At 43.1% G+C, this 270,000-nt stretch overlaps 5 protein-coding genes and 1 long non-coding RNA gene across 14 annotated transcripts in view; 2 read left to right on the plus strand and 4 right to left on the minus strand.

Moving 5' to 3' along the window:
- Nucleotides 1-8,825, minus strand: part of LOC132865827 (basement membrane-specific heparan sulfate proteoglycan core protein-like) — an 18,576-nt gene extending 9,751 nt beyond the window's left edge. Inside the window, exons 1-6 of the mRNA XM_060898324.1 lie at nt 8,675-8,825; nt 3,423-3,599; nt 2,651-2,785; nt 2,333-2,511; nt 2,046-2,241; nt 542-652 (exon numbers count right to left, since the gene is read on the minus strand). Of these exons, the coding sequence (XP_060754307.1) occupies nt 542-652; nt 2,046-2,241; nt 2,333-2,511; nt 2,651-2,785; nt 3,423-3,599; nt 8,675-8,825 (949 nt within the window). The remainder of the gene's footprint in view (nt 1-541; nt 653-2,045; nt 2,242-2,332; nt 2,512-2,650; nt 2,786-3,422; nt 3,600-8,674) is intronic.
- Nucleotides 8,826-20,563: 11,738 nt separating this feature from the next.
- LOC132866840 (mitogen-activated protein kinase kinase kinase 2-like) lies at nt 20,564-41,487 on the minus strand. Its single transcript, XM_060899614.1, has 4 exons — nt 41,410-41,487; nt 25,022-25,268; nt 24,731-24,832; nt 20,564-22,408 (listed from the first exon to the last, which is right to left on the minus strand). Exons 2-4 carry the CDS (start codon nt 25,257-25,259, stop codon nt 21,591-21,593), a joined length of 1,158 nt encoding a protein of 385 aa, XP_060755597.1. The 5' UTR covers nt 25,260-25,268; nt 41,410-41,487; the 3' UTR covers nt 20,564-21,590.
- A 22,151-nt stretch (nt 41,488-63,638) lies between these two features.
- On the plus strand, nt 63,639-173,571 carry LOC132866485 (adhesion G protein-coupled receptor L1-like). Of its 8 annotated transcripts, XM_060899284.1 has the most exons (26): nt 63,639-64,350; nt 64,457-64,950; nt 116,324-116,472; nt 116,614-116,827; nt 125,997-126,106; nt 134,126-134,333; nt 134,470-134,734; nt 140,773-141,100; nt 141,312-141,599; nt 144,277-144,380; nt 144,583-144,768; nt 144,866-144,904; nt 147,014-147,194; nt 148,420-148,542; nt 151,148-151,353; nt 152,037-152,210; nt 152,339-152,548; nt 154,368-154,588; nt 154,669-154,735; nt 155,031-155,122; nt 161,383-161,551; nt 166,552-166,707; nt 166,832-166,925; nt 167,577-167,699; nt 167,934-167,951; nt 170,656-173,571. In XM_060899284.1, exons 3-26 carry the CDS (start codon nt 116,403-116,405, stop codon nt 171,471-171,473), a joined length of 4,464 nt encoding a protein of 1,487 aa, XP_060755267.1. In that variant the 5' UTR covers nt 63,639-64,350; nt 64,457-64,950; nt 116,324-116,402; the 3' UTR covers nt 171,474-173,571. The 8 variants fall into 8 exon arrangements, with proteins under 8 accessions (XP_060755267.1, XP_060755271.1, XP_060755272.1 ...); XM_060899287.1 differs by lacking the exons at nt 63,639-64,350; nt 64,457-64,950 and adding an exon at nt 94,395-94,460; XM_060899285.1 differs by lacking the exons at nt 63,639-64,350; nt 64,457-64,950 and adding an exon at nt 94,772-94,839.
- A 43,790-nt stretch (nt 173,572-217,361) lies between these two features.
- On the minus strand, nt 217,362-222,345 carry LOC132866488 (uncharacterized). The gene is made up of 5 exons (XR_009650585.1): nt 218,984-222,345; nt 218,676-218,854; nt 218,312-218,508; nt 217,755-218,174; nt 217,362-217,627 (listed from the first exon to the last, which is right to left on the minus strand). It is a non-coding gene; the product is annotated as an uncharacterized LOC132866488 (long non-coding RNA).
- An 18,553-nt stretch (nt 222,346-240,898) lies between these two features.
- Nucleotides 240,899-244,806, plus strand: LOC132866487 (uncharacterized). The gene is made up of 3 exons (XM_060899293.1): nt 240,899-241,583; nt 243,239-243,272; nt 243,686-244,806. The coding sequence occupies exons 1-3, from the start codon at nt 241,356-241,358 to the stop codon at nt 244,096-244,098; spliced, it is 675 nt and encodes a 224-aa protein (XP_060755276.1). The 5' UTR covers nt 240,899-241,355; the 3' UTR covers nt 244,099-244,806.
- Nucleotides 244,807-262,805: 17,999 nt separating this feature from the next.
- LOC132866489 (tumor necrosis factor ligand superfamily member 6) overlaps nt 262,806-270,000 on the minus strand; it is a 10,288-nt gene continuing 3,093 nt past the window's right edge. The window contains exons 2-7 of one of the 2 annotated variants that reach the window (XM_060899295.1): nt 266,937-266,972; nt 266,831-266,858; nt 266,626-266,697; nt 265,520-265,736; nt 263,669-263,759; nt 262,806-263,372 (exon numbers count right to left, since the gene is read on the minus strand). In XM_060899295.1, the coding sequence (XP_060755278.1) occupies nt 263,370-263,372; nt 263,669-263,759; nt 265,520-265,736; nt 266,626-266,697; nt 266,831-266,858; nt 266,937-266,972 (447 nt within the window). In that variant the 3' untranslated portion in view covers nt 262,806-263,369. Of the gene's footprint in view, nt 263,760-265,519; nt 265,737-266,625; nt 266,698-266,830; nt 266,859-266,936; nt 266,973-270,000 lie in introns of both variants that reach the window. The other variant, XM_060899294.1, reaches the window with a different exon arrangement.

Genomic DNA, 270,000 nt, shown 5'->3' on the forward strand with positions numbered 1-270,000 from the left:
TACATGCATAAATTGTAGAAATAAATTTTGCCAATAAATGTACATAATTAATTTGATTTATGTTTTTGTTCTTTTTATCTGTTAAGTTAATAAATATGCCAACTATAAATTAATAAAATTATTTTTTTCTAATAGTCATTAACTCTACCTTTTCTTTTTCATTTTCATGTTTTTGATTTTTATGATATTTATTCTGGAGCTAATTTTCATTATATGTTATTATAGTCTCGTATGTACAGTAGCCCATTTATCCACCGCCTCCATGTCACTGAATGTAAAAACTTTCATTAAGAATATTTTAATTTACTCTGAAATCCGTCATTAAAGTTCTTTAGAAACAGAAAGGGATTTTTTTTATATTTTGTGTTCAGTTTTGATGGAATGAAATAAGTATAATAATCATTTTTATCATAGTTCTTTAATTAATTATTTCTTCTGTCTAAATCTTCATGACAAGTTTCAAGGTCACTTCCTGTCTTTCCTCGTCCACACGACTGATCCTCACTGCTACGTGCAGAAGTGAGTGATTTAGGACACTGACCCGAATCCTGCCGTCCGACGCTACTGAGTGTCAGAGTTCCTCCCTCGGCCTTGTGCTGCCATGGCAATGGAGCACGCAGCTTAGACCAGGTAATAACAGGAGTAGGGGAACCTGGGAAAAGAGGCGGAGTTTATTCATCAAACCACTTGGTGAGTTTTATGCTGAGTGTGTACAGAGTGTGTACAGAGTGTGTGTATCAGTGTTGTAGTCGAGTCACTAAACCTCGAGTCCGAGTTCAGTCTCAAGTCCCCAGTGTTCAAGTCCGAGTCATTAAAGAAAATTTAGAGCCGAGTCGAGTCCACTATTGATTTGAGTCGAGTCCGAGAACAAGACTCTAACCGCACCATGTGACGTGTCTGTTTCAGCCCCATTAACATTAGTTTGTTCCTGAACATGGCGTATGAACAGGTGAACGTCTCATCTCATTATCTGTAGCCGCTTTATCCTGTTCTACAGGGTCGCAGGCGAGCTGGATCCTATCCCAGCTGACTACGGGTGAAAGGCGGGGTTCACCCTGGACAAGTCGCCAGGTCATCACAGGGCTGACACATAGACACAGACAACCATTCACACTCACATTCACACCTACGCTCAATTTAGAGTCACCAGTTAACCTAACCTGCATGTCTTTGGACTGTGGGGGAAACCGGAGCACCCGGAGGAAACCCACGCAGACACGGGGAGAACATGCAAACTCCACACAGAAAGGCCCTCGCCGGCCACGGGGCTCGAACCCAGGACCTTCTTACTGTGAGGCGACAGCGCTAACCACTACACCACCGTGCCACCCACAGGTGAATGTGCTTCTCTTTATCAGGGAGTGTGAAGTATTCTGTCAGAGATGGTTGGGAGACGGATGTAAGTGCAGAAGGTGTGTTTATTAATACAAGTGAAGACGATAAACAATCCAGAACGGCAGGAAAAATCATAAAACAGTGAAACAGGCGACAGGTCGAGCGAGGCACAAACAGGCTATCGTAGACTCGGTAGAATCAAAGACGAGAAACAGGAAATCAGGGATCAGGAACCCAAACAAGGAAATAAGGCTCAGTAATGTGTCAGCAATGCAACTCAATACTTCGCAAAGTAAGTGTGTTTTCACAGTTTTTATATCAGCGCATTGATTGCACCTTAATCCTGTGCAGGTGCGAATTGTTTATGGCAAGAGAGTCCGCTCGGCGCTGTCCGGAGCGCACCCAAGAGTCTATCTGATGCACGCGCCAAGGCACGCAGGTGTGACACTCTTGCACGAAATTAGTACAAAAATTAATGTAGATATAAATATCTTATGCCAAATTATGTTGTTTCAAAAAATAAAGAAAAACTCAGAGTCCTCGTTTCCAGTTTACGAGTCCGAATGCAGTTAATGCACGAGTCCGAGTCCAAGTCTGAGTCATCAGTGATCAAGTCCGAGTCGAGTCACGAGTCCTTAAAATTAGGGTACAAGTCTGACTCGAGTATGACAAGCCTGGTGTGTGCTGTGTGTGTGCTGTGTGTGTGCTACCGGTCGCTTGGCAGTATATGGTCACTGTTTGTCCCTCAACAGCTATCACGTCCGTTGGGAGAACCGTAGCCGTGGGCGGTGTAGCAGCCGGGGCCCTGCCCTCTACCTTAAGCTCCACCTTCTCCTCGGCTGTGCCATCCTTGTTTTGAGCACGACACACAAACGTCCCGCCATCCTGTGGTGCTGCAACCGTCACCTACAAATACACACAAGGTGAACACTTGACTCCACCTTTCTACACACACACACACACACACACACACACACACACACACACACACACACACCTTCACTGTCAGACTGGAGCCTGTCGTTGTGGAAACCAATAGAAGTTCTTTTCCTGCTTCTTGTTTAAACCAGGTAATGGATGGGCGGGGCTTTCCAGAAGCATGGCACACCAGAGATGTGACTCCACCCACTTTTACCTTTACTTGGCTGGCAGGGGTCACACGCACCTTTGGAGGCTCTAACACACACACACACACACACACACACATCATAAATATGGTATTATATTTTTTAAAAATCTCTCTCTCTCTCACACACACACACACACACACACACACACACACACACACACATGTATATGATCACACTGGACTCACGCTTCACGGTAAGTGTCGCTGTCATGGTGGCTTTGCCTTGTGCGTTGGTTGCTACGCAGCGGTACTGTCCCTGGTTACCAGGGCGCGCAAAAGCGATGGTCAGAACTGAGCCGTCAGGGCCAACTTTAACATTATCTGGGAATGAAAGTAAAGAAATAAAACAACAACAAACAAAATGTCACATGACAAGCTTAATTCTGTTATTTATTACATTTTTCATTGTTTAAAAATATTGGCATAAAACAGTGCATTTCTATTGGCTGAGAGCAGCAGGGACGGTCCTGTATAACGAATTGAGGAGCATCAGAACCAATTTTGTTTCAGGTGTTAGTTATTATTAATAATTAACATTCATTCAGTAGATTTTCATTTATTTAACTGTTTACATTTGAGTGCTGATCAGTTCTGGACTCTGATTGGTCAGAAGGGAAGGTGCTGATTAATTCTTGATAACAGCAGCTCTGACTGTAGCGCAGGTTTATATTAATGCTCTCGTTGTAATGTGTTATGGTTTCTATAGTAACAGCACTTTTTAAGTTAGAGAGAGAGAGAGAGAGAGAGAGAATAGCGAGAGGCTGGTGAGGGAACGACTGTTTATAGCTGCTATAATGTAAGTGACAATCTTGTTTCAATGAGCGTTAAGTGTAACTATAAGTGGATAAAAAGTAGATAAAAATATAATTGGTGGCAAATCTCTGAAAGGTGTTCGGTGAAGATGATCAGTAACAGCATGGTGTGAGATCACGTCCACCAAGCGCACTCTAAATCCCACCTGGTAATGGTTGGTTGTTGGGTCGTTTCCACTCCAGCTGGACAGGCTGAGCACCGCTGGTCACTCGGCACCGGAAGCTCACCGTATCATCCTGTTTAATGGCAATGCTGCGAGGCTCGATGGACACAACCGGCTTCTGAGCCAGTGCTGAAATCATTACAGATAAAAACAAATATTCTCAAGGGTACTAATATTTTAATCCTGTCAGCGTTCAGTACACTAAAATGACCCAGTGGTTCAGGGAGACTGGAGATTATTGGGGAGACTGGGGATTATTTTCCCAGCTGACTCCAGGTCAGAGGCGGGGTACTCCTGGGACAGGTCGCCGAGCAACCATCACACTTACTTTCACACCTGGGGGATTCAGAGTCACTTTTGGAATGTGGGGGAAACCGGAGCACCCGGAGGAAACCCACCCAGACACTAGGAGAACACACAGAAAGACCCCAGTTGACCATAAGGTTTGAACCCAGAACCTTCTCACTATGATACCCACTGCACTACCATGCCAGGAACCTCACCAGGAACTAAAATCATCAGACGACTATCAAGGTCATCAAAAAACACTGAGACATTTTTAGGGCTTGAATTTTTCCAAAAGCACAGGATGGAGAATTACCTTAAGAATCATGTCAATCAAGGAATTAATCCCACTCTGTCCGTGTACAAAACTCTTTTTCAACCAAGTGTAAGGATGTAACTTGCTACATCTACATCTACAGGCTTGAGCAGATGATCTGATCCAGAGAACAGCTCCAGCAGTGCGTGGGGTTTGTGTTTCAGCTCACAGTGACTCTCTGACTGCTTTTCTGCTCCAACACAACCAGGAAGGTTTTAAAAATCTGATTAGTTGAGTTAATTGTCTGGGTTTTGTTTTGTTTTGGGCTGCATTTCTTCTGTGACATGGTTCTTTAAGGTCGGTCACAGACGCTCACCGCGGCAGGTTTGTTCCAAACAGCCAACTCATTAAAAAGCTCTCTGTTGGTTAAAAGAGTAAATACAGGAGGATAAACTGTACAGGGTGACTAGTTCGGCTTCCTTCATCTGAGAAGGGAGATGAGAGAAGTATGAGAGAAGCGATCCTGCACACTGTAAGCACAGAGACAGATAGTCATTCCAGCAGGTTTTGTGCTCTACAGTTACCGTACATCACTATAAACGAGATATTTAAAGGGGCCCTCGGGTTCACTCATTAGGATCCCTGGATCAGACATCATACTGAGATGTTTACACGTGCCCTGAATTTAGATTGGCCCTCATTGTTACTTTAAAGGATTTCAGATCCAATTTTATGTCATAATATTTTATAAGTAATGTTACAGGTGGGGTGGCACGGTGGTGTAGTGGTTAGCGCTGTCGCCTCACAGCAAGAAGGTTCTGGGTTCGAGCCCCGTGGCCGGCGAGGGTCTTTCTGTGCGGAGTTTGCATGTTCTCCCCGTGTCCGCGTGGGTTTCCTCCGGGTGCTCCGGTTTCCCCCACAGTCCAAAGACATGCAGGTTAGGTTAACTGGTGACTCTAAATTGAGCGTAGGTGTGAATGTGAGTGTGAATGGTTGTCTGTGTCTATGTGTCAGCCCTGTGATGACCTGGCGACTTGTCCAGGGTGTACCCCGCCTTTCACCCGTAGTCAGCTGGGATAGGCTCCAGCTTGCCTGCGACCCTGTAGAACAGGATAAAGCAGCTAGAGATAATGAGATTAGATGAGATGAATGTTACAGGTGGCGTTTGAAATCAGGTGATCCTAGCGTTACCTCAGTGAATTAGGATGCTGCAGTGGTAAAGTGGTGGCTTTCAAAGGAGAAAGTCCCATGTTTGATTCCCAGCAAGGACAGTAAAGAGTGTGTGTGGTGGGGGGGGGGCATGTCAATCAGAAAAGGCAGGTGTGTAAGTGTAATTCTGGGTTGAGAGGTATTAGAAGATATGAAAGGGGAATAGAGAGTGGTTATGAACTCCCTAAAAAATCCAAGCCCCCTTTATTTTTAACTAGTCGTCGTTGCCCCCCCCCAAAAAAAATCCCTTTTAAGAATGTTGACCTAATTCACCAAGATAAATCTAGAATCACCTCGCTGAATCCAGATTCACCTGATTTCAAAAATCACCTATAACGTGCATCAGTACAGGTTTAAATACCAAGGACTTTACAGCGAGATCCACAAACAAACAAATAAAGTTAGTTCTGCATACTAATCATTAAAAAGGGGAACTCATCCTTCCTACCTGTCCTTTGGTTTTAATCCTAAATTCTTCATATTATGTTTTTTTAAATCGATTTTTAAAAACTACATATAGCTGCTTTAAAAGAAATTCCTGCATATGCATGCTTTAAAGATTAAATATATAGAGTCTTAAAAATGTTGTATGTATAATTGTTTTAAAATGAAACAAAACCTACACACAGGTCCTTTTTACAAAAAAAAGCCTTACATTTTCTTTAAGAAGATCTGGCAGAGATCCTTTTTTATTTAAGTAAACAAACAAACAAATCCTACGCACATTCTTTAAAGTAAATATATTTATTTATTTATTTATTTATAATATTAATTATATTAAGATAATATAGAATTTAATACTGGTATTTAGATTTGAAGATTTGATTAGTTTTACCCAGAATATATATTAAACATTTTAATGCAGAATTAATGTTTTATTGTACATGTTTAAGATTATAAATTGGGGGGGGGGGGGGGTTGGTTGAGAATAACAGTTAGGATTTTCTAAGCTTTATAGTATACATTGAAGATTTAAGATTTATCGTTTATCTTTAAGATTATATAGAAGTATATATTTCAAATTTTATTCATATTTTTATTTATAGCTAGTGTCCCTAGTTAGTAGGCTACTTGTGGCCAGCTATAAGTTTGACACTTTAATGAAGTTATTGATTGATTGATTGATTGATTGATTGATTGATTGATTGATTGATTGATTGATAAAAATTCTACATATGAATCATGTTTTAAAATTTTTAAAGCAAAAAAGTTGAAAGACAGTTCGTTTATAAAGATGCTACAGTCTGTTCAGATCTTTTAGAGCTCAAAATTCTGTAAAAACTCGAAACAAATGTTACAGTTCATCATTTCATCATTTTCAAAAATATTGCTTTTTATCAACCTGTCAGAATGTGATTTCACTAAATTACACATTCAACTAAATTAAAATATAATAATAATAATAATAATAATAATAATAATAATAATAATTTTCTTGGAACTGCTGTTTTAATCCTAACTGTAGGAACCTCGGGTCAGAACCCTGCACGTGAACATGTTTATTTCCTGATTAACTAGAACATGGAACAGTGTTTACTGGTTTGAGAGACTGAGACTGAAATAAAGTTCATGTATTTTGTTGTTACCTGTTAGAAGAAGACTGGAACAGATCAGTGTCACCCTGATGACCTCCATGATGAAAAGATAGATATCTCTCTGTCACTCTGTCTCTTCTTCAGTCTGTGGATCTGTTTGTTTACTCTCAGTCCCCCTCCCTCCATCCATCATTTCATCACATCTCACTCCATCCGCCCCCAACACACACTCAGCGCACACTTTACACAACACGTGCTGTTTGATCTCAGCATTACAGGTTACTAAAAATCTGAAAATGTGATGAATACACTGCAGCAGCAGTGTGTGTGTGTGTGTGTGTGTGTGTGTTGTGCATAACGAATGTGACTAGATTTCCACGTGAGGGTGAACAGACTCTGCATGCTGCCCCTGCCGTGTGCCGGTGTTTGACCTCTAATCTGGTCTTGTGTTTAATCACAGCACAAAGGTTCATCATCTGCAAACAGAAGAAGAGTCCACAGTCTGGGTTTAAAAAAAGGGGTGGGGGGAAGGGAGGGAGGGGTAATAAGTGTACGTGTACGTGCGCATGCATGGGTAAACCTGTAAACATTTCCGAGTGTGTCTGTAATCTGCACTTATCCATTATTAATCTTTACTCCACAGCACTGCTGAGTTCTGATCTCTGATTGGTCAGAGGGAAGGTGTTGATTAATTCTCTATAACAGCAGCTCTGACAGTAGTGCAGGTTCATACTAATGCTTTTGCTCTGATATGTTATTGTTTCTATAGTGACAGGTCATTCACAGGGGCGTGTATAGCAGACGCTCCATTGATCATAAACAGATTAAAAAATGTGTGTAATCAGTGATGTGGTGAAGTTTTCTGGAAGGAGTCTCCAGTGTCAGTGCTTTGCAGGCTCACCAGGACTCAGACTCAAGTCCGACTCGTGCCCTAATTTTAAGGACTCGTGACTTGACTTGGACTTGAACACTGACGACTCGGACTCGGACTCATTCATTAACTGCATTCGGACTCGTAAATTAGAGACGAGGACTCAGATTTTTTCCTTATTTTTTGTAACATGCCATAATAATTTGGCATAAGATATTTATATTTATATCTATGTTAATTTTTATACTAATTTTGTGCAAGAGAAGCACATTCACCTGTTCATACGTCATGTTCAGGAACAAACTAACGTTAATGGCGCTAAAATGCCTGGAGAGAACGCCGCTAGGATTGTCCGCTTTGCTTATACAGACTTCTCGTGCAGTGGGAAAAAAATGGACTGCTATGTGTTCCATATGTAGAAGAACTATCAAGGAGACAACAGGGACAACCTCAAACTTCAATCGTCATTTGGTAAGACTCCACCCAGAGAAGGAAGTGACATGCTACATTCATTGCTCTGTTGATAGTGGGTGGAGCTTGCTGAGCGATGAACAAGCTTTTTATCTGTAGCCTGTTAACTAAAATGTGGCAGTAGAGCAGGAACGTTAGTCCAACACAGTAGCAGAGACACTTTCACATAAAGGCAGCAACAGACACCATCACATGGTGCAGTTGGAGTCTTGTTCTCAGGCTCGACTCAGATCAATAGTGGACTTGACTCACAATTTTCTTTAATGACTTGGACTTAACTCGGACTTGAACACTGGGGACTCGAGACTGGACTCGGACTCAAGGTTTAGTGACTCGACTACAACACTGGTGCTTTGTAACAGTCAGAGGTGAAGCTGGAATTAAGTTTTCTGACATCTTCAGGACAAAGGAGTTTACACTTCTTTGCGGTTTCTTGGCAACAAATGCCGCACCCAGTAACATGTAGATGATGCTGTGTAGTATCTCATAAAGAGCACCAAGAGAGTCAAGGATAAAGTAAGGAAAACCCTACCATCGTCTGAAGGGCCATAGTTCATATTGGGACAACTGAATGACTGCCCACAATGACAAACTGAAACCATCACACTTGCACTACCCTCGACAACAGCTGGGCTCTCAAGCACACCAAAGACTGGAACCCTGAAGAGACTGAGGCACCACAAGTGGATGCTCATCGGTCCTGTTCCCCTTTCTGCACCGTCTACCTTCTGGCTCCTTTGAGTGCTGAGGAGGTTCATGCTCTTGGGGGTAGTGCAGTGCAATAGGAACAAGAGAGGATTTTCCTTTGGCCCACTCAGAACTACACTCCCGCTACAAGGCCAAGCAGGAGCAGTTAATGGCATTTAGATTAATGGCATTTAGCAGATACTCTTATCCAGAGCAACATACAACATACCCAGAGCAGCCTGGGGAGCAGTTGGGGGTTTAGTGCCTTGCTCAAGGGCACTTCAGCCATTCCTGCTGGTCCAGAGAATCAAACCAGTGACCTTTTGGTCCAAAAGCTGCTTCTCTAACCATTTGGCTATAGCTTCCCAATTCAATTCAAAACAAAAGCTGTTATGACTAGACATGCTATTATTCTGTGTTAATCTGTTTAAAAGAAAGGTCCTGAGGATTGGGTGTGGTGTATATAGAAGTATTTCCTAATGTGGTTGAAACTTATCAAATGTTCTTGTTTCTCTTGTTTGGGAAATGTTTGAGGAATGTGATATTGAAGTATAACTCAAGTCTGTCCTGAACTACTAGTCCTTGAGCTGTAATCAATAATGTGTAAATGTGTGTAGGCATTACTAATGTCTCTTTTACAGAGTCCCCAGACAATTGTTGGAGAGAATACAGTCCATGCAATGAAGCTACTAAGACTCTACACACTGCACTACCCTTCACAGCACTAATTCTCAAAGAACTGAACTGTTTGGAATATGGATTGAAATGGACAGGTCACTGTTACTTCATCAAGTGGAGGTACTAGTGGGTACTGGAAGCCTGAATGGACTTGTAAAAGGACATGTAAAATGACATTTATGTATTGGCAGTGCAGTGGTCAGCACTATTGGCTCACAGACAGAAGGTTCTGGGTTTGAATCTCATCTCAGCAACCTCCCCAGGGATCGGGTACCCCATCTCTCACCCAAAGTCAGCGGAGATTGGCTCCAGCTCCCCCATGACACTGACAGGCTTTTCTGTATGGAGTTTGCATGTTCTTCCCATGCCTTCCTGGGTTTCCTTAAGGTGCTCTGGTTTCCTCCCACAATCCAAAGACAAGTGGATTAGGTCAACTGGCTACTCTAAATTGACCATAGGTGGAATGTGAGTGGTTGCTCATCTCTGTGTTAGCTCTGTGATAGATCAGCAACCTCCCCAGGGATCGGGTACCCCATCTCTCACCCAAAGTCAGCCGAGATTGGCTCCAGTTCCCCCATGACACTGACAGATAAGCAGTATAGATAATGGATGGGGTGACATGGTGGTGTAGTGGTTAGCGCTGTCGCCTCACAGCAAGAAGGTCCGGGTTTGAGCCCCGTGGCCAGCGAGGGCCTTTCTGTGTGGAGTTTGCATGTTCTCCCCGTGTCCGCGTGGGTTTCCTCTGGGTGCTCCGGTTTCCCCCACAGTCCAAAGACATGCAGGTTAGGTTAACTGGTGACTCTAAATTGAGCGTAGGTGTGAATGTGAGTGTGAATGGTTGTCTGTGTCTATGTGTCAGCCCTGTGATGACCTGGCGACTTGTCCAGGGTGAACCCCGCCTTTCGCCCATAGTCAGCTGGGATAGGATCCAGCTTGCCTGCGACCCTGTAGAACAGGATAAAGCGGCTAGAGATAATGAGATGAGATGAGATAATGGATGGATGGGCATTTAGATATGTTTATGCTGGGTTGGAATGATGTAGTTGCCACCCAGAGTGGGGGGTAGTGTTGTAAAATGTAGCAGGTGTGCTTTAAGAGCATTGAATTATGGATAATGTAGTACTGGAGCAAGGAGGAAAAAGAAAAAAAAAACAGTGCTGCAAAGCAGATATTTTGTTTTGAACTGCATTCCTTTTCATGGCAATAAAGCTACTCAGCCTCAAGGCGATCCACTGAGTCTTGGAGTAATTTCTGCTTGCCAGATGCAGGGAATTAAAGCAACATTTTGGGAAGTTACCCCAATTTGACTACATGAACAGCTAGCACTTCAGCCTTGAAGCTTGCACCCAGAGGCTTCCATGTACCTCCTGACCACAGTCAGGGGAAGAAGACAGGAAAGGTAACTTTGGCCATCCCTCATGTGTGGAGTTGTGGAAATCCCCTCCATATTTCTCTCCTGGTCCACATGCCAGGATTTATGGCAATGCATCTCACATGGTTGTTCATTTTCATAAGCTCAGTATGAACATGCACATGCTCTCGAGCACAACATGCGGAAAAGAAAAACTACTCAGGGTGTAAAACCTACAATACAAAGTAACAATAACAAACTCAAACATACCCCCAATGCTTTGGTAACTAATTACGGGGAACACAAAAAAAGATGTGCACAATCAAGAAAAGAAGTGGGCAGACAACAAAAGAATATAAAAAGAAGAGTGAGGGTGACCTCTGTTGGTCTGGAGAGAAATTGTCCATGGTGGGCATGATGCTCATTGTTAGGTTCAACCCAGTTAGAAGGTCAATCGGTCAACTTATTTCTCGGGACCCCCGCCCTCGTACCACCTGCAGAATTCTGGGACGGAACACCGCAAAAAAACAGAGAACCAGAGATCGGTTTAACTGCTGTTTATTCACAGTATTCTCGCCAAAGATGAAAGATTACAAACACCTTTTATAACAAATCATAATCTCTCCAAACGGCTATTGTGTCTGTCAAATGTGTGTGTGTTTGTATGTGACCTCAGAGAGGGGTGTGTGTGTGTGTGTGTGTGTGTGTGTGTGTGTGTGTGTGTGTGTGTGTGTGTCTATGGGAGGGTGTGAGTGAGTGACATCATTTTGATATCTGTGTCTATGTGCTAGGTCAGCAAATCACATCTTAATTCCATATGTATGTGTGTGTGAATGAAACCTTCAATCATAAGCAAAATAATATTTCAGCAATTCAGCAATTTCATTTACACATGTCAAAGCGCGTGAGATGTTTTTACGACAATGTTTTAAACAAAGACTATGTCTGGTCTAACAAAGAAGTGTTCTTCTCCACTGGACGAAGGTCAGGCTACACAGGAACAGTTTAAAATCACTGCCATAGTATATGCAATAGTCCAAAATAATAAAGGATCTTAAAAAGCTCTAAAATATAAAGTCTTAACTCTTTGTTCAGCAATAAGGCTACCATTACATCCAACATTAAAGTGTGTGTGGGTCGATCTGACATCAAAACAGACCTTGGCGTCGTTCAGACACATCTCTGATCAAAAATACACATTTCATATCAAAATGTTCCCAAACAATGTCCAGCCGAGACAGAAGGTCATTTTTAACTGAACCTTAAGTTAATCCTTAATTTTGTCAGCATTTTAATAAATTACTGCCTTCTTGGTCAAGAATAATACTTATATAAACCTAACAATCCCCCCTTTGATAACAGTATCACTATTATCAAATCCTAGGACCATATATTATCACCTCATGATCATATATGTGATTACATCGAGAATTAATCTTGAGTTAATCTTTGACCTTCTTGACGTATATTGGTGCTCAGAGGGCGGGCATGCCCAATCAGCCCTCGTCCCACCTCACCGGAGATTAGAGAAACTCAAAACCTCTTAATTCCCAGATACACGCTACTTCCTTCAGAGTAATTTGTTCTAAAACAGTGAGGGGGAAAATGAAATTAGAAGGCATATCGACCTATAGTGAGAACAGAGTCCTGTAAGAATACAGAGTTTCAGAGCATAGAGATGTGTAATAATAGTAGAAAATGGCATCAGATGAAAGACATAACACATTCGTGTGGTGTGCGCTTGTGCAGTCCAGTTAGCGAAGTTAGTCCAGAAGATGTTGTCTCGAAGTCCAGCTCGAGCGGGTAACCCTGCTCCGAGCAATGAAGTCCAGCTCGAGCGGGTAACCCTGCCCCGGGCAATGAAGTCCAGCTCGAGCGGGTAACCCTGCCCCGAGCAATGAAGTGGTCCAGAAGGCTCGAGCGGGTAACCCTGCCCCGAGCAAAGATGAAGCAGTCACGAAGGCTCGAGCGGGTAACCCTGCCCCGAGCAACAATGAAGTCATGAAACCCGTGATGAGAACTGTCATGGTTGTAGTGAGGATGACTGGTTCCAAACGGGGCGCAAAATCTCTTCCCCTCTTTGTTCACAACGTCTTGAGGATTCTCAGTCGAATCTGTGTAGAGCTCAGAAATAGAGAGACAGAGAGAGAGAACAGAGATTCTCGGGACACAGAGAAAACATTAGTAGCAAACTTGTTATTGTAACACAACTTTGTTATGGAGCCTTCTTCAATCGCGTGGCATGGATCCACTGTGGAAAAAGATCAGTTAAAACAGCAGCAAAAGTAATGGCGACTATGTCTGCAGGCCCATTATATTGTTTTCCCAATTGTCCAAATCTCATCTCATCTCATTATCTGTAGCCGCTTTATCCTGTTCTACAGGGTCGCAGGCGAGCTGGATCCTATCCCAGCTGACTACGGGCGAAAGGCGGGGTTCACCCTGGACAAGTCGCCAGGTCATCACAGGGCTGACACATAGACACAGACAACCATTCACACTCACACTCACACCTACGCTCAATTTAGAGTCACCAGTTAACCTAACCTGCATGTCTTTGGACTGTGGGGGAAACCGGAGCACCCGGAGGAAACCCACGCGGACACGGGGAGAACATGCAAACTCTGCATAGAAAGGCCCTCACCGGCCACGGGGCTCGAACCCAGGACCTTCTTGCTGTGAGGCGACAGCGCTAACCACTACACCACCGTGCCGCCCATTGTCCAAATCATTACTTTAAAAAATCACACCAGCACTTGTCTCCCACGTGAAAGGGGTGTGTGGTGGAGATAATATTGTATTATTGACCTTGGTACAAATTTTATGCAACTTATCTATAAGGGCTGCAGAATACTCATCCATATGCATTTTCAAATCAGAGGTACCCGGAGCCGGAGTTCCCTTCTTCCAGGGGAGAATAATTTCTTGGTGTCACACGAATTTCAGCCAGAATGAATTATGGATTACAGAACCAAACCTGTGTCCTGCATGACCTTAATTAATTTGTCTTTCAATGTTCAATTAGTACGTTCTACGATACCAGAGGATTGAGGAATGTGAAAACAGCAGTTTAGTTTAGAGATACTTACAAAGGTTTTGTGTGACCTTTGAGGTGAAAGGGGTACCCTTGTCTGAGTCTATGGCATTTGAAACCCCATAATTATAATAATAATTATTATTGATTTCTTATTATTTTATTGTTGTTATTTTATTGTTCTGCTTTTATTGTTTGTTTTTCTTATTTTACTGTCCAGTGTCCTTAGGTACCTTGAAAGGCACTTATAAATAAAATGTATCATTATTATTATTATAACTAGGTATTATTTATTTTGCCAGAGTACGAGTGAACTACCTTCGTGTTCTCTCGAGAACAGGGAAAACTTCTACCCATTTAGAGAATTTGTCCACAATCAAGATGACAAAAATCAAATGAGAAAGGAAGAGCGTATGTCTCATGCAGAATATCAGGCTGATATTGATTGAACACACAGAATAACCACAGAGTGATAATATTATAAATTATAAAACAAGAACCGTCTGAGGGTTTAGAACAAGAACCATCAACAAAGAGTACATCCCCCATCCCTAGAGGGCTGGAGGGAAGAGATCAGACCTGATACTAGTAGTATGTATGATTTTTAGACAGACAATATCAATGTCATCCCAAGTATCATCCCGAGAATTAAGGAGGCGTGCCAGAGCGCGACCTACATTATCAAAAGAGGATGTGACACGAATTTCGAGATTGTTAGTAGAACAGAGAATAAATAGTCATATGTTAATTTAATTATCTATTAAAGTACTGATAAATTAATTTAATGGGTCTGTAAATTTTGCAACACCTGTTTAACTTGATGTGATGAGTGCAAAATCAGTGGGTGAGACAAAATCAATTTTTCCACATCTAAAACCATCAAAGCACATGCGGAGACAGCCCCTAGACACGCAGGTAAGCCTTGAGCAACAATGTCTAATGTTTTGGATAAAAACGCACAATGATGCATTTCCCCCCCCTCACGCTCCCCAGAGGCCGTGCCCCGGTGTCCACAGGCACAGAGGTGGAAGGGTTTGAAGTGAGCAGGTAACCCAGGGGCGGAACAAAGGGTGCTTCTGAGGGAGTGATAAGCGACCACCATAGCGTCAGTCCAGGTCAAAGGATGTTGCAGTGGATCGTGATGAGAGATTGCAGAACGGAGAAGCTTGTTATATAAAGAGCAGTCAGGGATCCATTTTCTGACCCAGAAAAGACATCAGTGCATGTTTAGCTGCAGGGCGTTTTGTGTCTAGAATGACAGCCTTGAGAAAGTTCAAAACTTCAAAAGTTCAAATACTTAAGTGTCCATACAATATTGCAGCTTGGTTCTGGAAACCTTAAAGCCCTTATGCGCCAGATGTTGAAGCGGCGCAAGTGTCAGTGTCTTGGCAGATTTCTGGTGACTCAGCAGACACCAGAACACACAGACCACAGAGTCCCGAGGGAGGGAGAAGGTCACAGAGCGCGTTATAAATTACAGCTGAAAAAAAAACAGCAGGAGAGTCAAATGAATCCTTGAGTCCAAACGCTATCTCCTCATGTGCGTGGAAAAAAGGCAGAACAGAGATCATTAATGGCAGGAACCTGTGATATTACAGAAGAAACAATCAATTCATTAATCTTACGTAAATCTTGTGTAAAGTGTCTCACCACGCCTTGCTCGAGAAGAGACTGTAGGATGACATCCAGAGAGAGAGGTGCTGCTTATTAAATCATATTTTGTGTAGTTTCATGTCAATTTAAGTTCCAGGTTGCAGTGCAACAAAATGCGGAAAGGTTCAAGGACAATGAATACTTATACAAGCCAATGTATCATAATCATGATAATTTATGAAGTTTTTTTTCCTTAATGGTTAAATAAAGATAAACCCAAGTCTCCGATTTATAAACAAAAAGTTATTCAAGTAAACGTTTGTTAACTGTTTCTTGCTGAAAAAAATTATGGTTAACTAAATACATTAAAAGCCTATCCATTCCATATCCTCTGTGGTTTTTAAAGACAAAAATATGGAGGTTTAAAACTCAGCAAACAGTTAATCAGAGCATTTCATATCAATTAGGAGGAACATGGTTAAGCTTAGCCTCATAAGTAACAATAAGTTTAAAGAAAGATAAGGAGATAAAAAACAGGGCAAATTGAAATGACAAACAATTTCACTGAATGTAATTTGAATAAAATTGAATAGCTGATAAGCACTCTTTGTTGGATTCGATATGTGACAGAGACTCAAAATACATTTTTAATTCAATTAACAGTATTAATGAGAATTGGTTGTCTTGGATATTTTGACTTTATGTCTATGGAATTTACCTAATAATATAAAGAGATTACTTATTAAATTTATTATTGTGAGAAAGTGCCAAAAATAATGATTTTCTCTGCTCATTGCAGATTTCTGTGTGTCCTTGCCTGCTGTTCTTGCATGAGTTATTTGTTTATATTATAGCTCTCTGTAACAGTCTGGGAGTCTTATCTCAATGCTGACTGAGAAAGAGACAGAGAGACTATAGAGACGGAACAATTATTCAAAATATTATATTTATATTAAATATTATGACGACAATTGTTCAAAAAATGAAGTAAAAAGCGGGTTAGCTCGCTGTTGAACTAATTTCATGCTTCCCAGACAAGACAAGTCCACATTTCGCTAAAACAGGAGTATATAGGGGCGGCACGGTGGTGTAGTGGTTAGCGCTGTCGCCTCACAGCAAGAAGGTCCTGGGTTCGAGCCCCGGGGCCGGCGAGGGCCTTTCTGTGTAGAGTTTGCATGTTCTCCCCGTGTCCGCGTGGGTTTCCTCCGGGTGCTCCGGTTTCCCCCACAGTCCAAAGACATGCAGGTTAGGTTAACTGGTGACTCTAAATTGAGCGTAGGTGTGAATGTGAGTGTGAATGGTTGTCTGTGTCTATGTGTCAGCCCTGTGATGACCTGGCGACTTGTCCAGGGTGTACCCCGCCTTTCGCCCGTAGTCAGCTGGGATAGGATCCAGCTCGCCTGCGACCCTGTAGAACAGGATAAAGCGGCTAGAGATAATGAGATGAGATGAGGAGTATATAGGATATTTAAAGGTTAGAATCACATATGATTAATAAAAATACCACTACACCAGCGGCGGTGAGAGCGCCGAATCCTAACCACTAGACCACTACACGATCAGTTTAAAATGTTTTAGATCAACATTAAACATTAGGTTAAACATTAAACTTTTCGGCATTTCCATTCACACGTAGGGTAAATATATTTGATGCCTTTTATTATGCCTTTAAACAGGAAGTGGTATAATACTCAATATTTTAAAAATGATTCCTGATAAATATCTTCAAATCTGAGAGTGATATTTGATTTGGTTGAATTAATCAAACTCTAAGCCTTAAATATATTTCTTCTGTTTTTACCATGTCTGTTTAATTTAAGTGAATATTTAAAAAATGTTTTTTGTGTTGTATTTGCTTGTACAGTTATTTCATTATTTAAGGTCTGAACGCATAGAATTACTGCCCAAATCTGATGAGACGAGAGTTTTGCCCTAAAGAGCTGCTTTTTCTTTTATCCAGTGCGCATGCCCAGTTCACAAGCATCATGGGAACTGGAGTTCTCAATTTTGAAAACTTCGTATTCATCATTTATAAGATCTAGACATGAAACTGCATTAATAGCTGCACTATTAATTATTAAAACGCATTAATAGTCTTGTAGAGTGCTCGCGGACCACTCGTGACTTTCCTGATAACCTTCCAGTTACAAGTTTCGGACTATCAACACACAATGAATATAAAATAAAATGCAGATGATCTACTCACCAAACGCTGAAACTAATTGATTAAGAAGCAGATTTCTCCTCTGATGATGTTAAGGGAAGAGGATCTCTTCTCTTGGATTTCTAACAGTGATGAGATTCACAAACGATTCGGATCTTTTTCGGGACGAAACACAAATGACTCGATCGAGTGAATCGATACAGACGCTGCATTTGTTGAGTTCATGCACACGTAATGGGTTGAGGAAAGTTCATACTTTAATTTCATGCAGCATGAGAGTGTGATTATTGTTTACTATTTGAAAACAGGAATACAAATAAGGTTTCCGTAGTTTCTGAGTCAAGAATCAAGAGTGAATCAAGTAAATTGATTCACACGCATGCGAGTTTGTTCTAAAGAATCGATTCAGTGAAGCTTTCGTTGAGATTAAAATGCACACCCATGTCAACTTATACAGAATGTCCGTATTTTATACGGATTTGATTCAATAAACATAGTATACGGGCGTACAAATAAAGTTATACGGATTCTTTTTAACAAAAAAAAAACTTCAATATTTATTTAGAGCTATAATCAATTCCGACGATGATAAAAGAGCGCATTTATTTACACTTTGTGGTTTTTTGTCAAACATTGAAGCTTGTATTCATTCTTAAAGTTTATTATTATTAATATTGAATAAAAAGTACCTGGGATATATCATTGTTAATTATCATTCAAATTTTAGGTAAATAATTTTAATTTGCATCTTATAAGGATTTTATAAAGGAAATAAGGATTTTGGAAGTTGGTTATACAGGTTTGATTGACCAAAGGTTTGACATTTATGCACACCAGGAACACAGTTCTAACTGTTCATGTCCAGAGTACTGATTTGTTGTTTCATTATTTTGTGCATATCCAGAAATGCCTTATATAAATGCTAAAACAATTAAAGATACATTACACAGCTCCCAGAGATTGCAAATACCTGGATGAGGTTAAATCAAAACTGAGCTGGCCAAATTGTCTAGAATTTGTGTAGAATGCTAAACCACAGCAATTCATCCAATCCCGTGGGTTTTTTCTCGGGGTCCGGGTACCTTAATACAATAATACAATTAATATAATACAATTTTTCCCCCCATGGTGGCACAAAGGAATCAGTCCCGAGATTAATTAGGGCAATTATTATGGGTTTAACATAAAAAGCGCGCTCTTCCCGTGACAGCTCCTTCACTTCACGAGGGTCACCTTCCTGTAAACAAATTACGAGGATAGCCTTCCCGTGTTTTTACACGAGGTTTAACCAATCTTCCCGTGGCTCTTCCACGAGGGTCACCAAAAAACATCCCGTAAACAAAAGTCTACGATAAAAACGTCCCGTGCCTCTACACGAGGATTACCAATAAAATCATCCCGCAGACAAAATCTACGAGGATTACCAAATAAAAACAACTGTTTTTTTTTTTCTGATACCACCAACCAGGCAGAAGTCCAACCAATCAAACTAATCAATTAAAAGAGACGCCTTACCTGATTGGGAAGTATCCCGGACGAGCCCCCAAATTGTTAGGTTCAACCCAGTTAGAAGGTCAATCGGTCAACTTATTTCTCGGGACCCCCGCCCTCGTACCACCTGCAGAATTCTGGGACGGAACACCGCAAAAAAACAGAGAACCAGAGATCGGTTTAACTGCTGTTTATTCACAGTATTCTCGCCAAAGATTAAAGATTACAAACACCTTTTATAACAAATCATAATCTCTCCAAACGGCTATTGTGTCTGTCAAATGTGTGTGTGTGTGTGTGTGTGACCTCAGAGAGGGGTGTGTGTGTGTGTGTGTGTGTGTGTGTGTCTATGGGAGGGTGTGAGTGAGTGACATCATTTTGATATGTGTCTATGTGCTAGGTCAGCAAATCTCATCTTAATTCCATATGTATGTGTGTGTGAATGAAACCTTCAATCATAAGCAAAATAATATTTCAGCAATTCAGCAATTTCATTTACGCACGTCAAAGCGCGTGAGATGTTTTTACGACAATGTTTTAAACAAAGACTATGTTTGGTCTAACAAAGAAGTGTTCTTCTCCACTGGACGAAGGTCAGGCTACACAGGAACAGTTTAAAATCACTGCCATAGTATATGCAATAGTTCAAAATAATAAAGGATCTTAAAAAGCTCTAAAATATAAAGTCTTAACTCTTTGTTCAGCAATAAGGCTACCATTACATCCAACATTAAAGTGTGTGTGGGTCGATCTGACATCAAAACAGACCTTGGCGTCGTTCAGACTCCCAAACAATGTCCAGCCGAGACAGAAGGTCATTTTTAACTGAACCTTAAGTTAATCCTTAATTTTGTCACCATTTTAATAAATTACTGCCTTCTTGGTCAAGAATAATACTTATATTAACCTAACAATCATCTTATTGAACAGTTTTATTGTGTTGTGGCAATCACCATAAACAAAATTCTTTTGAATCTGTGCGCTAATTTTGTAAAAGAAAAATAGGTAAAGGCAATGGTAATGTTTCATATCGTAACATTTTGGTTGAGCAGAAGCTGTGGGGTAGAGTGGTTAGAGAAGCAGCTTTAGGACCAAAAGGTCACCGGTTCGATTCCCTAGACCAGCCGGAATGGCTGAAGTGCCCTTGAGCAAGGCATTTAACCCCCAACTGTTGCTCTGGGTATGTTGTACATTGCTCTGGATAAGAGTGTCTGCTGAAGACCTGTAATGCAAATAAAAGAGAACTAAACGCAAACAGCAAGAAGTGTTAAAGAACAGCAATTACATTTTGCGACACACCCAGAGAGCCACGATGATGTCATGTGTGAGATGAGGATTAACCAGATGTAGCAGGTCTGATTAAGTGAATACTGAGGCTCCCTCAGGTTTCAGTCTTAATGTCATATACTGCAAAGAAAGTGTGTGTGTGTGTGTGTGTGAACATATTCCTGTAAAAAGGGTATACTGATAAAATTAGGAACTACGTAAGTACGTTAGGTTTGAGTGTACAATACAATAGTTTATTTCATACCACACACGAAAATTACAAAAAGGAAAGGAAAGAAAAAACTTTACATATGTTGGGTATAATGCCACCTAGAAAATAACTACGAAGCTAACCTAGCTAGGTTTCTAGAAAGCTGTCCTGGAAGGCTAAACTGTCATCAGGAGTGGCTGTGCTAGAGGAACGATGTGCTACCAACACCCAGGAATGCCGAGAAAGAAGAAAAAACAGGGCAACTGCACCAGTGACGACATCTTGTGAAATTGTGGAATGGTCTGGAAAATGAACTCAAAAATAGCACCAACATAAAACTGTTTAAAAAATTATATAAAAACATGTTAATAAAAATATATGAGAATGAGGACAGGCAGACTATATAGGTGATGATGAAATTGAGAGTAAGTCTGTGACTGGTCTTCTTGTATTTAGTGTATAGTTATAGGTATGTGTATATGTATGTACTGTATATATGTATTGTATGTGTGTATATATGCATAACATAAGTATCTGTATATATGATTTGGTCGATATTATACCATGTCGGTATGTTTTGGTATGTTTTCTTTTTTGTTTATTGCTTTTGTTTTCTTTTGTATATATAGTTTATTATGGTGGAAAGTGACATTTGATTAGCGGTGGTATAGAGGGTTAGGATTGGATAAGTTATTACTTCTTCCTAATCCTTTCTGAACATTGTTATGTTATTGCCTTGTGGCTACGCTATTCTGTTTGTTTATGACGATGTTTTGATTATTGCATTTTTTATTTAAATTTTTATTTTTATATCTTTCTTCTTTATTGTTCAGAATAAAGTAATCAATCAATCAATCAATCAATCAATCAATCAATCAATCAATCAATCTTTCCTGTGTCCAAACTGCGATAGAGATTGCCATGATACCATAGACCTGCACAGCCATCAAAGGGCCTGTCCTTACTGAACATCTAAACTTTCCTTAGGTAGTGATCATTAACGGGAAGGCACAGGGAGGTCTCCAGGCATTTCAGGTTCTGGAGCAAATCAGAAGCCATCCTGGATGAATGGGTGGGTGAGCAGTATCTCTGCAGTGGGACGCAATTTCTCCTCCACGAAGACCTGGCATAGGAAATCCCTGCATTCGTCCGATACACCCTCAGGCAGGTTGGGTTTTGTGGGCTCAGAGCCAATTTTTAAAATGGCTGCAAAGACTTCGTATTCATGCCACGGCGGCTTCTGAGTGAGCATCTCCACTACCGTGCAGGCGACACTCCAGACGTCAGCTTTGCGCCCGTAACTTTTTCCAGTGATCATCTCAGGACTCATCCAGTAGAGGGTGCCAGTGAATGATTTCATGCCTGTGCCTGACTTGGTGGTGGTCTGAATAAATCTGCTGGTGCCAAAGTCTCCCAGCTTCACGTTTCCAGAAGAGTCCATTAGAATGTTAGCACCTTTGATATCTCGATGGATGATCATTTTGCTGTGGAGATAGACAACTCCCTCCAGGATCTGTCTGGTGTATCTGCGTGTCTTATTTTCTGGCAGAGCACCATGCACATTTAGTTGTGCTTTAATTGAGCCCCCTGGCATGAACTCCATAAAGATGGACAGCGTCCTCTGGGTGGGGTTGCACAGGAAGCCGTAGTACTGGATGATGCACTTGTGATTGACTGCCTGAAGAATCTCTATCTCATGTTCAAGTGCTTTCACTACCTTGCTGGTCTCCTGACAGTCAGGGTCAAAGGTCACCTGTTTAACAGCAAACTCTCGGCCTGTGTCAGTGTCATAGCAGAGGTAAACCTCACCAAAGGCTCCACGGCCCAGCCGCCGCCTTTTATACCAGTTCACTGGCACCTGCAGACCTACACACACACACACACACACACACACACACACACACACACACACACACACACACACACACACAAACCACAGTGATATGAGCACAGTAGCAACATTCCACACACAGACTCACAGGGTACACCATCAAACCAAAAATTCTTTGCTAGCTTAATTTCATCCAGATTTCTTTTTGAATGCATTAGTAACAATACACATTGAAAAAAAGCAATGTAAGCTCATATATATTTTAGCTCATAAGTAATTGACAGTAGGAAAATAGAACCACAGTTTCTATTTTAATTAGATTCTGCCTCATTGATCATCATGATCTTAAAATTGGAATTATTCTCCGAAGGAGTGAAAGTGGCCTCAGAGAGCCTCCACTATTTTTTTTTTGATACAAAGTTCAGTCAACCAATTTATTCAGTCAATTTTAATTTAATTATGATGGTAATTTCTTATAAATAAAAAAAAAAATTCAAACAAAAACAATTTTATTCCAGGCTTTCAAGGGGACTCCCCCCATCGGGGCCCTGGGTAACCAGACCCACGTTTCCCCTCACTATGACACCCCTGTGTATGGTTCTTCCATAAAACACAAACAATTTGACAGCAAAGTCACCTAACAGGAAGTGAAGTTACTGTCATGGTCCGGCGGATCTCCTCCTGTATTCCTCATGTTCTCCTCCACTCCCTTTCCCCATGTCTCTCTTGTTCCCATGTCTGCCTCTCATTGTTTGTGTGTATGTGTCTATCAGTGTGGTAGGCGTGGCACTATCCCAGGCTTCCTGATTGTGGCACACCCAAACCTCATCATCTTGCAGCATATAAACCCACCTACTCATCACCAGAACATTGTTTCAGCCAGTGTGGTAGATTGCGATTGTAGGCCACTTGTGAAGTTTCTTTTTGTGTTATTACAGTAGCTCATCTGGCCAACAGGCAATGAGCTTATGCCATCACGTGTTGCCTGTCGTTTGTCTGTCGTCTGTTGTCTGGCGTCATCCACATTTCACAAAAATCACTTCTCTCTCAATTCTTCACCAATTTTTATTCTTTCTGGTATAAAGGTAGGGGTACGTAGGGTGCATATAACTTACACCCTGATTTGCTTAATTACAAATTTTAATGAAGTTATGGACTAATTAAGCCTTAATGAGCAGTTCAACAAAAATAATTTCTTCTCAGTCAATTCCTCGGTGTTTTGGATTATTTCTGGTAAATAGGTCAGTATTCCTAGGGTGGATATCGCTTCTATATAGAGCTTGTGTATAGTGTATAGAGCTTGCATCATTTATTGCGCAAAGTGGCCCACTTTAGATCATTCCTTCTGGACTAGACGGGGCCGGAGTGAGCTACACTGTCATTAATGGTCTCGTTGTTCTTACCTGTACTAATCCTGTCTCTCCATATCTACTGGAGCATTGCATGCCACCTACATTCCCACCTATCACCTGATCTGCTGCTATATTCCTGCCACTCTCTCTTCCTTGCCTCCAACCCTCCACCACCCGCCTCCATCCATCATGCACCTGCTCTCTCCAATCCCTCTTCCCATACTGACTATCTGCAATAAACCCTACTGAGTTCACTTTATTGCCGAGTCCGTGTCCCGCATTTGGGTCCACTTATTCCTTGCAACAGTCACATCTCAGCAATGGTGTAAAAGTTTCGAATGTTTGTAGGTGACTAAAGGACGTCTTAAAGGCTGCATCTAAGAATTTGTAATTAGCTGAACAGGAAGTTGACCATTTCAAAATGCAACAAAAGCTGGTTTTATTATTTTTTCTTTGCCATTTCTCTGGTAAAATGAAGATCGGTGATGTTCCCAATGGCTCCTGGGTGTCCTCCACTGCTAAGTGATTTAGCCAGAAAGTCTTTGCCCCCCAAATCACTGCACTGTAAAACCCAATAAGGTCACTGAGCTCAAAAATTTTATTGAAACCGATTACGTAAAAATTTTTGAGGTAAGTAACTAAATTTTTAAAGGTAAGATTTCTTAAAAATTACACTATAGTTACACTTAATTGTAATTTTTAAGAAATCTTACCTTAAAAAATTTAGTTACCTCAAAAATTTTTACGTAATCGGTTTCAATAAAATTTTTGAGCTCAGTGACCTTATCGGGTTTTACAGTGTGCTTGCAACTAGCTATATTTTATAATGAATATAATTGTTCCCCATCTTGTCCAGAACACTCATGCATTTAACTTCATAAATGAGGGTAAACAAAAGCATGATGAAGCTGAAAAATAGACTAAAATGTGACGTGAATAAGTAAAGGCATGAGATTGGTAAAGACTCCTGACACAGGAACAATGAAGTAAATGCATTAAGTTTACCTGAGATGGAAGTAGGTGAGGTCTTATTAGTCTGAAAAGATGGGGGAAGAGAAGACAATGGTGCTGGAACAATAGGTGATTCTTCTTCAAGTCTTCTTTGAGCTGGGAAAGTGAAAACAATGGCTTGCGTTAGAAAGAAGTCATTAACTGTTACTTATTTATATTTTGGAAATGACCTTAGGTACAAATTCTAAGTATAAGAATTTAACAGAACTAGAACAGTAAATATTTTGTAGATGCTCACTGGGATGTGGGCACTTGGTGTGATGTTATTGCTATTTTTTATTTTACCATTTTGAAGCATGCTTTTCAGCTGCTTAGCCAAAGTGTTGTGGTTCATCTTCTTCAGGATGTTCAGCATGACTTCCCCAGCTTCATCCTCACCATAACGGTTCACCATTTTGGCCACGGTGTCATGTCGATTAGCATTCTCCAGATTACTCCTTGGAATGTCTGTGGATAGAAACCACTGAAATCTGCGCAGCTCTTCTTCTTTAAGTTCATCCAAAGTTTTTAGCATTGCCTCCATCTTACATCACTGGACAGAAAGAACAATAAACAAATTAATCAACAAACAAACAAATACAACCCCGATTCCAAAAAAGTTGGGACAAAGTACAAATTGTAAATAAAAACGGAATGCAATGACATGGAAGTTTCAAAATTCCATATTTTATTCAGAATAGAACATAGATGACATATCAAATGCTTAAACTGAGAAAATGTATCATTTAAAGAGAAAAATTAGGTGATTTTAAATTTCATGACAACAACACATCTCAAAAAAGTTGGGACAAGGCCATGTTTCCCACTGTGAGACATCCCCTTTTCTCTTTACAACAGTCTGTAAACGTCTGGGGACTGAGGAGACAAGTTGCTCAAGTTTAGGGATAGGAATGTTAACCCATTCTTGTCTAATGTAGGATTCTAGTTGCTCAACTGTCTTTGGTCTTTTTTGTCGTATCTTCCGTTTTATGATGCGCCAAATGTTTTCTATGGGTGAAAGATCTGGACTGCAGGCTGACCAGTTCAGTACCCGGACCCTTCTTCTACGCAGCCATGATGCTGTAATTGATGCAGTATGTGGTTTGGCATTGTCATGTTGGAAAATGCAAGGTCTTCCCTGAAAGAGACGTCGTCTGGATGGGAGCATATGTTGCTCTAGAACCTGGATATACCTTTCAGCATTGATGGTGTCTTTCCAGATGTGTAAGCTGCCCATGCCACACGCGCTAATGCAAGCCCATACCATCAGAGACGCAGGCTTCTGAACTGAGCGCTGATAACAACTCGGGTCGTCCTTCTCCTCTTTAGTCCGAATGACACGGCGTCCCTGATTTCCATAAAGAACTTCACATTTTGATTCGTCTGACCACAGAACAGTTTTCCACTTTGCCACAGTCCATTTTAAATGAGCCTTGGCCCAGAGAAGACGTCTGCGCTTCTGGATCATGTTTAGATACGGCTTCTTCTTTGAACTATAGAGTTTTAGCTGGCAACGGCGGATGGCACGGTGAATTGTGTTCACAGATAATGTTCTCTGGAAATATTCCTGAGCCCATTTTGTGATTTCCAATACAGAAGCATGCCTGTATGTGATGCAGTGCCGTCTAAGGGCCCGAAGATCACGGGCACCCAGTACGGTTTTCCGGCCTTGACCCTTACGCACAGAGATTCTTCCAGATTCTCTGAATCTTTTGATGATATTATGCACTGTAGATGATGATATGTTCAAACTCTTTGCAATTTTACACTGTCGAACTCCTTTCTGATATTGCTCCACTATTTGTCGGTGCAGAATTAGGGGGATTGGTGATCCTCTTCCCATCTTTACTTCTGAGAGCCGCTGCCACTCCAAGATGCTCTTTTTATACCCAGTCATGTTAATGACCTATTGCCAATTGACCTAATGAGTTGCAATTTGGTCCTCCAGCTGTTCCTTTTTTGTACCTTTAACTTTTCCAGCCTCTTATTGCCCCTGTCCCAACTTTTTTGAGATGTGTTGCTATCATGAAATTTCAAATGAGCCAGTATTTGGCATGAAATTTCAAAATGTCTCACTTTCGACATTTGATATGTTGTCTATGTTCTATTGTGAATACAATATCAGTTTTTGAGATTTGTAAATTATTGCATTCCATTTTTATTTACAATTTGTACTTTGTCCCAACTTTTTTGGAATCGAGGTTGTACATACATACATACGGTACCAGTCAAAAGTTTGGACACACCTTCTAATTCAATGTTTTTTTTTCTTTATTTGTATTAAAGACACTTCATATCTTGAAGTAATGATGGACCATCACTTCTCTTTACTAAGTTACAAAGTTAAAAATCCCTAAAAGTTCATGAAGACGTTTGCAGTGATTGTGTGGCAGATCTGCTAATTCACAAGCTGGCAAACTGTGAGAGCACAGTCATACTCATGGCACTTGCAAAGGAAAGGTGGTGCTCCTGCTTTGGGCCCAATTATTAAAGCAACCAATACAAAATGTTCAAAAACATGTGATTATTTTATTGAGTCACAGGCAGTGTGGGTTTGATCGGTCACATTATTAATAAAAAAGGTAACATATCTGCTGTGCAGCAGATTGCAGTGATCTCATGGACTACTGATGTACGAGTTGCTGTGGCTCTCTTATTGCTACCATGGCCTTGCTAAAAACTGAGGTACACAAGCTATAATTAAAAAAAAAAAAATTAAAAATGAAATGACTGGCAGCAATGGCTGCCAAACAACAAATGTAAAATTAACATAAAATATCCTGATTCAAATAAAGTGCAAAAATAATAAATTTACTGAAATCTATGCTACTAAAGGAAGGCTGTCTGTCTCTCTGTCTCTGTCTGTTCACCTGTGAAAATTGACACAGCTGGACGCACATACTCCATACTTTGCGCATGGATTGGTGACACCCCAGAGGGGCCCGAGACAACATTTTCGATTTTGCAAAACATGGAATTAGTGCTAATCCAACACGCTATTCATTTCCTATAGGCCACGTGCTCGCGCTAACACACTACGCGCAGCCTCAGCAGGGAATCCCCTCCCCCACTCACCTGAGCGTTTCAATAACCCTAACCCCTGACTACGTCATCACTTGTTTACCGCAGTGCATTATGGGTGTAACCCTTGTTACGATGTAATAACAGAGCACAGGTAAGTAATAGTAAATGTTAATAGATGGACCAGTAATAGAAGACTATAAGCTTGTGAGAGCCTTTGTTGTTGAGTAATCAAAAGACACAGGCAACAGTGGTTTGAGTTTTTTGTGTGGACACTTGTTATTAATAACCAATAACACAATAAAAATACACAGTTTGTTGCAAGGCATTCAATGAAAAATAACAACTATAATAATAAAGCCGGCAAAATAAAACCCTCTGTCCCAAAGTTAGCGTTGGGGCCCTTTTTCTTCAGATCCGTGTCAAGTGCATCAGTGTATGTGTATTCTGTCCTACTACACAGTCCGTGAGGAAGGGGGAATGAAGGAATCCTTCACCACTCTCAGTTCAATATCAGTGGTTTCAATGTGGCTCGCCACCCAGCTCACACTGGGAATCTATGGATCATGGACTCTAGAAACAATCTCTCTGGATCTCTGGAAACCTCACACGAACCCAGCTGGAAACTCCCCGATAGACGGTGGACCGTGGCTGGGACCTCATCAAATGAAGTCACAGAAAAAAACCTGACCTACAGAGAGGTCAAAGCAGATCCAAATAGCATGTTGATTATCACCAATCAATAATACTCATTTGCATTAACCGGTTTAAATCATCCTCTCAAAAGGTTTAGTTGTACAACAAAAATCAAATCTATTTTTAGTTCAAGAGTTCAAGTATTAATTTGTAGTTGCGAAACTATGAATACATTCAAAGTGCTTTTTTTAAATTATATCCAAGTACTGTAGTTACATTAATAACTGTTTCAAGAGCCGAAATAGTTTTAGTTACATTAGTAACAAACGAAATATTTTTCAAAATTAAAAAAAATATTGCCTAGTACCCTTTAATTTGGTAGAAAACTGCATTAAATTCAGAAACCCCATGGTAGCTAGAGGCATTAAGGCCTAACGTGCTTAATTGTCTCTACTTGCACTGGTAACAGTGAGAAACTGCAGTAAATATTTGCCTTTTTAAGTACCACAAGCACACACTTACATCAAGCAGTCTCACCAATATCTTATTTTTTTTCAAAATAAGCAGTAAACAACAGCTTAGAAAAATATTCCTGAGTAAATAACAATAAACAACACTGAAATGATTATTTAGATGTGACACCAACAACCCCTCCTAGAACTGCCACCTTATTGTGGTGGAGGGGTTTGTGTGCTTGAATGATCCTAGGAGCTATGTTGTCGGGAGCATTACACCCCTGTTAGGGTCTCCCAAGGCAGACCGGTCCTAGGTGACAGGCCAGACTAAGAGCAGTTCACCAAAACCCTTATGGATAAAATAAAATCAAGGACCGTGACGTCACCCGGTATGGCGCAGCCGGGGCCCCACCCTGGAGCCAGGCCCGGGGTTGGGGTTCGTATGCGAGCGCCTGGTGGCTGGGCCTTTGCCCACGGGGCCTGGCCGGGCTCAGCCCAAAGCGGTGACGTGGGCCCGACCTCCTGTGGGTTTACCACCCACAGAGGTAGCTGTAGGGGGCTGGTGCAGTGTGGATTGGGCGGCAGTCGAAGGCAGGGGCCTCGACGACCTGATCCCCGAACACAGCATGGGACATGGAATGTCACTTCGCTGGGGGGGGAAGAGCCTGAGCTTGTGCGGGAGGTTGAGAGGTACCGGCGAGAGATAGTCAGGCTCACCTCCACGCACAGCTTGGGCTCCGGAACCCAGCTCCTCGAGAAGGGCTGGACTCTCCACTTCTCTGGAGTCGCCCATGGTGAACGGCGGCGGGCTGGTGTGGGCTTGCTTATAGCTCCCCAGCTCAGCCACCATGTGTTGGAGTTTACCCCAGTGAACGAGAGGGTCGCCTCTCTGTGCCTTCAGGTCGGGGAGAGGGCCCTTGCTGTTGTTTGTGCCTACGGGCCGAATAGCAGTATAGAGTATCCGGCCTTCTTGGAGTCCCTGGGAGAGGTACTGAGAGGTGCTCAGACTGGGAACTCCATTGTTCTACTGGGGGACTTCAATGCTCACGTGGGCGACGACAGTGACACCTGGAGGGGCATGATTGGGAGGAACGGCCTCCCCGATCTGAACCCGAGTGGTGTTTTGTTATTGGACTTCTATGCTAGTCACGGTTTGTCCATAACGAACACCATGTTCGAGCATAGGGGTGTCCATAAGTGCACGTGGCACCAGGACACCTTAGGTCGGAGGTTGATGATCGACTTTGTTGTCGTTTCATCTGATCTCCGGCCCTATGTCTTGGACACTCAGGTGAAGAGAGGGGCTGAGCTGTCAACTGATCACCACCTGGTGGTGAATTGGATCCGCTGGCGGAGGAGGAAGCCGGACAGACCTGGCAGGCCCAAATGTATGGTGAGGGTCTGCTGGGAACGTCTGTCTGAGCACTCTGTCGGGGAGGTCTTTAACTCCCACCTCTGGGAGAGCTTCTCCCAGCTTCCGAGGGAGGCGGGGGACATTGAGTGAACCATGTTCTCTGCCTCCATTGTCGACGTGGCTGTTCGGAGCTGTGGCCACAAGGTCTCTGGTGCCTGTTGTAGCGGCAATCCCCAAACCCGGTGATGGACACCGGAAGTAAGGGATGCTGTCAAGCTGAAGAAGGAGTCCTATCGGGCCATGGTGGCCTCCGGGACTCCTGAGGCAGCTGATGGGTATCGGCAGGCCAGGCATGCCACAGCTTGGGCAGTTGCAGAAGCAAAAACTCGGAACTGGGAGGAGTTTGGTGAGGTCATGGAGGAGGACTATCAGTTGGCCTCAAAGAAATTCTGGCAAACCGTCCGGCACCTCAGGAGGGGGAAGCAGTACTCTGCCAACACTGTTTACAGTGCGGGTGGGGAGCTGTTGACCTCGACTGGGGACATTGTCGGGCGGTGGAAGGAATACTTCGAGGATCTCCTCAATCCCACTGTCACGTCTTCCATTGAGGAAGCAGAGGCTGATGACTCAGAGGTGGACTCGTCCATTACCCAAGCCGAAGTCACTGAGGTGGTTAGCAAGCTCCTCAGTGGCAGGGCACCGGGGGTGGATAAGATCCACCCCGAGTATCTCAAGTCTCTGGATGTTGTGGGGCTGTCTTGGCTGACACGCCTCTGCAACATCGCGTGGCGGTCAGGGACAGTGCCTCTGGAGTGGCAGACTGGGGTGGTGGTCCCTCTTTTTAAGAAAGGAGACTGGAGAGTGTGCTCCAATTATAGGGGAATCACACTTCTCAGCCTCCCAGGGAAGGTTTACTCCAGGGTACTGGAGAGGAGAATTCGGCCAATAGTCGAACCTCGGATCCAGGAGGAGCAATGCGGTTTTCGTCCTGGTCGCGGAACACTGGACCAGCTCTATACCCTTCATAGGGTGCTCGAGGGTTCATGGGAGTTTGCCAAACCAGTCCACATGTGCTTTGTGGATTTGGAGAAGGCATTCGACCATGTCCCTTGTGGTATTCTGTGGGGGGTGCTTCGGGAGTATGGGGTTTGGGGCTCTTTGCTAAGGGCTGTCCGGTCCCTGTACGAACGGAGCAGGAGTCTGGTTCGCATTGCCGGCAGTAAGTCAGACCTGTTCCCAGTGCATGTTGGACTCCGGCAGGGCTGCCCTTTGTCACCGGTTCTGTTCATAAGCTTTATGGACAGAATTTCTAGGCGCAGCCAGGGGCTGAAAGGAATCCTGTTTGGGAACCACAGGATTTCATCTCTGCTTTTCGCAGATGATGTTGTCTTGTTGGCTTCTTCAAACCAGGACCTTCAGCATGCACTGGGGCAGTTTGCAGTCGAGTGTGAAGCGGTTGGGATGAGAATCAGCACCTCCAAGTCAGAGGCCATGGTTCTTGACCGGAAAAGGGTGGCTTGCCCTCTCAAGGTTGGTGGAGAAATCCTGCCTCAAGTGGAGGAGTTTAAGTATCTCGGGATCTTGTTCACGAGTGAGGGAAGGATAGACCGTGAGATCGACAGGCGGATTGATGCGGCCTCCGCAGTGATGCGGTCGCTTTACCAGTCCGTCGTGGTGAAGGAGCTGAGCCAAAAGGTGAAGCTCTCGATTTACTGGTCGATCTACATTCCGACTCTCACCTATGGTCATGAGCTTTGGGTAATGACCGAAAGAACAAGATCGCGGATACAAGTGGCCGAAATGAGTTTCCTTCACAGGGTGGCTGGGCGCTCCCTTAGAGATAGGGTGAGAAGCACAGTCACTCGGGAGGAGCTCAGAGTAGAGCCGCTGCTCCTCCACATCGAGAGGAATCAGCTGAGGTGGCTCGGGCATCTCTTTCGGATGCCTCCTGGACCCCTCCCTGGGGAGGTGTTCCAGGCATGTCCCCCTGGGAGGAGGCCCCGGGGAAGACCTAGGACACGCTGGAGGGACTATGTCTCTCGGCTGGCCTGGGAACGCCTCGGTGTTCTTCCCGAGGAGCTGGCCGAGGTGTCTGGGGAACGGGAAGTTTGGGCTTCCATGCTCAGACTGCTGTCTCCGCGACCCGGCCCCGGATAAGCGGAAGAAGACGAGATGAGACGAGACAAGACACCAACAAGCTAAGTTCAGGTCAATGGCCCATTAGCATCACAACCCAGTCTCAGGCGGCTATAGCACCATTAGCACCTTTTTTCATGGCTGCTGCGCCAATTAACATAAGTTTCAGATGCTTTACAATCAACCAAACAAGTTAAAGAGTGTTTTTTTTCTTTCACTCACCGAGAGATCAATTTAGGAACGGGTGTTCCAGCAATTACCCTCGCCCGATCGGCAGAAATCGTCCAGTCTCACACCGCTCTATAAAGTTTAAATATTAACAATATACCGATCAACTAGTGTTTAACATCATCAAGAATTATTTCAACTCAGTTTGAGACATTATTTTCAGGTCTTACCCCGTGGATGAAAACAGGTTTTATCTGCGTTTGGATCAGACAACACACGAGGCAGCAACTGTAAACATGACCGCAAAACAGGAAGTGATGACCGGACGTAACCTACGAGGTTGATCACCTGGGGTGCACGAGGTGCACTGATTGGCTATTTGGGAAGCTCATTCTACATAGCCCTCTGCAGCAACTCTTTTTTTTTCTATTTCTCCTTTTCTCCATTTTAAACACTTTTCAATAGTTTTTAGTGCATATAATCAATTTCAATGAATTATTTATTTCAAAATAAAATGAATTGCTTTTAGAATTTTAATGACTGCTCAATGACTTTTTCAATGAATGTTGTTTTTTTTTCCCACAAATAAAATGGATTATTTTAAGGGGATAGTCTTAACAAAATTATGTCACTTTACAGCCTGGGCTACATGGGCGATACCTGGGGTCAGCTCCGCTATATTGTTTATTTTCACCTTTGTTAATCACTGCATTGTTGTGTCTAAGCAGTTTTAACCATGCTGCCTAAAGTGAACTGCTGTGTGCCTAAGGCCAAGTTTACATTAGACCGTACCTGTCTCGTTTTCTTCGCGGATGCACTGTCCGTTTACATTAAAACACCTGGAAACACCGGGAAACGGGAATCCGCCAGGGTCCACGTATTCAATCCAGATCGTGTCTGGTCCGGTGCTGTGTAAACATTGAGAATACACGGATACGCGGATACGCTGTGCTGAGCTCTAGCTGGCGTCGTCATTGGACAACCTCACTGTAACATCCACCTTCCTGATTCGCTGGCGTTGGTCATGTGACGCGACTGCTGAAAAACGGCGCGGACTTCCGCCTTGTATCACCTTTCATTAAAGAGTATAAAAGTATGAAAATACTGCAAATACTGATGCAAATACTGCCCATTGTGTAGTTATGATTGTCTTTAGGCTTGCCATCCTTCCACTTGCAAGTGGTAAGTGACGCGCATGCCCGATATGCGCTGGGATCACACACACAGCGGCTCAGTCCCAAATCACTGCTCGTGCACTCCACTCGCGCGCTCTGTGAGCTGCGCAGGGCCGGAGTGCGCACCCTCCAGAGGGCACTCGCTGTTCAGGGCGGAGTGATTTGGAGCGCAGGATGCCTGCGGAGCCGAGCGTATCCGTGTATTGGCGTTGCTGTGTGCACGCGAATCGTGTATTGGCGTTGCTGTGTGCACGCTAATCGTTTTAAAAACGTTAATCTGATGATCCGCTGATACAGTCTAATGTAAACCCCACCTAACTGTGTCTCCACAACAAAGAGAACACCAAATCTGAGCTTTGATCAGCTACCAGTCGAGGAGAAGAGAAGAAAGAAATGGATAAGTTTAATCCGCAACCAAAACCTTCCAACTGAATCAAAATGGACAAGTGTTTGTAGCTTACATTTCTCTGGTGGGAAAAAGACGTACTTAAACTGTGACCCAGCAATATTTCCGTGGTCTGTGGAACGGCCTTCAGTTATAGATGATTATAACAATCGACACTGCTCATCATCTGAAACTAGTGATATTCCAAAGCCTGTAAAACACAGAATCATTCTTTGGCCTTTGCCTCTCAACGTGCCAAAGCACCGGGCAGCGGAACAAGCCTGTCAGACCGATAAAACTCCCAAACCACCAAGGGTTCTCTTTTGGGTATGGATAATGATCAGTGTACCTCACTAGCGGCATTTATTGAAGTAAATAAATACTGAACATGACACAGCAGATCAGCGGCTTTCCAAAGATTTTTTTTCCTGTTATCAAATTTTATTTAACTAATCACTCATTTATAAATGTTTTGATAAGACATTCTGAGATTTGATGTTGTTGTACAGTGTGGTAGACTCGGTCTAGACTCTTACCTTCTCACCAAGCTTGATTTGGATTCCGATTTTCCTCCTGTAAACCCTCGACATGTTCTCACCTCTGTAAATCACCAATTTCATTGTCTTCCACAATGGAGCACGGCAAAATTGCTCCTCTCACATTGCTCTCACATAAAATTCATCTGACATCCATCATATCGCTCAACTACCGACCCCAGCGATCCCCCATAATGCACTGCGATAAACAAGCGATGCTGTATTTATGCTTGGGGGTTATCGCACAGGACCTCGCAATCAGCGCTCCTTGCCAGAGACTTCCACTAGCACTGAGTCTACGTTACTGAGGAGATGCGAGGAATGATATAGCCCCTGTGAAGAGCACCATTCAGAGGAAATCAGGTTCACGGGCAATAACTACGAGTGTTCATTAAAGGATCTGCACTTATTTAACATGAGTTTCTAAATTATTGTGATCAAACACCTTCAATAAAGTGTTAACACCTGCTCAAGATTGTAAATTAACAGGTTTGTTTTGGAAGACAAAATTTAAAAAATGAATGTTTAAATATGTAAAATGATTCAGTTTTTGCAGAATTACAGGACAAAACTTAACTGAAATACAACCTTCAAGATTACTGGGGATATCCTTACCTAAAAACATACTGAAGAGTGTTTTGGCTCTCAGTGTTCTCAATAAATAGTTTGTCCACCAGATGGCGCACTGCAAATTTGGCAACACAATCTCCCAGAATCTCTCACTGTTGAATAGAGTCTGCTCTGTGTCTTCATGGATGGGTGATCATTCTCACGTGAAATACCTGACTTAAAATGATTATAAATATCTCCCATCATTTGGGATGCTGTAAGAGCGTAACATATAGCTCCGCCCACATTCCCACCCTACCCCATCCCATCCCGCAGGCTGCAGCGAAGCGTACTTGTCAACTCCTGTGAATAATAAGTCTCATTCATCATGTATTTGAAAATGAGTGTGAATTCGTAGACTCTCAGTCAAGGGTGGGGGGGCTGGGTGTGGCCTGGGGGAGATGGGGGCCGCCCACCTCTGGTTAGAGGGTGTTAAACTTCATTCTTAAACTTCTTGATGTAAAGAGGTGACTCGACATCAGCTTGGGCCTTGCACAGTCCAGTATGATTTTAACCAGCAGATGGCGCTTTGTTTTTTGTTTTTCGTGAATGCATTTTTTGGTTTAGTTTGATAATTTACAGCTTCTCTTTAAACTGGATCAATTTTGCCATTAAAAAAAAGTAAATTATTATAAAGACTTTTAGTCTGTATACTCATAGATACTGTGAAGTGTGTGTTTGTTTTGTAACTTGTTTAATTAAAATAATCATTCTGTAGAAAGTTGAGCTGGTTTGGGTGTTGAGGATGTTTTCCAATTTCAGTGTCAATAAGCCACGCCCCTGTGTTTTACGTGCAGCTTGTTTAACTGTGGGTTCAGGACGAGCGGCTGGTTCTCCGCATCATGGACGGCGCCAGGGAGGGGATTGGGGGGTGCTGTAGCTACTCCAGGATAGCCATAGCATTGCCTAAGCACCCCAAGAAATTTCTGTGATTTATTTTGAAATTGTAATGTGTGAAAACTAGAATTTATATTTTGAAAAATAAATAAAGACATTTTTATTATTATTTTTGTCAATACAGGTGATCTGATTCAGCCAGTGAGTGCAGCACGCACTGAAATTCCAACCTTGCGTTCACATCCTGTTAGCCAGACAGCGAAGAATTAACGATATCTTAAAGGATCACCTTAACCCCCTCCCAGTCAATCAGCGGATTTCTAGGTCACATGCACCATCCGGTGGTGGCCAGAGACACCAAGTGTTAGATGTGATCAAAATGTCAGCTAAGAAAGACATCGAAACGTTATAAGTAAGTGAAAATTTCTTCAGCTGTGTATAATACTGTAAGAACTTTTTTAAGATTAGTAATCAACCCACTGGATGAAACTTTTCAAGATCATAAAGGATCATGTTTTCCTTCATAAACATCCACGTGTGGAGATTCAATCAACATGCGCATTGTTTTGTTATGAAGATGGCCAATGGTAAGTGCATGATTTTTTTCCGCTACTGCCAAATTATAAATTTAAAGCTGTACTGACTTTCAGATTTTTCAAGTGTAGGTCATAAAAATAATTTTCCCGAGACCCAATTATTTTTGTTTAGTGACCGAAAGCAACTGAATTCGAATCACAGACTTCCAATTTTATTTTATTTTTTAAATAGAACAATTAATGAATTTATCTCCACGTGGCCCTAAATTCTCCGCTATTTTTTCCTGCTTCACCATGACCCAATTCAAGATACTACATCATGCATCACATCACGTGGTGGGCTTTCTCCATTCGTGCAAGGCATTGTGGGATACAAATTTGAAACAGGAGAGAAAAATGGAGGATGTGAGTGTGCGAATGAAATGTGAAAGAGCGACTACAGTAACGGAAAGAAAGCGAGAAGAAAAGACATTATGTTCTATACAAAGCAAAGGAAACGCAGGACCAAGCTAATAAATATGGGCGCTCAGCGAGCACCTCGGTGTGATCAGCTGTTCGTTTAGCGACAGAATGATGGAACTGTCAGTGCACGCTCAAAGGGAAACCTGTAGATGGCAGTAATGCAACACTGTGGATGCCAGCTGCTGTAAAACCCAAAAGAAGAAGAAGAAGGTAAACCTGCGCATGCGCACACGGACTTCCTCTGTCTGCTTGACTGCGCCAAGCGAGCGATTTCATGCACATTATTTGCTTTAATCCCCTCAAATTAAATAACTTCCCAGCCACAGAATGGCCTGATATTTTGTGAGATATTACAGAAATAAACAGATATCACAATCACCACATTTCAGACGGAACTAAATTTCACCGATTTTATGAAATCAAAAGGCCATCTAGATTAGATTAGATTAGATTAGATTAGATTAGATTAGATTAGATTAGATTAGATTAGATTAGATTAGATTAGATTAGATTAGATTAGACAGAACTTTATTGAGCCCTTTGGGAGGGTTCCCTCAGGGAAATTAAAATTCCAGTAGCATCATTATAGGATAAACAGAGAATAGAAAAAAATAGAGAACTTCTAGATAAACTAAGTATTTACATATACAAATATATTAAAAAAGATAGCTTTAAAGTGCATATCATGGGTAAATTCAGGAGCAAGATCAATGTAATTCTCCTATTTTATATTAAACTTTGATCAAATATCTGTCACAATTTGCAATTTTTTTTACCTTGCGCAATACCAGAAAAATTCAGTTGAAATCAAGCCATTTGAGGTGAATTGGTCCGCCTCTGAAAAACTTGGCATTTGGATTTCCCGGGAAACATTGATTTTCGTGACGTCGCGTGCGGGACGCCTCCCTCTGAATCCTACGCCAGTGCTGGTTTGTTTATGAGAAAACGAACTGATGGTTTTCTGCAAATTTCTTCAGCGTTATCGTGTAATTATTAAAATGGTTAACAGATGTATCGTAGGAGGGTGTAGCAACACCAATCTTGATGGGATTAGTACTCATCGTTTCCCAAAAGACCGGACAGTGAGAGAGAAATGAAGAAGAGCTTGGTCTACACAGGCTGTGCACTGAAACCGTGCAAAGCTCGCTCAGCCTGCTGGCGCTTCCGCAGGTGACGTCACGAATCTGGCTCCAGACTCCCTTGGGATTTTTCCAGATGCATTTTATTATTTTATTTTTTCTGCTGTAGACAGATGGCCTTGTGCAAAATTACCCTTCTGGATGAGTGTGTTAAGGGACATGCATTCATATTAAAAAAAAATGAAATTGGTCCAGAATATGCACTTTAAAGCATTTGGTGGCTGAGGCACAAATTCTAACTCCTCATATAGTTCTCTCTCTCTCTCTCTCTCTCTCTCTCTCTCTATGAGCTGCTCATTCAGATACCATCAGGTCTGGAGTAGAGTCATTAACTGAGGTGACAGCATGATGGTGTGATCTCAGAATCTGAGGCTGAAATGTGCACAAACCTGTGTGTGGATTACCACTATTCTTGACACAAAGGGGATTAAAACAAAAGATATGGTTAAAAATCTTGGTGTTTTCATTGACAGCGAGCTAAACTTCGACAGTCACATGAAAGCAATCACTAATCGGCATTTTATCACCTAAAAAACATTTCCAAACTAAGAGGACTTATGTCAAAAAATGATCTGGAAAAACTCATACATGCCTTCATCTCTAGTAGGGTTGACTACTGCAATGCAGAGGTCTGCGCGGGTCGGATTTTTCAGTCCCGCTCCCGCCCGTGCCCGCATTGTGCAGTCCCGCTCCCACCCGCACCCGCAAAGAATTATGATTTTCAGTCCCGCTCCCGCGCGCGCCTGCCATATTTTGTCCCGCTCCCGCCCGCAAATCCCGCATGATGCAGACGTTCGCGTTATTTCTCAGGAAAGTTCTTGTCTTGACACAGTGTGATGGTGCCCCGCCCCCTACTTTGAGTGTATTTGAGCATAAATATCTACAGCTCACATTCACGTTTGTTATTATTTACCTTGTTTCTGAATTCGGAATGTTGAAATGGCAGCATGTAGACCTAATAATAATAATTATTTAAGTAGGCTAATCATTTAAGTATGCGCTCTCCCGTGATGCGTCTCCTATGAATAATTAGTGTGAAAGGAGAGATGGATCGCACTCTTGAACTTATTCTTTTAGTTACATTTCTTTTCAGTTGTTTTTAGCAGCAGGAGGAGACAAACATTTTGGCTGTTGCCTTTGTCAGTGTCTATAATAATAATAATAATAATAATAATAAACAATAAAAAAGACAGGCAAGCACGTAATTCCAAGTGGAAATTTGGTATATTTATTGTTCAGCCATACAAAACATTAGGCTAACCCAGTTTACATTTGTAAAGCATTTCTAACTAAAATGTCCGATTTCAGGACTCTTGACTTTTTAACGGTAAATGTACCTCTTTTTAAAGCAGCACTTACTTTTGAAGCACTGTGAGCTTCAGTAAAGGAGCTCTGCTCTTCTGCCATGATCGGAGATCTCAAACACGGAAACATACGAGAGATATTTATCCTCTCCTGGATCAGAATCAGAATTCTGATGACCAGCTCATCTAAGGTGTCATTGAGGCATGTTAGTGTGGGTCACTGGAGGCTGGGTGTGAACGGCGAGTCATTAGAGTGATCAAAGGATTGCCCATTAGGGTGATCAATGGCAAATTTAAGATGCCATTCCTCACTCAATCTGGCAATCTGACTCTCTCTGCAAATTTAGGCATCTTAAAATGTTTTTATTAATGCCAAATAAAATATCCAGCACAAATTATATATGATAGACATAAATTAATAATTTATAAATTTTATTTTAAACACATTTTTAGTTAGTGGGACTGCAGCTTATCACCACTCCCGCCCGCGCCAGCATATGTGCACTCCCGCTCCCGCCCGCGCCCGCAATGAGCTTTCAAAATTTGTCCCATGCCGCACTGCTTTGCGGCGGGTCCCGCAAGTCCCGCAGGACTCCCGCGGGAGTGCAGGGCTCTACTGCAATGGCCTTTTCACAGGCCTGCCAAAAAAGACCATCAAACGACTTCAGCTGGTTCAAAATGCAGCGGCGAGGGTTCTCACACGAACAAAAAGAACAGAGCACATTACTCCAATTCTAAGGTCCCTTCACTGGCTTCCAGTAAACTACAGAATTGACTTTAAAGCATTGCTGCTGGTGTACAAATCTCTAAATGGTACAGGGCCCAATTACCTCTCTGATATGTTGCAGCGGCCTAACCCAATCAGATCTACCAGATCGCAGCAGAAAAATTTACTGTTAAAACCTGTTGTTAAAACAAAGTGTGGTGAAGCAGCTTTTAGCTACTATGCAGTGCAGCTATGGAACAAACTGCCAGAGGACATTAAAAATGCTCCTGCTGTTGGCAGCTTCAAATCTAGACTAAAGACCAAGCTGTTCTCAGATGCTTTCTGCTCACTGATAAATATCATCATCTTTACATGTTTTAAACTTTACTTAACTTTTACAGTCTCTGCATGTTTTAAACTTTACTTAATTTTTATTCCATTTTACTCTGCTGTTTTTACTGAACTTTCTCTCTTCTTCCCCCTTTATTTTATGTAATTTTATTTTCTATTGTTTGCTTTTACCTCTGTAAAGCACATTGAACTGCCACTGTGTATGAAATGCGCTATAGAAATAAACTTGCCTTGCCTTGAGAGAGAGAGAGAGAGAGAGAGAGAGATGAAATCAGAAGTGCTCTCTGAGAGCTCAGACCTCCGCCAAGCCCAAATGTCGCAACTTTATAGTGAAAGTGAAACTAAACTCGAAACTCGTTGAGCCGCTGTGTGAATCAGATCCTCTCCAAAACTGGACGGCTTCTTCCGGGGTCCATGTTACACCTTTCCACCAAGTTTCGTGAAAATCTGGCCGGTAGTTTTTGCGTAATCCTGCTTACAGTTACACAACCGAAGTGAAAGCGCATCTCCTTGGTGGAGGTCAGGAAGCTGTGGCTGATCCACACACAGGCTCTCCCTCACACACGAGCTTCACAAGGTCACATGGTTCAGGATCTAACGATGTCACTAACACGTTGTTTTTCTGAGAAGTTAATTTGTTATTATGTCGTAATAGTGAGAATATCTTATTATAATTTTTGCCGTTCTAAGGTGATACTGAGGCGCTGGTTGTTGTGGCAGCAGGAGCACACCTCTGCACCTCTGTAAGCTTCACACGAGCTGCACTGAAATATGTGCTGATAATATCATAATTAATATGTGCTCATTAGGGCATAGTACATCTTAATAACACACACACACACACACACACACACACACACACACACACACACGGAGGTATTTACCTTCTCATTCCTCTCTTTCACGGCTCCTGGCATAAACCTGTGGCACAGTGGAACTTGGCACAAAAGGGCAGGCAGAGGGGTGGGGTTTAAACTTTACATCCCGCCCCTTTACACTCTGATTGGCCTGACAGGATGGTAACAACCAATGCAATTCAACAAAATGTCAAGATGGACAAACTCATCTCATCTCATTATCTGTAGCCGCTTTATCCTGTTCTACAGGGTCGCAGGCGAGCTGGAGCCTATCCCAGCTGACTACGGGTGAAAGGCGGGGTTCACCCTGGACAAGTCGCCAGGTCATCACAGGGCCGACACATAGACACAGACAACCATTCACACTCACATTCACACCTACGCTCAATTTAGAGTCACCAGTTAACCTAACCCGCATGTCTTTGGACTGTGGGGGAAACCGGAGCACCCGGAGAAAACCCACGCGGACACGGGGAGAACATGCAAACTCCGCACAGAAAGGCCCTCGCCGGCCACGGGGCTCGAACCCGGACCTTCTTGCTGTGAGGCAACAGTGCTAACCACTACACCACCGTGCCGCCTGGACAAACTATTCCAGTGTTAATTAATTTTATCTGCCTTTAACATTATAGAGTCCACTATGAACTGTATTAAACCTCTAATGAAATTAGTTCACTGTAATGTGTGTGTGACAGGGTGACATCACATCACTGGTCAGAATAACCTTCTGGAGACAAGGATTACTTGCTATTTTTCTCATAGTTTTCTTATACTATTCCTGGAAGATCACTGCAGAAATATTAAACAGTTATTCCATGAAATTGAGTCGTACATGAGCTGATAGCCAACGGGGTGCGTAGCACCAAGATTGAGTGGAATAACTGTTTTATTCTATCCACATTCACTGGATTTTGAGAAACAGAGCATTTTTATATTTTGCAAATTTGATGGATAAAAACTTTATACAAAACCCTCCATCCATCCATCCATCCATTATCTGTAGCCGCTTTATTTTCTTGAGTTATGTTGGAAAACCACACATGTTCAACAAACAAGCATAGGCGAAAACATAACCTCCTCCAACACCATTGGCGGAGGTAATAAAGGTCAATTTTTAGGATCCATCTCATCTCATCTCATTATCTGTAGCCGCTTTATCCTGTTCTACAGGGTCGCAGGCAAGCTGGAGCCTATCCCAGCTGACTACGGGCGAAAGGCGGGGTTCACCCTGGACAAGTCGCCAGGTCATCACAGGGCTGACACATAGACACAGACAACCATTCACACTCACATTCACACCTACGCTCAATTTAGAGTCACCAGTTAACCTAACCTGCATGTCTTTGGACTGTGGGGGAACCAGAGCACTAAGTCCGACAAAATAATTTTCACTTAGAATGTAAACAAACCGGCGAAATGACCGGAGCAATTTGTGTAAAATATGATCATAGTAATAATTCTTGGAAAATAAATAAAAATATGTTCTTACCATCAAATACTTTTATTCCATATTTTGTTGCTTTTTTGTATTTTTGGGGGTTTTGTTTTTGAGTCGAGTTTTTATTTCGTCCTCGGTTGGTTCAGCAACACACTCCGCCATTTTGTTTTTCTCTACTCACAGTATATGAGCTGATATCCTGGTAGTAGGGTAGCCAATCAGAGTGCACGATTGCTCATATCCAGTGAATATGGAGAGAATAATTTGGGTTATAGCTTTTGAATATTAAAAGAAACTAATAATACTGTTTATATGAGTTTTTCATTAAATTTGACAGTCAGTTTAATATTTTATGTCTAGAAGAGGATATTTCATTCTTGTTTTTTGGTAAATATGTACTGTTACTTTAAATTATTTCACAAAATAGTGACAAGATATATCAAGAAAGAAAGAAAGAAAGAAAGAAAGAAAGAAAGAAAGAAAGAAAGAAAGAAAGAAAGGAAATTGAGCTCATATACGTGAGTCGATTCTCATCATCCACCTAAAAGAACCAACTCATTTCTGAACGACAAATAACTGATTTGTGAACAAGCCCGAGCTACTGTATATCACTGTGTAATGTATTCCATATTTGATGAAAACTGTAAATGTAGGAGCTTATACTGAGGGGCCTTTTGAGCACTGTTGGGTTCTTTATGTCTTTAAAGTCAGCAATATTTGGCAGAAATATTTCCCCAACAAAATTTAATATCTGGTTAAAAATATCTGGTTAATTTTTTTAGGAGAAGAGTCTTTATTAGATATTTTCCATGTTTTATTATGTTCTTGTATTCACACTCTTTACATGACTATAAAAGGACGGGTCATGATAAGAACTTGATTTATTTCCAGTTCCATTTGTTATTTCACATAACAGTGAAAGTCCATGCAGTTCTTAATATCACCACCAGAGGGCGCTGATGTCACCGTTGTGTTGTATTGCTGTAAAAAAAAAAAATTCGAGGTGCAACCAGGGGCCCAGGGGCCTTAAACAACCAATACACTGATATGATCCATCATTAGTTATGAATTAAACCCTTCTGATTAATGTTTTAGTCTCTTTGCTCACACAGGAAGTTCCACAGTGGTTAAAATTTAATCTCGACATTTTCTTTTTGTTTTTATTCACTGCTGATATGATATTCCACAGTTTGAACATAGCACGAGGTTTAAACCAATTTTGTGTAAGTCTAAGTAATGTACTCACTCACTCACACACACACACACACACACACACACACACACACACACACACACACACACACACACACAAACAGGACATTAGTTGTTGTGTGTTTGTGTTGCTTTTCCACTGAACCGTATTCAATTATAGGTAAATATTCTTGTTTTTGACTACAACCTTAACCTTAACGTCAGCAAACAAAAAACAGTCAAATCATTTGGCTCTTTAAGTTTTTCCTATGCAAAATGACAAAATGTGTGTTGTGTTGCAAAGCGATCAACACAATTTCGACACAGAATCAGAATTTTTAGGTTGAAATTGTGGACAAGCGGAACAGAAAAAATATATATATAGAAGATCTTCAAATAGATCATGATTTTATTTATTTTTAAAAGGAGCAAAATTCTTAGAAAAATCAGTAACGGCAGTTTGAAAAGTCTCTGGAGACAAACAGAATGTGATACACTGATTTATTATCCAATGAGCATATAGAGAAGTGCAGAGAAAAGAATAAAGCGCTAATAGATTTTCAACTACGCTTCCCAGAATGCACTGCAGCCAGGAAACATGTGAGTGTGGGTTTTTTAATTATTATTATTTTTCTCATCAGTTTGTGACTTGTTAACCTTGGAATTTCTGAGGGTTTTTTTCTCACAAAATTATGACTTTAATCTCAGAAATTCTGAGTTTTCGAATTGGGAATATTAACCCCTCCCTTAGCTCTGTATTTGTTTGTTTGTTTGTTTGTTTGTTTGTTTGTTTGTTTGTTTGTTTGTTTGTTTTTGACCTACAACGGCCCTAATATGCTGTTGTTGAAAAGAGAACCTCAGTGTATTTCTAAATTCATTGTCTATGAAATGAAACAGGTGTAGAACAGTACAGAAAGGCCTGAAGTTCTTTCAGATTCAGCCTGAGACTTTGCTGGTTGTGATGCAAATTGTTTTCTGCGTGAGAAAACTGAACATAATTGTTACAGATAAAGAACAAAAACCCTACAAATATCAGAAAAAAAGCGGTTTTGCTTGTCTAATGTTTAAAACCTGGTCGTACATAAACTGAGACCGAGCAAATGTACAACCCCAATTCCAAAAAAGTTGGGACAAAGTACAAATTGTAAATAAAAATGGAATGCAATAATTTACAAATCTCAAAAAACTATATTGTATTCAGAATAGAACATAGACAACATATCAAATGTCGAAAGTGAGACATTTTGAAATTTCATGCCAAATATTGGCTCATTTGAAATTTCATGACAGCAATGCATCTCAAAAAAGTTGGGACAGGGGCAATAAGAGGCTGGAAAAGTTAAAGGTACAAAAAAGGAACAGCTGGAGGACCAAATTGCAACTCATTAGGTCAATTGGCAATAGGTCATTAACATGACTGGGTATAAAAAGAGCATCTTGGAGTGGCAGCGGCTCTCAGAAGTAAAGATGGGAAGAGGATCACCAATCCCCCTAATTCTGCGCCGACAAATAGTGGAGCAATATCAGAAAGGAGTTCGACAGTGTAAAATTGCAAAGAGTTTGAACATATCATCATCTACAGTGCATAATATCATCAAAAGATTCAGAGAATCTGGAAGAATCTCTGTGCGTAAGGGTCAAGGCCGGAAAACCATACTGGGTGCCCGTGATCTTCGGGCCCTTAGACGGCACTGCATCACATACAGGCATGCTTCTGTACTGGAAATCACAAAATGGGCTCAGGAATATTTCCAGAGAACATTATCTGTGAACACAATTCACCGTGCCATCCGCCGTTGCCAGCTAAAACTCTATAGTTCAAAGAAGAAGCCGTATCTAAACACGATCCAGAAGCGCAGACGTCTTCTCTGGGCCAAGGCTCATTTAAAATGGACTGTGGCAAAGTGGAAAACTGTTCTGTGGTCAGACGAATCAAAATTTGAAGTTCTTTATGGAAATCAGGGACACCGTGTCGTTCGGACTAAAGAGGAGAAGGACAACTCAAGTTGTTATCAGCGCTCAGTTCAGAAGCCTGCATCTCTGATGGTATGGGGTTGCATTAGTGCATGTGACATGGGCAGCTTACACATCTGGAAAGACACCATCAATGCTGAAAGGTATATCCAGGTTCTAGAGCAACATATGCTCCCATCCAGACGACGTCTCTTTCAGGGAAGACCTTGCATTTTCCAACATGACAATGCCAAACCACATACTGCATCAATTACAGCATCATGGCTGCGTAGAAGAAGGGTCCGGGTACTGAACTAGCCAGCCTGCAGTCCAGATCTTTCACCCGTAGAAAACATTTGGCGCATCATAAAACGGAAGATACGACAAAAAAGACCTAAGACAGTTGAGCAACTAGAATCCTACATTAGACAAGAATGGGTTAACATTCCTCTCCCTAAACTTGAGCAACTTGTCTCCTCAGTCCCCAGACGTTTACAGACTGTTGTAAAGAGAAAAGGGGATGTCTCACAGTGGTAAACATGGCCTTGTCCCAACTTTTTTGAGATGTGTTGTTGTCATGAAATTTAAAATCACCTAATTTTTCTCTTTAAATGATACATTTTCTCAGTTTAAACATTTGATATGTCATCTATGTTCTATTCTGAATAAAATATGGAATTTTGAAACTTCCACATCACTGCATTCCGTTTTTATTTACAATTTGTACTTTGTCCCAACTTTTTTGGAATCAGGGTTGTACAAATCTCTTTCTGACTGTGTATTTGTCCGACTTTCTCTTTGGTGAATCAGGATGGATCCAGACCAATGCACATGCATCGGTCAGTAATATATGTGCACCACTTGGCATCAGTCACAGGGTGTTTGTTTACTTTACAGCTAGCTGGCTACATGGGCTATAGGCATGCTCAACCAACAGACCAATGGTTCAGGATCCGACCACTTGTGGTAAGCGGTGATGCTTCCCTGACCTAATGATCTGTATTCTCATGATGCTTTGTACAGCGTGATCTGAGACAAAGAATCGAGGTCAAACCAATAAAATGCTCCAGAAAGAGGTCGAAATTCAAAATTCACCACAAGTAACCGGCTGAGCCATGGTCATAGCGGGCTGTGCCTGGGCTGTTTCGAAAGGTCTTGGGGAGAGGGAGGTGCCTCTAAAGTTTGGTGGGACTTGGACTTTCGGTGGCCGAGTTATGAATTTTTAAATCCTGGTGTGCATACAGCTGGAGCCAGGGCTCATATTAAAGTTTCCGGGGAGCCACGCACATGCGGGGCTTCAGGGGCGAATAAAGGGCTGATCCGCAGTTTTAGCAGGCCATGGCTGCCCGCTTCAGAAAGGGCTCAATGTGCTCTACACCCCTGTGAAAATCCATAGTGATCTGGTAAAATTAGTGAAAATATTTCTGCAAATGTGCATCTGTCAGATTCTTGAGCTGGATCTGTCCCTGGGTGAACCACAGGGTTCTCTATTGGGACTGTCCTTATTACACACATGGTGCTTTTGTTCAGTTCTTACAAACATATGCACTTGGATTTTGTGAAATGTTTGTGTGGAAACAGTTAGCTGTCAAATAATTATTTTCTTCAATAGTCCATAACATAATGTACTTATTCATATGTGGCTGAAACGAATGAAGTCCCCCTGTATGGTACACTGTCAGAAATAGGGGTACAGTAGGAGTCCATTTCTGTACCCCAGGGTCCAATCTACACTAACGTACCCCTCTAGGGCTCATTATTAGACTTCAAGGTAACTATGTGTATATTTTTAGGGTCAAAAAGGTATGTTCCCAATCAGTATATAAATGGTGCAAATAAGTACCCTTGCGGGTTCTGCCTCAGTGACAAGCCAGCGTACCCCTAAAGGCACAATGATGTACTTTGCTTTCTGAGAGTATATACATGTTTGTCTCAGATACCTCCTTGGAAACTTTCTTGAAGGAAGGACACTCTACCGATTTTACCGGAAAACACAGGTCATGAATCACTTTCTCTCTCTGAATCATGTTTTTTTTTTTCACATCAAGGAGGTGAATCATTTTGACCTGTGTTACAGATGAAAGATTAAAATAATGAGTCACTGAACACACTGTTCCTTGATTTGTGCTACCTTTGAGTTTTCAGATAGACCAGCACAAGCACAGATGTATTTTTGGGACTGAAGGGACTGCAGCGGAATAAGTTCACCATGTAAAGAAAATATCTGAAAGAACAAAAATAAAAACATCTCAGTCCGGAGATCGCCAGTGGCATTCGATCACAAGCCCTTCTGATTGGTGTAAATGGTATGGAGTCTTCCATTTCCTACAAGAAAATGACATAAAAAACTAGAAGGCCACTCAGTAGAGAGCGTACCTCCATCAAGCCACATATTATCAACTTCAAAATCAAATCACTTGAACCTGGGATAACACTAAAGCCGTCCACCAAATTTCAACCAAATCCATTCACTACTTTTTGAGTTATGTTGGGAAAAGGAAAAAAAAATCCTGGATCCACATACATATCTGGATGTGGATCAAAATCTAATCATTTGTTCCGTGACCCATGGATCAGCTTTCCTCAATATTTCATCAAAAGCCATTCACTAATTCTTGAGTTATGTTGGAAAACCACACATGTTCAACAAACAAGCATAGGCGAAAACATAACCTCCTCCAACACCATTGGCGGAGGTAATAAAGGTCATTTTTTAGGATCCATCTCATCTCATCTCATTATCTCTAGCCGCTTTATCCTGTTCTACAGGGTCGCAGGCGAGCTGGATCCTATCCCAGCTGACTACGGGCGAAAGGCGGGGTTCACCCTGGACAAGTCGCCAGGTCATCACAGGGCTGACACATAGACACAGACAACCATTCACACTCACATTCACACCTACGGTCAATTTAGAGTCACCAGTTAACCTAACCTGCATGTCTTTGGACTGTGGGGGAAACCGGAGCACCCGGAGGAAACCCACGCGGACAACATGCAAACTCCGCACAGAAAGGCCCTCGCCGGCCACGGGGCTCGAACCCAGGACCTTCTTGCTGTGAGGCGACAGCGCTAACCACTACACCACCGTGCTGTCTTCTTTAGGATCCATATCATGTTAAATTACTTATAAAAATTGGTTTGAGGTCTTTGCTTGTTTGTTTTGTGGAACTGAGCTCAATCGCACCACTAGTGGTCACCAGAATTGTATGAAGAACTGACGCTGGGGTTAATTTCTTCTCTTTCTCTTTGGTCCCTCTCTGGCGGTGGGATGTGGATATCTCCGGAGCCCATACACTGTTGTGGGTGCTGCAAGGTTTCGAATATCATTCATGATGCATTGCCACATTTTATAATCCACGGCGATGGCCTTGGTATCATGGAGGCAAAGTCGCTGTTTTTCCGACCAGATCTGGTATCTGTTAGGATTTAAAGCCATGATTTGAGTTAGTTTTATAGCTGCAGAACGTGATTTAGGATTGTTAGATTTAACCAGTCTCTCCAGTGTTGAATTTGAAATTGAAATGATTGAATGCTAGATTTAATGTTAGATTTAAAGCTGCATTAAGTGATTTAAGTTAGTTTTATAGTTTTAGAGTGCAGAATGTGATTTGGGATTGTTAAGACTTTATGAATTTAATATTTAGCCTCTTAGATCCTATTCCTGTATAATTTCCTGTAAAGTTACTGTGTGACCTTCCTCCGGTGGAGAAGACACACACTTCTTTGCTAGACTAGACATAAACATGTCTTTGTTTAAAATTGTCATAAAAAAAAACATCTTGCGCGTTGACGTGCGTAAATGCTGAGTTGCTGAGTTGTTAAAAAACATCCGTTGAGATGAAATATATTGCTTATTAAGATGTTTTGCTCAGTCCAAGGTTTACTGACCTAGTCACTGTTGTCATAGTCTGACATCCTACGACGCACACACATAACACACACACATACACATTCACACACACACACACACACACACACACACACACATAGCATAGCTGCATATCCACACAGACACACACAGACATAGACAGATATCAAACAGTGATGTCATTTCATCCACACAGATAAGACACATATAAAATCCCTGTATTCTCTCGTTGTATTGGGGGACTTGCGAATAAAGATTGCGAACTAAGGATTGTGGGGTTCTTTTCTTTTTTCTGCGACTCACCCCCAGACGTCTGGGTGACACGAGGGGACTGATCTCGAGATGGTGAGGGCCAGAGATGAAAAGAAAACCCTAACAGTATCCAAGTGGTGTTCATTCAGCAGATGTGTCTGAACCACCTCAGCTGAAGCACCTCTTCAGTTGTCAGTTGGTTGTCGCATTTTGCAGGATGGGCTCATTTCGAAGTCAGTTGCAAAGAGTAACATTCAAGATTCTATCACATTATAATGCTAATCATGGTTCAAGGCAGGAGTATTGAAACCCAGATGGGAAAACAGCCCATTACTGGGCACTGGGCACCCAAAGAAATTTATTATAGACGTACCTCAGTATAGTGTATAAATAAGTGTCAATGCTAATAAGCTAAACAAGCAGAATCAAGCAAAAATCATAAACAATCCAATAGACTTCTCAAAAGTAGGAAAGTGCAAGACATAAAAACTGGCGCATAAAGCCCATAGCTGTAGACCTAAACGTATAAAACACTCAGTGGATGAAGGACACCTCAACATGAGTTCAGATTGTTCATTAAGGCCCGGTCACACAGCACTCCGCGTCTATATCACGTACAAAAAGATACAAAAATCTGGTGGACGTGGTCGTAAGTGGTAATTTTTGGTCAATTTTGGCTTTGCCGTGCTTTGTACGGGGTATGGCCGTCGGCGGCTGTTTCACTGCCATAGCACTGCCAAATCACGGGTAACCGCGGCTCAGCGTCGTTGGAAGAGCGGCTTGCTGCGCATATAAAAGCGGTAGGATATGTTGAGCCTGTATCAGTTGGTTCTGTTGGTGCTGGAGCATTAAGATGAGGACATCACAGCGTTGAGGGTTCATGTTCACCTCTTGACATCTAGACTGCAAGTGCCGAGGTCTCAGAAAATTACGGTATTTACATGCCGCAAATCAGAAGTGATGCAGAAGTGATTAGACAGTGATCAATCGAATTTAGAACTTGTTTGAGACGTCGTTTAACGGGCTTAGACAGTGCTATGTACGCGGAAAAATCCATTTCTCAGTGATAAGCCGCTAAACACACGCTATATCCCGTGATACCAACGCGTAACACCCGTCCGATGACCGTGCTCTGCCCGTGATAGACCGCCAAACTTTCGCGTCTTACCACGTCTCCCCAAGTTTTAATAACGGCCGGGACACTGATTATCACGTGTTTTTCACCTGTGTTGCACGTCTTTACCACGTGTGCCGGCCGTGGTTGTCCGCGGTCTAAAGTTTTGAGCAGTCCAAAACTTTTTACCGCGTCCGACGCCGTTCCGATTTTCCCCTGCGTCCTGTCACGTCTGTATATCGACTGTAACACATCTTAACTTCGACATCAACACGAACAATATCGTCTGCTTCACGGGAGAGCACTTTTTGACGGGTTTTGGCCGTGATAAAGCCGTAAAGCGCTGTGTGACCGGGCCTTTAGGAAAAAATGTATATGTGAAAGAAGCCCTCTTGGCTTCTTTGCTCTTCCTCCTCAGGACCCAAGAGCAGGATGAGACAAATGAAGAAACTCTTCATTAGGTATTTGAAAGCATATTTGCTTCACAGATCTTTGTTATGTGTGTCTGAGACTTTTACACCGTACTGTACATATAAATGATTTCGCCCCTTTTTCAAATCCTATGCACTAGGATTCTGACATAAAGTAAAACTTTCATTTTCCGAGACAAAGCGGAGCGCAGCCACTGCCTTTCAGAAACCCAGAACTCCACCTCATTTCATAGAGTTTTAAACATGAGACAAAATAGACACGAAGATGCCAAAGACACAAATAATTGAAAAATCTGATTACTTGGGTGTAACAGGGCATAAAGAAAATTCTGGAACTCTCACCACATCCCACACTTGTGCTTATTTACAGTTGATTCTATAATATCTGTCATTCTGAGCTCTTTATTTTCATTTACATAATCTTTCACTTGTGGAAAAATCACAAACATTCTACATGTGATTATATCTGACTGCATAATGCATGACCGCATGTGAAAAAGTGTGAAGGTGCATTTCACTATGTTATGTCCTGAAATTCATTCATTCATCTTCAGTAAACTGGATCTGGAGTCTATCCTGGGAACACTGGGTGTGAGGTCAAAATTCACCCCTTGACAATTTTTGTTCTCATGCACAAGTTTTATTCCCGAGGTTCTCCTCCTCTACACTGGGTCCTTGGCACTTGGAATCTCCTTCCTCTTTATGGCACCACTGGAAAAGTAAGTTGACAATTTACAAGTCAGACCATTGTTTTTATTTATTTATTTATTTAATATGAAACCTGGATCAATACCCTTTGATCACACCACCATCCCCCTTCTCAGGGACCATGACTCTCTTTACAGCTCTCATAATAATACCATGATCACCATCACCGCCACCATTACCATCACCGCCAGCACCTCTGCCACCACCACCATTACCACCCCCACCATCACCAAGGATGGCCTTGGGCTGAAGTGCCCAAGAGTGGTAGCGCGCACGTATGCAGCGGCTTTGTTCTCCTATGATGAACTAAAAATTTTGTTGTACATTTGTGCAGTGACAAGAAAAGCATTCTATTGTTATTGTTGTTATCGTTTCTCTTTTTATTTTTATGTTTTCCCCCAGTATCCTCTCTCGATGACACCTCTGCACCTGCTAGCACTCTAGACTTCGCTTCCCAGAATTCACAGCAGCCTTCAAATATGGCCACTACAGACTATAACACCCATCCTGCACTTCACTGCTCACAGTCCCTGATTACTGATTGCACTCAATCACCACAGCACACCATATAACCACTCTCGCAGCATGAAGACTTTGTGAAGTAAACACTCAGTATATTCTGTCTGACTTTAATAAGCCTTTTGTTTATGGCTCTGGGTTGAGTTTGTTTGGACTTTGCCTCCTTGGTATTGCCTTTGATATTCTGTTTGAGTCTTGCCTGGCCTTTGCCACCGGGGGCAGCATGGTGATGTAGTCATTAGTACTGTCGCCTCACAGCAAGAGCATTCTGGGTTCGAGCCCAGTGGCTGGCAGGGGCCTTTCTTATTATGGGCACGTTTTCCCCGTATCTGAGTGGGTTCCCTGTGGGTGCTCCGGTTTCCCCCACAGTCCAAAGATATGCGGTTAGGTTAACATGGGGCAGCCATGACCTGAGGTTGGGCTGAAGTGCCCTTGAGCAAGGCATTAACCCACAACTGCTCCCCAGGTGCTGTAGCATGGCTGCCCACTGCTCTGGGTATGTGTGTGTGCTCATTGCTTACTTGTATGTGCATGTGTGTGTTCGCTGCTTCAGACGGGTTAAGTGCAGAGGAGGAATTTCACTGTGTGCTTAAGTCTGTGCTTGAGTGTACGTGTGACAAATGAAAGCTTGGCTTGCCAGTTCTGGGATTCCAGTTTTTGCCTACGATCTGGATTTGCCTGCCAATTTGCCTAATAAACTCTGTTTCTGCTTTTACATCCCTTTGTCACCTGCAATCCTGACACTCAAATCAACCCTGTGAGAAATAACTAACTATTTAAAACCCAAAAATACTCTCAGAGTTATTTTGGGGCTGATTATTATGCATTACATTATTCCAGTATGAATTCTGCTCTAATATCATCTAAATATCCACTAAATTACAAACGATCCATCAGCATCAAAAGCATAGTAAACCATGACTAAATAATCTGATTTTGCATATTATTAAACATATCCTAGTCTGATTAAGGAGGTTTGACAGAATCCAAATTCTATACAGTCCATAGGTGCTTTTGGACCAAACAGTTCTAGGGACTCACTGTAAAGGTGGAGTGGCTGCTGCTTTATGTCCCAGGGCTCCCTCATGACTGTGTTACAGTACCTTCTGGCTCTCCCTTTTAGTTATGCTGTCATAGTTACTCTTGCCAGAGTCGCTGCTTGCGCTCAGTGCAAAATGTATACTGTTCTTACTCTTTAGGGGACATTGGGCATACCGAACAACCTGTCCCCTCCACCTAACCCCATCTCATCCCTCTGTTTGTCCCTCTCTGAGTTACATGTCAATCCTGAGACACCAGAGATGCTGACCTCTTCTGCTCCTCAGACCTGCCTGATCCATCCTGATGCCCTACATCTGACTGGAGTCTCATCACATTGCTCCTGTGGAGGACGGCCCCATATGGACAGTCGAAAGTCGCACTTGGAAGACGCTCTGGACACTTATAGTAATACATTTAGGGTTTAGGACTACAATCACCATGATAACTTCAGGACTGCAGTTGTCAGGAACAGTTTTGCACTCAAGTTTCCATCAATGAACAGTTTAACTTCAACAAAACAGACTTTCTGTTAAACTATAATAAATTTCCTGGTTACACAGTTATAGAAACGAGTTATTTATAATCACGCTATCTGTTATCACCCAGATGAAGATGGGTTCCCTTTAGAGTCTGGTTCCTCTCAAGGTTTCTTCCTTGTGTCATCTGAGGGAGTTTTTCCTTGCTGCCATCGCCACAGGCTTCATCATGGGAGATAAATTAGGGATAAAATTAGCTCATGTTTAAAGTCTTTAATTTTCTGTAAAGCTGCTTTGCAACAATGTCTGTCGTTAAAAGTGCTATACAAATAAACTTGACTTGACTCATTGAGACGAGCTACCCCCTGGAGATCTCCCCAGAAACCTACATACCTTCAAGGACCTTATTTCTGTTTGCAATCACACCACCCGTAGGAACACTTGCTAGCGTGACTTTAGCAGGAAATACAGTACTAGCAAAGATTTTTTTCTTTTGCTTAGATGCAACAAAACTGTGCTGTATTTCCTCCATCATATATACACTCAGGGCGGCACGGTGGTGTAGTGGTTAGCGCTGTCGCCTCACAGCGAGAAGGTCCTGGGTTCGAGCCCCGGGGCCGGCGAGGGCCTTTCTGTGCGGAGTTTGCATGTTCTCCCCGTGTCCGCGTGGGTCCCCTCCGGGTGCTCCGGTTTCCCCCACAGTCCAAAGACATGCAGGTTAGGTTAACTGGTGACTCTAAATTGAGCGTAGGTGTGAATGTGAGTGTGAATGGTTGTCTGTGTCTATGTGTCAGCCCTGTGATGACCTGGCGACTTGTCCAGGGTGAACCCCGCCTTTCACCCGTAGTCAGCTGGGATAGGCTCCAGCTTGCCTGCGACCCTGTAGAAGGATAAAGCGGCTAGAGATAATGAGATGAGATATATACACTCAATAAAGCCTGGACTTCACTGTCCATCCAATTTTCCTTGATTTTACCATTTTTATATTAACTTTAAGAGCTGTTGTTTACACGGCTGATGTTTTACATGGATTTTTATAAACGGCGGTTGCTGGTGCTGCATTGGCTTGTGTTTGACTGATCATTGTATACTCACATCACTCATGGTTCCTCTTGTGCTGGGAGAGAACCTACCCTGAAGTAGGAGCTAAAAAAATCCATCAAAATGGCATTCTAAGAACTATGCTTGTTCTCAGTTCCTGCAGTTTGGACCACAGAAAAAGGGGAACTTCCTCCAACAGTCCTAAGAACAATGTGAAAAAGCTCCTCCAATCCGAAAGCACCTCATGTGTATGTATATGTACTTGCAGTTCTACGTCACTGACATGGGTAACCTCAACAAGTTCTTCTACTGAATGATATAAATTGATGAAACGTTCTCTTTTTATTCCTTATGTCCTAAGACACGTACTTGTCTTTTTTTCCCACAAAATTGTTGTGAAAAACCATGTGGTTCTCAGAGCGCTGTCTCTAATTATAGATTAGTCTTTAAAGCTGTTGCTTTCTCTCTCTAGAGAGCCGTATTCATTAGATATCCATCGCTTCCTGACAGATGATGTTGATCCTTTTGTCTTGGTAGTTGTATATTCCAGTTTCATCAAATAATAGTTTCATTTGTCTCAGCTTCATTTTCATGAACAACACAACAGCTTTTATTTACAGTGATTTATTTACCACGATGAGAAAATGAGGTTCTTTGGGGGTTCTATGGATAACTAATGATATATATACAATTCAACAACAGCTCTGAATAATGCAGCTGAAAATCACAGGTTTATATTTAAATAATATTGTCTGGTGTTGAGCGGTATATCAGATATATTCCATTCAGCTAGCATGATACTGAATGAGTCGAACATGAGTCGCTGAGTGGAATATATCTAATAGACCACGAAAAAAGCCATTATTATTATTATTATCATTATTATTATTATTATTATTATTATTATTATACATACAACCCCGATTCCAAAAAAGTTGGGACAAAGTACAAATTGTAAATAAAAACGGAATGCAATAATTTACAAATCTCAAACTCTGATATTGTATTCACAATAGAACATAGACAACATATCAAATGTCGAAAGTGAGACATTTTGAAATTTCATGCCAAATATTGGCTCATTTGAAATTTCATGACAGCAACACATCTCAAAAAAGTTGGGACAGGGGCAATAAGAGGCTGGAAAAGTGAAAGGTACAAAAAAGGAACAGCTGGAGGACCAAATTGCAACTCATTAGGTCAATTGGCAATAGGTCATTAACATGACTGGGTATAAAAAGAGCATCTTGGAGTGGCAGCGGCTCTCAGAAGTAAAGATGGGAAGAGGATCATCAATCCCCCTAATTCTGCACCGACAAATAGTGGAGCAATATCAGAAAGGAGTTCGACAGTGTAAAACTGCAAAGAGTTTGAACATATCATCATCTACAGTGCATAATATCATCAAAAGATTCAGATAATCTGGAAGAATCTCTGTGCGTAAGGGTCAAGGCTGGAAAACCATACTGGGTGCCCGTGATCTTCGGGCCCTTAGACGGCACTGCATCACATACAGGCATGCTTCTGTATTGGAAATCACAAAATGGGCTCAGGAATATTTCCAGAGAACATTATCTGTGAACACAATTCACCGTGCCATCCGCCGTTGCCAGCTAAAACTCTATAGTTCAAAGAAGAAGCCGTATCTAAACACGATCCAGAAGCGCAGACGTCTTCTCTGGGCCAAGGCTCATTTAAAATGGACTGTGGCAAAGTGGAAAACTGTTCTATGGTCAGACGAATCAAAATGTGAAGTTCTTTATGGAAATCAGGGACGCCGTGTCATTCGGACTAAAGAGGAGAAGGACGACCCAAGTTGTTATCAGCGCTCAGTTCAGAAGCCTGCATCTCTGACGGTATGGGGTTGCATTAGTGCATGTGGCATGGGCAGCTTACACATCTGGAAATACACCATCAATGCTGAAAGGTATATCCAGGTTCTAGAGCAACATGTGCTCCCATCCAGATGACGTCTCTTTCAGGGAAGACCTTGCATTTTCCAACATGACAATGCCAAACCACATACTGCATCAATTACAGCATCATGGCTGCGTAGAAGAAGGGTCCGGGTACTGAACTGGCCAGCCTGCAGTCCAGATCTTTCACCCATAGAAAACATTTGGCGCATCATAAACCGGAAGATACGACAAAAAAGACCTAAGACAGTTGAGCAACTAGAATCCTACATTAGACAAGAATGGGTTAACATTCCTCTCCCTAAACTTGAGCAACTTGTCTCCTCAGTCCCCAGACGTTTACAGACTGTTGTAAAGAGAAAAGGGGATGTCTCACAGTGGGAAACATGGCCTTGGCTCAACTTTTTTGAGATGTGTTGTTGTCATGAAATTTAAAAATCACCTAATTTTTCTCTTTAAATGATACATTTTCTCAGTTTAAACATTTGATATGTCATCTATGTTCTATTCTGAATAAAATATGGAATTTTGAAACTTCCACATCATTGCATTCCGTTTTTATTTACAATTTGTACTTTGTCCCAACTTTTTGGAATCGGGGTTGTACACTCTTTATATCAGCATTCTCGAAGGCCAATGCTAGCTTACCCATGACTTGGTGCTGTTAGCGTGGTAGTCCAGTTACCTTCCAGCTGGTGTTCATCAATAGTGTTAGTGAAGACCAACGCTAGCACAGTCAAGCCAGAGCTAGTAGCACAGACTAGTGACCGAGAAACTCCAGACTCTTTTTCCACGCACATTCACTACAGTATTTTTCACTCAGACTTAAGTATTAATTTCCCGATGTAATTTACTGAGTTACTTTTAAAATCAACAACAGAGCGACCTGGCAGCCAAAATTCTCTCAAAATCTTCCATATTTAACAAAGAAAACCTGGCAGCCATCTTTGTCACAGTTGCTCATTCGCTAGTGTGGAAGTTTTACATCTCCGACATGTGATGTCATGTTCTCTTGACAACCATGCAATATCTCATCTCATTATCTGTAGCCGCTTTATCCTGTTCTACAGGGTCGCAGGCAAGCTGGAGCCTATCCCAGCTGACTACGGGTGAAAGGCGGGGTTCACCCTGGACAAGTCACCAGGTCATCACAGGGCTGACACATAGACACAGACAACCATTCACACTCACATTCACACCTACGGTCAATTTAGAGTCACCAGTTAACCTAACCTGCATGTCTTTGGACTGTGGGGGAAACCGGAGCACCCGGAGGAAACCCACGCGGACACGGGGAGAACATGCAAACTCCACACAGAAAGGCCCTCGCCAGCCCCGGGGCTCGAACCCGGACCTTCTTGCTGTGAGGCGACAGCGCTAACCACTACACCACCGTGCCGCCCACCATGCAATATCGTAATCCATATTTAACACTCATTCTCCATTGGGTAGAGTGATGTAATACATCTAGGATAAGTGATATGCTAACAATATTGTATGCTATCAAACCAAATGAATGAAACCTGCCAGAAGGGTATAGAACACGTTTTTATTCCATCAAAAAAGTGTCCTGTATGGATAATAATATTTTATATTCATGCGCTCGTTCTGATATGTTATGGTTTCCATAGTAACAGCTCACTCACAGGGACGTGTACGGCGGACGCTCGACTGATAATAAACAGATTTTAAAAAATCTTTGATAATGATGAACTTTTCTGTAAAGAGATGTTCATTTAACATTTATGGAAGGAGTCTCCAGTGTCAGTGCCAGCGCTTCGGGCTGGTACCAGTACCTCCATCTCACCACCCCGTCCCTCAGTATATATATATTACTATAACAACAGGACACAGTGTGTTTTATTCCTACATTAGTTTATCAGGTCCATCTCTATATGTGGGATACAATCGCTGACTACAGCAAAAAGTACCACGGAGTAATAATTATTTACCCCTGATGGAGGGCAAAAGGGTGACCGGTTGGAGAAATATGAGCAGTTAGTCTCTAACTGTACCACGAACATAATAGGTGTGTCAGTTATGGAAGACAGTTTTTTTTTCTTTTTAAACCATGACAAAGCTGTTGTACTTCTTACATTCATACCAGCAGCACGCTGTGTGCTCTTCCACCAGGCTCGTCTGCATGCAAATGTTTTTTAACATGCAAAATTGCACAGAGCTGGCAGCCGACATTGAAAGAATAGATTTCCATGCCAAGACGCGCAGAGATGGATTTTAATAACAGGTCACCCCATGCAAACCAGCAACAATAGACTCGGTTTAGTCCACGACAAAAAAAAATGGTTGGACAGAAAGGAAACACAGTGCATTCTGGGAAGCAGGTTGGCAGGTACTATTCATTCAGAGAGGGAGAGAGGAGGAGGAGAAGGAGGAAGGCCTTCAGAAGTGTTGCCAGATTTGGGATTTTCCTTCTCACTTGGATAATTTAATTCCCATTCATTTACATTAGCTTGCAGAATATGGCTTTAGTTCTGCAGTGCTTATGTAAGATGCTTTATATCGATAGATAATGATTGTTGATTATTCTGTTTTTTAATAAATTTTTGGGTTGGGTATCAGTGATGATTTGGCACTTGGATTAAATTCGAGGCTCGTGTATCTCTTCTGTTGTTTTGCACAAAGTATCGATGTTAATAACAAATCACCTGTTAAATTATGGACACATCCATTTAAAATCTGCTTTTACAGACCAGCTGTGTGTCATTTTTAATAATAGGATAATTATAATCGTTTTATAATCCATTTCATGTCTCCTCGAGTCATGTCAGTCGGACCATAGACATATAAACATAGACGCCGCATTCTGCGTAGAATCATACGTCATCCTCGCCGCCATATTGGATGTGGCAAAGTGGAGATTCTTCAACCGTCTCTGGTATAGCGTCTAGACAGTAGCCGAGAATAAAGATGCCTCATTCATGTGCTGTGTTTAACTGTACCAACAGGTTTACCGTCCAAACGAGATCACATGGGATTACCTTTCACAGGTGAGACTGGAAAAATACTTTTCATTGTATTTGGTCATTATAACGTAATTTTACGAACAGATTTTCCTGACTTTGTGGCTAATATGAAGTCTCGCGCCTAATAGCCGCTCGGTGAAACCTGTCTCCAAACAACGAAGTATTTCCTTTGTAACTACGCTGATTGTTGTTAGTTGCTTAGCTAACTTTTCACATACTTTGTAGGTTTCCCAAAAATAAAAGAGATGAAAAAGCAGTGGGAGACAGCTGTGCGACGGGAAGGGTTTTCTGCTACTCCGTCATCCATGCTCTGCAGTGAACACTTCAGAACGGAGGATTTGGACACAACAGGTCAGACAGTCAGGATCAGAGAGGGAGCTGTTCCTTCAGTCTTCAGTTTCCCAGCTCATCTCCACCGGGGGGGTGTAGAGTTATAAGCAGTGAGAATTAGAGAATTCAGTGCCACACTATGATGAGCGTTTTTGAACGTATGATGAATGTTTTTAACCTTTCTGAATGTGAAGGAATCAGTGATGTATTTTGTTTTGGTATGACGTTAGAACCTGGCCGAACTCAGTTTGGCGCTCATTCAGCTCACTTTATTCAGCGAGAGCAGGTCTGTGTGGTGACTCAATAAATAAAATTTTTATTTTCATTCACTATTTCCAGTTTTTCCACTATTTCCATCATTTATCATATTCAGTCTTGTAGGTTGGTTATTGTGGCCTCAGGTTTTGGTAGCTTGCTACGGTATGCTGACTGATTAGCTTACCTGAGCTATCTATCGCGGATCTGTCGCTAGTTTGCAGTGTACAGGGTATTTCGCACACTATTTATAACCATCACATTAAAAGTTATGTGTGTTGTTTTGATGCCTGTTTGTTTCCCAAATATATACGTGTGTGTCTTAATGGGTGAATAAAAGGCATCGAGTTAAATATTATTGTAGAAAGGGGCTTTATGAAGTTCAGTCCATTTACTTGCATTGGTTTACGGGGAAGATTTGCCACATCCAATATGGCGGACACTCTGACGTATCCCAGCAACGGGCCACCAGCTCAATGCGGCGTCTATATTTATATGTCTATGAGTCGGACCACCTGAGCACTTTCTTCTGAGTGCATCAGTAGCCATGCTTAAACGCACACATTGGTTTTACATTCGGAATAAAGTTGATAAGTGATTCCGAACATAGCATTTACATGAAAGCGTTTGGATAGACGTGAATGTTTGTTTATATATTCCAAGCGACATATAAAGTGACAGAGATCAGAATAGAATTTCATGTTTCTCTTGTCCATAACACATCACGACATCGTCAATGTGCGAATGCGTCCTGAAGGCAAGTGTTTACAAGTCTAATATTTTCCTGTCAAACTGATTATCAGAGATCAGATCCACACCACCACTTTCCATCCGATTAAATTCTCAATCGGAATTTTGTTCTAATCAAGCTTGAATCTGATTATTAATGGATTATTAGTGTGCATGAACCGTGAGTTGGCCTAGTGGTTAGTGTGTCTGTCTCTTGACCGGGAGATTGTGAGTTCTACTTGTGATCAGGTCATACCAAAGACCATCTTAAAAATGGTACCTACTGCTGTCCGGCAAGGCACGCTGCAATACAGATGTGAGTGGGGAGTCAAACTCTCGTGGTTACCAGAGGTCCCGCCCCCCCGTAACCCTAGCTGTATAGGTGAGAGGCTGACGGCTATGGAAACGGAGATCTGCGCCGCACCCATACGCCTCAAAAGAGCTGGTTAGTACTGGGACAGGAGACTGCCTGGGAAGACCAGATTCTGGCATGAGAGGGACTTTGACTTGACTTGACTATTTTGTTAGTAACACGCAGCACCAATCACCAAGCACAATGTCAGGAGGGTAACAGTCAAGTCAAGTTTACTTTTATTGCACTTTTAACAATAGACATTGTAGCAAAGGAGGAGGCTGCGGTCCTTTCACATCTGCAGGAAACTCCTGTGGACGTTCTATCAGTCTGTGGTCGCCAGTGTCCTGTTTTACACCGTGGTGTGCTGGGGGGGAGCACATCCAAGAAGGACACATCCAGGCTGGACAAACTGATCAGGCAGGCCGGCTCTGTGGTCGGCATGAAGCTGGATTCTCTGGTGACGGTGGCAGAGAAGAGGACTATGGACAAACTATTGAACATCATGGACGATCCCAGTCACCCTCTGCACACCGTCATCAGCAACCAGAGGAGCCTGTTCAGTGACAGAATGCTCCTTCCCAAGTGCAGGACAAACAGACTCAAAAACTCCTTTGTCCCTCACGCCATCAGACTGTACAACTCCTCTCTGGGGGGGAGGAGGGGGAACAGGAGGACAGAGGACGGGAAGGAGCAGTAGCCTAGCCTGACAATAAGCAATACTGGACAATGTGCAATATAAATTGCAATACCTCTTCCGTTGGCCCTCCCCCCCCCCTTCCCCATATCTTATTCTTTTTTATATTTCTCATCTCATTATCTGTAGCCGCTTTATCCTTCTACAGGGTCGCAGGCGAGCTGGATCCTATCCCAGCTGACTACGGGTGAAAGGCGGGGTACACCCTGGACAAGTCGCCAGGTCATCACAGGGCTGACACATAGACACAGACAACCATTCACACTCACATTTCACGCTCAATTTAGAGTCACCAGTTAACCTAACCTGCATGTCTTTGGACTGTGGGGGAAACCGGAGCACCCGGAGGAAACCCACGGGGAGAACATGCAAACTCTGCACAGAAAGGCCGTCGCCGGCCACGGGGCTCGAACCTGGACCTTCTTGCTGTGAGGTGACAGCGCAACTAATCTAATCTAATCTAATCTAATCTAATCTAATCTAATCTAATCTAATCTAATCTAAAGCAGCTTTACAGAATTTTAGTGACTTTAAACATGAGCTGATTTTATCCCTAATCTAACTCTTGTGGTTACCAGAAGACCCATAACTCTAGTTGTATAGGTGAGAGGTCCAGGGCTATAGAAGCAGAGATCGGCGCCGTCCAATGTTGCGTAACGGCCTGGTTAGTACTGGGACTGCCTGGGAAGACCACGTCCTGGCAAGGGAGGGACTTTGATTTCTTGAGTGTGCATGTAAACGTACTGGCATGATGCAGATGTGTGTGTGTGAGAGAGAGAGAGAGAGAGAGAGAGAGAGAGAGAGAGAGAGAGAGAGAGAGAGAGAGAGATCATGTCGGAAAAACCCGCCACAGCATTTCTACTGCAAATTGAATCAAATCATTGAAACCTGGCAACCCTGCGACTGGAAACTGTTTTAAATCCAATCTGGCAACCCCCGGCACAGCAGACGCACTGAGGAGCGCAGCGCACGAGCCTCAATGCCGAGGTGTCAGGGCCGGAGATGCGCATTCGGACCCGAGCCTGACCTCCAGGGCGCGTGCGCTTTATTCTTCACACCAAGCAGGACCTGATGATGATGATGATGATGATGATGATGATGATGCAAGCGGGTGGATTTTTTTTTGGCTGGAGGATCAGAGATGCGTGTGTGTGAGAGTGTGTGTGCGTGTGTGTGTGAGAGTGTGTGTGTGTGTGTGTGAGAGTGTGCGTGTGCGCGCACTACAGTGAGTGAGTGACTGATGGACCTGGGCGGATCATGCATGCAGGGAATCAGATCACTCAGTAGATCTGCTGTTCTTCTCCCCAGACGCGCTGCAGAGTGAAGCTCAGGGTGGGATTAGTGGATTGATGGATTGATTTATGGAATGATGGATTGATGGAGTTCTGGATTGATATCTCAGCTCCTTCCTGAGCTCCTCCACCCGGCCTGGTCTTTCTCAGCTGATGGTTCTGGTTCCGTCTGGTTGTGCATGCAGGAGTGTGTGTCCGTGTGAAGCTGTGGGTTCTGCTGGAGGAGATCCTCACCCTGCTGATGCTGGACTCGGATGCTCCTCATGCAGGGTGTGGAGGGTTTTTTCCGTGTATTAATGCGACATGCGTTTTCTCCTGAGAGCATCATCTCCATCTCCACCTCCCTCTCTCTCAGCATCCTCTTCATCTCCCACACCGCAGGTCTGACTCTCTCTCTCTCTCTCTCTCTCTCTCTCTCAAACTCGTCATTTTCTCCTCTTTCCTCCTTTCCCCTCTCATTCTTTATTTCTCACCTCTGGGTTGCCAGATTGGGTGAAATCTCCCTCCTTTTTGGCGCATCATTAATTCGCCGGGCTTTGCGTGTGCTGCTGACCCTGTGGTTGATGTTGTGCTGCAGATCGGGGTGTGATGGTCGGTGACTCTGGAGAAACCCAGCCCGGTGCGCGCGTTCTGCTGTCTGTAAGATGGCCGACTCCAGAGGGGGCTTTATCTTTTATTTCTGATTTTTTCCCCACTGTGGTAAAGACAGCGCTCCTCCATCCCGAAATATCTCTATAAGTACACATTACTGTGTATCTGTGGATGTGTTGTTGTTGTTGTTGTTGTTGTTGTTGTTTCCGCCTGATGCCATAAACAGCGGGTTTTGCGCCGCGCGCGCCGGGAAGATGGCGGCTTATTAAACTTTAATGTTTATGCGCTCGAGCCCAAAGAGGAGAGAAGAAAGGATAAAGAGAAGAGGAGGAAGAGGAGGATAATGGAGGACGGATGCTAAGGCCGAGAGAGGGAGGATACAGGAGAAAGGTAGAAGGACACACACACACACACACACACACACCTTTTAGTGCTTATGTACTGGGGGGGGGGGGGGGGGGGGGAGAAGGACAGAGAGAGGTGGGGAGAGATGATGAGATAGAGGTGGGGAGAGATGGAGAGAGAATAAGAGACGAAAGGACTGATAGAGCTAAAGGCAGGGTGGGAGACGGAGAGAGAAATGCTTACCATAATTAAGACACTAATGGTGTGAATGGATGGAGGAAGAGAGAGAGAGACAGGGAGGGAGAGAGAGACAGAGACGGGGGAGAGAGGAGAGAGACAGAGAGAGCGAGAGAGAGGGGAGAGAGAGAGACAGGGGGAGAGAGAGACGGGGAGAGAGAGACAGGGAGAGAGAGACGGGTAGAGAGAAAGAGATGGGTAGAGAGAGAGACGGGTAGAGAGAGAGATGGGTAGAGAGAGAGAGAGAGACGGGTAGAGAGAGAGATGGGTAGAGAGAGAGAGATGGGTAGAGAGAGAGAGAGAGAGATGGGTAGAGAGAGAGACAGGTGCTACTTCATTCAGATCATTTAACTGCCAGTTTATCAGAGACTCCGCCATCAGAGAGAGTAATTAGCTGATGACAGGTGGACAGCAGGGTAGTGTCTCTCTCTCTCTGTCTTTCTCTCTCTTTCCCTCTGTCTCTCTCCCTCTCCCTGTCTTTCTCTCTCTCTCTCTCTCTCTCTCTCTCCCTCTCCCCATCTTTCTCTCTCTCTCCCTGTCCTTCTCTCTGTCTCTCTCTCCCTCTCCCGTTCTTTCTCTTTCTGTCTCTTCCTCTGTCTCTCTCTCTCTGTCTTTCTCTCTCCCCATCGTTCTCTCTTTCTCTCTCTCCCCCTCTCCCCGTCTTTCTCTCTCTCCGTCTTTCTCTCTCTCTCCCTGTCTTTCTCCCTCTCCTGTTCTTTCTCTCTCTCTCTGTCTCTCTCTGTCTCTCTCTCCCCGTCTTTCTCTCTCTCTCCCCATCTTTCTCTCTCTCCCCCTCTCCCTGTCTTTCTCTCTCTCTCACTCTCTCGTCTCTCTCTCCCTGTCTTTCTCTGTCTCTCTCTCTCTCTCCATCTGTCTCTCTCTCCCTCTCTCTCTCCCTCTGTCTGTCTCTCCCCATCTTTCTCTGTGTTTCTGTCTCTCTCTTCCCCTCTGTCTCTCTTTCTCCCTCTGTCTCTATCTATCTGTCTCTCGCTCTCTATCTGTTTGTCTGTCTGTCTCTCTCTCTCACTGTCTCTCTCTCCCTCTGTCTGTCTGTCTGTCTCTCTTGCTGTCTCTCTCCCTCTGTCTTTCTCTCTCTCGCTGTCTCTCTCTGTCTGTCTGTCTCTCTCTCTCTCCCCCTCTGTCTGTCTCTCTCTCGCTGTCTCTGTCTGTCTGTCTGTCTGCCTGTCTCTCTCTGTCTCTCTCTCCCTCTCTATCTATCTATCTATCTATCTATCTATCTATCTATCACTGTTTCTCTCTTTGTCTGTCTGTCTGTCTCTCTCTCCCCGTTTTTTTCTCTCTCTCTATCTGTCTGTCTATCTCTCTCCCTGTCTCTCTCTTTATCTCTCTGTCTGTCTGTCTCTCTGTCTCCCTCCTCATATCTATCTATCTATCTATGTCTGTTTGTCTATCTATCTATCTATCTATCTATCTATCTATCTATCTATCTATCTATCTATCTATGTCTGTTTGTCTCTCTATCTATCAGTCTGTCTCTCTCGCTCTCTCTCTCTCTCCCTCTCTCTTTCCCTCTGTCTCTCTCCCCATCTTTCTCTGTGTTTCTGTCTCTCTCTCCCCCTCTGTCTCTCTCTGTCTCCCTCTGTCTCTATCTATCTGTCTCTCGCTCTCTCTCTATCTGTTTGTCTGTCTGTCTCTCACTGTCTCTCTCTCCCTCTGTCTGTCTGTCTCTCTCTCACTGTCTCTCTCTCTCTCTCTCTCTATCTGTCTGTCTCTCTCTCTCACTGTCTCTCTCTGTCTGTCTCTCTCTCTCGCTGTCTCTCTCTATCTATCTATCTATCTATCTATCTATCTATCTATCTATCTATCTATCTATCTATCTATCTATCTATCGCTGTTTCTCTCTTTGTCTGTGTGTCTCTCTCTTTCCCTGTCTCTCTCTGTCTGTCTCTCTCTCCCTGTCTCTCTCTCTATCTCTCTATCTGTCTGTCTGTCTCTCTCTCCCTGTCTCTCTCTCTATCTGTCTGTCTGTCTCTCTCCTCATCTCTATCTATCTATCTATCTATCTATCTATCTATCTATCTATCTATCTATCTATCTATCTATGTCTGTTTGTCTCTCTCTTTATTTATCAGTCTCTCTCTCTCTCTCTCTCTCTCTTTCTCTCTCTCTCTCTCTCTCTCTCTCTCTCACACACACACAGAGGGTTCAGGCAGCCATTTTCAGTGGCTGAGTGTTAATTACCATGTAATAACACCAACAGCCTGAACAGACAAATAGAGAGAGAGAGACAGAGACACACTGTTCAGTGGTTTGGTTGATTATGTACGTGATCTTACTTTTATCAGAAATAGAATCCCACATTACAGTGTGTTATTTCTGCCACGCAGTTGAGAGTGTGTGTGTGTGTGTGTGTGTGTGTGTGAGCTGAATATGGTGTGTTTTGTTCTGTACTTAGTTTCAGTCTCATCATGAGGAGCATTAAAATGCATCTATTATTCTGAAAGTTCAAGAATTGAAAGGTGTGTGTGTGTGTGTGTACCATTGATGAGTATGGTGTGTTTGTTTGTGCTCGTACCACAGAGCGTGAATTGAGGAGGGAGGAGTGAAATCAACAGGGGGTTTAATCATAGCAATTACTCTCCCACCACTGCCTTGTGTTGTTATTGTGTGTGTGTGTGTGTGTGTGTGTGTGTGTGTGTGTGTGTGTGTGTGTGAGAGAGAGAGAGAGAGAGATGATTACCTATTGCTCATTCTCTGGTTTACATTCCAGCAGCTCGGTTCTTGTTCTTCTCTGTCCCGTGGGTCTCAGTGTCTAATTGTTCAGCCTGAGGTTGTTTGTGTATTTGTTTATTTTCTCTTGATGTCTTGGGACATTTTTCACCTTAATAAATATTTACAATTATTTTATATCAATTTATCCCATTAGTCAGGATGAACAGAAGGCTGTAAGGCTCAGTCGGCTCGTATGTGATATTTTTGAAAGCGTAGTTTTTACCCTTTGGTTTAAAAAATCAGTTTCGCTTCCAATCAACATGGACGTTAATAAAGAAACAAAATACGCGTGTCGCGCCACACACTGATTTTTGTACCAGGTGCTCTGTTTACAGGATGCGTAGAAACAGTGTTGAAAAGTGGACAATATTTTGCACTGTTTTCGCTTCTCAGTAATTATCAAGGAATACTCACCTCAATAGCGCCCCCTATGGGATACATTTACTACTTTTAACATCATCCACAACTGAGACAAGTGTAGATCTTCCTTCTGACATAAAAGTCGGCAAATGACATTTTGATTTGTAGTGAAAATGTGTCGATCATGCGAGCGCAGTTTTCACGCAACATTCGCTTAGCTATAGTGACTCATAGTTCACCACGTGTTTTCTTGACCTTCCGAGCAGCGTTTTGTGGTCTGTTGCTCAACAAATCTGGGAAATTCGCCAATAATCTACAGTCGAGATTGTCTCCTGATGGATTCACAACATTCTGTATCATCTGTAGTCAGTGTCTGGAAGATGGATCATTTTGGGTTGTGTGCACATGATTTCCTGTCAGATTTACAGTAACTTCCCTCGGTCCAATTTCACTTTGGGTTGTATTTCCTGCATATGGAGGCTTGGTCGTGTCACGCAGCAGGTAAAACTCAAAATCCATAATCTGAGCATCTGGTATAAAAATCTGGTGGACTGACACAAATACAGAATAAACTATCAAGAATTGTTCCTCTTTGTCACCAGACATGCTACGCAATAAATATAACGCTATAGCCGTCCACGTACATGTGAGGATGAATAATCCAGCTGGAGGATTGAACCCTGGGCCGACGTCAGTAAAATATTTCAATACGCTGGAGTAAGCAAAGACAGTGAGGCATCTCATTTCTGTCTAATCTTTAAAAAAGCATGTTGAGGAAAGTTTTCTAACATCAACTTGCTGTATTTCACTAAATTAGCCTGTTTTATTTGTTAATACTAAGGTAGCTGAGCCAATAAGACACATGCTAAAGAATGAAATATATTGCAAGTTTATAGAGATGAAATAAGGTTTTCAGATAGAATTCCATAGGTGCTTTAACCTCCCAAGGCCCAAGCTGTTTTTTTACATGCATTTTTTATTTCTCTTTGCTATTTGGGCTTATTAGAACCTGATTAGAATAAAAACTAAGCATCATCTTTTGATAAGATGTACTTTTAGAGAAAAAGTATGTCCACATATGTGGAATCTTGTTCCGAATTTCCATAAAGTGCTGTCCACGCATGTGACCGCTAAGCCCTAGGAGGTTAAAATAAACCCAATCTCGAGGAGCTTCTGAGATTTCCCACCTCACAGTGAGGTTTATCGCGCTGGAGCAGTAGATTCAGGATCGTATTCTACTGCCTCTGCACAATGGTGTGATAATAAAACAAAGCAAAAATTCAGTCACATGGTATAAATTAAGAAATTACAGAGCACACTGTAACAAACTGGTCAGTTTAAAGAGAAGAGAGAAGCCAAGCCAAGAAGTCTTTATTTGTCACACGTACACTCAAGCACAGACAGTGAAATTTAACCTCTGCGTTTAACCCATCTGAAGCAGCGAATGTATGGAATCAATTTTGTGCCAAAATGTTCATACAATACTTTTGAAATATCAAACAAAAACGATAAATCAAAATACAAAAAAAAAAAGGTCAATGTTTTTAGACTGGCAAACAAATTATTCGTGTAATCGTGCAAAATATCAGTCTATTACTCTTCAGAAACCTTTTATTTTTGTTCCGCGTCTTTCTCAGTTTTGTTTGGCGTAATTTATTTTGGTTGCGATTCCAGCTTTCTCGTTTGTGCTTCCTGACTTTTTGCTTGCAGTTTTGGCACAAACTTCCCGTGTGGGTGGGCTGTCCAGGAATGCATTCCCATTGGCTAACTTGTGTTTGACTGACAGCTACGCTCAGCCATTCCCTACTCGGATTCTGGCGGACTGTTTGACGGGTGACCGATCCATTGACGGTAAACAAGGATCGAGTGGACTTCAGTGGCGACTATGATATTGAATTAATTCAACAAAGTGTAAGTGCGGGACAGATGTGTTGTATGTGTTGCAGTAGTGCACATTATGCAGGCGTGTTTAACGTTAGCAAGACAGCTATTATATTGGGTAGTGGAGCTAAGGCTAACATTTGACTTGCCACGAAACACCTGCATAATGTGCACTACTGCAATACATACAACACATCTGTCCCGCACTTACACTTTGTTGAATTAATTCAGTATCATAGTCGCCACTGAAGTCCACTCGATCCTTGTTTACCGTCAACGGATCGGTCACTCGTCAAACAGTCCGCCAGAATCCGAGTAGGAAATGGCCGCAACAGCCTCCGGGGGAATCGCTGAGCGTAGCTGTCAGTCAAACACAAGTTACCCAATGGGAATGCATTCCTGGACAGCCCGCCCACACGTGAAGTTTGTGCCAAAACTGCAAGCAAAAAGTCAGGGAGCTCAAATGAGAAAGCTGGAATCGCAACCAAAATAAATTACGTCAAACAAAACTGAGAAAGACGCGGAACAAAAATAAAAGGTTTCTGAAGAGTAATAGACTGATATTTTGCACGATTACACGAATAATTTCTTTGCCAGTCTAAAAAAATTGACTTTTTTTTTGTATTTTGATTTGTCGTTTTTGTTTGATATTTCAAAAGTATTGTATGAACATTTTGGCACAAAATTGATTCCATATGAATGCACACACAAGTGAGCAATGAGCACACACACAGCAGTGGGCAGCTATGCTACAGCACCTGGGGAGCAGTTGTGTATTAGGTGCCTCAGCCCAAGGCCACACCATGTTAATCTAATCACACGTCTTTGGACTGTGGGGGAAACCGGAGCACCCGGAGGAAACCCAGACAGACACGGGGAGAACATGCAAACTCCACACAGAAAGGCCCTCGCCGGCCACGGGGCTCGAACCCAGACCTTCTTGCTGTGAGGCGACAGTGCTAACCACTACACCACCATGACGCCCAAAAAACCCAACATACATTTTTCTCTTCCACACGATAAGGGAGCTTTAAAATTTCTCCAAATTTGGTGTGTGTCACACACACACACAGGAAGAGGCAGACGGAGGATACAATTACAATTTTAGCTCTTTATTTAAATAGGAAGGCATTTTCAACACTCGGACAACAGAAAACTAGAAAAAAGGTCCAAACCAAAACACCTCCATAAAACAGGCAAGTTTGTAGACGAGCCATAAAATGTGACAGTGCCTCGTAAAGGGAGTGTGTGTGTGTGTGTGTGTGTGTGTGTAGAGATAGTCCTTTTAAACTCCTTGGTGTGGTGTGTAATGAGAGGCAGTTTGCAGTGGGTTTTGGGAACCTGAGATTTGAGCCGGCGGTGTGGAGCGATGCGCTCTGAGAAGCATGACCTGGAAGTCCCGCCTGTTGCTGCTTCTTGGTTCTTGGTGTTGGTGTGACGGTGTGTTTCTGAATAGCTTTGCTTTCAGTGACCTACAACATCCATTTATCGTGGACAGGAAGTCATAACACTGAGAAAAGATCGTTTTGAAAATGTATCTTTTTATATATACTGTATGTATCTGTATGTATAATATACCTTTTCCCCAAAGCAACATACCAAACCCCATAATGAATGAATGAACCCTTTATTATCACTGTACCAGTGAAATTGACCATCAACCTGTCCTTACATAGGGGGAGTAGACAGGACAGGAAGACAGGGAAAAAAAGAAATTACAGAGAACATGAGGAAAGGAGAGGAGAAAAAAACACCCCCACTCTATGCTCCTGCGAGAGTACAATGTGGGAACATTAACAAACCTCAGCACATAAGCACAAAAAAAACCCAAAACACAAGTACACTTTACAACATGCCATGGGACTTAAGGGGGGGCGATCAGGGGTGGTAAGGGGGGGTAGGGGGGAAGGGAGGAGGTAGAGGTGACCCAGCACAAGCAAGCAGCCGTCCGCTCCTGCAGCCATGAGGGCGCTGGTCACGCACCCGCTTGTCACACTGGGGGTGAAAGCGTCGACCACGGGAAGTGGGGGAAGGAATTATGAGAGAGAGTCTAACAGCAGTGTTCTCCAGGGGAATTGTTTCCCCAGCAATGACCTTGGCCAAGGCCAGTGCTGGCTAGGGAGCCGAAATAGATAAGATTGGAATTTGTTTGGTCTTAGCGAGCAGACGCATTCTTTTGCACACCTACGCCGCATGTCCATGTCCATCTTGGTCTCCAGAACGATCTAATTTCCATTGCAAAGCCGAAAGCTTCTCCAAGATATTATCCATGATGCAGTTCAAGTTCTGAATAGCCACAGTCTGAGTGCCGACAGCTCTGCCCACCGCTTCAATCATGTCGGGCAGCTTTATGGGGCTTTGAACAGCTGTCACCGTTTTCTGATTTCCTCGATAAACCAGGGCAATGCCTAATCCAATCAGCAAAAGTCCTGTAATCATAGTTCCGAATAGGTAGATGTCTTCAATGTCCTCCACAGAAAGAACTGCCAGGCACATGACCCGCCACCTCTCCCATGCGTCCATCATGTAGCCAGCTGCGAATGTTCCGGCAGGACAAGCTGGTTCCCCCGAACCCAGGCTTCTCGTCGAGAAGATTGTGTCAGTTGCGTGAAGAGACCAGTTTATCAATTCCATGGTTATTAGTTCGGAGAGTAATGCGGAGAGAGTCTCTCAGAATATAGACACTTAGACAGACAAGACAGCAGAAGCAGAAGCAGGAAAGATAAGGGAAGGGAGAGGGAGAGAATGCGACCGCCTTCCGCAAGAGCACGGAGAGAAAAAAAAGCACCAATCTGAACATTTAAGGGTCTGACCTGAGGGCCAACCAGTGGTACTCTGGCAGTTCTGGGATTTAATCTCACAACCTTTCAACTGGTAGTTCAGAACATAACTGCTGAGGTTCAATGACCCTAGGTCTGGATTGTAATTATACAGACATGGACAAATTTGTTGGTCCCCTTCCACGAAAAAAAAAAGAACCCACAACTATCTCTGAAATATCTTGAAACAGACAAAAATGAATGGCATCCATCATTGTTTATTCTATGTTTAACACAAACCAGACTTTGTTTTTGCTTTTTGGGTCAACTGAATATTTTACATAACAAAACCAATGAAAATGGCATGGACAAACATCATGGTACCCTTAATCCTTAATATTTTGTTGCACAACCTTTAGTAGCAATCATTGCTAACAAGCGATCTCCATCACTCTCAGTGAGACTTCTGCATCTGCCAACAGGTAGTTTGGCCCACACTTCCTGAGCAAAGTGCTCCAGCTGTCTGAGGTTTGAATGGTGCCTTCACCACACTGCATGTTTCAGCTCTTTCCAGAGATGTTTGATAAGATTCAGATCAGGACTCATAGAAGGCCACTTCAGAATAGTCCAATGTTTTGTTCTTCGCCATTCTTGGGTGCTTTTAGCTGTGTGTTTTGGGTCTGTTGCAGGACCCATGACCTGCGCCTGAGACAGACCTATCTGACAATGGGTAGGACGTTTCCCTCCAGAATGCCTTGATAGTCTTGAGATTTCATTGTGTCCTGCACAGATTCAAGCAAAGTAGCCCCAAATCATAACCGAGCCTCCTCCATGTTTCACGGTAGGTGCTGTGTTCTTTTCTTTGAAAGCTTAATTTTTTTTTCTTCTGTGGACATAGAGTTGATGTGACTTGCCAATAAGCTTGAGTTTTGTCTCATCTGTCTAAAGGACATGCTCCCAGGAGACTTGTGGCTCGTCAATATGCATTTTAGTAAATTCCAGTCTGGCTTTTTTTTTAAAGTTTTTCTTTCAACAATGGCGTCCTCCTGGGTCTGCTTCCATTGAGCCTGCTGTCGCTCAAAAAGTGGTAGATGGTACAATCAGACATAGATGTACTGTACCTAGACCTTGGATTTCAACTTTTACCTCTTTGGAAGTTGTCCGGGGGTCTGGTTCAAAAAAAAAAAAAATGGCACTACAGTATGGGGGTAAATTTTTTGAGCAAAAATAAATGTATGTGCAGAAGTAAATAAAGTAAATAACCACTCATGTAATAAAGCAAACATGCTAAATTTTTAGGAAACTCTTTAAAAAATTTATATTATTTGTGCTAAATTGTTTTTTTTTCATCCTACTGGCAGATATGGGTAAAAGTGTGAAAAGTGGCTGCTTGTGAAATTTAATCATCGTATACAGTTAATGTGTTTTCAATATTATCACAACTAATCAATTCATAAATAAACACCCATTTTTTTCTGCATTTTCAGCTTTAGTATAAAACTTTGGCTCCAAAAAGTGCTCTAGTACACTTATTTTTCTAGAAAATTTGGTATTAGCATTCAAATAAAGTTTTTGTAATTATCATACCAAGAAGCTGTGTGTTATTAATCAGCCTGTGAAGTCTTCAGACCCACGGTGAGTACGCGTGAAAATTCCACGTGTTGGTATGACGTTGCTGCGACTTGATGAAAACAAGCAGTTGACTATATTTGTTCCACTCCTGACAGTATATCACTGCGAGCACTGGCTTGTTTCAAACGACTGTTAGCTTGTTTTTTCCCCAACTGCCTTGTGTTTCTTTTTGTTTTGCAATTTTTTTCTTGCTTTTTCATTTCCTTTTTCTTTTCTCTGCTTCTTCATTGCCATTCAGCTTGTTTGAGTTTTAACTCTTCATCCAGTTTCACATTTTGTTTTCTTGCAGCTTTCACATCTGCTTTATACTTTAGGTTTTCCAGTTTCTTTTCGTGCTTTGCTTCTGCAAGCTTTTCTGGGTCATTCCTGACTTTTTCTCGATATTTTCTGACCCTTTCAGCAGAGGAACACTGGGTTTTCTCTTTTACACATGTTCGAGTTGGGCGGGTTTGCAATTTTTGGCTTGTAAATGGCAATTTCCCTGTCAATATATTTCCCATTGTTGTCTGTTTTTCTTCTTAATCCTCTTCGCTCCCATTGGAGCATAAGGCGCCGGCGAACTTCCTCCAGCCCTTCCTGTCTTGGGCCATCCATCTAACTTCATGCCATGTCTTCCTTGCAGCCTTCATCTCTCCTTCTACAGTTCTTCTCCAGGTCCCTAGAGGCCTGCCTCTCTTTCATTTCCCTTGAGGATTCCATTTGAGGGCGACATGTGGGCGTCTGGTTTTGTTCATGTGGAGGATGTGCCCTAGCCACTTCCAGCGTCTGTACTTTATTTCATCTACGATGTTACATATACCTGTACGTTCGCTTACTTCTTTGTTTGAGATTTTTTGCTCCCAGCGTACCTTCAGAATTCTCCTAAGGCATCTACCTTCAAAACCTCTGAGACGGCTTTCTATTCTCTTGTTGGTTCTCCATGTTTCTGACGCATAAAGAAGAATGGAACGCACGTTTGATTTATATATTCTCAGTTTGGTCTTTTGCTTCAGGGTAGATGACTTCCAGATACTTCTCAGTTTGTTAAAGGCTTGTGCTGCCAAGCCAGTTCTGGTGGAAACTTCCTTCTCAATGCTACTGTCGGCTGAAATGTAGCTGCCAAGATATTTGAAGTCCTTTACTTCTTCTAACTCCTGTCCACGTATGGTTGTCTTTGTTGTGCTTTTACTCATTACTTTCATTATTTTTGTCTTGTTTGGGTGTATTTTGAGACCTTGCTTGTTGGTCCACTCTGTTTTTTTCCTGAATGTCCCCCTGGATATGTGAAAGTAAGGCTATGTTGTCTGCAAAGTCGCAGTCCTCCAGTCTGGCTGAGAGACCCCAAACAAGCCCTCTTGGTTGTCCTGCTGTGGCTCTCCTCATCACCCAGTCGATGACAACAAGGAAGAGAACAGGTGAGATCACGCAGCCCTGTCTGACTCCGGTCTTTATGTGGAACCACTCGCTGTGCTGACCATCGTGGTGGACGCAACACTGGTTATTGGCATACATGACTTTTAGAATATTTGTAAACTTGAGTGGGAAACCATACGCTTGGAGTATGTTCCATAGTGAGGGGTGATGTATACTGTCAAACGCTTTCTCAAAGTCGATGTAATTAATATAGAGTGAGGAATTCCATTCTAATGATTGTTCAACGATGGTATGTAGTACAAAAATCTGGTCTGTACATCCCCTACCACTTCTAAATCCGGCCTGTTCTTCCCGCAGTACCTTGTCAATGGAACGCCTTGTACGCTGGAGAAGAACTCTACAAAAAATCTTTCCTGAAACTGATAGCAAGTTGATGCCTCTCCAATTTCCACAGACAGATAGATCGCCCTTCTTTGGCAGCTTTACTATTATGCCTCTTTTCCAAGCTTCTGGTACCTTTTCCTCATCCCATACTCTGTTGAAAAGCTTTATCAGACCTCTGGCAGTTACTACTGGATCTGCTTTCAACATGTCGGCTGTTACCCTATCCTCACCCGGTGCTCTGTTTGCCTTCGTTTCTTTTATTGCACTTATAATCTCCTGGAGTAAAATAGGACCACGTTTCATTTCTATGTTGAAGCCCATGTCCTCGATGACCGCTTCGGATTCCGGGGCAGGTCTGTTTAATGTTTCTTTAAAGTGCTCTGCCCATCTGTCTAGCTGGTCTTTTCCATTCATTAGTACATTCCCGCTCCTATCCTTAACTGCTGTAGCCTTGCTAGTGAGACCTCCTGACAGCTGCTTAGTAATTTTATACACGGTTCTTGAGTCACCAATCTCTGCAGCTCGCTGTGCTTCGGATGCTAGATTATCCATATACTCGCGTTTGTCCCTTCTAGCACTTCTTTTAACTTCTTTATTCTTTGTTTGGTAGATCTTGACTGCTGCAGCCCTTTGTCTTTCGCTCCCTCTCAACGTGTGTTGTTTAGCTACCTTCCTATCCTGCGCTAGCTTCCAGGTGGTGTCTGATATCCATTCCTTCTTCTCTCGTTTACGGTATCCCAATATTAACTTGCTGGTGTCTGTAAGTACTTTATGTACACTCTCGCACCTGGTGTTTATATCATCAACCGGTATGTCTTCGAGTACCTGAAACCTGTTCTTGAGTTCCACAGCAAACTGCTTCTTTACTGCTGGATCTTTAAGCTTCCCAGAGACAAAGAGTGGTTCGCTTTTGTCTTTGTTTGCTTTCTTTAGTTTCAGTTGTAGTTTGCACAACATCAGATGATGGTCACTACTTGCATCAGCGTCTCTGATGGCCTTAACATCTTTCAGGGATTTCCTCCATTTACGCATTTACGGTTTATGCAAATGTGATCAATCTGGTTGCTTGTTCTTCCGTCTGGGGATACCCAGGACAGCTTATGAATATTCTTGTGTGGAAAGACTGCGCCGCCTATGATTGGACCATTTTCCATGCATATATCTACAAGTCTTTGTCCATTCCCATTTCTTTCGCCAACACCTTCTCTTCCCATACAGGCTTCGTATCCTACGTTATCTGTACCAACTTTGGCATTAAAGTCTCCCATCAGGATGAGAATGTCATGCCGTGGTGTTCTGTCTATTTGATCTTGGAGGTTGTCGTAGAAGATGTCTTTTTCCTCGTCTGTAGCCTGTTCAGTTGGTGCGTAGCATTGGATGATGGTTGTCTTAACATACTTCGAGAAGAACCTTGCTCTAATAATGCGTGAACTTACTGGTTCCCATCCCAGCAGGCTCTTCTTTGCCTCTTTATCCATAATGAGACCTAAACCTTCCTGGTGTTGACCGTTTGTCTTACCTGAGTAGCATATTGTTTCATCTGAGTTGAGCGTCACTATGCCCGAGTCTAACCATCTCATTTCACTTACACCGAGGATATTCAAGCTGTATCTCTCCATTTCCTTAACGACTTGTAGTGTTTTACCTGTCTCAAACATGGTGCGCACGTTCCAAGCTGCGACTCTAATTTGTTGTTTGGGTGTTGCCAGAGACTCCCTCGGAATGGAAACTTCCTCTCGGCTTTCATTTCCACTCATCATGTGAGGTGTTGTTTCTACCTCAGTCCTCAGCTCCACGCCCGAAAAAGGATGACTTTCTGAGTTTGTCGGCGTATCGGTAGCAATACTTTTGACATGGCGGGTAGCTAACCCAGTGCAAAACCCTCTCACTATCGCATCTGGGCTTGGGTACCGGCCAGGGCGGAGTTGGATCCTCCATTTAGCGACTATCCAATTTCCACCCCCTTATTCGAGGTTACAGAGTAGGAACGCTGCACCTACCCCAGGACTGGGAAATGAGTACATTCGGGCCCTCACACCGCGTCAAGGTAGGAGGATCGGGAGCCGATATTCGGGCTTCCCAGTGAGGGGTCTGTTTTTCTAGTTGGGTATAATTATCAGCTCGTATGCCTCAGAGGTTATCTAGTGAAAACACATGCAGAAAAACATGTTAATGGAGAACTCAGATTAAGAACATCTAGTTACATGCAAATTGTTTTGTTTGAAATCATTATTAACATGCACAATTTTGTTAACCACGAGTTGGCCTAGTGGTTAGTGTGTCTGCCTCTTGACCGGGAGATCGTGAGTTCTACTCGTGATCGGATCATATCATAAAACCGTCATAAAAATGGTACCTACTGCTGTCCGGCAAGGCACGCTGCAATACAGATGTGAGTGGGGAGTCAAACTCTCGTGGTTACCAGAGGACCCGCCCCATAGGTGAGAGGCTGACGGCTATGGAAACGAAGATCGGCACCGCACCCATACGCCTCAAAAGAGCTGGTTAGTACTGGGACAGGAGACTGCCTGGGAAGACCAGATTCTGGCGTGAGAGGGACTTTGACTTGACTTGACTATTTTGTTAGTAACATGCAGCACCAATCACCAAGCACAGTGTCAGGAGGGTAACAGTCAAGTCAAGTTTACTTTTATTGCGCTTTTAACAATAAACATTGTCGCAAAGCAGCTTTACAGAATTTTAGTGACTTTAAACATGAGCTAATTTTATCCCCAATCTATCCCCAATGATGAAGCCTGTGGCGACGGTGGCAAGGAAAAACTCCCTCAGACGACATGAGGAAGAAACCTCAAGAGGAACCAGACTCAAAAGGGAACCCATCCTCACCTGGGTGACAACGGACAGCATGACTATAACATTTTTAACACTTTTAACATGAAGTCAGTTTCGTTGATGTTATAAACTCTTCATTGATGGAAAGTTGAGTGCAAAACTGTTCATAACAACTGCAGTCCTAAAGTTAGCAAGTCAACTGTAGTCCTCAGCCATAAAAGCATTACTGTAAGAGTCCAGAGCGTCCTCCAGGTGTGACTTTCAACTGTCCACATGGGGCCGTCCTCCACAGGAGCGATGTGATGAGACTCCGACCAGACACAGGGCATCAGGATGGATCAGGCAGGTCTAAGGAGCAGAAGAGGTTCAGCATCTCAATCCCAGGATTGACATGTAACTCGGAGAGACAGACAGAGTTGGGGGGGGAGAGAGAGAGAGAGAGAGAAAACACAGGTTGTTAGGTTCCTAACAATAACCAAACCTAACAACCTAACAAGTCAGAGCTTGAAACTGATCTTTATACACAATAATACCAACTAAGAAGAGCAAAACCATACAAAATTCAGACAAGATCATATATAAGAACGATGTGTGGTTGGAAAAGTTATAAATTTACGCGCATTTGATCATATATTTCATGTTAATTTGCGTGCTATAAGCAATTAATTATTATTATTATTATTATTATTATTATTATTATTATTATATAAGTTGTACTTCCAGCTGCATGCAGCATTAATTTGTTTGTATATATTCAGTAGTAGGGGTGACACGGTGGTGTAGTGGTTAGCGCTGTCGCCTCACAGCAAGAAGGTCCGGGTTCGAGCCCCGTGGCCAGCAAGGGCCTTTCTGTGTGGAGTTTGCATGTTCTCCCCGTGTCCGCGTGGGTTTCCTCCGGGTGCTCCGGTTTCCCCCACAGTCCAAAGACATGCAGGTTAGGTTAACTGGTGACTCTAAATTGAGCGTAGGTGTGAATGTGAGTGTGAATGGTTGTCTGTGTCTATGTGTCAGCCCTGTGATGACCTGGCGACTTGTCCAGGGTGTACCCCGCCTTTCGCCCGTAGTCAGCTGGGATAGGATCCAGCTCGCCTGCGACCCTGTAGGACAGGATAAAGCTAATGAGATGAATGAATGAGACTATAAACACTGAGGACACTTTTTTTTTTAAATGTTACACTCCTGAGAGATTTGCAGTACATATCAGAGTGTAATTTTTTTTAATTAATTTATTTATTTTATTTTTATTGCATTACATTATTGCAACCACATTTCACATCTAACATCTAACCAGTTCTAACATCTGGTAGTTTCTTACACCTGCAACATGCAAACTAAAATTTATTAGGCACACAGACTGTGGTTTCAAGTTTTGTGCCATTTTCTTTGAACCAGGCCCTTGGCTCTTTGTCTCCCATGGGCCCTTTCCTTCTGTTCAATCTGTGGTCGATTTTCCTCTTGCAGTCACATCCAGGAAGGTTGGCTCCAGTCCCATAGAACTTAAACAACTTCATAATATTTGCAGCTGTAGTCACAGGAACATCAAGCTGCTTGGAGATGGTATTATAGTCTTTGCCTTGGACATGCTTATCTATAATTTTCTTTCTGATCTCCTCATTCAACTCTTTCTTTTGGTTTCTCTGGTCCATGTTCAGTGTGGTGCACACGACAATACCAAACGGCAGAGTGACGACTTTTCTCCATTTAAATAGACTGAATGACTGATTACAAGCTTAAAGACATCTGTGATACTCATTAAGGTCAAACAGTTAGCTTGAAATATCACTATAATCCAATTATTTATAATATTTTCTAGTGGTACCAACAAATCTGACCAGGCTATTTTAGAATAGCCTGGGCCCGCCCATCCTAAGTGTGACGCAACACGAGGGCCTGTTGCGAGCTTAGTCTGGCTAGGCAAGCTATCTCCAGCTCTTCCAAGCTCCCGAAAAATCGGGAACCAATCAACTTTGAGCATCTCCAACGGCCCTGGGTAGAGGCGTGTTCAAGGCACTGACGTAGTAGAACTGCGACCGGAAGCCATAGATTGTTTACAGAATCTATGCCGGAAGCGCTTCATTCACGCTTCCGCATCTATTACGCATAGATGCTGTATTGAAAGCATTCAACGGGAAGTTCTCATTGAAAATGGAGCAAAGAGCAGCCCTGGAGGTATTTATTGAAAGGAAGGACGTTTTCGCCTTGCTCCCGACCGGCTTCGGTAAGAGTTTAATCTACCAGTTAGCCCCGTCGCATACGTCAGAGGAAAGAGCGATGTGATTGGTTTAAGCTTCGTCACAGCCTTTTCTGGCTTCGACCAGTAGCAAACTGAGGCATTTCAGGGAGGCGGGTCAACCACGGGCTCTGGGAAACGGTTGGGCTTAATATCTTGGCCAGACCAATAGCTCGGAGAGCTTTGAAGTCGTGTTAGCCAGGCTAATTTTAGAACATCTTTGTAGAATAAACAATAAATCATTTGTGTTCATGCTTTTTTATTTTTTATTTTTTGCTTTACTCCATGACATACCAAAGGCATGCAAGTACACTTGAGAAAATTGCTTTTAATTTCATAACTTTTCAGGAGGAATTAAACATTGTTTCAGCGAGCTGTAAGGGTACCAACAAATTTGTCCACATCTGTATTCACTTAAAGTTTGTGAATGCAGGGTCGTTAATCCAAGCAGATATTCATTGCTTTCCTGGTGGTCAACATCCAGCAGTTTGGTGATTTCCCTGGTCTAACAAACTTCTTGAGCTGTCTTTGAGCAGGAAAATTGCCAAGTTGATGACCCCCATTTTGGAGTGAAACTAGGGTTCAGTTCTGGCCAAGAAAATGGACTTGATCATCAGCATGGTGTTGTTGGCCCAGTTGGGCTACAGCATCTTGACAAAATATAATATTTCAATTCTGTTGGCCCATATTGTCAATATGTCAATATGATATGCCATTTGCTGTACCAGTTGCTATCATGGTTAAAGACTCATCAGCTGTTCGGCACAGACAGGGACAGAAAACAGATGCAGGTGCTGTGGTTTTTTATTTTTTTCACAAGATTAAAACATAAACAATAACCAAGGCACTGGAACACAGAATAAACTGAGCTGAGCAATGTGGCAGGAAATGCAAGACAAGAAGGTACACAAAACTCAGGCTTTTAACAACAAAACTAATTGCCAAAATAAACTCATAACCGGTGTGAGTCATGAGGAGCACGTGATCAGTGCAGGAGCTGTTAGGAAATGGAGTTCATCACTGGCTGTGAGGTGCACTCTCTGGGATATTCAACCCAGCATTGCTTCTCGGCAGTGGTGCGACAGAGACCCCCTGTAAGATCCTGACTCTGGCTGCTCCAAACTTAAGTGAGGGGGCCCACAGACTGTTGGGCAGGGCTAAAGGCATGATGCTGAGGACTGTCACATTGGTCTGGATTCAGGCATAAGCTCAGGCATTGGCATGGTCATGGACTCAGGCACAGACATGGACATGAGGCACTGGAGATCGCCTCACTGACCTGAGAGCAGAGCTCTGGTGTGGTATCAGGGATCACCTCATTGACCCACTATGGAAGGGTAGCATCGGAGATGGCATCGTTGACCTCCAGTGGGAGCTCCAGGATGGCATTGGAGATTGCCTCATTGACCTCTGATGGGAGCATGGCCTTGGAGATTGATTTGTTGACCTTTGATGGGAGCTATGGCATGGCATCAGAGATTGCCTTGTTGACCTCTGATGGTAGTGTGGCATTGGAGATTGCCTCAATGACATCCAAGCGGAACTCCAACCTGGCATCAGCAATCGGCTCGTCAACCCCTGATGGGAGTGTGGCATCAGAGATCACCTCTTTGTCCTCAAATGGGAGCTCTGGCATGGCCTTGGAGATCACTTCATTGACCTCTGATCGCAGCATGACTCTGGAGGCTAGCCTGTCAGTTTCTGGTTCAGGCCTGAGCGCCTCCGACTCAGCCGATGCACCGATCATAGGTCACCAGTTTGGCTCATGTGAGTGCCACGATCCATCCAAACACACACACACAAAAAAAATGTCATACAGAGTATCTGAAAATAAACACAAAGCACCATAAACTTTTGAAACCCTTTCTAAAGATAGAGGTCAGTGCGTCAGCCTGGTAAGCATTCAGAAAGGTGGGAAGTAATTTCTCGGACACCATCATTATGCTTTTCCTTTTATCGATCAACATTTTTAAACAAAAGCTATTTTTGGTACACTGCCAGGACCAATACTGGGCAAACACTACCAGCTTTTTAGATTTACGGTGCTTAATACAACAGGACACATACTGACCTTGCCAGTAGCCACTTCTTAGTTTTATGGTACTTAAGGGGATGGTTATCAAAAATGTAACCATCGATAGGTCTGCTGTAAACATGCATACTCACTTCTTACAGTGATGAAACATCGGGCTCTATAGCAAGATTTCTCAGTTTGAATACCAGGGAAACTCCTTCCAGGTTATGTATCTTGCAAGTCGAAGCAAAATGTGAAAGACTACGCTGTTCTGGGATGTATATTTGTGGGGTAGTGGGAATGGAGGTGAGAAAGGGGGAATCTGGGGGCGGTGCTCACTAGCTAATGGTGATGGGATGTCACCTCAGTTCAGCTCTTGTTGTCCAGTTGTCTGGGCCGGAAACTCCCCTTTGGTCTCCATTTTGTACTAAATTCAGATAGAATTGCCATTTTTTTTTATCATCATCTTCAGCAGAAGATCAAGTAATTCCACTTTCAGATCTCTTTTATAGTCCTCAGGTTTTAAGTTTTGGCTGCACACTCATAAATATCCATAACTTCTCCTTTTTCACACACTCTAACCACTGTTTACAATGTTGAACATCTTTATTTATTCTGCACTCTGCAGGCATAATTCCAGTTTCGTCCTCGTTAACTTGGGTGTTGCAACCACAGGGGATGCGAGTGTTGTAACACCCCAGCTTTCGCTGAAACATGATTCTACCCCCCCACACACACTTTTTTGCAGGATTAAACAAAACTAAAATCTGCAAAAACTAATCCAAAGTAAGAGTTCTGTTTCTGAAATCACACACACACAGGTCAAGTTAGATTGACTGGACGTCCATCAAGCCAATCACAACCAATCCATCAAACTCTGAACAACAGACTTTGAACAAATTCAGTCAGTTCAAATAACTAACATTACAGTATGTGCTTGAGAAAAGGGCTTCTGAAGCTGTCAACACACTGTAGGTATGAAACGATACTGGATTAGGTGATGTCGATACTGTAGTTAGTATTGTAGAATTGACTCATTTTTCAATTCAAATCATATAAGTTGAGTTATAACGAGATGAATTTATTATACTCACCTTGCTACATAAGGCTTGCCAGCTGACCCGATAATTCAGTTTTCATTAGTGTTGTTCTTGCATTCCTTAGTGTTATGCTGGTGTTCATTCATGTAATGGAAGGTTATTTGTTTGAGCTTGGTAATTAGTAAATAAGCGATCATGGACAACAGAGTTTGGGGAGCAGGAAATAATGCGTGTTTGAGGTGGTAGTACAGCCACAACTGGCCAATACACCTCAAAGTGCATTACTTTCCGCTCACTGAATGCTGTGAAGTCCATTATTAGCTCATCTGGCTAACAGGCAATTAGCTTATGCCATCATGTGTTGTCCATTGTCTATCGTCTGGCGTCGTCCACATTTCACGAAAATTGCTTCTTCTCTCTCAATTCTTCACTGATTTTTATTATTTTTGGCAGGAAGGTAGGTCTGCCTGGGGTGCATATAGCTTCTAGCAACATTTGCGTAATTGCAGTTAATAATGAAGATACGGAGTAATTAAGCCCTAACGAGCAGTTTCCAAACAAAACGCTTCTTCTCCCTCAGTTCTTCAATGATTTTGATTCTTTCTGGCATGAAGGTAGGGGCACCTATGGTGCATAGAACCTCTACCCAGATTTGTTTAATTCCAATTATTAATGAAGTTATGGACTAATTAAGTCTTAATGAGCAGTTCAACAAAAACTGCTTCTTCTCAGTCAATTCCTTGCTGTTTTGGATTCTTTCTGGTAAATAGGTCGGTATTCCTAGGGTGGATATCGCTTCTATATATACAGTGGTGCTTGAAAGTTTGTGAACCCTTTAGAATTTTCTATATTTCTGCATAAATATGACCTAAAACATCATCAGATTTTCACACAAGTCCTAAAAGTAGATAAAGAGAACCCAGTTAAACAAATGAGACAAAAATATTATACTTGGTCATTTATTTATTGAGGAAAATGATCCAATATTACATATCTGTGAGTGGCAAAAGTATGTGAACCTTTGCTTTCAGTATCTGATGTGACCCCCTTGTGCAGCAATAACTGCAACTAAACGTTTCCGGTAACTGTTGATCAGTCCTGCACACCGGCTTGGAGGAATTTTAGCCCGTTCCTCCGTACAGAACAGCTTCAACTCTGGGATGTTGGTGGGTTTCCTCACATGAACTGCTCGCTTCAGGTCCTTCCACAACATTTCGATTGGATTAAGGTCAGGACTTTGACTTGGCCATTCCAAAACATTAACTTTATTCTTCTTTAACCATTCTTTGGTAGAACAACTTGTGTGCTTAGGGTCGTTGTCTTGCTGCATGACCCACCTTCTCTTGAGATTCAGTTCATGGACAGATGTCCTGACATTTTCCTTTAGAATTCACTGGTATAATTCAGAATTCATTGTTCCATCAATGATGGCAAGCCGTCCTGGCCCAGATGCAGCAAAACAGGCCCAAACCATGATACTACCACCACCATGTTTCACAGATGGGATAAGGTTCTTATGCTGGAATGCAGTGTTTTCCTTTCTCCAAACATAACGCTTCTCATTTAAACCAAAAAGTTCTATCTTGAACTCATCCGTCCACAAAACATTTTTCCAATAGCCTTCTGACTTGTCCACATGATCTTTAGCAAACTGCAGATGAGCAGCAATGTTCTTTTGGAGAGCAGTGGCTTTCTCCTTGCAACCCTGCCATGCACACCATTATTGTTCAGTGTTCTCCTGATGGTGGACTCATGAACATTAACATTAGCCAATGTGAGAGAGGCCTACAGTTCCTCTAGTTACCCTGGGGTCCTTTGTGACCTCGCCGACTATTACACGCCTTACTCTTGGAGTGATCTTTGTTGGTCGACCACTCCTGGGGAGGGGAACAATGGTCTTGAATTTCCTCCATTTGTACACAATCTGTCTGACTGTGGATTGGTGGAGTCCAAACTCTTTAGAGATGGTTTTGTAACCTTTTCCAGCTTGATGAGCATCAACAATGCTTTTCCTGAGGTCCTCAGAAATCTCCTTTGTTCGTGCCATGATGCACTTCCACAAACATGTGTTGTGAAGATCAGACTTTGATAGATCCCTGTTCTTTAAATAATACAGGGTGCCCACTCACACCTGATTGTCATCCCATTGATTGAAAACACCTGACTCTAATTTCACCTTCAAATGAACTGCTAATCCTAGAGGTTCACATACTTTTGCCACTCACAGATATGTAATATTGGATCATTTTCCTCAATAAATAAATGATCAAGTATAATATTTTTGTCTCATTTGTTTAACTGGGTTCTCTTTATCTACTTTTAGGACTTGTGTGAAAATCTGATGATGTTTTAGGTCATATTTATACAGAAATATAGAAAATTCTAAAGGGTTCACAAACTTTCAAGCACCACTGTAGCTTGTATATAGTGTATATACTGTAGCTTACAACATTTATTGCGCAAGGTGGCCCACTTTAGATCGTTCCTTCTGGACTAGACGGGGCCGGAGTGAGCTACACCGTCATTGACGGTCTTGTTTTGTATATACCACAGTTGTCACACTTGTGTTAAGTTAATTTTAGGATATGATTTTCACGTTTTGATCACTTAAACTAACTTGCTGAGGCAGGTGTAGCAGGTATCAAACTCGGGGAGACAGGAGGACGTTTCCAATAATGTTGCACAAGTGAGTAGTCAAATAACATTAGTTTTAAGATCTGCTCTAATCTTTTATTTAATAATATGGATATTTTAGCATGTTTGTGGAAGGGATGACATACCAGGGCTTGAAATTCGCGGTGGTCCGGTCGCCCGAGGCGACTTAATTTGTCATTTGGTGGGTAATTCCTGTCACTAGGCAGCCCGGCTGGCTAGTTGAAAATAAAAAATATATATGAAGCGAAGATTCAGACTAGGGCTGTGCGATATATCGAATATACTCGATATATCTCCGAAAATTCTGTGTGAGATACATATAGTTATTATATCGTAACTATCGAGTATTTTATGGTCATCTGCCGACTTGCATTTGTTTCGTGTTTGTTGCGTTTGTTTAAAACCTTTTCCGGTGGTTTTCTCCCTGTCCCTCAGGCAGTAACGTGAGAGGCTGCCTAAGGGGAAAAATAAAACAATAACATCACGCACTCGCCAACCAATCCCAGGCGACATCTCGGTGCTGAAAGGAACTTGCGGGAAGATTTTCTAGTTTCAGTTTACAGCGCTGACTCAGTTCGTGCAGTCGCTGGTGTTGCATAGGCTACCGTGTAAGCTCTGCCAATTTCAGCGACAGATTAAAAATGGAAGCGGACGACTTGGTTCCTAAAAGAACAAGTAAGGGGTCAGTCATCTGGCGTTTTTTTGGATTTTTTTGGATTATATTATGGTGCTCTGTGTTGTTCTCATTTATGTATTTAATAACAGTATCAAAATACTCGGGTCTTGATATAAATGCACATTAGTCATGAACAATGGTAACGACTCTCTTTTGTGTTATTTTTGACAGAAGTAAAATTCATACATGAACAAATTTTGGCGAGTTGATTTTCTGTTTGGCGAGTTACTTTGGAAGGGAACTAGTCCGGCTGGCTGGTGAAAAAATATATGAATTTCGAGCCCTGCATAGTAACACCACATCATACATTAAAACCTGATATTATTTACATACTATTGACTTAAAGGAAATGTAGAAATGCAGGAAGTTTAATTGTCATTTGCTATTTTTTATCAAGGGGAAATTATCCCCTTGCGATACAATACCATGCAACAGCATAGCATAGCTATATAGAATGACAGATAATATATGATATTCTAGTTTTATCTTTGAATTCTCATTTAATATAACAATCTGTACTGACCCGCCACTGAACAGTCACTTTCTAGATCTAGGGTACTTTTTAGATCTAAGACTCTAGAAAGGGTGGCATGATGGTGTAGTGGTTAGCATTGTCACCTCATAGCAAGAAGGTTCTGGGTTCGAACCCCGTGGCCGGCGAGGGCCTTTCTGTGTGGAGTTTGCATGTTGTCCGCGTGGATTTCCTCCGGTTTCCCCCACAGTCCAAAGACATCCAGGTTAGGTTAACTGGTGACTCTAAATTGACCGTAGGTGTGAATGTGAGTGTGAATGGTTGTCTGTGTCTATGTGTCAGCCCTGTGATGACCTGGCGACTTGTCCAGGGTGAACCCCGCCTTTCGCCCGTAGTCAGCTGGGATAGGATCCAGCTCACCTGCGACCCTGTAGAACAGGATAAAGCGGCTACAGATAATGAGATGAGATGAGTCTAAAGATTCGAGTTCAGGCTTTCGTCTAAATGGGGGAACAGGGGCGCTGCGCCCTCTTACTCTCGGCGTGCGCCCCCTTACCGACTCCGTGAAAACATCCCAGCAACACTATGTGACAATGTGTCTGATCATCAAATACGTTATAATTGCTCCAAAAATATTCCAATCATAGTAGATACACCGCCAGATGGTGCAAAAACAATCCGAATTGGTGTTTTCCAGACTGAGGTGCCATGTTGTTTAGTTGTTTACTTGTCGCGGCTGCTCTCGCGAGATTTGACATGGGTTACATACAAGGTCAGCTGACTTGTAGAGCGAGATTTCTCGAGACTGAATGACCTTTCACCCACCGGCACGGGAGCTTTTGACAGAAGTAGTTTGCGAGTTGTTTTTGTTGACACTTGGGCATTTAAAGTTGTCATCCCGCGGCACGAAGCGGAAGAAAGCCAAAGACTGTCCGGGGCAGAGGAAGATTACTTCTTTCTTTTTCAATGTTGACAGACAATTTGTTACAATTTCCCTCTCAGACAGCCTCAGAATGTCCCATTGGAGCATTTTTCAAAGGCTTTACACGGCGGGGGGGGACAACCGGCACCATCTCCCCCCCCGCTTCGCTCCCTCGCCATGGTTAGTGCCCTCATACTACATTTTTCTAGAAAAAAACCCTGGAGTTCATCCTGTTATGAGCCTGGACATTCTTCCACAACTACCATCAGTTCTTCTAGTGACTGGAGGTTGTCAGGGCTTTGTACCTGTACTAGCAAAAGCTTCTATACTCCTTAAGTAGACCAAAACCCTTCCCCAGCCATGCACTCCAGCTCAGGTAGAAGTCAGTAGCTCCACCTAGACTCTTTAACACTAAATTCCTAACACTAATGTGAGTTTTGTCTTTTGGGCTAAAGTTGGTCTCTTGGTTGCAGTAAAGGCAGCTGCTGTGTAGTGTTTGGACCTTACTGTTCACCCTCAGCACATGGTTTGACTGTATCTTATGAAAATAAGTATTAAGTATCTTATGAAGCATATTTGAAACAATACAAATCTACAGTTAAGACTGCAGAAGCAATGTATTCTTCTGGATTAATTGCAAAAATGCTTATAGGCCACGAGTGCTTTTCACCACCATCAACTCCATCTGAAATCTTGGAACCACCAATTTCCTGGTAACTTCACTTGTGAGCTATTCCTACATTTTTCATCAATAAATTCAAAGATAGCAGGGAGAACATTCCATCTCCAACTGAAAATCCAGCTGCTCAGCACTTTAATCATTTCCAGCTAGTATCTCTCTCTCTCTCTCTCTCTCTCTGTTCACTGAACTTGTTCTACACTTGAAGCCAACAAACTGATTCTGGCTGATGTGCAGTTTTAGTTTTACTGGATCTCAGTGCAGCGTTCAATACTATTGACCACAATATCTTGCTTAAATATCTTGAACATGTGATGTTGCCATCCATGGTTCTGCTCTGAACTGGTTCACCTCTTACGTCAAAGGCAGAACTTTTTTTCTGTTAACATCAGCAGCTCTTTCTCATCATCTGCACACGTTACATGTGGTGTCCGCGAGGTTCCATTTTGAAGGTCCCCTTCTCTGTTCCCCATACATGCTCCCTCTGGGATCTATCTTTCAGAAATCCTGTATTTCTTACCACTTTTATGCTGACAATGCACAGTTTTACCTCCCTGTTAAACCTGACAAAACCTACTCCGTAAGCAATCTGCTAAACTGGCTAAGTGACAAAATGCTGGATAGCAAATAACGTCCTTCACCTGAATGAAACTAAAACAGATGTCATTAGTTTTGGCCCCCCATCCTCTCTCACTGTTGTAGGGAATCAGCTTGGCTCACTGCTAACCAACCGAGAAGACTGTGTCAGGAATCTTGGTGTCGTTCTTGATACATGTTTAAATTTTACAAAGCAGATTAGTCGTGTCGTCAAGAGCAGTTTTATTCACCTTTGCTCTGTTGACAGGTTAAAACAGGTGTTCTCCCAAAAGGATTTGGAGACTGTTGTCCATACTTTGATCAATTCTCACCTGGACTATGGTCAGTCCTTGTAGTTTGGTCTGCCCAAGTTTACACTTGTAGCTTGTCCCATCGACTGTTGAAAACATGGGCAGTATATCATCTCAAAAATGTGAGGCCACCACAGAGAGCATCCCTGATGGCTCGCTGCACTACAGTTTTATACACTATAGTTTTTAGCTCCACCCATCCCCATGTGTTTCAGTGACAAAACATTGTTTTCCATGACACTATTCTCTTCTAAACTGTCTTTCCATCTACAGTGTCTAATTCGAACAGTTAGTTTTCCCTGTGCTGATTTCTTCATGCTTTTTATTTTCCCCAGATAGTAGTTTTTACAAAGCATGTGTATATTACATACCGTACTCATCTCATCTCATTATCTCTAGCCGCTTTATCCTTCTACAGGGTCGCAGGCAAGCTGGAGCCTATCCCAGCTGACTACGGGCGAAAGGCGGGGTTCACCCTGGACAAGTCGCCAGGTCATCACAGGGCTGACACATAGACACAGACAACCATTCACACTCACATTCACACCTACGCTCAATTTAGAGTCACCAGTTAACCTAACCTGCATGTCTTTGGACTGTGGGGGAAACCGGAGCACCCGGAGGAAACCCACGCGGACACGGGGAGAACATGCAAACTCCGCACAGAAAGGCCCTCGCCGGCCATGGGGCTCGAACCCGGACCTTCTTACTGTGAGGCGACAGCGCTAACCACTACACCACCGTGCCGCCCACCATACCGTACTGTAACAGGCATTTAGCAGACGCTCTTATCCACGGCAACATACAACATAGCCAGAGCAGCTGGGGGTTAGGCACCTTGCTCAAGGGCACTTCAACCATTCCTGCTGGTTCAGGGAATCAAACTGGTGACCTTTTGGTCCCAAAGTGGCTTCTCTAACCATTAGGCCATGGCTTCCTCGAAGTGTACATTTGGAAATGAAGTGATTGACAGCCTTGGCTGGAAGAGACCAGCTGCAGCCAGCCACCGAACTTCACCACAGAATTTACCATCATATAGCTACCGATTTGAACATTTTTTATGGACACATGCACTAATACAAACTGGTAGCCATTGCTATTAAAAATGTTTGAAACATTGAGAGGTTCCATAGGAAAAGGCTAATTTACTCATGCTAGCTACTAATGTTGTAGTCAAGACCAAGACCAAGTCATGACGAAGACCAGAGTGTATCAAGACTGAGACAAGACCAAGACTTTGAGGGGTTAAGACCAAGACCAAGGCAGGGTGAGACCGAGTCAAGACCAGGACCAGACCAGTGTATGTGAAGGGGTGACAGCCATTAACAGTAATGAAAATTTTGAATTAGCAATGAGTAACGTTATCGGTCACTTTTGAAGCAGGAAGTTTTACATCCAATCACAGTAACGATGTTCACAAATAAATCAGACAATGCACAGGCAGTTTACTGAAATCCCCACAGCTGTGGTCTTGAAATAAAATCCCGAGTCCAGCCGATTCCGAGACCTTCAAAAAGTGGTCTTGTGACCCGTCTCAAGTTCTACAGCACTACTAGCTGCCTAGCCATATAGCCACATTGATAGCTTTATTATTTCGGTATTAATGACACCCAGCCAGTCAGTTATTGAAATTTGCACAAAAGCCATTATGTTATGTGTCAGTAAACATAAACTACCAATAACATCAGGATGGAGTTTATCAGTAGTTTACAGAGCACTCGGAATAACCGTGTGACTGTGGCGTTATGGGTCAGAACCAATATGAAGAGGAAAGACACAGTGCCTCAAAATCACCTCATTCTGCATGTGGTCCATGAGGCGCACGCGGTAATCGTCTTTTACGTGTTGTATCATGTGCATAATGCTGTTGATGGTGTGTGTTATGTTGCGTGGACTCTGAGATACGTTTTCAGTGATTTTATTTGATTTCAGCACATTTGTGTTGTGCTAATGTGTTTGGGACTGTTGGTGCTTGCTGAAGAAAGAGAGAGAGAGAGAGAGAGAGAGAGAGCGTAATAAAATAAATCTTCAGAGATGTCTGTGTGAGGCGTGGACATTATTTCATTGGACCAGTCGTGTTTGATTCACTTTACGGCACTTTGGTGCAGCTCCTCTTGCATATTAAATGCGCTTTAGAAATAAATTTGACTTGACAAGTAGCCTTTGGGACATGCCCACAAGGAGCTCCAGCAGCAGTTGGGACACGCCCACAAGGAGCTCCAGCAGCAGTTGGGACACGCCCACAAATGGCTATAATAGTAGCAGTTGGGACACATCCATGGGTGACTACAACAGTAGTAGATCTTGGGACACGCCCACAAGAGGCTACATCTGCAGTTGAGACACGCCCACAGTTAGTGACAGCAGCAGTAAGGACACACCCACAAATGGCTATAGACCCCTTCGCATGTTTGTAAACAAACCGACCGTTGCCAGGATGCGCGCGCAGCCTGGACCCAGAAACAATGGCGCTGCCCATAGACCGGCATTATGAGCTGTCAGATTATGCCAAACAATTGTCGTTACAAGATCGAGAATGCTACATAAATAAGTTAACTCTAACAAGTGGACATCGCCTACCGGATCCGCATTTAATTAAAGAGTGGACGGACGATGTTAGTAAGTTCCCTGGTATACAATGGCCAGATATATACTCGTACCTTATTGACAAGACTTCAGTGTACACCCACGAAAAACTTCGTGCCTACAAGTCTTTAGACGCATATGATTATGTTATGTGCGGGCATGTACAACTTGATTAACAATGGGACATTCATATTCATTTTGTTTTAATCAAATTATGCCAGTGATGTGATGGCAATGTGGCTTTAGCTACAACAGCAAATACCAACACTAAACAGCAATTTGCAGGAGGTGATGGCAGGAAAGGAATGATAGTGTAAAGAGTGCAGCTAAGAGAAATCAGAGCTGCGTAAAAAGCGAGAGGCAGAGAGCAGAAATGAAACTGAACGGGGCGGGAGCTAGGTTAGAGCAGTCAGCGTAAGTTGGCATTTAGAGTGAGGGCACACAATTTTACCTTTCCATCCTTGCTTTAAAATTGTGATTTTCGGCATACACAAATAATGATGGCACAAAATCTGGACTGCTTGAGTCAAGCGAGACCTCTCCTACAAACAAAACTGCATGCAAAGCTAAGCTAACATGCTAACAATATTCATTACATTGTGTAACTATGACCAGCTAATCAGACAAACGTTACCAAAGTATTTTGCTACATCAATAAACAAAGACTAGAAAGAATAAAAAAGAAAGATTGAATAAATAGCCTGATCTTACCTGTGATGAAGTGGGCGCTGCAAACCCGCGCATTTTTGATGGTGCTTTCATCCCAGTCTACACGTTTGATGGCTTGTAGTCATAGATGTCGGTGATTTTTTTGGAATGGGTGAGATCCTGCTGGAATTCTGAACATTTTAACCCCATCGCTGCTACGATTCTGACACCCGACAACACAACAACTAGGCATTTCTGAGTCTTTTTTGGGTCCAGGCTGCGCGCGCAATTTCCGCTTACGTATGAATGACGTTTACTGCGAAGGGGTCTATAGTAGCAGTTGGGACACGCCCACAAGTGACTATAGTAGTAATAGATGTTGGGACACGCCCACAAGAGGCTACAGCAGCAGTTGGGATACGCCCACAGTTGGTGACAGCAGCAGTTAGGACACACCCACAAATGGCTATGGTAGCAGTTGGGACACGCCCACAAGTGACTACAGTAGTAGTAGATGTTGGGACACGCCTACAAAAGGCTATAGTAAGAGTTGAGACAAGTGGAAACGCAGTGTATTTGAATTATTACACACGTTACCAACAGGTGATCCCCAGGTAAGGTTACCAGCCGCAACACTGTGTGTGTGTGTGTGTGTGTGTGTGTGTGAGTGAGAGAGAGAGAGACTGTGGGGGCGGGGCAGGACAAGGTGGGGTGGTGAGGGCATGGTAGTCTCTTGTGTTTGGATACACTAAAATGGAAGGTGTTATTTGCGTGAGACTCTTTCCCTTTGGGGAACCCACAGGTGCTGCAGCTCGTATGTGTGTGTGTGTGTGTGTGTGTGTGTGTGTGTGTGTGTGTGTGTTTTTAAGAGAGAGTGAGAATGGAAAGAGTGAGGAGCCATGAGGGAGAAGAGCAAAGCAGCATGATGACTGCAAGATGAGACAGATAGAGAGAGAGAATATCATGCACCTGTGGAACTGTTTTGAATGCAAGGTATGCACTCTGTGTGTGTGTGTGTGTGTGTGTGTGTTGAAATGTAACCAATTGAACATGAAACGAAATCTAGTTTCTAATTTCCATACCATTACATTTTGACAACTGCCACCCCCACCCTTCATTTGGTGTGTGGGTGTGTGTGTGCGCGCATGTGTGTGTGTGTGTGTGTGTGTGCGTGTGTGTGTGTGTGTGTGTGTGTGTAATATTGTGTGTGTGTGTGGAGGGGGGGTAATATTTTAAAAAGAACTGAGACGGATACAGGATGAAACACAAGGAGAGATTTGAATGCACTGCTGCAGCCCTCGTTGCAGTGTTGCTATGGTTACTGTGCATAGAACGAGAGTCTAGGCACTGGTGGATCGATGTGTGTGTGTGTGTGTGTAAGAGACATTGTTGAAGGCTAGCAGCATCTTGGTTTACCAATGCCTGTAATTCTTTTTTTTTTTTTTTTCCCCTGAGCCACATTCCAAGCACACACACACACACACACACACACACACACAAACAAAATCACACACTACAACACACTCACCAAATGTTTCTCTCTCTCTCTTGCTCGCTCTCTCTCTCTCTGGTTCATTCTCGGGAAAAAAGCCTGGCGCTAAAGAGCCGTGTCCTCATATTCAAATCATTGTACATTTATAGATTTGCTATCTCTATAAAAATCCTCCTTGCTGTAAAACGGTGGCTGTATTTGGAGGTTGAACGCCAGCTTTTCTCCGTACTGTACATCGTTACGGTCCCATCAGCAGACTGAACATCAGCATTCACGAGTGTAGAAGATTGTCTGTCTCTTTCTTCGACAAGGAAAATTACAAGCGGGTGAAAATCATCATCAGTCACCAACTTTAATGTTTCAGAATTTTAGAATTTAGACTTTTTATTTATCCACACAAGGTTTTGTTGTTACTGATATTGTCATTGATACTCAGAACTGAGGAAAGAACATCTGGGCAAAATAGGAATATGGCCCCTGTTACGCAAGAGAAAAAATGCTAATTCATCGCATAGTGACCTCTATTTTTAGCTCATCAGGCCTTAAAGCATGGCCTGGCCTCCGTCGTCCACAATTCAGTCAATTCGTTTCTCCTCCGTCGATTCTCCATGGATTTCCGTTCCAATTGTTTTGTTTGAAAGAACTCGTCACTTTGGTCCACTCCTTCATTATGTCCCACTTAGATTATTGTAACTCCCTTCTCATTGGCCTCCCTACTAAATCCCTTCGAAGACTACAGTACAGTCACTCCGCAGTGAGACTCCTCACCCATACGAAACCATCTGCTCAGATCGCCCCATTCTTTCTCAGCTTCACTGGCTACCTACTCACCTTCAAAGCTCTCCATAACCTTGCTCCTTCTTACGTCTGTGATCTCCTCACCCTTTATACTCCATCCCGCTCCCTCAGATCCTCGAGCTACCGTATAATCCCCTTGCTGTTCCTCGCACTAGACTCTCGACCCTGGGTGGCAGGCCCTTCAGTGCCACGGCCCCCAAGCTCTGGAAGTCCCTTCCTCAACCCCGCTGTGACTGCTCTTCCCTCCCTTTCTTCAAATCTCATCTCAAAACCTTTCTGTTTCATGAACACCTCTCCTCCTCCACCACTGCATAAACTCACCACTCTTTAGCAGCTTTGTTTGTTGTTTTCTTTGACCTACGTAAAGCGACCTTGAGTTTGAGAAAGGCGCTATATGAATGTAACTTACTATTATCTCATCTCATCTCATTATCTCTAGCCGCTTTATCCTTCTACAGGGTCGCAGGCAAGCTGGAGCCTATCCCAGCTGACTACGGGCGAAAGGCGGGGTACACCCTGGACAAGTCGCCAGGTCATCACTTACTATTATTATTATTATTATTATTATTATTATCACTCCGCACAAAACTTGGTCGTTGTTTTGTCAAATTTTTTGCTAACAAGTTAGTAATTAGGACAAATTAACAAATTTTCCAGGCCTCTCACTAGAATTGTATCTCCGGTCTCATTTCTCATCCGATTTCAGTTCTGATCAATGTTTTGAGTCGATCTTCCCTCAGGGAACAAAGTTTTTAGTCCTTTGGTGATTTTCCTGTTGTAAACAGTTTGTCATAGAGATTGGTCTTCTCTCACATTGTCACATTTTGGTTCTGTCTGATGTTTCAGTTGTTTTGATGGCAGGCCAGATGAGCTCCTACAGTAGTGCTTGAAAGTTTGTGAACCCTTTAGAATTTTCTATATTTCTGCGTAAATATGACCTAAAACATCATCAGATTTTCACACAAGTCCTAAAAGTAGATAAAGAGAACCCAGTTAAACAAATGAGACAAAAATATTATACTTGGTCATTTATTTATTGAGGAAAATGATCCAATATTACATATCTGTGAGTGGCAAAAGTATGTGAACCTTTGCTTTCAGTATCTGGTGTGACCCCCTTGTGCAGCAATAACTGCAACTAAACGTTTGCGGTAACTGTTGATCAGTCCTGCACACCGGCTTGGAGGAATTTTAGCCCGTTCCTCCGTACAGAACAGCTTCAACTCTGGGATGTTGGTGGGTTTCCTCACATGAACTGCTCGCTTCAGGTCCTTCCACAACATTTCCATTGGATTAAGGTCAGGACTTTGACTTGGCCATTCCAAAACATTCACTTTATTCTTCTTTAACCATTCTTTGGTAGAACGACTTGTGTGCTTAGGGTCGTTGTCTTGCTGCATGACCCACCTTCTCTTGAGATTCAGTTCATGGACAGATGTCCTGACATTTTCCTTTAGAATTTGCTGGTATAATTCAGAATTCATTGTTCCATCAATGATGGCAAGCCGTCCTGGCCCAGATGCAGCAAAACAGGCCCAAACCATGATACTACCACCACCATGTTTCACAGATGGGATAAGGTTCTTATGCCGGAATGCAGTGTTTTCCTTTCCCCAAACATAACGCTTCTCATTTAAACCAAAAAGTTCTATTTTGGTCTCATCCATCCACAAAACATTTTTCCAATAGCCTTCTGGCTTGTCCACGTGATCTTTAGCAAACTGCAGATGAGCAGCAATGTTCTTTTTGGAGAGCAGTGGCTTTCTCCTTGCAACCCTTCCATGCACACCATTGTTGTTCAGTGTTCTCCTGATGGTGGACTCAGAAACATTAACATTAGCCAATGTGAGAGAGGCCTTCAGTTGCTTAGAAGTTACCCTGGGGTCCTTTGTGACCTCATCGACTATTATATGCCTTGCTCTTGGAGTGATCTTTGTTGGTCGACCACTCCTGGGGAGGGTAACAATGGTCTTGAATTTCCTCCATTTGTACACAATCTGTCTGACTGTGGATTGGTGGAGTCCAAACTCTTTAGAGACGGTTCTGTAACCTTTTCCAGCCTGATGAGCATCAACAACGCTTTTTCTGAGGTCCTCAGAAATCTCCTTTGTTTGTGCCATGATACACTTCCACAACCATGTGTTGTGAAGATCAGACTTTGATAGATCCCTGTTCTTTAAATAAAACAGGGTGCCCACTCACACCTGATTGTCATCCCATTGATTGAAAACACCTGACTCTAATTTCATTTTCAAATTAACTGTTAATCCTAGAGGTTCACATACTTTTGCCACTCACAGATATGTAATATTGGATCATTTTCCTCAATAAATAAATGACCAAGTATAATATTTTTGTATCATTTGTTTAACTGGGTTCTCTTTATCTACTTTTACGACTTGTGTGAAAATCTGGTGATGTTTTAGGTCATATTTATGCAAAAATATAGAAAACTCTAAAGGGTTCACAAACTTTCAAGCACCACTGTACATCCTTGACATTCCAGTTGAATTCTTTCATTAATACCATCGACTCACCATTTAAAAGAGGACATTTCTTGCTTTGGCTGCTGTGAACACTTCAGTTATCTTAGTGGAATCCAATTTGCAATAGATTTGGTCCTCAGTTGGAATTTCAGCCAAAATCTGTTCAAACAATCTTGTGATGTTTTTGATCACAAAGAGTCCTTCACAAGTTTGAGATGTGGAAATCTTCTCTCTGATGATGCTACAGTTAACAATCAGCGCAGGGCAATGCTAAGAATTGTTTACAAATTCAAAACACTTTCCCAGTAGATGTTTTTGAAAAGTTTGTCACGGTGTGGCACCCCCTAGTGGTCCGGCGCCGTGGGTAATTGCGTAGTTTGTCCAATGCTTCCACCAAACCTACTGATGATAAACTTATGTTTTGTAGCCTTAAAGAGCCACTGTTTTAAACAAAAGCATTCTTATTCACAATATAATGTATAACATAGTGTTACGTTACAGGTATTCAGCAGACTCTCTTATCCAGAGCTACACACAACGTACCCAGAGCAACCTGGGGTTAGGTGCTTTGCTCAAGGGCACTTCAGCCTACCTGCTGGTCCAAAGACTCGAACCAGCAACTTTTTGGTCCCAAAGACTCCTCCTCTAACCATTAGACCACAGCTTCCCCATTAGTGGTATTATACGTCCTTTCTCTTGCACTATGGTCCATATTCAGTGTCTGAGACTTAAGTCCAAAAGTTATGTCGATATATTGATACAGGGAAAGTTCCTTGTATTCAGAATTGGGTTATGCACCTACTTAAGGTTTTCTGGACTCTATATTCAGAGTAATAAAATCTCCTGCATGTAGTTTGATGTCTCCAAGGTTGCCAGATTTAGCATGTAGACCACTGCCTTCAAAAACAAGCAAACTCAAAAAAAGTCAAGGAGAGAAAATTTCATCTCATCTCATTATCTGTAGCCGCTTTATCCTGTTCTACAGGGTCGCAGGCGAGCTGGATCCTATCCCAGCTGACTACGGGCGAAAGGCGGGGTACACCCTGGACAAGTCGCCAGGTCATCACAGGGCTGACACATAGACACAGACAACCATTCACACTCACATTCACACCTACGCTCAATTTAGAGTCACCAGTTAACCTAACCTGCATGTCTTTGGACTGTGGGGGAAACCGGAGCACCCGGAGGAAACCCATGCGGACACGGGGAGAACATGCAAACTCCACACAGAAAGGCCCTCGCCGGCCACGGGGCTCGAACCCGGACCTTCTTGCTGTGAGGCGACAGCGCTAACCACTACACCACCGTGCCGCCCGGAGAGAAAATTTGAACTGGATAAAGGAATATATGCCACTTTTCCACTACCAACGCGGCTGAGTTGAGCTGAGCCATGCCGTGCTGAGTTGGGCTGAACCGTGTGGTGCTGAGTCGGGCTGAGTCGAGCTGAGTGGGGCTGTTGGAGTTGCATTTCGACTACAACCGCGCTGAACCGTGCTGGCTGGAAGTGGGTGGACACATTGGGTGGAGTTAGCGAAAGTGGGTGGACGTCACGTGATGTCGTTAGGCGGCGCAAACAGTGACATCAGTGACCTTTTAAGCGGTAGTCTCACGACCCGGATAGTAAACAATAAACATGGAGGACATGGAGTTGTTAGTGTTGCTGGTCTTGGTGCTGTGGCTTGTTGTCACCGACAACGCCAACAGATACTGGCAAGAGCGTATAGATGAGGCGAGGCGCATAAGGCTTCAGAAATTATCGTAATTCGTAATTCTTCTTCTTCCGGGTTTACGGTGTTTACAGATCCCAGCGTGCTCGCGGGGCATGTGTGGGCATGTGAGGACACTCCTCCTCACCAATCAGTGCACAGGGGAGTGTCTCCTCACGCCCCTAGCCCCACTCGGCTCGGTTTGGCTCGCTTCAGCCCCACTCCAAAACCGTGTGAGTTTTGGGTGCTGAGTAGGGCTGAAGTGAGCTGAGTCGTGCTGCTCTGAGGTAGTCGAAACGTGAGCCGTGTCGGGCTGAAGTGAGCTGAAAAAGGGTAGTGGAAAAGGGCCAATAGTTTCTCTTTGCTGTTAAATGCAGTATACTGTATACAAGTTCAGTACAACATAAAAACGAGACATTAAACAATCGCAAAAAAAAACATTATGATGACGTGTGGGCGGCATGGTGGTGTAGTGGTTAGCGCTGTCACCTCACAGCAAGAAGGTCCTGGGTTCGAGCCCCGTGGCCAGCGAGGGCCTTTCTGTGCGGAGTTTGCATGTTCTCCCCGTGTCCGCGTGGGTTTCCTCCGGGTGCTCCGGTTTCCCCCACAGTCCAAAGACATGCAGGTTAGGTTAACTGGTGACTCTAAATTGAGCGTAGGTGTGAATGTGAGTGTGAATGGTTGTCTGTGTCTATGTGTCAGCCCTGTGATGACCTGGCGACTTGTCCAGGGTGTACCCCGCCTTTCGCCCGTAGTCAGCTGGGATAGGATCCAGCTTGCCTGCGACCCTGTAGAACAGGATAAAGCGGCTACAGATAATGAGATGAGATGAGATGATGACGTGTAAGGTATATTTCTGACATCAGTTGACATTGTGAATCATTTGATTGGCTGCTTCATGACGGTCTATAAATGGTTTGTAGAGGGTCTAAAGAGGGCGCAATGGAGTTAAAGTGTTACTCAGAATTCAGTAAAGATATAACAAAAAAGACTAAACTCCTGACTTGCGTGAATCATCATGGAGCCTAACGACTTTGAACGTCCCTTAGTTTCTCCCACATTAAATATTTTCAAAAACTGTTTCGGGGAATGTGTTGGTGACATTAAAGTGGTTTCTCTTGGTGATGATTTTGAACAGCCCAAGGCTGTATCATTCGGAACACACCACCATAAAACCTCCTCCATCATTATGCAACCCTGGAAGCATGTATTTACTCAGAATGTGAAGATTTAGGCCATGACAAACAAACACAGTGGGATGGAGTCAAAGACACAGTGTGACAAAAGAACTGTGGGGAAATTCTGTCACCTCCAGAAAAAAAAAAAAACCACGCAAGATGATTTTGCATGTGGGAACTCCAGGAGAGAGAAAGATTCACAACCTGCTGACGTTCCTCAAGGTATCAGTGAACCAGTGAACAGGACGGAGTCAAACAAAGGCCACTGCGAGGCTGCTGGAGTAACAGACCTCACAACAGCAATGGGACATGTTTAATTCCCACTGCCAGTGATGGGATAACTGGGAATGAAGAAGGTATCCAGGGGACTATTGATGATTGTGATTTTTTTATTTTAATATAGCGATTGCTAACAATCGATCAGTAATCTATACAGTGTGACACAAATCAATGGTTGTTCTTGAGAGAGACCAAAGACAGACTAAAGACCGATGTTTCAATATGAATCACAAGACTATACGATGTGCTTAAATGTGCTTTAGCATTCGTGAAACCCAGATGGCATCTCAATTTACCGGTCGATCTACGTTCCGACTCTCACCTATGGTCATGAGCTTTGGGTAATGACCGAAAGAACAAGATCGCGGATACAAGCGGCCGAAATGAGTTTCCTTCGCAGGGTGGCTGGGCGCTCCCTTAGAGATAGGGTGAGAAGCACAGTCACTCGGGAGGAGCTCGGAGTAGAGCCGCTGCTCCTCCACATCGAGAGGAATCAGCTGAGGTGGCTCGGGCATCTTTTTCGGATGCCTCCTGGACGCCTCCCTGGGGAGGTGTTCCAGGCATGTCCTCCCGGGAGGAGGCCCCGGGGAAGACCCAGGACACGCTGGAGGGACTATGTCTCTCGGCTGGCCTGGGAACGCCTCGGTGTTCTTCCCGAGGAGCTGGCCGAGGTGTCTGGGGAAAGGGAAGTTTGGGCTTCCATGCTCAGACTGCTGCCTCCGCGACCCGGTCCCGGATAAAGCAGAAGAAGATGAGACGAGACGAGACGAGAAACCCAGATGAAGCTGCATTAACTACATTATAGATTAAGAGTCATTCCTGCCAATATTTTCCACACTGTCAAGTTGAGGTCCATGGTTCCAAACCCACTGTTAAACAGGGAAGTGGGAAGAAGTGGAGTTCTCAACCTTCACAACAACAAAGCAATATTATCGGCAAATTACTGAGTGCACTTATTTTCATTTTTATTTCATTAAAGTTTTTAATGCTGGTGACTCACCTCAGTCTGAACTTTGGCACCATCTCACTCATTTTTTCTCCTTCCAAGAGCTGACTGAGGTGGTCCATCAACTGAAACCAGGATGAGCAGCTGGTATTGACGGGCTGTCAGTGGATTTGTATAAGACGTTGTGGTGAATTATCACACAAAACTATTATGATGTATTTCAGAACAGTTTCTTTAAAAAAATCTCAGTGTAGAGTGCTGTACTGTCTCTTCACCAAAAAAGAACTCTCTTGAACTTTATAAGTCAAGATTTAGAAAAACAAAATGTCCTAAAAATTAAGGAAAAGAGCGACGTTTCGGTGCCGCTTGGACATCATTATAAAACGAGTGTTAGTAAGTTAAGTCAATGAGTCTAAGACTCCTTACAGGCCAAACTTTTTGTTTAGCATTATGCTAATCTACTTTTATATGTTTTGACATTGACTTAGCTTAGAAACATTCGCTTGATAATGGGGTCCGAGCAGCACCGAAACGTCACGTCTGTTTCTTAATTTTTAGTATATTCTCTTGAACTTGATGCCAAAGATGTAGGCAACTTTTCTTGAGTGAGTGTTGTTATAAACAATGACCAGTTACTGTGAGGTGAAATAATTATTTGGACCCTTTTCTTTTTGTTCTTTAATATACTTCCAGTGCATGTATCCACTAAACAAAAAGTATGTATTTATAATGATAAACAAAAATATGTTTGGATCAGAAATTTGATAGAGAAAAGTTTGCAGATGGTGTCAGCCCTGTGATGACCTGGCGACTTGTCCAGGGTGTACCCCGCCTTTCGCCCGTAGTCAGCTGGGATAGGCTCCAGCTCGCCTGCGACCCTGTAGAACAGGATAAAGCGGCTAGAGATAATGAGATGAGATGAGATGAGATGAGATGTTCTGGACAGGTGTTTCTTATTGGTCATCTCTTGCTTTGATTCCTGGGATTCAGCTGTAAAGTCTGTGTGGGATGGTGGTGCAGTGGTTAGTACTGTTGCCTCACAGCAAGAAGGTTCTGGGTTTGAGCCCAGTGGCCGATGGGGGCCTTTCTGTGTGGAGTTTGCATGTTCTCCCCATGTGTGCATGGGTTTCCTCTGGGTGCTCTGTTCCCCCACAGTCCAAAAACATGCAGTCAGGTTAATTGGCTACTCTAAATTGCCCATAGGTGTGATTATCTGAGCTGTGTTTCATGGTCAGTCTTGAATAGTATGGCAGCTTCGACTCAGCCATGTTGAGCTGTGTCCTTCATAATTCAGCTGCAAGAAAGGATGATTAGCCACCCCAAACTGCATTTCTTGTTTAAAAAAAGGACAAACCAATATGAAGACCAGAGAGCTGTCTGTGGGAGAAAAGCAAGCCATTTGGAGGCTGAGAAAAGAGGAAAATCTGATCAGAGCATTTGCACAAGCACTGGGCAAAGCCAATTCAATAATTTGGAGTGTAGTAAAAAGAAAGGAAGCACTGGTGTACTAGCAACCAGACATGGAGCAGGTCAACCAAGGAAAACACCAGCAGCTGACGACTGAAACATTGTGAGAGTTGTGAAGAAAGAAAAAACAAAACAAGAGGCAGTAACATCACCAACTACGGTACCTCCATATGGCAGGACGAAGGTATCACAAGATATTCACCATTTGAAAGGAGACTTTGAGAGCAGAAATATAGAGACAATACCATGCAGTTCAATCCACTCATCAGCAGATTGGAATTTGCACAGAAGTACAGAGATGAGCTACAAAAGTTCTGGAACCCAGATGAACCTCTGCCAAAGTGATGGAAAGACCAAAGTGTGGAGAAAGAAAGGATCTGCTCATGAGCTAGAACATATGAGCTCATGGGTCAAGCACAGTGGAGGTAGAGTCATGGCTTGGGCTTGCGTGGTTGCTTCTGGAACAGATTCACGAATCGTTATTGATGGTGGAACTCATGATGGTAGCAGCAGAATGAATTCAGAAGCCTACAGAATGATTCTGTCTGACCATTTACAGAGAAATGCATCCAGTCTAATTGGGAGGAGCTTCATTTTGACCCAAAACACACTGCTCACACAACACAGGACTTCATTCTTGGCCAAGTTGCACCAGGCGTCATTATTAAAGACAGTGACATTGGTTTGGAAGATTGCACAGATCAAGTAGCAATCATGGTGAAAGTGAAGGAGGTTCTCAGGAACAAACAGCATTTGGATAGAAAAAGCTACAGAGCCAAAGAAAAGACCTTGAACAGCCCTGTCAGTACAGTTGGTTCAATAATATGCAGGTGGACAGTTCATGGAACTACAACTAACCATCCCCAGACAGGTGCCCACGCAAGATTTCATAGCACCTTCTCAGACGAATGATCAGGAAGGTGAAAGAGAAGCCAGCAGTTACACAGAGAACAGTAAATGAAGAACTGCATCTTCTTTACTACACCTTATGCAAACCTCCTACGCTAAAAACCAGATGCACATCTGAAAATTTGCACAGAAGCATTTAGACAAATCAGAACTCTTTTGGAACAGAAGATGAAACAAATATAACTTTGGCAAAATTTCAGCTTGCTGTTGTCATTTCGAAAAGGAAGAGTTGCTTGTATGATCCCACCAAACCCATAGTGAAGTACAGAGGTGGTGAGCATCATAATTTGGGATTGCTTCTCAGGAAATGGTACTGGGGTCATGAACAGAGCAACATAAAAAGACACATTAGGTGACTTTCAGCCAAAAAACTGAATCTGAAGGGAGAAGATGGATGTTTCAACAAGACAATGGCCCCAAATATTCAGCCAAAATAACTCAAGGCTGGTTTCTAAAAAAAGGTGAAGATACTTGCATGGCCTAGCCAAACTTCTGATTTTACTTCTGGAGGATTTTGAAATTGCAGGCCTATCAGAAGGTCTATCATATCCTTGGAGAATTGAAGACTCCTTTTGGAAAATTGAACCACAGTGCTAGAAAAAGCGAATCACTTCTCACCATCGACGTCAGGAAGCTGTAATCACCAACAACAGCTTTGCAATAAAGTGCTAATGTTGTTCGTTTGTGGTGTCCAAATACTTTTAATTTTTAAACATACAGTATCTCTGTTTATGCTTACAAATGAATCTGTTCTTGTTCATTTTTAAAATTCAAAAGACAGTCTGTGTGTAAATTATACTGGTGCGATATAAAATTTCTGATAATATTTGAAGATTTTCTTCCCATCGCAGTATTTTGTACAATATTCCCAAAAGGACTGTACTAATATATGGAGTTAATGTTGTTTTACTCTCTTAGAATCAGGGACACACTTTCAGTAGAGTGTAATTATTTTAAAATATTGAAAGCACTTGGTTTAAATATTTTGAGAGGAGGCTTCAATCAGCCAAAGGACAAAGGAGTATTGCACAGGGTTGGTCATCTGCATATTATCTACACGTAATGCCACACTCACAACCTGCCGTGTTTTGGACATGCACGGGTCGCAGGGTTTGGTAGTTCGCAGCCGTGCCGCAGGGTCGCGGTGAACCTGGGGGAAAGTTTGGGGGAGGAGTTCGGGCAAAGTGCTTACCAAGTACAGGTTGCACACCTGATTTCCTCGAGACGTAGGAAGAATTGCGCCGTTAGCCCGTGGAAAGCGTATGTCTGACGTATGTGTTCAGTGAGTGTGGAGTGCGTGTGACTTGCATTTTACCAGTTTCCTGCGCTACGAGTTCGGGCCGCACTTGTGAAGCGTGTGTGACACGTGATTAGCACATGACAATCACTCATGACTTGTGTGTGATGCAAGCCAGGAGTGGGTATAAAACCAGCGTGTCTGCAGCATTCTGCATCTGTCTTTCGGCTGAAGAACAATATCGCTTCAAGCTGCTCCTCAGCGTCTATCATCTGCCTATAAGGGTCCAACTCCCTCAGTTCTTGTGGCGGTATGGTGACAGCCATCTTCTTCCTTTCTACAATGCTATACGTTTACATGATCGGTTCCTTGGTTCCTCCCCAATATATATATATATATATATATATATATATATATATATATATATATATATATATATACCCAGAGTCATGCCCCTTGTGTCACATTCGGGTCATGTGCACTGCGTGCATGCCACACATGGGGTAGAAAGTGAGATGTATTTTTGTTTTGGGGGCCGCACAAATAGCAAGTGTGGAATACTTGTGCAGTACTTCTGAGGCACGTCACTCGTACAATGACCGTGCGTCACTTGTGTGTCTTACTGTCATTGCAAAGCCCCTATTAACCGTCCTGCTGACTTGGTTCAGGCGTACAAAAGGAGTACGGGTCCTGTACACAGTGTATGCGTTCTTGATTTGTCGCAAGACCTGTAGAATTTGCATGTGCAGGACCAAAAGTCTCCACGGGCAGTCTGCGACTTTCTACGGCGTTGAACACATGCAAGTGTCACGCAAGTCTCAAACACGGTTTTGCCAAATCTTTTACCGTAGATCACCCATAGCAGCACGTACGGCGGGTTGTGAGTGAGCCTTTACTTATTGTAGGGTATTGTAACACAGATTGTTCTGAATCATGAATCACGCATCCCTCTGTTATTCCAACCTCTTGCAGTTTTCATGTGAGACGTTTTTCTAGTGTACTTTTTGTCCAACATATGTTTATCACAAACATAAAACATGAACAATAATTTTACAGTGATGGCCTTTTAAACAAAAGACTATAGAGTAGAAGGGCGGCACGGTGGTGTAGTGGTTAGTGCTGTCGCCTCACAGCAAGAAGGTCCGGGTTCGAGCCCCTTGGCCGGCGAGGGCCTTTCTGTGCGGAGTTTGCATGTTCTCCCCGTGTCCGCGTGGGTTTCCTCCGGGTGCTCCGGTTTCCCCCACAGTCCAAAGACATGCAGGTTAGGTTAACTGGTGACTCTAAATTGAGCGTAGGTGTGAATGTGAATGGTTGTCTGTGTCTATGTGTCAGCCCTGTGATGACCTAGCGACTTGTCCAGGGTGAACCCCGCCTTTCGCCCGTAGTCAGCTGGGATAGGCTCCAGCTCGCCTGCGACCCTGTAGAACAGGATAAAGCGGCTAGAGATAATGAGATGAGATGAGAATGAGACTATAGAGTAGAAAAAGTACAGAGACAAAGAGTGCAATAAAACTGGGTCTTATTGATGGTCAAGTGTTCTTAGAGCTTTGTAAGAATGCCGTTGGAATACTTGGATAGAGATGGTGGGGAGACATGGTGAATTACGGATGTCTGTGGATCAGTTCGCTAAAAAGACATTTCTAATCTGTGTGCACTCTGTGTGAATCCTTTACGAAGTTCAAGAAACTTTACCCTTTGAGATAAGTTGAGTGCATTAGCCTCTGGTTTACTGAAATTAGTGCTGCAATATTAAGTGATATTTTCTCCTATAAAATGCCTAATTATCCCACTTGCCAGTGTCAGAGTAACATCACAGTGACAGTAGACACTTATATACAGGCTTCATGAAAACACCAGAATTTACTTAATTACTTTTCTTAAAATAGCTTCATTTCTTAATAATGCCAGCTGAATAAAGGACTGGCGAACTTGCACAGGTGAGCCGTACCCTTGACTGCTACTCGACTGCTTAGAAATCTCAGCGATGTCCATTTAGCAGGACACTTAAAATGCTTTTTCTCCTTGCTGGGTGTTTACATTTACTTGTTGAAGCTACTGAGCAGAAAATTGCGTTTCGACAATGTTTTGAAGCTCACGTATAGTGCTGATAAGTGGTTTTTGGTGACTTTTACTTTGACAGGCAAATAGCTGTTGGGCTGACAAGCAGGAATGGAATTCAAATGTCTTTTTGTGATACTTCTTGATATGTTTCTGTTGGGATGAGTCACAGCTAGAGACACACAGATTTGGGAATTCTTGACTGATACGGATTTGTTTTTTCATTCCCGGATTTCTGGGATGCTCATACACAACTTATTAAAACGTCAGAACCTGACAGACTTTAAATGCAACAAGAAAGTTCAGTGATGCGTTCAGTTTCGAGATTTATGGATCACAATGGTACCAGGAACCAATAGAGGACACGGTGAGGACACTGCTGTTTGTCTGTGGGTTTCTGTGAGATACAGAGGTAGTCCTGTTATGTTTTTTTTTTTTTGAGTTATGTTTTAGTCAGTACTTGTTAAGATTGCGCTGCGTGCTGTTCAGATGCGTTACCAGGAGATCTCCGAGGACAAGAAGAGAGCGAACCACATGAGTCTAAATCAATCTGGTTTATTCTCTGCGTGTCCCGACACATAGCTGCGTCAGGGCGTATATATACACACTTCTGCATAGGGAGTATCAGCAGTAGAAAGTTATGGAATGTGTTTTGCACACTCAGTATCAAGGTCACACAGGAGTTATGCACAGTTCAATAACCGCGAGAACATACTCTTTTGCTTTTCTCTGTACCTTCTAGTTTCACTGAAACCACATTCCTGGTTCCTCCTGTTCTAGGGGGTGTATGGTCTGCTCTTTCATGTATAATAAAACAACTCCTTATATGGTGAGTTGACCAGGATATGAAATAGGAACAGAACATACGAAAGTACAAAATGTACAGAGCAGCACGTATTATCTCTGGCCTAAAGTTAACCCTAAACTGCTACACTACACGACAGTCACCCTTGGGCCGCGCATTTACAAGAGTAGGTTTAGGAGTATTCAGGATTATATTCTTACAATCCCCTCTTTAATACTCTGACGCAAGCCCAGAGTATTATTCACACCCCAGTCTTGGCCGACAACCTTACCTCTGGGTCTGTATTGTCTGTCAGGAAAACCTTAATTTGAGTATACGAGGGCCACAGGCTGAGCCATGTCATATTAACCTTAGAATAGTTAGATGGGGCTATTCGGACCGGAAAAGGATCGCTGCTGTCATGGGGTAACAAAGAACACACATAACAAGGTATACTCATATTCATTGATGTTTTTACAGTGAAGTTTATATATTTCCAAAACTCGTTATCCCTTGGGTCCCGGTGTATTGCTTGTGCGGGTAACCCTGCCCCAAGCGTTGAGATCAGCACGATGATGAAGAAAGTCATACTGGTCACTGACTTTGTTCTCTAATGCTCACAGGGTGCAGACGGCGAAAAATATCACAGGCTCCCGTGCTTTTCAGACTCTTCAGCCCAGAACTTTGCAAGACTCACCAACCATCCCCTCTTTGTAGATCAGCCGAAACTGGATTGCTCCAGATGCTGGAAGGGGATCCCTGAAAAGGCCGTCAGCTATTGTCACAGCAACTTTCTGAAACACAAAAATCTGTTAAGCATCAACAATATAGATTTCTATTACATTGGAGCCTTCTTTATTCTGCTGGCATGGATCCACTGTGGAAAAAGGTCCGTTAGTACAGCCGTGCGAGTTACAGCGAGTACATCGGTGGGCCCACTGTAGGGTGACTCCTCCATGGGAGCGTTTAGTTTAGCGAATCTCTTTACTAAAACTCTGTCCCCTACCTCAAAGGGGTGAGTGTGTGCCTCTGGAATGGGAGGCTTTTTGGAATTTACTCTCGCCCAATACTCATCCAGCACCCGCATGAGACCCACCGCGTACTCGCTGAGATGTACTTCAAGATCACCCGTTCCTATAACCTGCATGCCTCTACGCCAAGGAACAGGAAAGGGGCGTCCCATGACGAGCTCGTACGGAGATAAATTGTCGAGAGCGACCTGAGCAGTCATGCGCATATCAGCGAGGACCAACGGTAAAACTTGGACCCAATTTTTCGTGCCTGCGTCTTGCATAGCCTTACGCAACTTACCCTTAATTGTTCTATTCGCGCGCTCCACAATGCCAGAGGACTGTGGATGGTATGGGATATGAAAACGCCAATTGATCTTGAGGTCTTTACATAGCTCCTGCGTTACCTTAGAGGTGAACGGCGTTCCCTTATCAGAGTCAATTCCTACCGGAAGACCGTAACGTGGGATAATTTCCTGTGTAAGTTTGTTCACTGCTGTTCGGGCGTTCTCTTTGCTACACGGGAAAGCCTCAATCCACCGTGAAAATTTGTCAATCATGACCAAAAGGTATTTGAACGGGCCCTGCTTTGGCATGTGAGTGAAGTCGATCTGCCATTCTTGGAAAGGCGTATCGGGTATGGGAAGGTGCTGATGTACCGCGCCTGGTTTAGATAGATTATTCTGGGCGCACGTTAAACACTTGTCCAGAATGTTGTGTGCGTCTGTGTGCAAATTATTGATGCAGAATGTTCTGTTCATATCCTCCACTACCCCTCTTCGGCCGCGATGAGTGGGACCATGGAACTCGCGGACGAGAAAGGGAGTACAGTGACGAGGTAAACAAAGACGGCCCTGTGCGTCAAGCAAAACGCCACTCTTCTCTGTCGCGCCCTGGGCGTCCCAGAACTGTGTATCTGCCACAGAGGCCGAGGCCTGGATAGAAATGAGATCTATGTCAGGTAAGACAGCGCTAACCATGCGATCAGTAGAAACTAAAGCGCAATTAAAGCCTGGAGGCAGGACACCGGATGCGGCTGCAGCTTTAGCGACTCGATCAGCGAATGAATTGCCCTTTACTTCAAATGAGTCCCCTCTTGTGTGCGCGCGTGTCTTAACAATGGCCAACGTGCACGGAAGGAGACAGGCGGTGATTAAATCAGTAACAAGTGAAGAATGAGAAATGGGCTTACCGTCGGCTGTCGTAAACCCCCGAGACGCCCAAATGCGGCCGAAGTCGTGCGCCACGCCGAAAGCGTAGCGTGAGTCGGTGTAAATAGTAACGTCTGTGTCTTGAGCCAAAATACATGCGCGAGTCAAAGCATAGAGCTCCGCAGCCTGAGCAGAAGAAAAAGGCAAAGAATGAGCTTCAACAATTTCATCAGGGAAGCGACAAACAGAGTAACCACACAGGAACACACCATCCGCAGGGCGGGAACAGGAACCATCTACAAAAAGAGAATCGCCTGTAGAAAGAGGGGTGGAGTGTAAGTCTGGGCGGATGCTAGTCTCAAAAACGATATTAGAAAGACAGTCATGTGAGTCAAACGCAACATCGTCATCCTGTGAGTTAAGAAGACGCTGAAGAGCGTGGGCGACAGAATCAAACGACGAGGAGGGCTTAACAGTGAGATGCTCTGTGGCCAAAAGAATAAACTCATAGCCAGAGCGACGCTGAGCAGACAAATGCTGAGTGCTAAGATTCCGCAGAATGTACACGACGTCATGTGAAGTGTGTAAAATGAGCGGATGCGACAAAACAAGTTTTTCAGCGTCCGTGACCATGAGAGCACACGCAGCAACAGCCCTAAGACAGCCAGGAAGCCCTTGTGCCACAGCGTCAAGAGTTTTAGACAGAAACGCGCAAGGTCGCATGCCCCCCCCGTGCTCCTGAGCCAGCACCCCAGAGGCGGTCCCCTTCTGATTGCACACATACAGGTGAAACGGCAAACGATAGTTCGGCAGCCCGAGAGCAGGGGCGGAGCACAAAGCTTGCTTCAGAGCCTTGAAGGCCGTTAGCATGTCCTCAGTCCAGACCAGGGGCTGAGTCAAAGGATCTGAGTGACTTATAGCTGAACGCAAACACTTGTCATAGATTGAACAGTCAGGGATCCATTGACGACAGTAATTGATGAGGCCCAGAAATGCCATGAGAGCGTGCTTGGTTGCAGGTACCTGAGTGTCCATAATGACTTGAACGCGTTCCGGGCTAAGCCTCCTGGAACCCTGGGAGAGGTCATGTCCCAAGTAGCGAACAGTTGTGAGGCAAAACTGCAACTTCGTGCGGGAGACCTTGAAACCCTTCTGCGCCAGGAGTGTGAGGAGAGACAATGTGGCGGCAGCACAAGCGTCTTGATCCTCCGCCGTTACCAGAAGATCATCCGCGTACTGGAGCACCGTGGAGCCCCGGGGAAGACAGAGATCAGCCAGCGCGTCCCGCAATACGGCAGTGAAGACCGCCGGTGAGTCAATGAAACCCTGTGGCAACCGCGTCCACGTGTATTGTCTTCCCCCGTGTGTGAAAGCAAACAGGGGCTGAGTCTCATGGCCCACAGGAACACTGAAAAAGGCAGAGCACAAATCAATCACAGAGAAATAAGCATGGTCACACGGAATAGAAGACATAAGAGAAGGAACGTCAGGGACCACTGGAGCCACGGGAACGATGAGTTCATTTATTTTACGTAGATCTTGAGTGAGGCGCCATGTGCCATCCGGTTTTGGGACCGGGTTCACTGGGGTGTTATACGGGCTGACACAAGGAACCACGACACCTTGCTGCAAAAGAGATTGTAGAATATTGTCAATACCATTGAGCTTACTAGGAGACAGAGGGTATTGTTTAACATAAACAGGTGTAGAGTGTTTAATAACAGCTTCATACGGAGAGCAGCTCACAGAGCCCACATCGTCCTTATGATCCGCCCACAGGGTGTTAGGAAGAGCAGAGAGAACAGGGGAAAGAGCTTGGGACGTACAAGCAGCGTTCAGAATGTTATGTGGCAGCACAGAACTGGATAGAGCAAAAACATCAGGCGGAGCACCGTCCGGAGTATCAACAATCATGTGTGAGCCGCTAAAGGAGATCGAGAGTCCGAGAAGACTCATGAGGTCGCGACCTAAAAGATTAAAAGGGCACTCTGGCATAAAAATGAAAGAGTGTGAAAAACGCAATGAAGGGTCCAGAGTGCAGATGACAGGTAAGGGTGGTGTACAACTAGAGTCAAAAGGAACCCCTTCTATCCCCACAGAGCTAACAAACCGTGTAGATAAAGGACCCTCATAATCCCTCCCTACTGAGGACATAGTGGCCCCAGTATCAAGTATAAACGGATACTCCCTTCCTGCCAAACACAGAGGCACAAGAGGGAGCTCCGCGTTACGAGGAGAGCTAAAAGAGAGATTTAACATGGCAACGGCTGTGGATTCCGTACCCTGGGGGCAGCCCTATAGCGGGGCGTGATAGCGCTGGTCCTGTCCGTTATTCTGCCGATAGCCCTTAGGTCCGGGATTCTGGCCTTGCAACACATCCCCTAATTCTCCCGTCCTACTCTGCTCATCCCTCCGCCGCGCATAGCATTCCCTCATCCAGTGGCCCTCCTTTCCACAATAGTGGCACCTGCCTGTTTTCTTCCGGTTCCCACCCGACCATGTGCGAGGCCCGGTGCGTGTTTTGTCATTATTATGACGATACGACCCGGGGCCCTGTGGGGCCACAGATAAACATGCTTTATTAGTCTTACAATCTAACAACCCATCACTTTCCATTGTCCTCAACCGTTCACCCGCTTGGCGAAGGACCAAATGAGTCCTATCGCTCAAGTGATGTTTCAAAACGTTCTGAACCTCAGGGCGGCAGTTAGATAAAAAAGTGGACAGGAACATTGGATTGGGTTGAGTCATGTCCAATTCTAACCCACCCAGGTGCTGCCAAACTTCACCAAAACGTTTCCAAAAAGCCGACGTCACTTCTGACTTTTCCTGTTTACAGTTAGTAACCTGCGACAGATCACGGTTCGCTTGTTTCATAGCCAGTAAATACCTAGTTAACTGCTCACGCAGGAGCTGCAAAGCATTCGGTGTGTCCCTCCAAAAAAATGTCGACACGGTGCGCTGACGCGGACGGCCACCTTCCTGAGCCGGAGCTATTTCTTCCTTTATATTCATAGCGACGTCATTTCTAGGTTGCAACACATCGACTATTTCGAGCAAACGCTCCTCATCATATAATCTGTGTCAACTGATGAGGTGTTCAAGTGTGCGAGCTGTACAAGGTGTTTTGGAGTTTGTGTGAGCTGATCTGAACAGAGCTGCCAGACATACACATACAGAGGGCTTCCAAACCCATACTGCACACCGCACATTTCACTTACTTCAATAGTTAGTCCATCTGGAGTGGATGTGAGATTTACTTCTAATTTGCACATTAAATCATGTGCTAACAAATTTACTGGACATGTATGTGAGATGAGGAATGAGTGGGACGTAACTATTCCTCCCTCGCTTTACATGGGAGGTTAACTGAGAAAGTTTTGGTTTTTGGAATAGCCTTTAAAACAGGTCTCGGGGTGTAAACACCCTTTGATTTATCCCATACCTTCTTCATGTCAAACCATTTATCATACCCTGCGCGCATATAAGGGCGGTCCCAATCCGGATCGCCTAAGCTTTCATAAATCATACGGTGCGCTGAAGCAAGAAAGCCTGGATTAAACGTCCCATCACGGGGATACGATGGAATCTGAGGATTTGCCTCCGTCCACCCAGCCAAATTGTCCAGCCACGGCGTAACGTAATAGCCTAAACCACACTTATTCATCCATTCCGCCGGGGTGTCTGTGACCTCAGGTTTAGGATACGAGCCCCCCATCGTACATTAAAGCAAACGGATCTGAACAGAAACAAACAGCAGATATTTATCTAAATTTCTATAGCACGCTCTTCCTGGACTCGAACCAGGGAAAACAAAGCCCTCCTTAGGGCACTACACAAATTTCTATAGCGCGCTCTTCCTGGACTCGAACCAGGGAAAACAAAGCCCTCCTTAGGGCACTACGGAACTACTTCCAACCAGGTAGTCAATCAAACATGTCTTACCTGATTGAGAGTATCACGTCGGGGTCACCAAATTGTTAAGATTGCGCTGCGTGCTGTTCAGATGCGTTACCAGGAGATCTCCGAGGACAAGAAGAGAGCGAACCACATGAGTCTAAATCAATCTGGTTTATTCTCTGCGTGTCCCGACACATAGCTGCGTCAGGGCGTATATATACACACTTCTGCATAGGGAGTATCAGCAGTAGAAAGTTATGGAATGTGTTTTGCACACTCAGTATCAAGGTCACACAGGAGTTATGCACAGTTCAATAACCGCGAGAACATACTCTTTTGCTTTTCTCTGTACCTTCTAGTTTCACTGAAACCACATTCCTGGTTCCTCCTGTTCTAGGGGGTGTATGGTCTGCTCTTTCATGTATAATAAAACAACTCCTTATATGGTGAGTTGACCAGGATATGAAATAGGAACAGAACATACGAAAGTACAAAATGTACAGAGCAGCACGTATTATCTCTGGCCTAAAGTTAACCCTAAACTGCTACACTACACGACAGTCACCCTTGGGCCGCGCATTTACAAGAGTAGGTTTAGGAGTATTCAGGATTATATTCTTACAGTACTCTAAAACACATGGTCAAAATAAATGATGAGCATGATGAATGAATAACGGTTTCTGTAAAACTGGCTTTTTAAGTCGCTCTAAGACCTTATCGCACATGGTACATGGCTGTATTTGTATGGTTTTGAGACGAGTAGACTGTTGAGATCTTGTCCTTCGCGTTCCCATATTTCCTTTGTGATGGTCCTTTCACTTTGGTTGTAGCATGGTTCTGCAAAGAGTACTGGGGGGGGGGTTGTCACTAAACATCTGGTAATGAAGTGATGTGCAGGGTTTAGGTGTGTCAGAGCATATTTTATGAAAAAAGCATCAATTTAAAATGGTGGAACTGGATAATGTAGTTCAAGGTAACATACGTTGAGAGTATCAGATCATATTTCTGAAGGGTTGAGTGGGTGTGTATTACTGATGGCTTCTAAGAGTAACAATGGCTCTATCTTTCTGCAGCTTGCCTAACCTGAGAAGGAAACTGAGTTGCTAAGCCTACCCACTCCTTCTGGCCCTGCTCCGATCCCCACCCATTACCATGGCAGTGTCACTGTGGTTATTGTGGATGTGTGCTGTCTCGCTGAGTAACATCGCCCCCTCGGAACAAGGTGGGTACTGCAGGATACAAGGTTCACTCACTCTACTAAAACAAACATACTGTAGATGGACGTTTATGTACATTGTTTTAGATTAGGGATGTAGAAATTGATTTGAAAATCTTCCTCTCTGTCTGTCTGTTCCTCGATCAGCTCTGAGCAGAGCGGCGATGCCCTTCGGTCTGATGAGGAGAGAGCTGGCGTGTGAAGGTTACCCTATTGAGCTGCGCTGCCCAGGAAGTGATGTCATCATGATTGAGACGGCCAACTACGGCCGCACAGATGACAAGATTTGTGACGCTGATCCATTTCAAATGGAGAATGTGCAGTGTTACCAACCAGACGCCTTCAAGATTATGTCTCACAGGTCTGTCATAATACTAGATGCATTTCATTTGACACATCCATCTGTTTTCATTCGTATTGCTATTTTCCAAGTCTCAAGTGTGCCAGAGATATTGTTCTTGACTGTCATCAGTTTGGATAACATTCCTCTGTCCACCAGGTACAGGGGGTTGAGATCGCAAGAGCCACTCAGATGACAAAACTCACCACCTTCTGTGTCAAGTTTGGAGAAAATAGGGACATGTTGGAATGGACCATTGCCTTGGTCCATTCCAGTTTAGTATAGACATACACTTGGCTATATAGTTGATGTGGACACCTCACTATCACACCCATATGTGGGTCTTGAACAAACTGTTGCCTGTTGTAGTTGGATGCACACATCTGTTTGGAATGTTTTTGTTTCTTGTAATATTACAATTTCTGTTCATTGGAACTAAGAGGCCCAAACCTGTTCCAGCATGATGATGCTCCTATACACAAAACGAGCTGCATGAAGACATGTGGGAAGCCATAGCCTAATGGTTAGAGAAGCAGCTTTGGGCCCAAAAGTTCACTGGTTCAATTCCCTGGACCAGCAGGAATGGCTGAAGTGCCCTTGAGCAAGGCAACTGACCCGCACCTGCTCCCCAGGCTCCCCAGGCTGCTCTGGATAAGAGCATCTGCTAAATACCATTAATGTAATGTAACCTGGTGTGTTAAGGTTAGACTGAAGAACTTGAGTGTCCTGCACAGAGCCCTGACTGAACTCAACCCCACTGAACACCTTTGGGGTGAATTGTAATGCAGTCGATGCTCCAGGCCTCCTCTCCCAACATTGGTGTCCTGACCTTACTTGTGCTTTTTGGGTGTGATTGGTCAGGTGTTCACATACTTTTGGCCATGTATTGTGTAATCTGTGATACTTCCATGCAGTGTTCTCTAATAAAAGACACAAGTACCCCTCGCTCTAAAGCTAAAAGTCCAGGGGGTGAATAGGACCTGATTAAGCTCCTCCTGTCTGGGCAGAGTCAAGTCATACATCCAGGGGGTGGAGATAACTCGGTGCAGTTCAGGCTGGATAAGTGTGTTTGTTGTTTCAGGTTATGTGCGAATAGCAAGACTTGGATCAGATCCACACAGATACAGCTTATTGCGCTTTGTCACCTTGGCCAGCTGTGAATTTTAAAACCAGTTTTCACTGATAGTTATTGATTAATATTGATCTTACTGTGCTCTGCTACTTCTGCTTCCTTAACAACATTTACTGCTAAAAATGATCTTGAGGTAAAATGGAAACGCTCATCTGAAAACAAGCTAATCATAAGTTGTTTACATTTTTTCTATAAATGATATTAAACACTGAAATCTGATGGCCCACGCAAAAGAAACCTCAGTGAGAGAAAAAGTTCGGGGTGAGTTCACACACCCGGATGGTCATCAAAGGCAAATCTGTCTTGCCTCAGGAATAGGTCACAATCTGCAAGCCGTGGAACATTACCAGATAAATCAAAGAGCTCCAAGTGCTAGGTTTCATCGCTGAGTTCAAAACTGTGATATTCTTATTGTGGAAATTTCTAATTACTGCAGTGAGATTCCATTTCTCTGAGAAGCTAAGAACATTGAGAATGAGCTACAATAAAAAAAAATGATGTATTTTTTATATATCTTTATATCTTATATATAATGATTTTAGATGGTTGCATGAAGATATGAAGTTTATCTTCGAGCAGTTAATGTACAGTGGTGCTTGAAAGTTTGTGAACCCTTTAGAATTTTCTATATTTCTGCATAAATATGACCTAAAACATCATCAGATTTTCACACAAGTCCTAAAAGTAGATAAAGAGAACCCAGTTAAACAAATGAGACAAAAATATTATACTTGGTCATTTATTTATTGAGGAAAATGATCCAATGTGAGTGGCAAAAGTATGTGAACCTCTAGGATTAGCAGTTAATTTGAAGGTGAAATTAGAGTCGAGTGTTTTCAATCAATGGGATGAAAATCAGGTGTGAGTGGGCACCCTGTTTTATTTAAAGAACAGGGATCTATCAAAGTCTGATCTTCACAACACATGTTTGTGGAAGTGTATCATGGCACGAACAAAGGAGATTTCTGAGGACCTCAGAAAAAGCGTTGTTGATGCTCATCAGGCTGGAAAAGGTTACAAAACCATCTCTAAAGAGTTTGGACTCCACCAATCCACAGTCAGACAGATTGTGTACAAATGGAGGAAATTCAAGACCATTGTTACCCTCCCCAGGAGTGGCAGACCAACAAAAATCACTCCAAGAGCAAGGCGTATAATAGTCGATGAGGTCACAAAGGACCCCAGGGTAACTTCTAAGCAACTGAAGGCCTCTCTCACATTGGCTAATGTTAATGTTCATGAGTCCATCATCAGGAGAACACTGAACAACAATGGTGTGCATGGCAGGGTTGCAAGGAGAAAGCCACTGCTCTCCAAAAAGAACATTGCTGCTCGTCTGCAGTTTGCTAAAGATCACGTGGACAAGCCAGAAGGCTATTGGAAAAAATGTTTTGTGGACGGATGAGACCAAAATAGAACTTTTTGGTTTAAATGAGAAGCGTTATGTTTGGGGAAAGGAAAACACTGCATTCCGGCATAAGAACCTTATCCCATCTGTGAAACATGGTGGTGGTAGTATCATGGTTTGGGCCTGTTTTGCTGCATCTGGGTCAGGACGGCTTGCCATCATTGATGGAACAATGAATTCTGAATTATACCAGCAAAATCTAAAGGAAAATGTCAGGACATCTGTCCATGAACTGAATCTCAAGAGAAGGTGGGTCATGCAGCAAGACAACGACCCTAAGCACACAAGTCGTTCTACCAAAGAATGGTTAAAGAAGAATAAAGTGAATGTTTTGGAATGGCCAAGTCAAAGCCCTGACCTTAATCCAATCAAAATGTTGTGGAAGGACCTGAAGCGAGCAGTTCATGTGAGGAAACCCACCAACATCCCAGAGTTGAAGCTGTTCTGTACGGAGGAACGGGCTAAAATTCCTCCAAGCCGGTGTGCAGGACTGATCAACAGTTACCGCAAACGTTTAGTTGCAGTTATTGCTGCACAAGGGGGTCACACCAGATACTGAAAGCAAAGGTTCACATACTTTTGCCACTCACAGATATGTAATATTGGATCATTTTCCTCAATAAATAAATGACCAAGTATAATATTTTTGTCTCATTTGTTTAACTGGTTTCTCTTTATTTACTTTCAGGACTTGTGTGAAAATCTGATGCTGTTTTAGGTCATATTTATGCAGAAATATAGAAAATCCTAAAGGGTTCACAAACTTTCAAGCACCACTGTATATATCACGAGTGAGATAATATATAAACTTCATATCTTAGCTCCACTGTGTAATGTTCTTTATATTATATGGACATATGCACAAAAAAAAATGCGCGAGTTAATCAAAAGGATTTTAATTTTGAACTGGGTTCACCATTTTGACAACGCACATCTAGTCAGTGGGAAAACACTGGGAGTGATGTCATCGGCATGAGATATCAGGAATTATTATACATACAGGACACTTTTTCCATGGAATGAAAACGTGTTCTCGTGGATTTACTGATGGCATGCAATATTATCATATCGCTTATCCTCCATGTATTGCGTCACTCTACCCAATGGAGAATGAGCGTTGAATATGGTTTACGATATTGCATGGTTGTCAAGACAACATGACATCACACGTTGGAGACATAAAACTTCCACGCGAGCGAGCAACTGTGACAATTTATCGACAAACATGGCTGCCAGGTTTTCTTTGTTAAATACGGAAGATTTTGAGAGAATTTTGAAAGAGAAAGACGCTTGAACACCCAAAAGGAATGTGTATGTATAATAATAATAATAATAATAATAATAACATTGGCTGGCTTTTTTCGTGGTCTATCAGATATATTCCATTCAACGATTCATCTTTAACTCGTTCGGTATCATGCTAGCTGAATGGAATATACCGCTCAACACCAGCCAATATTATTTAAATATGTCACTCAAATCTGCAATGCATTTCATATGAAAAATGTGAGTTTTTCAACACGAGAAGATAAACTTCATCTCTTCAATCCAACGTGTGATTTTCTTTTTATTATATCGACACATTCACAAACAAAAAGTACCGAAATTTATCAAAACAATTCATCGATTTCTTCACGAGTTAGATATAGAGATTTATGTCACAGTTTTGGTTCTCCATGTCCCAGATGGAACTCCGATGAAAAATACGAATATGACTTTCCCAGTAAAACACTTGGGTCCATATAATATAGAGAATTCCATGTTACTGAGGTTCATTTATTTTTATAGAGCTGACCAGTGATAGAACTTCCAGGCAAACAGTACTTTTGGAAACTATTATTAATAGTATTATGTCACTATTACAAACCCTGATAAATGGTTAGCTGGTTATTGTGTCTCTCAGGTGGCGGGGGAGGGGGGACTCTGTGTTTTCCGATCTGAGTTAATTCAATCAATTCTTGGTATATTCACTCTGAGGTAAGTGCGTGCATGTCGAATATAAAAACTTGTACTCGATGGTGCTTCGATACTGTGATTCACCATGGCAACCAGCGAGAAAAAGGGTTGTCCTTCTAACGGGTTTCCCAAAGTGTGGTATGCGCAGCCCTGAAGGTGCACGGGCTGCCTCTAGGGGGAGCACAAGACAAAAAATTGTCATGGCGGAAATTAAAAATAATCGTTTTTAAAAATCTAAAATCAATTGTTTGAAATGTTTTATTAAAAATACTATAAAATGTCACTGTACTCCAGTCTCATCATTAGACCACATTAAATTGAAACTTCGACATTTTATAAACTCTAATCATTACACTGCACATCTAACCAGGGGCTCAAAATTCTCTCCTGAAGTAAGGCCATGCAAATTAATTTGGCTTCAACATCAATCGGCTTAACGAGGAAAGGACACTCACAGGAGGGAAGAGGCTGAGTGAGAAACACTGGGTTCGGTAAAGAAAACCTGCCAATGAGCAGGTTAGTTTCGCAGAGTCAGTTACCATGGCAACTGACTCAGAGTTTGTGTTAACTCTCTTTCTGGAACCTAAAGCCCAGAGCGTTCCTCATCTCAGAGTTCACAAACTCAGAGTTTTCACTCAACCCACTTTTTAGAATACCCTCTGGTGTTCACCGTTGTTGGTGATTTCGCTGCTGATCTGGATTTTGAAAGTTTCGCACTGGAATATTTCTATAAAGGGCCCAGAAACTGGAGAACAGGGAAATTAGAAAGGAGGCAAAGGAATTAGGAAGCTCAAAAATGAATATTTGTGACATGGAAACGATGTATCAACCAACTTTACCAGATAGTTTTAGGAGGCTAACTAGCAAGCTAGTCAAACTTTTGAATTTTCCTGCTACACATGCCTTGGGTTACAAGTGGACACACTTCCAGGTCATTAGGGTAAGGTGACTCTGAAGAAGTTTGATGAAAAAATGGTATCAGAAAGTTTGATCTTGTCTGCTCAGGGTAGGTTCTGCTTCTGTACTTGGACGGGACATCCTCTTCCGAGAAATCATAGATTGATCTGTTGATAAATATCAGATATACATATTATATCTCCATTTTGTCAGCAGTATCTTTTACCCGGGGAGCACTGAGCTCTATTTTGATGGTGTATCTGTGTAACAACAGGAGAGCTGTATAAAGTAGAAGTTTATGTACCTCAAGGTCATATTCCCATCACAAGGAGCATGGGTCTGACCTCGGGGTTTGATACAGTGGTGGCCGGACCACGGTAGGAGTTAAAACAATAGGATGGTGGATATTAGTGTGAAAAACAAGTTCTAAAGAAGTTCACTTCTACAGAGTGGGTGTTTCCGTGATAAGGGGTGGAGCTCAGCAGTCCAAAAGCACCACTGCTTGTGCACAGTTTGAGATCTGAGAGGCAGCCGATTGCTATCATAGCAGATACAACCAGCTGGAAGGAGATGCCCAGGCTCCTCAGTGCTCCCTGTTTAAAAGCAAGCATTTTTATAACGTAAAATCAACATCTCATCGTTTACATCAGCTCATGATTGTTGTTTTGATTGACAAGTATTGCAACACAGTGAAGGTTCCTGGTTTGTTTGAGTAACTCATCCCAGCTCGAGTTTCTGACCTGGTATCTCCACAGGAACCAGCACGAGGGTCTGGATATAGTTTTCTTATTCAAGACCAAACATTGTTTAACTGGTCTCCTCCTAGTGTTTTTCTCATGATCTATCCCAATGCCTTTTCATCCCTCAGAAGTGTGTCCATCTGCAGCACAAGGGAAGTGTATCCCAGGACATATTTTGACTAGTTTGCTCATTAAAGTACCGCGTACTCTCCAGTGTCCTTCGAGTAAAGTCTGCCCACATGGAGGCCATCTTGGCGATGCTCCCAGTCAGATATTTTGAGTTGTATAAGACCAGACTCCTTTCTACTTCAACGTGAATAGACACTGATAGCAGAAACAGATTAACACAGAAATAAAATGGCTGTAAATGTGACTCCATTGGCAGAAAAACATAGTAACAGAATAAATAAATTGTCGTCCTTGAGGTTGCTCCAGCTACTTCACATCGAGTCTGGCCACGCCTCTTTTTTTATGGAATACAGCTGCCATGTTGAGTGTTACCGCATTATTCATATTTAATATGTATGTAATGATTCGTTCAATTCATGTTGGGCTCACGATTTGATCTTCCAGTGATATTTTTAAAATGTATGAAATGAAGAGGGCGGCACGGTGGTGTAGTGGTTAGCGCTGTCACCTCACAGCAAGAAGGTCCGGGTTCGAGCCCTGTGGCCGGCGAGGGCCTTTCTGTGCGGAGTTTGCATGTTCTCCCTGTGTCCGCGTGGGTTTCCTCCGGGTGCTCCGGTTTCCCCCACAGTCCAAAGACATGCAGGTTAGGTTAACTGGTGACTCTAAATTGAGCGTAGGTGTGAATGTGAGTGTGAATGGTTGTCTGTGTCTATGTGTCAGCCCTGTGATGACCTGGCGACTTGTCCAGGGTGAACCCCGCCTTTCGCCCGTAGTCAGCTGGGATAGGCTCCAGCTCGCCTGCGACCCTGTAGAACAGGTTAAAGCAGCTACAGATAATGAGATGAGATGAGAAAATGTTAACAAATATTCCTTGTATTAATAAACTTTTTAATAAACATTTGTTCTGCCTCCATTTGCTTCTCTTTTCTTGATCTTTCAGCAGTCTGTACAAAGAGACAGAGCTCTGATTTCCTGTTAAATCTATTTGTACGCAATCACACAACAGCTCTTTCACATTTGTCATCTGTTTGTTTTTGTATGTTTTCGCGGCATTAGAGCTGCGTTACTTCCGCCTACAGTGAAGTCATGCGTATTCCTGCTATTGTAAGTTGTTGCGCCCTCTGCTGTCTAAACAATGTAATTACAGCTAAGGAAACCTAAAACATTATGTTGCCTGATAATAATCATGATTCTTTTTTTTATTTCATTGATTCAGATCATGATACAAGTTTATCATGATTTATCATCACACAAAATATCGTTACATGCCTGATAGTTAAACCTGTGTCTGTGTTTGTGCCGTCCCTGGTACTAACCCGCCGGTTTGCTAAGCGGCTAGGAGAGTAATTCTGATGTGCAGACGGATTTGGTGGCATAAATCACAATAAAATGTGTGAAACTGTTCACATAAAGTTGAACCCAAGCCCAGGATTGAGCGACGATGTAGTTTTGAAATATTATTTTTACGCAGATAGCAAGGGGAAGACGACAGCGGTCTAAACAAAGGATTCAAATGCATCTGCTGTCATCATAGTGACGAATTTAGTGGTTAGTTTAAAGGAATTTTAAAAGAAAAACACACTTAGCTCGACACACAGATGGACAATAAACCATCCGTGCTAGTTTTATCGTCCCGACTGCGAGAGGATTTTTTATTATGCCATAAAAAACAGCGCAGCAAGAACCTGCTCTCACTGACACAGTCCTAAAGCGATTAGCCAAATCATCTGTGTTATATTTGACCGAATAATCGATTACTGCAGCCCTAGTGTGTGTGTGTGTGTGTGTGTGTGTATGTGTGTGTGTATGTGTGTGTGTGTGTGTGTGTGTGTTTGTGCGCTCTCAGTGGCGCCATGGTGTCTCTCCTCTGTTTGTGCTGCTGCTGCTTCCTAGAAGAGCAAATCAATTTTCACTCGCTTGCTCTCTCCCATTACACACACACACACACACACACACACACTAAGAGCTCGCCATCTTCATTTAAACATCCAGCAAAGAGCGACTGAGAGAGAGAGAGAGAGAGAGAGAACGATGAGAGGAAGCGTGATGAGATCCAATTCCCCCAGTCCGAGTGCTCGGGGGGGGGCTGTGAGGTGTGTGGGGTCTCATCCCAACACCCCTGTGGTAAATTAGCAGTATGTGATCTCAGCATTAACAGAAAACCATAAAAATCTCACAGGGCTGTGAGCATCACAGGAACAGCAGTGTTTGGGCAAACAGAAGTGTGCTGAAAGTGAATGATGAAACGTTATTTCACGCGTCTGATCACTGGATGGGAGGCACGGTGGTGTAGAGGTTAGCGCTGTCGCCTCACAGCAAGAAGGTCCGGGTTCGAGCCCCGTGGCCGGCGAGGGCCTTTCTGTGTGGAGTTTGCATGTTCTCCCCGTGTCCGCGTGGGTTTCCTCCGGGTGCTCCGGTTTCCCCCACAGTCCAAAGACATGCAGGTTAGGTTAACTGGTGACTCTAAATTGAGCGTAGGTGTGAATGTGAGTGTGAATGGTTGTCTGTGTCTATGTGTCAGCCCTGTGATGACCTGGCGACTTGTCCAGGGTGTACCCCGTCTTTCGCCCGTAGTCAGCTGGGATAGGCTCCAGCTCGCCTGCGACCCTGTAGAACAGGATAAAGCGGCTACAGATAATGAGATGAGAATGAGAAGGATCTCTGGATTACCCCCCGATCAGATTTTCACCACAGTGTTTAAACTCAAAGCCAAAAACATCTCAGAGGAGCAAAAGTGAAATCTGAGAGCTGGAATTGCACGAATATGCAAATCAGCTCATGACAGTCAAACACACACACTTTCACAGTTTTTATTGTTTTATGAATCAGACGGCTGCCGCATCAAAATGTGATTTTATTCCAGGAACGTACCACCTCGTCTCGTTCACTCTCTCTCTCTCTCTCTCTCTCTCTCTCTCTTTCTTTCAGGTGTAATAACCGGACTCAGTGTGTGGTTGTTGCCGGAGCCGATGTGTTTCCTGATCCCTGCCCTGGAACATATAAATACCTGGAAATCCAGTATGAGTGTGTGCCATACAGTAAGTACACACACACACACACACACACACACAATTGCAATTGCTTGGTGTCACACATATATACAAAATGTGATTACATGCTCTCTCTCTCTCTCTCTCTCTCTCTCACACACACACAAACACACATTTTCAGCAATCTTTCCTCCTTCATCCAGTGTACAGTCCATCCCCTCACTTCTCCTTTTCTTATCCATGCCTATATGCCTATTGTTGCCTCTTCTTTCTTTCTTTCTTTCTTTCTTTCTTTCTTTCTTTCTTTCTTTCTTTCTTTCTTTCAACCTTCACTTCTCGCCTCCATTCTGCTCCTCTCGTCTGTTATTAATAATTTTCTCTTCCCTCTCTTGTTATTTTCTGTACTCTTCTGTTTTATTTTTTCATTATTTACATCATGTCTCTCCTTTTTCTTTTTTAATCACTTCTCTCTTTTCCTCCTCTCTTCTCTTCTTTCACCCATTTTTTTTTACCTATCCTTCCTTCCCTCTGCCCCTCCATCCCTGGCTCGACCCCTTCCCTCTCTCCACTCCTCCGCTGGGTGTGATTGGTTTTGGGCACTTGGGTCTGATCCTCTTTTCCTTCCATAGGGGGCGCTCTGGAGCACCTGACCCTTTTCCTCTAATGCAGTCAGTCTGTTCTTCCTGTCCTCCAGGAGCGGAAGCTGTTTACAGATACGGCGATGCAGTTGTTCATTCATTCTTCATTCTGTTCTGCATTTCTCTCCTGCGCGTTTTGTTACAGCGTTCACAAGCAATACGCTCATGCTTTATTTCTAACGAAAATAAAATCTCCCACAGATTTCAGCTTCAGTGACTCAGAGCTGCATTAACTCTCGGTTTTGAGTTTCAGGCCCGACTGCAGAGTGTAACGGTACGACCCAGCATCATCCGCCATTTTCATTCCGCTCTCTGTTTCAGCAGATTGTGGCTTAGTGTTTACTCGTGTGTGTGTGTGTGTGTGTGTGTGTGTCCTCACAAATCAGCCTTGGTGAGAGATGTTGACATGACCGTACCTTGCATGCGTGTGTATTCAAGCAAATGTGTTGCCATGGAGACAGCTGTACCATAACAGCCGACCACGCTTAATGTCCAGATTGAACTAAACATACACTAATAATCGTTTTTTCCTCGACATATCATCGTTTTTAATGTTCTGACATTTCATTTTTTTAAGGTAATTGTATATAAATGCTATGAATCATAAAGTCTTTAGTAAGTCCATTTTTATGTTATTTCTACTGTAGTGCTATCTTACATTTAGTTGTTTTTCTTTTTTTTTTCTTTTACACGCTGACACTGGAGACTCCTTCCATAAATGTTAAAGGTCCACTATGTAGGATTCAGTTGATCACGACCACGACCCTCACCCCTCCTTTTCTAAGTGTGTATCAGAACGTACGGTGGACATCAGGTGCCATAGTGTACTCCAGTACTTACATTCACGCTCTTGTTTTTTCTCATGCTAAATAATAGATAGATAGATAGATAGATAGATAGATAGATAGATAGATAGATAGATAGATAGATAGATAGATAGATACTTTATTCATCCTGAAGGAAATTAAGGCATCCAGTAGCTTATATGACACACAAACAAATGCAAAAAAAAACCCTCACAGAAGGCAATTGTGAGATGATCACACATTCGAGGCAGTATGCCTAGTGGAAGTGGTTCAGTAGGATGCTGTGGTAGAATAGAATATAAACAGCAACAGAATACAAGAATGTAAACAGCAATAGAAATGAACTATACAAATCCTTAAATACCGTAAACAAATACTATAATTAATATTAAAATATATTTTTAAAAGGGTTATACATAGGGGCTAGACCACAAGTTGGCCTAGTGGTTAGCGTGTCCACATCTCAACCGGGAGATCATGAGTTCTGTTCGCGGTCGGGTCATACCAAAGTCCATCAGAAAAAGGTACCTATTACCATCTGGCAAGGCACACTGCGATAGAGATGCAAGTAGGGAAGTCAAACTCTTGGGGTTACCAGAGGAGTAGCCCCCCACTGTAACCCTAGCTGTATAGGCGAGAGGCCGAGGGCTATGGAAATGGAGATTGGCACCACACCCATGTGCCTCAAAAGAGCTGGTTAGTACTGGGATAGGAGACTGCCTGGGAAGACCAGATCCTGATGTGGAAGGGACTTTGACTTGACGTAGGGGCTAATATAGCCAGTAACGTAAAAAAGATAGTCTGGGTGTAGGCTGAAATGATGTGATGGGGACAGAGTGAGGCAGACTCATGCCCCAAAGTCCAGTTCACCCCTCCCCTTCTGTGCTGAGTTGAATAGCTGGATGGTCCTGGGGGAAAAAGGACCTCCTCAGTCTGTCTGTTGAGCATGACAGCAACAGAAGTTTGCCACTAAACATGCTCCTCTGTCTGGTGAATATACTGTACAGAGGACACTGGCCAAACAGACTGGTAAAACATTAGGAGGAGTTTGCTGCAGATGTTGAAGGTCCCCAACCTCCTTGGGAAATAGAGCTGGCTCTGCCCCTTCCTCTAGAGTGCATCAGTGTTCACTGCTCAGTCCAGTTTATTGTCCAGATGCAGCTCCAGGTATTTGTATGTCCTGACTACCTCCATATTGACCCCCTCATTGGAGACTGGTAGCAGAGGGGGGCTGGACCTCCTGAAGTCCACCACCATCTCTTTGGTCTTGGTGGTGTTCAACTGCAGGTGTTTTTTCCTGCACCATTTCACAAAGTTCTCCACCAGGCTCATTCACTCACCCTCCTGTCCATCCCTAATACGTCCCACTGTTGTAGTATCATCGGAAAACTTCTGCATGTAGCATGGTTCAGAAGTGTACTTGAAGTGAGCAAGACAGGGGAGAGCACAGTTTCCTGTGGCTCACCAGTGCTGCTGACCACAGTCTCAGATGTGCAGTCCCTCAGTCTGACAAACCGAGGTCTTCCTGTGAGGTAGTCTTTTACTCAGGACACCAGGCGTGGATTCACTATCATCTGCAACAGCTTGTCTCTCAATAGAAGGGATTGTATGGTGTTGAAGACACTGGAGAAATCAAAGAACACTATTCTCACAGCACCGCTCCCTTTATCCAGGTGAGAGTACACCCTGTGTAGCAGATAGAGGATGGCATCTTCCATGCCCACATTCTCTTGGTAGGTGAATTGCAGTGGGTTAAGTATATGGTGAACCTGGGGTCTTGAGATGGAGCAGCGGCCATTCCAGAGTCTTCATTATATGTGATGTAAGGGCAACAGGCCTGAAGTCGCTGAGTTTGCTGGGGTGTGCCTTCTTTGGGACTGGTATGAGGCATGATGTCTTCCACAGTGTAGGTACCCTCCCAGTCTAAGACTCAAGTTGAAAACATGTTGAAGTGGCTCTCCCAGTTCCACAGCACAGGCCTTGAGCATTCTAAGGCATACTCTGTCTGGGCCAGCTGCTTTCCTGGGGTGTAGTCTCCTCAACTCTCCTTGGACCTGGTCTGTGGTGATGATGGGGGGTGGAGAGGCCCCAGGTGTGTCTGATGGCTGATGTGAGGGGGAGGAGTGTGTGTGAAGTGGACAGTAACCAGTGGTTGGTGGGGGAGGTGTGAGGGTGTTAGTTGTGCAGTCAGTAGTGGCAGAAGCTGGTGGGGGAGGTATTGGGGTGGTTGCTGCGGCAATGGTGGTGGCAGAGACAGCAGCAGCAGTAGGGAAATCAAACTTGTTGTAAAAGTGGTTGAGCTGGTTTGCTCTCACCACATCACTGTCTGCCGTGCTGCTGCTCCTCCCACATCCCGTAATGATCTTCATGCCATCCTAGACCTCCCTCAGGTTGTTCTGCTGCAGCTTTTTTCCCCCTTCCTTCTGTATGACTCCTTTGCCTCTTTCAGCCTGACTTTGAGTTCATCCCATACATGTTTCAGCCCCATTTGGTCTTTATTCTTGAGCACCCTCTTCTTATTAAGGAGGTACTTGATGTCACTGGTAATCTAGGGTTTATTATTTGGAAAGCAGTGTACAGTCCTTATGGGAACCACAACATCCATACAGAAGTTGAGGTAGTCAGTTGTGCAGTGTGTGACCTCCTCTGTGTCCTCACCACATGGATCCTGTTGCACACGCCAGTCTGTAGACTCAAAACAGTCCCTCAGAGCCTCCTCTGCCTCAGGAGTCCACTTCCTGAAGGTGTGTGTGGTTGTGGATTGCCTTTGCACACATGGCTTGTACTTCAGCTGGATAAAGATTAAGTTGTGGTCTGATTTTCCTAGCGGGGGCAGGGGGTGGCACTGTATGCATCTCTCATGTTGGCATACATAAGGTCTATTGTCCTGTTTTTCTTGGTGGGACAGTAAACAAATTGATGAAAGTCAGAGAGAGTGGAATCCAGTGTGACATGATTGAAATAACCAGAGATCGCTTTTGTGGAGTGGATGATGTCACATACAGTTTCTTCAAGTGCTTGTGGGGGGATGTAAACACACACAACAATGGCGTGCAAGAACTCTCTAGGCATGTAATATGGCCGGAGACTCACCATCAGCAGCTCCTGCAACTTATAGTCTTTTTAACTGTGACATGTCCTAGGTTGCACCACCTGTTGTTGATGAAGAGCGCGAGACCCCCACCCTTGTGCTTGCCACATAGTTTTGTCTCTCTGTCTGGCCTTACAGTAGTAAATCCCAGTAGATCCACATTAGCATTCGGGATGTTGCTAGTTAGCCATGTTTCTGTAAAGCACAAGAAGCTACAATCCCTGTAGATTTTCAGGTTCCTTACCAGGTAAGCCAGCTCATCAGTCTTGTTAACCAGTGAGTTCACATTTCCCATCATGACTGATGGAATAGAGGGCTTGTAACTCCACTGCTTCTCCAGGCACCTAGCTCTCACCTTAGTGCTGGCTCTGCAACCTCAGTAGTTCCACCTCAGTTCCTCTGGTATAGGGTAAACACCACTGGCATTTCTTCATAGTGCAAGCAGCTGATCTCTTGAATAAACAAGTCTGCTGCTGCCGTTCCATTGAGGAGAAAAAGTCATATCCATAGGGTAGAGTAAAACGCTACACAAAGTGTGTAATCAAAGAGTTTAAAAAAAGTTGAAGAATGTACAAAAGAAATAAAACAGACACGCTAGACCAGAGCTACTGGAAAGGCTGTGACTTGCGTTGGTGCCAATTATGCAGAACATAATAAACATGATCCTCCATTCTTCACCATTTGGGATCTCAAAATTGATCACCAGCTCCAGCAAAATTGGTCACCAGCTCCTTCTTCCTCGTCTTCCTTTCTGGATTCACACTGCTGCTTGTAAAACACGAAACGTAGAAACAGCTCTCTAGAGGTTTGTCCTTTCTGGGCTACTATAGCAGTGCAACATAGCAGCTCCGTGGAAGTGGACCTGCACCCCATGTAGGGGTTTATGGTGGTTTAGGCTAGCCCCCAGTGCATTAGCCCCATCTTTAAGTGTTTTCGCTCCATCAGTGAATTGAACTAAGTTTGATCATAATTTTGATTCTAAGACATCAGTAAAAATAATTTATCATTTGCCGTGACCGCTAGCATGCTGAACATCTTACATTCTTCAGGTGTTTTAGCTCCATCATTGAATTGAACTAAATTTGATCATAATTTTACCTTCTAAGACACCAATAATTGTCATTTATGGGAGCTTTTAGAATTAAGTGTCACAAATTATATATTACCAGCGAACCATGATATGTTTCCTAGAATGATGATTGCCTCTTTAGAATGTCCTGTGAAACTGCTCTGTTGAGCTGCATAGATTTAAACATGCAAACCCTTGCTTTGAATGAGTGAGCTGGTCAGAGTTTCTTCAACTACTTTAAGTTAGTTTACAGAAGTCAAATGAAAAATCCAATCAAGAACTTCAAATTCAAACTTTCCTTGAAAAAAGCGCTGTTCTCTTATGAAGATGGGGCTGAACCACCAGGTGCCCATGTAGATATAAAGGGCTCATTCTAAACTTACGAAAGCACAACGAGTCATAGTTACAGGTGATTATACACGCATGAAAACATACTATATTCCATTTCTGCTCATAGAGCCTACTAAATCCTACATAGTGCACCTTTAAATAAACATCTCCTTACAGAAAACATCACCAGATCAATGATCACACGTTTGTAATCTGTTGATGCAGGGCATCTGCCATGTAAATCCCTGGGCTGTTACTATAGAAACGATAATGTATTTATAGTAAAGTGAGCAGTTGGTCAGACATGCTGTCACACCTAGTGGCCAATCAGAACCCAGGGATCAACAGCAGTGTGTTTCTGTTCGCTGGGAGATCGCAAGAGAAAGCACTACATTTTTTTTTTTTATCAGAAACTGATAAATCCCCGCTCATGGCTAACAACAGTATTCACTGGATAACTTCTGTTTTTAGTAATGATTTATCATCATCATCATCATCAGGTTTATTGTTTTTCTCTCGTTTCTCCACGTCTAGCACGTCTCCACCAGCATCCCCAGGCGAGAGGATGATTGAAAGGAAGGAAGGATGGATGGATGAATGGACAGATGGAGGGAGGGGCTGGGTGGAGGGGTGGAGAGAGAACAGGGGTGGTGCAGGATGTCAGAATGGGGGCATTTATTGATGTAACAATCCTGAAAATTCAGTCATTTATACGATAAAAAGGCGACATGTTGAATTTTTAGCTTCCCTCTTCCCTCCCTCCCTTCATACCCATTCGTTTGAACCCTGCCCCTCCCTCTTTCTCTCTTTCTCTCTCTCTCTCTCACCCACTCTCTCTCCTCTACCCAACATGGCTAACACTGAACGAATTTCCACTTGATCTTTAAAGCTTGAACAAAAATCAGAAGGCTGCTGTGTGAACTGAACTCTCTCTCCTCTGTCTTCTCTTTCCTTGATTCTCTTTCTTCTCTGCCAACTTTTGTCCCTCCTTCCTTCTTTCATTCCTTCCTTCTCTCTCTTTATCTCCGACGCTTGAGTAGAAGTGGACCAAAAAGGTAAAGACCGTGTTAACGCCGCAGTTTCTGCCCGTCCCTCCCTCATTCTTCCTCTCTTTCTCTCTATCCTTCGTTCTGCAAATCCTTGGCCCCTGTGATGTGGTCCGGTTTGATGTAACCTTTCTTCTTCATGCTCTCTTTCTCTCAGCGAGCCAAAAAAAAACCAACAACACACTCACACACACTCTCTCTCTCTCTCTCTCTCTCTCTCTCTCTCGCACACACTCTTATACACACACTCTCTCATCTATCTCTGTCTATCTGTTCATCCATGCACCCACACACACACACACACACACACACACATATGTCTCTGCTGTTAATTTCATTTGCTTGCTGTGTTCAATTTGGACTCCTCAGAGCCAAGCGAAACCTCCTTCCTTCTCCAACTCTTTCTTCTCCTCTTCTTCATCCTTCTTTCCTCCACTTGTTTGTTCATCCTTTTATCCCTTTGCTTCCTTCAGGGCAGTCCTGTTTCATTTCTGCCATTTTATCAACAAACTCCTTCTCTTTTGTAGTATCAGTAATGAATGAAGTGTTCCTGACGTGGTTCAGCCCTGATGTTTGTGTGTGAGTGAGAGAGAGAGAGAGAGAGAGAGAGAGACCTTGAGTTGACCAACCAAAGTTGGGAGTCAGCGACTGACACCTCCCTCAGCCAATAGCGTCCCTCTTTGTGAACTAACCCACATTTCATTGGCTCCAAAGGAAGTTCCTGTTATGTAGCCCCTCCCCCTTTTTGTCTACCTCAACTAACCTTGTAGCCAGTCTGTCTGTCTGTCTGTCTATCTATCTATCTATCTATCTTACATGCACTCAATCTCACCCACACTGTAAGTCTGCTGCTTTAATCATGTTTCTCTCCTTCACGCAAACAGGCAACAACACACACCAGCATCCAACTAGTGATGAAAGATGAATGTGTGTGTGAGTATGAGTGAGAGAGAGAGAGAGAGAGAGAGAGAGAGATTATACTGCATGATCAGTCTGTACCTCAAGCATTCTAATAATCTCACCAATCTTTCTTTTCATTTCTTTCCATCCTGTCTTTTTCTTTTGTCATCTCACTCTCTCTCCTCAGTATTCGTGTGTCCGGGCGCTCTGATTGGTGTTTTGGAGGCAAGTTTGGTGCGGGAGGCGGAGCATCAGTCAGGGGCATGGTGTAAAGATCCCCTGCAGGCTGCTGATAGGTTGTATGTAATGCCGTGGACTCCATACCGCACAGACACGCTGTACGAGTACGCGTCCTGGAATGACTATCGACAAAGCCGAGTCACCACGACCTATAAGTGAGTGCATGCTCTCAGCTTCATTAGTGCTTACAAACAGCACTATAAACATCATGATATAATAATAAAGAGTTTGCTGTGCTGATTCAATGCACGATTTCTAAATGAAGGCATTATGGCTGTGTGCTGTTCTCAGGTTGCCGAGTCGAGTGGATGGCACTGGGTTCGTGGTGTATGATGGCGCTGTGTTCTACAATAAAGAACGAACTCGGAATATTGTTAAATATGACCTGCGAACTCGCATTAAGAGTGGCGAGGCCATTGTTACCAATGCCAACTACCATGACACATCACCATACCGCTGGGGAGGGAAGTCAGACATTGACCTCGCAGTTGATGAACATGGCCTGTGGGTCATCTATGCCACAGAGGAGAACAATGGAAGAATAGTCCTCAGCCAGGTCAGAGACAGAAAGAGACATGGGGGGAAAGACAGAGTCTATAAATCCCTGAGGTAGCGGCACAAACCAGTGGTGGGTTTCCCAAAGGCCTCTTAATGCTTAGAGCATCTTAACTAGTGTTCATTGTGCTGCTCGTTCTACCATTTAACGATAGTTTTTGTGCTATGATGCTTTTGGGAAACTCGGCACAGACCTGGCTAGTTGCCCCAGGAAGACCATGGTACTTGTTTGAGCATGAGCATTATAATTGCCCAAGAAAAACCATCATGGTTGTCCCAGGAAGACAAAACTAAGTGTCCCAGCAAGACCATGCTAGTTGCCCCAGCAAGACTATCAGCAGGACCATGCAAGTCACACCTGCAAGACTATGCTAGTTTCCCCAGCAAAGCACTGCAAGTTCCGTAAGCAGGTCATGCTAGTTGCACCAGGAAGATGACTGTGGCTTTCATCAGCAAGACCATGCTAGTTATACCAATAGACTAGTCTAGTTGCACAAATTGAGCATAGCATAGTTCAGGCAGGTCATGAAGTCCAGCTCAGCCCTCAATCGCAGCTGCAGTCAGCCGATGTAACCGCGATTGAGGGCTGAGCTTGACTTCGGGACCTGCCTGAATTATGCTACATTCGATTTGGTTAGAGATGGTATATTGCTGATGGTATATTGCCTGGGGTCTTTGCTGCTGTCTTAAGCTTTTCCATGTAGACACATGGCAGGTCAGAGAGGTGTACTCTCCCTGCCTCAAGGCTTTCCACGTATGTGAAGGAACAGAGCCACACCACCAAATTTAAGTTGTTGTGATGTAAATAAAATTCTTTGACAAAAGTGGTCCTGACTGAAGTCAGATTATGCTAGCTATAATATTGAGAGTGTACCAGTTCAGTGTTTTCCCCAGAAAAAAATGAAAGCCCTAAATTCTGGCATGATAATATACAGACAGTTGAGCGCCAACAGCGCGAAAGCGAGTGGTGAAGGCGCGAAGCGAAACTGGGGGGTCCGGGGGCATGCCCCCCCCCAGAAAATTTTTTGAAAATAGATGCTCTCAGGTGCATTTTCAGGGTCTCTGAGAGGTTTAAGATCCATGATGATTATAGGATCGATTTTACCAGTGTTTCAGTGATTTCTGACCTCAATAGTATTAATGTAAACACATTTGAAATTTCACCTTAAAGTTCAACATGCAAGTTAAACTGTTTTGTTCTAGATTACTGAGGTCTATGATCGACTGAAAATCTACGGGGATCCCTTAATTACCTATGATCAAGTAGTGTTGTAAGAAAAATGTGCATGAAAATATGAACAGTGGTTTGCTCCATCTTATCCATCTTATGGGTTGTACTAGTGCATCTCAAAAAATTAGAATATTGTGAAAAAGTTCAATATTTTCCATCAGTTACTTAAGAAAGTGAAAATGTTATATATTATAGACTCATTACACATAAACTAAAACGTTTCAAGCATTTTTCTATTTTAATTTTAATCAGTATGGCATACAGTACAAAAACATAAAAAAACCATCTCAAAATATTAGAATATTTCATTTCGAGTTTGAGTAAAACAGTATGAACACAGTGTATCTCTCGGTCTAGTTCAGTACACACAACCACAATCATGGGGAAGACTGCTGACTTGACTGTTGTCCAGAAGATGATCGCTGATGCCCTCCACAAGGAGGGTAAGCCACAAAAGGTCATTGCTGAAAAGGGTGGCTGGAAAAGGTGCACAAGCAACAGGGATGGCCGCAGTCTTGAGAGGATTGTCAAGAAAAGTTGATTCAAGAACTTGGGAGAGCTTCACAAGGAGTGGACTGAGGCTGGTGTCAGTGTATCAAGACCCATCACGAACAGACATCTTCAAGAAAGGGGATACAACTTTCGCATTCCTAATATCAAGCTACTCCTGAGCCAGAGACAATGTCAGAAGTGTCTTATCTGGGCTAAGGAGAGAAAGAAATGGACTGTTGCTCAGTGGTCCAAAGTCCTCTTTTCAGATGAAAGTACATTTTGCATTTAATTTGGAAATCACGGTTCTAGAGTCTGGAGGAAGAGTGGAGAGGCACAGAATCCAAGGTGTTTGAAGCCCAGTGTGAAGTTTCCACAGTCTGTGATGATTTGGGGTGCCATGTCATCTGCTGGTGTTGGTCCACTGTATTTTATCAAGTCCAAAGTCAACACAGCCATCTACCAGGAGATTTTAGAGCACTTCATGCTTCCATCTGCTGACGAGCTTTTTGGAGATGCTGATTTCCTTTTCCAGCAGGACTTAGCACCTACCCACAGTGCCAAAACTACTACCAAATGGTTTTCTGACCATGATATTACTGTGTTTGATTGGCCAGCCAACTTGCCTGACCTGAACCCCATAGAGAATCTATGGGGTATTGTCAAGAGGAAGATGAGAAACACCCGACCCAAAAATACAGATATGCTGAAGGCCACTATCAAAGCAACCTGGGCTTCAATAACACCTCAGCAGTGCCACAGACTGATCACCTCCATGCCACACCGCATTGATACAGTAATTCATGGTAAAGGAGCCCCAACCAAGTATTGAGTGTATAAATGAATATACATTTCAGAAGTTAGACATTTCTGTATTGTAAATCCTCTTTTTAATTGATCTTAGGGAATATTCTAATAATTTGAGATACTGGATTTCTGATTTTCATGAGCTATAAGCCATAATCATCAAAATTAAAACAAAAAAGGCTTTAAATATTTCACTTTACATGTAATGAATATAGAATATATGAAAGTTTACCTTTTTGAATTAAATTATGAAAAAAAAGGAACTTTTTCATGGTATTCTAATTTTTTTGAGATGCACTAGTATGTATAACTAAGATGCCCTGAAAAGAAAAGTAAGGCAACTGCATATTATAAAGTTTAAATTTTGGCACTTTATTAAATGGACTAGATTAAGATTAAAACATATTTAAAGGAAAAGAAAACTTAATTCATACATGTAAGTTTGCAGAAAGATTATGTACTTATAAACACATTCATGAAGAGAATTTGTCAAATGTAGCATAATTGTGAATAATAATGATAAGCGTATTTGGCAGTGTGATGTCACTGTGAGCCTTTAACAAAAGAATAATCCGGAGCCGCCTTTTGTTAAATGGATCCCAGTGACATCACACCGCCAAAAATGCTTATGATTATTATTTGAAATGATGCTGTATTTGACACATTTGGACAACTTCACTTGGTGAGAGTGTTTATAAATACATAATCTTTTGGCAAACCCAAACTAATGGATTAAGTTTTCTACTCCTTTAAAGCAGATTAATTCTCCTTGGCGTTTGCTTGGCCCGATGTTGGCCAACCCTCTCATAGTCCATCTCGCTGCCATCCATGCTGATGTGGATCAAATTGTCCAGCGAGTGCTTTTTGAGCCAGTCGCTGTGATCAAAATTGATGACATTTTCGTTGTGACAGTTGTCTGGTTTTGTGCGCCATCACTCACGTGGGTTTGCCGACGTTTAGTCAACCAATCTTTGATCGAAGCCATAATGATAATAGACGAGGTCAAACTTTTGTGATTAAAATCATTCGGCTTTGTCAGTCTGGTGTGGGACAACATCGGCAGCCAATGAGATCGCTTATAATGAATCGGAAAATTCCAGGATGTCTGACGTTTTCTTTCGATATTTTTATTGGACGGTTTGAACACGTGATCTTGACATAGCCAACAGATTACAGTTTGTTTCCATCATACCACGCGGACATATTACAACCCCGATTCCAAAAAAGTTGGGACAAAGTACAAATTGTAAATAAAAATAGAATGCAATAATTTACAAATCTCAAAAACTGATATTGTATTCACAATAGAACATAGACAACATATCAAATGTCGAAAGTGAGACATTTTGAAATTTCATGCCAAATATTGGCTCATTTGAAATTTCATGACAGCAACACATCTCAAAAAAGTTGGGACAGGGGCAATAAGAGGCTGGAAAAGTTAAAGGTACAAAAAAGGAACAGCTGGAGGACCAAATTGCAACTCATTAGGTCAATTGGCAATAGGTCATTAACATGACTGGGTATAAAAAGAGCATCTTGGAGTGGCAGCGGCTCTCAGAAGTAAAGATGGGAAGAGGATCACCAATCCCCCTAATTCTGCACCGACAAATAGTGGAGCAATATCAGAAAGGAGTTCGACAGTGTAAAATTGCAAAGAGTTTGAACATATCATCATCTACAGTGCATAATATCATCAAAAGATTCAGAGAATCTGGAAGAATCTCTGTGCGTAAGGGTCAAGGCTGGAAAACCATACTGGGTGCCCGTGATCTTCGGGCCCTTAGACGGCACTGCATCACATACAGGCATGCTTCTGTATTGGAAATCACAAAATGGGCTCAGGAATATTTCCAGAGAACATTATCTGTGAACACAATTCACCGTGCCATCCGCCGTTGCCAGCTAAAACTCTATAGTTCAAAGAAGAAGTCGTATCTAAACACGATCCAGAAGCGCAGACGTCTTCTCTGGGCCAAGGCTCGTTTAAAATGGACTGTGGCAAAGTGGAAAACTGTTCTGTGGTCAGACGAATCAAAATGTGAAGTTCTTTATGGAAATCAGGGATGCCGTGTCATTCGGACTAAAGAGGAGAAGGACGACCCAAGTTGTTATCGGCGCTCAGTTCAGAAGCCTGCATCTCTGATGGTATGGGGTTGCATTAGTGCGTGTGGCATGGGCAGCTTACACATCTGGAAAGACACCATCAATGCTGAAAGGTATATCCAGGTTCTAGAGCAACATATGCTCCCATCCAGACGACGTCTCTTTCAGGGAAGACCTTGCATTTTCCAACATGACAATGCCAAACCACATACTGCATCAATTACAGCATCATGACTGCGTAGAAGAAGGGTCCGGGTACTGAACTGGCCAGCCTGCAGTCCAGATCTTTCACCCATAGAAAACATTTGGCGCATCATAAAACGGAAGATACGACAAAAAAGACCTGAGACAGTTGAGCAACTAGAATCCTACATTAGACAAGAATGGGTTAACATTCCTATCCCTAAACTTGAGCAACTTGTCTCCTCAGTCCCCAGACGTTTACAGACTGTTGTAAAGAGAAAAGGGGATGTCTCACAGTGGGAAACATGGCCTTGTCCCAACTTTTTTGAGATGTGTTGTTGTCATGAAATTTAAAATCACCTAATTTTTCTCTTTAAATGATACATTTTCTCAGTTTAAACATTTGATATGTCATCTATGTTCTATTCTGAATAAAATATGGAATTTTGAAACTTCCACATCATTGCATTCCGTTTTTATTTACAATTTGTACTTTGTCCCAACTTTTTTGGAATCGGGGTTGTACTTTGACAGGATCAACACAAACATTGGAAAAAAAGAGCGCTTGTTTAACACAAATATCAATCAGTATGTAAATGGATCTGTTATTTGCTCTCCTCTGTATCTAGTTACTTGTGGGTAGGAAATTTAACGTATCGGTATAAATCTAAGTGTATCGGATTTTAACTCAAGCGACTAAGCGTATCGGCAGGCAGAGCGAGTGTATCGGGCCCGACATGCTAAAACGCTTTGGGGAAAACCATGCAGTTGCTCCGGTCATGATCACAGCCATGTTAGATCCATGAGAAAGACCATGCAAGTTGCTCCAACAAGACCACATTTGTTAAACCAGCAGTGCCATTCATGTCATCAGTTACCTCAGCAAGACCATGTTAGTTTCCCAAAAAATACTATTGCAGTTGTGTCAGCAAGACTATAATTATTGTTTGAGAAGACAAATCTATTTGCACTAGCAAGTCTATGCTAGTTACACCATTGAGCTCATACTAGTTACATCAGCAGTGGCATCCAAGCTGCATCAGCATGCTCTTGGTAGTTAAAAATAAGCAAGAAACCATCTTGCACCTGTGTGTAGCAACTAGGAATTCATTTGTCAAAAGAAGCTTACATTTGAGATAGCTTACAGTGGAGGGTTTCTCAGTGCATCATTGCCCCCTCTGTTCACCATTCTAACTATTTTGTTTGTGCCCTATATTGTGCAGGTGAATCCGTACACACTACGTTTTGAAGGCACGTGGCAAACAGGCTTTGAGAAGCGTATGGCATCGGACGCATTTGTGGCATGCGGCATCCTGTATGCTGTTCGCTCTGTGTACCAGGATGATGACAGCGAGGCGGGTGGGGATTTTATCCTCTATGCCTACGACACACGGCGAGAAAGAGTTGAGCCTGTAAGCATTGCTTTTCCCAACCCATACCAATACATCTCCTCTATCAGCTACAACCCTCGAGACAATCAGCTGTATGTGTGGAACAACTACAATGTCCTGCGCTACCCTCTGGAGTTCAGACCTCCACAACCCACTGCAGGTGAGAGACAGAGAGCATTCTGATGCTTTGGCAATATTGTGTGATGTGAATAAAGCTATACCGAAGTAAATGGTCATAAGTATTAAATATAGCTAGCTGGCTAGCTTTATACCCAAGGGTGTCATTTAACGAGCTAGCTAGCTTGATCATTTGTTAGTATCACTCTATAAACTGAAGTTTTTATCTCTGTCTCCTTCTGTGTTTCTCTCAGACCCTCTCTCCACACCACTCCTGTCCTCCACCACTGCACTTGCTCCCATCTCATCCACAGTATTTTTGGGCTTTAGTCCAAGCCCCCCTCTCTCAGTGACATTTAACCCAGCTGGTTCAAAGAACCGGGGTCGGCCCATCACGGCCTCAGTGCCTGTGACTTTGCGCCCACCGCGCCAGCCTCAAGGTCGCACACCTATGTGTGAGGAACGAGTGAGCCGTGGTGTGCAGTGGCCCCAAACACCCCATGGAGAGAATGTCCAGAGACCCTGCCCAAAAGGATCACTTGGTAAGTGTACAATATGTGTGTCCATGATCCACATCTTGCAAGTGAGTCCAAAAGAAATAGTGTCCCAGTTGGACATGTTTACAGACAACAACCTAAATGCATAGTAAGCAGTAAAGCTTGTGAGGGGTAGCAGGCATACTTGGCACTAGAAGTAACTAACCAGGAATAGGAATAACTGAGAAATGAAGGATCAAGTTGTAGAAATGGCTACAGCTCAGTGAAGCATGCCTATAATGCCAAAAGGCAAGACAGACATCCAGGAACTGTATACAACAGTAAACTTGGGATTTGAGAGAGTTGTGATAGAATAAATGTAGAGCAGTATGTTATAAATCACCAATATTAGGTTGTTGTGGCAAGGACTGCTGACTCTGAAGCACCACTTTAGGGTGGTGAGTCAGGACAAGTGAGAGGCATTATCCTCAAGAGCAAGATACAAACCCTTAGTTTGTCACCAGAAACAAACTAATTACAGAGTTGAATAGTACAGAAAGCAAGCATAGAGAACTTCAGGAAATGGGCTGCATTTATTGCTGGTCCATTTAGGTTCACCAAGCAGCTGTTTGGATAGAAGCACAGTGACCGTTTTGCTTCAGTTTAAACTCACACCCCTAGGCAGGCTCTGATCATCATCTTCAATAGACGAATTCAGCATTGAGGAGACCAGCTGGAAGGTAGTTTAGGGGTTGGTTGATACTGGTGAGCAATCTCCATACTTGAATCGAGTGAAATGCCTGTTAATATCTACAGAGAGTACCCAGAACTTATATGCCAGTTGTGAAGCTCCTGAAGGTAATCTTTAAGTGAGGGAAGACTGCCCAAATTGGTAGGAGGAGAACTTATATGGCATCTGTTTGAATGGGAAGGTATTCTTTTGTGTTCTGTCCTGTTGTCCGATGTACTGTACCTCCTAAGGAATATGTATATTACAACAATGTTCAAAGAGGGGGTACTCAGACAGCACTCCCCTGGCAAGTTAGTGAAAGTAGTGTTAGACTTGCATCATATCACAGGCAAGATAAGTATTTGATTGTGGTGTAATAGACCAGGCTCAGAGACAGAGTGAGGACCCAAGAATACAGAACTGAAATCACAAATCATATCAGATTTCTTAACCAAGCATGGGTTAACCGATCAGATTTGTTAAGCAAGTATGGGTAGTGGTGGTACGGTGGTGTAATGGTTAGCACTGTCACCTCACAGCAAGAAGGTTCCGGGTCAAACCTCATGGCTGGCAGGGGCCTTTCTGTGTGGAGTGTGTATGTTCTTCCCTTGGCTGCGTTGGTTCCCTCTGGGTGCTCCGGTTTCCCCTGCAGTTCAAAGACATGCAGATTAAATAAAATGCACAGCTGCTGGGCTTGCACAAGCCAGTGCATATTTAGTGCCGGTCCCAAGCCCAGAAAGATTGGGAAGGGTTGCGTCAGGAAGGACATCCGATGTAAAAACCTATGCCAAATCAAATATTACATTAGATTAATGACATTTTAACAGATGCTCTTATCCAGAGCGACATGCAACATACCCAGAGCAGCCTGGGGAACAGTTAGGGGTTAGATGCCTTGCTCAAGGGCACTTCAGCCATTCCTGTTGGTCTAGGGAATTGGACCAGTGACCTTTTGGTCCCAAAGCTGCTTCTCTAACCATTAGGCCATGGCTTCCCATGATGATCCACTGTGGCAACCTCTAATTGGAGTAGCCAAATTAGAAGAAGAATGAAGTATGGGTGGTCATGGTACAATCAGGCCAAAAAACAATACAGTGAGTAAAAAAGAGATCAGGCAGAGAGTCGAAGACAATAGAGGGTCAGTGGAATAATGTGACTCAGAACTATTTGAAGTCTGTTTATAAATTAAGGAGTCAGAAAACGAACTGGATACGATGGGCAAAGGTCTTGACACTAGTCTGTAAAATGTCACCTCTGTTGGCAGGGAGGGGTAAAGTCCTGGTATGGTGTTACATATGGATTATGAAAACAATTTTTGGTTAGCAGTCACCTCTTGGGCTGCGAATTCTGACTAGCATTGGCTGCAGTAATTTCATTACATTACAGGCATTTAGGAGACGCTCTTATCTAGAGCGATATACAACATACCCAGAGCAGCCTGGGGAGCAGTTGGTGGTTAGGTGCCTTGCTGAAAGGCACTTAAGTCATTCCTGCTGGTCCAGGGAATCAAACCAGTGACCTTTTGGTCCCAAAGCTGCTTCTCTAACCATTAGGTCATGGCTTCCCCAGTTTTCAACTTGGTCTTAAGCAGGATGGTAAGTTTATGTTGTGTATAAAGAACTCCTGTAAAAAGGCTCCAGCAGGTTGCCAATTAATTCTCCACCTCCAGGTCTCTAGATTAGTGTCTCTAGGGCAAAGCTTCACCTTTTCCCACAATCTGTTATAAATCAGTCTAAAGTCTGGTAAAGGCTATGCAGTATGTTGTCCACAGATGGAAGTCACATCCATCCTGAACACCACCAAGGAGCTAAAAATAAGGTTAGTAGCAGGAAAAACAGTGGCCTCCTCTGGCTGGTGGCTCAGGAGAACTGTATCAGGCAAGATTTTTAAACATCACAAATTTGTTGATGCTAGAGGGTATAAAACTGGGTATCCCAGAACATATTCTTTTCTGAAAGAGGGGATAGACAGCAAAAGACACAGCCTCAACTTTCTCCCTCTGTCTCTCTTTAGGCTTAGCCTCCTACCACTGTTTGGCTGATGAGGTGGTGTGGAACCCCAGAGGTCCGGACCTTAGTAATTGTACATCACCCTGGGTCAGCCAGGTCGCTCAAAAGGTCAGTCAGGGTTCACAGGTCACCACGGGAAATGTGCAAATCAACGCAATTGTTTAAGTACATATACGTAAATGGGTGATTTAATACTATTTGTTGTATTTAATAAAGACTATATCCATTTAATTTAATATTTTATAAATACAGTTTGTATGATTAGTTAAATTCTTGCTTACTCCAATTGCCCACCTTTATCATAATCTAGATAAAGAGTGGGGAGAATGCAGCACATATCGCCGCCGTGCTTGTCAATTACACACGGGGACAGGTGTATGCTGGTGATGTCACTTCCTCTGTGCGTCTGATGGAGCAGCTGCTGGACATTCTGGACTTTCAGCTGCAGGCATTACGTCCTGCTAACAAGGACTCGGCCGCACGCAACTACAATAAAGTACACAACATTGAAGTACACATAAACACACACACGGTGCATGTGAGAGCTCTACATGGAAAAAAAATGATTTTAAACACGTTTCTTTCTATTGCAGCTTCAGAAGAGAGAGAGAACCTGCAGGGCATTTATTCAGGTAAAATTTCTATAGCAACACTAACATCAGAGAAAAGTGATATGGTCTAAAAAATAATATTCCGGTATTTCCTGTCACTGTTTTTCACAAAATACATTTTCAGCTCCGAAGAATTCTGAAAACATACACAAGCTTGAGACTTCCATGTCGAGTTGCTGTTTAGAAGAAACACCATCCCAGCTAATAACAGAAAAGTCCCTAAAATACCTATCTATTTATTGATTAATTAAAAAATTAGAAATTTGTGTAGAAATTCTGAAGAAAACTACAGTGGCATGCAAAAGTTTGGGCACCCTTACTGAAAATGTCTGTTACTGTGAATAGTTAAGTGAGCAGAAGATGAACTGATCACCAAAAGGCATAAAGGTAAAGACGAGACATTTCTTTTCAGCGTTTTCTGCGAGATTTGTGTATTATTTTTGTTTTTTACAATTGGAGAGTGAAAAAAGAAAAGGAACACCATGCGAAAGTTTGGGCACCCCAATACATTTGAGTTCTCAGGTAACTTTTCCCAAGGTTCCAGACCTTAATTAGCTTATTGAGCTGTGGCTTGTTCAAATTCTTCGTTAGGAAAGGTCAGATGATGCAGATTTCAAAGCTGTATAAATTCTCTGACTCCTCAAACTTGTCCCTAAAATCAACAGCCATGGGCTCCTCTAAGCAACTCCCTCGCATTCTGAATAACAAAATAATTGATGCTCACAAAGCAGGAGAAGGCTACAAGAACGTAGCAAAGTGTTTTCAGGTAGCTGTTTCCTCAGATCGTAATGTTATTAAGAAATGGCAGTTAACAGAAACAGTGGAGATAAAGGTGAGGTCTGGAAGATGAAGAAAACTTTCTGAAAGAACTGCTCGTTGGATTGCTAGAAAGGCAAATAAAAACCCCTGTTTGACTGCAAAAGACCTTCAGAAAGATTTAGCAGACCCTGGAGTGGTGGTGCACTGTTCTGCTATGCAGCGACACCTGAACAAATATGACCTTCATGAGAGAGTCATCAGAAGAAAACCGTTCCTGCGTCCGAGCCACAAAATTCAGCATCTGAAGTTTGCAAATGAACATCTAAATAAGCCTGATGCATTTTGGAAACAAGTCCTGTGGACTGATGAAATCAAAATAGAACTTTTTGGCCACAATGTGCAAAGGTATGTTTGGAGAAAAAAGGGTGCCAAATCCCAGGAAAAGAACACGTCTTCAACTCTGAAGCATGGGTGTGGATCGATCATGCTTTGGGGTTGTGTTGCAGCCAGTGGCACAGGGCACATTTCACTGGTCGAGGGAACCATGGATTCGAATAAATACCAGCAAACTCTGGAAGCAAACATCACACCATCTGTAAAAAAGCTGAAGTTAAAAAGAGGACGGGTCCTACAATAAGACGATGATCCAAAACACACCTCAAAATCTACAATGGAATACCTCAAGAGGCCCAAGCTGAAGGTTCTGCCCGGGCCCTCACAGTCCCCTGACCTAAACATCATTGAAAATCTGTGGATAGATCTCAAAAGAGCAGTGTGTGCAAGACAGCCCAGGAAACTTGTAGAACTGGAAGCCTTTTGCAAGGACGAATGTGTGAAAATCCCCCAGGTAAGAACTGAAAGATTATTAGCTGGCTACAAAAAGTGTTTGGCAAGTATCACAGCTTGTAAAGGGGGTGTTACTAGGTACTAACCATGCAGGGTGCCCAAACTTTTGCTTCGGGCCCTTTTCCTTTTTTGTCATTTTGAAAATCTAAAAGATGAAAATAAAAAATAGTTTTTGCTTAAAATATAAAGGGAATGAGTCGTCTTTAACTTTATGCCTTTTGGAGATCATTTCATCTTCAACTTGCTTAACTGTTCACAGTAACAGCGATTTTGACCAGGGGTGCACAAACTTTTGCATACCACTGTACTCATGGACCACACCAATAAAAAAAGAGGCGAACTTCCTCCAACAGTTCTAAGAACTACGAAAAATTTCCACCAGCCTGAAGTCTGAAATCACCTTCTAATATTATAAGAAAAATGGTTAAAGGTTTAAAAATAAAAATATATATTTCTGTCTGATATTTTGCGTCTCTTTCTGTCTGGGTTTGTTTATGAGCTCTTTCTTCCCTTTTGATCGTACAGGCCATGGTGCAGATAGTGGATAATCTTTTGAGCTTAAAGGCCTTGGACTCGTGGCAGGACATGAACATGACAGACCAGTCTCACGCGGCCACCATGCTGCTGGACGTGATGGAGAAAGGCTCCTTCCTGCTCGCCAACAACCTCTATGAGGGGCGATTTAGCGAGCGTGCACCCAATATCGGTGAGACCCCACAGATATAAATTCTGAAAAAAAGGTGAAATAAATCTGTGTCTTCTGGCATTATGAACAACTACATAACAGTACAGTGCCCACCACAATTATTGGCACCCCTTGTAAAGTTTAGTAAAAAGGGTTAAAAATAAAATGACGTCGTAAAGAGAGAGATTTTATAACCAGTCCCTGACTTGTGAAGCTCAACACAACACACGTCTCCCTCATGTGGTTTGTGGTGGCGTCGCGTCATCTCACACTGAAAAAATGAGAAAAATCCAACTTTAATTGAAATAAATTTATTCAGATAAAAACAAATCCCTCATCAAGAAATACTTATTTTCAACAAAAACATGTGCCACTATTATTGGCACCCCTGGAAATGATAGTAAACACAATGTACCTGAAGCGTGTTTCCCATTTAAATTGTACATGTTTGAGTTGATTGGAGTGTGTAGGAACTTTCAAGCTGTAATCCATGACTTCCTGATTAACTGGGGAACAAATATGAGGTGACACAGAGGCCAAATTCCCTCAACATCACCATGGGAAAGATAAACACACAAACCACATGAGAGAGAAGTGTGTTGAGCTTCATTAGTCAGGGATTGGTTATAAAATATATCTCTTTGCCTGAAAATGTCCATTTCTCCTGTTAGGGCAATAATAAAAAAGTGGACACCAACTGGAACTGGTACAAACTCACCTGGAAGAGGAGCCAAGTTTATTTTATCCCCACGTACAGTGAGGAGGGTAATGGAGACAAAAATTCCCCAAGGATCACTGTTGGTGAATTACAAGAAAAAGTAAAATCTTGGGGTTTGCGAGTCTCCAAAACCACCATCAGACTCCACCTCCAGAAAAAAAGCCTTTTCTGTCAGTTGACCACAAACGTAAGCACCTGAAGTTTGCGAAACGCTACTACAACTTTAACCGGAACCGTGTTCTCTGGTCTGATGGAACACAAATGGAGCTTTTTGGCAATAAACACTCGCGGTGGGTTTGGAGTAAAAAGAAGAATGGCTCTTAGGAAAAGAACCCGATCCCAACTGTAAAACATGGTGGAACTGGGGATTGTTTTTGCCTCTCTTACCCTCCTCCTCACTGTACATGGGGGTAAAATAAACTTGGTTCCTCTTCCAGGCACGTTTATAACAGTTCCAGTTGGTGTCCACTTTTTTATTATTGCCCCCAGATGAAAAAAGCTTGTTGTACTTACCTGTGCATGCGTTAGATCTGGAGGTCTATGTCCTGAATGCGGATATGGAGATTGGAGATCTGCACTTCCCATACTCGTATGACAGTGACAGCACCATCCATCTCTCTGAAGCTACAATCAAACAGTACAGCCGAAATGGTAAATCACCTCACTCTTTCATATATTACATTTACGGCATTTAGCAGACAACCTTCTGCAGAACAGCTTCATTTTATACACCTGAGCAGTTGAGGCTGAAGGGCCTTGCTCAGGGGCCCAGCAGAGGCAGCTTGACCTTCCAACAGATAGACCAATGCCTTAACCACTGAACTACGCTGTAAAAAATAATATTTGTTGGTATACGGTAACTTAGTGTGCAACCTGGTTGCCTTGAAATTTTGAGTTAGTTGAAAATAAGTTGGCACAATGAGTTCATTATGCCAACTTATTATATTATTTTCAACTAACTCAAAATTTCAAGGAAACCAGGTTACACACTTTTTTAAGTTATGCCAACAAATCATTTTTTTACAGTGTACCACTGCCCTCTGCCTCTGTCCGTCTCTGAGACAACTGAGAAACAAAATTACACAGCCAAAATCATCTCCGGATCATCTCTTGATGAAATGACATTCAGATTGACCTCTTTAAGCAAATAGAAAGACAGGTTAACATGGGGACATCCTGCATGAGAGATACCCAATAAACATAGTAAAAGCTCAAAACCAGCAACCAACCAAGCTTTTGGTTTTACCAAAACGTAAAAACCAAACCAACCAACCATTAAACAAATCATGAAAAATAAATGTTAGTTTTAAGGAGCTAGGTGACCCAAGTGCTAGAGAGCCAAGAGGCTCAGAAACCAATGGAGCTAAAGAACAAAGATGACAGGCAGGTAGATGTTAAACAACATCGGCACCAACAACAATCTAATAGGCGGGGCTTCAGGCTAGAGCTGGTAGTGATGGCCAAACCCAAAACAGTAACTCCAAACAGTGTCTCAAAGCATTTGAAACGCACTGTCTTTGAAAAGTCCACAAAGCTGCACCACTTGCTGCAACAGACACCGTGTGTCCCTCTAATCAGATAATACAGCTTCTCATTCTCTGGTAGCTGTGGAAATTTATGGTTTGGTTTGGTTTGGTTTTTAGAGTGATTGAGGAAATACATCAGTCAGCCATAACATTAACAGCACTGTCAGGTGACGTGAAGAACACTGATTATCTTGTTAGTTGATGTGTTCATAGCAGGAAAAATGGGCAAGCGTAAGGATCTGAGCAACTTTGATAAGGGCCAAATTGCGATGGCTAGACGACTGGGTCAGAGCATCTCCTAAATGTCCGGTCTTTTAGGGTTTTCCAGTATGCAGTGGTCCAAGGAAGGACAACCAGTGACAGGGTCATGGGCAGCCCACTCATTGATGCAGATGGGGAGTGAAGGCCAGCCCATCTGGTCTGATTCCTCAGAAGAGCTACTGTAGCACAAACTACTGAAAAAGTTCATGCTGACGATGATAGAAAGGTATCAGAACACTCAGGTTGCTGTGTATGGAGCTGTGTAGCTGCAGATCAGTCAGAGTGCCCATGCTGACTCCTGATTATCACTGAAAGACCTACAATGGACACATGAGCATCAGAACTGGACCATGGAGCAATGGAAGAAGGTGGCCTGGTCTAATGAATCATGCTTTCTTTTACATCATGTGGACGGCTGAGTGTGTGTATGTCACTTATCTGTGGAAGAGATGGCACCATGATGCGTTATGGGAAGAAGACAAGCCAGTGGAGGCAGTCTGTGATGCTCTGGACAGTGTTCTGCTGGGAAACCATGGGTCCTGGTGTTCATCTGGATGTTACTTTGACATGTACCAGCTACCTAAACATTGTTGAAGACTGAGTTCACCCCTTCACAGCAGCAGTATTTCCTAATGGCAGTGGCCTCTTTCAGCAGAATCATGCACCCTGCCATACTGTAAATATTGTTCAGGAATGTTTTGAGAAACATACACAGTTCAAAGTGTTGACTTGGCCTCCAAACTCCCCAGATCTCAGTGTGATCATGCATCCGTGGAATGTGCTGGACAAACAAGTCTGATTCACGGAGGCCGCACCTCACAATTTGCAGGACTTGCCTGTAACATTTTGGTCCCAGATACCACAGCACACCTTCAGGGGTCTTGTGGAGTCCAGCCCTCGAGGACCAGAGCTGTTTTGGTGACACAATGGGGACTTCCCTAATATTAGGCAGGTGGTTTAATGCTATGGCTGATCAGTGTATATTTCCTCATCTTGACATTTTTCACTCAGAGTTCTTGAATTGTCTGCATGATTGTAGCCACTGCCACAGTCTAACAGATGATGCTCTATTATCATTACATTGCATTGCATTACATTACAGGCATTTAGCAGATGTTCTTATCCAGAGCGACGTACAACATACCCAGAGTAGTCTAAGTAACAGTTGGGGGTTTGGTGCCTTGCTCAAGGGCATTTCAGTCATTCCTGCTGGTCCAGGAAATCAAACCGACCACCTTTTGGTCCCAAAGCTGCTTCTCTAACCATTAGGTCATGGCTTCCCCATCACTTTCTTTTTATCATGAAAGAATGCTAACTGATTATGATGTAACAGTGCCATTCTTTTATGGGGTTAAAATAGAGTATAGTTAATAAAGTTAAGCTGTAACAATGGCATCCATTTGTCTTACATCCTAATGCCTCTTGGTCAATCCATTTGTGATTGAATTCACTGTGGTTTGGGTTTGCAGGTCAGGTGAAGGTGGTGTTTGCCCTTTATAAAAATCTCGGCCCTTTCCTGTCCACCCAAAATGCCACGGTGAAGACAGAAGTGGAGCTGAAGTCAGGAGGGAGGACTCTGGCTGTCAATTCCCATGTCATCTCTGCCTCCATGAACAAAGAGTCCAGTCGTGTGTTTTTGACTGAACCTGTCAACTTCACACTCCGACACCTACAGGTACTCACATGCCCCTTTTCCACCAAAGCAGTTCCAGGGCTGGTTCGGGGCCAGTGCTTAGTTTGGAACCGGGTTTTCTGTTTCCACTGACAAAGAACTGGCTCTGGGGCCAGAAAAACCAGTTCCAGGCTAGCACCAACTCTCTGCTGGGCCCGAGGAAAGAACTGCTTACGTCAGCGGGGGGCGGAGTTGTTAAGACCAACAACAATAACAAGACCGCGAAAGATCGCCATTTTTAAGCGACGATAAGCCGCAGCTGTACAAACGCGAAGTCATCCATTATTATTATTGTTGTTCTTGTTGCTGCTGCTGCTGCTTCCGTGTTGTTTTTGCTTTGATATTTGCGCCAAGGTTTATGCAAATGTAGCGACGTAACTGACGTATACAGCGACGTAATGACGTATACAGTGACGTAACTGACGTATACAGCGATGTAACTGACGTATACAGCGACGTAATGACGTAGCTCCGCGAGCTATGGAAAAGCAAACTGGTTCTCAGCTGGCTCGCAAGTTGAACAAGTTGTGAACCAGCACCAGCACTGGCCCCGAACCAGCCCTGGAACTGATTTGGTGGAAAAGGGGTAACAGATACACTACTGTCCCTTACACCTTCATGCAAGGTTTAAGCCCTTAAAACAGCTCAGACATGTGGTTTGTACTTTTCTGTTGGTGTTGCTGCAGCTAGAGAATCACTTTGGGCCAAACTGTTCATTCTGGAACTACTCGGAGCGCACAATGATGGGTCAGTGGTCTTCTCAGGGGTGCAGGCTGGTATCCAGCAACAACACGCACACCACCTGCTCCTGCTCACATCTCACCAACTTTGCTCTGCTCATGAACCGCCAGACACCTGCTGTGAGTTTCACACACCCTGTCAGTACTCAGTCTTTTTTCCACTTTTCATCCTGCTGATATATTTCTGTTTATTTCCTCTTTTACTTTTGCTCTGTCCTTCTACGTCTCTTTCTCGCTCCCTTTCTCAGTACACGAGTGGTGTGCAGGCTCTCATTCTGTTTGTCGTTTCCTGGGTGGGCATGGTGATTTCCCTCGTGTGTTTGGCTCTGTGCATCTCCACCTTCTGCTGTGTAAAGGCTGTGCAGAGTGAGCGCACCACCATCCACAAGAACCTGTGCCTCACACTCTTCATCTCACAGCTCCTCTTCCTCATTGGCATGGACAGGACCCACTACACCGTAAGTGCACACAATCCCACATCACTGGCGTGATGGTTACAGGAGATGAGTGTGGTGTTAACTCAGTGGTAACAATGTCGCATCTAGAGGCTCAATGAAGAGAAATAGATTGGGTCACGAGAAAGGGGCTGCAGATCAGGTATGAATATAACATACACACACAGATTGGGTATTGACATACAGGGCTTAGAGCTGGGAATAAAACAGAGGAAACAGGTGTGGTTATGACACAGGGGATGCAAGTCTGGTATCTAAACAGGAAAGGCAAATCTAATAATGACACAGAATGTACAGTTTTGATAATGACACCGAGGACACAGATCTGGTAATGACATGGGTGTAGATCTGATATTGACACGGAGCATAGATCTGGAAATAACACAGGGGTACAGATCTGGTAATAGCATGGGTGTAGATCTGGTATTAACATGAGGCATAGATCTGGTAATGACACATGGGGAGCAGATGTGGCATTGACATGGGACGAAGATCTGGTCATAACAGTGGCACAGATCATGGAATGACATAGGATGAACATGTGATAATAACACAGGGGCACAGATCTAGGAATGACACAAGACAAAGATAATAACACGGGCACAGATCTGGTATCTAAACAGGAGATACAAATCTAGTAATGACACAGGAGTGCAGATACGGTTTTGCTAATGACACTGAGGACACAGATCTGGTAATGACATGGGTGTAGATTAACACGTATTAACACGTAGCATTGATCTGGTAATGATACAGAGCGTGCAGATGTGGTATTAACATGGGGCATAGGTCTGGTCATGACACAAGAGGAGCAGATGTGTTAATGACATGGGACAAAGATCTGGTCATAACAGTGGCACAGATCTGGGAATGACATGGGTGCAGATCTGGTATTAACACGTAGAATAGATCTGGTAATGATACATGGGGAGTAGATGTGGTATTGACATGGGACGAAGATCTGGTCATAACAGTGGCACAGATCTCGTAATGACACACGGGGAGCAGATGTGGTATTGACATGGGACAAAGATCTGGTATTAACATGTGGCATGACACAGAGAGTGCAGATGTGGTGACATGATGAAAATTTAACAACAGATCTGGTAATGATATGGGTGTAAATCTGGTATTAACACATGGTGTAGATCTGGTAATGACACAGAGGGTGCAAATGTGGTGATGACATGGGACAAAGATCTGGTCATAACAGTGGCACAGATCTGGTAATAATGCGGATGCAGATCTGGTTTGACATGGGACGAAGATCTGGTCATAACAGTGGCACAGATCTCGTAATGACACACGGGGAGCAGATGTGGTATTGACATGGGACGAAGATCTGGTATTAACACGTGGCATGACACAGAGGGTGCAGATGTGGTAATGACGTGATGATAATTTGTTAACAATACAGGGGCACAGATCTGGTAATGATATGGGTGTAAATCTGGTATTAACACGTGGTATAGATCTGGTAATGACACAGAGGGTGCAGATGTGGTGATGACGTGGGACAAAGATCTGGTCATAACAGTAGTACAGATCCAGTAATGACACAAGACAAAGGTAATGTCACAGGGGCACAGATCTAGTTATGACACTGGTGACTCAGATCTGCCTTCTTGTATCTCAGAGGAATCACTGTATTCTCTGTATTCTCTGATTAGAGGGACACACAGCAGCTGTTGCAGTAAGTCTTCCTCCTCCCAGATTAGTAGCTGTTGTATGTAAGGGGAGGCCTAAATGGTGGGTGGGAAATGGCCAAGACTAAATTAGGCGGGAAAAAATAATTGAGGCTACATTGTGTGTGTGTTTATAGGTGGCATGTCCTGTGCTAGCTGCTCTGCTGCACTTCTTCCTGCTCTCTGTGTTCTGTTGGCTGTGTGTTGAGGCCGTTCAGCTCTATGTACTGCTGGTCGAGGTGTTTGAGAGTCCGTCCTCACGCAGGAAGTACTACTACATCGCTGCCTATGGCTTTCCTACTTTGGTAGTGGCCATATCGGCCTCCATCGACTACACCGGCTACTCCAGCCCCACCAGGTATGTGGTGATCCAAGTAAACACAATTGAACACCTTTATGTGTGCATGTTTGTGTACTAACAAATGTTTTGTTGCATAGCTGCTGGTTGCGTGTGGATAACTACTTCATCTGGCTGTTTATCGGCCCTGTCTCCCTTGTTATCCTGGTAAGCGTCAATGAACCAATAACACAGCACTGCATTAGCCAGCTAACCAAACTCCTATCTTTACAAGGTAGTGACCGCCCTCCTCAACTAGACATACGGTTCAGTTTCTTATGCACTCGGGCGCCAGTATGAGGGATTAGCCTCACTCACCCAACTCAACTTATTTAATGCAGCTAGTTAGTGCTGCTAGGTGAACTTGAGTTTAGAAACTTTTAGTGAGTTGGCTGTTGTTGTTTTAAGTATTTCTTTGTTAAGTGTCACAACTCATACTGCACCTCTGAATCTTGACCCCTAGCTGAATCTGGTAATCCTGATGGTCACAGTGCACAGGATGATTCGCCATTCTAACCTGCTCAAGCCCGACTCCAGCCGCTTCGACAACATCAAGTACGTCATTTCGAGGTCACTGGATGGGGAGTCACTGGGTGGGGAGTCAAAGCAGTGCTCTGGAATTCATAGCTGTAGGCATGGAGGGTCACGGTCAGTGATCGAGGATAGGCTATATGTATGAAACTACAACCCCGATTCCAAAAAAGTTGGGACAAAGTACAAATTGTAAATAAAAACGGAATGCAATGATGTGGAAGTTTCAAAATTCCATATTTTATTCAGAATAGAACATAGATGACATATCAAATGTTTAAACTGAGAAAATGTATCATTTAAAGAGAAAAATTAGGTGATTTTAAATTTCATGACAACAACACATCTCAAAAAAGTTGGGACAAGGCCATGTTTCCCACTGTGAGACATCCCCTTTTCTCTTTACAACAGTCTGTAAACGTCTGGGGACTGAGGAGACAAGTTGCTCAAGTTTAGGGATAGGAATGTTAACCCATTCTTGTCTAATGTAGGATTCTAGTTGCTCAACTGTCTTAGGTCTTTTTTGTCGTATCTTCCGTTTTATGATGCGCCAAATGTTTTCTATGGGTGAAAGATCTGGACTGCAGGCTGGCCAGTTCAGTACCCGGACCCTTCTTCTACGCAGCCATGATGCTGTAATTGATGCAGTATGTGGTTTGGCATTGTCATGTTGGAAAATGCAAGGTCTTCCCTGAAAGAGACGTCGTCTGGATGGGAGCATATGTTGCTCTAGAACCTGGATATACCTTTCAGCATTGATGGTGTCTTTCCAGATGTGTAAGCTGCCCATGCCACACGCACTAATGCAACCCCATACCATCAGAGATGCAGGCTTCTGAACTGAGCGCTGATAACAACTTGGGTCGTCCTTCTCCTCTTTAGTCCGAATGACACGGCGTCCCTGATTTCCATAAAGAACTTCACATTTTGATTCGTCTGACCACAGAACAGTTTTCCACTTTGCCACAGTCCATTTTAAATGAGCCTTGGCCCAGAGAAGATGTCTGCGCTTCTGGATCGTGTTTAGATACGGCTTCTTCTTTGAACTATAGAGTTTTAGCTGGCAACGGCGGATGGCACGGTGAATTGTGTTCACAGATAATGTTCTCTGGAAATATTCCTGAGCCCATTTTGTGATTTCCAATACAGAAGCATGCCTGTATGTGATGCAGTGCCGTCTAAGGGCCCGAAAATCACGGGCACCCAGTATGGTTTTCCGGCCTTGACCCTTACGCACAGAGATTCTTCCAGATTCTCTGAATCTTTTGATGATATTATGCACTGTAGATGATGATATGTTCAAACTCTTTGCAATTTTACACTGTCGAACTCCTTTCTGATATTGCTCCACTATTTGTCGGCGCAGAATTAGGGGGATTGGTGATCCTCTTCCCATCTTTACTTCTGAGAGCCGCTGCCACTCCAAGATGCTCTTTTTATACCCAGTCATGTTAATGACCTATTGCCAATTGACCTAATGAGTTGCAGTTTGGTCCTCCAGCTGTTCCTTTTTTGTACCTTTAACTTTTCCAGCCTCTTATTGCCCCTGTCCCAACTTTTTTGAGATGTGTTGCTGTCATGAAATTTCAAATGAGCCAATATTTGGCATGAAATTTCAAAATGTCTCACTTTCGACATTTGATATGTTGTCTATGTTCTATTGTGAATACAATATCAGTTTTTGAGATTTGTAAATTATTGCATTCCATTTTTATTTGCAATTTGTACTTTGTCCCAACTTTTTTGGAATCGGGCTTGTACACCTTATCCACTACATAGAGGGTTGCTGTTGTTTTTTTGTAGTCACATATGAGGGCCATATAAAGATTGTGAAAAAAGTATTTTCTGATTTCTACTGTTTATGCATATTTTTCACACTAAATGGTTTTAAATCTTCAAATGAAATTTAATATAAGACAAGAAGAACATAGCAAGAAAAAACGTCTTTAACAACAACAACAACAACAAAATGCTTCTGATAACTGGAAATCAGTCTGTCACATCACTGTGGAGGAATTTTGGCCCACTCTGAGCCATGCTGGGGGGCTTTCAAGCATGAGCTTCCTGTTTAAGGTCCTCCCACATCATCTCAATGGGGTTCAAGTCAGGACTTTGACTAGACCACTCCAAAACCTTAAGCCTTTTCTTTCGAGCCATTTGAGGACTTGATTTTGCATGCTGGAGCAGTGTCTTACTGCATAACCCAGTTGTGTTTGAGCTTCAGGTCTCGGCCCGATCACCAGACGTTCTCCTTCAGGATTTTCTGGTAGAAAGCAGATTTTGTGCTTTTGTCGATTATGGCAAGTTGCCCAGGCTCTGAAGCAGAAAAGCATCCCCACACCATCACACTACCACCACCATGTTTCACTGTTGGTACGATGCTCTTATTGTGGAATGCTGCGTTAGCGTCACTCTAGATGTAATAGGTATGATGTCTTCCAGAACGTTCCATTTTCAACTCATCAGTCCAGAGAACGTATTTCTTTACATTCTTCTCAGTTAGCAGTGGTTTTCACCTTGCGACTTTCCCATGAATGCTGTTTTTGCTCAGGCTGCAGTTCTTTCTACGGGTGGAATCATGAAGGCTGACCTGATCTGACGATTGCACTTCCTTAGATGTTTGACTGTGTTCTTTATTTAACTGGTGTTTAGATTCAACAGCACTAACAAATCCAGGATGTGTCTCATCTAGTGAACCCAAATATCAGTTAAGTCACTTTATTTCTACAGCGCATTTAAAAACAACAGGAGTTGACCCAATGCGCTTTACAGTCGAGGCAAAAGCAATTCAATACATGACAGGCATGAATAAGAAAAATGGAAGGAGAGAAATAATGAGGCGAGACTAAAGACATAAAGCTAAATGGAATCATAAAAATCAAACACAAGATCGTAAAATCAATTATGAAATTGTAAGATCAATCATAAAATCAAAAGATGATATAAAACCAATAAAATCATAAAGTAAATGTGCAGTGTAATTAAAAAATATGTAGCTACAGTGGATATAAAAAGTTTACACACCCTGTTAAAATGATCGGTTTTTCTGATGTAAAAAAATGAGACCACAATAAATAATTTCAAAACTTTTCCCACCTTTAATGTGACCTTTAACCTGTACAGTTCAACTGAAAAACAAATCTGTTTGGGAGGAAAAACATAAAAAACGTACAATAAGCTGGTTGCATAAGCGTGCACACCCTTAAACTAATACTTTGTTCGAGCATCTTTTGATTTAATTACAGCATTCGGTCTTTTTTGGGTTCACACCTGCCATCAATTAAAATGACTCTGATTAACCCCAAATAAAGTTCAGACATTTACTCAGTTGCCTCCTCCAGCAAAAGCCAGGGTTCACAGAGAGCTTACAGAGCACCAAAGGGATCTCATTGCTGAAAGGTATCAGTCAGGAGAAGGGGACAAAAACATTTCCACGGCATTAGATATACCATGGAGCACAGTGAAGACCGTCATCAAGAAGTGCAGAAAATATGGGACAACAGTGACATTAGTGAGAACTGGACGTCCCTCCAAAATTGATGAAAAGGCAAGACAAAAACTGGTCAGGGAGGCTGCCGAGAGGCCCACAGCAACACTGAAGGAGCTGCAGGAATTTCTGGCAAGTACTGGTTGTGTACTACATGTGACAACAATCTCCCGTATTCTCTGGACTATGAGGTAGGCTCAAAGACAAACATCCAGGCCCGGCTATAATTTTGCAAAAAAAAAAAATGCATCAACTCTCCCAAAAGCATGTGGGAAAATACAACCCCGATTCCAAAAAAGTTGGGACAAAGTACAAATTGTAAATAAAAACGGAATGCAATAATTTACAAATTTCAAAAACTGATATTGTATTCACAATAGAACATAGACAACATATCAAATGTCGAAAGTGAGACATTTTGAAATTTCATGCCAAATATTGGCTCATTTGAAATTTCATGACAGCAACACATCTCAAAAAAGTTGGGACAGGGGCAATAAGAGGCTGGAAAAGTTAAAGGTACAAAAAAGGAACAGCTGGAGGACCAAACTGCAACTCATTAGGTCAATTGGCAATAGGTCATTAACATGACTGGGTATAAAAAGAGCATCTTGGAGTGGCAGCGGCTCTCAGAAGTAAAGATGGGAAGAGGATCACCAATCCCCCTAATTCTGCGCCGACAAATAGTGGAGCAATATCAGAAAGGAGTTCGCCAGTGTAAAATTGCAAAGAGTTTGAACATATCATCATCTACAGTGCATAATATCATCAAAAGATTCAGAGAATCTGGAAGAATCTCTGTGCGTAAGGGTCAAGGCCGGAAAACCATACTGGGTGCCCGTGATCTTCGGGCCCTTAGACGGCACTGCATCACATACAGGCATGCTTCTGTATTGGAAATCACAAAATGGGCTCAGGAATATTTCCAGAGAACATTATCTGTGAACACAATTCACCGTGCCATCCGCCGTTGCCAGCTAAAACTCTATAGATCAAAGAAGAAGCCGTATCTAAACATGATCCAGAAGCGCAGACGTCTTCTCTGGGCCAAGGCTCATTTAAAATGGACTGTGGCAAAGTGGAAAACTGTTCTGTGGTCAGACGAATCAAAATTTGAAGTTCTTTATGGAAATCAGGGACGCCGTGTCATTCGGACTAAAGAGGAGAAGGACGACCCGAGTTGTTATCAGCGCTCAGTTCAGAAGCCTGCATCTCTGATGGTATGGGGTTGCATTACTGCATGTGGCATGGGCAGCTTACACATCTGGAAAGACACCATCAATGCTGAAAGGTATATCCAGGTTCTAGAGCAACATATGCTCCCATCCAGACGACGTCTCTTTCAGGGAAGACCTTGCATTTTCCAACATGACAATGCCAAACCACATACTGCATCAATTACAGCATCATGGCTGTGTAGAAGAAGGGTCCGGGTACTGAACTGGCCAGCCTGCAGTCCAGATCTTTCACCCATAGAAAACATTTGGCGCATCATAAAATGGAAGATACGACAAAAAAGACCTAAGACAGTTGAGCAACTAGAATCCTACATTAGACAAGAATGGGTTAACATTCCTATCCCTAAACTTGAGCAACTTGTCTCCTCAGTCCCCAGACGTTTACAGACTGTTGTAAAGAGAAAAGGGGATGTCTCACAGTGGTGAACATGGCCTTGTCCCAACTTTTTTGAGATGTGTTGTTGTCATGAAATTTAAAATCACCTAATTTTTCTCTTTAAATGATACATTTTCTCAGTTTAAACATTTGATATGTCATCTATGTTCTATTCTGAATAAAATATGGAATTTTGAAACTTCCACATCATTGCATTCCGTTTTTATTTACAATTTGTACTTTGTCCCAACTTTTTTGGAATCGGGGTTGTATGTTATTGTCCGATGAAACCAAGGTTGAACTTTTTGGCCACAATTCCAAAAGGTATATTTGGTGCAAAAACAACACTGCACATCACCAAAAGAACACCATACCCACGGTGAAGCATGGTGGCGGCAGCATCATGTTTTGGGGTTGTTTTTCTTCAGCTGGAACAGGGGCTTTAGTCAAGGTGGAGGGAATTATGAACAGTTCTAAATACCAGTCAATTTTGGCCCAAAACCTTCAGGTGTCTGCTAGAAAGCTGAAGAGGAATTTAATTTTTCAGCATGACAATGACCCCAAAAAAGTTTTGGAACGGCCCAGCCAGAGCCCAGACCTAAATCCAATTGAAAATCTGTGGGGAGACCTGAAGAGGGCTGTGCACAGGAGACGCCCTCGCAATCTGACAGATTTGGAGCGCTTTTGCAAGGAAGAGTGGGCAAATATTGCCAAGTCTAGATGTGGCAGGCTGATAGACTCCGACCCAAAAAGACTGAATGCTGTAATTAAATCAAAAGGTGCTTCAACAAAGTATTAGTTTAAGGGTGTGCACACTTACGCAACCAGCTTATTGTACGTTTTCTTATTTTTTATGTTTTTCCCCCAAACAGATTTGTTTGTTTTTCAATTGAATTGTACAGGTCACATTAAAGGTGGGAAAAGTTTTTTAATTATTTATCATTTTTTAACATCAGAAAAACCGATCATTGTCCGGGTGACAAATATGCAAAAATGAAATTGGGAAGGGGTCAAATACTTTTTCATGGCACTGTATACTCTGGGAATGCACTTCAGCACACAGTAGAACAGTTGTAGACGTTAAGAGAAGATAGAAGGACACCAAGGAAAGACCGTTCTGTTATGTTTGATTTAATTTTCTCAAACTCTTTTCCTCCTTCTTACCCATGCCGGTGTCTCTCAGGTGTTGGACGGTGTGTTCAGTCACTCTGCTCTTGTTGGTGACGTTAACATGGATCTTTGGCCTCCTGTTCATCAGTGAGAACAGTGCACTCATGGCCTACCTCTTCACATCCTTTAACGCCCTGCATGGTCTCTTTATCTTCATCTTCCACTGCGCACTGCAGAAGAAGGTAAACTGCATGTGTTGTTTGTAGAGTAATACTCTCCACCAGCATTCGTGAATAAATAGAAAAAGTGTTTCATGAATGATCATTTTACTCATCCACCAGTAATTCAGAAAGTAGCTGACTAGCCTTCTGTCTTTAAGCGGTTTCATTCGTGCAGCAAGGATTGTGTTAAACTGCTTCAGCTCACAGACACGTCCAGGCTGCACGTTTTTATAGTTTTGATATTTTTAGAGTACGCTGTGAACAAAAACTCTGAAATAAACATACCACATATTAAATCTCTATCATATTCCAGATCATATTAAATAGATATGATGATATTGTATCATAATAAAGCAGAGGCGAAGCGCCTTAGAGCTTAACGATGGATGGAGGATTCACTGTCTACAGCAGCGTACAGGAAGTTTTTCCGCCATGTTCATCTCCAGCCTCAGCAGCGCCTGGAAATAAGTCTGGATCAGCCTCTCTGACCTGGCGTGTGCTGCTGATCTGGCCTGAGATTTACAAAAGCATCGCAGCACAAAGACCATCATTAAATGATAGAGCGAGCAGCACAGTGAACGCTCTCTCTCCTCATGAAGGCGTTCTTAGCATTAAGAGGCTTTTAAGAAACCTGCCTCTGATACTAAACTCAGACGCCCTCCCTGACTGCAGTCTTACACAGAGCACTTGTCACAGCTCTGCTAAAGGGCAAGGAATTTATTTACATTTTATTTAGGTTTAAAGGAGGAATTACTTCAGGAGCTGGTTTAAAAACCGTCCTGTGCATACCTCTTATTAGTAATAGGAGGAGGAGGAGGGATGTAACAATATATCGTACAACAATCACAATACAAATTTATGACGATTCGAATCGATGAACTAAAAAATGAATGGTGATTTATTATCAGGTTGCATAATTTGTTTTTCTTAGCTGTAATTGCGCTGTTTAGACAGCAGAGGGCGCAACAACTTTCAATAGCAGGAATACATGTGACTTCTACGGAAGCCGAGAGAGGCCCTTCATATAATCTTTTTTTATTCACCTTGTTATCCCGAGATAACGACGTAATTAATTCAGGATGTCGAGAAAACAACACAACTAATTTGAGATCTCGAGAAAACAAAACAATTATTCCGTGATCTCGAGAAAACAGCTGAGATTTCTATAGACTGGTACCAACATTCAAAAAAGTGCTTATTTAAGGAGTTAAAGGCATTTTTGAGACAAAGTCGGCAAACAGTCTTATTTTGTCAATTTGGGTGTGCCGAATTCAAATCTGCAATATGCCGAGCTCTATCTGACCTCTGTTGACCTCTAGAGGTCATTGAACTTTGGGCCTGTAAACGTCTCAGCTGAACCCAGTTTCTCAGCTTTCTAAGGAATGAAATGTACTAAAATGATTAATGAAGTTAGCAAATGGCCTTGTTTGTTAAATGTTTGGGTGCTGAATTCATTTTTCATTTGTAAAATGACATATGACCTCTGATAACCTCAAGGTCATTAAACTTGGCCTATAGAGATCTTGCAGTCACGTGACCGGAAAGTACACAGCCGCCATCTTGTCGGTCAAAAACACCGCTGAATATTGCTGCACTCGTGTACAGAATGGATCAATTTCAACCGACAGACTACACGGCTCATTTTTCTAATGAACAGATAACTAGATATATGTCTAAAATAAACGATCTACAGATTAGTGACCCTTATGGCTTACTGGACGTAGTTTTCACGACCGTGTCAGTGGATATGGAACTGCCAGCGGAATACCCAGACGTGTATAATTACCTCATTAACTTTCCCTCGCTGTTCAGTGGTGAAGCACTGCGTGCTTATAAATCTCTGCACAGTTATCTTTACAGAAATTCAGGATTTGTCAGCGACTCAGATGTGGCATCTTGTAAACAAGAAAATAATCCTCATTGGACGGGTAAGTCACTTAAGTATTGAGTATAGCACTGACCAGCCGATTATAGAATAGAATAAGGTAATTCCAGCTGTAATTCCAAATCGTCCGTCTTGTTTACCATGGATCTGGCGTTGGAGAGGTAGAGGCTTGGCAGTGGAGATTTGAGTGGCTGTTTTCTGAGCTTAGTCAACAGGCCGGCTCTGCAGCCTCGCTTTTGCTTCCGCTCCCGACGCCGCTTCCTTCGCTTTGCTTCCGATAACAATCCACGGAGACCCCGCTGGTCTCGCTATCTCGTCCGGAATGTTGTGCATGCGATGGAAATTGCTACAAACCGTCATTTTCTGCTGGAAACCAATGTCCAGTAAGTCCATACGGTTGTAGTGGATATTGAAGTCCGGTACAGACGAACAACACGCAAAAATACACACAAAAACCGTGCACAGGTAGGGAGAGCTTGTAGCCGCAGCTGTTGTAGTAGAATTGTATATAGTAGGGTTTTCCAGAAGAAAAGGTAGAAGTAGAACCAGAAGTAGAAGGCGGGAATATGGCGTTTGACCGACAAGATGGCGTCTGTCATAATCTGGATCGGCTGTGACGTCACATGCAAGTGCTCCATAGGCCTATGCATTTAACGGCATTTTTAAACTGACTTTACTCCCCCAAAAAGAATATGAACAGACAAAAAACAAATAGAGAGGAACAAATACAACATTAAATGCCAGTCCATGTACATGTGACTTACTTTTCACAATGAGAATGCCTCGGCGATCACCTTACATAACATTGCATTACATTTAGCGGTTATTGTTTATACAAAGCTACTGAAAAAAGGACAGATTCAGCAGCATACAAAATGTGGGGGCATACAGGGTATACAGGTTCATCAGGGTTAGTGTATATCAGAGTTTTTTTCTTTGTTGTTTGTTTTGTGTTAAACGGGGTAAAGCCTTTACAAAAAACAAACAACAAAGAAAAAAACTCTCATATACACTAACCCTGATGAACCTGTATACCCTGTATGCCCCCACATTTTGTATGCTGCTGAATCTGTCCTTTTTTCAGTAGCTTTGTATAAACAATAACCGCTAAATGTAATGCAATGTTATGTAAGGTGATCGCCGAGGCATTCTCATTGTGAAAAGTAAGTCACATGTACATGGACTGGCATTTAATGCTGTATTTGTTCCTTTCTATTTGTTTTTTGTCTGTTCATATTCTTTTTGGGGGAGTAAAGTCAGTTTAAAAATGCCGTTAAATGCATAGGCCTATAGGCCAAGTTTAATGACCTTGAGGTTATCAGAGGTCATATGTCGTTTTACAAATGAAAAATGAATTCAGCACCCAAACATTTAACAAACAAGACCATTTGCTAACTTCATTAATCATTTTAGTGCATTTCATTCCTTAGAAAGCTGAGAAACTGGGTTCAGCTGAGACGTTTACAGGCCCAAAGTTCAATGACCTCTAGAGGTCAACAGAGGTCAGATAGAGCTCGGCATATTGCAGATTTGAATTCGGCACACCCAAATTGACAAAATAAGACTGTTTGCCGACTTTGTCTCAAAAATGCCTTTGGGTGTCACAATTCTGGATTTTGGTACCAGTCTACTAGCAGAGCTGAGACGAAGCCGGGCCAGTCTTCTGCGGAGGTGCCGCGGACTAATTTTGAAATTATCCCTTATTAAAAGACTTAATGCAATCTCTCCCTGTGTCAACCCCTGATCAAAATATCGCCTTATTAGGTGATCGATTATTCCAGACATTCTAATGACCAAAGTTGCATCTATACAGAATGAGAAATAGCCCCAAAGTCAGCATATCACAAGTCTCTTGGCGCACCTGAATGAACCATTTCTCAGCTGTTTACTCGAGATCATGAAATAATTGTTTTGTTTTCTCGAGGTCACGGAATAACGGTTTTGTTTTCTCGAGATCTTGAATTAGTTGTGTTGTTTTCTCGAGATCCTGAATTAATTATGTCGTTATCTCAGAATAACAAGGTGAATAAAAAAAAGGATTATATGAAGGGCCTCTCGCGGCTTCCGTAGACTTCACTGTAGGTGGAAGTAACACACGTTTAATGCATCGAAAATATACACAAACAATCAGATGACAAATGTGAAAGAGCTGCTGTGTGATTGTGTACAAATAGATTTAAGAGAAATCGTCGCTCTCTCTCTCTTTGTACAGACCGCTGAAAGATAAAGAAAAGAGAAGCAAATGGAGGCAGAACAAATGTTCATAAAAGTTTATTAAGAAAAAAGAATATTTGTTATTAACTTTTACATTTTTCAAAAAAGGAATATGTTAGTTAATAGGTGATTATATTTTACTCCAACCTTTACAAATGTGGATAAATAATTATTGTTGGTTATCAAGAGAATGAGAAAAAAAATGGTTCATTTTTTATTTAACAAAATTAATATTTAAGTTGATAAAGAATAGAGAAATAAATGTCACTCTTTTTTTTTTTTTGGAAATACAATTGTCTTCATTTAAGTAGTTTTTCAGAAATATTGTGGGTAAATCTAATTGTGGACCCAATATTGTGAATCAAATCATGAACATGTCTAATTATTATTATTATTATTATTATTATTATTATTATATCCACATTCACTGGATATGAGAAATTGTGCGCTCTGATTGGCTACTCTACTACTGGGATATCAGCTCGTATACTGTGAGTAGAGAAAAATAAAATGGCGGCGTGTGTTACCGAACCAATCAAGGACAAAATAAAAACTCTACTTGAAAACAAACCCCCCAAAAATTACAAAAAAAAAGCAACAAAATATGGAATGAAAGTGTTTGATGGTAAGAACGTATATTTTGTTTTCAAGATTTATTATTTTTCACAAATTGCTCCTGTCATTTCGCCGATCTGTTTACATTCTGAGTGGAAATGATTTTGTTGGACGTTTTGTATAAAGTTTTTATTTATCAAATTTGCCAAAAATAAAAATGCTCTGTTTCTCAAAATCCAGTGAATTGTGGATAGAATAAAAGTTATTCCACTCACTCTCTGTGCTACGCGCCTCGTCGCCTATCAGCTCGTGTACGACTCGAGTTCGTGGAATAACTGCTAATTATTCGCACTGATCCGGGCTCCAGGTTCAGAAGGAGTATGCTAAATGCTTCCGTCAGTCATCTTGCTGTGGTCATGCCACGTCTGGTGGTTCTCATGGGTCCCTAAAGAGCTCTGCACACCGTGGAAACAACCGATACTACAGCGGCGGCCAGTCGAGACACAATCAAGTGCACAGACAGGTAACAGACAGGAAGTGCAAGTCGAATCATTCACACGTGTGCAAGCTGCCACACAGAATGTTTAACATTTTGAAAAATGTGTGAGAACATTGTAACTCGTGTGTGTGTGTGTGTGTGTGTGCAGAGTCGTATCCGGAGGATGTGGAATGACACAGTTCGCAGGCAGACCGAGTCTTCCTTCATGGCTGACCTCAACAACACACCCACCCTCAACAGAGGTAACACACCTGTCTGTCTCTCTGCACCACATGGGAAATGGGATTTATCACCTTGGCTCAGAAGCTGAGCAGCGTCTCCCGTCTCCAGCTTGCCCCTTTTTTGCAGATCTCTGTGTTCTTCGGTTGGTTTTGTAGAACTGATTATCACACAGATTCCCTCGGCTGGGCGGCACGGTGGTGTAGCGGTTAGCGCTGTCGCCTCACAGCAAGAAGGTCCTGGGTTCGAGCCCCGGGGCCAGCGAGGGCCTTTCTGTGTGGAGTTTGCATGTTCTCCCCGTGTCCGCGTGGGTTTCCTCCGGGTGCTCCGGTTTCCCCCACAGTCCAAAGACATGCAGGTTAGGTTAACTGGTGACTCTAAATTGAGCGTAGGTGTGAATGTGAGTGTGAATGGTTGTCTGTGTCTATGTGCAGCCCTGTGATGACCTGGCGACTTGTCCAGGGTGAACCCCGCCTTTCGCCCGTAGTCAGCTGGGATAGGATCCAGCTTGCCTGCGACCCTGTAGAAGGATAAAGTGGCTACAGATGATGAGATGAGATGAGATGAGATGAGATGAGATTCCCTCGGCTTTAGATACGGCAGTGTGTAAGATGAGACGAGCGACCACACATTTAGGAATTATGATGTCAGATTTATATTTGCATATTCTACAGGAACTATGGGGAATCATCTTCTGGCAAATCCGGTGCTGCAGACTCGCTCTGGCTCCTCCCCTTATAACACACTGTTGGCTGAAACGTTTAACCCGCCCTCACCAGCCGTCTTCAACTCCACCGGTCAGTGTGTGTGTGTGTGTGTGTGTGTGTGTGGTACTTTAGTATACTCAGTTCTGAGTGATTGTATTTATATGGATTTATCTGTTTTCTTTTCTTTCTGTCCTTCATTTCCTCTTTTTTTCTCTCTGTACATCTTGCACTACAACTCTCTTTCTGTATCTCTCTGCATTTGTCACTTCACCACGACTTCTCTTTCTTGCCATCTGTCTCTTTTTCTGTCTCTCTGACCTGCAGGTACCTTCAGAAATTCAAGTATGGAATATCTGCTGTAATGTTTCTGTCTCGTGTGTTTATTTTGCTGTTTTTCATCCATGCGTATCACACACACACACACACACACACACACACACACAGCACACTTAAAGTGCCATTCCACCATTGGATGTATTCTTTGGCATAAAATACAATATATTTTGACAACATATATAAACGGTATCACTAGATAGAGAAATCTTTTAGCTTCAAAATGATATATCAAACATAATTTTTTGACAACAACAAGTATATTAATTTTGCGACCAAAGTCACCTACCCTTTTAATTTCCGCGCGTGATGTCATCGGCAGGTTCCCCTTCTTGTGTACCACGTGACGTGTGACGTGGCACATATTATCAGCAATGGCGGATAGAACGTGATAAAAATAATACCAATAAATCTAGCTAACTGAAAGATTAACTCAAAATTTTTCTCAAAATTTTTAACTCAAAATTTTTCAAAATTTTTTTGGCCCCCATGTACGAGGAGAAATGACTCTCTCACTTTGGGGGTTTCCTGGTCTAAAAATAGACCGACACGTGGTACACAAGAAGGGGAACCTGCCGATGACATCACGTTTCACTACCGCGCGGAAATTAAAAGGGTAGGTGACTTCGGTCGCAAAATTAATATACTTGTCGTTGTCAAAAAATTATGTTTGATATATCATTTTGAAGCTAAAAGATTTCTCTGTCTAGTCATGTTGTCATAAAATATATTGTATTTTATGCCAAAGAATACATCCAATAGTGGAATGGCACTTTAACACTTAATAACTGCCTGGTTTTTTTTGTCACATGGACGACAGCAGTCACATCACATTGAAAACATTTGCTTTATAGTCTGTGTTCCACGAAGCCATTTTCATAAGCTACCAGATCTCCATCACTTCCACTAATGTCTTGATGCTAACATCGAGATGTTAATGGAAGTTTAAAATAATAATTTAATAATAATAATTTATTGACTTATAGTGCGTGTGTTAGATTAAATATGCTCACACACACATTACAGGAGATAAATTATAATAAAATATCATTAGCCTGTCTTACGCCCGGGTCAAACGCCACACCCCACATGGGCTGAACCCAACGCAAACCAACCCAAACAATAGGGTTTGCTCACTTGCATCTGGCTCGTCCCATGCAAAGCATGGCGCCCAATCCAGGCCTACAATATATAAATAGAAATAACGATAAATATGACATGAACTTCACTTAAATATATATTGTATACAAATTATATCTAGCTAATGCCATAATATTAAAGAAAATTAAAATGGAATATGCCATAATATAAATATTAAAGCTAAACGGCCTTTCGATTTCATAAAATCGGTGAAATTCAGTTCCGTCTGAAATGTGGTGATTGTGATATCTGTTTATTTCTGTAATATCTCACAAAATATCAGGCCATTCTGTGGCTGGGAAGTTATTTAATTTGAGGGGATTAAAGCAAATAATGTGCATGAAATCTCTTGCTTGGCGCAGTCAAGCAAACAGAGGAAGTCCATGTGCGCATGCGCAGGTTTACCTTCTTCTTCTTCTTTTGGGTTTTACAGCAGCTGGCATCCACAGTGTTGCATTACTGCCATCTACAGGTTTCCCTTTGAGCGTGCACTGACAGTTCCACGGTCAAAGTCGGTCTTTCACGTTTCATTCGCACACTCACGTCCTCCATTTTTCTCTCCTGTTTCAAATTTGTATCCCACAATGCCTTACACGAACAGGGAAAGCCCACCACATGATGCATGACGTAGTATCTTGAATTGGGTCATGGTGAAGCAGGAAAAAATAGTGGAGAATTTAGGGCCATGTGGCCCGAAATTCATTAATTGTTCTGTTAGGGAAAAAAATAATAAAATTAGAAGTCTGTGATTCGAATTCAGTAGCTTTCGGTCACTAAACAAAAATAATTGGGCATCGGGAAAATTCTTTTTATGACCTACACTTGAAAAAACATGAAAGGCAGTCTAGCTTTAAAATAAAATGTTTCTACTGGCAGCGATAAGCTTCCCTGAATAGAGGAGGAGTTTTCAGGACGCATTTAAAAGCATCTACATTAGTGGCGTTTTGGATAAACGCAGGCAAATTGTTCCATAGTTTCGGTGCTGCAACAGTATGCTATAATGTTGATGTTTTCACACTCCGGTCTAAAACTCTTGCCAAGAATTGTTTTATCTATCACTCCTTGTTAAAAGAAGTCTAAAACAGAATATTCTTGTTGACTGAAGGCAGGACGGACAACAAGGCCTAATGCAAATAAAGTCATGTGCCACATAATGCATTAACTTTTAAAGAAACACAACAGTTAATATACTTGATGTAAAATAGAGCACAACACAACTTGAACCCACTGAGCAGACTGTTGATCGGAGAACTGTCTGGTCCAACATATTCTACGAAACAAAGTTCAGCTGAAGTAAATGAGTCGTGTTATAGGAGAGAGCAATGCTTACACAAGACCTAAGCAAGATTAGGAGTGTTAACTAACACCATTATTCAGAATTTATCCTTTACACTTGTTTCCTTGGCTTTAACTGCGATACAAAAAAAGAAAAGAAAATATTGTGTGAACTGTGTTTAAAAAACAGTCTTTGGTATTGCACTCGCATTTTGCACTCAGCTGTACTGATAAAGCATATCATTGCTGATTAATGATGTGTCAACTGATCGATTGCTGTTTTCATTCTGTCCTGTAGAGGGCACTCTCTCCCGCAGTCGTGAGTCATGTGGTTTGGAGCCTGTTCGTCTGAATGGAAACTACAATAACAGCTACTCGGTGCACGGTGGAAGTTCTGACCTCCTTGGCAGCGTTGCTGTGGGAGACGTCAGCCCTGCCCTTTTGACTCCCCGAGGAGCTGAGCCTCCAGGAGGTATGAGGAGGAACCTGTCAGATGCAGCAGCATTGGAGAAGATGATCATCTCTGAGCTGGTGCAGAGCAATTTGCGTCCTGCTGTTGATCGCTACAGCAACAACAAGGATACAGAGGCGGAGTCACGGGAGTATGTAAACACAGGGATGGGTCACAGGGAGCCACCCCAACGTCCTCTTCCCCGCCCACCGCCACCACCTCCACAGGATGAGGAAGAACCACTTTATAAGGCTTTGGAGAAGCCCCGCCTTCCTGAGAAACCACGTGTTCCTGATAAACCCCATGTGCCAGAGAAGCCCCGCCTCTTGGAGCACACACAGTCAGTGTTCTATCAGAGTGAGGAGGATTCGGAAAGCTTTTCGGCTGAAATTACAGACAGTGTGGGTGGTGTTGGCCCGGACTCCTCCTCCTTGTATGCACGAGACAGAGACTCTTCCTATCCTGACAGTAGCCCTGAGGGTTTGGGAACTGAGCCTCGTTCAGCCCTGCCCCCTGATGAGTTATACTTCAGCACAGGGAGACACGCCCATGTCTCTGCCTTCTATCAGCCCCCATCACGCCGTACCAATGAGGAAGGTCGGCTGGGGCTAGACTCCTCCCATGGAGAAGGTGATGGACAGATGCAGCTAGTGACAAGTCTGTGACTAGGGCGCTGGTGACCAGGACATGGAGCTCTAGGGGAGGAAGGAAGAGGAGTGATATCATCATCATCATCATCATCATCCATTTCTGTAGTACAGTACTACAGCTCTCTAGTTAGTAGTTTCGAACCTGTTTTGTAAGAATATCCTTGGTGAGTGAGCCAGAGCCAAACTGCTAAAGTTCTTAACTGGGCATTTTCAACTTTGTTGCCATTTCCCACCCATGTGCTGATACACATCCTCGAAAACATATAAAGACAGCCACTACAATTTTTCAAACTATTCCTCAGATAATGTCATTGGCCATGAGTCCAGTACCAAAGGTTTCAGTAGTTCCAGTAGTGTGGTTAATGGTACTCCTCATGGCTGGCATCAACAGAAACTAACGGCACTTGGGGGTGTGGCTATCCCCACTGTTTGGCGATTGGCTCTGTATTGGTTTTGAGACCAGGGCTTGGTCGGTGGCATAGAGGTCCAAATCTGTAGATTGCAAGGTTCAATCACAAGCTTTGGGTCTTTGTTGTGGGGTTTTCTGTTTTGTCCACATGGGTGTCCTCCAGCGTCCTTCTGCCTTTCATCACATACAAGGTTGTTTGAGGATTGGCATCTGCCAATTTCCACTAGATGTGAGTACTGGTTTGTGATTGACTGGTATACCATACAGTGGGTGGTCCTGACTTGAAATCAGATTTACTACCACTCAAAAAAATGAATCAACAAACAAATTGACTTAAACTGCTTTGTCCAATGAGTTGGTTAGTTAACTAGATGACACAGAAGCTTTTTCCATTCCAGAAGCTGGTGGGAATCAAACTGGAACAAGAATCTAAAGAACCTTTTTTTGCTGGTACAGTAGAACAGCCAAGTACTGGCAGAGTTATGTTTCGTCACTAATCCATGCCATGGATAAAACAAACCATAACTGATTATTTCCAAAGGCACAATTGTGGAACAAGGCAGGGGTTGATTTGTGGTATGTGATAAACACCCTGGAAAAGCACATTTACTATGAACCTGGTGGTGATGATGATGTGATGATGATGATGATGATGATGATGTGATGAGTAGACAAAGGAAACAACCAAGAAGAAGGTTATGATGGCTTCCTTCTCTGGGTTTCTGTCTCCTGGTCACCTCCACACCCACCCTGCACATCTTCACTGCCATTCATCAACTCTCTCTCTCTCTCTCTCTCTCTCTCTCTACTGTATATTTGTCCATCAGATATATCCATCTGTCTGTCGCTTCCCATATTTCTGTCTCGTTTTCTTGCTTGGCCTTCCTGTATCCCCCCCCCCTCTCTCTCTCTCTCTCTCTCTCTCAGGGTGGAGTGTTGGATTTGTATCTTGGTTCGTATTTGATGTATTGTTTGTTTGTTTCCTGTCCTTAAACTCCTTTCAGAAGAATGTGACGCCTTCTCCAGAGACAACAGAACAAAAACTTTTGACATTGCCAAAAAACCTTTTTAAAGGGAGCACACACACACACACACACACACAGACTTATTTCTTCATTTCTCAGTGTTCACACTGAAAGGCCTTCCCCGGAGGTCAGGGGTCAAACATTATTTATGTCAGTAAGGCCATGACCTCAACCAGGGATCCAGAATGTGGTCTGCTTGGTTCATTTTGCTGCAACCTGTTTGGACTTCTCGGTACCATGGACCTCAGACATGCCCCTGGGGCCTCAACCAATCAGCTTCTTGGGTTTAGAGACAAGCAAAGCTCACGACTCTGCCCCTTTTTCTAGACTCGACAAGGAGGCATGAGCAGTCCGTTGTCCTGTATCTGGTGTAAATAGCAGTAAGAGAATGAAAGTTTGAGAAACTGCTTCTTGTAATATCTACAAATGTTACAAACAAAAGGAAACAAAATCACGTAAAAGGATGTGTAGAAGACCTGAATGATGTTCTATATCTTTCATTAATCTCTCCCTCTGTCTCTCTCTCTCTCTCTCTCTCTCTCTTCCCCCTTCTTCTATCTTCTTCTGTCTTTCCTCCCTTTTTGCTCTTCCTCTCTGAGAGGGTGACAGAAGGATGAGATTGTGTTAAAGAGATAGACAAGAAATGTGTTTTTATTAAAAAATAAATAAATAAAACAAACTGGTGGGTTGATATATATTTTTTTTAATACAAGACGAAAATCAGGAGCAAATTTCTGTACAACCTGTGGTGAGATAAATAAAACGCAACCTTTCATACAAAATAAACAGGTTGAACAAAACCAAAGGAATGACGCGTATCAGGCTGTGTCACAAACTGAAAACAGGAAGCCAGGGTAGCTGAAAGGAAAAGGAAATATCACCATGGTAGATCCTTCTGTCCTGAAGATGGAAAACCTAAAGTTACAGCTTAACTGGACACCCTCCCATGGCACTCGTAGCGTCAGCCACCCTCAAATAAATCTGCGGTACTCATTGCATGACATGGAGATGTTCCTGGGGGATCCCTGGGACTAGGACATGAGGATATGCTGCACTAAAGATAGACGTGAGTGGTACTGCCTCTTGTCCTGTTCTCTGGCACACCAACGAAATAGTGAGCAGGCAGAGCGGGTCTCCTGAGTGGCTACAGACCTAACCAAAGTACAAGTTAAGGTGACCCTGGAGCCTCCTTCCATAAATGTCTCCTTCAACAATTACACATTTTTTTAACACAGAGCAAACACCAGACATGTCCATTACATTTAGCAGAAGCTCTTAGCCAGAGCGATGTACAACATACCCAGAGCAACCTAGGGAGCAGTTGGGGGTTCGGTGCCTTGCTCAAGGGCACTTCAGCCATTCCTGCTGGTCCAGCAAATTGAACCAGCAACCTTTTGGTCCCAAAGCTGCTTCTCTAACCATTAGGCCATGGCTTCTGTCCCTATGATTGAGCTGTTACTATAGAAATGATAATGTATTAGAACAAGCATGTTACTCTGAGCATCTGTCAGAAATGTCCAGGAGTGCCAGCGACCAGTGGTTTTCTCCACCTACACAGACAGTCTGCGCCAGCTACATCTCATCTCATTATCTCTAGCCGCTTTATCCTTCTACAGGGTCGCAGGCAAGCTGGAGCCTATCCCAGCTGACTACGGGCGAAAGGCGGGGTACACCCTGGACAAGTCGCCAGGTCATCACAGGGCTGACACATAGACACAGACAACCATTCACACTCACATTCACACCTACGCTCAATTTAGAGTCACCAGTTAACCTAACCTGCATGTCTTTGGACTGTGGGGGAAACCGGAGCACCCGGAGGAAACCCACGCGGACACGGGGAGAACATGCAAACTCCACACAGAAAGGCCCTCGCCGGCCACGGGGCTCGAACCCAGGACCTTCTTGCTGTGAGGCGACAGCGCTAACCACTACACCACCGTGCCACCCCGCCAGCTACATGATCCCAGAAAAAAATTAAAATGCGCCTTTCAATGTTCAAGCAACTTATCCGCTGCCCATAATTTGCTGCAAATCCAATTATTCCACCACGAAATTGTCTTCGATTTGGATCTAACATGACCAGAAGTGACGGCATATTTGTTGATCGATTCTCGTGCTCTGATTGGCTGAGCCAGACCATGTGCCCACACTATAGAGTATGTAGTTATGTTCCAGAGCCAGGCAGCGTACTACAGAGGTCAACTGAGAAAGCCAAGCGCGTGCGTACACATCTGGAGGAAAATTTCATCCATATTTTCCAAGTATTTTACAGGGAAATGGACAGTAATTTATTAGCTGAGAATGCACCAGAAGCCACCAAAAGGCATGTCAATTTCTAAATTTTCTGTGGGGGCATGCCCCCACACCTCCCTAGCATTAGCGCATTAGCATTAGCCACTAACTACCGTTTTTAGCCAGCTACTTCAGATTTTCAGCCCTGTGATGACCTGGCGACTTGTCCAGGGTGAACCCCGCCTTTCGCCCGTAGTCAGCTGGGATAGGCTCCAGCTTGCCTGCGACCCTGTAGAACAGGATAAAGCGGCTAGAGATAATGAGATGAGATGAGACTTCAGATTTTCTGGAGAACCCTGATCTGTTATAGTATATTATATTAACCCACACTTTCTGACAAATAGGAATCCAGAATTCAGCAGTGCTTATGAACATTGCTCATGCTGGTTAAATTTTCCGTTGCTTTCTCCAGGTCTGAACACCGCAGGGCAAATCTGTATGAACCCACTCAACATGCAGGCCTCTGAAAAATATGATTAATAGCAAATATGCCAAATTAAATGTAAACATGCCTGTGTACAGCCACTAAACCCTACTTCATGTCACACTTATCCTTGCAAATGAGACGTGACTGTGGTTTTTATACACCACTGAATGGAAAACTGGGATTTTCCTGGAGTGATAATCAGTGACTGAAGGAAAGTTACATAAACATAGCCATGGTAGAATTTCCATTTCACTAGTGTTACATAAGGGAATGCAATCGCTCCAGCTGCAGCCCTGATGGTGTGGAATTGAAATTCAGCATCACATGTGCTTCCAGATTTGAAGCACTAGGTGGCAGAGATGCACTAGTACCCGACCATCACACCCATCCTGTACGCGGTTCTTCGCCAAATTGTTCCTACAAAGCTGGAGTCGCATGAGTTTCTTGGATGTCTTTGTCTGTTTTAGCATTACAGTTTTCCTTCAGTGGAACTAAGCTTCCCAAACCTATTCAAGTGTGATAATGAAAGTGTTCCAGAAGAGTGGAGATTATCAGAAGAGCAAAGAGGGAGTAGATCTGAAATGGGATGTTCAACAAGCACATGGGTGGGTTGGTCAGGTGTCCACATACTTTGAGCCATATAGTGTATATAAATAGAAACAAACAGAAGATCAGAAGATCAAATCCAGATCACAGTCTCCTCCGAAAGTATTGAAGCAGCTAAACACTGAAGATATTTGGGTTTGAGATCAAAAGATGACTGTGAGACGAGTGATCATGAGTTCATATTTCATGTTCTGATATTTTCATCTAAATGGGTTAAACACCTTACAACATGGGGCGGCACGGTGGTGTAGTGGTTAGCGCTGTCGCCTCACAGCAAGAAGGTCCGGGTTCGAGCCCCGTGGCCGGCGAAGGCCTTTCTGTGCGGAGTTTGCATGTTCTCCCCGTGTCCGCGTGGGTTTCCTCCAGGTGCTCCGGTTTCCCCCACAGTCCAAAGACATGCAGGTTAGGTTAACTGGTGACTCTAAATTGAGCGTAGGTGTGAATGTGAGTGTGAATGGTTGTCTGTGTCTATGTGTCAGCCCTGTGATGACCTGGCGACTTGTCCAGGGTGTACCCCGCCTTTCGCCCGTAGTCAGCTGGGATAGGATCCAGCTCGCCTGCGACCCTGTAGAAGGATAAAGTGGCTAGAGATAATGAGATGAGACCTTACAACATGGCACCGTTGGTGGCAGGCCATGCAAACATAAAGGAATAGATATTTTTCTTTAAATAAAAAAAGAAATGTTATGTCAATAACGCTTAATATTTGGCTGCAAATCCCTTTCCCGGCAATAACTGCATCAAGCTGGCGACTGACATCACCAAACTCTTGCATTCTTCTTCTGTGATACTTTTCACAGCTTGGAGCAGCACAGCTTCTTTCCATTGTTGTTTGTTTTGAGGGTTTCTTCCTCGAGTCTCCTCTTCAGAAGATGAAACTTCCAGTTTCCAGGTTGGATCCTTCAGAGACCAGGCAAGACTCCTTCCAATCATTCAAAGAACACAGAACTGGAACAGGCGAACAACTGTGCAGGTGTGTGTCTTCTTCTGTTGAGTTCTTGGCAGCTTGTAGTCATACTGTAGTACATCACTGCCATCTGCAGGACTGAGATGGAAATACTTTTGGAGATATGTGAATGCTTTAAAAAGCAAGCAAACAAGAAAAGTTAAATTGTATTCGCAAGACCAGTCGTTCTTGGATTGGATTGTGTCCCAGGTGCTAAACTGCAGGCTGTTTTAATGTCAACCCATGTTTTGCGACTTTAGTAATATCCTCTGTTTATTCCCTGCATTCCGAAAGTGTGCTCCCTCACAGTAAAAACGTGCCCCACACTGAGGTTTTCCTATAAATATTACACCACAGTTTAGACTTGTGTGTTCTCTTGTTAGTGTGCGTCATTGAAAATGATCCACAGACACAGCTCTTGGTAGAATTCAAAGGATCCTATACACTGCTGTGAAAAAGTATTTGCCCCCTTGCTGATTTCTTCCATTTTTGCTTGTCACATTTAAATGTTTTAGGTCATCCAACTAAGTCTAATATAAGATAAAGACAATGTAAGTAAACACAAAATGCAGCTTTTAAATGATCACTCCATTTATTAAAAGTAAAGGGATGCAAAACCTGTATCACCCATGTGAAAAAGTAATTGCTCTCTGAAACCTAATAACTCGCTGGGCCACCCTTGGCGGCAACAACTGCAATTAAACATTTGCAATAACTTGCAATGAGTCTTTCATCACTGTGGAGGAATTTTTGCCCACTCTTCTTTGCAGAATTGTTTCAATTCAGTCACACTGGAGGGTTTTCAAGCATGAACTGCCCGTTTAAGGTTTTGCCACAGCATCTCAATTGGATTCAACTCAGGACTTTGACTAGGCCAGTCCAAAACCTTCATTTTATTTCTTTTGAGCCATTCAGAGGTGGACTTGCTTGTGTGCTTCAGATCATTGTCCTGCTGCAGCACCCAGCAGCGCTTGAGCTTTAGGTTGCGAACTGATGGGCGGACATTCTCCATCAGGATTTTCTGGTAGAGAGCAGAACTCATGGTTCCATCAATTATAGCAAGTCATCCAGGTCCTGAAGCAGAAAAGCAGCCCCAGACCATCACACTACCACCACCATGTTTCACTGTTGGTATGATGTTCTTATTTTGGAATGCTGTGTTAGCCTTACGCCAGATGTACTGGGACCTGTGTCTTCCAGAAAGTTCTATTTTTGACTCATCAGTCCACAGAATTTTATTCCAAACGTCTTGGGAGTCATCAAGATGCTTTTTGGCAAATGTGAGATGAGCATTTGTGTTGTTTTTGGTCAGCAGTGGTTGGTTTGGACCTTGCAACTCTCCCATGGATGCCATTTTTGCCCAGTGCCTTTCTTATTGTAGAATCATGAACACTGACCTTAACTGAGGCAAGTGAGGCCTGCAGTTCTTTAGATGTTCGTCAGGGTTCCTTTGTGACCTCCTGGATCAGTCATTGAAGCACCCTTGGTTAGTGTTGTCACCTGTCCCGGTTTTTCCTGATTGTCCCGGATTTTCATGGTCTGTCCTGGAAAAAAAAAAAATCCGGGACACTGAATGTCCCTGTTTTTTGTACATAATGGGCAAAATGTGTATTTCAACTTGCGAGCCAGCTGAGAACCAGTTTGCTTTTCCAAGCTCGCCGTGCTAAGCGGAGCCACGTCATTACGTCGCTGTATACGTCAGTTACGGCACTACGTTTGCATAAACCTTGGCGCGAATATCAAAGCAAAAACAACACGGAAGAAGCAGCAGCAACAACAACAACAATAATAATAATGGATGACTTCGCGTTTGTAGAGCTGCTGCTTCTCTCATCGCCTAAAAATGGCGATCTTTCGCGGTCTTTTTTATTGTTGTTGGTCTTAACAACTCCGCCCCCCGCTGACGTAAGCGGTTCTTTCCTCTGGACCAGCAGAGAGTTGGTGCTAGCCTGGAACCGGTTTTTCTGGCCCCAGAGCCAGTTCTTTGTCAGTGGAAACAGAAAACCCGGTTCCAAACTAAGCACTGGCCCCGAACCAGCCCTGGAACTGCTTTGGTGGAAAAGGGGCAATGGAGGATGCTTGGACTGATAAAAGAAACAGACTCTCTGTTGCAATGGTGAAGACTGAGCTTCAAGTCAGGCTAAACTTTCAGTTGTCCTGTACTGAGTTCAAGACATTCATTGAAAATCAGCCAGGACTCATAGCAGCAGCAAAGAAAAACACCAAATATAAATGGAAGATTAGGTAAGGTTTTGGTGAATTAAATGAAATAGTGTAGTACATACTCCTGTATGTGCCCAGTTATATCAGTTACATGTCCTCCTATGTATTTGTTTAGCCAAGAGCAGCAGAGGCACAGGCAAGCACAAGCAAAGCACACACCACACTCTAAGCAATCAGGTAAGCTGTTTGACACTACACCTTACATTGTTACATTCAGGTGTTCTTAGTGTAACGGCCAAAGTAGAATTCATATAGATGTGAATTACAATTTATGTTACATGGTATATATAATTTCATTTGAGTGTGTAATTTCATATAAGTAGTTTATTTCATGATTAAGATGATGAATAATATGTGGCAAGGTTAAAAGAATCAGAATTCATATGTTAAGAATTAGAACTGCCTCACGCTTCTTAAGAATTCATATGTGAAGAATTAGAACAAGAATTAGAACTGTCTCACACTTCTCAAGAATTAGAATTAGAATTCATTCAGCTATATAAGAACGGTCTCGCGCTTCTCAGGGTAGATCTCGAGAAGCCGTGGAAGCGAACAGTTTTTCTTACCTGACCCTCTGACTCTCTGATATTGACTCACCGATTCTCTGTATCTTAGAACCTTTGTAATAGTTAAACGAGGATTAAAGTTCAACTTTCAAGACGTTTCAAGTGGATTTATTGCAAGGCACACGGACACTGAGAGTGGAAACAGTTACTTTGGGTCAGAGACTTCGTCAGCGTAAGCTATAGCACTTTTCTCAAGGTCTCACTAAGAACGAGCCTCTACACTTAGATACAATGAAAAATTAGATTATTTATTTTTATTCCACATAAGCAAACAAACAGAATTTAATTACAGTATGTATTCAAATCAAGTTTCAAATCAAATCAAGTTTATTTGTACAGCGCTTTTAACAATAAACATTGTCGCAAAGCAGCTTTACAGAATTTGAACGACTTAAAACATGAGCTAATTTTATCCCTAATCTATCCCCAATGAGCAAGCCTGTGGCGACGGTGGCAAGGAAAAACTCCCTCAGACGACATGAGGAAGAAACCTCGAGAGGAACCAGACTCAAAAGGGAACCCATCCTCATTTGGGCAACAACAGACAGCATGACTATAATATTAACAGTTTTAACAGGTATAACCCTCAACTGTCCTCATGGGGCCGTCCTTCACAGGAGCGGTGCGATAAAACTCCGACCAGACACAGGGCACCAGGATGGATCAAGCAGGTCCGAGGGGCAGAAGAGGCCAGCATCTCAATCCCAGGATCAACATGTAACTCGGGGGGGGGAAGAGAGAGAGAAAGAAAACACGTTGTTAGGTATGCCCTAAAAATGACAAGTATTAAATCTGTGTGGTAGGCTCGCAGAGACGAGAGTCTTTACATCAGGCATAACACACAATGGCATGTTAATATGGTAAAATATATCATGACCTGCTCTGGCTGGATGCTTGATTGGGTGATGGGAGCACACTCCTCAGCAATGATGAGGATTCCCCTTTTACCTGTGCCCACTACTGCCCCCAGGTGTCCACAACCAAAAACTGTTGGAAATAAACCAAAATAATGAAGACCTGCTATATTATGTAAAGCAATTAACTAAACAAATAACTAGCAAAAGCGTCATTTTTACTAATTAGAGCAATACAATTTCAGCATAGAAGGGCGATTTTTGTCTTGGGTTAGATGTGCGAAGGGCGCCGTTGCTTACAAGCAAAAAGGTCGATTGGATGGTCGAAATGTCCAGGATTTTTGTCAGACACAGGTGGCAACCCTACCCTTGGTTGAATTTTGGAAGGCCGCCCCACTCCTGGGAAGCTTCACCACTGTTCCAAGTTTTTTTCCATTTGTAGATAATGGCTCTCACTGTGGTTCGCTGGAGTTCCAGAACCTTATCAATACCTTTGTAACCCTTTCCAGACTGATAGATTTCAATTATTTTGTTGCACATCTGTTCTTGTAATTCTTTACTTCGTGGCATCTTTTTAAGATCTACAGTATTAGCCTACTTCACATTGCCAGCCCCAACCTGGTTCTATTTATATGGTATTTAGATTGAACAGGTCTGGCAGTAATCATGCCTGCATGTGGCTCGTGAAATTGAACCCAATTATCAATTATATTTGGTTAATTGTTTGATTGGTTGAGGGGCTAATTACTTTTTCACATAAGGCCAGGTAGGGTTGGGTAACTTTTTTGCATCAATAAATGAAATCATCATTTGAAAACTGCATTTTGTGTTTACTTGGGCTATCTTTGTCTAATATTAAAATCACTTTGATGACATGAAACATTTAAGAGTGAGAAATATAAAAAAAAAAAAATAGAACAAATCAGGAAGGGGGCAAATACTTTTTTCACAGACCTGTACCTCAGAACATTCCTTCAGCAGGAATTGATGCCATGGCATCCAGTGGCGGCTCCTGAATTTTTTTTCAGGGGGGGCAATTTTCCCCCGTTATGTCTACACGGACCATAAATGTCCACAGGACTGAAGTAAATTGACCTGGGTAGCAAGTCAACTGTTCTACAGAATGTTCTATAAATAGATTTTGTGCTTCAAACTCCATGACCAGCAAGAATTTTACAGACTGTGCAACTGAAGGACAAACAGGAAAGTGCACTTACTGTAACAAAACATTGTAAATAGTTGGCTAACATAACAATAGCAGTTGAATAAATAGATGAGTGGATCTTTAGATCTTGCAATTACTGGTATTTACCAAGGATATTACCAAAGTGCTAACTCTCAGAGCAAAGTGTGGCAAATATAAAAATGCACATTGAAAACATCAAAAGTGAACGGATTCTGTGACTGTGTGTGTGTGTGTGCGAGTCACGAAGTCAATCAAACCCAGAAAAGCACCACGGTGACTGGAGCCCTCAGTTTCGTCTTTGCCTCGTACAGCTAACTCGAACACTCCACAAAATTTCACGCATTGGATGAGCCGGTTTAATATGTGCCTGTTCTTGCTCACCTCATCGTTGTGGCGGCGAACTGCTAGCCTGTAGCCCTCATCCAGCTGTGTAGCGATGTTCACTCTCCCAAAAGCCGAAAATTTCAGGCAGCTGCCCATGTGAATCTTTGATGACTCATGTTTTTTTTTTAATTTTCTCTGACAAATGATGCATGTCCGAAACTCCAGTGACCGTCCAAGCAGTGTTGTCCGTGGAGCCCCTCCAGGGTGGGAAAGTAAGTAGGGGTAGCAGAAAACCGCTGCGGCGTCCTCGCAGCCAGCTCGCCAGGATTTGCGCTGGGACCATGTTGAAGTAAAACCTCGAGTATATGATTCCCCCCCTTGTCGAAATTTGTTTTATGTTTAGATTTGGTCGAGGGGGGTCCAGCTTGTTTTGTTGCCAATTTAGCTCGATTTGATCGCTGACTAAATGGAACTTCTTTTAAGGACCGTACTGAATTGCTTTCCGCATCCATCTCAGAAACTGAGCGGATCGAACGCAACTTTGCGGCACTTCGCAGTGACGTAAGCACGTTAGGGCACGCCCACCCGGAACCCATAGAGATTGCATTGAAGTGTCAGTCAGGAGAAAAAAAATATATTAACATGGGACTCTATCAGTGAACTCTTGGGCGATTTTCAGCGTGACTGAAATCTCCCCAAAAGGGGCGGTACTCTAGAAGCAAGACCACCCTGATTGAACAATGATACCCAGAGACAGATTAAAACGGCCTCGAGCAGCGCTGGTGAAAGTTTGTTTTAAAAAAAGAAAAAAACCTTTTTTTTTCGTTTTGGCAGTGCGTCGCCCAATCGCCCTTATGCACCAGCCGCCCTTGATGGCATCCTTGAAATGCAGCATTTATATGATGCATCCTTGACATTGAGAAACACCAGGCGTGATTTGGATCAGTGTCTAGCTGTATGCAGATCAATAAACCTAACAGGGAACAACAGGGCAACAAGAAACACCTGCTGATCACATGGTCTGATATTTTTGAAGCTTGAAAAATGGGTGGGTTCAAACAAAAGGTGCCATGTTCCAAGTTGTTTCACACATCCGTTCATTATCTATACTGATTAACAACAGTCAGGGTCTCAGGAGAAGCTGGAGCCAATCCCAGCTGACTTTGGGCAAGAGGCAGGGTTCTCCATTCACATTCACCTCTTTGGATTGTGTGAGGAAAACCAAAGCACCTGGCAGAAACCCACACAGGCACAAAAACAACATTCAAACTCTGCACAGGAAGGCCTCAGTCAGCCATGAGGTTCAAACCATCTTCCTCAGCAATAACCATTGCATCACTGTGCCACTCTTGTTAAAACATCTAAAGTAAATATCAGGAAATGAAAGCTGAAATTCTGATCTGTCATCATGCACTGGTCAAATAAAAGTCACACACTCTAATATTTCATTGGACCACTGTGTGTTGTCACATGAAAATGATTTCATCTGTGAAAATGATTCCTCATGAGCCCAAATTTTATCCCCGTGCTATCAGGGAAGAAAAACCCCACTGATGTGAACCTGGTCATTCAGTACATTCAGGGCATCAGCTGACTTCATTTTATTGCCCTATAACATTGCTGAGCCTCGACCTGACCAACTGAACCAACCCCAGATCATCACACTGCCTCCAGAGGCTTGGACAGTGGACACTATGCATGACGGGGAGGAGCTTCATGAGCTTCCCTTCTTACCCTGACACACCCATCACTCAGGAATAGGGTCAGGCTGGACTCATACCACATGACCTTTCGCCATCACGCCAGAGTCCAGTCTTTATGCTCCCTAACAAACTGAAGCCTTTTCTCTTGTTTAGTCTCACTAACGAGTGGTTTTCCTTACAGACGCACAGCTGTTTAGTCCCAATCCTGTGAGTTCTCATCACACTGTGTGTGGAAATGATCTGAATTTCACGATTAAACATACAACCTCGATTCCAAAAAAGTTGGGACAAAGTACAAATTGTAAATAAAAACGGAATGCAATAATTTACAAATCTCAAAAACTGATATTGTATTCACAATAGAACATAGACAACATATCAAATGTCGAAAGTGAGACATTTTGAAATTTCATGCCAAATATTGGCTCATTTGAAATTTCATGCCAGCAACACATCTCAAAAAAGTTGGGACAGGGGCAATAAGAGGCTGGAAAAGTTAAAGGTACAAAAAAGGAACAGCTGGAGGACCAAACTGCAACTCATTAGGTCAATTGGCAATAGGTCATTAACATGACTGGGTATAAAAAGAGCATCTTGGAGTGGCAGCGGCTCTCAGAAGTAAAGATGGGAAGAGGATCACCAATCCCCCTAATTCTGCGCCGACAAATAGTGGAGCAATATCAGAAAGGAGTTCGACAGTGTAAAATTGCAAAGAGTTTGAACATATCATCATCTACAGTGCATAATATCATCAAAAGATTCAGAGAATCTGGAAGAATCTCTGTGCGTAAGGGTCAAGGCCAGAAAACCATACTGGGTGCCCATGATCTTCGGGCCCTTAGACGGCACTGCATCACATACAGGCATGCTTCTGTATTGGAAATCACAAAATGGGCTCAGGAATATTTCCAGAGAACATTATCTGTGAACACAATTCACCGTGCCATCCGCCATCGCCAGCTAAAACTCTATAGTTCAAAGAAGAAGCCGTATCTAAACATGATCCAGAAGTGCAGACGTCTTCTCTGGGCCAAGGCTCATTTAAAATGGACTGTGGCAAAGTGGAAAACTGTTCTGTGGTCAGACGAATCAAAATTTGAAGTTCTTTATGGAAATCAGGGACGCCGTGTCATTCGGACTAAAGAGGAGAAGGACGACCCGAGTTGTTATCAGCGCTCAGTTCAGAAGCCTGCATCTCTGATGGTATGGGGTTGCATTAGTGCGTGTGGCATGGGCAGCTTACACATCTGGAAAGACACCATCAATGCTGAAAGGTATATCCAGGTTCTAGAGCAGCATATGCTCCCATCCAGACGACGTCTCTTTCAGGGAAGACCTTGCATTTTCCAACATGACAATGCCAAACCACATACTGCATCAATTACAGCATCATGGCTGCATAGAAGAAGGGTCCGGGTACTGAACTGGCCAGCCTGCAGTCCAGATCTTTCACCCATAGAAAACATTTGGCGCATCATAAAACGGAAGATACGACAAAAAAGACCTAAGACAGTTGAGCAACTAGAATCCTACATTAGACAAGAATGGGTTAACATTCCTATACCTAAACTTGAGCAACTTGTCTCCTCAGTCCCCAGACGTTTACAGACTGTTGTAAAGAGAAAAGGGGATGTCTCACAGTGGGAAACATGGCCTTGTCCCAACTTTTTTGAGATGTGTTGTTGTCATGAAATTTAAAATCACCTAATTTTTCTCTTTAAATGATACATTTTCTCAGTTTAAACATTTGATATGTCATCTGTGTTCTATTCTGAATAAAATATGGAATTTTGAAACTTCCACATCATTGCATTCCGTTTTTATTTACAATTTGGACTTTGTCCCAACTTTTTTGGAATTGGGGTTGTAAATCATGAGTCAATTTTCTTTTCTTTATGATTCAACTTCAAGTGTTTAAGTGATCTCTGATTATGATCAGTCAGGATTTTTTCTGACCACATTTCTCCTGTGATGTTGACGGTTCGTCTCTGTCCTTCAAGGTGTTAATAATGCATTGGTCAGTTCTTCACCCAATTCCAGTCATTTCAGCTCAGATCTCCTTAGATGCTTCTTTGCTTGATGCAGGACAATAATTTAACCTTCTGAAACATAGTAACATCTTTTCCATGAGCACGGGATACATATTTGACATGTTCATGTAGGAAATGAGAAGCGACTCACTGCATCAGTTAGAGTTAAAAGAAATCCATATGGAGACTCTTTTTGGCCCAGCCAGTGTATATTCTTCTTTAAATGTCAAACCCAGTTGTCTTCAGTGTATAGGCAAAAAAAAAAGGCTTTGCTGTTACAATATTTTCAGATGGAAGAATTATTCATCTCATCCAAATTATGAACCAAAAGATGTCATGGGGAAGAACTGGGTGTGTGATTTGTGAAAGAAAACACAATTTTATTTATTTATTTATTTATTTATTTATTTTTTACCAGGTTTGCTCTCAGTTGAGAAGCAGAAAAAATAGATGTTTCTTTATGTTAATATGCTTCTGATATTTTTTGGAAAAAGATATTTTTTTTGGAAATTCCACAACTAAAAAATATAGCAATGTCTTTTCTGTAAGGAATCTAAGAAAGAGAGTGAATTTGCTTTTAATATTACAAACCACAGAGAAATAAAAGGTGCCACATGAATATATGAAATTACAAGATTGAAGTGAATTTCAGCTCGAGGTGTGCGCACCTGTTCCTGCAAGAATTATCACCAATCCTCTCAGCTCTTGTGGTTATTTTCTTTAATTATTTTTTTCAAGACCTGCTCAAGATTTTTTTCTAATGAACATAGTTGGGTCTATTTCTCAAAATATAAATCTACACAGTGGAACAACTAATAAGTCATCTACTGTTTTTTTTTGTCAAACAGATGTGCAATAAAGTGGAATGACAGGAAAAAGTATTGAACACAGGAATTAACCCAGATGATTGTACTAATTAGTTCTTCTACCTGTGCTAATTAGAGTCAGTGGGTTAGTGGATGTTGGTAGGTTAAGCAAAGAGCTCTCCCAAGACCTTCAGAACAAGACTGTGGAGCAGCACGGCAATGACACTGGACACCGATGAATTTCTCAACTCCTAAATGTTCCTAAAAGCACCATCATGACCGTTAATCTACAAGTGGAAGGAGTATCGCTCAACCATCAACCAGCCATGCACAGGAGTTCCTCATGAGATTTCCCACTGGGCAGTCAGAACGTTCATCGGAAGAGCAGCCCAAGAGCTGAAGAGCTCACAAAAAGAGCTCTAGAAAGAGCTGGAAGCAGTGGGTACAACATGCAGTGCACTCCACAGCCATGGCCTCCGTTCTCCATCACTTACTGAAGAAAAGGCAGGATGAAGCTTGTTTAAAGTTTGCTGCAGAACATTTGGAGAAGCCTGTAGATTACTGGGAGAATGTAGAGTGCTCAGACGAGACAAAAAAGAATCTAACTTTTCAAAGCTCTGCATTTGACCCCAAAATATCAGACCTACAGTAAAGTTCAGAGGTGGAAACATCATGGTATGGGACTGGTTCTTTTCTCATGGTCCCAAATTATCAAAGGGAACATGAATGGAGTCATGTCCTGGAAAATTGTTGAGAAAAATCTGCTTCCATGCACTAGAATGACGAGGGTGAGATGTGTGTGGATTTTCCAGCAGGACAACGATCCAAAATATACTGCAAAGGAGACTTTCAGTTGGTTTCATCAGAAGAAACTAATGGTGTTTGCATGGCCCAGTCAATCAGCACACTGAAACCCAGGAGAACATTTGTAGAATGAACTGAAGATCATGATACAGAAGATCATTTAAAGACTTGGTGTAGAAGAACGAGCCAAAATCCCACCTGAACACTAAGAGATTAGTTTCTTCATACAGGAAGCATCTCGAAGCCATCATTGCAAACGAACACTTCTCCACCAAGTATTCAGTTAGCATCTTCAATACTTTTTCCTGCCATTCACTTCATTGCACATGGATTAAAACTGAATATTATGATTTATTTTTCTCTGGAGTTTAATTGCTTTAATACCAACATCTGGTCTACATTTCACATCAACAGCTGCAGTCAACATTTTTAATGGAAAATATGGTTGACGTGTTGAATACTTGTTTTTTCCCCACTGTAAAAAAAAAGTAGCGTCCTCAGCTTGACTGTTTTTAGGCTTCAGCTGTATTTGCTCAGGAATTTGACATCAAATGCCAAACAGCACTGCTCCCAAATTCCTCTGAGTCCTTTCATTTCTCCTTCCTGACAAAGAACGAATTACCAAAAGTTATACAACAGTGTTGTTCAAACAATGCTATACAACAGTCAAGGTCTAGCTATTTGAAATAAAATGAGACTGTCAATGACAGTGTAGCTCACTTCGGCCCCGTCTAGTCCAGAAGGAATGATCTAAAGTGGGACACCTTGCACAATAAATGTTGCAAGTTATATACACTATATACAAGCTATATATAGACGTGATATCCACCCTAGGAATACCGACCTATTTACCAGAAAGAAGAAGAAGAAACCTTTATTTGTCACATGCACACTTCAAGCACAGTGAAATTCATCCTCTGCATTTAACCCATCTGAAGCAGTGAACACACACACACACACTCAGAGCAGTGGGCAGCCACACTACAGCGCCCGGGGAGCAGTCAGGGGTTCGGTACCTCGCTCAAGGGCACCTCAGCCCAAGGCCGCCCGACGTTAACCTAAATGGCGAGGAATTGACCAAGAAGAAGCATTTTTTGTTGAACTGCTCATTAAGGCTTAATTAGTCCATAACTTCATTAATAATTGTAATGAAGCAAATCTGGGTAGAAGTTATATGCACCCTAGGTACCCCTACCTTCATGCCAGAAAGAATCAAAATCAGTGAAGAACTGAGGGAGAAGAAGCGATTTGTGTGGAAACTGCTCGTTAGCGATTGATTAATTATCCATATCTTCATTATTAATTGCAATTATGCAAATTTGGGTTGAACTTATATGCACCTTAGGCAGACCTACCTTCCTGCCAAAAAGAATAAAAATCGGTGAAGGATTGAGAGAGAAGAAGCGATTTTCGTGATATGTGGATGACGATGGACAACAGACAACACATGATGGGATAAACTCATCACCTGTCGGCCGGATGAATTAATAATGAGTAATAATCTAACATTTATACTGCAGATTTACCCAGCTTGTCCATATATTCTTAGCAAAGAATCACTTTAGCAAAGGTGACACTGCCCTTTTTTTTCTTAACGTTCCTTGGTAAATGGTTACTTTTCAGTTGTCTGTCTCAGGGTAGGTTATATGATCCAAACAGGGTATATACATCAAAGTGTTTTCTGGTCTGGTTCCAAGAAGAACTCTGTTTTAATTGCTATGAAACCTTAAAAGTTTGCAATGAACCCTTAAACGCCTCTGAGTAGACTATGTATTAATTAGATAGAACCTGTGACTAAAGTCACAGTAATTTGCACTAGCTGTTACAAACTGTGATGTCTGGTCACAGTACCCTATAGATCTGGAATGGTAAGAGATAGAGAATGATGCATGGTGAGGAAAAGTTGTGCCCTGCCACCCTGAACAAAATTAAAAAACATCCGATTGAAAAAATAATGAAAATTGACAGAGTTACAAGTGATTGAAAAAAATCCCGTTTTTCATGGCTCATTCTGGATCAGTGATCCAGATCAGCACTAAAAGTCACGGCAACGTAATTCAGCCCAGAGGTATTCTTCATGTGAAATTTGGTGATGATTGGTTGAAAACTGAGGGAGAAACAGCATCCTAAAAATGTGAGAAGAAAAAGAAGAAAGTAGAAAGGTCCTGACTGAGAGTAACAATTTACGCTACAGCTGCTAGCACAAATTAATTAAATCTGTAGTACAAACTCCAAATTAGTGCACATTATTTTTAATATCTAGAACCTGTCATAAAAAAATGTAGCTATCTTGATATTTGGTACAGTTTTAGAAAAAAAAAAGTTGTCTTCCAAGATTCAGTGTATATTTCAGGGTCCTTAGCATACAAAATGTTTTTACTTGGAAAGACATTTTCGTCGGGTTCTACACAGAGGTTTTACATGAAGAACCCTTCATGGTTCTACATTGTAGAAATAACAAGTGTTAATTAAATAATACGTTTAACCCAGGGCGGCACGGTGGTGTAGTGGTTAGCGCTGTCGCCTCACAGCAAGAAGGTCCGGGTTCGAGCCCCGTGGCCGGCGAGGGCCTTTCTGTGCGGAGTTTGCATGTTCTCCCCGTGTCCGCGTGGGTTTCCTCCGGGTGCTCCGGTTTCCCCCACAGTCCAAAGACATGCAGGTTAGGTTAACTGGTGACTCTAAATTGAGCGTAGGTGTGAATGTGTTGTCTGTGTCTATGTGTCAGCCCTGTGATGACCTGGCGACTTGTCCAGGGTGAACCCCGCCTTTCGCCCGTAGTCAGCTGGGATAGGATCCAGCTCGCCTGCGACCCTGTAGAACAGGATAAAGCGGCTAGAGATAATGAGATGAGATGAGATGAGACGTTTAACCCATTCAACTCTCACGATCCATCTCTTAGGGGAGAAGGTCATAAGGCTAAAACGTATCCCTCTGCAGGAACCTGCAAAGGTTCTACAGTGGTGCTTGAAAGTTTGTGAACCCTTTAGAATTTTCTATATTTCTGCATAAATATGACCTAAAACATCATCAGATTTTCACACAAGTCCTAAAAGTAGATAAAGAGAACCCAGTTAAACAAATGAGACAAAAATATTATACTTGGTCATTTATTTATTGAGGAAAATGATCCAATATTACATATCTGTGAGTGACAAAAGTATGTGAACCTTTGCTTTCAGTATCTGGTGTGACCCCCTTGTGCAGCAATAACTGCAACTAAACGTTTGCGGTAACTGTTGATCAGTCCTGCACACCGGCTTGGAGGAATTTTAGCCCGTTCCTCCGTACAGAACAGCTTCAACTCTGGGATGTTGGTGGGTTTCCTCGCATGAACTGCTCGCTTCAGGTCCTTCCACAACATTTCCATTGGATTAAGGTCAGGACTTTGACTTGGCCATTCCAAAACATTCACTTTATTCTTCTTTAACTATTCTTTGGTAGAACAACTTGTGTGCTTAGGGTCGTTGTCTTGCTGCATGACCCACCTTCTCTTGAGATTCAGTTCATGGACAGATGTCCTGACATTTTCCTTTAGAATTTGCTGGTATAATTCAGAATTCATTGTTCCATCAATGATGGCAAGCCGTCCTGGCCCAGATGCAGCAAAACGGGCCTAAACCATGAACTACCACCACCATGTTTCATAGATGGGATAAGGTTCTTATGCTGGAATGCAGTGTTTTCCTTTCTCCAAACATAACGCTTCTCATTTAAACCAAAAAGTTCTATTTTGGTCTCATCTGTCCACAAAACATTTTTCCAGTAGCCTTCTGGCTTGTCCACGTGATCTTTAGCAAACTGTATAAGAGCAGCAATGTTCTTTTTGGAGAGCAGTGGCTTTCTCCTTGCAACCCTGCCATGCACACCATTGTTGTTCAGTGTTCTCCTGATGGTGGACTCATGAACATTAACATTAGCCAATGTGAGAGAGGCCTTCAGTTGTTTAGAAGTTACCCTGGGGTCCTTTATGACCTCACTGACTATTACATGCCTTGCTCTTGGAGTGATCTTTGTTGGTCGACCACTCCTGGGGAGGGTAACAGTGGTCTTGAATTTCTTCCATTTGTACACAATCTGTCTGACTGTGGATGGGTGGAGTCCGAACTCTTTAGGGATGGTTTTGTGACCTTTTCCAGCCTGATTAACATCAACAACGCTTTTTCTGAGGTCCTCAGAAATCTCCTTTGTTTGTGCCATGATACACTTCCACAAACATGTGTTGTGAAGCTCAGACTTTGATAGATCCCTGTTCTTTAAATAAAACAGGGCGCCCACTCACACCTGATTGTCATCCCATTGATTGAAAACACCTGACTCTAATTTCACCTTCAAATTAACTGCTAATCCTAGAGGTTCACATACTTTTGCCACTCACAGATATGTAATATTGGATCATTTTCCTCAATAAATAATTAACCAAGTATAATATTTTTGTCTCATTTGTTTAACTGGGTTCTCTTTATCTACTTTTAGGACTTGTGTGAAAATCTGATGATGTTTTAGGTCATATTTATGCAGAAATATAGACAATTCTAAAGGGTTCACAAACTTTCAAGCACCACTGTATGGAAACCCCTACAACAGAGTGTTTCCCAAATTGCTGGTCATTATGTTTCTGTAATAACTGGAACCTGTCAGATTAAATAGAGCTCTTGTGGTACTCTGTGAGAAATAAAGGTTCTGAAGGACACTAAACCCTTCTAAAAAGGGTCTTATTGAAGCCCTTTCAGATAGGGAAGCACTCAATTTTAGGGTTGTACATACTTTTAAGGACTGTCTGGACAAACAAAAAGCCTTAATTATTTTTTTATGAGATGTGAGCGCCATTTTAATGGCTTCAGTACTGTCTGGGAATGTGAAATGTCTGTTATTGATGAGTCATTATGTCTGCTCTATATGAAAGTCCCTCAAGCTGGAAGAGGTGGTATGGATTCCTGCCTGTTTATCTCTCCTGGGAAGGAAAGTACATGTGGATTTGGGATGGGACTGGCCAAAGTGCCTGATGCAATCCTGTGTTGTTGTGAGTCACGTATCACATGGGATAAATTTAGCACTATTTAAGAAGTTGAGAAGGGCCACAAAGCAGCCACACATCAGAGAAAAGACAATGAAATGCAAACTAGTTGATATGCTTGTGGGATTGATGGAGCTGCTGTAAACCAGGAGGTGATTTATGGCCAAAAACAAAAGAATGGCATCAATGTATTTTCACAGTTCAGGTGATTCCAGAAAAAAAAAGTGTTCTAGGTAAGAGTGATAGAATCTTCTGTATGCTTGTGAGTTATATTGATTATGCCAATGGTTTACGTTGCTGCCTCATGGCTTCCAGAATCAGTTCAATCTTGAGCTCTTGACTGTCTCTATGGGTTTCATTTTTTCTCCTCCTCTCTCTGTTTTCCTCCTGTCTCCAAAAATATGCAGGTAGGTGCCTTAGCTATGCTAAAACACACCTAGGTGTGAATGAGCATGTGAATGGTGGCCTGGAATTGACTTCCATCCCATCCAGGTTCTAGTCCCACCCCCAGCTGTTCCAGAGATAGACTCCAGATCCACTAACTCTGTGACCAGGGTACAGCACTTCCTGTAAATGAATAAATAAACATTCTCAGACATTATTCTTTTTGGGAAGTCATGTAATTTTGTTTCTGCCTTCTCTTTTTTTTTTTTTTTGACCACCTGCCATCTGGAAAAGGCTTCCAAGAACCTCCAAAACTTCCAGTCAGAAGAGCACTTTATTTCCTGTAGCTACAGTGGTGCTTGAAAGTTTGTGAACCCTTTAGAATTTTCTATATTTCTGCATAAATATGACCTAAAACATCATCAGATTTTCACACAAGTCCTAAAAGTAGATAAAGAGAACCCAGTTAAACAAATGAGACAAAAATATTATACTTGGTCATTTATTTATTGAGGAAAATGATCCAATATTACATATCTGTGAGTGGCAAAAGTATGTGAACCTTTGCTTTCAGTATCTGGTGTGACCCCCTTGTGCAGCAATAACTGCAACTAAACGTTTGCGGTAACTGTTGATCAGTCCTGCACACCGGCTTGGAGGAATTTTAGCCCGTTCCTCCGTACAGAACAGCTTCAACTCTGGGATGTTGGTGGGTTTCCTCGCATGAACTGCTCGCTTCAGATCCTTCCACAACATTTCCATTGGATTAAGGTCAGGACTTTGACTTGGCCATTCCAAAACATTAACTTTATTCTTCTTTAACCATTCTTTGGTAGAACGACTTGTGTGCTTGGAGTCGTTGTCTTGCTGCATGACCCACCTTCTCTTGAGATTCAGTTCATGGACAAATGTCCTGACATTTTCCTTTAGAATTTGCTGGTATAATTCAGAATTCATTGTTCCATCAATGATGGCAAGCCATCCTGACCCAGATACAGCAAAACGGGCCTAAACCATGAACTACCACCACCATGTTTCATAGATGGGATAAGGTTCTTATGCTGGAATGCAGTGTTTTCCTTTCTCCAAACATAACGCTTCTCATTTAAACCAAAAAGTTCTATTTTGGTCTCATCTGTCCACAAAACATTTTTCCAATAGCCTTCTGGCTTGTCCACGTGACCTTTAGCAAACTGTATAAGAGCAGCAATGTTCTTTTTGGAGAGCAGTGGCTTTCTCCTTGCAACCCTGCCATGCACACCATTGTTGTTCAGTGTTCTCCTGATGATGGACTCATGAACATTAACATTAGCCAATGTGAGAGAGGCTTTCAGTTGCTTAGAAGTTACCCTGGGGTCCTTTGTGACCTCGCTGACTATTACACGCCTTGCTCTTGGAGTGATTTTTGTTGGTCGACCACTCCTGGGGAGGGGAACAGTGGTCTTGAATTTCTTCCATTTGTACACAATCTGTCTGACTGTGGATTGGTGGAGTCCGAACTCTTTAGGGATGGTTTTGTGACCTTTTCCAGCCTGATTAACATCAACAACGCTTTTTCTGAGGTCCTCAGAAATCTCCTTTGTTTGTGCCATGACACACTTCCACAAACATGTGTTGTGAAGATCAGACTTTGATAGATCCCTGTTCTTTAAATAAAACAGGGTGCCCACTCACACCTGATTGTCATCCCATTGATTGAAAACACCTGACTCTAATTTCACCTTCAGATTAACTGCTAATCCTAGAGGTTCACATACTTTTGCCACTCAAAGATATGTAATATTGGATCATTTTCCTCAATAAATAAATGACCAAGTATAATATTCTTGTCTCACTTGTTTAACTGGGTTCTCTTTATCTACTTTTAGGACTTGTGTGAAAATCTGATGATGTTTTAGGTCATATTTATGCAGAAATATAGACAATTCTAAAGGGTTCACAAACTTTCAAGCACCATTGTATGATCAGCTCTCAGGTTGCAATAGGCTGTCTGACTGCCTTCCTGTCTGTCTGCCTGCAATACATGAATGTGGGATATGATTGCTCAAGCTGCATGACATGATGATGTGTTTGTGCCTGTGATGTATCACACAGAATAAATTTAGCTCTCTTTAAGCTTTTTCTGTTTAGGAAGTCATGGCCTAATGGTTAGAAAAGCAGCTTTGGACCTGAAAGGTAACTGGTTTGATTCCCTGGACTGGCAGGAATGGCTGAAGTGCCCTTGAGCAAAGCACCTAACTCCCTACTGCTGCTCTGCATTACCCTGGATGAAGTTTCCCCTAATAAATGTCATGTAAGATGGTGATTATGATAAGCATTTCACATGCTTTTTTGTTACTGACTGACCCTGACAATTGGTAGCTGTTACATCATTAAAATTGTGTTGCTGCAGGGACTTTCCTGGTGATTTTTAAACAAAAACTGAAAACAGCTATCTGTTTTTATTCACAGTGAACATGATGTGGAAAATGAATTATGGGTAAAGCCTTGCTCAGGAATTTACTAAAGAGGAACAGTGACAGAAACTTCCCTTTGTGTGAATTCCTTCACCACATGTAACTGTTTCTAAAGGTCAGTTATGGAAAATTAAGGAATGTTTTTGTCTGGTTCTGTCGTCCAGAAACATTTTGATGTGTTTGGTAAGTGAAGTGCTGCCGCAGTGCAGGAAACCATTATGTCCAAACTCTCAGGATAAATTAAATTAGGCTCAAACATGAAAAATTATCTCGCGCCCCTTTCATTTATGAAACAACATGGAAATGATACATTTTCATTCCCACTCAGTCTTACATAACGGAAAAGTAACGGATATCATGTTTTCTCACCTGATTGTATTTAACGGAACACTACAGCGTGCCAACCATGTGAGATCAAATATGAAGTACAATTCACGAGGCGGTGAGTCCATTGTCGTGAAAAGCCCAAGCGGCACAAGTCATGTTGTATCACATCTCTGTGGAGAGTCTCTTCCTGTTTCTGAATGTTTGTTTTGTTCAAATAAAGACTATTGATAACATTTTTGCTCATACAATGGGACTGTCGTATCCACTGACTCGCTCAAGCCCGACCCCTCTCGAACCACCACACTTATAGACAGCATGAACCACACACACACCTGCGTTCATTTTCACTTATTACTGTTCTTATTTAAACCCCACCTTCTGTTAGTTTGTCTTGCATTTGTTTTTATTCTCCATGCTGATGCTCGCTGTGTTCCTCACTTTTGCTGTAGTGTTTTCATGCCTGGTGTCTTTTGTTTCTTTAATTATCCTGCATACATTACATTATGGGCAGCACGGTGGTGTAGTGGTTAGCGCTGTCGCCTCACAGCAAGAAGGTCCGGGTTCAAGCTCCGTGGCCGGCGAGGGCCTTTCTGTGCGGAGTTTGCATGTTCTCCCCGTGTCCGCGTGGGTTTCCTCCGGGTGCTCCGGTTTCCCCCACAGTCCAAAGACATGCAGGTTAGGTTAACTGGTGACTCTAAATTGAGCGTAGGTGTGAATGTGAGTGTGAATGGTTGTCTGTGTCTATGTGTCAGCCCTGTGATGACCTGGCGACTTGTCCAGGGTGAACCCCGCCTTTCGCCCGTAGTCAGCTGGGATAGGATCCAGTTTGCCTGTGACCCTGTAGAACAGGATAAAGTGGCTAGAGATAATGAGATGAGATGAGACATTACATTACATTACATGGCATTTATCAGATGCTCTTATCCGGAGTGCAAAAGTCAGGTACATGAAGTGCTGAATTTCTAGACAAGAAAGTTCTAGTGCCAACTGAACAAGTAACAGCAATACCTAGTGTAATATTCTGTTGAAATCCCAATATTCAAACAGCCAAGGAAACAAATCAACCATATAAAGTACAACTAAATAGAGAACTCAAATGGCTAATACCAGGCTAGACAGTACACAGTCTGGGTTGGTTTAGACTGAAACACAGTTACGCAGTGGGAAGGGATGAAGGGGAGAGGTGCAGCCTGAAGAGGTGAGTCTTCAGTCTACACTTGAAGGTGGTCAGGGAGTCAGCAGTTCTGGCCTCAATGGGAAGGTCATTCCACCAACGGGGAGCCAGGACAGACAGCAGTCTTGAGGGGGTTGGGCAGGAGTGGAGAAGAGGAGGGGCCAGGGGACCAGTAGGGATCTGGCTGGCATGTAGGGGCGGATCAGACACTGGAGGTATGCTGGCCCTAATCCCTGACAGCCTGGTAAACTAGCACCAATGTCTTAAATTTGATGTGAGCTGCGATGAGTAGCCAGTGCAGGTCAGCAAGTAGAGAGGTGACATGGGAAGAATGAAGGTTGTAGACCAGGCGAGCTGCAGCATTCTGGATGACCTGCAGGGGTCTGATGGCAGAAGCTGGAAATCCAGCAAGGAGAGAGTTGCAGTAATCCAAGTGGGAGATGATCAGTCAGTACATTTACATGCACATCCAAATCAAGCTGCTGTCGGTAATCGAGCTAAGGGTCCCAGCAGGGGTGCCAGAGAAATCCAATCCTACATGCACACAAGGAAATCGAGCTATTGTGTGAGGTACATTGTGCACCCGAGCCACAGGTGGCGCTACACGCCCCATCGTGTTGGTATACTTCCGGTTGTCGTCATGAAGAAGAGCTATTCGAGAGTGTAAACAAAGTTATCAGTTCTGTGTTCACAAAAAGAGTGTTTGTAGTTTGTATGTACAAACAGAAGTGTTCCTAATAAAGTGGCGGCTAAGGTGAAGTGTCATGCCGACCGAGGCTGTTGTGTTTCCCGCTTGTGGTCTCGTCACTTCCGGAAGGGGCAGTGCTGAAGTAAGTAGCTCGACTACGTAGCTCGAAAGGGTGCACTAAGTAGCTCGGCAAAAATCGCATAATCTATGTCGTGTAGCTTGATTACGAGAAATCAAGTTCGGTTCAATTTCAGCCGAGCTAAGGTGTTTCCATGCCATTTAGAACTTCGATTTCAGTCGAGCTACGGCAGAAATTCGATTTTCTCTATGTGCATGTAAACGCACTGAGTGCTTAGACCAGGAGCTGTGCAGAGTAGAGTAGGTGGTGAGAAAAGGGTGGATCCTTCAGATGTTGTAGAGGAGGACATATAGTGGTTATAATGCTTTTATTTATATTAGATACTGTTGTTGATGTCAGATTGTGTGTAGTAAACGAAACTTTATCATAGGTATGTACACAACAAGATTTATACACAGTTTGCTTTTTTTATGTAGGGTTCTCCGCAGATTTGGTTTCCCACGTTAGATCTTGGAACAATTTCACAACATCATCAGTTACATCATCGCCAGCAATGTCACAACTGTCACAACACATAAATCTGAAGGTTCTGGCTCTGAGCTGAACTGCATCACTATAACGCTGTAACGATGGATAGGATCATTTGATTGTGTTGAATGATGCAATTACATGCCAAGGACCTCTCTCATGTGAAATAAATGAACACTGTTTAAGACAGGATGTCACACACACACACACACACACACACACACACACACACACACACCCCACACACACACACACACATGACACACATGCTTACACATTAACTCTCAGCAGGCAGTTAGGGATCTAAAATTAGTAATAGCAACTGTAAAGTGTTGCTTCATTGACTTATGAAAGTGTGAAAGGCCTGAACACATCCAGCTCCCCCGTCAAACACTCCATTTTTATGCAACTGGGAACTAAAAGTGTGTGACTTGGCATCAGCTGACCTGCCAGTGTTTCCCTGAACTAATAAAAATAATATGACAGTAAAGAGACAGAGAGAGAGAGAGAGAGAGAGAGAGAGAGAAGTGAAAGAGAAGCAGACAGACAAACAAAGAGAGCAAGACAGTGAGAATCAGAAAGCGATACAGTGAGAGAGAGTGAAAGAGAGGGAATTGAGGCAGTAATTTGAAGCCATTATGGAGTTGTACATTAACCAGGCAGGTCTCCAGTACGCGTCTCTTGCTGGTGCCAGTGTTGCAGAAATCCAAAAGTGATGGAAATAAACACTCTCTAAAGTCATCACAAATTATTTGAGATAATAAGATTACACTGGAGGAGAAAATCTACTGTTTACATTTGAAAATTCAGCATAATGTTTCCTACAGATCACTAACTGCGTTTCCGTGGACCCACATAACTGATTAATGATCAGATTCAAGCTCAATCGGAATGAAATGCCCCGTCTCAATTGGGAATTTAGTTGGATTTAAAGAGGCGGTCAAGATCCCTGATAATCTGTTTGATCAGAAAACACAGTATTGGTCACATAAACGCTTGAGCAGATTGCCTTCTGCAGCTGTAATCTTCTGCATATGTTCAGGACTCGATCCAGCAGTGATAACATCCAGGTGCTTTGTTTGATGTCTTACAGTAACACTGTGTTACAACATCACACGCTGCTTCCAAAAGTGTTGGACAAGTGTGCCAAGATATATCTCATCTCATCTCATTATCATTAGCCGCTTTATCCTGTTCTACAGGGTCACAGACAAGCTGGATCCTATCCCAGCTGACTACGGGTGAAAGGCGGGGTTCACCCTGGACAAGTCGCCAGGTCATCACAGGGCTGACACATAGACACAGACAACCATTCACACTCACATTCACACCTACGGTCAATTTAGAGTCACCAGTTAACCTAACCTGCATGTCTTTGGACTGTGGGGGAAACCGGAGCACCCGGAGGAAACCCATGCGGACACGGGGAGAACATGCAAACTCCACACAGAAAGGCCCTCGCCGGCCACGGGGCTCGAACCCAGAACCTTCTTGCTGTGAGGCGACAGCGCTAACCACTACACCACCGTGCCGCCCAACACTCACCATATCCATCTTTATGGAGCAGAGTCAGACAGCGATATGGGATGTTGGAAATTCTATTCTGACTGTACACTTGGGACATATAAAATAAACACACGCATCTATCTGATCGCTTTCCTGTAACTGGTACGTTCGAATGAATCAGTTCCGAATGTAAAAGTCGTGTGCGTGTGAACGTACAGTAGATACTGTGTTGTTGTTGAATCAGAACTTCTTCAGCACTTCTGAAATCAGCCCAGATAGCAAGCTGACATTGAATAGGTATTGACTTTCCATCTGAATCATCAGAATGGTCGACATTGAAATCTTGATGCAAAATAGATGTTGAATCACCATTGTTAAACGGATGTAACCCGACCTAAAATAAAGTTGACAGCAGTGATATTGAAACAACATTGATTCATAGTCGTCCTTATTATGATTGATGTATCATTGATATTTGGTTTACCGGGTGATAACAGTCATGTTGAAAAGTCATTGATTTTGTGTTGACCGGGAAATCACGTATGGTCGAAAAGCCATCGATATATAGTTGACCGGGAAAGATGATTGAAAAGTCATCGATCATTGTTGAACGGGACAGGGGACAGCGTGAGACAAAGACCGGCAGCGGCGCACAGGCACCCGTTCTCGGATCCGGGATCAATTACAGGTAAGCAGCACTTTCAGCATTTAATCCTTACACATAGTTCAATGTATGGACCCTTTTCACGTCATTTTGGACATGTACTACCAGTAGTTTACCACAGCCAACATTGAGGAACGACAGCAAAGAAAGTTTTTACTTTCAGCAAGACTTCCATCATGCCACTATATTGTTGTGTACCTGGATGTAGTAACCATCAACAAACAAGGCAAGGTTTATCGTTTTATCGGATCCCGGTAGATGCTGACCGACAGAGAAGATGGATAGCGGCATACCAACGCTTGTGTAGTGACCACTTTGTTGGAGGTAAGACGAATAAAATTAGCCAGAAAAGGCATTACATTGCTGTTAACATTCCATTCTAGTTTACTGTAATTATGATCTGGCAGCTATTTACACCGGATCCAGTGTAAATAGCTGCCAGTGCCAAAGTCCGAGCTAGCGAGCTAGCGCTGGCTCCGGCCGGGCGCGAGCTAGCGCTGACTCCGAAACCTCGGACGTTGGCTCCGGCAGCTATTTACACTGGATCCGGTGTAAATAGCTGCCAGATCATAATTACAGTAAACTAGAACGTCCGAGCTAGCTCGCTAGCGCTGGCTCCGAGCCGCTGCGAGCCAGCGCTGGCTCCAAGCCGCCGTGAGCCAGCGCTGGCTCTGAGCCGCCGCGAGCTAGCCGGCCGCGAGCCAGCGCTAGCGAGCTAGCTCGGACATTCTAGTTTACTGTAATTATGATCCTCGAGTTTTACTTGCCTACTTTTTGTTATCTTTTCCCCCTCCCTGAGCATGTTTGACCTTTATGAGGATAGATGACATTTAAATAATAGTATTCCACAAAATATATAGCCTATTTTTTTTTTGGTAGCAGCCTATTATTAGCAGCAGTAGTACAATGTGTAACTGAAAACTATGTTTTGTGTGTGTTTCAGATGCCCTCACTCAACAGCCTGGCATGAATGATCTGGTCTTCACCCAGGCTGTGCAGAAATGGCTACGATATGCGCCAGACAGAACTGGAGGTGTTGCTTGCGCCGAAAGACATGAAAATTAAATGAACTTAAAATAAAAATCTTGTTTTCTTAAAAAAAAGGCATGTGCTTCATATTTACTATTTTAGGCAATTAAAATGGAGATCCTGGCTGTAGATAAAGCAGGATATATGAGCCAGATATTTCTGGTAGGCTATCAATTGAAATAACATTGAAAGCGCATTGATGTTTAGTTATGTCGAAATTTCAATGTTGTTTCAATATCGATGCGAATTGAAATACAATTGAAGTTACGTGTGTCCATAGTTAATAAATCAACATCATTTCAATGTTAGCGGAGGGTGCAAACTGATGTTAAATCAACATCGAAATCTGACGTTGATTCAATGGTTTAACGTCGACAATGCAATGTTGATTCTACATCGTTTCAATGTCAGCTTGCTATCTGGGAGACCATCTCATGTTTATTAATTTGATAAAGGTTTGAAATGATGCTAAACTGATCTGAATTCAAAATGGCGGTAAGCGGAATTGGACATCCACAATACACACTAAATGACTGCAATTTGCTTTAACCAGTAAATTTGCATTAGCAGAGTCTGAGCTACAATCAAGCTAGTATTAAGTAGCATTTGCAAATGAAGTGAATGATGTGGCGCTGCCATGCCACATTGGGCAGCGCCGATCTCCATTTCAGTAGCCCTCGGCCTCTCACCTATTACATAGTAAGGGTTACAGCTATGTAGGGGCGGGGTCTTTGGGTAACCACAAGAGTTTGATTCTGTACTCACATCTGTATTATGGCCTTACCAGATTGCAGTGGGTACCATTTTTACAACGATCTTTGGTACAGCCGCTGTGTGCTGTAACCCAGTTAAAACTCGCGCTCCTGCTCGTAAATGCTGGGTTATTAACCCTTCCACTGCGGCTCGCTTTTCATCCGCCTTCACTCAAAACTGTGTCACTCCTGATCCTGTGTGCAATGATACAGAGGCTCTTAGCGTACAGTTTCTTGACACTTGTCAAATTGCTATGGACTTTGCTGCCCCATTAAAGAGCAGGCAGCGGAAAGTTAAATCTGAGCCTTGGTTGAATGAAACAACTTGCGTGGCCAGACAGGAGTGTCGGAGAGCCGAGCGTGTCTTTTCAAATGTTGAGGGATTGTTGGCGTTGTTATCAGTCCTCTGTGAAAGAGGCTAAAAGAAAATATTTTTCTGATATTATTGTTTTAAACTGTCACAAACCTCGTGTGCTGTTTAAAGTGATGAACTCTGCTCTGAATGCACCACAGACTGTGGGAATTGAGCCCTCCCCTTCTGTGCGTGAAAGCTTTTTGCAATTCTTTACTGCTAAAGTCACCTCTACTAGAGCACTTATTTCACTTCCTGCTTATGACCCCTCAGTGTTTGTAGCCTGTTCTGCTACTTTTTATTCATTTGAACCGGTTACGCTGCAGTTTGTGCAGGAGACTATGGGACATTTAAAGCCATCAGGCTCGCCCAGTGCTTAACTTAACTTAACTGCTGCTTTTGACACGGTGGACCATGACATACTGATTGATCGTTTGGAGCAGTGGGTGGGCATCAGGGGCTCGGCATTGGAATGGTTCAGGTCTTACCTGTCTCACCGGACATTCTGTGTCAGCCTTGGTGACCCTGTGTCCTCCGCTGCTCCTCTCTCATGTGGGGTCCCACAGGGTTCAGTGCTGGGCCCTCTTCTATTTTCTTTGTCTCTTCTTCCACTTGGTTCCATTCTCAGGAAGCATGGCATTCTTTTCCACTGTTATGCTGATGACACTCAGATTTATGTGCCCCTAAAAAAGGCTGATTCATACTCCCTTAAGCCATTGTTAAATTGTTTAGAGGATGTCAAGGCTTGGATGTCTCTAAACTTTTTAAATTTTAATGAAAAAAAGACTGAAGTGATAGTCTTTGGTGGCACCTCTGTGACCCCCTCAGTCAATCTGGGTTCCTTGGCACAATATGCCAAACCTATAGTTAATGATTTGGGGGTAAAAGTGGACGGGGACCTTAAGTTTGATAGCCAGATTAAAGCAGTAGTGAAAGGAAGCTATTTTCAGTTGCGGCAGTTGGCAAAAATAAAACCTTTTTTACCCAGACAGCATTTTAAAACAGTAATTCATGCCTTTGTGACCACTCGGCTAGATTACTGCAATGCACTTTATATGGGGGTCAGTGGGTCCTTCATTGCACATCTTCAACTAATACAAAATGCAGCCGCACGTCTTTTAACTGGCACAAGGAAATTTGAGCACATTTTACCGATTTTAGCTTTGCTCCACTGGCTACCCATTCATTTTAGAATTCATTTTAAAATTCTTTTATTTGTTTTTAAATCTTTAAATGGTCTTGCTCCATCATACCTCTCTGAGCTGCTATACCCCTATACACCCAGCCGAGCTCTCAGGTCAGCTGATCAGCTGCTCCTGAGAGTTCCCAAGACTAGGCTGAAGCTCAGAGGGGACCGGGCTTTTTCGGTTGCAGCTCCAAAATTATGGAATGCATTGCCACTGCACATTAGACAGGCCTCCTCACACATTGTGCCAAGGGGGCCTTTTACCCCCCCCCCCCCCCCCCAGTGGGGTAAAAGGCCCCCTGAGGTGGGGCAATAGGCCCCCTCACTCAAAAAAAGCTGTTTGGATAGCAAAAGTGTTTACTTAAGCCTATAATGTGAAAGAAACAAGAAAATATCCCTGAATTAATGAATAGATGCATTATTTTATTATATTTCGCATTTTAATTTCAATTTTTTTTATTTCAATTATTTTTAATATTAAGTTCAAATTACTTGCTTTACTCAACCAGGTAAACGAGATGTTATTAAAAACTATGTATCTGCTATTCAGAAATGTATGAAATACAATAATTATGATAAAAGGAAACGATGCCCCCTGGGGGCCATTTACCCCACCATTAAGGGGGCGTTTTACCCCACAGACTACACTTTTACAAAAAAGGGTCTTACTTTCAAAATGTGATTCAACTTTTTATACCTAATGTATTTTTTTAACGTACTGACTTGTCTACTCATACCACATACACAGCTGTGATATCTGACGAAATAGCAGCTATCTAAATACAGTTTTACTGATATCTGAAAATTATATCACTTACCATGAAATTTGATTTCTCTCCGCTGCGTTGCTGATATGCGATCCACAGTGGATATTTGTATATCCCCATTGTCAAGCCAGTCCATAGCAACAATAGAAATTTAACTTTGCGCCATCTGGTGGTTATTTTGGGTAAAACAGGCCGGGGGCGTATTACCCCACGGGGGCGTATTACCCCACTCTACTCTACACAGATATTTTATTTGGAGTGGACAGCCTATTTAATTATTCATTTTTTATTTTTTATGTTCTATGGTGTTATTTTATTGTATAGTTTTATTGTGTTTATTGTACAGCACTTTGGAAACCTTTGTGTTTATTTAAACTGTGCTTTATAAATAAAATTGGATTGGAATGATCTGATCATGAGTAGAACTGAAAATCTCCCAGTTGAGAGGCAGACATGCTAACCACTAGGCCAGCTCGCGGTATTTACAAAGGAAGTGAAACTATATTTTTGTCACATGGGCAAAATATGTCACAGTTTTGAATGTCATATCCTGTGAATGTCCAATGTGCAAAAAAAAAACCCAACTGAGAAACTGAACCAGACAGAACCAATTTCGTTCACCACAGGCTGTTATTAATGCTCATGTCTGCGTGATTGTAATTTGTGTACATTTTATGAAGCTTTTGTATGTAGTCGATTTTACTGAAATGTTGTACTCTATAATACACACAGTGTTACGTGAAATGGCATGACTTTCTCAGTGTGACAGTCTCTTGTGTTTGTGTAGGAATGAGGAATCAGGAGACAAGCTTGGGAAAACTCAGAAGGGTTTCGATTGTTGTTTTCCTTCCTGGCCACACTTTAGCGCTCTGTCCAGTGGTGATTCATCCACATAAACGTACACAGCACAGTTCAGCATAGCTCTCATTCATGTGGCTCTCATCTCTCTTCTTTACCTCCTCACTGCCTCTCAGTCACGATGTTTACAAGCACAAAATATTCCGGTTTCTGCCTTTATTGCAAAAAAGACAATATTCCTATTCAGCTGCTTGCATGGCTAATGAAAATGAAAATATACCATGGATATTCCAGTTTACATGCAGCCATGTATACTCAGATAATAATAATAATAATAATAATAATAATAATAATAATGGGCGGCACAGTGGTGTAGTGGTTAGCGCTGTCGCCTCACAGCAAGAAGGTCCGGGTTCGAGCCCCGTGGCCGGCGAGGGCCTTTCTGTGCGGAGTTTGCATGTTCTCCCCGTGTCCGCGTGGGTTTCCTCCGGGTGCTCCGGTTTCCCCCACAGTCCAAAGACATGCAGGTTAGGTTAACTGGTGACTCTAAATTGAGCGTAGGTGTGAATGTGAGTGTGAATGGTTGTCTGTGTCTATGTGTCAGCCCTGTGATGACCTGGCGACTTGTCCAGGGTGTACCTCGCCTTTCGCCCGTAGTCAGCTGGGATAGGCTCCAGCTCGCCTGCGACCCTGTAGAACAGGATAAAGCAGCTACAGATAATGAGATGAGATGAGACATTACATTACATTACATGGCGTTTATCAGATGCTCTTATCTGGAGTGTAAAAGTCAGGTATATGAAGTGCAGATAATGAGATGAGATGAGATGAGATCTCAATGAACACAAACAATTTCCAAAATGTTTGAAAGACAAAGTTTAATATAACGTCTGTTTAACTTATAACGTGAAAGTAAGGTTAATAATATAAACTTAGATTACACATTTTTCAATTTTACTCAAATTAGGGTGGTGCAAAAATGAGTACACCCCACAACAAAAACTACTACATCTAGTACTTTGTATGGCCTCCATGATTTTTAATGACAGCACCAAGTCTTCTAGGCATGGAATGAACAAGTTGGAATGAACAATTTTACAACATCAATCTTTTTCCATTCTTCAACAACGACCTCTTTTAGTGACTGGATGCTGGATGGAGAGTGATGCTCAACTTGTCTCTTCAGAATTCCCCATAGGTGTTTGATTGGGTTCAGATCAGGAGACATACTTGGCCACTGAATCACTTTCACCCTGTTCTTCTTCAGAAATCCAACAGTGGCCTTAGATGTGTGTTTAGTCATGTTGGAAAAGTGCCAACGACAAGGGCACGGAGTGATGGTAGCATCTTTTTCAGTATAGAGCAATACATCTGTGAATTCATGATGCCATCAATGAAATGCAGCTCCCTAACACAAGCAGCACTCATGCAGCCCCACATAAGGACACTGCCACCACCATGTTTCACTGTAGGCACCATGCAATTTCTTTGTATTCCTCACCTTTGCGATGCCATACAGTTTTGAAGCCATCAGTTCTAAAAACATTTATCTCTCATCACTCCAGAGTATAGAGTCCCAGTAGTCTTCATCTTTGTCAGCATGGGCCCTGGCAAACTCTCGGTGGGCTTTTTTGTGCCTGGGCTTTAGGAGAGGCTTCTTTCGTGGACGGCATCCATGCATGCCATTCCTCTGCAGCGTACGCCGTATTGTGTCACGGGAAATAGTCACCCCAGTTTGGCTTTCTACTTCTTTAGATAACTGCAGTGAACTTGCATGCTGATTTTCTTCAACCCTTCTCATCAGAAGACGCTCCTGTCGAGGTGTTAACTTCCGTGGACGACCTGGACGTCTCTGTGAGATGGTTGCAGTTCCATCTTTCTTACATTTTTGTACCACTTTTGCTACAGTATTCTGACTGATAAGTAAAGCTTTGCTGATCTTCTTGTAGCCTTCACCTTTGTGGTGGAAAGAAATTATTTTCTTTGGGGAATTCTGAAGAGACAAGTTGAGCATCACTCTCCATCCAGCATCCAATCACTAAAAGAGGTCATTGTTGAAGAATGGAAAAAGATTGATGTTGCAAAATGTCGCCAACTTGTTCATTCCATGCCTAGAAGACTTGGTGCTGTCATTAAAAATCATGGAGGCCATACAAAGTACTCGATGTCGTAGTTTTTGTTCTGGGGTGTACTCATTTTTGCACCACCCTAATTTGAGTAAAACTGAAAAATGTGTAATCTAAGTTATATTATTAACCTTACTTTCATGTTATAAGTTAAACAGATGTTATATTAAACTTTGTCTTTTCAACATTTTGGAAATTGTTTGTGTTCATTGAGATATTGTTTAAAATGTTACTTTTCAAAGGGGGTGTACTCATTTATGCTCAGCACTGTGTATATAGAAGTGATATCCACCCTAGGAATACCGACCTGTTTACCAGAAAGAATCCAAAATGGCGAGGAGTTGACCTAGAAGAAGCGGTTTTTGTTGAACTGCTCATTAAGGGTTAATTAATCCATAACTTCATTAATAATTGTAATGAAGCAAATCTGGGTAGAAGTTCTATGCACCCTAAGTTCCCCTACCTTCATACCAGAAAGAATCAAAATTAGTGAAGAATTGAGAGAGATGAAGTGATTTGTGTGGAAACTGCTCATTAGGGATTGATTAATTACTCCAAATCTTCATTATTAATTGCAATTATGCAAATTTGGGTAGAAGCCATATGCACCTCAGGCAGACCTACATTCCTGCCAAAAAGAATAAAAATCAGTGAAGAATTGAGAGAGAAGTGATTGTTGTGAAATATGGACAACTGACAACACATGATGGTATAAACTCATCATCTGTTGGTCAAATGAGCAGAGGTGGAAAAACTGGATTGACAAAGTAAAAGTCCTGCTTAGGTTTTCCTTCTGCCTGTGCTCTCAACACGTGATTTCACCAATTAGCTCATCAACCTGGCTTAGGGGATGTGGTAATTAGGATCAGCTGGTTCATTGAATTGGCTGGAACAAAAATGTGGCAGGGTTTTTACTTTCTGCACCCAGGTTTTTCCACCTCTGCAAATGAGCTAATAACAAATATAATAAATAAAAATATGATAATGTGGATAACAATATTAAAACTTATAGCAATTTGTATTGACACTGGAAACTTTAAGAAATAGTGTGAAAATTATAATAACTTAGAGGTTTGAGGACAATTTAGAGTTAATCTAGAACATTTTTAGTGATATACATAACCAATAGTTTGAGCAAAATGATTTCACACACTTAGAGTTTCTAACTCTAGAATCCAGACTGTTGAATAATTTAGCAGCAGAATATTTGAGGGATCTATAGCCAGACTTGGAGGATATCTCGACCATGTGAATGTTTGATTTGTTTCTAGCCCTGTGGTTATATACTTCAGAATTACGGGTAAACATGTTCCTGAGGGATGACGGCCAAAGTCCGTTCAAACATTTGAATACAAGTAGGCATTTAAGGAGAGCCCAATGATCAGTTAAAGGGATCCAACCCAACTTTCTAAACAAGTTATCAGAATGTTCTTCTCTGGTCTTCTTTTGTAGAATAATGCAGGCACCTCTCTTCTGCAACCTTAATAATCTGTCAAGGCTTGTCTTGTCAGCATTAGACCAGACCACATCACAGTACTCGTAAAGAGGCTGAACCAAAGAGCCGTGAAGATATTTGCATGTGTTCACAGTGAGATACTTTCTAATCCTCCTCGAAATGTTTAATCTTTTAGCTACTTTTCCAGAGAGATTGTCAATATGATTATGCCAGGTCATAGTAGGATCAAAGGTCAGATCTAGGTACTTGAAAGAATCTGTAACTTCCAGGGCTTTGAACCAGAAGTTTTTTTCCTATTGGTTCGTTCCGAACAGAAACGGAATTTTAACGTTTCCGGTTTTGGGTTCCACCATTAAATAGACGTTCCCGAACCGGTTAGAACAAAAAATTTTTGTTCCCGGAACGGTTAATTACGTTCCCTGTCAGCTAATGTCTATAGAGGGCTACCGCATGACGTCACCGCGCCACGAGATTTTGTCAGGCGCCATATTGGAAGACCAAGTACACATCTATGCAAGTACATACATTCATAAAACAAACTACACCTGAAATGTAGCCAGGGCCGGTTCTGCCCTAATCTGGACCCGGGTGCAACATCGTGCAAACCCCCCCCCCCCCCCCCCCCCCAAAAAAACCCACCAGTCTAAATCAGGACAACCATCACATAACTATAACTATAAACATTTTATATCAACTATTTTAACTAAATGGGCTATAATAAATAAGCCTGCAGGCAGCCACGGCGGGCTGCCTCTGAAAAGTAACCATTCAATGACGCAACTGAAAGCCTGCAGCCACGGCGGGCTGCCTCAGAAAAGTAACCATTTGTCCTACCTTAAAACTCATTTTGCATTTTCTGCCTCCTTTTTTGTATTTTCGACCCTCTGTTTATTTTCTTTCCTTTTCTGAAAACCCGATTTGTGTCCAGACATTTTGTTCTGCTACCAACGAACTAACTCGTCAGGTCTCGTCTCTCGAGTCCGCGATGATTCCCGTGGGAAGGGCAACAACTGATACATTTTTACAAACAGCCAATAGGGAGGTTGCATCGTTCAGGCTCTTCTTTGCTTAGACGCTCAGTAATGGAGACGTGATAGTAGTCCACCTTCCCGCTCTCTCCATTCAGTCAGCGAACATCACACAGGAAGTGAACCCCAGCAGGTCATAGAAACTTGCGCAGGAGAAGAATGGCTTTTTTATTTGTAGGCTACGGAAACTTTGAGGAACGAAATAAAAACCGGTATTAACCGGTTACCATTATTTTTAATAAGCGTTTCTGTTCCAGAACATAAAAAAATAATAAAGTTTCTGGTTTCGTTTCTGTTCCATGTGAAATAGAAAAAGTTCCCGGTTTTCATTTTCGTTCCTTGAACCGGTTCAAAGCCCTGGTAACTTCTAGGTCGGTTCCTGTGAATGACAATACTGGCTTTGGAGATCTTTTAAGTCATTGGTTAGAACCAAAAAACATGACTTTTGTTTTGGTACAGTTTATGATTAGCTCGTGATGAGAAAAACAGTTATTGAAGGGATGAAGATTTTCCTCAAGAAATAACTCTATAGAATGGATGTCCTTACCAGCAAAGAACAGGGCTGTATCATCTGCATAGAGAACAACCTTGCAACCATTAATTGACTTTGGGAGATTGTTGAGAAACATGATAAAAAGATGAGGTCCTAGGCCTGAACCATGGAGGTACTCCAAGGGATAGTTCCATCAAATCTGAAGAGGTACCATTTATAGTGACTGACTAAGATCTATTTAAAAGATAATTGCTAAACCAGTCCAATGCTTGACCATGAACACCAACAGTAGTGAGTTTATTAAGCAAGATGGTATGGTTAATCATATCAAACACCTTACTTAGATCTCAAAATACAGCGCCAGTTAGAAATCCTTTATCAGTGTTTGTTAATAGGTAGTCCAAGACATCCAGGAGAGCAGTGCAGGTAAAATGGCCAGGTCCAAAACTGGATTGATAAAGTGAGAGTGGTCTGTTGGTTGTTAGGTGTTCATAGAGTTGTTTATGTACAGCATGTTCAAACATTTTCATGACAGCTGGAAAAACAGAAACCGGCCAGAAATTGTTGGGATCAGAACGTAATCCGGTCTTAGGTAATAGTGTAACAGTTGCTGATTTCCAGGCTGATGGTATTTGCACAGTGTGCAGGGAAAGATTAAAGATGTAAGTTCATGGCAAGGCAAGAACAGCAGCTCCAGCTTGAGGAAACAGCTTTTATTCCAGATGATTTGTCAACTCACAACGATGATAGTTCCTGATGAACAAATTTAATTGAGATGTCCTTAAATGAAAATGTTGGAATATTGGGATCTTCTGCAGGGTTGCCAGAAAAAGGTGGAGTTTGACTATTGCTTGATAAACCAGTAGTGTTGTGCAGTCAACTACCAACTGACGTAAAGAAAGTGTTAAAGCAGTGGGCTATATCAGGGTTTTCAGAAAAGCTTTTCCCATTATACGTTATCTTTGTACAGAAATTTTGTTCTTTTTTGGTACAAGTTTTCTTAAAGTAGACCACAGCTTGGATGGGTTATGAGCATCTTCTTTTAGTAAGGTATTATAGTAGTTACGCTTACATAGCTAACTCAATAGACCGAGTGACAGTGTTTCTAAGTTTCTTGTAACTGTTCCATTCATCAGTAGATTTGGATTTGTCAACCTTAAGCCTCACTCACAACCCACCGTACGGGCCGCTACGGGCGGTCTACGGTAAAAAAAAATTGGCAAAACCATGCTTGAGACTTGCGCAACACTTGAGTGTGTTCAGCGCCGTAGAAGGTCACAGACTGCCCGTGGAGACTTTTGGTCCTGCACATGCAAATTCTACAGGTCTTGTGACAAATCAAGAATGCATACATCACATACAGGACCCGTACTCCTTTTGTACACCTGAACCAAGTCAGCAGCACAGCTAGTAGGGGCTTTTTGCGATGACAGTAAGACACATGAGTGATGCACGGTCATTGCGTGAGTGACATGCCTCAGAAATACTACACAAGTATCCACACTTGCTATTTGTGCAGCGCGCAAGACAGAAGTGCATCTCACTTTCTACCCCTATGTGTGGTGTGCACGAAGCGCATGTGACCTGCACGCAGTGCATGCGACCTGCACGCAACACGAGGGGCAAGACTCTGGGTATATATATATATATATATATATTGGGGAGGAACCAATGAACCGATCATGTAGCATGTAGTGTTGTAGAAGGGAAGAAGATGGCTGTTGCCGGACTGCCGCAACAACTGAGGGAGTTGGAACTTTATAGGCAGATGATGGAAGCTGAGGAGCAGCATGAAGTGATATTGGCTTTGCTAATACATGAACACCAATGTCAGAACACGAGGCGGCAGAGGCGGTGGTGGGTACGCCCATGGATTGAACGGCAGAGGCTCTTTGGACTGTATCACACCCTGTTCCAAGAGCTGGAGAGAAAGTTGCGAGGGGACTTTCTGTCATACATGCGGATGCCTTCTGACCAGTTTGCACAGCTCTTGTTGTGTGTGACACCCCACATTACCAAGGGTCCAAAAAGCCGACGTCCACTTGAGCCCGGACTGAAACTGGCTATTACCATCCGATTCCTGGCTACAGGGAATAGTTACAAGTCACTCGAGTTTTCCTTTTGTGTGGCGGCCAACACCATTTGCCTGTTTGTGCCTGAGGTGTGCAGCACTATATATAAGGGATATAGAGATGAAGTATTTGTTGTTCCTGAGAAGGCAAACAGATGGCGTGAGGTGGCAGCCAATTTTTCCACATACTGCAACTACCACCACTGTATAGGAGCCATTGAAGGAAAGCACATTGCTATTAAGAAGCCCAATAACAGTGGGTCCATGTACTACAATTACAAGGGTTTTTTCTATAATACTCTTGGGCCTTGCAGATGCCCAATATAAGTTCCTGTGGGTGAGTGTAGGTGCCATTGGCTCAGCCTCGGACTGTGAGGTCTTCAACAGATCAAGCCTTCGTACTGCATTGGAAGACAACGAGCTGAGTCTGCCTCCTCCAGAACCACTGCCTGGGGATGACAGGGAAATGCCCTATTTCTTGGTGGGAGATGATGCCTTCCCTTTGCAAACTTGGATGATGAAGCCCTACAGTCTTCGTGGGATAACAAGAACACAGCGCATTTTCAACTACCACACATCCCGTGCACACCGTGTTGTTGAGAATGCATTTGGCATTCTGACACACCATTGGAGATGCCTCCTGACGAAGCTGCAGTTGAAACCATGCAGGTGCACCAAGGTGGTCCTAGGATGCCTGACCCTACACAACTTCCTCCGTATGTGGATGCCAAGTCTCCTAGCGGCTGATGCAGACCAAGAAGATGGAAATGGAAATGTTGTGCCCGGTGCATGGAGAGATGGCGCTCAATTAACTGATGCAAGAACAGTTCGTGGACCCCAAGTTTCGTGTGAAGCCAAGATTCAGAGGAATTATTTGTGTGACTATTATAACAACCCCATTGGTGCTCTGCCCTGGCAAGAGCGTATCACTGATATGCAGTGAATGTACTGGCAATGAACTGTATTTACAATAAATAAATATATCGATTGCATGTGTTTACCATGATATTTGTCTGAAGCAAGTAAATGTTTTACATGTGTGTGCCACAATATTTATCTCATCTCGTCTTCATCCGCTTATCCGGGGCCGGGTCACGGAGGCAGCAGTCTGAGCATGGAAGCCCAAACTTCCCTTTCCCCAGACACCTCGGCCAGCTCCTCAGGAAGAACACCAAGGCTTTCCCAGGCCAGCCGAGAGACATAGTCCCTCCAGCATGTCCTGGGTCTTCCCCGGGGCCTCCTTCCGGGGTAGGACATGCCTGGAACGCCTCCCCAGGGAGGCATCCAGGAGGCATCCGAAAGAGATGCCTGAGCCACCTCAGCTGATTCCTCTCGATGTGGAGGAGCAGCGGCTCAACTCCGAGCTCCTCCCAAGTGACTGTGCTTCTCACCCTATCTCTAAGGGAGCGCCCATCCACCCTGCGAAGGAAACTCATTTCGGCCGTTTGTATCCACGATCTTGTTCTTTCGGTCATTACCCAAAGCTCATGACCATAGGTGAGAGTCGGAACGTAGATCGACCGGTAAATTGAGAGCTTCACCTTTTGGCTCAGCTCCTTCTTCACCAAAATGGACCGGTAAAGCGACCGCATCACTGCGGAGGCTGAACCAATCTGCCTGTCGATCTCACGCTCTATCCTTCCCTCACTCGTGAACAAGATCCCAAGATACTTAAACTCCTCCACTTGAGGCAGGACTTCTCCACCAACCTGGAGAGAGCAAGCCACCCTTTTCCAGTTGAGAACAATGGCCTTGGACTTGGAGGTGCTGATTCTCATCCCAGCCACTTCACACTCGACTGCAAACCGCCCCAGTGCATGCTGAAGGTCCTGGTTTGAAGAAGCCAACAGGACAACATCATCTGCAAAAAACAGAGATGAAATCCTGTGGTTCCCAAACAGGATTCCTTCTGGCCCCTGGCTGTGCCTAGAAATTCTGTCCAGAAAAATTATGAACAGAACTGGTGACAAAGGGCAGCCCTGCCGGAGTCCAACATGCACTGGGAACAGGTCTGACTTACTGCTGGCAATGCGAACCAGACTCCTGCTCCGTTCGTACAGGGACCGGACAGCCCTTAGCAAAGAGCCCCGAACCCCATACTCCCAGAGCACCCCCCACAGAATACCACAAGGGACATGGTCGAATGCCTTCTCCAGATCCACAAAGCACATGTGGACTGGTTGGGCAAACTCCCATGAACCCTCGAGGGTATAGGGTATAGGGCTGGTCCAGTGTTCCATGACCAGGATGAAAACTGCATTGTTCCTCCTGGATCCAAGGTTCGACTATTGGCCAAATTCTCCTCTCCAGTACCCTGGAGTAAGCCTTCCTGGGGAGGCTGAGAAGTGTGATTCCCCTATAATTGGAGCACACTCTCCGGTCCCCTTTCTTAATAAGAGGGCCCACCACCCCAGTCTGCCACTCCAGAGGCACTGTCCCCGACCACCACGCAATGTTGCAGAGGTGTGTCAGCCAAGACAGCCCCACAACATCGAGAGACTTGAGATACTCAGGGCGGATCTCATCCACCCCCGGTGCCTTGCCACCGAGGAGCTTGCAAACCACCTCAGTGACTTCGGCTTGGGCAATGGACAAGTCCACCTCTGAGTCATCAGCCTCCGCTTCCTCAGTGGAAGATGTGATGGTGGGATTGAAGAGATCCTCGAAGTATTCCTTCCACCGCCTGACAATGTCCCCAGCCGAGGTCAACAGCTCTCCACCCGCACTGTAAACAGTGTTGGCAGAGTCCTGCTTCCCCCTCCTGAGGCACCGGACGGTTTGCCAGAATTTCTTCGAGGCCGACCGATAGTCCTCCTCCATGGCCTCACCGAACTCCTCCCAGTTCTGAGTTTTTGCCTCCGCAACTGCCCGAGCTGTGGCACGCCTGGCCTGCCGATACCCGTCAGCTGCCTCAGGAGTCCTGGAGGTCAACATGGCCCGATAGGACTCCTTCTTCAGCTTGACGGCATCCCTTACTTCTGGCGTCCACCACTGGGTTCGGGGATTGCCGCCACGACAGGCATCGGAGACCTTGCAGTCACAGCTCCGAACAGCCGCATCTACAATGGAGGTAGAGAACATGGTCCACTCAGACTCAATGTCCCCCACCTCCCTCGGAAGCTGGGAGCAGCTCTCCCGGAGGTGGGAGTTAAATACCTCCCCGACAGAGTGCTCGGCCAGACGTTCCCAGCAGACCCTCACCATACATTTGGGCCTGCCAGGTCTGTCCAGCTTCCTCCTCTGCCAGTGGATCCAACTCACCACCAGGTGGTGATCAGTTGACAGCTCAGCCCCTCTCTTCACCTGAGTGTCCAAGATATAAGGTCAGAGATCAGATGAAACGACAACAAAGTCGATCATCAACCTCCGACCTAAGGTGTCCTGGTGCCATGTGCACTTATGGACACCCCTATGCTCGAACATGGTGTTCGTTATGGACAAACCGTGACTAGCACAGACGTCCAATAACAAAACACCACTCGAGTTCAGATCAGGAAGGCCGTTCCTCCCAATCAAGCCCCTCCAGGTGTCACTGTCATCACCCAAGTGAGCGTTGAAGTCCCCCAGTAGAACAATGGAGTCCTCAGTCTGAGCACCTCTCAGTACCTCTCCCAGGGACTCCAAGAAGGCCGGATACTCTATACTGCTATTCGGCCCATAGGCACAAACAACAGCAAGAGCCCTCTCCCCGATCCGGAGGCGTAGAGAGGCGACCCTCTCGTCCACTGGGGTAAACTCCAACACATGGCAGCTGAGCTGGGGAGCTATAAGCAAGCCCACACCAGCCCGCCGCCGCTCACCATGGGCGACTCCAGAGAAGTGGAGAGTCCAGCCCCTCTCGAGGAGCTGGGTTCCGGAGCCCAAGCTGTGCATGGAGGTGAGCCCGACTATCTCTAGCTGGTACCTCTCAACCTCCCGCACAAGCTCAGGCTCTTTCCCCCCCAGCGAAGTGGCATTCCATGTCCCAACAGCTCGCCGCTGTGTTTGGGGATCAGGTCGTCGAGGCCCTTGCCTTCGACTGCCGCCCAATCCACACTGCACTGGCCCCCTACAGCTACCTCTGTGGGTGGTGAACCCACAGGAGGTCGGGCCCACGTCACTGCTTTGGGCTGAGCCCAGCCAGGCCCCGTGAGCAAAGGCCCAGCCACCAAGCGCTCGCATACAAGCCCCAACCCCGGGCCTGGCTCCAGGGTGGGGTCCCGGTTGCGCCATACTGGGCGATGTCATGGTCCTTGATCTTTTATTATCCATAAGGGGATTTTGGTGAACTGCTCTTGGTCTGGCCTGTCACCTAGGACCTGTCTGCCTTGGGAAACCCTAACAGGGGCGTAATGCCCCCGACAACATAGCTCCTAGGATCATTCAAGCACACAAACCCCTCCATCACAATAAGGTGGCAGTTCTAGGAGGGGACAATATTTATCTTTGTCTTATTAACCATAAACAATTATAACACAAAGCAAAATGATGAACGGTATGCCTCTCCTTGCCCTAGGGAAATAATGTGTGGGATAATGGATATTTAAAGATTGACATTGGCATTGACTCCATGACCTTGAGCACTTAATAAGTTCACCCATCCTTTATACTAAAATCTTTTATGAAGTTTGGGGGCCAAAAGCCTAATAAAAATTTAATTGACATTTGATATTTTGACCATTTGTAGGAACATGACATCTTGAAATATTAGGTTAATTATTTGACCCATGACATCTGAAAAATGACCTTTTAATTTCTTTTAACACCATGACCACCTCATTTGCTGTGTTTATTTGAGTATATGTTAATTTACCATGCAAATGTCAAATAATAAAACATGAGTATAAGGGAATAATGCATTTTATTATATTCTTTAAAAAAAAACAGTAAAAACAAAAAAAAAACAACCCCCCCCCACACACACAAAAAAAAAAAAACCTATAGCCCAACAATTTGAGCACTGAAACACACTGACTCTGAGCTACTGTCCTGCTCCTATTCCTGCTGAGTGGTGGGAGAGGGTGTCGGGATGTCCTTGTCCCGAGCATGTCACAATGGCCTGACAGCAATGATGGGATTATATTGTCCTCACTTCTGGGCGTCATTACCTGAAACATACATGAAAATCAGCATATATAAATATTAATTACATAAGCATATAGATACTGAAATTAATGTTTAAATCATGTGTATTATAGTGCAAGAGGTTTAATTAGTATTTGCCTGTGAAAATACCTCTGGCGGGGTCATATGCAACCTTGGTGGTGGTAGCACAAGTGGCCCCGGGGCCACCGTCACTGTTGGCTGATGGAACTGTGCCTGAGTCAGTATCCAAAGCTGCTGCAATACTGCTGGAAGTGGCTGCTGCTGCTGCATGGGCCACTGCTGCTGCTGCGTGTAGTGACCCTGGCCCCACTGCTGCAATGGGCCTTGGACCCACTGCTGCAATGGATCCTGGACCAACTGCTGCGATGGATCCTGGACCAACTGCTGCGAGTGTGGCTGGTCCCCTTCAGGCCTGGAGTATCTACTCAGCAACTGCAGAGCATCCATGGTGAACTGGTCCCACCTTCTGTCGGGGATCTTGCGCATGAACTGGGCCATGTACGGCCCGAAAGCCTCCCTGGTATCCATTGGTCTGAAAAGAGTCTGTAACTGCAATCAGAAGAAGAAAATATTTGCAACTTGTGTTGCAGCATATTAACCTGTTACACTGATAGGTCATGTGTTGGTGTAATTTTTTTTTTGTTTTTTCACAGAGCCTTTTCCAGTGATAGGTGAAAAAAACATACCTGATTGAGATGCCCTGACTGGGCTGTGGCTGCTCAAAGTACTTCAGCATCACATCCTCTAGGTGGCTCGTCTTTGCCCACTTGCCCAGCCTGCTGCCTCTTGTAGCCACACTTGGACTGGCAGGGGACTGTGGACACTCTTTGTTGCCACTCCCAGACTCGCTGTGTACATCCTGTGATGAAGAGGCTTTCCCAAGCTATAAGCATTAGCAAAGAACAGTTTGGATTAGAAGAGTGAAGACAGTTATGAAACAGCAAATTGAACCCATCAATGAAAAACGTTCTGTTAAAAAATTATGAGCAGCACATGGAAATACATGTATAATCACACTCTCAAATAATTCTGCTCAAGCCAAATGCTTACCTCTGTTGACTCTGTGGTGTGTGTCCTGGGTGTGATATGATCCTGCATAAAAGTGAATGACTTCAGCTGCCACTCTTGTCTGGGTGTCCTGTTCTGGGTCGCTGAGCCACTCTTTGTGCAGTTCATCAGCTTGCCAACAGCTGTTTTCTGATTTCTGAACAAACCCTCAATCTTGCCCACTGTAGAAGAAAAAACATAAAACAAAAGTTTTCAATTACTACCAAAAGAAAATGCAAACAAAATAAATGTCAGTGACCAAATAAAATATGAGTCTGACCAAATAAAATACAAGGGAAACAATATCTTACCATCACAGCCAAGCCTCTTGGCCAATGGCTACAGCTTCCGCCTCTTGGAGGCCTTGGTGTAGAACTTGCTATCCGACTTGTCATAAAACTCCTTCCTCTCCTGGAACCACTTGACAAGGATGTTCTCTTCGGCCGGCTTGAAAGCATACTTCTCCCTGTCTGTGCAGAACCGGACCGACCCATCGGTCTTGGGGACCAGGACCACTTGGCTGCTCCAGTCACTGTGGGACTCCTCGATTATGCCCATTTTAAGCATGGCCTCGAGTTCATCCCGGACCATCTTTTTTGTGTGTTTGGGGAGGCGGTAAGGGTGGCTGCACACTACCACCCCCGGGGGTGTCTCAATGTGGTGTTCTATGAGGTGGGTGCAGCCAGGCAGGGGCGAAAACACATTGGAAAATTCCTTCTGCAACTGGGCTACCTCCGTGAGTTGGGCCGGGGAGAGGTGGTCTCCACAAGGGAACGGAGTGGTTGGCGATGTCAATTTTCTTTTTTGAACCTCCAGCCTCCAGCTCCGCCTTCTCCGGGAATTTTAACAGATTGAGGTGGTAAATTTGCAATGCCCCACCCCTGTCTGTTCGCCTCACCTCATAGTCGATGTCTCCGACACGCCGTGTGACCTCGAAGGGCCCTTGCCACTTGACGATCAATTTGGAGCTCAATGTGGGCAATAATTCGAGTACTTTGTCTCCCAGTGTGAACTCTCTAAGGCACATGCCCCTGTCATACAGTCGGATTTGACGTGCTTGCGCCTGCCGCAAATTCTCCTGGGTTAAGTGTGTGAGTGTGTGGAGTTTGGCGTGCAGGTCGAGAATGTACTGAATTTCGTTCTTACTAGATGAAGGTCCCTCCTCCCAATTTTCATGTAGCACATCCAAAATGCCACGCGGCTTATGCCCATATAATAATTAAAATGGTGAAAAACCTGTGGAGGCTTGCGGGACCTCTCGTACTGCAAATAACAGGGGCTCGAGCCACTTATCCCAATTACGTGCATCTTTGCTTACAAACTTCTGAATTATGTTTTTGAGAGTTCAATTAAAATGTACCACTAAGCCATCAGTTTGTGGGTGATAGCTACTGGTGCAGATAGGCTTAATCCTCAGTAACCCATACAGTTCGCACAGTGTATGTGACATAAAGGTAGTGCCTTGGTCTGTCAGGATTTCTTTCAGAATCCCGACCCAGGAGATAAAGCAGAAGAGCGCTTCCACAATACTGCATGCTGAGATATTGTGGAGAGGCACTGATTCCAGATATCGCATTGCATAGTCCACCAGAACTAAAATAAAGTGAAATCCCCATGCTGACTGATCTAATGGCCCAACGAGATCCATCCCAATAATTTCAAAAGAGGTCTGGAGAATTTGACTATCAATTACTCTCACTTGGTCAAATGCATGCCGCAGAGTCCCGTCTCATGACTGCTCTAACGGGAAATCCCCAAGGGAATCCCCGAAAGAGGGAGGAGGGGCAGGGTGCTCCTCACTCCGCGTATCGCCCTGACGCGGTGCTGACATAGACGGCTCTGTGACAGCTTCTCCCACCAATGCTAGTCTGGGGTCTTCCCCAAATGGATTACTGCAGGACCCACTCCTTACTATGTGTGTCATTAACTCCTTAAATCCCAGCCAATCGGTCCCCAAAATCAGTGAGTGGGTGAGACAAGGGTTAACCGCTGCCTTTACACTATGCTTTTCACCCCGAAATAGAATGTGGAAAGGCACTAAAGGGTAGTTGTGAACATCCCCATGTACACACAACACCTTCACCACTCGTGCTCTCCCCAATGCCTCACCTTGCACCAGGCTTTGGTGGATTGAGGTTTGGTTACAGACGGAATTCACCAAAGCCTGGTATGTATCCCCTTGGACACTTACCAGTATACGATACACTCCAGCCCGATCGAGGGCAGTTTCTGGCACGTTGGGGACCTGGACCACTGCGCCCACCTCCATCATGGAGCACTGATTTTGGAGATGTCCCAGCTCCCCGCAGCACCAGCACACCTGCCCAGGCTCTCCCTCTGCACTGGTATTATGGACATCACTCACCTGTGGGGGAGAAAACACAGACAAGGAAGGGGAAAATGGGAGGACACCACAGGTGCGCCAGGCTGGCTGGGGGGGAGCTGGCCCTCGCCTCCGCAGTGGGGGAATGGGGCAAGGACGGGAAGCAGAGGAAGAGGGAGATAGAGAGGAAAGAGGAGGAGAAACACGTCTTCCTGACGTCAGAATTGCCGCCATGTGGTCCTCTGCCAGCTCGATAGCTTGATCCAGCGACGCCAGGTGATGACATTGGACCCACTCGGCCGTTCCTTCCAGAAGTCACGCGATGAATTGTTCCAGTGTCACCAGGTCAATAATTCCCATCATGGTCTTCTGCCCTCAGCCACCGCCGGCAGGCATTCCAGAGTTGTTGCCCAAACGCAAACAGTCGGCCGACCTCCTACAAGTGCAGCAAGCAGAAGCGCTGCCGCTGTTGCTCTGGGGAGCGGCCAACACACTGGAGGATGGCTCTTCGGAGGTCCGCGTACACGAGCCGGCTGTCGGCAGGGAGCTGCAGCGCAGCAAGCTGCTCCTTGCCCGTCAGCAGGGGGAGGAGGTGTGCTGCGCGCTGTTCGACCAGCCAACCCCACGCCTCCGCTGCTTGCTCAAAGAGCGTGAGAAAGGCTTCTGGATCGTCATGTGGACCCATCTTTGTTAGGGTGAGGTGGGGAGGGCCCGCTCCGGTGGCAGTTGTGGACCCAGCTGACGTAAGCAGGTGCCAGAACACCTGGCGGTCTTCTTGTTGGGCCAGCACCAAGGCTTCAAACCATTGTTCCTGCTCCTTTTGGAGGGCGATCAGCGCTTCATGCTGGTTCTGCTGTGCTGTGGCGAGGGCATGGATAAGATCATTAAATGGTGAGGATTCCATAGGGCTGTTCCCTTCTGCACTCCTGGGTTTTGGCACCACTGTAGAAATGCTCCAGATATGGGTGGAGCACAGAAGTACGGCAGGCTGTTATTTGCTTCTGAGTTTTCTTTATTTCTGCTTTTCAGCACAACTCTGTCCCTTGGGGACACACTCATACACACAGACTATTATCATGTTCTGGTCCCCAATCATCTCATCCCATCTCATTATCTCTAGCCGCTTTATCCTTCTACAGGGTCGCAGGCAAGCTGGAGCCTATCCCAGCTGACTACGGGTGAAAGGCGGGGTTCACCCTGGACAAGTCGCCAGGTCATCACAGGGCTGACACATAGACACAGACAACCATTCACAGTCACATTCACACCTACGGTCAATTTAGAGTCACCAGTTAACCTAACCTGCATGTCTTTGGACTGTGGGGGAAACCGGAGCACCCGGAGGAAACCCACGCGGACACGGGGAGAACATGCAAACTCCACACAGAAAGGCCCTCGCCGGCCCCGGGGCTCGAACCCAGGACCTTCTTGCTGTGAGGCGACAGCGCTAACCACTACACCACCGTGCCGCGGTCCCCAATCATTCTTCCTCTATTCCTCTCACTCCTTTTATAGGGCGCCGTCACTGTAAGAGACACACAAACACACGTTAATTGACAGCAGGTGTAGCAATACAACCTCTCACCTTCCCCAACTTTGCCCTCCATTCACAGACTGACGCTTGGCCACGCCCCTGCTGCCACAGCCATTAACAGTTCAATGTCCACAGAGCAATGCTTTTCAACCACCTGCACATTCCCACACCATCTGTTGTTGATGTACACACAGACACCGCCTCCTTTCTTCTTCCCCGAGACCAATGTATGGTCTCTGTGGTAGATGGAGTGTGTGTGGAGCAGGAGAGCCAAGTCCGGCATGCAGGCCACTGTTTGTTATTGACATGTGCCCAATTTGGAAAGTCAGGGATCATAGAAAAATACAAGTCTTAAAATTATGACATTATGGTGGCGTTTCAGTGTGATCATCTCATAATTATGATTTTTCCCCCTCCTTCCCCCTTCCTCTCTTCCCCATACCTTATTCCTTTTATATTTGTATATGTAAATACTTAATTTATTTTAATTTATCTAGAAGTTTTCCTCTATTTATTTTCTCTGTTTATCTGTAATGATGCTGCTGGAATCTTAATTTCCCTGAGGGAACCCACCCAAAGGGATCAATAAAGTTTTATCTAATCTAATCTAATCTAATCTAATCTAATCTAATCTAATCTAATCTAATCTAATCTAATCTAATCTCCAACAGGATTTTATCTGCAGCATTACATATTTACCACTTCCCTATTCAACCTGGATTAGAATAGATTTTCATGATTGATATCATTGTATTATCTAATGAGGGCTCATCCAGAAGAATGTGCACTGTGTGTCCTGAAGGAAAGTGTACAGTATCTCACACTGTGGTTTCATTGTTCAGTGGGCCACTATGGCACTGCTAACTCTTTTACTGAAGCGAGAAAGCTCTTGCTTGATATCTTTGTTGATGAGAGATAACTGGGGGATTTTTGAGATGGAAATATGATTATTGTAGATGCCAGAGAAGCAACACAATAAAACATGTCACTTACCATTATTTTGACTCAGGATCTCCCTTACTTTCAGGAACACCACCACAGCTTCATTCATCCTTTAAATCAATGTGATATTATTACATCTAACATGCCCTTGTACTGCCAGTAATACTTATAAACACATACATGCACAGTTCATATCTTAGTCCATTAGCAAATGCAAATATTAGAGCTAAAAGTTCTAACTGCAAAGTTGAATTCTGGGCAAAAATGTTCTATTTCTGTTGCTTTTGTAGTTTTGAGATGTCGCGCTGCTGCACACACTGTGTGAAAGTGTTTAGAATGATACTATCTCTAAACTGCCCAATCATCTAGCGGCTAGATGACTGGGCAGTTTAGAGATAGTATCATTCTAAACACTTTCACCCAGTGTGTGCAGCAGCGCAACATCTCAAAACTATAAAAGCAACAGAAATAGAACATTTTTGCCCAGAATTCAACTCTCCTTTAGATTCTAAAGGGAAACCATACCATCAGGGGAGGAGAGTTTATGTAAGTCAGATAGGGATGAGGCCTGAAGGGGAGTGGCAAACAAATAATAAGATTACGATAGGAGACATGAGGAGAAGGGAGGAAGAGAGATAATGTGAAAGCTGCATTCAATAAGCTTATCAAGTCAACTTTATTGTCAAATATGCTATACATGCTCGACATACAGCACAGATGAAATTTCAGTCCTCTCTGACCCACGGTGCAAACAGGCAATGCAATAAATAAAAATAAAATAACTGAAATAAACAATATAAACAGTATAAACACTCTAGATAAGAAATAGACATAGACTAAACACTCACAGGTGTATATATACGGTATAATACACACACACACACACACACACACATAAATTGGAGCAAAAGGACAAAATAAACAGTCAAGGGCACTTGAGGTATAGCAGGTAAACATGAAATAAGCAGTATAAACAATAAACTAATAGCTGTTAAGGTGAGGTAGTGCGGAATAGTGCAAATGGGCGAGGTAAAGTGAAATGTGCAGTCCCTGAGTTCAGTGTGCAAATGAATGTTGAGAGTGTGTGTGTGTGTGTGTGTGTGTGTTGGTGGGGGGACTGTGAGGGTGGCATGATGTCAGATGCTGAAGGGGGGGCAGGGGGGTGTGCGGGCAGAGTCTGTGGCAGGGGGCAGAGGGGGGAGGAGGGGCAGAACAGGGAGGGAGTTGAGCCTCCTGACCGCCTGGTGAAAGAAACTGTCCTTGAGCCTGCTGGTTTTGGCCCAGAGACTCCACAGTCTCCTTCCCGACGGCAGCAGGCTGAAGAGGCTGTGAGATGGGTGGGTGGGGTCACCTGCAATCCTGATGGCTTTGCGAGTGAGGCGGGAGTTATAGATATCCATAAGAGAAGGGAGAGAGACACCAATGATCCTCTCAGCTGCTCTCACTTATGATTAGAGATATGAGATACTGAACCAGAGATAGCGATAACCTTCCAACCAATAGAACAGACCAAATCAAGAGGATGACCATGAATGGGAGTTGGAAAGTCAACATGCCATATCAAGTAAAAATGTTCTAATATTGAGATGAACTCAGATGTGTAGGAGCAGTTAGTGTCAACATGGATATTAAAGTCACCAAGTACAGTTATAGCAGTGCAAAGAGGTGCGATCATTGTGAGGAGTTCATTAAAATCTGACAGGAATCCAGCTGCAGATTTGGAAGGATGATAAACTAACAGTATCAGTAACAGAGGGGAGGAAACAGCCATCAGAGCAATACATACAAACAACACAAAGCCATGCAGCATAACTCCAGGCCAAAAACAAAAACAGGCAGTGAGAATCCAGACGTAACATCAAATGTTACATGAGAGTTCTTTGAATCTAGATTAATAAACCACAGCCAGGCTGCACCCTCTTCCTGTTAATTGGGGTTTTGATAGACAGCTGCAGCCCGAGGGAGCAAGCATGTTGAAATATACATAGTCATCAGATTGTTGCCAAAGTTCTGAAAGAGAAAAACATGCCCACTGTCTTCTGGGTAATGAGGTCATTGATGAGTGAGGCTTTATTGCTTATGGAGCAAGTGTTCAAAAGGGCAAAATTAAAGTTGAGATGGCTGGGTGAGGAAGGTGCAGATGGTTTAAGAAGAGGACAAAGATGGTCATGATTCACACTGTGGACGGTTCTAGTGTCACGCTGGCAGCCACGATCATATGTCCATATAATCGAGAGGCACATCAGAGCTGTAGATGAGCAAAGGTTCTCTTCTTGTGCCAAAAGGTCACTGATTCGATTCCCTGGACCAGCAGGAATAGATGAAGTGCCCATGAGCGGCACGGTGGTGGAGCGGTTAGTACTGTTGCCTCAAAGTTCTGGGTTTGAGCCCAGTGGCCGATGGGGGACTTTCTGTGTGGGGTTTGCATGTTCTCCCCATGTCTGCATGGGTTTCCTCTGGGTGCTCCGGTTTCCCCTACAGTCCAAAGACATGCAGTTAGGTTAACATGGGGCAACCATGGGGCTGAAGTCCCTAAGTGTACATGTGATAAATGAAGTTGTTCTCCTTCTTCTCCTTGAGCAAGGCACCTAACTCCCAATTGCTTGCTGTGTGGGGTGTGTCAGGGTCCTGTTGTATGTCGCTCTGGATAAGAGCGTCTGTTAAATGCCTGTAATGTAACATTGAGTGGTGGATGTAGCGTGGGTGTCGGGCAATTCCAAATGAACAGCACAGATTGTACGATACAGGATCCAGGCAGATACAACAGTCAAGGTGTTTTAGTTCAGTCTGAGAGGATGTAAGCTGCATTTCCAGGTAATTAAAAAAAAAATATATATATATATATATATATATATATATATATATATATATATATATATATGCAACACAACTCCAGGCTCCAGACGCCAGTAGTAGTCAAGACAGAGAAGAGAAAAGTGCATCAGCCACACAACACCACACTAACCCAGACCACGCATGTTAACTAACCCAAATCTCAAGACACAACCAGCTAGAAGTTGTGAAAAATGCAGGTGAGTCGCCCTTAAAACAATCCAGACTGGATAGAAACTCACTCACCACAGATGCAGTCAAGGTGCAGGAAGAGAAAGAGGGCTCGTGCAGGTAATAAGCAGGTGTGCTCTAGGCATGATCACAAACCAAACTTTCCAACGCAAGCAGAAATGTAGAAAAGTCAACAGAAACACTGGAGAGAAGCAGCAGCAAAATGCGCACAGCATACTCTCTACCAGAACTGGAAGTTCAGCAAATTCAGTAACAGTAAAAAAAACCTCTCATTCTTTCATAGTTCATGTTATGTTCTACAGGATCCCAGTCCTGATATGCACCTCTGCTCTCAACCAGATGCCCTGCGAACCTTTCTAGAAAGCTTTATCTCATCTCATCTCATTATCTCTAGCCGCTTTATCCTTCTACAGGGTCGCAGGCGAGCTGGATCCTATCCCAGCTGACTATGGGCGAAAGGCAGGGTACACCCTGGACAAGTCGCCAGGTCATCACAGGGCTGACACATAGACACAGACAACCATTCACACTCACATTCACACCTACGCTCAATTTAGAGTCACCAGTTAACCTAACCTGCATGTCTTTGGACTGTGGGGGAAACCGGAGCACCCGGAGGAAACCCACGCAGACACGGGGAGAACATGCAAACTCCACACAGAAAGGCCCTCGCCGGCCACAGGGCTCGAACCCAGACCTTCTTGCTGTGAGGCGACAGCGCTAACCACGACACCACCGTGCCGCCTAGAAAGCTTTATATATGGAAAAAAAAAAACAGTTGCGGTCATCCAGTTCGTATTTACATCACTGTAGATGGCAGACAGTGTATCAGTATCTACAGCCCTACGGCCCGGTTCATGATGCTTTAATTAAGTTAATAGATTGTTGTTGTTTTTTTTGCAAAAATAATATCTGCATGAGCACACCATGCTGACACTGCTGACATTTCTACTGCTGGGGGTTTTCCCAGTGTTTTCATTGCTTAGGCCACGCCCACTTTGGGTTGAAATATGAATATAGACATAGAAATGGATATGGATAAGGAAACTGCATTATACTGCTACTGAATTTGACCTTGATGATGACACACTGACTCAGGATCCAAAAATAATATAGTTCTGCATAGTATGGCATGGACTCATCAGTGTGTGTGTGTGTGTGTGTGTGTGTGTGAAGGCAGTAGATGAAGTAACTAAACCCACTCTTGTTAGAACACTTCCTTCCTTGTGAACCCCCAGTGACATCCAGTAAGTATAGGACAGGAGTACTGAGGCAAAGGAAATAATTTCATACTGACTTCATAATGGTAATATCCATCCATATATTAGTCAGAGGTGAGAAGGGGTGTGAAGTGAGTGGGTGAGGATATTAATTCTAACTGTCTCTCTCTCTGTTCCTTTATGAAAGTGGTTTTTGGTTTCTGATCAGCTTCCTGCTTTTAGTTGGGGAAAATTAGAGCAGCATGTATGGGTTTAGCCCAGTGGAAATGCCCAGCAGGAAAGTCACTGCCCATCACACATCATACGCATCAAATACAATCCCAAACCATAAAAAGTTGGGATGGTGTATTGAAACCAAAGATTTGTAAATAACCTTTGACCTATATTGCACTCAAAACAATACAACAGCACATTCTTTGACATTGTACCTCATGAACTTTATTGTTTTTCCAAAATAAACACATTCCAATTTTGATTCTTGTAACACATTTCCCACTTTATAATGTTCCCGTTCCTTCTCCCAACACTTCAGAGATGTTTATGGACTGAAGACTCCAAGTGATGAAGTGTTTCAGGTGTTATTTTTGTCCTGTTCTTCCTATAAACAGGTTTTAAGGTGTGTAACAGTACAGGGTCGTCACTATAATATTTTTCATTTCAAAATTCTCCACACATTCTCTATTGGGGACAGAGGGGACATGCCCTCTTCTTCCACAGCCACGCCTTTGTAATGTGTGCAGAATGTGGTTTTGCATTGTCTTGTTGAAATCTCCCTGGAAAAGACGTTGTCTTGAAGGCAGTAGATGTTGCTCCAAAGTCTGAGTGTACTTTTCTGCATTAATGCTTCATCACAGAAGTGTAAGTTCACTTCTGTGATGTTAATTCACTCATGAACAAAACCCTGAGATACTTAAACTCCTCCACTTTAGGTAGCAACTCCCCCCTGACCCGGAGTAGGCACTCCACCCATTTCCGGCTGAGCGCCATGGCCATGGACTTGGAGGTGCTGATCCTCATCCCAGCCGCTTCGCACTCAGCTGCAAACCATCCCAGTGCATGCTGTAAGTCACAGATTGATGAAGCCAATAGGACCACATCATCCGCAAAAAGCAGAGACGTGATCCTGCTGCCACCAAACTGGACACTCTCCGCCCCTTGGCTGTGCCTAGAAATTCTATCCATAAAAGTTATGAACAGAACCAATGACAAAGCGCAGCCCTGGCGGAGTCCCACATGCACCGGGTATGAGTCTGACTTACTGCTGGCAATGCGAACCAAACTCCTACTCTGGTCATACAGGGTCTGAATGGCCCGCAGTAGTGGGCCCTGAACCCCATACTCCCAAAGCACCCCCCACAGGGCATCATGAGGGACACGGTCGTAAGCCTTCTCCAGGTCCACAAAACACATGTAGACCGATTGGGCAAACTCCCATGCACCCTCCAGTACCCTTGCAAGGGTAAAGAGCTGGTCCAGTGTTCCACGCCCAGGACAAAAACCGCATTGTTCCTCCTGAATCTGAGGTTCAATTATTGACCGGACTCTCCTCTCCAGCACCCCAGCATAGGCTTTCCCAAGGAGGCTGAGAAGTGTGATCTCCCTATAGTTGGAACACACTCTCCAGTCCCCCTTTTTAAAAAGGGGAACCACCACCTCAGTCTGCTGATCCAGAGGCACTATCCCCGACTTCCACACAATGTTGAAGAGGCATGTCAGTCAAGACAGCCCAACAACATCCAGTGCCTTCAGGAACTCAGGACGAATCTTATCCACCCCCGGAGCCCGGTCACCAAGGAGCTTTTTAACCACCTCAGCAACCTCAGCCCCTGTGATGGGTGAGTCCTCCCAAGCACTCTCAGACTCTGCATCCTCCTTGGACAACATGAAGGTGGGATTGAGGGGATCCTCAAAGTATTCCTTCCACCATCGGACGATGTCCCCAGTTGAGGTCAACAGCACTCCATCCTTGCTGTAAACAGTAGGGACAGAGCACTGCTTCCCCTTTCTGAGGCGCCGGATGGTTTTCCAGAATCTCTTCAAGACCAAAGTGACTTTCGGTTGGTTGGCACACAGCGTCCATTTCTTCCAAAAAGGACCTGGAATACTGGTTCATCTGTCCACAATACACGTTTCCACTGTGTGATGGTCCATCCCAGATGCCTCTGAGCCCAGAGAAGTTGATGGTGCTTCTGGATACAGTTAACATAAGGCTTCCTTTTTACACAGTAAAGTTTTAACTGGTGTTTGTGGATGTAACTCTGTACTGTAGCTTGACAAAGGTTTGCCAAAGTAATCCCAAGCCCATGTGGTTCTATCAGCTGTAGATATATAGACCAACCTCAACATCTTAGCTGAAGCTAAACTCCCGAGCATCGAGTCCATTGTCATCCAAATCCAGCTGTGGTGGGCTGGCCACATCGTCAGAATGGATGACAGCCAACTTTTGAAACAAGTCTTTTACCCCCAACTCAGTGAAGAAAAGTGGTCCAGAGGAGGACAAAAGAAATGATACAAGGAACTGCTGAAACAAAACCTGAAAAACTGCAGCATCGACTGGAACAACTGGGAAGACCAGGCTAGAAACAGTAATGCCTGGAGAGCAACCATCAGAGAAAGTGTTGAGGATTTTGAAAACCAGAGGACAAACCACATCGAGGAGAAGAGGAGGTAAAGGAAAGAATGTGCGCAAAATCCAGATCGCCTGTACCTTCTCACCACCACAATCTGTAGGATCTGCAAAAATCCTGTAAATCAAGGATTGGGCTCCTCAGCCACCTGAGAACCCACCGAGACTGAGCTGCCAATGACTAGGAGAGCATCATCCTCACTTTTGAGGGATAGCTTACGTACATACATATATACATAGATGAATGACGGTTCTTGATGCAGCGCCGTCTGAAGGACCAGAGATCACAGGGGTTCAGATTAGGCCTGAGCCCTTTGCCCTTTACACATTGAAATTCCTCCAGATTCCTTGAATGGTTTAATGATATTATACACCACAGAGGGTGAAATACCCAAATTCCTTCCTATCTTTCTTTGAGGAACATTGGTTTTAAACATTTCAATAATTTTATGTTGATAAATTGGAGATCCTCGGCCCATCTTTACTCCTCACAGACTCGGCCTTTCCTGGATACTGATTTTGTCCCAAATCCTGATTACAGTCACCTGTTTCAAATCACATCATTATTTAATTGTTGTACGTCATTACTCACCCTAAATTGCCCTGTCCCAACTTTTTACTTCTGACAAGGAGGATATGTTTTTGGCAGCGTTTGTTTGTTTGTTTGTTTGTTTGTTTGTTTGTTTGTTTGTTTGTTTGTTTGTTTGTTTGTTTGCAACATTACGGAAAAAGTTATGAACGGATTGTTCTGAAATTTTTTCCAGAGGTGTGACTGGGCACAAGTAACAGTCCATTAAATTTTGGCGGTGATCCGGATCATTGTCTGGATCCCGGAATTTTTTAAAGGATTCTTGGTGGAGGTCTGCGCTCTCCGAGTGCTTTTCTAGTTTTGTAATGTGTTGCAGGTCTGAAATGCAGGAATGGATGGATATTAACAAATGAAATGAAGTTGACCAACAAAACATTAAATATCTCCGGTTCATTCTGTGTACAATGAAATACAAGTCAAAGTTAATTTACAAATCATTGCTTTCTTTTTAATTTGCATTTTCCAAAATGAAGTTTCCTCACAGGAAAATAAAGTTCTCTTGAATCTTGAATCTTCAAGTGCAAGGCAGCTAACCCCCATCTGCTCCCCAGACTGTTCTGGGTATGTTGTATGTCACTCTGGATAAGAGTGTCTGCTAAATGCCAGTAATATTGCTAGTCCCAGCCTCCTATCCTTGGTTCACCCCAAGCTCAGGGTAATGAAGGCCACTAGCCAGCATCTTGAGTGCCTTTATAAGAAAACTGGCCTCACTATCCACTCATAGAACATATTCACAAGTACTGAGATGCCCTAAATGCGGCTCACTCCAACTATTACTCCTCCATCACAAATAGTACCAAGTCTAGGCCAAGAACACTCTTCAAAACTGTTAACAGTCTCATCCAACCTCCTGCACTAGCATGCCCTAATACCACAATGTCAAGCTTTTTTCCATTATTTTGAAAACAAAATCAACCAAATCTATCACAATTTTCTTTCTATTTTTCATTCATTCTGCCCTTTTAATTGTCTTACTCTGGTTACAAAACTCACTTGTTTCCCACCAGTTGACTTTCTGTTTCTGAATTCATCATTAACCCTCATCCTACCATGCTATTTTACACCTTAATCTTACCATGTGGGGTCCGTTTGGACCCCAATACTTTTCTTTAAAATTAAAGCTTATAAAGACAAAATCACCAGATAAGTTTTGTTCAGAACATCTTGTATTAATAACAGCAATACACTAAAGGGCCCAAGGCATAAAGAACACACTTAACCTTCATCCTACCAGCCAATTTTACATACACAAACTACCAGGCGGGGTCCGTATGGACCCCAGGAGGGAATACCTTGAAATCAATGCAGTAAGAACCAATTCAATGCAGCAAACAGACATAACTTTATTGAAGAACAAAATCCACTATGGCTGAATATCAATGATGTATTATAAATGCAATAACATTGCAATAATATTGCAATAACTAGCATACATGTAGCAAATTATAGCACCACAAAAAAAAACTGGCATTATATACATGATTTTTGCAGCTCATGCAGCTGTAAAACATTCTGGATTACAACTTAGGCCTTTTCTTACAGAATTTAAAACAAAAAAGTAATTGTAAAATAATTTAGGGCTTTTGTTTTGCAGCCTGTGCTTATCGCAGCAGTGGGGTCCACACGGACCCCAAGAAGGAATACCTTGGTAGTTTCATTATGGAACATAAAAGAAATAAAAGAAGTTAACTTTCAGTGTGCTATTCAATTATAAAATGAAAGACAGATAAACTTTACTCTGGGGTCCGGTTGGACCCCAGTAACAAATTAATTATACCTTCACAATGCAAAAAGCTGATCTTCCGGTGCTTTAGTGTTTTAATTAAGACATAAATTCCGACAAATTCATAAAACGGTGAGGCAGTATGTCACATATTTTTAAAATGGCAAACAAACATATAGGTGCGGGGTCCAGATGGACCCCACTTGGTAGGATGAAGGTTAAGTCTAAACCTTCATCCTGTCTGCTCGACAAATCTGCTGTAGTTACCCCATCCTCAAGAATCCTGACTTGGATCCAGCGGCTTTTTCCAATTACAGACCTAATCGTTCCTCTTTCCTAAAATGATGGAAAAGAGTGATTGCTACACAACTCCATGCCCTTTTTAATGATAATGCACTCTACAAGCCTTTTCAGTCTCGTTTCTGTCCTTGGCACAGCACTAACACAGCTCTTCTGCGAGTTTTTAATGATTTCTTCCAGTCGGCTGATAGTGGTTCACACAATATCTTTCTGCACTTTGAATTAAGTGCAGCATTTGGCACTGTTAATTATGATATACTCATTTCCTGTCTTTCTTCTATTGTTATCACTGACATAGCTCTTTAATGGTTCAGGTCATATCTCACAAACAAACAGTTTAACACACTAGGTTCACACAAGTCCTCCACCTCTCATGTTATGTGTGTTATGTGTTATCTATTTCAAATCTTCATCCTACCCCTTGGCCAGATTATTCGTAGGCATGACCTTAAATTTCACTGCGATGCAGATGATATGCACTTATATCTCAGTACATACTCCCCCACAGACTCTCCCCCCAATACACTAAGACTACGTTCAGACTGCACCCTGAAACGACCCATATCCGATTTTTTTGCCCATATGCGACCTGTATCCGATTTGTTATTGACAGCCTGAACGACACAGATCCGATTTTTTCACATGCGACCCAGGCCGCTTGGATACGTGGTCCTAATTCCGATGCATATCCGTTATTTTCACATGCGACTGCAGTCTGACCGGACAGGTCGCATTCATGCAACCTACACGTCATCAACAAGAGACAAACGTCACTATTCTGCGTTGGCTAATCCCGCCTCTTTAGTGGAAAACAACAACATTTGTACAGTTTTCAGAATTTAAATAGACTTTTATAGAATTGATCAAGCTCATGGTGGATTTGGTAGGGACCTGGATGTTAAATCATCCTGTATTACAAGATTATAAGATTGTTCTGGAAATTTCCAGTAATTTGACACCTTCAGTCTCATTAGTCTGCTGCCCACATTAATCAGATTATTGTGTGAGTTCCGCCGCCGCCACAAAAACCACATCGCCAGGTCTCGCCTCATCTCCATGCTTTACTTGCAAACTTGAAGAGTGCGCTTTTTTTTGTTTACGTATTACGTAGATGTGCTTATTACGTGTCAATTTGCGCATGCGAGACACTTTTGGGTCGTTTTCCGTTCATATTAGAGATCGCATACAAGTCTCATAAAATTGGTAATGTGAACGGCCTAACAAAAAAATCGGATTTCACAACAAATCGGATATGGGTCGTTTCAGGTTGCAGTCTGAACGTAGTGTAACTGACTGTATGTGATGCAGGGTAACTTTCTTGAGTTAAATACAAACAAAACTGGCATTTTACTGGTTGGTCCCAAATCCTTACTATCATAATCTTGGTGTCCTGTTGTCAGAAACCTTGGTGTACTATTTGACCCATCACTTAATGGTGATCTACATATCAAGCCCCTCACCAACATTTTATTCTTTCATCTCCATAACATTGCTCGTCTCCGCACATTTCTGATAGTAATAATGTACAAGCTCTAGAATTCTCTTCCTCGATCTCCCTGTGACTGCTCTTCTTTCTCAGCATTCAAAGCTGAATTTAATAATTTTCTTTTCAGTAAATACTTCTCTTTCTAGCCCTGTGATGACCTGGCGACTTGTCCAGGGTGAACCCCGCCTTTTGCCCGTAGTCAGCTGGGATAGGATCCAGCTCGCCTGCGACCCTGTAGAACAGGATAAAGCGGCTACAGATAATGAGATGAGATGAGACTTCTCTTTCTCCTTTACTGCTTAATTTGCTTTTCCCCCCTCCACTTCCCCATGCAAAGCGACCATGGGATTGTGAAAGGCACTATAAAAAAAAGGAACTTATTATTGTAAACTTATTGTCATGTAGGCATGAGTGAGCAGTCAGATATGAAGCTCACAAGATTAACAAAGACCAACGTTTATTAATATGAACATTAAAATGAACACAAACATGCAGTGCATTTACACACATTTACAGTGTTCATTTATTTATTCATTTATTCATGTTGAGTAACTGCCTAATCAGGGCCATGCTGATCTCTCTCTCTCTCTCTCACACACACACACACACTTCCTGTGGGGTTTGGAACACCCAAAGGAAAGTCTGCAGGTTTCTCTCAGTCCATGTGGCCTTATTGTTTTATATTTCTTTTTTTGGGGGGGAAGTTCTTCAAAACTCTTGTGCAGGAAAAGGCAGTCAGCTGGAAGGCATTCCAGAGGCTCCTGCAGCCCATCACATCTCCAGCTGTGTCCTGTGCCACTGTGCCACACATGATACTAAGATGGGCTCCACGGATGATCAAGAGGACGTTCTGGAGCTCTTTGAGTGTGCAGACGCTGCAAGGGAATGGCCGGAGGAGGAATGGGCTCTGTTACTCCTCCCCTTGCTATTGGGGGAAGCCAGGCTTGCCATCAAGCAGCTACTACCATGGACCCAGCTGCAGTATTCCACTGTCAAGATGGCAGTGTTACAGCGGGTAAGTCGTATATCTGAGACACACCACCGATGCTTCCAGTCACTGTAGATCTCCAAGGCCAGCCACCCATTTGCTTATGTACAGCAGCTGGAGAACTCCTGTTACTGGTGGTTGATGGTGGAGGAGTGGGACAGAGAACAGATCATCAAGCTGGTGATACTGGAGAAATTTGCCAAAAGGAATGGAAGAGTTGGTCCAATGCAGCCGGCCCATGTCCCTGGATGAATCTGTTCAGATAGCAGAGGATCACGTGATGGCAGTCACTGGAGCAGACATTTCCCTTGTCCTTCCCTCTCTCATGCGCTCTCTCCCTCCTACTCCTTCCCCAATCCCATCTCCCCAGAACCGAGGTGCAGGGGCCCCAGAATCAGCACCCAAACCCATTTCCTCCCCACTCTTCCTGCCTCCCTTCTCGTTCAGCTTTGATGTCTCCCCATCTCCCTTTCTCTCTCTCTCTCTCTCTCTCTCTCTCTTTCTCTCTCTCTTCACAGGTAGAAACTTCCATACCTACTAAAACCAAAGCAAAGCCTGAGCAAGTTCGCAAGCCTGGCAAAAAAGGCATTTCCAAGATCAGTGTTCCTTCATGGAAGCAGGAACCTTGATCCGGATCTCTGACACACCACAGGCCTCCCCTGATCAAGCTTGGAGGAGCTTAATCAGACACTTAAAAAATGTGATATATATAAGTTAATTCACAATGATGCACAAAATAAGTGACTCAGTGTCAGCAACGACAGTCCCAACTGTACAAAACAGGGTACTCAGCTATGGGAATTTGCAAATGGAGATAAAGTACTCATTTTATGACTCATGTCCAGCTCTAATTTACTCAAAATTGACAAGGACCCTTTGAGGTCACATAGCAAGTCAGACCCTTACCGGTTACCTGAACACAAAAAAATGTGATTTGGGATGAACTGAAAGCTATGCCCAACATGGGAGTTACCGAGGTGTCCCACAGTGACTGAAGCAGCCCAGTGGTCTTGGTGTTCAAGACCTATGGGTTGGTCCGTTCTTGTGTGGACTTTAGAATAGTCAATGTAGTGTCTAAATTTGATGCATATCAGATGCCTCACACTGACGAAGTGCTCGATCGCTTAGGCGCAGCTCACTTTTATTCAACACTATAATCATTTATAGTCATGATTGGCAGAAGCATTTACAACATCTGAGGGCTGTCCTGAGCTCCTTTTGTGAGTTTTGTGAAACTCACAGCAAACCTGAAAAAGTGTACAACTGGGTGGGTGGAATTATGGTATCTGGGCTTCCACTTGAACAGGTGTGTCCTAATTTACCTTGTCTTACATTTAACATATCTTAATTTATCTTATCTTTGCAAATTTTAAATTACCTTAGTTGATGTCATTTTTAATGGTCTTAGTTTATCTAATATCTTAGTTAATGTCTATGCTGGGGCGGCACGGTGGTGTAGTGGTTAGCGCTGTCGCCTCACAGCAAGAAGGTCCTGGGTTCGAGCCCCGTGGCCGGCGAGGGCCTTTCTGTGTGGAGTTTGCATGTTCTCCCCGTGTCCGCGTGGGTTTCCTCCGGGTGCTCCGGTTTCCCCCACAGTCCAAAGACATGCAGGTTAGGTTAACTGGTGACTCTAAATTGAGCGTAGGTGTGAATGTGAGTGTGAATGGTTGTCTGTGTCTATGTGTCAGCCCTGTGATGACCTGGCGACTTGTCCAGGGTGTACCCCGCCTTTCGCCCGTAGTCAGCTGGGATAGGCTCCAGCTTGCCTGCGACCCTGTAGAACAGGATAAAGCGGCTACAGATAATGAGATGAGATGTCTATGCTAAGCTTGGCTTATACCAACATCTGCTTAGCTAAATCTGTTTAGCTTAGATTTAGTCTAAGTTCTCTTCGATTGTCCGCCTCGTTGTGGTTTATTCTGGCCAAATCATATTTTAGCTCATCTTGTTTTGATCATTTTAGATTTGTGTCTTGTTTTATTTTACTTTATCTTCATTTATCTTGTATCTTTTAATTTTCATATCAGTTAAATCCATTTATTAATTTACATTGACTTTTTTGTCTCTCTTTTTCAAATAATCACAGTGTGACAGAGAGAATCAGAAACAACAGTGGATCTGTGCAGCTTCTCAGCAGCTAGCGAAGTGAAAAAAATGCTGAAGTTACACATCTGAAACTCATTATTTCTGAAGCACTATTTTAGGACTGAATAATTGTCACGCTGTGCGTGTGTGTGTGTGTGTGTGTGTGTGTGTGTGTGTGTGTGAGAGAGAGATACAAAGAGAATGCTCTTCTATGAAGTAATTGTAAGTCCAGCGGAGGAGTTCCCCAACGTCATTGCACTTATTTACAGTAATATACCATGTGATTACATCATTTCCTCTAAACTCACATGGAAGTTCTTTGATCTGATGGCTCCTGTTTCAGTTCAGTAGTCAGGCCTGCTGAGCCAAGCTCATTGCACACCACTTATTGGCATGAACAGAAAACATGAACTTTGGCCACACACACACACACACACACACTAAGTGGACAGATAAGGAAAGATGACAGCTTACTGTAGAAGTGTAAAAATATTAAGACACAGTCACTCTGACCTAATGTGAACATGTGTGTGATGAAACAGTCTGAATATTTAATATCGTGATTATAGTGAGCACAGTCATCATGGTTCTCTTTATTATCTGTAATGTGCTGAAAAATGTATTCAAAATGTTCAAAATGTACTGATACACAAACCTGAAATCATTTTACCAAGTTTTTCTTTGAAAACCACAAATAAAATTCACAGCACTGTGGACTTTTTGTTTGCATCAACGTTAAAATCATTACATCAGGGCTGCGACTAGCAGCTATTATTCTATGGATTAATCTATCAACTCTGTTACAGAATCATGAATAAATTAAGCAGTACTCTCTGCTCTGAGACACTAGGGGCGTGTCTGATGAAGGTGCTGTGACCACGCCCAATTGTAGGAAAGGTCCAGCCTCCAATAATATCTGACTGCAGAGTCGCAGAGAAGAGTTTTAGGCCCGTGGCATTCAGAGCACGCACTGGCACTGCTTTGTTTGGTTTACCTCGGGGACTGTTGGGATACATCAATATTTACAACCATGAAAGCATCACTGTGCCAATCTGTCTCCAACATTCAAAAACCAGCAAAAATACACCAGTTAAATTGTGTCTTAGCTTTCCCCAGGAGAGTTAGCGTTTTACTCAAGGTAGCTAAATCTGTTTTTACACCCATCTAACAGCCAGAGACGCTCACAGTCACTTTAAATTTGAGATAAACGCCTGGAAAACTTGTCCAATCACACACAAAACATAAACACAATATTTTCTTTTACTTCTTTTCTGTCGAAATCCACCAGTCCATGAATGAATCCATTTTCAACTAGCGTTTAGCGACATGGCACAAAAATGGAGCGCACACGTATCACAGCTGGACTTGAAAAACAGCTGCATGTGTTTAAATTAACAAAAACATATAAGTTTAAAAAAACATAAAAACATTATTCTATTTTATTTTGGTGGTTCGATGGAAATAAAAGTGGTAACTTGACATTATGAAAGAAAACAGAAGTGATCCATTACAGTGGCTGGGTGTGAACTTTGAAATACAGCATGGAGAATTACCCCATCAAAATAAACATTCAAAGATGTCTGGCTCTGATTCTGGCTCCAGTGGACTGAGTCATGATTTCTGACCCGACTAAAAAATTCTGAAGACAAAAATAATGGAAAGTTACGTCTCAGTCTACAATTCAGTACTACAGAGTTCAGTATTTTCACATGGACTTTAATGTAACCTGTCACGGTTTTAATAATTTATAATTTAAAAGTTGAAAGTGATTTTAACCATCTAGAATTTGACCAGGGTTTACCGTCAAACTGGGAACCGTTTCATCCCTATTACATACATATACCTAGATACGATACGTACATCTTCAGTGTAGAAAACAGTCAGGATACAGAAAAACCTGTGAATGAGTAAGGGTGTACAAACTTTTGACTGGTACTGTATATATATACGTACTGTATGCATTGTATATTCATAGACAAACACAAAAATAGAGTCTAATGCACGCACACACACACACACACACACACACACACAAGGTGATCTGAAAAGAGAGCATGACCACTGAAATTCCTGAACTTTGGCTAAACCCACACTCATGAGGTAATACACACTGACAAAGGCCAGTGTAATACAAAGCAATAAGCACACACTCCCACACACTCCCACACACACTTACACACACACTCCCACACACCCACACACAAGTCAAGTCAAGTTTGTTTGTATAGTGCTTTTAACAATTGTCCCAAAGCAGCTTTACAGAATCTGAATGACCCAAGACATGAGCCAATTTTACCCCTAATCTGTCTCCCATGCAGACACGGGGAGAACATGCAAACGCCGCACAGGAAGGCTCTCGCCGGCCGCTGGGCTCAAACCCAGGACCTTCTTGCTGTGAGTCAACACTACACCACCGCGCCGCCCGGAGAGGTCAACCTTTTGGTCAAAATAACATATTTTCCATTATAACTCAAAAATGGTTGCCGATAGACAGATATTATGAGCATATCAGAACTCTCATATGGGCTTTCATTTGGCACCATGATCTTTAATCTTGAGTGACCTTGAAAGGTCAAACTGAAGGTCATGGGTTTTCAAATGGCTATAACTTTAAAATGGTTCATGATAGCCAGATGTTTACCATTATCAACATGTAACAAGTCCCATATGGGCTTTCAGTTGCTGCCATGACGTTTGACCTTGAATGACTTTGAAATGTCATGGATTTTCATAGGACTATAACCTGAGAGCTGATGATTGAGAAATATTACCATTATCAACATCCATCCATCCATTATCTGTAGCCGCTTTATCCTGTTCTACAGGGTCGCGGGCGAGCTGGATCCTGTCCCAGCTGACTACGGGTGAAAGGCGGGGTTCACCCTGGACAAGTCGCCAGGTCATCACAGGGCTGACACATAGACACAGACAACCATTCACACTCACATTCACACCTACGCTCAATTTAGAGTCACCAGTTAACCTAACCTGCATGTCTTTGGACTGTGGGGGAAACCGGAGCACCCGGAGGAAACCCACGCGGACACGGGGAGAACATGCAAACTCCGCACAGAAAGGCCCTCACCGGCTTGAACCAAGGACCTTCTTGCTGTGAGGCGACAGTGCGAACCACTACACCACCGTGCCGCCCCCATTATCAACATATAGGTATGAAATAAGTGCTGTCAGGTGAGGTTGGTTTTGCCTGGAAACACTTGTTGTTGTTTTTTCTTTAATGCTCTGGTCAGAGTTGGTGGAAAGTTGGCATGTCTGGGTTGTGCCTTGATGTTTGTGGGAATGTTGGGGTGTTTTGATTAATAAGAGCACCAGATGTTTCTTGGTGTTTAACATCCGGCTGACAGACGCACTGATGCGCTTCTGATGCGCACTGAAGCTGCACCTGCTGCCCTCAGGGCATCCGAGATCTGAAGTGTGAGACACTGCAGCAGACTGAGGTAATGGCGATCTGGGGGACTCTGGGGGACTCTGGGGGACTCGGAGAGTCTGTGACGGATTCCGGAGAGTGAAACTGTGAAAGCCGTTGCGGAAAGTCTCCAGTGCGCTCTTGCGCGCTCTCGCTCTCTCTCTCTCTCTCTCTCCGTGGGTGACTCGGGGGCGGAGGCGGAGGGAAATCCGTTGCTCGTTTCCTCCTTTTCCAGTCTCTGTACAGATATAAGTCATGTCTTTAAGCCTCGGAGAACCCAAACGAGCGCGACACGTCTCCAGACGCACCGCTTTATTCTAAAGGATTAATTCCGAGCGCGCTTTGGGTTGATACCAACTTTTGGGACTAAAACACCATCAGCTCTTACTGCTTCTGATTACTCTCATCTTCTTCTGACAATGTCCTCAGCAGACGTGGAGAGCCTCCAGCCCGCCCCCCGGCAGCGCAGCAAGTGTCTGGACGCGTTCCTACTCGGGTCCGTTCTGACCCTGTTCATCATGGTGCTGTCCGGAACCGCGCTCGGGTTCTGGGCCATTAAAGGCCTGCGTGAGAACATCAAGCTCCAGCCAGACCTGGAGCCCCCTCCACCTGCTTCACTCGAGAGACTTTTCAGATCACCAAACAAGGTATGTCAATGAACACTGGATGGATGGATGGATTGATTGATTGATTGATCAGAGACACATTAAACAAGGGCTGGGGATTTGACTTGGTTCTGCTGGTGCATGCAAACAACAAGAAGAACTATACACTACCGTTCAAAAGTTTGGAGTCACCCAGAAAATTTTGTGTTTTCCATGAAAAGTCACACTTTTATTTCCCACCATAAGTTGTAAAATGAATAGAAAATATAGTCGAGACATTTTTCTGGCCATTTTGAGCATTTAATCGACCCCACAAATGTGATGCTCCAGAAACTCAATCTGCTCAAAGGAAGGTCAGTTTTATAGCTTCTCTAAAGAGCTCAACTGTTTTCAGCTGTGCTAACATGATTGTACAAGGGTTTTCTAATCATCCATTAGCCTTCTGAGGCAATGAGCAAACACATTGTACCATTAGAACACTGGAGTGAGAGTTGCTGGAAATGGGCCTCTATACACCTATGGAGATATTGCACCAAAAACCAGACATTTGCAGCTAGAATAGTCATTTAGCACATTAGCAATGTATAGAGTGGATTTCTGATTAGTTTAAAGTGATCTTCATTGAAAAGAACAGTGCTTTTCTTTCAAAAATAAGGACATTTCAGAGTGACCCCAAACTTTTGAACGGTAGTGTAATTAACAAAGTGACCATGCAGGACGAAGATGAGACACATCCAGAGCTCTGTGGACATGTGTCCTGATAGCTTTAAAGATGCATGCATGGTTTTAAAGTGTGTTAGTCACGATCAGACTGGGGCTGTGAAATATTAATTAGAGTGCACTATTCACTATCACGTCCCAGTGTTGCTCCTTCCACGTGTCACTACCTCGCAGATGTAAACATGGACATGACATGCTCTTTAGCAGTAATAAACACATTCTTAGACTTTCCTTTGGACATTTAGGACTAGTCCTAGCGTCTTGGTCAGAGTCACTCACGGTTATCGAAGTACTAGTGCGCACCAAACCAGTTTTTATATTCAGAATATACATTTTAAACTGAATAATGAATAAAAACATCAAATGAGCAGTTTGTGGCATGTATTTGTAAATGCACATATTTGTAAATCAGGCGACTCCACATTGCTCGAGAACCCCAGCATTAATTCCTGGCTTATGTCAGAATCCTGATATTATTAAGTACTAAACTTTAACAGTTAGTGTTAGCTACTGAACTGAACTGGAGTTCAGCCAAATGTGTTGTTGTTGCGGTTAGTGTGTATTAAGGGTGTGTGTTAAAGTCTATGCTGCTCAGAGCTGATGTAAAACAACCCGTTAGCATCATCCAACTGACACAAAACAACCTTCTTCTGACATTCACCACTAGCGTTCCTGCTCAAGCTCACTGAAGTTAACAGAAAGTGATAGTCTTGTGTTTTGCTGTAAAATTAAGGGTCTATTCATTGACTCATAGCCTAATCGTTGCAGTTGTTGGGTTTTGTGTAGGTGATGTAATTGACTTGCGTAATTTGGCATGTTCTCAGTGCTGTAACATCAGCCGTGTGGGCGGGCAGGCAGGCAGGCGTGTGGGCAGTCTTATACAGGAAGTCATGAGTGAGAAATGATGCTCTAATGATGCAGTAGACGATGAATTTATCTGATCATTCATGTTTTTCTATTTTCTTTGTTTCCTTCAGATGCAGAGTTTTGCCTACCTTACCGCTGACACCAGTAAGTGATCACTTTTACGTTTTTATCTCTTCCTGGCTATCAGGATGTAAACTATTGGAGACAGAAATCATACAGTCATATTGACGTCATGCTGATGCAGCATTCTACACATAGTGGAATTATAGTAATGTATCACAAGTCATCAAAATATTGAATATGAACAAGCTCCCGATCAGTAATCCATACCACGATAACAGGACTTTATAGGACTTTACATCAGCCAGTTTGTTACTTCTATAGATCATGATAAGTTTTCAACCAGCTGTTGTCCAGTGAACAGCATTGTGGGATTGGATTGCCTTCCCTTCCTGAGAAATGACTGTTGTGTTTGTGTTGCCAATCCTTCATGTTAAATGTGTGCAGATGTGCTTAAACACAAATGCTAAGCGTCTCTCTAAATTTCTTTCCTGCAGGTGAAGTGAAAAATGGCATCATGCACTGGAAGCCAGTCAGATATGGAAAAACCAACAGCACCATCGGCTCACACTACAGATTTAACGCCAACCACCAGACACTGACGATGCTTAAGGATGGTACCTACTTCCTGTACATCGAGCTGAACGTGACATGCCCTGGTGTGAGCTGCAGCAACGGATCCCTCAGCGTCACCTTCGAGGATAATACACAGCATGAGCCCCTGTCCTGCACACTTCATCTTAAGACTAATGAGCCTTCAGCAAAAAAGTGTTGGACCGTGATCCCTCATATTCAAAGCGAAAACCGACTGATGGCCAGGATGCATGCCAGAGTGTCACCTGGATGGAAGCTCGAACTGAACCGCTCCGGATTTGGCATTTTCCTGGTGGACGGGCTCTGGACAGAGTAGAAGATGGGACAGAGATATGAAGTGTAGTTCGAGCATGACATATGCAACTGTATGCTATCGCAGGGTGCTGACTCACTCTTATGCTTGAAGAGAGTTCCTCAAGGTCAAGAGTCCTCATTTTTGCACTTTTAACATCAATTCTCTGATGGAAAACGTACTTCTGTATCACGATAGCATCTTATTAGCACGATAAACAGAATCATGGGACTTCCTTCAAACTCATGCGATGATGGACAACACAAAGCTGTAAAAGTATTGGCGATTTGAAGATTCCATGATAACAGTATTATGCATCCTGGATCATGTACAATCAACACTGCTTACTCAGGAAGAACTTTTAATAAGCACTATTTATATTTTTATACTACTGTAATCTATTTATATACTGTTTGTATATATGTATTTTTATTGTTCAGATATTTATGTTATTTGTTGTAAAACTGTTGTTCTGTAAGACAGTGGGTAATTTTTACTGTTACACAGTAGCTGAAAAGTAGACGTCACTACAGACTACAGCCGCAAAGGTGGCTAAGGGTAGGCATGAAGTGCAAATCACAACTCACGCGGTGGCTTGAAATCGGAGCCGAGGCGTCCTGTAAAGTGTCTTCATCACAATGTGGCGAAAAGTAATGCCTCCCTGACAGAGGCAGTGATGTGGTTGTTAACTATTATTCAGGATATCAAGCTAATAAAATGAACTTTACTGTACATCTGAACCAGTGTACCTTTGTCTACATACACGCTATTCACTACACTCTACGGCCAAAAGTTTGCACACAATTATATAGAATGTCTTTGTATTCTGTAGCTTTACAGTTTCCCTTCACTGGAACTCAAGAGTCCAAACCTGTTCCATCATGACAATGCTCCTGTGCACAAAGCACAGGAGCTCCATGAAGTGTAAACTTTTGGGATCAACTGGAACTGGAGCCTCAACAACATCCAACATCAGGGTCTGATCTCAGTAGTGCGCTTATAGCTGAACTGAATGAACACAAATCCCTACAGCCACACCCTAAAATCTAGTGGAAAGCCTTCCCAGAAGAGAAAAGAAGAGAAGAGAAGAGAAGAGAAGAGAAGAGAAGAGAAGAGAAGAGAAGAGTGGAGCTCATTAGAACAGGAAAGGTGAACAAATCTGGAATGAGACATTCAACAGGGACATATAGGTATGATGGCCAGGTGTCCACATACTTTTGGTCATATAGTGTAGTGACAAGAAAAAGCCTTTATTTGCCACATGTTCACTCAAACACAGTGAGATTCCTCCTCTGCATTTAACCCATCTGAAGCAGTGAACACACACACACATCTCATCTCATCTCTCATTATCTGTAGCCGCTTTATCCTTCTACAGGGTCGCAGGCGAGCTGGAGCCTATCCCAGCTGACTACGGGCGAAAGGCGGGGTACACCCTGGACAAGTCGCCAGGTCATCACAGGGCTGACACATAGACACAGACAACCATTCACACTCACATTCACACCTACGGTCAATTTAGAGTCACCAGTTAACCTAACCTGCATGTCTTTGGACTGTGGGGGAAACCGGAGCACCCGGAGGAAACCCACGCGGACACGGGGAGAACATGCAAACTCCGCACAGAAAGGCCCTCGCCGGCCACGGGGCTTGAACCCAGACCTTCTTGCTGTGAGGCAACAGCGCTAACCACTACACCACCGTGCCGCCACACACACACACACACACTATATATATATATATATATATATACACACACACAATATATATATATATATATATATATATATATATATATATATATATATATATATATATACACACACACACAGTGGGGCAAAAAAGTATTTAGTCAGTCACCAATTGTGCAAGTTCTCCCACTTAAAAAGATGAGAGAGGCCTGTAATTTTCATCATAGGTATACCTCAACTATGAGAGACAGAATGAGAAAAACAATCCAGAAAATCACATTGTCTGATTTTTAAAGAATTTATTTGCAAATTATGGTGGAAAATAAGTATTTGGTCAATAACAAAAGTTCATCTCAATACTTTGTTATATACCCTTTGTTGGCAATGACAGAGGTCAAACATTTTCTGTAAGTCTTCGCAAGGTTTTCACACACTGTTGCTGGTATTTTGGCCCATTCCTCCATGCAGATCTCCTCTAGAGCAGTGATGTTTTGGGGCTGTCGCTGGGCAACACGGACTTTCAACTCCCTCCAAAGATTTTCTATGGGGTTGAGATCTGGAGACTGGCTAGGCCACTCCAGGACCTTGAAATGCTTCTTACGAAGCCACTTCTTCGTTGCCCAGGCGGTGTGTTTGGGATCATTGTCATGCTGAAAGACCCAGCCACATTTCATCTTCAATGCCCTTGCTGATGGAAGGAGGTTTTCACTCAAAATCTCACGATACATGGCCCCATTCATTCTTTCCTTTACACGGATCAGTCGTCCTGGTCCCTTTGCAGAAAAACAGCCCCAAAGCATGATGTTTCCACCCCCATGCTTCACAGTAGGTATGGTGTTCTCTGGATGCAACTCAGCATTCTTTCTCCTCCAAACACGACAAGTTGAGTTTTTACCAAAAAGTTCTATTTTGGTTTCATCTGACCATATGACATTCTCCCAATCCTCTTCTGGATCATCCAAATGCTCTCTAGCAAACTTCAGACGGGCCTGGACATGTACTGGCTTAAGCAGGGGGACACGTCTGGCACTGCAGGATTTGAGTCCCTGGCGGCGTAGTGTGTTACTGATGGTAGCCTTTGTTACTTTGGTCCCAGCTCTCTGCAGGTCATTCACTAGGTCCCCCCGTGTGGTTCTGGGAATTTTGCTCACCGTTCTTGTGATCATTTTGACCCCACGGGGTGAGATCTTGCATGGAGCCCCAGATCGAGGGAGATTATCAGTGGTCTTGTATGTCTTCCATTTTCTAATAATTGCTCCCACAGTTGATTTCTTCACACCAAGCTGCTTACCTATTGCAGATTCAGTCTTCCCAGCCTGGTGCAGGTCTATAATTTTGTTTCTGGTGTCCTTTGACAGCTCTTTGGTCTTGGCCATAGTGGAGTTTGGAGTGTGACTGTTTGAGGTTGTGGACAGGTGTCTTTTATACTGATAACGAGCTCAAACAGGTGCCATTAATACAGGTAACGAGTGGAGGACAGAGGAGCCTTTTAAAGAAGTTGTTACAGGTCTGTGAGAGCCAGAAATCTTGCTTGTTTGTAGGTGACCAAATACTTATTTTACCGAGGAATTTACCAATTAATTCATTAAAAATCCTACAATGTGATTTCCTGGATTCTTTCCTCCCATTCTGTCTCTCATAGTTGAAGTGCACCTATGATGAAAATTACAGGCCTCTCTCATCTTTTTAAGTGGGAGAACTTGCACAATTGGTGGCTGACTAAATACTTTTTTGCCCCACTGTACATATACTCAGAGCAGTGGGCAGCGATGCTACAGCACCCGGGGAGTAGCTGGGGGTTCAGTGCCTTGCTCAAGGGCACTTCAGCCATGATACAGAGGGAGGGGTAAGTGCTGTTCATTCACTCAACTCCCCTTACATTTATCCTGCCAGTCCTAGGACTTGAACCCATGACGCTTTGATCCCAAAGCTGCTTCTCTAACCTTCAGGCCATGGCTGCCCCCATGGGTAATGAGTTCTGAACCCATTAGGGCCACATTGCACCATACAACAACAACACTTAATAACACTCTTTTGTAAAGAGACACAATTATAACATCAATTTGTTTTTAGCTTGTTACATCAGTAGCTAAGTTTACAGCCCAAAGTTTATTACTGTAGTTTGCCCCCTAGTGGAATAACAGAAAAAACTAGCTCTTTCTTCTGAATCTTTCAATTCAATTCTACAACAAATTTTAATTTTAAATACATACAGTGTGCCAGATTACACCCTTTAACCACTCGCTGTGCCAGCCTGCGGGCCGTATCTGTTTAACACCCCTAAACTAGAGTACGTTGTGGTGTTTTATGGATGGACCTGTCCCAAATCACACACCTTATTCACTGTGTAGGCCACATACATCCCAACCTCAGTCAACCTCATCAATGGAGATCAGTGTGTGAAAGTTTCTTAAAACAGCTTGCCTTGTTGATTATGTCAGTGATAATTGGCGTAATGCAATACATTGTGGGATTTCATTAGTGCACATGCCTCGGAAAGCACACACGACTCACTGGAAACCATGAGAACATTTGGAAGTTTGTCAAATGTCCATGACACCCTCTAGTGGTACAGTGGAGTGAGCAATGAAATCAGGATTTGGTTATTTGTTTGTTTTTTTCAACAATTGGGTTCTGTTTTCTCCGAAGAGTTTCAGTCATGTTAATATCATTCCCAAGATTTTCATTAAGGTGAGTGACATGAAATTTATCAGGGTGTGGTTTGTAAAGTGACTGACGGTGACTGACAGGTACAGGTTAAAAATTTTGGGTGCGTGCTCTCCTGAGACGTAAGTGAGAACGTGGAGAGTTTCATTGCTTGGTTCAGGAGTTCCTGAGACTCAGATCAAGCTTCACCACATCACAAAGAAGGCTCCAAGTCATGAACTGAACACACACTGTTTTCACTGCTGAGATCCTCTCCTGGCTGTTTTGGGTTTTTTTTTTTTTCAGGCATTGTCCTTAAACTCAGTATCTTTATCATTTTTGTTGCACTGGGTTTTGAGAAACAAACCGATTGTGAGAGATGTTGCCACAATATTTCATGGATGAAATAATAGAAAACTCGAACCTTGTACGAAAAAAATAAAAGTCACTTTCTCGCATGAAAACATTCCTCTTTGATGAGAAGGTGTTACTTTACAGGATGGTCATTTAAAGGTAAGTTCAAGTAACTTTATTTATATGCGAAGGTAAACTTGTTTTGCAGTGAAGTGAGTCAGCTTTCTCTTCCACACACACCAAACAACACCTAAAACATCTAACGTCTAAGCTGTACTGCCTTTCAGATTTTTCAAGTGTAGGTCATAAAAAGAATTTTCCTGACACCCAATTATTTTTGTTTAGTGACTGAAAGCTACTGAATTCTAATCACAGACTTCCATTTTTTTTTTTTAATAGGACCATTAATGAATTTAGAGCCACATAATTCTCCGCTATTTTTTCCTGCTTCACCATGACCCAGTTCAAGATACTCCATCATGCATCACGTGGTGGGCTTTTCCCGTTCACGCAAGGCATTGTGGGATACAAATTTGAAACAGGAGAGAAAAATGGAGGACGTGAGTGTGCGAATGAAACGTGAAAGAGCGACTACAGTAACGGAAAGAAAGCAAGAAGAAAAGACATTATGTTCTATACGAAGGAAAGGAAACGCAGGACCAAACTAATAAATATGGCACTCAGCGAGCACCTCGGTGTGATCAGCTGTTCGTTTAGCGACAGAATGATGGAACTGTCAGTGCACGCTCAAAGGGAAACCTGTAGATGGCAGTAATGCAACACTGTGGATGCCAGCTGCCGTAAAACCCAAAAGAAGAAGAAGAAGGTAAACCTGCGCATGTGCACACGGACTTCCTCTGTCTGCTTTAATCCCCTCAAATTAAATAAAATATTTTTTTGGATGAAAAATAATGACAAATCACATTGTACGTGTAAAGCCCTTTACTCGAGGCTCGCACCAGAGAGTGAGAAAGTGGCCATTGGTTTTCTACATTCTTGCACAACACTGAGCCACAAGTTCAGCAAGGATGTGACAAACCTACAGCTTTCGTTTCAGAACGAGTGGCCTAAAAGATGTGTTGCCTCTGAGTGTGCAGCAAGTTTCTGTAGCTTGCTCAGAATGCCCACGCACTCCACATACAGTCCAGTCACAACTTTACTCACGATATACGCCCCTTAAAATCATAAGGCTATAAACTGCTCTTGCTTGTAAGCTTCATAGCTCCAGTGTAAACACCAGACTTCAAAACATCTCACCAGATGAATTGCCTCTGTGTTCAAAAGTCTTAACCCAACCATTAAATGTTCACCATCTCACCTGATGCATAACTGTAACCCTAAAGGCAGTGCGTTTATGGTTAATCTGCTCTTACTCAGTGGCTTTTTCAGTGCTGAGGTTACTAAGCAATGTTGTGTGTGGTACAGTAAGTGACGTGCATATGGAAGTGATAAACGTGACAGCAGTTATTTCTCATTAACTGCATCGTGTGATTTCCATATCACCATCCGCTGTCCTGGACTGGAAACCTGCTTTAATGAAAGCCGGAAGTTTCCGACAACAAGGGGGAAATTTACCTCAGAACTCACAGTCACAGCCTCTTTCACACATTCACACACACACACGTCACTTACTGTCAGCTCGGCTAACACGGTTTCAGTTCTGACCGCGCATCCACAAAACAGGGACATATACAATCACACTCTTACCTGTTCAACGTGTTACAAATTCTGTTTTTATACTGATATTTTCACAGGTGTTAAAGAAACACGAGATAAACAGGGAAAGAGAGAGGGTCTTTCTCTATTTCTTGGAAAAACCTTCATGTCTCCTGCTCTGAAGCCGAATGTGTTTCCAAGGAGATGGTAGAACTTTGCGTCCTTCATTGGTGCCAGCAGTGTAAAAGTTTGACAAATTAGACAGACGCTTGACTGAAAAAAGTCCCTTACACCATGAAACGAAATCCCCAATCCAATAACCGTTTCAGTTTTTCGAAGTAGTTTTTCTTTCATTCGTCTTCGGTAAACATCCCGACGAGGGTGATACTAGATCCGGAATCTATCCTGGGAATACTGGCCAGTCCATTGCAGGGCCCAAATAGTTTCCTAATTAGAAAAACCCAGGTTTATTTCTCATTGGCTGTGTGGGTCTCTTTTCCTAAATCTACAGAAAGATGACAGACGACAAAATGACTGTGTTTCTGTGAAGACAGCAGTGTGGCTTTACCTAGAAGTTGCCCTACCTTCACGTATCCGCTAAGCCACTGCACTCGCTTTAGGTGATGTTGCACGAAGCAACTGGAGGCATTTCCCACCTGGCACTTTATTCCACTGGTCCCAAATTAAATACATTTGGTCATGTGTGAGATATCGAAGGGCAGCATGTGGTCTGTAGATGGATTGCCTTTCCTGTATCCCTGTACTAATCACTGTGAAGCAAAATACACAAATACTCCTCAAATCTCGAATAAAATAATGCATTCAATATCAGTAAATATGAATAGAAAGAGTAGAGGAGAGTTATCAACAGAAACAGCAAAAGAGTTAACTCCCATTTTGCTATGATTTATGAGCACTGTGATGTGTTGCTCACAGTTTTGGGAAACAGGAGCAAACTGGTTCAGTCTAGTCTGAGACAGAAAGACAGACAGAGAGGTTATATGGCATTTCACTAATGCAATGTTTGTATATTAATGGCTGCAGTCTGATGATTCATCTTCAGCTAATCTCCTCTTATTATTCATCAAAAGTATGTCCAAGAAAGTACAACCATGATTAAGGCATTGAAGAGATTTAAACATCACACATTTAATGTGTAGTGGTTATCACTGTCGCCTCACAGCAAGAAGGTCCTGGGTTCGAGCCCCGTGGCCGGCGAGGGCCTTTCTGTGCGGAGTTTGCATGTTCTCCCCGTGTCCATGTGGGTTTCCTCCGGGTGCTCCGGTTTCCCCCACAGTCCAAAGACACGCAGGTTAGGTTAACTGGTGACTCTAAATTGAGCGTAGGTGTGAATGTGAGTGTGAATGGTTGTCTGTGTCTATGTGTCAGCCCTGTGATGACCTGGCGACTTGTCCAGGGTGTACCCCGCCTTTCACCCATAGTCAGCTGGGATAGGCTCCAGCTCGCCTGCGACCCTGTAGAACAGGATAAAGCGGCTACAGATAATGAGATGAGATGAGATCATTTGATCAAAATCCACTTCCAGCTGAACTCAGAGCTGAGCAGGCGAGATGTTATACCCTTCATAATGATGGTGATGGTAATGATGACACTGTAGCTTTAGTGACTACAGCATTTAAAATCCTTTGATACTCATCATGCACACAAATTGTCTCCATCCATCCATTATCTATACCATCAGGGTCCGTCAGGGTCGCGGGTGAGCTAGACCCAATCCCATCAGACTCTGGGTGAGAGGCAGGGTTCATTCTGGGCAGGTCACCAATCTATCGCAGGGCTATACAGAGACAAACAACCATCACACTCACTTTCACAACTATGGGGGAGTCAATGTCTCTAGTTGACTGAATCCACATGTCTTTGGACTGTGGGAGGAAACCCGAGCACCTGGAGGAAACCCACACAGGCACAATATGGAGAACATGCAAACTCCATACAGAAAGACCCCAGTTGACCACAAGGTTCAAACCTGTAAAGTTCTTGCTGTGAGGTGACAGTGATAACCAGTATACCACTGCACTACCCACACAAATCAGCAAAACAATAAATAAATAAAACCTCATAGCTCCAGGGATAATCCAGTTCAAACCTTAGTTTGAGTTACTGTCTCCCAAAAACATACTAGTCAGTGGATAGGCTACACTAGGTGCGATTATGTGTGAGCAATGGACTGGTACCCCATCCAGGGTATATTCCTGCCTTAGGCCCAGTATTCCCTACATACACCCCAGATCCACTGCTACCCAGAGCAGGATAAAGTGCTTGCTGGTGATGGAGAATATATCTGTGTTATCTTCAACTTTTCCAGTGCTTTACTTTTCAGCAATCTGTAGTATTGACCTCTGACTGTAGTCATGTACTGATTATGATTAATATGATAACCCAAAAACACAGATTAATCCAGAGAAAGAGAGTCCGGGTACAGGTTAAAACTGAGCAAAAACAATATTGAACTTACATTATGTTGGCCAAGGAACATCTCATGGCAGTTGGCCAGGGAACCTGTACACTGAAGATCCAGTGAACTTGAACACTTGTGAATCAGGGAACTTGGATGGTGGCAGCGGAAGAACTTCACACATCGGCATGTCAGAGAACTTACATGCTGACAGAACTCTCTGCCTTTGAGTTAGGGAAGTTTGCTGTCATACACATCATTCTCTGTGAATTTATATTGTTGCAAATTAGACAAAACCTGCAAGCTGGCCTAGTCGGGAGATCACAAGTTCTACTCACGGTCAGGTCATACCAAAGACCATCATAAAAATGGTACCTACGGTACTACCATCTGGCAAGGCACACTGCAATACAGATGTGAGTAGGGAGTCAAACTCTTGCAGTTACCAGAGGACCCGCCCCCACTGTAACCCTAGCTGTACAGGAAAGAGGCCAAGGACTATAGAAGCAGATCAGTGCCTCCCAATGTGCCTTAAGGGCCTGGTTAGTACTGGGATGGGAGACTACCTGAGAAGACCAGGTCCTGGCACAGGAGGCACTTTGACTTTTGACTCTGAAATTAGAAAAAAGTCAAATGTTGAAAAGAAAATTCCATATGACACACGATTCAGACCCTTTTACATCATTTTGGTGCAGATGTTCACAAAGAAACTGTTCTCTCACCATTAAAGAACTGAACCACGTTTCTCCTGAATGAGAGATCAGACCCCTGATTTTTGATGTATAAGGGTAGAGTACATCTGTGAAAAATGGACAGATCTAAAGAAAAGGGTTTTGGTTTGCATCAAACTAAGTAGGTGTAAAAGTACTCTAGAAACACATAGACACGCAGCAGGTCCAAGACAAGCACTAGGGCTGTAATTCAGACCGCCGTTGTCAAGTCTGGGACAATCCTAAGACCAGGACTTGCTGAGATCAAGACTTGAGGGAGTCTTGGGGGAGTTGAGGCCAAGTCAAGATTGAGTTCAAATGAAAGTTAAGGCCAAGTCAAGCTCAAGACCAAAAACATAAAATCTTTTCAAGGCAAAGTTATTATTATTATTATTATTATTATTATTATTATTATTCCCTTCAGATACAAGGAAAAATGCTATGGAACTTTACGTGTACAACTGTACACGTTATGTCCGAAGGGGTTATTTCAAGTACGTGGCTTCATTTGTGCCTTGTGCCAATGATGAGGCCGTTTTCTAAAAGAAGGCACTACTTCTTGTAGTCATTGTGCATGAGAAACAAAAAGGAAGCATGAACATTATTTTTACAAACTCCTGGTGGAGACCAAGACCATATTTAGGAAGAGCAAGACAAGTCCAGATACAAATGCCAATAAGTCAGAGACAAGTCAAAGTGAATACAGAAACTATCTCGAGACCAGACTAAAGGTGCAACAACGAAGGTTAACAAATACCAGGTCCAACTCGCCAGGAGAAATTAATGGAACGGGCAAATACATGAACAAATTTCCAGTTGCTGCTCCGCCATCAGCGGAAACGAAGCCATACTGATCAGAGTTTATTTGGGTGTAAATACTGTGTATCCAAAGCCATAGGTTATCATACAAAGTGAAGGCGCTACTGAGAGAGAAAAGCGAGTGGGTGATTTCTTGTCAAAGGTTTTGTTTTTCCTGTGACAATCATTTCATTCTCTCTCGCTTTCAGAAGATAAAAAATAAACTGCGTCTCAGTTGTTTATTTGTGGCTGCGCTCTGGAAACTTTAGCAGAGACTGCAGAAAACCGCTGAGTCAGCTTTGTGCAATCTGAACCCATTTTACCCCTCCCCCCACATCCTCTCTCTCTTTCTCACCACTTCCTCTCTAACTTTTTCATCTCTCTCTCCTATGCGCTATCTATCCTTCTCTCTCTCTCTCTCTTGATGTCTCTGCACAGCATGCGTGGGTGGATGTTGCGAAAGTGAGAAAACGCAGATGGAAGACAAAGATAATCTGTTTGCAAGTTGATTTTTTTTTTCACACCATTCTAGAACACCCTATATTTTTAGGGTGTCATTTATTTTTTGTTCCCAATGAATCAGTTTTAATAGTTCAATAATGCACAGGGTGATAACTGATTTTTTTTAAATTCATAATTGTTAACCATAATTATATATTAGCTTGCCTTTTTTTTTTTTTTTTGCTTCACTGAGATGCACTGTCATCATCATCCATTTCTCTTAAACCAATTTTGTGGCTTCTGCATTTCAAATTGAATGTAGTGCTTAAAGATGACTAATGAACAGTATTACACTGATCTTATGTTCTTCCATGGCATGGTTAAACCTGGCTTGTGTTATGTTCATAGTGAGACACTTACTTATGTTCTCTTTCCTCTCTATGACTAGGGCTTGCATTGCAAGATCACCATCAGAAACACACACTGGAATTGCCCAGTCTTCCACGTATGGAGATGTGTACAGCATTTCTCAAAGTTTCATAGACATATTTCCTGATTTGTACAGTACTGTATATCTCAGCGTTTCTCCTTGAGGCCATCACAGATGTTTCTCACCATCATCACCTTCAGCTTGTTACTTAGAAGTCTGATGCTTGACATCTTTGTGAAAATAACTGTTGTTAATAGTGTGATGTAAATAATCATTTTATGGAATGAGAATTGTGTTACTACATTTTAAACTGTATAAATCTGAATAGTCTGTGCTGCCAAGGATCAGCACACCCAGGCTCACAATGCACCCGACCCCGCTAGCTGTCCTCGTGGCTGGGTTCACCCTTAGAGACAGGGTGAGGAGCTCAGACATCCAGAGGGATCTCGGAGTACAGCCACTGCTCCTTCATGTCGTAAAGAGTCAGCTGAGGTGGTTCGGGCTTCTGATTAGGATGCCTCCTGGGCACCTTCCTTTGGAGGTTTTCTGGGCACGTCCAACTGGAAGGAGACCTTGGGGTAGACCCAGAACACGCTGGAGAGATTATATATCTCATCTGGCCTTGGGATTCCTCAGAAGGAACTGGAAAGTGTTGCTGGGGAGAGGGACACCTGGAATAACTTGCTTAGCCTGCTGCCACCATGACCTGACTTCAGATAAGCAGAAGAAAATGAATGGATGGATAAATCTGAATATTTATGTCCTTATTTGAATGTATAAGTAAGCTATGTGGCAGCAATGCTACCTGCTGTGGCACCATGCAGCCTGGTTTCAAATTCAATTTTGTAATTATCAGGTGTACAAGTTTACCTCTTATAATTTTTCATCCATTTTAAATTCAGATTCAAATTTCCAAAAACACAACATGGTTGTAGGAAAAGCAAAGGAGCATGAACTCGATCTGGTCCATGTATGTAACGGCCAGAAGATTTCCACTTAGAATCATAAAATATAGCACAGGAAAATGGTTCTGTGTTTAGTTTTGCACTTTCCTGTTAAGAATAAAAACATGAATGAGATTAAGTTTTCATGATGGATCGAGACCCAGTCTGTTTTTATAATCAGTGAAATGGGATGTTACATTAATGGCATTTAGCACAGGAACAGATCCAGCCCAAGAATCTGACAGATGCACATTTGCAGAAATATTTTCACGAATTTTACCACTATGGATTTTCACAGGGGCGTAGAGCGTACCGAGCCCTTTCCAAAGAGGGCAGCCATTACAGGCGATTGCTCTAAGACAACGAGGGAGGCTCAGCCTCCTCTAAAAATGACGAACATCGTGTAGGATGTTCGTCATTTATATGTTATAGCCGACCTTATAACATTGCTATTTCAGATCCAGAATCATAGAAATATATGTGCTCAACCCAACTACAGTGCGAAATCATTCCATTATAACTTTCCCCAGTTCGCCTAATGTGTGCGTGAGTTTTTCCCCCTCGTGACAGCGCGATGCAGCCCAGCCTCAGTGGATTGGGAGCTATGTGCTTGTCAATCTCAAAATGCAAGACGATTATTGGACAAATACTGCGAAAATGCCCGCCCACGGAGTCTCACGGACTCCCAGCATCAGTGGACTTCAACGGCATTTGGGAGCTATGTGCTTTTCAATCTCAAAATGCAAGATGGTTATTGGACAAATACTGCCCGCCCACGGACTCCGAGCCTCACATGGGAGGGACATGGCAGTTTCCGCGAGGAGACTGGTGATTGGTGAAAGCGGCCGGATATTTTCTTTGATTGACAGCTCGTTTCAACTATAGACAGGCAGCGGACAGTGTTGCCAGATTGGGCGATTTCCCGCCCAATTGGGCGGTTTTAAGTGCATTTTGGCGGGTTTTGAACATATTTTGGGCTGGATAACGTCAGCAGTATCTGGCAACATCAGTTCAGTCCCATGCGGAATCGGAAGTGCTGTGGTGTATTGTAAGCGCTTACATTTCGATTTCATTCATTACATACGGTTTCTACCAGCTTTTTTAGTTTGTATATATTTTCATTGTAAATAAAGTGTAAATATAGTGTTGTCAAGTTTGCTATCTTAGTTCCAGAAATTTCATTTATTTGAGTGACTGAACTTGAACTTGAGGGGGCTAGTCAGCTAGCAAGAAAGCTGCGTACGGATGCCAAGCATTGCTGATTTAATTTTGGTGAAGCCATTTGCCAGTCTTCCTTTCGAGGAAAAAATTAAAATTAAAGAGCAGGGTAGACCAACGCCTCAAATTGACTTGGTGAAAAAGGTAGGGAATAATACTCGTTCCTTTCAGCTCTCCTGGTACGAGAAAGTGAATTGGCTAACAGCAAGTGACCCACATCAACAACAGTAAATAGGCTAATTTAGTAATATGTCATGGATGGACCAAAAATATAGAATCTATTTAAAATGTTTATGCTGAGTATATTATATTGGAATATATGTTTTTCTGGATATGAATTAAACACAGCTACAATTTGGAAAACATTTTTAAACAAAAACACAGCCGAGGTCAATTTTTAAACAACATGCCACAATTTTAAAATATAAAATGTTAAAATATACCCTCCCCCCAACACCACCATCATGTATATTGGACAGTAGGCTAATGGGCCAAAAGAACCTGTTATTTCACAGTTTGTGACGCTGCCAACAATCAGCCAGATCAGAGGCAAGAGTATGGGCAAAATTGATGTGTTTTTTCTTTTAAAATCTGGAAATATCGTAACCGACCAGCCTCCCCTGTTTGAAAGACTACCAGCCGTCACTGGCAGCCATGGCCCGGTACGACCACGGCTCGGCCCATTATTCACTCCCAAAGCCCTGTGCAAGCGCGGCTCACTGAAAACTCCAGCCGTGTGCATGCTGGGATTTAAAAATTAATAACTTGGTCACCGAAAGTCATTGCCCCGCCAAACTTTACAGGCACCTCCTTCTCCACGAGACCTTTTGAAACAGCGCAGGCACGACATGGGCTCAGCCCGTTACTCGCTGCGAATTTTGACCTCTTTCTGGAGAAAATTTTATTGGTTTGACCTAGATCCTTTGTCTCACATCGCGCTGTACAAGGCATCATGAGAATACAGATAATGAGGTCAGGGAAGCATCACTGCTTACCACAGGTGGTCAGATCCTGAACCACTGGTCTGTTGGTTGAGCATGGCTATGTATTGCCCATGTAGCCAGCTAGTGATAATGTAATCAAATGCCCTGATTGATGACAAGTGCTGCACATATATTGTGCATCAGTTGCATCAGTTCCTGCAGCAGTCGCTCTTATCCAGAGCAGTGGCGGCTGGTAGTCTTTCAAACAGGGGAGGCTGGTCGGTTACGATATTTCCAGATTTTAAAAGAAAAAAGAAAAAACACATCAATTTTGCCCATACTCTTGCCTCTGATCTGGCTGATTGTTGGCAGGGTCACAAACTGTGAAATAACAGGTTCTTTTGGCCCATTAGCCTACTGTCCAATATACATGATGGTGGTGTTGGGGGGGAGGGGTATATTTTAACATTTTATATTTTAAAATTGTGGCATGTTGTTTAAAAATTGATCATTATTGAAAGCAGCTCTTTGTCAGGAACCTTAGCAGTAACAGCAGAGTGTTCTGGAATAGGCACAAGCGCTGACCTTGGGGAGCCAAACATAGAGCTGGGGGCCACACATTTCATTCAATGACACTTTCCCTATATTTTACTTATTTTGACTGAGAAATGTTTTATTGACAATTTTGATAACCCTTCACTTTTAATCCAGGTCTGTAGTGTGAAATGTTCTCGGCTGTGTTTTTGTTTAAAAATGTTTTCCAAATTGTAGCTGTGTTTAATTCATATCCAGAAAAATATATATTCCAATATAATATACTCAGCATAAACATTTTAAATAGATTCTATATTTTTGGTCCAAGCCCTGTGATGACCTGGCGACTTGTCCAGGGTGTACCCCGCCTTTCGCCCGTAGTCAGCTGGGATAGGCTCCAGCTTGCCTGCGACCCTGTAGAAGGATAAAGCGGCTAGAGATAATGAGATGAGATGAGATTTTTGGTCCATCCATGACATATTACTAAAGTAGCCTATTTACTGTTGTTGATGTGGGTCACTTGCTGTTAGCCAATTCACTTTCTCGTACCCGGAGAGCTGAAAGGAACGAGTATTATTCCCTACCTTTTTCACCAAGTCAATTTGAGGCGTTGGTCTACCCTGCTCTTTAATTTTAATTTTTTCCTCGAAAGGAAGACTGGCAAATGGCTTCGCCAAAATTAAATCAGCAATGCTTGGCATCTGTGTGCAGCTTTCTTGCTAGCTGACTAGCCCCCTCAAGTTCAAGTTCAGTCACTCAAATAAATGAAATTTCTGGAAGTAAGATAGCAAACTTGACAACACTATATTTACACTTTATTTACAATGAAAATATATACAAACTAAAAAAGCTGGTAGAAACCGTATGTAATGAATGAAATCGAAATGTAAGCTGATCTCTTACAATACACCACAGCACTTGTGAATCCGCATGGGACTGAACTGAGATTCACCGCTGCCTGTCTATATTTGAAACGAGCTGTCAATCAAAGAAAATATCCGGCCGCTTTCACCAATCACCAGTCTCCTCGCGGAAAGCTTTGCCATGTCCCTCCCACTGTGAGGCTCGGAGTCCGTGGGCAGGCGTTTTTGCAGTATTTGTCCAATAACCGTCTTGCATTTTGAGATTGAAAAGCGCAGAGCTCCCAAATGCCATTGAAGTCCACTGAGGCTGGGAGTCCGTGAGACTCTGTGGGCGGGCATTTTCGCAGTATTTGTCCAATAACCGTCTTGCATTTTGAGATTGAAAAGCGCAGAGCTCCCAAATGCCATTGAAGTCCACTGAGGCTGGGCTGCATCGCGCTGTCACGAGGGGGAAAAACTCACGCACACATTAAAGTTATAACGGAATGATTTCGCACTGTAGTGGGTTGAGCACATATACTTCTATGATTCTGGATCTGAAATAGCAATGTTATAAGGTCGGCTATAACATAAGCCTAGCGCAATTCATCCTACACGATGTTCGTCATTTTTAGAGGAGGCTGAGCCTCCCTCGCTGTCTTAGAGCAATCGCCCGTGATCCAGAGCGATGTACAACATACCCAGAGCAGCCGTGGGAGCAGCTGAGGGTTAGGTGCCTTGCTCAAGGGCACTTCAGCCATTCAGCTGGTCCAGGGACTTGAACCAGCAACCTTTTTGGTCTCAAAGCTGCTTCTCTAGCCATGGGTTGACCTCAGAAGGGAACCTTCTGCACTCAGTCTATCTGCAGTTCAGAAATGTTTAGTCAATCTTTGTCCTTTCTGGAATATTTGTGCATGTGTACATAATTTATGGTAGCCTGGTTGCAAGTATTTGTGGAAAAAGCACTCTTCGTACTTTCAGCTTCATTAAACACATCAGTCTGATCCTCAGGAAGTGTTCATAATTATACAATACATTTTTTGCTCATCGTACAGGAAGGTTGATTATCAAAAACATGCAGAGGACCAACGTACCAAAAAGAGTCTCACTGCCCTTCAGAAAGTTTCCCATTGCTCATTTTCCCGATATGATTGTAAATAGTTTCACCATTACACGCAGACCCCCACTGTCTCCATTTCAGCCAATAAGCCAAAGTGAAAATGCATGAAAACTGCTTTTTAAGTCTGATGGTGTCTTGATGACACGGATATTTTAAAAAAAAAAGCCTTTGGATTAAACACAGTTGCTGGGCTTCAGTCACTTAGGTCTCGGGTTGTTATGTACATTGATCCTGCTTGTGTTTATGGCAACAGTGGATAAAAACATGAACAGAGCTGGAATTTCAGCTCATAGCTGTTTGATCAGCAGCCCACAGAAATCAGCAGGTCTCCAGAAACTGTAGATCCCATTAGACGTTAGTAACAAATCAGGGTTTTTCGTAGTTGTTGTTGTTTTCCAGCAAGAGTGTAATCTTTAGTAGCTAACCAGCATACTGATAACTGATTAACCACAAAAGTGTGGCATTAGTTCAGGCAACTGTATTAATTTTCCACATCTATCTAACTAACTTAGTGTTGTACAAGTTCACACTTAATGCTGAAGATCAGTTCACACACATTAAAATGAACCAGTTCTCCTTCATTCCTTTTGATTTTTTTTTTTTTAAATGAACTGCTCTGAGTCCAAAGTAAAAGTTTTGATCAGCAATTAAAATGTCAAATTTCAGTAGTCAGCATTGGTGTTGTCTGCCATTAGAAAGCTCTTGGAGCCAACTTTACTGAGATAAGCAGGTCAGTAGTGTCAGTACCAGCACGTCGGAGCACATCGCCAGAAGACAACACTGATCAAGACAAGGAATGTGCAAGAAAATCAAGATGGTCACGTAATCATTTTCCAAGACGTGATCCTGAGACATCGTATCACAGTATGAAAGGTAAATTATCTCTAGTTCTGGTGCATGGGCATTGTTCTCTCTCTCCAGAGTGACCAGTGCTCACGTACACATTCATTAGCTTCAAACTGATTCGTTCAGTTCACCGTTCACCAAAAAATATGAGCATTTTCAATGAATTTAGTGTGTTCATGCACAACACTGCTAGCTTACTAGCATAGCTAATTATCTGACATTACTATAAAGGAGGAAGCCATAGCCTAATGGTTAGAGAAGCAGCTTTGGGACCAAAAGGTTGCTGGTTCAGTTCCCTGAACTAGCAGGAATGGCTGAAGTGTTCTTGAGCAAGGCACCTAACCCCCAACTGCTCCCCTGGGTGTGTTGTACATCACTTTGGATAAGATCATCTGCTAAAAGCCTGTAATATACTGTAACTTTGCTAGCTAAAAAAAGACCTGCATAAACCTGTTTATTTCTACACAAAACAGCTTGTAACATTGAAGGGGTGGGGTACAATCTTAATATTAACCAATAATATTTGCAATTTTCCAGCAATTGAGAACGTTTCAATTTTGAATCAGCCAAGAATCATCATCTTCTTCTTTCAGCTGCTCCCGTTAGAGGTCACCACAGGGGATCTTTTTCCACATATTTAATTTGGTGCAGGTTTTACACCAGATGTCCTTCCTGACACAACCCTCCCCGGTCTATCCAGGTTTGAGACCGGCACTAAGTATGCACTGGCTTGTATAATCCCAGTGGCTGGATATTTTACCTAATCTGCATGTTTTTTGGATTGTGGGAGGAAACCAGAGCAACCAGACAACATGCAAACTCTACAAAGAAAGGTCCTCATCGGCCCTGAGGTTTGAACCTGGAACCTTCTTGCTGTAAGATGACAGTGATAACCACTACACCACCAAGAATACCAACCAAATATATTAGTTTATTTTTTTTACATGCATACAAAGATATAACTGTTCCAACAACAACAACATTATTATTATTATTATTATTATTAAATCAGAAATACACATCATAATTCAGAGAGAAAAATATTTAAAAAGATACAAATTCCCTGAGAAATGTCAGAGACACTAAATGTAAATAAATAATGACTGACTGCCCCCTTTACCCCATCCATCAGTGGATATCCCCCCCACCCCCCCCCCCACCCCAGGATCTTCATGAAGCAGATACGGTTTGGTTGGGGGTTTATTCTCAGTAAAGTACATACACTAGCATGGCAGTGTGTGTTTGGTGCTGCTCCAAGAAGATGAGCTACAAGAGCGATGTTGGGGTTTTAGAACACTGTTAATAGACACCAAAGGTCCAGGGGGTGGAGGTGGACCTGATCTCACATCCTACAGTATAACCCTCACCCCGTACTTGAGAGACTTGTCCCCACCCTCTGGACTTGTGCTTAAACTGCTCACGGAGGAGAACTTTGATTAGTATAGATTCGATAATTACATAAATAATGAATATAAATCATTTTGTAATCTTCATCCAGCATTTCCAGGACATTCAGAACAAATATCATATTGTCCATCTGCAGCATTTCAGCTCTGTCTGTTGCCTCAGTTTGTAGCCTGAGGGTCAGTTTAGCAGCTCATATCTCAATAAATTACACAATCGAGTTTCATTCTAGCAAAAACAAGCTCAAAATACCCTAAAACTGGTTGTTTTGGTCCCAACCCGAGTGTGAGTGCTCGGTTCACGCCAGCTTACACGGACTTCACTGTAAAAACACACAGTAATGTGATTCCCACGATGCTGTTGTTCTGTTTAAATAAATATTGCCAGGTCATCAAATATAGAAATGTTAAATATCATTGAAAAAAATATTCAAGGTTAATTTAGGGAAAAAAAAGAACAAGAATAGCGTGTGCATCCTTCATGAACGTACGCATGAAGTTTGTACTTGTGTGACACGTTCTTAATGTCCTAGTTTATATGTTAGATCATAAAACCACCAAAGAAGTTTTCATTTTGTGCCTCCATCAAGTGGCTAGGATTGCTGACTGAAACAAACACCTTGTCATTCTTGTGTAACTTGAAAACTCCACCCAGGTAGCTGCTGGAGATGTTCTTCTCATGAGACTTCATCTGGTTTGCAGAGCTGTACCTGAAAACAAACATAAACATCACAACCACAGCACAACCACAGGACTCACTTCTGGCCTGACCTACTTCTTTATTCTGAGCGTTCAAAAACAGGAAGGGCCCGAATGGAACGGCGGGATTCTTGTTATAATTTACAGTGCCTTGCAAAAGTATTCATACCCCTTGAACTTTTTCACATTTTTCCACCTTACAACCACGAACTTAAAAGTTTTTTATTGAGATTTTATGTGATAGACCAACACAGAGTAGCACATAATTGTGAAGTGAAACGGAAATGATAAATGGTCTTCAAAATGTTAAACAAATAAAAATCTGAAAAATGTGGTGTGCATTAGTATTCAGCCCCCCTGCGTCAATACTTTGTAGAGCCACCTTTTGCTGCAATTACAGCTGCAAGTCTTTTGTGGTATGTCTCTACCAACTTTGCACGTCTAGACACTGAAATTTTTGTCCATTCTTCTTTGCAAAATAGCTCAAGCTCAGCCAGATGGGATGGAGAGCGTCTGTGAACAGCAATTTTCAAGTCTTGCCACAGATGCTCAATGGGATTTAGGTCTGGACTTTGACTGGGCCATTCTAACACATGAATATTCTTTGATCTAAACCATTCCATTGTAGCTCTGGCTGTATGTTTAGGCTCATTGTCTTGCTGGAAGGTGAATCTCCTTCCCAGTCTCAAGTCTTTTGCAGCCTCCAACAGGTTTTCTTCCAGGATTGCCCTGTATTTAGCTCCATCCATCTTCCCATCAACTCTGACCAGCTTCCCTGTCCCTGCTGAAGAAAAGCATCCCCATAGCATGATGCTGCCACCACCATGTTTCACAGTGGGGATGGTGTGTGCAGGGTGATGAGCAGTGTTAGTTTTCCGCCACACATAGCGCTTTGCATTTAGGCCAAAAAGTTCAACTGTGGTCTCATCTGATCAAATCACCTTCTTCCACATGTTTGCTGTGTCCCCTACATGGCTTCTTATGCCTGTCTTTCAACAATGGCTTTCTTCTTGCCACTCTTCCAAAAAGGCCAGATTTGTGGAGTGTACGACTTATAGTTGTCCTGTGCACAGATTCTCCCACCTGAGCTGTGGATTTCTGCAGCTCCTCCAGAGTGATCATGGGCCTCTTGGCTGCTTCTCTGACCAGTGCTCTCCTTGCTCGCTCTGTCAGTTGAGGTGGACGGCCATGTCTTGGTAGGTTTGCAGTTGTGCCATACTTTTTCCATTTTTGAATGATGGATTGAACAGTGCTTCTTGAGATGTTCAGAGCTTGGGATATTTTTTTATAACTTAACCCTGCTTTAAACTTCTCCAGAACTTTATCCCTGACCTGTCTGGTGAGTTCTTTGGTCTTCATGATGCTGTTTGTTCTTCAGTGTTCTCTAACAAACCACTGATGCCTTCACAGAACAAGTGTATTTATGCTGAGAGTAAATTACACACAGTAGATTATACACACTATTAACTAATTAGACGACTTCTGAAGGCAATTGATTGCACTGGATTGTATTTAGAGGTATCAGAGTACAGGGGGGTGAATACTAATGCACACCACATTTTTCAGATTTTTATTTGTTTAAAATTTTGAAGACCATTTATCATTTTCGTTTCACTTCACAATTATGTGCTACTCTGTGTTGGTCTATCACATAAAATCTCAATAAAAAACTTTTAAGTTCGTGGTTGTAAGGTGGAAAAATGTGAAAAAGTTCAAGGGTAATGTATACTTTTTCAATGTGACAGACATGTGTGTGTCAGTGTGTGTATACCTGTCCACCATGATGGTGAGGGTTGTCCCGTAACGTTCCGTGCTCAGTTTGACCTCATGTTTGAAAGTTTTGCAGTTTCCGAAGGCCACCTTGGAGAACAGGAAGTAGGTGCCGTCTTTAAGGATGATCAGAGTGCCATTGATGTAATTAAAATGGTCACTAAATGCAGGAAAGCCTTGAGAGTTCCACTGAAGCACGTCCATGTATGACTTCTTTTCTGCACCAAACAAGCACATGAACACGCACATTTAGCATGGCATGCGATGTGTGTTAACTTCTGAATATAGTAACAGTGACTTCTGGGTTTGGGGGGTTTTTTTTGGTTGGTTGGTTGGCTTTTCAATGACAGCCATGCTGTTAAAACCTCAGCAGAGTGCAAAATGTGACATTATGAAAATTCAACCAATCACAGGACACTTTAGAGCAGCGTGCAAGGTTTAGTGCCCCCTGCTGCCTGTGAGGTGAAATGCAATTAAAAAATGCAATGTCGCGTGAAAATTCTCACCTGCTGCAATAATCATAAAAACTACAACGATATTACTGAATATCCTTTCAACATATTCAGTACTGTTTGCTTTCACACCCGTAACGATTTACAGCCCCAAATCAGAAAAAGTCGGTTGAAATTGAACTTATAACCGAAAACAATGATTTGTAAATAATGTTTGACCTCAAAACAGTACAACAGCACATTATTTGATGTTTTACCTCATGAACTTTATTGGTCTTTTTTTTTTTTAAATAAATACTTATTTCAGTTTTGATTCTTGCAACACATTTCAGAAAAGTTGTTACAGTAAAGCGTTTCCCACTTTATAATGTTCCCGTTCCTTCTCCCAACACTTCAGGGATGTTTATGGACTGAAGACTCCTGTTCTTCCTGTAAACAGGTCTGAAGGTGTGGAACAGTACGGGGTCGTCACTATAATATTTTTCATTTCTAAATTCTAATTGCATTTTGGAAAATATCCCAACATTTCTAGAAATGGATTTTATATATATATATATATATATATATATATATATATATATATATATATATATATATATATATATATATATGATGTGTACAGTGTGTATAATGTGTGTAGTGTGGTGGCTCTCACTATGGTCATAATGCAGAAACGCAGCTGGTTTGGTGTCGCTGTCAGTCTTCGTGATCGGCATTTCTTTCGAATCTGTGGTGACACACAGCATATGGCAAACCACACGCTTTATCTCTCAGGTTATAAAAGACACATCTCTGCAATAATACAGTTGTGTGTGTGTGTGTGTGTGTGTGTGTGTGTGTGTGTGTGTGTGTGTACGTACATGCATCATCCAGGGTTGTATTTCCTCCCTGAAAATGAATCAGGATGATGATTAGTATACATCACAAATACGGACTCTAAAAAATATGTACAGAAGTCATACTCACAATCTGCTTGTAATACTGAATGTTCTCTGGATATGTCTGTAAATAAAAATGAGAAAGAAAGACAATTATAAACAAGTCATAGGTTTTAAAGACCTCCAAATCTGTCATTAAACTCAATCTTATACTGTACATGGATCTGCTTATCTTTGTGAGGAACTTCCACTGACATCATTGTTAGTGGAGCTAATCAGCAGTGGCGTGCACAGATAGACATGAGGTGGTGCTCAAGCACCTGCCCCTCTGCCCTCTGTCCAAAAAAGTGCCCTTTTGAATTTTTTTTTTACAGTTTACTGAGGGGGCGGCACGGTGGTGTAGTGGTTAGCGCTGTCGCCTCACAGCAAGAAGGTCCGGGTTCGAGCCCCGTGGCCGGTGAGGGCCTTTCTGTGTGGAGTTTGCATGTTCTCCCCGTGTCCGCGTGGGTTTCCTCCGGGTGCTCCGGTTTCCCCCACAGTCCAAAGACATGCAGGTTAGGTTAACTGGTGACTCTAAATTGAGCGTAGGTGTGAATGTGAGTGTGAATGGTTGTCTGTGTCTATGTGTCAGCCCTGTGATGACCTGGCGACTTGTCCAGGGTGTACCCCGCCTTTCACCCGTAGTCAGCTGGGATAGGCTCCAGCTCGCCTGTGACCCTGTAGAACAGGATAAAGCGGCTACAGATAATGAGATGAGATGAGTTTACTGAGGCCAATGTCGACATGATCTTTTAGTAAAGCCACGGCATTAAAAGCGTGTGTGAAAATAATGTCGCGATGTGTGCCCCCTCCGCACACACACCGGACCTCTGTCTCTCTTGCTCTGTCACGTGAACAAGCGTGCAGTGCATTCAATGTGAGGTTGCAGCAGCATAGCGTCCTGGAAGCCACGGCCTTGTCGTAGCGCAGACAACACATCGGGCAGTCAGTCAGCTCTTCCCCTGCCCCACCAGCCAGCTAACACATGAATCGAGTGAAAATGTACTGTTTGCCCTCTAAGCCCAAGCTGTAATTATTTTGTCGTGAAGTAGCCCGTCGCATACAGAAACAACTGCACACAAGTATTATATTTTTTTCTAGACCATTTTCAGATTTAGGAAAACAAAAATTTCTTTTTCTATTTTGTTCAACTAGAGATTCCTGGCAAAGTCAAAAAGCCTTGATGTAATAAATTAACATTAAGTGGTTGTTTTACACCTTTAAAAACTAAAGCGGGTCAGTGGCGACCCGAACACAAGAGGAGGCTTAAATCTCAGACTTTTATAATAAGGTGTTCCATATGCGCAAAAAAGTGCCCTTTTTCCCCTCAGAGCACTTGCCCCGCAAAATGTCTGTGCATGCCACTGCTAATCAGTGCTCTGATACACCTAAATCTTAGCCTGACCTTTTATATATACGCTACCGTTCAAAAGTTTGGGGTCACCCAGACAATTTAGTGTTTTCCATGAAAAGTCACACTTTTATTTCCCACCATAAGTTGTAAAATGAATAGAAAATATAGTCGAGACATTTTTCTGGCCATTTTGAGCATTTAATCGACCCCACAAATGTGATGCTCCAGAAACTCAATCTGCTCAAAGGAAGGTCAGTTTTATAGCTTCTCTAAAGAGCTCAACTGTTTTCAGCTGTGCTAACATGATTGTACAAGGGTTTTCTAATCATCCATTAGCCTTCTGAGGCAATGAGCAAACACATTGTACCATTAGAACACTGGAGTGAGAGTTGCTGGAAATGGGCCTCTATACACCTATGGAGATATTGCACCAAAAACCAGACATTTGCAGCTAGAATAGTCATTTACCACATTAGCAATGTATAGAGTGGATTTCTGATTAGTTTAAAGTGATCTGCATTGAAAAGAACAGTGCTTTTCTTTCAAAAATAAGGACATTTCAGAGTGACCCCAAACTTTTGAATGGTAGTGTGTATATATATATATATATTAGCAGTTATTCCATGAAATCAAGTCGTACATGAGCTGATAGCCGATGAGGCGCGTAGCACCGAGTTGTCTATAATCCATGTACGATGAGATTGAGTGGAATAACTGTTTTATTCTATCCACATTCACTGGATTTTGAGAAACAGAGCGTTTTATTTTGGTTTTTTGCAAATTCAATAAAACATCCGACAAAATAATTTCCGCTTAGAATGTAAACAAACCGGCGAAATGACAGGAGCAATTTGTGAAAAATGGGATAATAATAATTCTTGAAAAATAAAAAAAGACACGTTCTTACTATCAAATACATTTATTCCATATTTTGTTGTTTTTTTGTATTTTTGGGGTTTTGTTTTCGAGTAGAGTTTTTATTTCGTCCTCGGTTGGTTCAGCATTCCTTGACTTGCAAGTGACGTCAAAGCAAAATAGAAACCCAGATGTCGGCCATGTTGGTGGAGATACGAACGTGGGGCCAAGTGACATTCCATACAAAACATAGTCACATGTGCGCAACTCTCTTTGTTTTTCTACTGCTTTAAGTGTTCTTTTAGCTCTGCCATATCTTTGTGCTGTATATGGTTGTGATCACAACAGGACTCGTGACTGTGGCACGTTCCGATTTTTAAGAATTCCATCCGTCATTCAGAAAGAGGGCGAGGAAACGCTGAGGCTCAGTATGGAGAGGAGATGAGGGGATCAGGACACTTTATCCAATGACCATTTTGTCCAATAGTTAAGACATTCCATCCAAAGCCTTTTTCTATCAATTATTTTTTTATTTCAGGTATTCCTGTGTTCGCGAACGAAAGCCCCCGTGAGAGCACTGCTCAGCGCCTAAAGATTTAATATGATCCGACCGGCTTTAAAAATTAATACCTCAGCCAGGGGAGCTCACAGGGAAGCCAAATTTGACAGGCACCTCCCTCTAAGCCTCCCCCTTCGAAAGCACATGGTCTCGGGTCAGTAGGACCGCGCCTCAGCCCAGGATCCGCGGACGAAGCCCCCACGAGAGCGCTGCTCAGCGCCTAAAGATTTAATATGATCCATCCCTTATGAAAACTAACCATGGTTTTACTATGAAAACTAACCATGGTTTTACCATGGTTTATAGTTATTCATGGTTTTCATGGTTTTTTGAGTAACCATGAAA

This window comes from Neoarius graeffei, chromosome 18 (genome assembly GCF_027579695.1).
Source record: "Neoarius graeffei isolate fNeoGra1 chromosome 18, fNeoGra1.pri, whole genome shotgun sequence".
Lineage (NCBI taxonomy): Eukaryota > Metazoa > Chordata > Actinopteri > Siluriformes > Ariidae > Neoarius > Neoarius graeffei.

Bases quoted from the DNA above. Each gene is read 5' to 3' on its own strand.
- LOC132866840 (XM_060899614.1), bottom strand. From the start codon at position 25,259: ATGGAGGCAATGCTAAAAACTTTGGATGAACTTAAAGAAGAAGAGCTG. The intron at 24,833-25,021 runs GTAAAATAAAAA...TCACTTTCCCAG, and splicing joins GAAAAGCATGCTTCAAAATG to CTCAAAGAAGACTTGAAGAA. The intron at 22,409-24,730 runs GTAAACTTAATG...GTGTGTGTGTAG, and splicing joins CTCACCTACTTCCATCTCAG to GTCTGCAGGTGCCAGTGAAC.
- LOC132866485 (XM_060899284.1), top strand. From the start codon at position 116,403: ATGGCAGTGTCACTGTGGTTATTGTGGATGTGTGCTGTCTCGCTGAGT. The intron at 126,107-134,125 runs GTAAGTACACAC...CTCTCTCCTCAG, and splicing joins GTATGAGTGTGTGCCATACA to TATTCGTGTGTCCGGGCGCT. The intron at 154,589-154,668 runs GTATGTGGTGAT...TTTGTTGCATAG, and splicing joins GGCTACTCCAGCCCCACCAG to CTGCTGGTTGCGTGTGGATA.
- LOC132866487 (XM_060899293.1), top strand. From the start codon at position 241,356: ATGTCCTCAGCAGACGTGGAGAGCCTCCAGCCCGCCCCCCGGCAGCGC. The intron at 241,584-243,238 runs GTATGTCAATGA...TGTTTCCTTCAG, and splicing joins TTTTCAGATCACCAAACAAG to ATGCAGAGTTTTGCCTACCT. The intron at 243,273-243,685 runs GTAAGTGATCAC...TCTTTCCTGCAG, and splicing joins CTACCTTACCGCTGACACCA to GTGAAGTGAAAAATGGCATC.